We start from the raw sequence: 288,358 nt of genomic DNA, 5'->3' as shown, positions 1-288,358 counted from the left end.
AGGCAAATAAAAAAGGCAGGGGTAGCAATCTTGAACTCAGACAAAGAAAAAGTAAAAATAGATTTATTTAAAAGAGACAAGAAAGGAAACTACATTTTGCTAAAAGGTACTGTTAATTAATATCAATACTAAATAAAACAATTTGCATTTAATGCCATAGCATTAAATTCTTAAAGGAAAAATTAAATGTTACAGGAGAAAATAAACAGAAAAATTATATTGATGTGGGACTTCAACTACTGAACTGAAAATGTTATTTAAGTTGGAAAGGCTACAAGACAATTCTAAAATGGAGAGTTCTTGTTTGCAGAGGATTGTGTAATCAATGCAGCCTGTAAGGTTGAAATGCAACAGAGTATAGATTAATTCTCTGCCACTTTTGCTAATTTTGGTTTGACAATTAAAACAAAAAAAGAAAAGAGGTGTTCCACCATCCAACAGCATACTATCCATATGTGGAATCATCAGCCACAGCAAATGTAGAAATTTTGAATACTGTGAATAATTCACTTACCTTGACAGTATATATTCCAGGGATATCCACATAGATTATAAGGTTGACCCATGCATTTTCAGAATGCATTGCTCAGTGTTTGGGATGCTCCAAAAGGAATTGTGGACAAAAAGAGGCGTTAGGCTGCCTACTAAACTGAATGTCTACAGAGCCATTGTTATATATCTGGAAAATCTGGACATCATTCTAGCACCATACCAAAGAACTGAATCACTTTCTTTTGAATTGTTTTAGGAAGATTTTGATAATCAATTAAAGAGATAAGGTTATATAAGATTTATATAAGCTTATATAAGGTTTCTCAAGCTAAACTGCCAAGCATTCAGACTCTATCATAAAGAGAACAACTCTGATGGTCTTGGCTTGTTGTTCAAATGCAAAACATATCTTTCCCTAAATGCCTATTTTATGAAGAGCTTGCACAAAGCAAGTGCCCAAATAGAGGTCAGAAGAAGAGAGACAAGGACTTTCAAAGTCTCTCTGAAGAACTTTTGAATTGGTTGTGAGACATGGGAGTTACTGACACAGGACAATCTAGCATGGTGAGCCTACAACCAAGAAGGCACTGTGCTCTAGGAGCAAAGTAGAATTGCAGATCACAAGAAACATGAGATATGTTCATTTAAAGACATCTCCACTCCAATTGTTCGAATGGACTACTTGTACCTGACCTGTGGTAGAGCTTTCTGAGTTCATATTGCAGTTATAGACAGACCCACTGTACCTTAACACCAACAGAGTGATATTATTTTAGTCCTCTTCCAGCATGAAAGATAGCAGCAACAATTATATTTTTAAGAAGGTATTTAAGAAGGTGGCATTGAAAGGACAAGTCTCACAGAAATACCAAAGTCCCCTAGAGAGGCTTAAATTTAAAGAACATACGTGAACATTAGTTAACGATCTTGGGTTATTAGAAAACTTCCTTCATTGGAGTCCTTATGAAGTTCCCTTTGGATATAGCTTTTTGGTGGGCTTGGGTGTTGCTTCACTTTTAGAATCTTGAAATTCTTTTTTCTATAGTAGATCTAAGTCATCCTGAGGAAGGTCAGCCATTAATGCTTCAAGAATGGATAAAGGCATTATTATTGACTCCTCAGTCACTAGAGGGACCTTGATGGCTCTGATAGACCTCTTGTATTCCCAAGGTTATGCCAGAGGATGGAGGAAAAAGAGCTCTTTCTGGTTCCCTGCTAGAAAATACAATGTCAAACTGACTTGCTATATTATACTTGGACTCAGAGATGTGTCTATTTTTTGTAACCTATTATGAGACATTTTCAAGGTTGTGTCATTTTTTTGTATCATCATGTACTTTCATACAATGATTAAAACACTTCACAAATGCCAACCTGTTTAAGAACTAGTTAAAACCTAATTTACTTAGACACAGAGACGTGTCTGTTGCTTGTACAAGCAACAGACACGTCTCTGAGTCTAAGTATAAAATAGCGAGTCAGTTTGCAATTGCATATTATAGCAGGGAAGCAGAAAGAATGAGGAGAAAAGAATAGCTAACAATGAAAGGTAACATCAGGTCCTGTTTTAATCTCCTCAGCTAAATAAAATGGACATAAGGATTGAGATAATTAACTGGATAATACCCTACTCCCTCTGTACTTCTAATGTACTGTTCTCCTGTCCTTATGACCTTTCTAGTACTTAAAGTCAGCACCATTTAAAAACTTGACTTATATTCATTTTTATTTGTTTTAAGGAATGAAACTTGAAATTAGTTCAATATATGCTGCTCTGTGTAATGAGATACTTTGTCCTATAATCTTCCTCTTTTTTCAAGAAACAATCCAGTTCCATTCAACAAACATGTATTTTGTGATGGAGAGGCATGAAGCCTGTCCCTTTGCTCCTTTAAGAGTAGGAAGAATTTGATCTGACTAGGTTTTGAGAATAACTAGCTTATTGATGGTGCCTTACCACAGTTTTGGAAAAGGTAGAGATGCCTGAACAGAATGATGATTAATTTCCTGCTCAGAGGGCAGGGTTAGACAAATTGGAGAAGGAAGTTGGGCCTCTGAACAATGTGGGGTAGGGGGAAGAAGGGAAGGATACACAGATACAAAGGAGAAGAAAGTGGAATGGACACCTGACCCCTTTCCACCATAAAAGAAGTGACAGAAGTATAAGTGACATTGAAAATTCAACCCAAGGTCTGGCATCATGGGAATTGCCCTGCCATGGTTGCCTAATCCACAGTGCAATTTTACTAAAGCTAAGATTCCACTTAAAAAGAAAGCTCTGACTTATAAGAAGGTAAGGGGAATCTTTTTCCTGCTCTAACAGAATCATGAATATTAGTCTGTGGTAATAAAAAATAATAGTTAATAATATATGTAAAAATATGTGTAGGTATTTGTATATGTATATAAACATATAGAACTTCAAATAATATCCTATTTGATCTTCATGATATCTTGGGAAAATAGGTACAATTATTATTCTCATTTTACAGATAAAGAAAGAGAAAACAGGATCACAGAGAAGGAAATTTGTCTAAGATCACAAAGCTATTTGAGTGGGAGTTGAACTCAGGTCTGTCTGCTTCCAGTTCTACAGTTATTTACTGTGCAGCTCTAAGTACAACCTTAGAATTAGGAAGAGAAACTGGAGCTCTTCCCTTCCAACATTGTTGTTAATCACTTTTCGGTCATGCCCAACTCTTTGTGACCTCATTTTTGGGGCTCCCTGGGCAAAGATACAGAAGTGATTTACCATTTCTTCTTCAGCTGGTTTTAGAGGGAAGGAAACTGAGGCAAACAAGGTTAAGTGACTCACCTAGGTTCTTATAGCTAGAAAGTGTGTGAGACCAGATTTGAACTCAGGAAGATGACCTTCAAGATTACATTCCATATACTCTGTATATATATTGAATGTACACAGCCATTTGTTTTCATGTTGTCTCCCTCATTAGAATGTGAGCATCTTGAGGACTGGGTTCATGTTTTTGCCTTTGTTTATATCCTAAGTACTTTGCACAGTATTTTAAACATAATGAAGGCTTAATAATGCTTACTGATTGAATAAATTCAAGTTCTAAGTTCAAATGGCTATCTCCAGTGATAGTAGATTACCCTTTTTAAGACCTTAAGGGGCAGATCAAAGATGAAAGAAATCTCAGAATAATGAGCTCTCCATGCCAGTGAAATAATAAGGATGGGGAGGAAGGAGGGGAAAGAAAAAAAAGAAAAGAAGAGAAATAGCTACCTCCGGTGGAATTTCCATTTCTAGTCAATCCTACACAAAGCTAAAGGAGGAAATATGAAAGTAGTAGAGGAAACTCACAACTTTCCCCTTTCAGGGGTATGTACCATAACACCCTTCTCTGCACATAGTAGAAAAGATAAGGTTCCTTGATTCAGGGAGACCATCTATGTTTACAGTGACAATTATAAGATTTTTTTCAATCTTTTCTGTCAGCATAATGCCTTTCATAGCCATTCTAGAAGGTTCCATATCTAAAGCTGTTCTCTATACTATGCCAATAATGAACATTTTCAACCTTGTAACAAAAATCATAGAATCTCAAAATTGATAGTGACCTAAAAGGTCATCTAGTCTAACTTCTACCCAAAGTGTGAATCTCTTCTATGTGGTTTTTTCCAAAAAATAAAAATTCTGAAAAGGAATGAACTTTTTTTCTTCTTTCTTGACAGATTTGCAGAAGACAGTATGCCCTTATAAGGAGAAAAAAATATGATAGAGCCAAGTTCTATCCCTGGCTTTGACCCTGGACTTATAGTATTATGTTGGATGTCACATTACCAACCAAGGTTTCTATTTTATTTAATGGGGTTATAGGAATACAAAGCCTAATATCCTGAGTACAATAAGAATCAAAGCAGAAAATAGATGCAAAGTATTTTGAAAAAAAAGTGACATCAAAAGAATTATTGTATATATATATATATACACATATTTTTGTGTGTGTATATAAGTATATACATAACTAAAATTGTATATTCTCTACTATTATCATTATATAATAGTGGCAGGGTATTTCATGCACTTTAATGATCTCATTTTTTTCCCTCTTTCAATTCTATACAGCACAAGTCACCCATGAAACCTAAGATAATACAGAAACAGAGAAATAGTATCATCAAAAGGTATGATTGTTTTTCTTTTTTTTTAAATTAACCTATTTCTCATTGAATTTCATATGTTTCATGCAAAGGCTTGCTGAATATGCATTGATCTATCTAGTATCCACAAGTATACTATTAGAAATGCATTACTTATCTTTATTTTTGAAATGTTGAAATAATTCAGTGTTGATCCTTTCCATGATAGGTTTGCTGCCTTTAAACTGGAATCATAGAGCTGAAGCTCCCACCAGTTTCTTACAAGTTGTGCTGATTGACATCCCTGATACCTAAACACAAACCAAAGGCTTCCTTCAAGAATCTTGCATATCACCATTAATGAAATAAGCCTATAACATCAGAACTCTCTTCTGGTGGAAGAGAAGCAGCCAAATAGCAAAGCAATGGTTATTCATGAATCCTTCAGAGCCAGCCAGGGGAAATAACAGTGACTCCATCTCTTGCTTGTTTCTGCCTTCCCTCTTGAAGGTGCTATTCCTACAGATGGAAAGAGAATTCCAAGCTGCAGAAATGTCTAATTTAAAAAAAAAAATTTAAGTCCCTTTAAAAGTAAAGGGTCACATATGGATTATAGGATTTCTCATGTAAACACTCCAGATTGGCCTTGGGGAATCAAAAGGATTTAAAATCATTATGTATAGTTGACCAAGTCTTTGTCCAATGGTCAAGTTAAGAGAGAATAAAATGGATGCCCATTGAAAAAAAAATTCAATTTAAATGTATCTAGACTTTAGCTCACAATCTGAGTTATTGTTCTGGAGCTGTCTATATGACATTAATATATATATATATATATATACATATATATATATATGTATGTATATATATACACAACTTAGTCTGGTTAACCCTTAGGAGGCACTATACTGGTCCAAACGTTGCTTTTGAAAGTGATTGTTCCATTTATTTTTTAAGTGGAATTCTAACATTTCTTCATTGTCTCCGGCATAGGACAACCATTTCCACTGGCTAGTATTTTGTTCTGTTATGACATGTGACTAATAATTCAACTACTTTTACCTCTCCCTCCTTTATGAATGATATTTAGAGATTTAGAATTGTCTTTGGTTACACCTATCCAAACAGTTATCTTCTTGGGTGTGGATTAAATGTAGATCTGAATGTTGGGGGAAATTTACATAAGTGCTGTTTGTGAAAGCAGAAGGCTCTGCCTTATATCATCAGCAGAACATTTAAATCTTAATGACTGGCATTGTTGTCTAAAAGACAGTGTTTTTCCTGCTGAGAAACTGCATTAGATTCAAGAAACAGAGCTCATTTCCATTCACTCAGCAGTCTCTCTAGAAATGACATGCAGTGCTTGAAACTGTTTATTTCCAAATTCAGGCCTCCCCCGCATCAGTCATCAGCTTCAATTACCAGTTTTCCGGAGCCAAGCCATCAGGCAGTCTGACACCAGGGTCCAACCTAATTCCCACCTTCTCCAAAGTCAAGAGCATAATGTGCAGATGAAAAGGTGGAAAATAGCCTGGACTTCATTAGCATGCAGAGCCTGGTTGTTCATTTGCTTGCCGCGAATGAAAGTTCTGACACTCAGTGCTTTCTGCAAAATGAGAAAAGTCCTCTTCAGAGTATATGATGTCCTTACTGGCAAGGAAAGGTCATCAAAAAGGCAGACACTGACCTTGCTCCCTGTTCTTCATGACTAGTTTATTGATTCCAGGAACACCTCATTACATGCTGGATCAACATATTATTGCCATGTGCAGTGACTGAATTGTTTACAAGTGTCTTTATCACCCGCAAAAGCCTTCCAGATGATGCACGACTACACTCATTTGGATGTGACCTGCCAATTATATGTTATCCGATATGTTGCTGTATGTCTTGATCCCTGACCAGGTCTGCTGCCCTGCATCAGCACAGTCCCATTTACTACTTCTTTCTAACCGCTCTTTGGGAAAGTATCCATTAGCCTGTCACTGTGTAAATTTGGTTTTTTGTGGGGTTTTTTTTTTTTTGGTTTGGTTTCCTTCTTTTTTTATTTTTTTTACCTTCACTACAGGAAATCTGAGTGTTATAGCTTTATCGTTTGCTATGCATTAGGTTCATAATCAGTTGGGTGAAAAGAAATTCTCTTTCTCTTTTTTTATGGCACCGCTGGATAACCCACACAATTTGCAATCAGTATGCATGGCGAGAGAGTAATGTGGCTTGTTACAAAGCTTTCTTTGCCTACATATAGGCCCAACGAGAGACCTGTCATATTTTATTTGGGCACAACCACTGCAAGCCACTGCACAGCTACCATTTTAATCTTTCATTACAGACACTTCTATGGCTCAATAAAAGAAAGAGTGGAATAGCAACTCGATTAAAAAGTCAGTAAAGAGAGACTGGACCTCAAAAGAAAAGGGGTTATCAACACAGACGTCATCACACTGGCAACCTGGACACACTCTCTCTCTCTATAGTAGCTTCCACAGCTTAATTTGCATTTCCCTTCTCTGGTATTATTGGACTGAATAACAATAGTGACAAGTCAACAAATTGTATCTATTGCCTAGAATATTGTTTAGGGAAACTGTAATCTGCTGATTGGACTATTTGTGTCATTTTGGTGGCAACTCCATTTACATTTTTTCTTACCATTCCCCAAAAAGTCTTTTGGAAGAGGAAGTTAATCATATTAAATTTGATTAATATAAAGGAAAAATAATATAAAAACAAAAGGTTTTTTTAATCTGTCCTTTTTACTTTCAATAAGAGAGGGAATTGAAATTATAGCAAATACAAGCCCTTAGAAATCTGATTTCTGCAAATGCATTCTTGCAACAGTTATTATGTATTACTGAATTTGTTAGGTTTCCTCCTTTGCATTTGATCCATTGATTCCTGGTGTATTCCTTTCACTTTCCAAATGGAGTCTATGCTGCTGTTAATGTCATTTCTTTGTTTTCCTTCACTTTCAATTGGTTCTGTCTTTCTAAAATTTGAATAACAGAAGAGGGTCCAAGTAAAGAAAGAGTCATCATTTGAACACTTTTAAAATACAAGCAAAGTTTCTCTGTTAAAGAGTCAGTAAGATCTTTGCCTGACAATGTGTTAAAGAATAATGTGAATTCAGCAATTATAGCAAAACAAAAAGAGATATTGCATAGAATGACTTGGACATTAGAAAATATGTTGGAAGGAGGGGCTTGGAGGAAAAAGGAAGTGACTGAAAGAAGGAATGATAATGTAGAATGTTAGAAAAGAAAGGATCTGCTACATGATCTAGCTCAACACCCTTAATTTATAGTTGAGGAAAACAGGCTCAGAGAAAGTAAAAAGATTTGTCTGAGACTATCTAAAAAGTTAGTAGCAGTGCCAAGATTTTGAATCCTAGCCATTGTTCACTCCTATAGTCATTCTTATTTTAGGGTTTGAATATGATTATAGCTTTTGAATTGAAACAAACCTTAAACATCATTTAATCCAACCTCTTCATTTCAAAGAAATGCTGAGGCCGTTCAAGTTGAAAAGATTTATCATGAGTATAAATATGATAAATGGGCAGATCTAGGATTTGAATCTTGGTCCTCTGATTCTAACATGTCAGTATTTCATTACATGATAAGCCAGAGGTAGGTCTACAGGAAAACTTTTGTATTTGGTATACTAAGTATGATTAAAATAAGTGCCTTACTTCATTGTTTTTCAAAATTGGATATCATTTTAAATGAAAGTATTTATCATTCTCTGCCTTTAACAAAGTTTTAAGGTTTGTGATGAGCTTGGGAGTAGGATTTCCTCAATTTTTGAAAAGTTACACAGAAATACCTAGGCCTAATATTGATGCCCTGTTAGTGAAGGTGTGAAGTGGTCCAGTTGTTCTGGAAAACAGCTTATGTCCCCAAAGTTGCTAAATTATGACTTGGCAATACCAGACTAGGCCAATTTGCAGTAGAGATAAAAAAAAAGTAAAAGTTCCTACATATACAAAGATATTTATAGTAGTTCTTTTTTTTTGGTGGCAAAGAAACTAAGGGGTACCCATCAATTAGGACATGAAATGAAATACTATTATTCCATTAAGAAATTATGCAAGTTCATGAACTAATGCAGGATAAAGTAAGTAGTCAGGAATACAATATACTCAGTGACTATTACAGTATAAATGAAAATAACAACCACACAACAAAAATATCAAAAGTGTATGTTACCAAACTATAAGGAACTAGCACAGATTAAAAGGAAAGGAGAGGTTCCTTTAGGAGATAGTAAATCTGTATCAATTACAAATTGCACATGTTATTGGACTTTTTCTTTTTTTTAATGAAGGTTATAGGTTTAAGTGACTTGCCCAAGGTCACACAGCTAGGCAATTATTAAATGTCTGAGGGCTGATTTGAACTCAGGTCCTCCTGACTTCAAGGCCAGTGCTCTATCCACTGTGCCACCTAATTTCTCCCTATTGAACTTTTTCAATATTATGATTGGTTAGGCTAGCTCCTCTCCCCTTTTTTTTTCTTAATCTTAAAAATATATTTATATGGAGATGACTCTCTAGAATGAGAGTAAGGGGAGAAATACTTGGGGAAACTATGATGATTTTTTTAATCAAGAAAAACATATTTAAAAGAATATTATTAAAGGAAGAATTCAGAGAAATCTGAAAAGATTTAGTTGGACTGATGCCAAGTGAAATGAGCAGAATCAAGAGCACAATTTATACCACAACAATTATGTTGTTTAAAACAAAGAACAGTTTTAAGAGAATTAAGAACTCTGATCAATGAAATGATCAAGTATGATTCCAGAGGATCAATGATGAAGCATACCTTCAGAGGTGACAGACTAACAAGTAGAATGATTCATATATTTTTAGATGTAGCCAATGTGATAATAAGTTTCTTTTGATTATGCAAACAAAACAAGGGTTTTGTTTCTCTTTCCTCAACTTAATGGGGGAAAAGGTTTGATATAAAGATGAAGGACAAAAAAACAAATACTTGATCATTGAAAATATTTTTTAATTTACTTTTTCAAAAGAAATACATAGGTCCAGGGAAATGACTCAGTACTTTCAATTCAACAAGCATTTATTATATATCTACTATGTGCAAAGCACTGTGTTAAGTGCTTGAAAAAGAAAGACAAAATAAAAGAAATCGTTACTTTCCTCAAGAAGCTTACATTCTATTGAAGAGTTGGTAGTGAAAGGGTGGTAGAAAATACATCATACACAGTTAAGTATATGCAAAGTAATGGGGAAGGTAAGGAAGAAGAAAGGAAATTAAACAAAGTATCAGAAAATACCTTTGTGTAGTAAATAGCACACAAATCAAGTTATTCTATATCCAGACAAGATCATGCAAAAGAATTGAACATGGATCTATCTTTTTTGGGGGGGTTGAGTAGTCTATAAAATTATCCATGATTCTGGATCACCTTTTTCTATTATAAATGAACATCAGTGTTGTTTTCAATGCTGATCTCATTTTTTGAACTATGAAACTCCCAAATTTGGAAGATATCATCAACCAAAGGACTACCAATAATACTGGATAATCCTTCAAATAATAATTAGAAGTAGAAGATAATCCTTCAAATAATAGCAATTATCCATAATAATCCTTCAAAAGCAGTATATGTAAGCATTTTCTGAGGGCCAATGAAACATTTTTAAAAATCAGTTTGTGCAAAAATTGTTCTAAATCACTAATGTTAAGAGAAAGGCACAACTCTGGGGCTTTATTTCACACCCAGTAAATTATTAGAGATGGCAAAAGGTAAAAATTGTTAATACTGGCACAATAAATATACAGTTGTAGGAGCTTTGAATTGGACTATAAAGCAGTTTAGAATTATGATTTGAAAACAAAAGTTCCTCAAATATTCGTATATTTTGACTTCAAAAATCTACTTCTCGGTATATATATATATCCTTAAGGAAGTCAAAGACAAAAAGAAAGGTCACTTATTCACCAATATATTCATAATATGACTTTTTAAAGATGATAGCAAAAAAAGTACAAACAGGGAAGGTGCTCATTGAGAAATGACTAAACAAACTGCTACATATTAATATAATGGAATATTATTGTGCTGAAAACATAAAGAATATGAAAAATTCCAAGAAGCAAAAAAAGACATGAACCATTGCAGAATTAGGAAACAAATACACCCAATGTAAATAAAACGAAAAAGAGGGGAAGTTTTTTAAAATGTACCTCCCAGGGTAACTAGGTGGCAGAGTGGATAGAGCACCAGACTTGGAGTCAGGAGGACTTGAGTCCTTAACCCCACCCCACCCCCATTGCTTTTCCCAAAGCCAAAAAACCCCAAAAATCACACCTCTTTCCTTCTTGGGTAGAAATATGGATGTGTAATTAAATACAGATCCAACTGATGGGTTATTTGGTTTTGTTGAGCTTTTTTTCTCTTTCTTTTTTATTCTTTGCTAAATGATAACTTTCTAGGGAGAAGAAATAAATAAATAAAGGTAATCTAGAAATAAAGATAATGTAAAAATAAAAGATTTAAATAAAAATAATATTTTAAATAAAATCAATAGGTGCATACAGCTATGGGTAATAATTTCTTAATGTGAAAATTGTTTCTGCTCTGTCAAAGTTTTGCTTTCAAAAGTTTTGCTTCTGCTATACTAAAGATATTTTTAGAAAAATATTATCATTGATTGATTATTCTTCCTGATTTTTCTTCAAAAGAGGAATAAAAACAAAATAGATATACACAATCAGAAAGTAAGGTGATGTAATGAAGTAATCAAATGATTACTAATAAGATTTATGACTAGCATTTTAAAGTGTAGCTAGGGGGATGCTGTGGATAGGGTTTGAGCCTGGAGCCAGGGAACCTCATCTTCCTGAGTTCAAATCTGGTCTCAGACACTTACTAATTATGTGATTCTGGGCAAGTAACTTAACCCTGTTTGCTTCAATTTCTTTTTCTATAAAATGAGCTGGAGAAGAAAATGACAAACCACTCCAATATCTTTGCCAAGAAAATCTCAAATAGAATCACTAATGAACACAACTAAAATGACTGCAATCCCCTGGCAAGTTCTTAAATCTTTGAGGTAGATAAAAGAATTAAAAGGACTAAGTTCTTGAAAATTGTATTAGTACATACTTGAGTCAATCTATCTCTGTCTCAGATCCCCCCAAATTACTGTGCATAAGAAATAAATAATAACTAGCATATAAAGGTATAAATTTATATATATATATATGCACATATATATTATATATGTTGCTTTAAGTTTTACAAAGCACTTGCCATTATCTCATTTTAACCATATGACAATAATATGGGGAAAGTGCCATTAAATTATTTCCATTACCTGTGAGAAATTGCATACAGTCACACATCTAGTAAGTATCTGAGAACAGATTTGAACTTGTCTTTCTGACTTTAAATTTGCCACTTTTTCTTTTGTGCCATCTAACTGCCTATGAAGACTATCAATTAAATACAGAGAAGAATGGGAAGATATATATTAATTGATTCAGAGAGAAGTAAGCAAAAACCAAGAAAAAAAATATATATATATAAAACTATAACAACTTAAAAAAGGAAAGAATATCAACAAAAATTGTAATTTAATACTTTGAAATTATAATTTTCAAACCTGTTGTCAAAGAAGAAATATATCTGTTATTTGAAGAGGTGGGAGACTGTGAGTATGGAACACTGGACATAAAGGCAAACTTTTTTTGATGTATTGGTTAATTTTACTGAACTGTTTCTCTCCTTTTTTATTCTTTGTCATAGGAGATGGTTTCTGGGAGGGAGGGGGTGGAGGGAGACATTAGGCAGTATAGGTGATATAAAAGAAAAAAGTCAATAAAAATTAATTTAAAAATTAAAAAATAAAACAAAAATAAAACAAAACATTAGGTCCCTCCTATTTCAAAACCTATCTCATGGATTTATCAATACTGGCCATATCATTAGCACAGGAGTGATATAATATTTGGGGATTTAAAGTTGGAAATAATCTTAGTGGTATGCTGATAATGTTTCACATTTCTTGGGGGAGGGAGAAATGCACACAATATATATTAAAGTTTCATTTGCATTATTAACATTTTCCATCATTTTCTGAATTATAAACAATCAACAAAACAATAAATCAAGCCTCAATTTGAAGCCTTTGCTACTTTCTGAGGTGTAAAACTGGAAATGTGATAGTAAGTTCTGGTAAATTGATTCTGACTGACTTCAGCAAAATACCGATCTTAGCATTCATCTACAGATTTGTAAACTATGTCCTGGAGAAGTAAAATAATTTGCTTAGTCACACACATATAGTATGAATGCAATAAATATTTATCATGTTCATTATAACACCACTAGGTGGCTTGAAAGGTTGTACTTTGTAAAACTTTTTTACAATTATTGTCTCGTTTAATTCTCTTTCATAGCCCTTTGAAGTAGACAATAAAAATATTGCTGCACAAGTTAACAGATAAAGAAGTTGATGCTCAGAGAGGTGAACTTAATTTGCTTTAAGTGCTATAGTTATTAAGTTGGGAGTTTGGGTGGGTCGGAGTGGAGAGTATAGAAGGAAGCAAGGTCTTTGATTTCAAAGTGCAGTACTCTTCCTACAATTAACACTGCCTACCAGGTAAATAGAATAAATGATCCTTGTCTTCAAAGAATAATAGAAGGTCACCATAAATTGTCAGTTTACTGATAACTGTTAATTACTACCTATGTGTGATCTTGGGCAATTATAAGCTTTCTAACTTGGTTTCCTCTTTTGTTAAATAAGGAGGCTAAATTAGATAACCCTTAAGATTCCTTTCAAATATATAATCTTATTCTGCTGAGTGGTATAGATGATAAGAAATACCACAGGAGTTCCAAGAAGGCACATGGCTCAAGTTCTTTGCACAAAATAGGCATTTAATAGTTGCCTGATGAATGAAGAATGAATGAATGAATGAAGTCACAGGTATTTGTGAGCTGGAGGTTGATATCAATGGAGGCTCTGGGTATCATTGGCAACTTCTCACTCCTTCTCAACCCACATATCTGATCAGTTGCCAAATCTTGTTATTTCTACTGTAATAAAATCTCATCTATGTCCCGTTCTCTCCACTCACAAAGGAGCCCCCCATCACCACCTCTACCTAAACTATTACAGTAAACCTTCTAATCAGACTCCCTACCTCAAGTCTACCATTACTATACTCCATACACCTACCTGGGTGATTTTCCAAATGTGCAGGTCAAATCATGTCACTCCCCTACTAAATAAACTCCAGTAGCTTCCTATCAGCTTCTAGAATCAGATATAAACTCCTCAATTTCACATCTTTAGTCCCTCACTTCCTGCCATCACACACACTACAGTATGAACAAATTGACTTTCTTGCTGTTCCTACTACACAGAACTCCATTTCCAATCTCTGTCCCCCATTCCACAATGGGGAACTTTTTCACCTTTTAGAAAGAATCAACAATTCTAAAAATGTGATAATTCAGACTCTAGAGAATGCCTGATAAAACGGTACTTTCTTTCCATCATAGGGGTGAAGGACTCAAGGACAAAATGAGACATACATTTTTTGGCTATGAAAAATATGTGGTTGTATTTTATTTGACTATATTTAGTAGCTATGTGATTTTAAAAATAATTATTGATAAAAATGGGAAGTGAATGATGTATTAAAAGGTAGCTAGGAGGAAGAATAAGACCTGAGGATGAAGTTATTACCTGAATAAAGATGCCAGAAAAGTCATGTATATGATATACTTAGAAACATGGTCTGGCTAGAGCAGAGATATGGAAAGTAAGGTTGGAAAGGATTGAGAAGGTTATATAGGGTTTAGAATGCTGGGTTTAGGAGCTTGGACTTTATGCTATGCAATATGAAGATTGAAGTTAGTTTTTTTTAATTTAGGATGCATCCTGAAAGCACTCTTTTTAAAGATTAATTTGGAAGGAGAAAGAGATGAGAGATAGCTAATTATAACCATATATGAAGTTCTATACTTCTCCATTTGAAATGATGAAATCAAATTTAACCAGTCACTCAATATAGTTTATTACGTTATAAGCACTGGAGTTTACCATTATTGATGTATTGATGGAGTCTACCCATTCCATCAATCAAAGGTGTGAACAAGGCCAAGAGTCTCTATCAATCAAATAAAGGCATAAAATAAGTGCTAACAGCCTAGTTGATCAAGTTGGGAGGGAATATAGAGTGCTCTGTACTATTGGATAAAATGCGATGGTGCTACACAGGAAGTATATTAACACTGCTTAAAGCTGGTTTACAATCAAGCATTCCAGGGGTGGAGTGCAGTAGCTTCAGTCAAGCCCCTTAGAAGGAATAACTTTTTGGTTGCTTGTGTTTTTGTTTTGTTTTTTGATTGTTTGCTTATTTTTATGTGGGGGGACGGATGGGAAGGGAATTAGGAAAAGGGAAGGGAAAGAAAAAGCGTATCTCTTCTTCCCATCCAGTTTTACCTACTGACTCCAGGAAGGTTTGAATACTTAGGACTTTTCTTTTGTTGTGATAAGAGGGTCCCAGATGCTGACAGTAACATCTATATAAGGAGTTGAAAGACACATTGAAAGCAAACTAAATTCCTTAAGGAAAGATAGTTTCAGAATTCCTTTTTTTTTTTTTAATTTGGAAATCATTTAGAAACTATTGTGGTTAGGGCCGAACACAACAATGCTGGAAGAATTTTGGGCATTAAATATTCTTAATATTCTAAAAGAAAAGGCAGCTAAGTGACACAGTAGAGAGATCATTGACCCTGGAATCAGGAGGAACTGAATTCAAATCTAACCTTAGATATTCAATACCTACAAGGTGTGATCTTGGACAAATCACTTAACCCCACTGTCTTGCAAATTAAAAAAACAACAGACAACAAATATTTTTAAAAGGCTAAAATCAGATTGCAAAAAAGCAAGTATGACAATACTGGAAGAATATTGATATTAAAACAATAGGTCATTGATGATAACTTATAACATTTGAAAATATATTAAAACACCTCCCCCATTTCTTTTTGCTTACAACAATCCTGTAAAATAGGGATTGCTAGTCTTGGTTTCCCCCATTTTAGAGATTAAAAAGCTGAGCTCCCATAATATAAAAACAAGCTGTAAGATTGTTTTAGACTGGACAGTGATACAACTCTGTTACTAGTTGGCTATGTGAACTAAACCAGTATAACAACCTCTCTGTGTATCTGTTTCCTAATCTAAAAATTGGAACTGATACAGAGTCTGGTACATAATAAGAACCTAAGAAATGTTTATAGATTGATAAATATTTGTCCTAGAATGTCACAGCAGCAGAGGACTGTTGTGTATAGAAAATGATAACAGATATAAAAAAAAGTTTTCTGAAAGCTATAATGAATGGTGGAAGTACATAAACAATCTCCTTTTCTCTTTCTCTGGTTCAAAAATCTTTTCCAGACTTGCCTTTCAGACAAAATGACTTTTCTTAACTTTTTTGTGTGTTTTTTGCAAGGCAATAGGGTTAAAGTGATGTGGCAAAAGTCACATAGGTAACTATTAAGTATCTGAGGATCCTCTTGCCTCCAGGACTAGTGCTCTAACTGCTGTACCACCTAGTTGCCCCACAATGATTTTTCTAAAGGTTTTCTAAAGATTAAGGGTGGTAGTCAATTTTTTAAAATTATTTTTTGAGACCAAATTTTAAACTAAGAATATTTTTTGTCTTGGAAAGATCCTTTCATTCCTAGAATGGCTAGTGGCAGGTTCTCAGTAGTCCCTCCCCCCACTCCCAAAGAAGTGTTTTTTCTCCTTATTTAGGAGATTGTAATCCAAAGGAGTAGAATCTGAGGAGAGTAATAGGGGAAGGAGGAGAAAACAATAGTTCTAACTGGAAAAGACAAGGGACTAAGCATTTATATAGATTCAACCATGAATCTAGCACAAATGGATGGGTTTTTTTTTTTAACAAATATAACTTCATTTGATCCTCATAGCAGTGAAGTGGATGCTGTTATTATCCCCATTTTTACCATTTGAAGAAAATAAGGCAAACAATTTAAATGACTTGCCCAGGTAACATAGTTCATGTCTGAGATCAGATCCAAACTTCCTGATTCCAGGCCCAGCACTATCCACTATCCACTATCGCTCTCTAGTTGAAGATTAAGTAACTACTGTTAATAGACTATTTTGAAATGTTAACGCCAAAATGTATATTTCAAAGTATTCTGACATTTTTTTCATTCAATATTCCTAAATATGTTCCTTTAAAAACATCCTGGGGGAGAGATGTTTCTAAGGGCATGGGGAGGAGAAATGATGCTAGTATGGACAATTCTATGCTAGAAATTGTTGAGTGTAAGATATATGTTAATTTAAATAAGACTATTTCTGTCATACTTGTAGGGCACAACATTTATATTTTTTCTTCAATACAACTACAGCTATTGGTACTATTATAATTTTATCAATACAGATATCATCTTTATAGAATAATTCAAGTTTGCAAACTTCATAACAACCCTGTGAGACAGGCACAATAGGTATTCTTATTTCAAAATCAGTCTGGATATAAGCATAAGAGGAGGGTTAAAATCATATCATCCCATTTAACCCCATACATATATCTAATGAAAACACAATTGTTCAGACTATGAAAAAGAATACAAGGAATCTGTTCATATTGGCTAAGGGACTTGGTCATGTTCTCTGGGGCTTACATAAAACCATCTATATAGTTTGAATCAGAGATTAAAGTGCCTGGAATTGGAGAAGAGAACATATTCCAGCTAAACTGCTGAGAAGGGATCAATCTTAGGGAGAAGAACAGAGCTCTGTGTCAGGGTCAGATATTAACCTCAGTTACCTCCACCCTTGGTTGATGAGTGCTGAAGGATCTACAGAACTCTCAACATCCTATCTTTCCATCAGCACCCTAGCAAGTAACTGCAGAACAGCTGGAGGCAGTTTCTACATCAGAAATTAAGAACACTCTACAGATGATGAGAGAAGGCAGATTCCAGCTTCCACAAGAAACCCAGAAGAAAAACTATACTATACTAAAGGTGAGACATCTTACAGACTCAAGCAAAGGAACTTGTAGCAATTGAAAGTTTTCTAACACTTGGTCACATATATTCTTGAAGCTGGAACCCACTTTCCCCCATGGACTTGAGGGAGATTGAATTACAGACTTTTGGAGAAATATTTTTAATAACTGCTCTTTATTACCCTAGTAAATAATTCTTTCTAAACACTGAGTCTGGATGACTGATATCAACTAATAAGCATAGAGGGAAGCACACTGGTGGATGCTTGTGAAATATTTAACATTAGAAACTATATTCCCCTTGTCTTCAAGTATAACTAACTCTAAAGTACTGAGAGCATTATAATTATGTTTTGGGACCTGACTCATCATTACAAATGTGTGTTGGGATAATCACTCCAGAATTTATATCCACCTCACAAGCACAAGAAAAACTCAGGAAATGAGAGTGAGGAAAACATTCTGATAAAAGATGAAAGACCAGGGGAATGGATTAGTCAAAATTAGTCAAAATGGCCTCTTTAGATTCAGAGGCGGTGATGTAATTAGGGTGATCTGCCTACTCTAGCTTAGTGGGAAAGGTAGTATAGATCACAGATGGCCAATGAGATTGCTGTAATATTTTGGCTATAATGGACTGTTATAATAAGTATATTGATCAGTGATCAATTATTTTGGTGCTTTATAGACAAAACTTCAATTTCTCTGATTCTTCTCTTTTATAATAATAATAATAATTATAATAATGTTTTGTCCTTCATTCTTGAAGAAGACCACTACATCAGGGAGGTGATGCCATGACAAGCACATGAATTGGATTTGAGTGAGGGAGTGCTGTGCTAAGTCACCAGCCTCACTTTCTCCTCCAAGGTCATCTGGGTCCAGTGCCCAGATACGAGTCGGAATGACTAGAGATGACCCTGGATGTGAGGCAATCAGGGTTAAGTGACTTGCCCAAAGTCACACAGCTAGTAAGTATAGGAGATTGGATTTAAACTCCTGACTCTAAAGCCAGTACTCTATCCACTGTGCCATCTAGCTGCCCTTCTCTTTTAAGGTAAATGAGAAGAGAAAGAAAAGACCTTCCAGAAGTAAATACAAGCCATGAGACTAAGACAAGTCCTTCTTAAACCTCTTAAACCTCAGTTTTCTCATATATAAAATGGAGATAATAATGCTAGCATACCAAATTTATAAGGTTGTGACAAAGTGTGCCTGTGAATTACCAGATTTCCTCATGTATAAGACACACTCTTTTTCAAAAACTTTGGTGTCTAAAAACTGGGAGCATTTTATACAGTAATTGTATATATTTTTACTTGCATCTTCCTCTTTTTCCCGGTGCTTCTTGTCTTTATGCTCATTGTTTTTCATTTGTTACCAGTATATTAGGTTATGCTTTGCCACATTCTGCTCAGAAATGGTTCAGAAAAGATTTTCATACAGTACTGAATTGAATCAAAGCAATCCAGTTTGCAAAAGTAAATGGAAATTGTGCTGCTGAGCATAAGTTTAGTTCTCCCCCAACTGAGAAAATAATCTGACACTGTCTATGGGAAGAAGAAGCCCTACTAAATGGCAGAAGACCAGAGTCAGCAAAATGGCCTGAGTTAAAGAGAGAATTGAAGAAATGGATTAAAGAGCAATGGGTCATTGGAATGCCTGTGTCCACAAAGACAAATCAGCATGAGCCAAGAAGAATTGCTGATGAAAAAGAAGTGATTTCAAAGGAGGACACAATTGGTGCTTCAGATTCTTGAAACAGAATGGACTAAGCATGTGTTCATGCACCAGACTTGCCCAGGGAGTGCTTGTAGTCAACCACAGATCACTGCATAGGCAGGATAGTAGTCAGAACCTCTCCAAAGACAGTGCTTCATCATCAAATGCAGATAAGGATGAGCTAATGGATGGGAGTTTTGACAGTGATGAGGAGTTATGTGAATTTTATGATGAATAAAACTTTAGTTCGATAACTTTATGTAATACATTTTTTCCCAAATTTTGGGCCTCAAAATTAAGGTGCATCTTATACATGGGGAAATACAGCATAAAATAAATGAGAATTATCATCATTAATGGTCTATCTTTAATGTCTATATTCTTTTAATGTCATAAAGCTATAAGATATAGAATAGCACTGGATAATAATTTTGAGGTAATAGAAATTAAAATCACTAGAAAGGCAAGACAAAGATATAAAGAGAGCATGATAAGAGTATAACACATTATCAGAAATACCATGAAGGAAAAGCAATGTAAAGAATATCAATAAAGAAATGTTCGAATAAAACAAAAGATGGGTTAATCATGTGACAAGAATGAATAGATAACCAATAGATGATCCGTAACCTGTTGTAACCTTAAAATATAAAGAGAAACTCAACATTGTGATTATATTAGATGATAAATTTTGGGGAGGACTTAGATAAAAAATTGGATAGGATGGTCAAGTATATATAATATATATATATAATATATATAATATATATATACATATATATATATGTCAGTTAAATGTTAAAGTGCTTAGAATGCTGGATTTGAAGTTAGGAAGATGTGAATTCAAAACCTGGTTCAGACATTTATTAGTTATATGACCCTGAGCAAATCATTCAGGTTCCTCATCTATAACATAGGGATAATAATATAGTGGCAGCTAGGTGGCACAGTGAATAGAGTGCCTGGTCTGGAGTGAGAAAGATTCATCTTTCTGAATTCCAATCTGGCCTCAGATTCTTACTAGTTGTTTGGCCCTGGACAAGTCACTTAACCCTATATGCCTCAGTTCTTCATCTGTAAAATGAGCTAAAGACAGAAATGGCAAATCACTCCTGTAACCCTGCCAATAAAACCCCAAGTAGGGTCACAACAAGTCCACAATAAATGACTGAATGACAAATGACTGAACAACAAATGACTGAACAGCAGCAAATATTAAAGCATCTTCCGCATAGAGTTGTGAAGATCAAATGAGATAACATGCATAGCTCTTTTCAAACCTTAAAGTACTATATAAATGTTGCTGCTGATGATGATGATGATAATGATGGAAATATTTACACTGATGAGACTGCAGATCCATTTGAACATATAAGTATCATCATCAATTATGATTATTATTTGTGCTAGTAGTGCCAAGGGGAAGTGATACTGGAATCATTAATGAAAGTCAGAGAAATGCTACTTTTTTTTTATAAAGATTACTAATTAGCTACAGGCACTGTGCTAGGATTACAAATATAAAAGTGAGAAGGAAGAGTCAAGAATGATGTTAAGATTGTGAACCTGAGGAGAAAAATAGGTGACACCTTTTGAATACATCTAAACAAAGAGAAGTTACAAAGACAGTGGGGGAAAGAGAATAAGTTTTAATTAAATGTATTGCTTTAGATATGCAGTTAGACATTTCATCAGTTAGTTGGAACTTAGGAGAGATAAAACCTGAATATCTCTGCTTCTGAACTCCTATGTAGGACTATGTAGTAACATCTTCACTCAACCATTTTCCATTTTTTTCTGCCATGGCAGCAGCACCATTCTTCTTTTCTATCTTCAGCTCTGAGAAATGTTTCCAAATCAAGTCTACTATTTATGTCTCTGGAAAGGCTATGTCAATTGACTGTCCTATTATTCTATTCACCATCTCTAGGCTGTTGAGGATCAAATGAGATAATATTTGTAAAATTTTAGCAGAGTGCCTAGGACACAGCAGATGCTACATAAATATTATTCCCTTTCTCTTCCTCCTTTTCATCTTTATGTCTTTCCAGACCTTTTCCTATCTCTGTTCCCTATACAAGTTGTTTCTCCCATTAGAGTATAAGTTCTAGAAGGACTCTGAAAGTCTAACTTTTCTATTTGTAACTCTAGTGTTTCTCATAGAGCTTGGAAAAGTAAGTACTTAATAATTACTTTTCAGATATGTAAAATAGACTAAAAAGGATTAGATAGATAGATAGATAGATAGATAGATAGATAGATAGATAGATAAATAGGTAGGAGAACCAGTAGAGAGTAGCAACATGAGAACCCAGGGAAGAAAGAAGAAACACAAAATGTAAGTAGATAACAGTGTCAAAAAAAAGTTTGAAAAATGAGAAAGGTCATTGGATTTAGCAATAAATAAATCATTTGAGAATTTGGAAAAAATAGTTTTAGTCATATGATTGGGAGGGAAACAAGAATGCCATGATATAAGAAAATATAGGCCTTGAGTGTAGACAGCTTGTTCTAGGAATTCGGTGCTGAAAGGGAAGAGATATAGGAAAGTAAAGTGAGAGTTTTTAAAGGGTAATTGGTAAAACACTAAGGATAATTGCACACATATCAAAAAAGATCAGAAAGACAGGTGGCAGCAGAACAATAATAGCAGTCATGAAAACTCACGGAGGAGAGACTATTTAGAAAAAGAGAATGGTCAACAATGTCAAATTCTGCAGAAAGGTTAAGAATCTTCTAAAGGACCAGATTTGTCTCTGTTGCTTCAGAACTCTTTTGGATCAGTAGGCACCCTCCCCACCCCACCCCTTTTTTAACAGTGCCAAATTAATTGAAATGATAAAATGTTAACTTAACTTAGTTCACAAATTTTTTTTTAAATTATAACATGAGGGTAGAGTATTTTAGTATCAATATTTATTGAGTAATCAATCTAATCAATGTTTATTACATATTCTATTTCTAGAATATGAATATTGACCAAATTCTAACTGAAAATAGGTTAAAAAAGAAGGAAGCTAATGTAAGTGGACAGCGTGCTAGAATTTGTTTAATAATTCAGAGTAATCTTATTAGTTATCAAAGAATAGTTCCCCCCATTGAGTTTGGACTTTTTAAAAATCACTCCTGTTCTCAGTTCATACCTCAAATGTCCTCAAATAGTAGGAACTTGTGCTTTTCATTTATTCATTCATTCAAGACAGAGTATACAACTTCCCTAATATTTTTGAAGTAATTAATGGTTTGAGGAAGCATATGAAATAATAAGAATGGGAGAGTAGTTGCCAATAAGTGGAAAATTCAACATATATTTAAATGCATGGGCTATTAATCTACAAAGTATGTTAGGAGGTTTACATGAATGAGTGACTGGTATTTCTGACATGAAACTGTCACAAATGGTTAATGCCCATATTTTCCTACTCTCTCATGTGATACTGTAATTTTCAATCTTGCTTGGCACACTTACACACACACACACATACACACAAACTGTTGGGCTAAGTCTCACTTAAGCAGCTACTATTCTGTAGAACTCTGTTAAAAACGTGTGTCTAATCACAGAGAAGCCAAACATTTGTCAGGATAAGACTTCCCAACTCATCAACTTTAATGGCAACCAGACGGCATTTCTGGAGAGTACTCATTAGTTTAAAAAAAATTGAAATCTCCCTTTTCCATGGCTTTTACTTACCTAGTCAAAAACAGTCATATGCCCCTATCTTCATTTCAATGGTGAGTTTCCCCCCCCCCATATTCTGCCCTGAAAGATAGTCATACAAATATAAAATAAAGATAAATATAAAGCATAAACCAACTGTAGGCAAAGGGGGATAGATAGCATACATTAAAATGAATAACATCAGACCTGCAGTTGTTTGAAATTAGAAACATTACCAAAAGATTCAAAACCTTTTCATTTAAAGGAGAAAGTGAAAAAATCTTCACATCATTCAATTGACTAAAGGTGTCTGAATCAAAGTCTGAATTTAATAAAAGGATGCAGAGAAAGAATTCACAGCATAAATAATAGCAACTATTTATATGCCTACAGGACCTTGCAAGGCCTAGTAGTGTCTCTGTCTATGTGGGAAGACCTAATGAAATTCAAGAAGGAAAAAAAAAATGTTAAAAATAGAAGTGAATGTGCCTGGTAGGAAGACTATTGTTGTGCTCTTGTGACACAATGACTTATTTTCTGGAAACGTAATTTTTCACTGAGTCCAGGAGAGCATTGTATTCATTGTAAAGTTGGATGCTTAGACCTGTTGTCTGAAGGGTTTGCCAGTATTTAAAAGGCTGCTACCATGCTCTCATTAAAGTGCAAGAACAAAGCTATAATATTACTGCTTCAAGATTACTCAGAACTTGGGTGTAGCTTTTCAATGGCCTCAAGTACTTAGTAGTATAAGAAGCAGAAAATGGAATACTAAGTGATTTAGACATAGGAATCAAATGTATGTGTATGTAGATAGATAAATATATATTACAACTGAGCCCTCCTCTGATACTGAAAATCATTTCCTCCCCACAGAACAATTTCAATGTAAGTGAAGGTTTGCTATAAACAGATCTGCAATTTGCATGTTATAAGACATAGATCAGGCTTCCAGTTCTAATTCAATATCAAATAGTTTCTTACTGAACTACATCCAAGAAGGAGGACTTCGCTGCATAAGGAAAGAGAGTAGAATCTCACCAAATATTGACTTGATTCAGAAAGAACTGCAGCAGTAGGCAAGATAAGCTTTAGTAGCTTTTCTTTTAAACAAGAAGGGAGAAAAAGAGGCCGATTTATTGGGGGAGGAGGGGAACAGTTAAACAGTAAAGATATAAACAAAAAAGCACAAGGAAGGTTTGGTTCTGATTGAAAATTCCAAAAAATTCTCATGCTTTAATATAGGAAAGTCAATCCCTTTGATCGATGTAGATTCCTGGTGAAAAACTGTCCCAGGATTCTCTCATCCTCTAGAAGAGTAAAATGTATATGAAGATGAATGAACTGAAGTTATAGGGAAGTTGGAAGAACGAGATAAAGGGGAACAATCGGGGAAAACATCTTATATGTGACTTAATCCTTTTAGAACAATATACCTTTCTATTTGCTGGTTACTCAACTAAAATCCATCCACAGTTACCTTCTACTCTTCCCTCCCCAAAAAGGATGAGGATCCAAGAATTCCAGTAAGGACTAGATCTGTCTCCACTACCCACACCTAGGTTCAGTGACAAATTATTTAATTTAAAATGAAAGTATTTGGGGTTCTTTAACAGAATACTAGTATTCTCCACAATTATCTAAGTCTAAGTTGGGGGGTGGAGGGCGAAATCATCTGAAATTGAAACCTTCTTTTTAAAAAATGCTACCGTAACGGCTTAATTTACACACTGTTATTAGTGAGTTCTAGCAAAAACTTACTAATTATGTTTACAAGTTAAGAATTTAAAGTGTCTGTGTGGGCAACTAAGTTACTGTATGAACTCTGTCAGCCTCGTTGTCCATAGGGGACCTTGCCAAAACGTTTTCAAAACTGAATAGTCATTGGGTTGGCAGATAATTCAGAAACTATTTGTATGAGCTGTTTATCAAATTATTAACTGCACAGATGTTGTTTGGCTGAAGAGCAGCTGAACCTTCTCTCTGCCAGCCGCGGAGACAAAGGTCTACGGGAATAATTGGAGATGTGCATGGAATATTAAATTAATTTACTGCTCTTAATTCTTATGCAAATCCTGACCTCTGATAGAGCCTATCAATTACCCGACACACAGTGAAAAGGAAGGAGACAGTTTCTTTCTAAGAACTCGGAAAAGGAAATATTTGCAATAAGCAGTAGGTAGGAGCACCGAATAACTGGAATTATTTAATTGAATCTCGAAGTTGCAATGCGGTCCTTCGGGAATAAAGACGCCGGGCGGCGGGGAGATTGCAGTGACGGGATCAGGGAGGGGGATGGAGCCCAGAGTATCCAGGAGTTTACCGAAATAGCTGCACATCTGCGACTGTGGGTGAATGGGGGGAGAGAACGGATCAAAGCAGCAAATAAAACGGTGACTTTCAGGCAAAGGAAATAATGACAAATGCAGTCTATGTAATTACCCAGAGCCATCATTTAGCGTGAGAAAGGTAGAATTGCTATAAAGCTCTGTTTTGACCCAAAGGATGTGACAAGTGAGGATTCTGTGTTCTGGTCCATTTTATTATGAAGTTCCTACCCTGGGATTGGCACTGGCTAATCGCAGTCCGAGATCCGTAGTCGGCTGGCCAAGGGTGTCTAGTGTGCGATGCGGGATTGCGTAAAGGGGGGTTGGAAACCACTGGCATCTTAGTTTTAAAGCTCGGCTGGCCTTTAATTGAAGCACTAAAACGCTCCACTGAAATGCCGCCTGCCTTTGGGTTACGGTCAAAAGTCTTAAATCATGTATTACAATCCAAAAACTACTTGGGAGGCGTGGAAGCGTTAAATCACGTATTCCTAGCCAAAACTAGTTGGGAGGAGTGAAGAAGACGCAGCAGGGAGCCATTCAGTCCGGGGCTTAAACCCTCTCCGGGGCTGCTCTCGGACTGAGCTTCCCGAGCAATCCCGCGTGGTCCGAAAACCCGCGCGATGGCCGTGATGGCTTGAGATACTCTGCAGCCTCGTGGCACGAGCTGCTTCTTCCGGGCTGGGGGCTTCCCTCCGGGCCCTTTGGGGGACTGGGTCTAAACGCTAAGCTGTCTACCTACGATTTAGTGAATGTTTAAAGACTCCTTTCTCTCTCCTTTCATCATATTTCAAATGAGGATAAATAAATAGGATGCATAATGCGATGGGTCTATCCCCGACCTTTGCAAGACCTCAGCAGCGAAATGAGGTTTCCAGCTCCTTTCGTCACCTCCAATATGCACTGCCTTTCAGCTCTGCGCTGCCCAAACAAAGGCTATACAACAATATCAATTAATCATGCAGCGGGCAAACAAGGAGATTTATTCCACTACAAATAGCCTCACAGAGAGATGTTGAATGGGTGTGATTAGCATGTGAAAAGAGGAGCACAACTCCACAGTTCAACAGCTAAAGAGCAATTTGATGGGGCTGGGATGGGGAAATTACTTGATTAGCGTCTGTTGGAAGAGATCACGATTACTGCGCCTCGGCTGTGAATCCTGCCTCAGAAACAAAACACGCTGCTTCTAAAAATATAATTTACATATAGATAGAGAGAGAGAGAGAGAAAGAGATGAGATATGGATACAGATTAGATTAGATATAGATATAGATGTATATGTATACATATACATATACATGTACATATACACATACACATGCATATACACATGCACATACATATACATATGCATATGCATGCATGTGCACATGTACATAAACACATACATATACACATAGCACATGTGTGTGCATGTACACACATACACATGCATGTACATGTATGCACACATGTGCATGTGCACAAACATATACATAAAAATTGTTTAGTAAGGAAGTTGGGGATGGAATGTGGGGAAGTATTGAAGATATTTGGCTAGGGTATACAAGTGGAGGTACAACTCACATCTTCAGTGTCACAAGGTCATTGATATCTCCTGGTGGTGTCACTGTCTTTTATTGGATGTGCTCCCTCCTAGACTGATTGCTGGTGGATGCTGCCACTGGTCTTTTGATTGCTGATCCATATTCTACTGAACGTATGGTAACTATGAAGAAGTGCTCCATTGTTCTCTTCACTGAGTTTTTTTCCTACTCTCAATTTCTGAGGTATATATCTTTGGAGCATCTTTTGACCTTTTTTTGCTCCCATCTGTCAGTGTAGGGGCTATAAGCTCTCTTCATAAAGGCTGGATGACAGTTCTTTAATTGCAGTCAAGGATAAGTGTCAAATCAAATAGAGTATCCTTAGTCTGAGGTTTAGTCTAATTGTCGAACTTCTTCTTCCTATTAGGAGGAGCATTAAATTGCTATAAAATCTTCCTTTATAAAGAAGTGTCCCCTTTGTCTGAAAGCACCAAAGAGCATGATGAACTGTATACTCTGAGCACTCTACATTTATTTAAGATCAGTCTGATTGTGTTTTATCTCATATGCTTCAATAAATCTCACCGGAGTATGCAAAAAAATATGTTTTGTTTTCACCTTTTAGTGACATGATTAACATTTACCAAAAAAAAAATTCATTTGAATAGCATTAACTACTAAATGTCGGGAAAAGGAAGAGAGCCTGTTCAACTCTCCAAATCCTAATTTTAGCCTTACTAACCTAGAATACATGGTCACCTCAATACTGAACTCCGGGTCCAGTGGAAACAGAGTTAAATTACTCGTGAGAAAACCTGAGTTCTCATCCCAGTTTGGTTGCTAAATAACTATGTGACCCTAAGCAACATTCAAGACCTTAGTTACTTCACCTCTGAAAATGAGAAGGTTGCATTAGATCCTGAAAGTTCCTTTATTCCATTCTAAAATTCCATGATTCTTTGAGACAGGAACTTCTGATCAACCAATCATTCAACAAATGTTTATTAGATTCCAACTATATGCTAAACAATGTTAGATTTGGGGGGCAACAAGCAAAAGATGAAATAGTTCCTGCCTTTTAGGAATTTACATTCTATCAAGGAAGATATGTGGCACACATGTGTCCACACATAAATAATCTATGTGTTTTGTATGTATGTGTTCTATACGTGTATATGCATATATATCTAGATATACCTATCTATATCTATATACATATCAGACAAGTGTATACATATATATATATATATATATATATATATATGTGCATATATGTATATAAAACACTCCCCTAAGAGTACACTGCTGTATTTGCACTCACATTCACAAATTGAATCACTATAGCAGCACTGATTATTCTCAGGTTCTAGAGGCATTTTCTGAGCCCTGACTAATGTGCTTCCAATTAACAATAAGCTAGCAAATTGCATTCATTTTTAGCAAAGGCATTTGCTAAGATAGTATAACAGAACAGTTAGTACAAATCATCCCTTTGCTCTTTCCTCCCAAAGTCAAGGACACCCTTTCTATGAGGAAAAGTGAACTTGAACTTGGAATACTAAAGCAAAGATGTAAGGAGCACTAGTGTCACAGGGGAATTCAGAATTTCTTGCACTGAAAGTTCTTTCTCTCCCACCCCCACCCCCATAAAGTCTTTATATAGCTTCCCTTGTATATAGTTCTCTAATGAATGACATTCATTTAGGTTCCCAGGATTTGTTCCTTTCTTGAATCTACAGCTACTACAACTTTCTTCTTTAAGGAGTTATACTCCCTGAAGCTGCTTCCTTTCTCAGATAACTGTCTTTCTACCATTGATTCTGTCCTTAGTATATCTCTCTGCTTCCAGTCTTTTCCCCCTACCATCAGCCATAATCACTATCAATTAGACAGCATTAACTGTCATTCGCTCATTAATTGTCAACAAATTAGAATTTATTTCCACGTGTAAGGAACACCCATATATAAGTGTTGCATGATCTACATAGACATATTTAAGACCCTGTTTTGTTGAGTCTTCTTTTCTCCTATCCAGGCATGGATAAAGGTAGCTAACTGGTGCAATGGATAGGATGGGATAATGGACTCGGAATCAACAAAACCTAAGTTCAGATTCATTCTCAGACACTAGGCAAGCTGCAATCTCTGACTCAGAAAAATAATGATAATAATACCTTCTTCCCAGGGTTGTGTGAGAGTTAAAAATTAGATAATAAAGTACTTTACAAATCTTAAAGTGTTAAATGAATTTTTCAACAATGAATTGTTAATAAGTGTGTATTGGACATAGTCCCAACAAGAATTCCTGAAAGACCTCAAAATGAATTTTAAAATCAAATAAAAAAGATGAGAAAAAATTGGGAAAAGAAATGAAAATGATGCAAAAAAACTATGAAAAAAATCACCAACTTGGTAAAAGAGGCAAAAAAAGCTGAAGAAAATAACACCTTAAAAAACAAACTTGACCAAATGGGAAAAGAGGTTAAAAACCCCAGTGAAGAAAATAATTCCTTTAAAATTGGAATTTGGCAAGTGGAAGCTAATTATTTCATGAGACATCAAGAAAAAATGAAAACAAAGTCAAAAGAAAGAAAAAATAGAAGAAAATGAGAAATTTCTCATTGGGAAAACAACTGACCTATAAAATAGATTAAATATGAATAATTTAAGAATCATTGGACTGCTTGAAAACCATAATTTCCTAGAACCAGAAGGTAAAATAGAAATTGAAAGAATTCACTGATCACCTCCTGAAGGAAATTCCCAAATGAAAACTCTCAGGAATAGTATAGCCAAATTCAGAGTTCCCAGGTCAAAGAGGAAAATATTGTAAGCAGCCAAAAAAAAAACCCCATTCAAATATTGGGGAACCACAATTAAGATTACACAAGATTTTGCAGTATCCCCATTAAAGGAGCAGAGGGTTTGAAAAATAATATTCCAGAAGACTAAGGAGCTAGTACTTCAACCAGGGACAACCTATTCAGCAAAACTGAATATAATCTTTCAGGGGAAAATGGATATCTAATGAAACAGAGAATTTTTAAGCATTCTTTTTTGTTTGTTTGGCTTACAAGGCAATGGGATTAAGTGACATACTCAAGGTCACATAACAAAGTAATTATTAAGTGTCTGAGGTCAAATTTGAACTCAGGTCCTCCTGACTCCAAGGCCAGTGTTCCACCCACTGTGCCATCTAGCTGCCCACATTTTTAAGTATTCTTGATGAAAAGACCAGAGCTCTGTAGAAAATTTGACATTCATACATAAGACTTAAGAAAATCATAAAAAAGGTAAACATGAAAGGGTTATCATAAAGAGAATCAATAAAGTTAAACTGTTTATATTCCTATATGGGAAGATACTTGTAACTCCTATGAATTTTATCATTATTAGGACAGTTATGAAGAGTATACACAGACAAAAGGGCATGTGTGAGTTGACTATGACTGATCTCAATTAAAAAATTAGGGTAAGAAAGAGATGAATTGGAAGAATAGGGAAAGGAGAGGCAGAATAGTGAAAATTATATCACATAAAAGAAGTGTACAAGAAAAAACTTTTACAGTAGAGAGGGAATGGAGAGGGGCAATGCTTGAATCTTTCTCTCATCAGACTCCTCTAAAAGGGAAAAACATACACAAATAATTGGGTATCAAAATTTATCTTATCCAACAGGGAAATGGGAAGAGAAGAGATTATAAAAAGGGGGAGATTTACAAAAGGGAGAATGAATTGAGAGAGAGAGTGGTCAGAAGCAAAATAGATTTTTGATGAAGGACAGGGCAAAATTAAAGAGAAAAAAACTGATAAAAATGGAAAAAATAGATGGAGGGAAATATACAGTTTGTGATCATAACTGTGAATGAGAATGGGATGAACTCACACATAAATTGGAAATTCATAGCAGAATGATCAGATACCAGAATATAATAATATATTGTTTACAAGAAACATATTTAAAACAGAAATACACAGACTTAAAATAAAGGATTAGAGCAGAATCTATTATGCTTGAGCTGAGGCAAATAAAAAAGGCAGGGGTAGCAATCTTGAACTCAGACAAAGAAAAAGTAAAAATAGATTTATTTAAAAGAGACAAGAAAGGAAACTACATTTTGCTAAAAGGTACTGTTAATTAATATCAATACTAAATAAAACAATTTGCATTTAATGCCATAGCATTAAATTCTTAAAGGAAAAATTAAATGTTACAGGAGAAAATAAACAGAAAAATTATATTGATGTGGGACTTCAACTACTGAACTGAAAATGTTATTTAAGTTGGAAAGGCTACAAGACAATTCTAAAATGGAGAGTTCTTGTTTGCAGAGGATTGTGTAATCAATGCAGCCTGTAAGGTTGAAATGCAACAGAGTATAGATTAATTCTCTGCCACTTTTGCTAATTTTGGTTTGACAATTAAAACAAAAAAAGAAAAGAGGTGTTTCACCATCCAACAGCATACTATCCATATGTGGAATCATCAGCCACAGCAAATGTAGAAATTTTGAATACTGTGAATAATTCACTTACCTTGACAGTATATATTCCAGGGATATCCACATAGATTATAAGGTTGACCCATGCATTTTCAGAATGCATTGCTCAGTGTTTGGGATGCTCCAAAAGGAATTGTGGACAAAAAGGGGTGTTAGGCTGCCTACTAAACTGAATGTCTACAGAGCCATTGTTATATATCTGGAAAATCTGGACATCATTCTAGCACCATACCAAAGAACTGAATCACTTTCTTTTGAATTGTTTTAGGAAGATTTTGATAATCAATTAAAGAGATAAGGTTATATAAGATTTATATAAGCTTATATAAGGTTTCTCAAGCTAAACTGCCAAGCATTCAGACTCTATCATAAAGAGAACAACTCTGATGGTCTTGGCTTGTTGTTCAAATGCAAAACATATCTTTCCCTAAATGCCTATTTTATGAAGAGCTTGCACAAAGCAAGTGCCCAAATAGAGGTCAGAAGAAGAGAGACAAGGACTTTCAAAGTCTCTCTGAAGAACTTTTGAATTGGTTGTGAGACATGGGAGTTACTGACACAGGACAATCTAGCATGGTGAGCCTACAACCAAGAAGGCACTGTGCTCTAGGAGCAAAGTAGAATTGCAGATCACAAGAAACATGAGATATGTTCATTTAAAGACATCTCCACTCCAATTGTTCGAATGGACTACTTGTACCTGACCTGTGGTAGAGCTTTCTGAGTTCATATTGCAGTTATAGACAGACCCACTGTACCTTAACACCAACAGAGTGATATTATTTTAGTCCTCTTCCAGCATGAAAGATAGCAGCAACAATTATATTTTTAAGAAGGTATTTAAGAAGGTGGCATTGAAAGGACAAGTCTCACAGAAATACCAAAGTCCCCTAGAGAGGCTTAAATTTAAAGAACATACGTGAACATTAGTTAACGATCTTGGGTTATTAGAAAACTTCCTTCATTGGAGTCCTTATGAAGTTCCCTTTGGATATAGCTTTTTGGTGGGCTTGGGTGTTGCTTCACTTTTAGAATCTTGAAATTCTTTTTTCTATAGTAGATCTAAGTCATCCTGAGGAAGGTCAGCCATTAATGCTTCAAGAATGGATAAAGGCATTATTATTGACTCCTCAGTCACTAGAGGGACCTTGATGGCTCTGATAGACCTCTTGTATTCCCAAGGTTATGCCAGAGGATGGAGGAAAAAGAGCTCTTTCTGGTTCCCTGCTAGAAAATACAATGTCAAACTGACTTGCTATATTATACTTGGACTCAGAGATGTGTCTATTTTTTGTAACCTATTATGAGACATTTTCAAGGTTGTGTCATTTTTTTGTATCATCATGTACTTTCATACAATGATTAAAACACTTCACAAATGCCAACCTGTTTAAGAACTAGTTAAAACCTAATTTACTTAGACACAGAGACGTGTCTGTTGCTTGTACAAGCAACAGACACGTCTCTGAGTCTAAGTATAAAATAGCGAGTCAGTTTGCAATTGCATATTATAGCAGGGAAGCAGAAAGAATGAGGAGAAAAGAATAGCTAACAATGAAAGGTAACATCAGGTCCTGTTTTAATCTCCTCAGCTAAATAAAATGGACATAAGGATTGAGATAATTAACTGGATAATACCCTACTCCCTCTGTACTTCTAATGTACTGTTCTCCTGTCCTTATGACCTTTCTAGTACTTAAAGTCAGCACCATTTAAAAACTTGACTTATATTCATTTTTATTTGTTTTAAGGAATGAAACTTGAAATTAGTTCAATATATGCTGCTCTGTGTAATGAGATACTTTGTCCTATAATCTTCCTCTTTTTTCAAGAAACAATCCAGTTCCATTCAACAAACATGTATTTTGTGATGGAGAGGCATGAAGCCTGTCCCTTTGCTCCTTTAAGAGTAGGAAGAATTTGATCTGACTAGGTTTTGAGAATAACTAGCTTATTGATGGTGCCTTACCACAGTTTTGGAAAAGGTAGAGATGCCTGAACAGAATGATGATTAATTTCCTGCTCAGAGGGCAGGGTTAGACAAATTGGAGAAGGAAGTTGGGCCTCTGAACAATGTGGGGTAGGGGGAAGAAGGGAAGGATACACAGATACAAAGGAGAAGAAAGTGGAATGGACACCTGACCCCTTTCCACCATAAAAGAAGTGACAGAAGTATAAGTGACATTGAAAATTCAACCCAAGGTCTGGCATCATGGGAATTGCCCTGCCATGGTTGCCTAATCCACAGTGCAATTTTACTAAAGCTAAGATTCCACTTAAAAAGAAAGCTCTGACTTATAAGAAGGTAAGGGGAATCTTTTTCCTGCTCTAACAGAATCATGAATATTAGTCTGTGGTAATAAAAAATAATAGTTAATAATATATGTAAAAATATGTGTAGGTATTTGTATATGTATATAAACATATAGAACTTCAAATAATATCCTATTTGATCTTCATGATATCTTGGGAAAATAGGTACAATTATTATTCTCATTTTACAGATAAAGAAAGAGAAAACAGGATCACAGAGAAGGAAATTTGTCTAAGATCACAAAGCTATTTGAGTGGGAGTTGAACTCAGGTCTGTCTGCTTCCAGTTCTACAGTTATTTACTGTGCAGCTCTAAGTACAACCTTAGAATTAGGAAGAGAAACTGGAGCTCTTCCCTTCCAACATTGTTGTTAATCACTTTTCGGTCATGCCCAACTCTTTGTGACCTCATTTTTGGGGCTCCCTGGGCAAAGATACAGAAGTGATTTACCATTTCTTCTTCAGCTGGTTTTAGAGGGAAGGAAACTGAGGCAAACAAGGTTAAGTGACTCACCTAGGTTCTTATAGCTAGAAAGTGTGTAAGACCAGATTTGAACTCAGGAAGATGACCTTCAAGATTACATTCCATATACTCTGTATATATATTGAATGTACACAGCCATTTGTTTTCATGTTGTCTCCCTCATTAGAATGTGAGCATCTTGAGGACTGGGTTCATGTTTTTGCCTTTGTTTATATCCTAAGTACTTTGCACAGTATTTTAAACATAATGAAGGCTTAATAATGCTTACTGATTGAATAAATTCAAGTTCTAAGTTCAAATGGCTATCTCCAGTGATAGTAGATTACCCTTTTTAAGACCTTAAGGGGCAGATCAAAGATGAAAGAAATCTCAGAATAATGAGCTCTCCATGCCAGTGAAATAATAAGGATGGGGAGGAAGGAGGGGAAAGAAAAAAAAGAAAAGAAGAGAAATAGCTACCTCCGGTGGAATTTCCATTTCTAGTCAATCCTACACAAAGCTAAAGGAGGAAATATGAAAGTAGTAGAGGAAACTCACAACTTTCCCCTTTCAGGGGTATGTACCATAACACCCTTCTCTGCACATAGTAGAAAAGATAAGGTTCCTTGATTCAGGGAGACCATCTATGTTTACAGTGACAATTATAAGATTTTTTTTCAATCTTTTCTGTCAGCATAATGCCTTTCATAGCCATTCTAGAAGGTTCCATATCTAAAGCTGTTCTCTATACTATGCCAATAATGAACATTTTCAACCTTGTAACAAAAATCATAGAATCTCAAAATTGATAGTGACCTAAAAGGTCATCTAGTCTAACTTCTACCCAAAGTGTGAATCTCTTCTATGTGGTTTTTTCCAAAAAATAAAAATTCTGAAAAGGAATGAACTTTTTTTCTTCTTTCTTGACAGATTTGCAGAAGACAGTATGCCCTTATAAGGAGAAAAAAATATGACAGAGCCAAGTTCTATCCCTGGCTTTGACCCTGGACTTATAGTATTATGTTGGATATCACATTACCAACCAAGGTTTCTATTTTATTTAATGGGGTTATAGGAATACAAAGCCTAATATCCTGAGTACAATAAGAATCAAAGCAGAAAATAGATGCAAAGTATTTTGAAAAAAAAGTGACATCAAAAGAATTATTGTATATACATATATACACATATTTTTGTGTGTGTATATAAGTATATACATAACTAAAATTGTATATTCTCTACTATTATCATTATATAATAGTGGCAGGGTATTTCATGCACTTTAATGATCTCATTTTTTTCCCTCTTTCAATTCTATACAGCACAAGTCACCCATGAAACCTAAGATAATACAGAAACAGAGAAATAGTATCATCAAAAGGTATGATTGTTTTTCTTTTTTTTTAAATTAACCTATTTCTCATTGAATTTCATATGTTTCATGCAAAGGCTTGCTGAATATGCATTGATCTATCTAGTATCCACAAGTATACTATTAGAAATGCATTACTTATCTTTATTTTTGAAATGTTGAAATAATTCAGTGTTGATCCTTTCCATGATAGGTTTGCTGCCTTTAAACTGGAATCATAGTGCTGAAGCTCCCACCAGTTTCTTACAAGTTGTGCTGATTGACATCCCTGATACCTAAACACAAACCAAAGGCTTCCTTCAAGAATCTTGCATGTCACCATTAATGAAATAAGCCTATAACATCAGAACTCTCTTCTGGTGGAAGAGAAGCAGCCAAATAGCAAAGCAATGGTTATTCATGAATCCTTCAGAGCCAGCCAGGGGAAATAACAGTGACTCCATCTCTTGCTTGTTTCTGCCTTCCCTCTTGAAGGTGCTATTCCTACAGATGGAAAGAGAATTCCAAGCTGCAGAAATGTCTTATTTAAAAAAAAAAAATTTAAGTCCCTTTAAAAAGTAAAGGGTCACATATGGATTATAGGATTTCTCATGTAAACACTCCAGATTGGCCTTGGGGAATCAAAAGGATTTAAAATCATTATGTATAGTTGACCAAGTCTTTGTCCAATGGTCAAAGTTAAGAGAGAATAAAATGGATGCCCATTGAAAAAAAAATTCAATTTAAATGTATCTAGACTTTAGCTCACAATCTGAGTTATTGTTCTGGAGCTGTCTATATGACATTAATATATATATATATACATATATATATATATATATGTATATATATATATATATATATACACAACTTAGTCTGGTTAACCCTTAGGAGGCACTATACTGGTCCAAACGTTGCTTTTGAAAGTGATTGTTCCATTTATTTTTTAAGTGGAATTCTCACATTTCTTCATTGTCTCCGGCATAGGACAACCATTTCCACTGGCTAGTATTTTGTTCTGTTATGACATGTGACTAATAATTCAACTACTTTTACCTCTCCCTCCTTTATGAATGATATTTAGAGATTTAGAATTGTCTTTGGTTACACCTATCCAAACAGTTATCTTCTTGGGTGTGGATTAAATGTAGATCTGAATGTTGGGGGAAATTTACATAAGTGCTGTTTGTGAAAGCAGAAGGCTCTGCCTTATATCATCAGCAGAACATTTAAATCTTAATGACTGGCATTGTTGTCTAAAAGACAGTGTTTTTCCTGCTGAGAAACTGCATTAGATTCAAGAAACAGAGCTCATTTCCATTCACTCAGCAGTCTCTCTAGAAATGACATGCAGTGCTTGAAACTGTTTATTTCCAAATTCAGGCCTCCCCCGCATCAGTCATCAGCTTCAATTACCAGTTTTCCGGAGCCAAGCCATCAGGCAGTCTGACACCAGGGTCCAACCTAATTCCCACCTTCTCCAAAGTCAAGAGCATAATGTGCAGATGAAAAGGTGGAAAATAGCCTGGACTTCATTAGCATGCAGAGCCTGGTTGTTCATTTGCTTGCCGCGAATGAAAGTTCTGACACTCAGTGCTTTCTGCAAAATGAGAAAAGTCCTCTTCAGAGTATATGATGTCCTTACTGGCAAGGAAAGGTCATCAAAAAGGCAGACACTGACCTTGCTCCCTGTTCTTCATGACTAGTTTATTGATTCCAGGAACACCTCATTACATGCTGGATCAACATATTATTGCCATGTGCAGTGACTGAATTGTTTACAAGTGTCTTTATCACCCGCAAAAGCCTTCCAGATGATGCACGACTACACTCATTTGGATGTGACCTGCCAATTATATGTTATCCGATATGTTGCTGTATGTCTTGATCCCTGACCAGGTCTGCTGCCCTGCATCAGCACAGTCCCATTTACTACTTCTTTCTAACCGCTCTTTGGGAAAGTATCCATTAGCCTGTCACTGTGTAAATTTGGTTTTTTGTGGGTTTTTTTTTTTTTGGTTTGGTTTCCTTCTTTTTTTATTTTTTTTACCTTCACTACAGGAAATCTGAGTGTTATAGCTTTATCGTTTGCTATGCATTAGGTTCATAATCAGTTGGGTGAAAAGAAATTCTCTTTCTCTTTTTTTATGGCACCGCTGGATAACCCACACAATTTGCAATCAGTATGCATGGCGAGAGAGTAATGTGGCTTGTTACAAAGCTTTCTTTGCCTACATATAGGCCCAATGAGAGACCTGTCATATTTTATTTGGGCACAACCACTGCAAGCCACTGCACAGCTACCATTTTAATCTTTCATTACAGACACTTCTATGGCTCAATAAAAGAAAGAGTGGAATAGCAACTCGATTAAAAAGTCAGTAAAGAGAGACTGGACCTCAAAAGAAAAGGGGTTATCAACACAGACGTCATCACACTGGCAACCTGGACACACTCTCTCTCTCTATAGTAGCTTCCACAGCTTAATTTGCATTTCCCTTCTCTGGTATTATTGGACTGAATAACAATAGTGACAAGTCAACAAATTGTATCTATTGCCTAGAATATTGTTTAGGGAAACTGTAATCTGCTGATTGGACTATTTGTGTCATTTTGGTGGCAACTCCATTTACATTTTTTCTTACCATTCCCCAAAAAGTCTTTTGGAAGAGGAAGTTAATCATATTAAATTTGATTAATATAAAGGAAAAATAATATAAAAACAAAAGGTTTTTTTAATCTGTCCTTTTTACTTTCAATAAGAGAGGGAATTGAAATTATAGCAAATACAAGCCCTTAGAAATCTGATTTCTGCAAATGCATTCTTGCAACAGTTATTATGTATTACTGAATTTGTTAGGTTTCCTCCTTTGCATTTGATCCATTGATTCCTGGTGTATTCCTTTCACTTTCCAAATGGAGTCTATGCTGCTGTTAATGTCATTTCTTTGTTTTCCTTCACTTTCAATTGGTTCTGTCTTTCTAAAATTTGAATAACAGAAGAGGGTCCAAGTAAAGAAAGAGTCATCATTTGAACACTTTTAAAATACAAGCAAAGTTTCTCTGTTAAAGAGTCAGTAAGATCTTTGCCTGACAATGTGTTAAAGAATAATGTGAATTCAGCAATTATAGCAAAACAAAAAGAGATATTGCATAGAATGACTTGGACATTAGAAAATATGTTGGAAGGAGGGGCTTGGAGGAAAAAGGAAGTGACTGAAAGAAGGAATGATAATGTAGAATGTTAGAAAAGAAAGGATCTGCTACATGATCTAGCTCAACACCCTTAATTTATAGTTGAGGAAACAGGCTCAGAGAAAGTAAAAAGATTTGTCTGAGACTATCTAAAAAGTTAGTAGCAGTGCCAAGATTTTGAATCCTAGCCATTGTTCACTCCTATAGTCATTCTTATTTAGGGTTTGAATATGATTATAGCTTTTGAATTGAAACAAACCTTAAACATCATTTAATCCAACCTCTTCATTTCAAAGAAATGCTGAGGCCGTTCAAGTTGAAAAGATTTATCATGAGTATAAGTATGATAAATGGGCAGATCTAGGATTTGAATCTTGGTCCTCTGATTCTAACATGTCAGTATTTCATTACATGATAAGCCAGAGGTAGGTCTACAGGAAAACTTTTGTATTTGGTATACTAAGTATGATTAAAATAAGTGCCTTACTTCATTGTTTTTCAAAATTGGATATCATTTTAAATGAAAGTATTTATCATTCTCTGCCTTTAACAAAGTTTTAAGGTTTGTGATGAGCTTGGGAGTAGGATTTCCTCAATTTTTGAAAAGTTACACAGAAATACCTAGGCCTAATATTGATGCCCTGTTAGTGAAGGTGTGAAGTGGTCCAGTTGTTCTGGAAAATAGCTTATGTCCCCAAAGTTGCTAAATTATGACTTGGCAATACCAGACTAGGCCAATTTGCAGTAGAGATCAAAAAAAAGTAAAAGTTCCTACATATACAAAGATATTTATAGTAGTTCTTTTTTTTTGGTGGCAAAGAAACTAAGGGGTACCCATCAATTAGGACATGAAATGAAATACTATTATTCCATTAAGAAATTATGCAAGTTCATGAACTAATGCAGGATAAAGTAAGTAGTCAGGAATACAATATACTCAGTGACTATTACAGTATAAATGAAAATAACAACCACACAACAAAAATATCAAAAGTGTATGTTACCAAACTATAAGGAACTAGCACAGATTAAAAGGAAAGGAGAGGTTCCTTTAGGAGATAGTAAATCTGTATCAATTACAAATTGCACATGTTATTGGACTTTTTCTTTTTTTTAATGAAGGTTATAGGTTTAAGTGACTTGCCCAAGGTCACACAGCTAGGCAATTATTAAATGTCTGAGGGCTGATTTGAACTCAGGTCCTCCTGACTTCAAGGCCAGTGCTCTATCCACTGTGCCACCTGATTTCTCCCTATTGAACTTTTTCAATATTATGATTGGTTAGGCTAGCTCCTCTCCCCTTTTTTTTTCTTAATCTTAAAAATATATTTATATGGAGATGACTCTCTAGAATGAGAGTAAGGGGAGAAATACTTGGGGAAACTATGATGATTTTTTTAATCAAGAAAAACATATTTAAAAGAATATTATTAAAGGAAGAATTCAGAGAAATCTGAAAAGATTTAGTTGGACTGATGCCAAGTGAAATGAGCAGAATCAAGAGCACAATTTATACCACAACAATTATGTTGTTTAAAACAAAGAACAGTTTTAAGAGAATTAAGAACTCTGATCAATGAAATGATCAAGTATGATTCCAGAGGATCAATGATGAAGCATACCTTCAGAGGTGACAGACTAACAAGTAGAATGATTCATATATTTTTAGATGTAGCCAATGTGATAATAAGTTTCTTTTGATTATGCAAACAAAACAAGGGTTTTGTTTCTCTTTCCTCAACTTAATGGGGGAAAAGGTTTGATATAAAGATGAGGGACAAAAAAACAAATACTTGATCATTGAAAATATTTTTTAATTTACTTTTTCAAAAGAAATACATAGGTCCAGGGAAATGACTCAGTACTTTCAATTCAACAAGCATTTATTATATATCTACTATGTGCAAAGCACTGTGTTAAGTGCTTGAAAAAGAAAGACAAAATAAAAGTAATCGTTACTTTCCTCAAGAAGCTTACATTCTATTGAAGAGTTGGTAGTGAAAGGGTGGTAGAAAATACATCATACACAGTTAAGTATATGCAAAGTAATGGGGAAGGTAAGGAAGAAGAAAGGAAATTAAACAAAGTATCAGAAAATACCTTTGTGTAGTAAATAGCACACAAATCAAGTTATTCTATATCCAGACAAGATCATGCAAAAGAATTGAACATGGATCTATCTTTTTTGGGGGGGTTGAGTAGTCTATAAAATTATCCATGATTCTGGATCACCTTTTTCTATTATAAATGAACATCAGTGTTGTTTTCAATGCTGATCTCATTTTTTGAACTATGAAACTCCCAAATTTGGAAGATATCATCAACCAAAGGACTACCAATAATACTGGATAATCCTTCAAATAATAATTAGAAGTAGAAGATAATCCTTCAAATAATAGCAATTATCCATAATAATCCTTCAAAAGCAGTATATGTAAGCATTTTCTGAGGGCCAATGAAACATTTTTAAAAATCAGTTTGTGCAAAAATTGTTCTAAATCACTAATGTTAAGAGAAAGGCACAACTCTGGGGCTTTATTTCACACCCAGTAAATTATTAGAGATGGCAAAAGGTGAAAATTGTTAATACTGGCACAATAAATATACAGTTGTAGGAGCTTTGAATTGGACTATAAAGCAGTTTAGAATTATGATTTGAAAACAAAAGTTCCTCAAATATTCGTATATTTTGACTTCAAAAATCTACTTCTCGGTATATATATATATCTCCTTAAGGAAGTCAAAGACAAAAAGAAAGGTCACTTATTCACCAATATATTCATAATATGACTTTTTAAAGATGATAGCAAAAAAAGTACAAACAGGGAAGGTGCTCATTGAGAAATGACTAAACAAACTGCTACATATTAATATAATGGAATATTATTGTGCTGAAAACATAAAGAATATGAAAAATTCCAAGAAGCAAAAAAAGACATGAACCATTGCAGAATTAGGAAACAAATACACCCAATGTAAATAAAACGAAAAAGAGGGGAAGTTTTTTAAAATGTACCTCCCAGGGTAACTAGGTGGCAGAGTGGATAGAGCACCAGACTTGGAGTCAGGAGGACTTGAGTCCTTAACCCCACCCCACCCCCATTGCTTTTCCCAAAGCCAAAAAACCCCAAAAATCACACCTCTTTCCTTCTTGGGTAGAAATATGGATGTGTAATTAAATACAGATCCAACTGATGGGTTATTTGGTTTTGTTGAGCTTTTTTTTCTCTTTCTTTTTTATTCTTTGCTAAATGATAACTTTCTAGGGAGAAGAAATAAATAAATAAAGGTAATCTAGAAATAAAGATAATGTAAAAATAAAAGATTTAAATAAAAATAATATTTTAAATAAAATCAATAGGTGCATACAGCTATGGGTAATAATTTCTTAATGTGAAAATTGTTTCTGCTCTGTCAAAGTTTTGCTTTCAAAAGTTTTGCTTCTGCTATACTAAAGATATTTTTAGAAAAATATTATCATTGATTGATTATTCTTCCTGATTTTTCTTCAAAAGAGGAATAAAAACAAAATAGATATACACAATCAGAAAGTAAGGGTGATGTAATGAAGTAATCAAATGATTACTAATAAGATTTATGACTAGCATTTTAAAGTGTAGCTAGGGGGATGCTGTGGATAGGGTTTGAGCCTGGAGCCAGGGAACCTCATCTTCCTGAGTTCAAATCTGGTCTCAGACACTTACTAATTATGTGATTCTGGGCAAGTAACTTAACCCTGTTTGCTTCAATTTCTTTTTCTATAAAATGAGCTGGAGAAGAAAATGACAAACCACTCCAATATCTTTGCCAAGAAAATCTCAAATAGAATCACTAATGAACACAACTAAAATGACTGCAATCCCCTGGCAAGTTCTTAAATCTTTGAGGTAGATAAAAGAATTAAAAGGACTAAGTTCTTGAAAATTGTATTAGTACATACTTGAGTCAATCTATCTCTGTCTCAGATCCCCCCAAATTACTGTGCATAAGAAATAAATAATAACTAGCATATAAAGGTATAAATTTATATATATATATATGCACATATATATTATATATGTTGCTTTAAGTTTTACAAAGCACTTGCCATTATCTCATTTTAACCATATGACAATAATATGGGGAAAGTGCCATTAAATTATTTCCATTACCTGTGAGAAATTGCATACAGTCACACATCTAGTAAGTATCTGAGAACAGATTTGAACTTGTCTTTCTGACTTTAAATTTGCCACTTTTTCTTTTGTGCCATCTAACTGCCTATGAAGACTATCAATTAAATACAGAGAAGAATGGGAAGATATATATTAATTGATTCAGAGAGAAGTAAGCAAAAACCAAGAAAAAATATATATATATATATATAAAACTATAACAACTTAAAAAAGGAAAGAATATCAACAAAAATTGTAATTTAATACTTTGAAATTATAATTTTCAAACCTGTTGTCAAAGAAGAAATATATCTGTTATTTGAAGAGGTGGGAGACTGTGAGTATGGAACACTGGACATAAAGGCAAACTTTTTTTGATGTATTGGTTAATTTTACTGAACTGTTTCTCTCCTTTTTTATTCTTTGTCATAGGAGATGGTTTCTGGGAGGGAGGGGGTGGAGGGAGACATTAGGCAGTATAGGTGATATAAAAGAAAAAAAGTCAATAAAAATTAATTTAAAAATTAAAAAATAAAACAAAAATAAAACAAAACATTAGGTCCCTCCTATTTCAAAACCTATCTCATGGATTTATCAATACTGGCCATATCATTAGCACAGGAGTGATATAATATTTGGGGATTTAAAGTTGGAAATAATCTTAGTGGTATGCTGATAATGTTTCACATTTCTTGGGGGAGGGAGAAATGCACACAAATATATATTAAAGTTTCATTTGCATTATTAACATTTTCCATCATTTTCTGAATTATAAACAATCAACAAAACAATAAATCAAGCCTCAATTTGAAGCCTTTGCTACTTTCTGAGGTGTAAAACTGGAAATGTGATAGTAAGTTCTGGTAAATTGATTCTGACTGACTTCAGCAAAATACCGATCTTAGCATTCATCTACAGATTTGTAAACTATGTCCTGAAGAAGTAAAATAATTTGCTTAGTCACACACATATAGTATGAATGCAATAAATATTTATCATGTTCATTATAACACCACTAGGTGGCTTGAAAGGTTGTACTTTGTAAAACTTTTTTACAATTATTGTCTCGTTTAATTCTCTTTCATAGCCCTTTGAAGTAGACAATAAAAATATTGCTGCACAAGTTAACAGATAAAGAAGTTGATGCTCAGAGAGGTGAACTTAATTTGCTTTAAGTGCTATAGTTATTAAGTTGGGAGTTTGGGTGGGTCGGAGTGGAGAGTATAGAAGGAAGCAAGGTCTTTGATTTCAAAGTGCAGTACTCTTCCTACAATTAACACTGCCTACCAGGTAAATAGAATAAATGATCCTTGTCTTCAAAGAATAATAGAAGGTCACCATAAATTGTCAGTTTACTGATAACTGTTAATTACTACCTATGTGTGATCTTGGGCAATTATAAGCTTTCTAACTTGGTTTCCTCTTTTGTTAAATAAGGAGGCTAAATTAGATAACCCTTAAGATTCCTTTCAAATATATAATCTTATTCTGCCGAGTGGTATAGCTGATAAGAAATACCACAGGAGTTCCAAGAAGGCACATGGCTCAAGTTCTTTGCACAAAATAGGCATTTAATAGTTGCCTGATGAATGAAGAATGAATGAATGAATGAAGTCACAGGTATTTGTGAGCTGGAGGTTGATATCAATGGAGGCTCTGGGTATCATTGGCAACTTCTCACTCCTTCTCAACCCACATATCTGATCAGTTGCCAAATCTTGTTATTTCTACTGTAATAAAATCTCATCTATGTCCCGTTCTCTCCACTCACAAAGGAGCCCCCCATCACCACCTCTACCTAAACTATTACAGTAAACCTTCTAATCAGACTCCCTACCTCAAGTCTACCATTACTATACTCCATACACCTACCTGGGTGATTTTCCAAATGTGCAGGTCAAATCATGTCACTCCCCTACTAAATAAACTCCAGTAGCTTCCTATCAGCTTCTAGAATCAGATATAAACTCCTCAATTTCACATCTTTAGTCCCTCACTTCCTGCCATCACACACACTACAGTATGAACAAATTGACTTTCTTGCTGTTCCTACTACACAGAACTCCATTTCCAATCTCTGTCCCCCATTCCACAATGGGGAACTTTTTCACCTTTTAGAAAGAATCAACAATTCTAAAAATGTGATAATTCAGACTCTAGAGAATGCCTGATAAAACGGTACTTTCTTTCCATCATAGGGGTGAAGGACTCAAGGACAAAATGAGACATACATTTTTTGGCTATGAAAAATATGTGGTTGTATTTTATTTGACTATATTTAGTAGCTATGTGATTTTAAAAATAATTATTGATAAAAATGGGAAGTGAATGATGTATTAAAAGGTAGCTAGGAGGAAGAATAAGACCTGAGGATGAAGTTATTACCTGAATAAAGATGCCAGAAAAGTCATGTATATGATATACTTAGAAACATGGTCTGGCTAGAGCAGAGATATGGAAAGTAAGGTTGGAAAGGATTGAGAAGGTTATATAGGGTTTAGAATGCTGGGTTTAGGAGCTTGGACTTTATGCTATGCAATATGAAGATTGAAGTTAGTTTTTTTTAATTTAGGATGCATCCTGAAAGCACTCTTTTTAAAGATTAATTTGGAAGGAGAAAGAGATGAGAGATAGCTAATTATAACCATATATGAAGTTCTATACTTCTCCATTTGAAATGATGAAATCAAATTTAACCAGTCACTCAATATAGTTTATTACGTTATAAGCACTGGAGTTTACCATTATTGATGTATTGATGGAGTCTACCCATTCCATCAATCAAAGGTGTGAACAAGGCCAAGAGTCTCTATCAATCAAATAAAGGCATAAAATAAGTGCTAACAGCCTAGTTGATCAAGTTGGGAGGGAATATAGAGTGCTCTGTACTATTGGATAAAATGCGATGGTGCTACACAGGAAGTATATTAACACTGCTTAAAGCTGGTTTACAATCAAGCATTCCAGGGGTGGAGTGCAGTAGCTTCAGTCAAGCCCCTTAGAAGGAATAACTTTTTGGTTGCTTGTGTTTTTGTTTTGTTTTTTGATTGTTTGCTTATTTTTATGTGGGGGGACGGATGGGAAGGGAATTAGGAAAAGGGAAGGGAAAGAAAAAGCGTATCTCTTCTTCCCATCCAGTTTTACCTACTGACTCCAGGAAGGTTTGAATACTTAGGACTTTTCTTTTGTTGTGATAAGAGGGTCCCAGATGCTGACAGTAACATCTATATAAGGAGTTGAAAGACACATTGAAAGCAAACTAAATTCCTTAAGGAAAGATAGTTTCAGAATTCCTTTTTTTTTTTAATTTGGAAATCATTTAGAAACTATTGTGGTTAGGGCCCGAACACAACAATGCTGGAAGAATTTTGGGCATTAAATATTCTTAATATTCTAAAAGAAAAGGCAGCTAAGTGACACAGTAGAGAGATCATTGACCCTGGAATCAGGAGGAACTGAATTCAAATCTAACCTTAGATATTCAATACCTACAAGGTGTGATCTTGGACAAATCACTTAACCCCACTGTCTTGCAAATTAAAAAAACAACAGACAACAAATATTTTTAAAAGGCTAAAATCAGATTGCAAAAAAGCAAGTATGACAATACTGGAAGAATATTGATATTAAAACAATAGGTCATTGATGATAACTTATAACATTTGAAAATATATTAAAACACCTCCCCCATTTCTTTTTGCTTACAACAATCCTGTAAAATAGGGATTGCTAGTCTTGGTTTCCCCCATTTTAGAGATTAAAAAGCTGAGCTCCCATAATATAAAAACAAGCTGTAAGATTGTTTTAGACTGGACAGTGATACAACTCTGTTACTAGTTGGCTATGTGAACTAAACCAGTATAACAACCTCTCTGTGTATCTGTTTCCTAATCTAAAAATTGGAACTGATACAGAGTCTGGTACATAATAAGAACCTAAGAAATGTTTATAGATTGATAAATATTTGTCCTAGAATGTCACAGCAGCAGAGGACTGTTGTGTATAGAAAATGATAACAGATATAAAAAAAAGTTTTCTGAAAGCTATAATGAATGGTGGAAGTACATAAACAATCTCCTTTTCTCTTTCTCTGGTTCAAAAATCTTTTCCAGACTTGCCTTTCAGACAAAATGACTTTTCTTAACTTTTTTGTGTGTTTTTTGCAAGGCAATAGGGTTAAAGTGATGTGGCAAAAGTCACATAGGTAACTATTAAGTATCTGAGGATCCTCTTGCCTCCAGGACTAGTGCTCTAACTGCTGTACCACCTAGTTGCCCCACAATGATTTTTCTAAAGGTTTTCTAAAGATTAAGGGTGGTAGTCAATTTTTTAAAATTATTTTTTGAGACCAAATTTTAAACTAAGAATATTTTTTGTCTTGGAAAGATCCTTTCATTCCTAGAATGGCTAGTGGCAGGTTCTCAGTAGTCCCTCCCCCCACTCCCAAAGAAGTGTTTTTTCTCCTTATTTAGGAGATTGTAATCCAAAGGAGTAGAATCTGAGGAGAGTAATAGGGGAAGGAGGAGAAAACAATAGTTCTAACTGGAAAAGACAAGGGACTAAGCATTTATATAGATTCAACCATGAATCTAGCACAAATGGATGGGTTTTTTTTTTTTAACAAATATAACTTCATTTGATCCTCATAGCAGTGAAGTGGATGCTGTTATTATCCCCATTTTTACCATTTGAAGAAAATAAGGCAAACAATTTAAATGACTTGCCCAGGTAACATAGTTCATGTCTGAGATCAGATCCAAACTTCCTGATTCCAGGCCCAGCACTATCCACTATCCACTATCTCTCTCTAGTTGAAGATTAAGTAACTACTGTTAATAGACTATTTTGAAATGTTAACGCCAAAATGTATATTTCAAAGTATTCTGACATTTTTTTCATTCAATATTCCTAAATATGTTCCCTTTAAAAACATCCTGGGGGAGAGATGTTTCTAAGGGCATGGGGAGGAGAAATGATGCTAGTATGGGACAATTCTATGCTAGAAATTGTTGAGTGTAAGATATATGTTAATTTAAATAAGACTATTTCTGTCATACTTGTAGGGCACAACATTTATATTTTTTCTTCAATACAACTGCAGCTATTGGTACTATTATAATTTTATCAATACAGATATCATCTTTATAGAATAATTCAAGTTTGCAAACTTCATAACAACCCTGTGAGACAGGCACAATAGGTATTCTTATTTCAAAATCAGTCTGGATATAAGCATAAGAGGAGGGTTAAAATCATATCATCCCATTTAACCCCCATACATATATCTAATGAAAACACAATTGTTCAGACTATGAAAAAGAATACAAGGAATCTGTTCATATTGGCTAAGGGACTTGGGTCATGTTCTCTGGGGCTTACATAAAACCATCTATATAGTTTGAATCAGAGATTAAAGTGCCTGGAATTGGAGAAGAGAACATATTCCAGCTAAACTGCTGAGAAGGGATCAATCTTAGGGAGAAGAACAGAGCTCTGTGTCAGGGTCAGATATTAACCTCAGTTACCTCCACCCTTGGTTGATGAGTGCTGAAGGATCTACAGAACTCTCAACATCCTATCTTTCCATCAGCACCCTAGCAAGTAACTGCAGAACAGCTGGAGGCAGTTTCTACATCAGAAATTAAGAACACTCTACAGATGATGAGAGAAGGCAGATTCCAGCTTCCACAAGAAACCCAGAAGAAAAACTATACTATACTAAAGGTGAGACATCTTACAGACTCAAGCAAAGGAACTTGTAGCAATTGAAAGTTTTCTAACACTTGGTCACATATATTCTTGAAGCTGGAACCCACTTTCCCCCATGGACTTGAGGGAGATTGAATTACAGACTTTTGGAGAAATATTTTTAATAACTGCTCTTTATTACCCTAGTAAATAATTCTTTCTAAACACTGAGTCTGGATGACTGATATCAACTAATAAGCATAGAGGGAAGCACACTGGTGGATGCTTGTGAAATATTTAACATTAGAAACTATATTCCCCCTTGTCTTCAAGTATAACTAACTCTAAAGTACTGAGAGCATTATAATTATGTTTTGGGACCTGACTCATCATTACAAATGTGTGTTGGGATAATCACTCCAGAATTTATATCCACCTCACAAGCACAAGAAAAACTCAGGAAATGAGAGTGAGGGAAAACATTCTGATAAAAGATGAAAGACCAGGGGAATGGATTAGTCAAAATTAGTCAAAATGGCCTCTTTAGATTCAGAGGCGGTGATGTAATTAGGGTGATCTGCCTACTCTAGCTTAGTGGGAAAGGTAGTATAGATCACAGATGGCCAATGAGATTGCTGTAATATTTTGGCTATAATGGACTGTTATAATAAGTATATTGATCAGTGATCAATTATTTTGGTGCTTTATAGACAAAACTTCAATTTCTCTGATTCTTCTCTTTTATAATAATAATAATAATTATAATAATGTTTTGTCCTTCATTCTTGAAGAAGACCACTACATCAGGGAGGTGATGCCATGACAAGCACATGAATTGGATTTGAGTGAGGGAGTGCTGTGCTAAGTCACCAGCCTCACTTTCTCCTCCAAGGTCATCTGGGTCCAGTGCCCAGATACGAGTCGGAATGACTAGAGATGACCCTGGATGTGAGGCAATCAGGGTTAAGTGACTTGCCCAAAGTCACACAGCTAGTAAGTATAGGAGATTGGATTTAAACTCCTGACTCTAAAGCCAGTACTCTATCCACTGTGCCATCTAGCTGCCCTTCTCTTTTAAGGTAAATGAGAAGAGAAAGAAAAGACCTTCCAGAAGTAAATACAAGCCATGAGACTAAGACAAGTCCTTCTTAAACCTCTTAAACCTCAGTTTTCTCATATATAAAATGGAGATAATAATGCTAGCATACCAAATTTATAAGGTTGTGACAAAGTGTGCCTGTGAATTACCAGATTTCCTCATGTACAAGACACACTCTTTTTCAAAAACTTTGGTGTCTAAAAACTGGGAGCATTTTATACAGTAATTGTATATATTTTTACTTGCATCTTCCTCTTTTTCCCGGTGCTTCTTGTCTTTATGCTCATTGTTTTTCATTTGTTACCAGTATATTAGGTTATGCTTTGCCACATTCTGCTCAGAAATGGTTCAGAAAAGATTTTCATACAGTACTGAATTGAATCAAAGCAATCCAGTTTGCAAAAGTAAATGGAAATTGTGCTGCTGAGCATAAGTTTAGTTCTCCCCCAACTGAGAAAATAATCTGACACTGTCTATGGGAAGAAGAAGCCCTACTAAATGGCAGAAGACCAGAGTCAGCAAAATGGCCTGAGTTAAAGAGAGAATTGAAGAAATGGATTAAAGAGCAATGGGTCATTGGAATGCCTGTGTCCACAAAGACGAATCAGCATGAGCCAAGAAGAATTGCTGATGAAAAAGAAGTGATTTCAAAGGAGGACACAATTGGTGCTTCAGATTCTTGAAACAGAATGGACTAAGCATGTGTTCATGCACCAGACTTGCCCAGGGAGTGCTTGTAGTCAACCACAGATCACTGCATAGGCAGGATAGTAGTCAGAACCTCTCCAAAGACAGTGCTTCATCATCAAATGCAGATAAGGATGAGCTAATGGATGGGAGTTTTGACAGTGATGAGGAGTTATGTGAATTTTATGATGAATAAAACTTTAGTTCGATAACTTTATGTAATACATTTTTTCCCAAATTTTGGGCCTCAAAATTAAGGTGCATCTTATACATGGGGAAATACAGCATAAAATAAATGAGAATTATCATCATTAATGGTCTATCTTTAATGTCTATATTCTTTTAATGTCATAAAGCTATAAGATATAGAATAGCACTGGATAATAATTTTGAGGTAATAGAAATTAAAATCACTAGAAAGGCAAGACAAAGATATAAAGAGAGCATGATAAGAGTATAACACATTATCAGAAATACCATGAAGGAAAAGCAATGTAAAGAATATCAATAAAGAAATGTTCGAATAAAACAAAAGATGGGTTAATCATGTGACAAGAATGAATAGATAACCAATAGATGATCCGTAACCTGTTGTAACCTTAAAATATAAAGAGAAACTCAACATTGTGATTATATTAGATGATAAATTTTGGGGAGGACTTAGATAAAAAAATTGGATAGGATGGTCAAGTATATATAATATATATATAATATATATAATATATATATAATATATATATACATATATATATATATATATGTCAGTTAAATGTTAAAGTGCTTAGAATGCTGGATTTGAAGTTAGGAAGATGTGAATTCAAAACCTGGTTCAGACATTTATTAGTTATATGACCCTGAGCAAATCATTCAGGTTCCTCATCTATAACATAGGGATAATAATATAGTGGCAGCTAGGTGGCACAGTGAATAGAGTGCCTGGTCTGGAGTGAGAAAGATTCATCTTTCTGAATTCCAATCTGGCCTCAGATTCTTACTAGTTGTTTGGCCCTGGACAAGTCACTTAACCCTATATGCCTCAGTTCTTCATCTGTAAAATGAGCTAAAGACAGAAATGGCAAATCACTCCTGTAACCCTGCCAATAAAACCCCAAGTAGGGTCACAACAAGTCCACAATAAATGACTGAATGACAAATGACTGAACAACAAATGACTGAACAGCAGCAAATATTAAAGCATCTTCCGCATAGAGTTGTGAAGATCAAATGAGATAACATGCATAGCTCTTTTCAAACCTTAAAGTACTATATAAATGTTGCTGCTGCTGCTGCTGATGATAATGATGGAAATATTTACACTGATGAGACTGCAGATCCATTTGAACATATAAGTATCATCATCAATTATGATTATTATTTGTGCTAGTAGTGCCAAGGGGAAGTGATACTGGAATCATTAATGAAAGTCAGAGAAATGCTACTTTTTTTTTTATAAAGATTACTAATTAGCTACAGGCACTGTGCTAGGATTACAAATATAAAAGTGAGAAGGAAGAGTCAAGAATGATGTTAAGATTGTGAACCTGAGGAGAAAAATAGGTGACACCTTTTGAATACATCTAAACAAAGAGAAGTTACAAAGACAGTGGGGGAAAGAGAATAAGTTTTAATTAAATGTATTGCTTTAGATATGCAGTTAGACATTTCATCAGTTAGTTGGAACTTAGGAGAGATAAAACCTGAATATCTCTGCTTCTGAACTCCTATGTAGGACTATGTAGTAACATCTTCACTCAACCATTTTCCATTTTTTTCTGCCATGGCAGCAGCACCATTCTTCTTTTCTATCTTCAGCTCTGAGAAATGTTTCCAAATCAAGTCTACTATTTATGTCTCTGGAAAGGCTATGTCAATTGACTGTCCTATTATTCTATTCACCATCTCTAGGCTGTTGAGGATCAAATGAGATAATATTTGTAAAATTTTAGCAGAGTGCCTAGGACACAGCAGATGCTACATAAATATTATTCCCTTTCTCTTCCTCCTTTTCATCTTTATGTCTTTCCAGACCTTTTCCTATCTCTGTTCCCTATACAAGTTGTTTCTCCCATTAGAGTATAAGTTCTAGAAGGACTCTGAAAGTCTAACTTTTCTATTTGTAACTCTAGTGTTTCTCATAGAGCTTGGAAAAGTAAGTACTTAATAATTACTTTTCAGATATGTAAAATAGACTAAAAAGGATTAGATAGATAGATAGATAGATAGATAGATAGATAGATAGATAGATAAATAGGTAGGAGAACCAGTAGAGAGTAGCAACATGAGAACCCAGGGAAGAAAGAAGAAACACAAAATGTAAGTAGATAACAGTGTCAAAAAAAAGTTTGAAAAATGAGAAAGGTCATTGGATTTAGCAATAAATAAATCATTTGAGAATTTGGAAAAAATAGTTTTAGTCATATGATTGGGAGGGAAACAAGAATGCCATGATATAAGAAAATATAGGCCTTGAGTGTAGACAGCTTGTTCTAGGAATTCGGTGCTGAAAGGGAAGAGATATAGGAAAGTAAAGTGAGAGTTTTTAAAGGGTAATTGGTAAAACACTAAGGATAATTGCACACATATCAAAAAAGATCAGAAAGACAGGTGGCAGCAGAACAATAATAGCAGTCATGAAAACTCACGGAGGAGAGACTATTTAGAAAAAGAGAATGGTCAACAATGTCAAATTCTGCAGAAAGGTTAAGAATCTTCTAAAGGACCAGATTTGTCTCTGTTGCTTCAGAACTCTTTTGGATCAGTAGGCACCCTCCCCACCCCACCCCTTTTTTAACAGTGCCAAATTAATTGAAATGATAAAATGTTAACTTAACTTAGTTCACAAATTTTTTTTAAATTATAACATGAGGGTAGAGTATTTTAGTATCAATATTTATTGAGTAATCAATCTAATCAATGTTTATTACATATTCTATTTCTAGAATATGAATATTGACCAAATTCTAACTGAAAATAGGTTAAAAAAGAAGGAAGCTAATGTAAGTGGACAGCGTGCTAGAATTTGTTTAATAATTCAGAGTAATCTTATTAGTTATCAAAGAATAGTTCCCCCCATTGAGTTTGGACTTTTTAAAAATCACTCCTGTTCTCAGTTCATACCTCAAATGTCCTCAAATAGTAGGAACTTGTGCTTTTCATTTATTCATTCATTCAAGACAGAGTATACAACTTCCCTAATATTTTTGAAGTAATTAATGGTTTGAGGAAGCATATGAAATAATAAGAATGGGAGAGTAGTTGCCAATAAGTGGAAAATTCAACATATATTTAAATGCATGGGCTATTAATCTACAAAGTATGTTAGGAGGTTTACATGAATGAGTGACTGGTATTTCTGACATGAAACTGTCACAAATGGTTAATGCCCATATTTTCCTACTCTCTCATGTGATACTGTAATTTTCAATCTTGCTTGGCACACTTACACACACACACATACACACAAACTGTTGGGCTAAGTCTCACTTAAGCAGCTACTATTCTGTAGAACTCTGTTAAAAACGTGTGTCTAATCACAGAGAAGCCAAACATTTGTCAGGATAAGACTTCCCAACTCATCAACTTTAATGGCAACCAGACGGCATTTCTGGAGAGTACTCATTAGTTTAAAAAAAATTGAAATCTCCCTTTTCCATGGCTTTTACTTACCTAGTCAAAAACAGTCATATGCCCCTATCTTCATTTCAATGGTGAGTTCCCCCCCCCCATATTCTGCCCTGAAAGATAGTCATACAAATATAAAATAAAGATAAATATAAAGCATAAACCAACTGTAGGCAAAGGGGGATAGATAGCATACATTAAAATGAATAACATCAGACCTGCAGTTGTTTGAAATTAGAAACATTACCAAAAGATTCAAAACCTTTTCATTTAAAGGAGAAAGTGAAAAAATCTTCACATCATTCAATTGACTAAAGGTGTCTGAATCAAAGTCTGAATTTAATAAAAGGATGCAGAGAAAGAATTCACAGCATAAATAATAGCAACTATTTATATGCCTACAGGACCTTGCAAGGCCTAGTAGTGTCTCTGTCTATGTGGGAAGACCTAATGAAATTCAAGAAGGAAAAAAAAAATGTTAAAAATAGAAGTGAATGTGCCTGGTAGGAAGACTATTGTTGTGCTCTTGTGACACAATGACTTATTTTCTGGAAACGTAATTTTTCACTGAGTCCAGGAGAGCATTGTATTCATTGTAAAGTTGGATGCTTAGACCTGTTGTCTGAAGGGTTTGCCAGTATTTAAAAGGCTGCTACCATGCTCTCATTAAAGTGCAAGAACAAAGCTATAATATTACTGCTTCAAGATTACTCAGAACTTGGGTGTAGCTTTTCAATGGCCTCAAGTACTTAGTAGTATAAGAAGCAGAAAATGGAATACTAAGTGATTTAGACATAGGAATCAAATGTATGTGTATGTAGATAGATAAATATATATTACAACTGAGCCCTCCTCTGATACTGAAAATCATTTCCTCCCCACAGAACAATTTCAATGTAAGTGAAGGTTTGCTATAAACAGATCTGCAATTTGCATGTTATAAGACATAGATCAGGCTTCCAGTTCTAATTCAATATCAAATAGTTTCTTACTGAACTACATCCAAGAAGGAGGACTTCACTGCATAAGGAAAGAGAGTAGAATCTCACCAAATATTGACTTGATTCAGAAAGAACTGCAGCAGTAGGCAAGATAAGCTTTAGTAGCTTTTCTTTTAAACAAGAAGGGAGAAAAAGAGGCCGATTTATTGGGGGAGGAGGGGAACAGTTAAACAGTAAAGATATAAACAAAAAAGCACAAGGAAGGTTTGGTTCTGATTGAAAATTCCAAAAAATTCTCATGCTTTAATATAGGAAAGTCAATCCCTTTGATCGATGTAGATTCCTGGTGAAAAACTGTCCCAGGATTCTCTCATCCTCTAGAAGAGTAAAATGTATATGAAGATGAATGAACTGAAGTTATAGGGAAGTTGGAAGAACGAGATAAAGGGGAACAATCGGGGAAAACATCTTATATGTGACTTAATCCTTTTAGAACAATATACCTTTCTATTTGCTGGTTACTCAATTAAAATCCATCCGCAGTTACCTTCTACTCTTCCCTCCCCAAAAAGGATGAGGATCCAAGAATTCCAGTAAGGACTAGATCTGTCTCCACTACCCACACCTAGGTTCAGTGACAAATTATTTAATTTAAAATGAAAGTATTTGGGGTTCTTTAACAGAATACTAGTATTCTCCACAATTATCTAAGTCTAAGTTGGGGGGTGGAGGGCGAAATCATCTGAAATTGAAACCTTCTTTTTAAAAAATGCTACCGTAACGGCTTAATTTACACACTGTTATTAGTGAGTTCTAGCAAAAACTTACTAATTATGTTTACAAGTTAAGAATTTAAAGTGTCTGTGTGGGCAACTAAGTTACTGTATGAACTCTGCCAGCCTCGTTGTCCATAGGGGACCTTGCCAAAACGTTTTCAAAACTGAATAGTCATTGGGTTGGCAGATAATTCAGAAACTATTTGTATGAGCTGTTTATCAAATTATTAACTGCACAGATGTTGTTTGGCTGAAGAGCAGCTGAACCTTCTCTCTGCCAGCCGCGGAGACAAAGGTCTACGGGAATAATTGGAGATGTGCATGGAATATTAAATTAATTTACTGCTCTTAATTCTTATGCAAATCCTGACCTCTGATAGAGCCTATCAATTACCCGACACACAGTGAAAAGGAAGGAGACAGTTTCTTTCTAAGAACTCGGAAAAGGAAATATTTGCAATAAGCAGTAGGTAGGAGCACCGAATAACTGGAATTATTTAATTGAATCTCGAAGTTGCAATGCGGTCCTTCGGGAATAAAGACGCCGGGCGGCGGGGAGATTGCAGTGACGGGATCAGGGAGGGGGATGGAGCCCAGAGTATCCAGGAGTTTACCGAAATAGCTGCACATCTGCGACTGTGGGTGAATGGGGGGGGAGAGAACGGATCAAAGCAGCAAATAAAACGGTGACTTTCAGGCAAAGGAAATAATGACAAATGCAGTCTATGTAATTATCCAGAGCCATCATTTAGCGTGAGAAAGGTAGAATTGCTATAAAGCTCTGTTTTGACCCAAAGGATGTGACAAGTGAGGATTCTGTGTTCTGGTCCATTTTATTATGAAGTTCCTACCCTGGGATTGGCACTGGCTAATCGCAGTCCGAGATCCGTAGTCGGCTGGCCAAGGGTGTCTAGTGTGCGATGCGGGATTGCGTAAAGGGGGGTTGGAAACCACTGGCATCTTAGTTTTAAAGCTCGGCTGGCCTTTAATTGAAGCACTAAAACGCTCCACTGAAATGCCGCCTGCCTTTGGGTTACGGTCAAAAGTCTTAAATCATGTATTACAATCCAAAAACTACTTGGGAGGCGTGGAAGCGTTAAATCACGTATTCCTAGCCAAAACTAGTTGGGAGGAGTGAAGAAGACGCAGCAGGGAGCCATTCAGTCCGGGGCTTAAACCCTCTCCGGGGCTGCTCTCGGACTGAGCTTCCCGAGCAATCCCGCGTGGTCCGAAAACCCGCGCGATGGCCGTGATGGCTTGAGATACTCTGCAGCCTCGTGGCACGAGCTGCTTCTTCCGGGCTGGGGGCTTCCCTCCGGGCCCTTTGGGGGACTGGGTCTAAACGCTAAGCTGTCTACCTACGATTTAGTGAATGTTTAAAGACTCCTTTCTCTCTCCTTTCATCATATTTCAAATGAGGATAAATAAATAGGATGCATAATGCGATGGGTCTATCCCCGACCTTTGCAAGACCTCAGCAGCGAAATGAGGTTTCCAGCTCCTTTCGTCACCTCCAATATGCACTGCCTTTCAGCTCTGCGCTGCCCAAACAAAGGCTATACAACAATATCAATTAATCATGCAGCGGGCAAACAAGGAGATTTATTCCACTACAAATAGCCTCACAGAGAGATGTTGAATGGGTGTGATTAGCATGTGAAAAGAGGAGCACAACTCCACAGTTCAACAGCTAAAGAGCAATTTGATGGGGCTGGGATGGGGAAATTACTTGATTAGCGTCTGTTGGAAGAGATCACGATTACTGCGCCTCGGCTGTGAATCCTGCCTCAGAAACAAAACACGCTGCTGCTGCAGGAACTCCGGGAGCGAGCGGAATTGAGCAAAAAGGAGGGGGAAGGGACCAGGAGGGAAAGGAGGAAGTCGAAGAGAAGGAAGAAGGAAGTAAAAAGGAAGGAACGAGAGGAGAAAGAAGAAGAAGAAGAAAGATGAGGAAGGGGGTTTGGGCAAGTCATTTTAACTTCTCTGGACTTCTCACTTGAAAAAAAAAATAGAGGTTGGGTTAGATTACCTCTGGGTGTCCTTTCCATTCTTAAATGTAAATGAAAAGAAAGGCTAGATCATGAAGCCAGGATGAAGAATGACTATGTATTAAGGGGCGGGGGGAGAAGCAAAGAGGGATCAAATCAACCACAACAAAAACTGCAAAATCTAGGCTACAAGGGAGAGTGAATAACATTTACACTAACTGAATTTCCTGCCCTGAGTCTTCAGAAATGTACAATCGAGATTGCTGAAGAAGCCAAGGGAGGAACGGGAGAATCCCGAATCTTGTTTTAAAACAGAAAGAGAAAGTGAAGGAAAGAGGCCCCTTTGGAAATGAAGAGATCCAGGAACTATAGATGCAGAGTTCAAAGAACTGACCTGGAAATCCAGTCTCTGATCCTTTTCTCTCCCTTTCTCATTTTCTCCCTGAGACTGACTCAGTTTCCTAATCTGTAAATTAGGAGATTGAAGTAGATAATCTCTAAGATTTTATGTAACTCTAAAATCCTTTCTGGGAGCTATTTGGCCTCTTAATGATTTGAAAACCTTGCTACCCTTTCATCTTAAACTCCCATTCTTTTAAGAAAACTTTAATTCTAGTGTTATATGATATCTATCTATCTATTTATGTATGGTTTGCATGAGCCTGTGAGCCTACTTAGATGATCCTTGTCCCAGATCCTCTTGTACAATGCAGAAATTGCCAATGATACATTTCCAGAGCCCTAGAAATCATGACAAAATGTTCTCACAAACAAGAAAAATAAAATATCTTCACACTTGTTCATTTTTTTCTAGGAAAAAATTCTTTTGCCCCCAAAACTAGTGGGGAGGGTAAAGAAGAGAAGATTCGGTATAGCATCAAATTCTCTCATCTCCTCGGCTTAAGAAATGAAATAGCTAGCTGCAGTCATTTTGTCTATCCAGGCAAAGGGCCTTTGTAGGAAAAGCTGTTCTGAGTGTTTAGGAACTCATTACCAGGGCAAATACCCTCTCAAAGCCACCTATGCATAGATTCCCTCTCAAATCTCCCTGCCATTCTTAACCTGGACAGGGGAACACCTCATGCAACCAGTTTTTATTAGTTTCATTCAACAGGACTTTGGTTTCTGGGTTGAGGGGGGCATGAAAGTTCCCCATTTAGAATTCCTATTGACAAGAGCAGTTAGAAAACCACTTGCAGTGAGAAGATTTAGGTTTGAGTCTTGTTATCAGTGATTTTGTGCAGACTATTTAATCTTGTAGAATCTCAGTTGTTTATTGATGGCTTGACTTGCCTTGTAATTTTGTGCTGAAGATCAAGTGAACTGATGAGCTTATGTTAACTAGAAAGTTAAATACAAATGAAAAGATATCCTTGGGAAACAAATTTGAATAATAGATACAAAGCCAATGGACTTGGAATCTTGAAAACAGGGTCAAAAAATGCCTTAGACTTAGTTGTCTCACTTTGTCACTTAAACTTTTTCAACCTCAGTTTCTTCATCTATAAAATTGAGATGATAATAGAAACTACTTTACAATGTTACTGTGAAGATCAAATGTGATGATATATGTAAAATGCTTTGTAAACTTTAAAGTTTTTTTACACGGCCCAGAGTCAGTTCTAAGAAATCCTTGGGAATAGGGTTATTCTTTAGTTCCCCAAACTGTATGTAATGTGATGTGATATACTCTGACTCCCACAGTTTCTTTCAAGAATAAGAATTACTGGTGAAGCCAAGATAGTACAAGAGGCAGTAGTAAGGGCATGATTATAGCCTCGGGCAAGGGAAGCTTGTTTTAAGCCTGGTAGATCCTTGCCCTCCTCCCCTGGATTGTAGAGCTCATAGGTTTCTGAGGAGATTCACTAGAGTTCTTGCCAAGATGATCTGCTTTCTCCCTATGCTTTTGTTTACTTAGGAAAAGTAAACCTCAGTAGGTTGATTCTCATCCAAAGGAAGAGTACCCTGGCCTGAATCCAAGGGTTGGGAAGTCCTGGATGAAGAGTGAGAGTCTGGAGTTAAACATAATTTTGGCAACAGATTTTCTTTTAGGGCAGCCCATGCTTCTCCAACGAATCCTATTTTTATTTGTTTGAAAGGGGGTTTAAATTGATTAAATATATGTATAAAAGTGCTATCTCTTTTCAAATGTTTGCCAACTCAAAACTGAAGGGAGAGAGGAGGGCAGAAAAATCCCTTCTTTTGTAGACCTAAATATTTCCACCTATGAATAGGCCTCCACAGAATCACTCAGCCATCATTTCTGATTCCTCATTCCACTGATCCCTCTATCACCCTTTCCCTCATTTAATAATGCCCAAAGGAACATTAGACTGAATTTTGATTAACCCAAGACCTTCCATATTAGAATATCTAGAAAATCATCCTCCCCATTTCCTTTGTTCTTGTACAAGTGAAGATATTTTTCCCCCAAATTGCCCAGATTAGTGCCCTTGGGGATGCTGTTCCCTCAAAAGAAACCACTCTTTCCTCACCCCACCCCTAAACGTGCCCCACGTAGTATACTTTCCATGCCTCACTTTGGAAGGACAGGTAGGCTTTAGGAGCTGTATATGGAAACATTTCTTTTTTTTTAAGTCTAATTAGCAATCCCTAGAAAGACATTAATATAAATATACAAAAGTCTTTGATGACCAGATTAGCAGAGGCATTCATAGTCTTAAAGGAGCACTACACCTTGGTACAAATGAACCAGGAAGGCAAGGGGTAAAATCTTGCTTTAAAAAAGGAGGAAAATCGAGAGCATCGAGCTTTGCAGTTCAAGTACCAATTAACAAATTCAGCTCATTGCTGAGCACTGCTTATCAGTTTCTAAAATGCCATTGACTGGAGATTGTGGCGGAAACTTGGTCTCTTCTCTCTTCCACCCTTTCTCTCCGTCTCTGTCTCTCTCGCCTTCATTTGGGCTCTGCACTTGGCCTAGAAGGAGCTATCAGGAGAGAAAGGCTAGTTCTCTTCTTCCACTTCTTTCCTTCCCCTTTCTTCCCGGACCACGAATCTCGGGAATCTGTCCAGCGGGGCCAGAAAACTCAGCTCAAGGATGAACGAAAGTGACAGAACTGTGCTTCAGCGAGGGGAAGAGCAAACAGCCAGGGATAGGGAGGCAGGGAGTAGGAGGGTCGTCCGAAAGGAGTCCTGGTGCACCGTTTAGAAGAAATCTGTCTGCCTGCCTGGAATCCGTGCGTCACTCCGATTCCAAGACCTGAAAATAAGTGACGAAACCCAGGGGGACCCAGGCCCCGAGTCTCTAATAAACAAAAACAAAAACAAACCCTGTGGATCCATATAGACGCCTCCGCGGAAGCGCAATCTACCGAAGAAAATCAGTTCTTTCCCCACCTATCAATTTTTCTCCACTCTAAACGCAAATGTTATTTTTTAAGTAGGGAGCTATGGCCTGCGGCTCTTTCTTCTTGTGGATGCCGAGACTGTAAATTTTAGTTCAAAAGCAGAGTGTTTAAACCACCTCAAACTTAGGAGGAGGAGGTGCTGAAGAAGGGATGAGGGGGTGGTGATGGAGAGAGAGGAGGTTGCCTTTGATAATTTCTTTGCTAGAGGCCTATAACAGTGGGCCAGATTTTTTCCTTCCAATAGAGAACGCATAGAGTTGCTTTTTGTCCTTTTTTTTTACAAAGTTATACCCGACTCACATAATATTTCTCTGAAAAGCAAAAGAGGAGCGCTGCAATTTATTCCAATGGGTGGTTTTTAAGAAGCTGGCAATTTGAAACGGCTGGGTGTTATTTAGTGCAATATGAAATCAAATGATCCTATTTCTCAAATAACAGTGTCTGTGAGTAGAAGTGAATACTCTGAAAGGGTAATTGTCTCCTGATGATATTTCCATTATACCCAATCTTGGCCTAAATGGTATTCAGCGGCTAGACTGAAAGCGAAGGGTGAAATCAATACATACACACACTAAAAGGGGGGGGGGGAGGGAGAGAAAAAGAAAGAGAAGGAAAAAAAACTTGCATCTTAGCAAGTGAAAAGGACTTTACATTCCATGCAGCTGCCTTAAAATTGTCATCTTACAGGTTTCTAAAATTATCAAACTACCGGAATCACTTTTCTGTCCAAGAAAGAATAAAACTCTTATTTTATTGCAACTTTAGGCAGGCTTTCTAAATTAGAAGTTGCCATGATTCTCAAAGTAAATCTAACATCTTTTTTCTTTTTTGTCCTTTTAGGCACCAGTATGACTATAATTGGATCGGCACAACCTAAAGCTTAGCATCCGTAGTTTAATATTGAGGAAATGAGACTCTTTGCTTTGTAACAGCGTATTTCAGTTTATGACTTTCCCAGCCCAATTTCCTGAAGACGACATTCGTTTCCGTGGCCGTGAGACCTATGTCCCAGTGCTATTGCGCATTATTTATACAACATGTTGTACCTTTTTATTGATCACAGTTTATCCTGTACTTTGAAGCAGTCTTCCCTTGACCAAATCACTCTCCTCGGTGGAGAACAGGTGCCGGGAAGTGTCTGTCGCGTCTTGTGTTTGAATAAAGAGCACACATTTAGTGGACATAATGGCAAGCGTGGGGAGAGATTATGGGTCCATACAATAGGGAAAGATTCAACGATCTGCTAACATATCAGCTCTGTGAGCTGTGAGCCAGTATAAATACAGTTTCATCTCATTTTTTTTCCTGTTATATTTTTCTTGTTTTTTAGAAGAAAACCGAAGTTAATCCTTATTAGCAAATTCATTTTTAACGCTTCCTAGAGGACACAGTATTTCTTATAAATTTTTGAAGAAAGTCCGTGGACATTTACAAACTATACATGGGTTACTCAGAGCAAAGAAATGAGGAGCTGTCCATTTTTTCAGCAACACACGTGTTCAGCAACAGAGAGAGAGAGAGAGAGAGAGAGAGAGAGAGAGAGAGAGAGAGAAAGGGAGAGGGAGAGGGAGAGGGAGAGGGAGAGGGAGAGGGAGAGGGAGAGGGAGAGGGAGAGGGAGAGGGAGAGGGAGAGAGAGAGGAGGGAGAGAGAATATCTCTTTTTTAATCAGCATCAACCTTGCAACTGTATACCACTCAATAAAACAGAAGTATCTCTGCCCGGTCATTACAGGTGTTTTTTTTCCCAGTTAGTAATTGGTAGAGAGATACATTTTATAATTTAGTTAATTCCATATTTTCTACAGTCATTTTAGTCACTTAGGAGCCCTCTGCCTATCGATCTTTCGCCTTATTTGATGCTATATTATTTCTTTATGTACCTTAGGGGTATTTTGCTGCCTAATTCAGAAAAAAGCTATGCATCTGTGTACATTTCCTCACTGCCATCTTTGTTTACCAGTCCATTATGCTGCTCATAAAATGATTTATATTTTTCTCCTCTGACATTATTTTCCAATCTCTGGAAACTTTTCATAAAGGAAATATTAATTCCCTCAAATCCAACGATTCCGCTCCATGTACGTGTTTAACCAAAGGGGAAACAAAAACATCTTCAACACGCCCCCCCACCCCGTTTTTTCCATCACAGGTGAAACCTCTCAACCTCGGGGATGTCTCTGTGCAATTTTAAGCATTGGAGTGACTATTAGGAGGGTTTTCTACAGGTGCAAATGACTGCAGTGGGTCATCTCTTAAATGTAAGTAGAGTGCCGGAGAGTTGCTCTTGAACTGACCGTCCCGAAAAATCAACCAATGAAGAATTTCCCATCTGGCCATTTGGGGCATCATTAAAGACAACGCCTTCTGTGAACTTAGTTTGTCTTTTATTGTTAATCCTTCTCTCCTCATTTGAAAAGCTGCAGAGATTAAGTTTAATGGAGATATTATTGCCACACACCTGCCCCTTTCTGGAACTCCCCCCCCCCCCCCGTAGATGTTAATTTTTTAAATGTAGTCATTAAAATAGGAGAATGAACCTTCCTCAGTCTCCCTTTATTATGTGTCATCTCACTACGTCCCTCCTCCGGTTTCTCTATTGAACTGATGAAATGACCAGAAGAAAAGCCAGGGAGCCCAACCAGAGAAGCAGCCGCTACGCGGACAGATGTAGTGCTCTTAAAATAAGGATAAGGAGGGACCTATCTAGATCTGCGCCTAACTGAATAAATCACCGTGGGGCAAACAGAAGGATTGGGACTGTGGGGCGGTTGGAGAGCTGGGAGTGAATTTACTAAGAGAAGAGGGGGTTCTCAAGCCTTCTCAAGACCGGGTTCTCAGAGAAAGAGGTGGGCATACGCCGGAGCTTTTTACTCAACCCCTTTACTAGGAAAAAAAAATAAAAAGTAAAGCAAAATCGTGAATTCACTAATCGTGAATTTTTTAAAAGCATCATTATAACATAAAGGTTTGGAATGTTAATGTTTTAATCATATTCTTTTAACTCCACCTTTCCCCTCTTTTTCCTCAACCAAAGACTGAAAACCTTAAGTATCAAAGCTTCGTAAAAACCTAAGGGATGGGCTTTGTTACTGCGAACTGACTAATTTCCCTAAAGAGGTTCAAAGGTAATGGTTAGAGGTCTTCGGTTTTCACAGCAACCTCTCTCTGTACAACTCACTCCCCAAAACCATAGCAAAGATTTCTGACGCGGGAACTGCAAATACTGCTAGTGCGAGGACGCAGGGGTAGGGACCTGAGACAGACAAAAAAAGAGGTGCCTACTTTGTAGGGAGAACAACCACGAGCCAACTCCAAAGTCGTTTCCCGTCCTAAATGCTCTGTTCCAACCTGATGCATCTTTGAGAGAATCCTTCTGAGTCAAAGGAGAAAGGCAACGCAATTATATCGGGGAATTCTTAAACTCTAAGTTCCCTCGAGGTACTAGAGGTATAATTGCATCAGATCCCGGTTTTTTGCTCGTTTTGATTTAAAACTACTTAACGATTTGCTTGTTTCCAAGGATTAGGATGACTGGATCCTAACCTAGATGGGTAGCTTTATCGCTAGCACTGAAAGCTGTTTCCTTCAGCAGAGAAGAGCTTTACCTGTTGTAGCATTTGAAGAACAAGGGAGTAGCCCAGTAAAGGCCCAATTCATTTGAGAACTCCCTACACCCTAGCCACATGCTCCTGTGAGTCTCATCCCGCTTCCCCTGAAGAAGATCCCCTTTCTTCAGGCTTCCCTTTGGAATTGGGTTAAATTTGATCAGGAGTTCCAATCTGTAGCTAGGTTGTTCTCTTTAGGGTTGTATTTTCCTTCTTCACCTATTTCCACCCTCCCTCGAGCCAACTCTCCCCTTTCCCCTCCCAAGTCCCCACAGTAATCACACACCTTTTCTTTCTCTTTCCTTCATTTCCCGCCGGACCACTCATTCTCCGAGCCCCCACCCCCGCCCCGCCCTCCACGCTTCTCCGAAGTGACCTTCAGGAAACTACGAACCTTCTCGCCAGCATCACGCCTGGGGACACCAACCCCGTGGAAGCATTGTCCCGAGCCTGCCGCTTTCCTGGCTTCCCTTGGCGCTGAGTAGCTCTCCAGCAGTGTCCGCAGCTTGGAAGAAATTCTTACCACCCCCACCCCCATCTCACACACTTCTAATTGAATCACACGCGATATTAAAATATCAAACATTTAATTAATCATTGCACGATTTATTGGAAATATACAAACTGTCAAGTCCCTGGATCCAAGGACACCCCCATTCCCAGCCTATGGAATTGTTATGGATCCCCAGGGGTGTACATTATCAACCCCCAAAGATACACCCACCCTCCCTACGATTTAAATGCCCTCTTTCTTCTTATCACTCTAAAATGTTTAGGAAGACTTTTTCTGATTGGGCTCTTAATTTTGGTCGAGGGTCTGTCAAATGCATGACTGTCCTCTGTTTAGTATCGAATTTATATCTAGATTATTAAGAAATTCAGTCAGAATACCAATCAAAGGATTTTAATTTGCAATTTTTCGGCAGAGTGAATTCGACCTGAATTTTTGTTCGTCTTCATTACACACAGTTTATGTTGTTATGTTATGTGTTTGAAATACAGATTGACTAAAATAATTGAAGCTGTTTCAAAGGATTACTTTAGAATATAAAAAGGCATTTTTATATACTAAATACTGAATAGGAGGAAAAATAAATTCTGAAATCCTTAATTTGCATTTTTTCATTCTCTAAAAAAAATGGCATAGTTTCAGTTTGCAATTCCAAAGTCATCCATAGGATGATATCACTAGTATTACCTTCTGATTTTTCTAACAAGTTACTTTTAGGTAGATTTTTAAAAAGCTAACAAACCAATTGAGGAAGCAACTTTCATATATTGTTAGGGGTCATATAATAGAAGGAAAAAATGCTCCTATTGAAATATCTTATTGGCTTAGAAAATGATAATTAATAAACAACATTCTATATCTAATAGAACAATAAAATAACAAAATAAAGGAGGATCCTTCCTATACTTCCCTGAGAGGAAACTGTCTGCACATACAATGTGGTTTTGGGACTAATTCAATTGAATTCAATCAAACAGCTATTTTAAAAGCAACCAATTTGCAATCAGCTGTTTAACTAAATTAAATTAGTTGTTACCAAAATAACCGACTTTAATATACTCTTTTTCAAACTGTATGAATGTGTAGGCCCAACTTGAATCTGAAAATAGTACAATATAGATTTATAAAAATTGGTTTACTAAGCCAATTCTTCTAACAGGTTAACTGTGAAAGAAAAGTTTCCTAACATTTCCAAATGAACTAAAGTTATTCTCTCTATCTCTCTTTCAAAAGCTTACTTAAAAGGAAATCTAGAAATATCTCACCCATGACTACATAACTATAAATGCATTCAAATATACAAATATGTTTCAAATATATAAATATTTAACATTTCTGACCAAAAGTTAATGAATTATAAAATTCTCAAAAAAGTTATATCAATGATAAATATTATAGTAAATGATCACTTTTTATGGTGAATATTTTTCTTGTTCCAACCTGTTTATTGTTTGTTTTCCATAATACTTTCAATCCAGTATTGAAAGAAGCAAGCTTAAAATCAGTAGTCATATAAATGCTACTACCATAGCAAAAGATAGTAAATAATGAGAATGGATTTTATTGCAACCTCCTTATCACCAGAAAGAAAAGAAGGGGGGGGGGAGAAAGAGAGAGAGAGACAGACAGACAGACAGACAGACAGACAAACACAGAGACAGACACAGACATAGAGACAGAGAGACAGACAGAGAGACAGAGACAGACAGACAGACAGAGACAGAGACACAGAGAGAGACAAAGACAGAGACAGAGACAGACAGACAGACAGACAAACAGACAGACAGAGAGACAGAGAGACAGAGATTGGGGGGGAGAGAGAGAGAGAGACAGAGAGAGACAGAGAGACAGAGAGACAGACAGAGACAGAGACAGACAGAGACAGACAGACAAACAGACAGACAGAGAGACAGAGAGACAGAGATGGGGAGAGAGAGAGAGACAGAGACAGAGATCCTTGCTATTTTATCATAATAAATCATGTATAATAATTTGCAATAATAGTGATATTTTACCATTAGCCTGTATTATGTATATCTTTGGCCAACCAGCTTCCATTAACTTCAAGTTGAACTAATATAAAGTGGAGCCCTGAATATGGTCTATTAAAATGAACTTGTTTGGATAATTAGAGGAAAATCTAGGTTTTAAGAAGATCAATTTGATTTGCCCAAAGATGAAATTTAAAATCAAAATCTAAAACAATTATGTATTTGTTGGGAGAAGCCATTAAAGCTTGAAACTTGCATTCTTTTCATTCATAATGCAATACTTATAAAAAAATTATCTCATTTGATATTCAGAAGACTCCTTTGAGGCAACTAGTTAAGATAGTATATATTAATTTACAAATGAGGCAATTATGACAGATAAGTTATGTGACTTACCCATGTTCACATAGCCAAGACAAATATTCAGGTCTTTGCTTTGCCTACCCACAGATTTAAGATGTGCCCTCAAAAAAGTTAGAAGTTGTTTTGGGATTGTTTTGTTGTTGTTGAGTAATATAATAAAATTTGAGTACTTGGATAGTCTAGTCAAATAGTCTAGTCAATTTTAACTAAAACTGGTCAGGAAGTTTCATCAGAGCACTCTAAAAATTTTTTTTTGTTTTTTTAGATTTTTTAAGGAAATGGGCTTAAGTGGCTTGCCCAAGGCCACATGGCTAGATAATTATTAAGTGTCTGAAATCGGATTTGAACCCAGGTACTTTTGACTCCAAGGCCGGTGCTCTATCCATTTCTCCACCTAGCTGCCCTGCACCCTAAAAATCTTGAAGATACTTTTTTGCTTTGCTACCTAGGGGTACTGTTTTTTATCATGTCCCACTGTTTATGATAAGTATTTCAAATCACCAATAATAATAGAATTGCAAATTAAAACAACCCTGAAATTTCACTCTACACCCATCAAACTGGCAAATATAGCAAAAATGGTAATAATTCAAATCAAATAAAAATAATGTGAATATATTACTGGTGGATTCATTCAACCATTCTAGAAAACCTTTTGGAAATATGTCAAGAAAATGACTAAACAGTCTATATTCTTTGAATAAATCTGACTTACTGGAAATCAGTTAATGACTTACTGTAAAAATTGAAGTACATGAATATAATGGAACATTATTGTATTTGTTAATAATGAATTTGAAGGATAAAAGGAAGCATTAGAAGACTTATATGAATTGATACAAAGTGAAGAACCAAAAATATTGAATACACTACTACAAAATGTAAATGAAGTGAACAATAGTAAAATTGAAACTGAATTATAATTATAATGATCAAGTTTGGTTGTTAATAAGAAATATGAGATTAGGAAACATAAGAATGAACCTAACCTCCTACTTTAAGAGGTAGAATATTATAGATAGGAATATAAAGGGATTGAACATTTATTAAGTGCCTACTATGTGTCATCTTTAATGACTCAAAATCCTCTTCTATGTAACAACTCTCTTGATCAATCCAGATAGAAATAACATCTCCCTTCTCTCAAGTCTTAAACTCTCTCTCTCTCCTCTCTCTCTCTCTCTCTCTCTCTATATATATATATATATATATATGTAAAAATATATGCATACATGGTTATTTTTTAGTTATTTGTGTACATGACATGATTTACAGGAGGGCAATAATGTGTATGTGTACACATACATACACATAGATATATATGTGTATATGTGTGTTCATATGTGTAGGTACACATAAATATATGTGAATATATACATCCATGCATACATATACATAATACACATACATATATATCTTTACATATCTATCTATAAGAGTCAGTGTGGCAAAAGTAGATAGAGAGTTGGTCTTGGAACCAGGAAGACCTAGATTCAAATCTTACTCTTGATTCTACTGAGCATATTATATATATACTAGACAAGTCACTTAATCTCTTGGTGCACCAGAGAAACTTTCTAAAACTATAAATTGTTGAGAAGGTTTCATATGAACTGATAGAAAAAATATCTCCCCACACAAGGAGGAAATCAAACTATAAACATGTATTAAGTACCTGATTTGTATCAGAGTTATTTCAGCAAAGTTTTGAAGGAAACCTAGGATTCTAAGAGTTATCTCTTAGCTGAGCTAGATTTGCATTTCACACATTTGAAATGCATTTAGTCAGGGCAAAGGCAGGAAGACAGGATTGAGGGTAAGAAACAGTAAGAAGACTAGTCTGGTTGAACTAGGGAGTGTGGGAGGGAGAGTAATATATAATAAATGAAAAGGTCAATTTTAGCTAGTTTGTGAGGGATTTTAGAAATTACACAGTTACTAAGCATACCCAAGAGTATGTTGAAATTGTTTCATACCAGTTGATTATTGAATTTTCAATATGAGCAGTCATACTTTAAATATTAGCACCTGCTACAAATCAGGGCTTAAAATATTTTTGTTGATTGCCTACAATTAAGAAACTGATGGAGAAAATGTTGATAATGTAGCTTATATTTAAAAAATATGTCATTCTTACTTTTTTGAGAAGCTAGTTGATAAATAATTACTAATTTATATGCTCTAAAAAGATTAAAGACAGGAGAAAAGGACTCATCTGTACAAAAGCATTGTTAGAAGTCCTTTTTTGTTGTATGAAAGAACTGGAAATAAGTGGGCATCCATCTGTTCTAGATAGGCCTAGAATGTTTTAGTTCTTATTAGATTATATTAGTTCAAGTTTGATGATGGAATAAAAGAAAACAATTGTTAATTGTTGTATGGTTAACAAAAGGAGGTTTACTTTACCCTAATACAAGAAAGATACAGTGGTACTTTGCTCCTCTGGATGGTCTGCTGGCCCCCCACCTCATCTCCTTATGAAAATGACCCTGGTTAGCAAGGCTGGAAAGGTTGACTCTTGTAATCTTCCTTAATCCACCAAATCAGAGGGACTTTGATTGTATGTTGATGGTATTATTTATACCCTTAAGTGATCAAAAAGCTACTTCAAGAGGAGTCAAATCCCCAACATAGCTCTGTGTTGCCATCTAGAGAATACTAATCCTTGTAGTGGGGAAATGAGGAACTCTGGTCCTATCAGGCTCTCAATTGGGGAATAGATGAAAAATTATAGTATAATCTAATGGCATAATATTTTACCATAAGAAATTATAAAAGGTAATGATGGCATCAGAGAAATCTGGGAAGACTTGTATGAACTGTTGCAGAGTCAATTGAGCAGAACCAGTAGAACAACTGATGCAATGATTACAATAATATAAAGCAAAACAACTTTGAACTCTGAACATCTGAAAACCAAATCATAATTTTGGTAGATTGATAATGAAACATATTTTCCATATTGGCATATTGGCAGAAAGGTGATGGACTAAAGATACAGAATAATATATACATTTTCAGATATGACTAATGAGTATGTTTGTATAATGAGTATGAGTATTTTGTTTGATTGATTATACCTATTTGTTAGAAGGGAGGGTTCATCTTGGAGTGGGGTGGGCAAGATATAGGAATGGCTTATGTTGCCTCTTTAAATTGCATTTTAATCCTGACAGTTTCTTTTTCTTTCCAACTCTTCTCCTCTCTCACCTTTCCTATCCCAAAGCCTTTTTAACCAATATAATTACATATGTCCCTCAACTCAGGCCAAAGCAGTAGGATTTGACAAATGTAGTAGCTAGCTATTGTATAGACTAAAGCTAACCAGGAATGTGATGGTGAATGTTTAGAAAGCAACCCTCCATCAAAAAATTGTCAATCTACATTATCAACTGGTATGTGACAGCTTCAACAGCTCTGAAGTTAGCTAAACCTTACAGAAATTGAATTGCAGATCTTCGCTAATTAAACCAATTTTGTGATTAACAGAGTTAAAAAGTCACAGACATATTTTAACAAAAATATCTTTTGGGTCACATCAATCTAAGCAATATGGCAACTCTAAAAATGTGAATTGAAATACAACGGAATCATATATTCATGAAATCTCAGCATCAGAAGAGACCTTAGGTGTCATCTATTCCAACACATAACTGAGCAGGAGTCTCCTATTTAATATCCTCAACAACTGGCCATCAAGCCTTTGCCTAAAGACTTCTAGTGACAAAGAACTTGATTTTTTTAGAGATGGTGCATTCCAGTCATTTAGCAGCATTTAAAATGCTCTTGTCCCTTAGAACAGTGCCTTAACATATAATAGGTGCTTACTAAATTTTTATGGATTAATGGCTCAAAACATAAAATTGAATCCATTATAACAGATGAATTCATTGACTCAACAAATATTGATTTGAGTTTATTAAAGATATTGGGGGGATGAGAGCAGGAATAAATGGAGGGGGCATTTGTAGTGGGAGATATGAACAGCTGTGTCCCTTGAAATGAGAACTGCCCTCTTGGTAAAAGATTGTACCCAGTGGATGATTTTAAGTGAAAGTTTTAACTCCAGCATTTAATAGTAATAAATAGGGGCAGCTAAGTGGCAAAGTGGATAGAGCACCAGCCCTGGAGTCAGGAGGACCTAAGTTCAAATGTGACCTCAGACACTTAATAATTACCTAGCAACATGATCTTGGGCAAGCCATTTAACCCCATTGCCTTGCAAAAGTTAAAAATAAAATAATAATGAATAGACCAGAGGGAGGTAAGGATGAGGGAAAGGAGTTGTCTCAAGGTGAGTCAATACTTTGATTCCCAAAAAATGTTCTACATGAAGCTAGTCCTACACACATAATTCTGTCTGGAATTTCTTTCTGTCACATCTGATAGTTAACAGAAAGGATAAGGTAGTATACCTGAATTAAGAAATATCTGAGTTCAAATCTTGTCTCAGGCTTACTAGTTCTGTAACCCTGAACAAATCACTCAGTCTCAGTTTCTTCTCCTGTAAAATGAAGATAATAATGCCCTGGAGGATTGTAGTGGAACTTAAGTGAGAAACATAAAGCACTTTGGAAACCTTAAGTACTTAAGGTTTCCAAAGTGCTTTATAACATTTTGCATTGGAAAATCATGATCCATGGTCTTGGAGGCTGTGGTGCTGGGGGGAATCTAGAAAGAATGAAAACCATGGCATGAGCTAGATCAAAGTGCTGTAACAGAGTAGACAAGATACACACTGAGTAGCCAACATAATATTGGGACAGAATCTATAGGCATGCAAACAGTTTGTATTATGACAGCCTATGTTTTCTGAAGTTTCTTTAGATGAAATTGAAGAGTAAATCTGCTTTTCCTTGGTGCCCAAAAAGAGAGTACATAACATGTCATCATTACAATTTGTCTAAAAGGAGATTGTCTGCTGTAAGTGATAAGTATATAGAACTCATAATCCTAACTAGGTTCTCAAATGCATACTACTGCAAGGAGATTCAACTGAGAGAGTGTAGTTAGCTCAATATAAATTCATTTCTACCACTGGAAAAAAACAGTTGCAAAGGGAATCTTCTTCTGATTTTAGATAAGTAGTGTCATCTTTCTTGATAACATTTGGCAGAGGATGTAGATAACAATTTCCCAAGTCCCTTTCTTATCTTCAATTGATAATATCATTGAGCTTGCATTCCCTTAAAACCTCCAGATCTTTTTCAAATACTTATATCATTATAGCTCTCATTTTAACTGTTATGAAGTTCCTGATTTTAGAATTTTATAAATATTCATATTGAATTTCCTCTGATTTGATTTCCTTTCATTTTAGTTTTGGACCCTGATGATTCTGCCTTTCAAAATGTTTTCACTTTTCATCAGTTTTGTGTCAATTTTATATTTGATGATCATGTCATCTATGTCTTTAAACCATTGATAAAGAATGTTAAATAAAACTGAGTCAAATATAGGACCCTTAGGGAAAGTATAGCAGATACTCTCTTCTGTCTTGGCATTGATCTCCTAATGACTACTTTTTTACACTCCCAAATCACAAAATGAGTAATACAGTTCATCCCACATCTTTCTACATTTAGTAGAAATACGTGATGAAAGATTTCATCATATACTTCACTAAGAACTAGGTGTGTTAAATAATAAAGCATTTTTCTCATCTCTAGTTTAGATCAACTGTCAAAAAAGGAAAGAAACCAATCTGGCATATGTGCTTGAGAAAATCATATTAAATCATGATCACTGTTTCCATTTCTAGATGTTTAGAAATCTACTTAATGACAAATTTTAGTTTTTTCCCCCCACTTATCACTTACAGCAGACAATCTCCTTTTGAAATCAAGTTCACTAACCTATAATTTATAGAATCTACTTTCTTTCTTCATTTGAAAGCTGGTGCAAGAATTGCTTGCTTTTCCTTGATCTTTCTTCTTTTTAGGTTTTTGTAAGGCAAAGGGGGTTAAGTGGCTTGCCCAAGGCCACACAGCTAGATAATTATTAAGTGTCTGAGACTGGATTTGAACCCAGGTACTCCTGACTCCAGGGCCCATACTTTATCCATTACGACACCTAGCCGCCCCCTCCTTGATCTTTCAAAGAAATTATATTTACATGTTGTTTACCCTGAACAGAATTACAGAGAGTGGATGCAACTGAAACCAATGAACAACAAAATAGTTACTACAGGATATATTCATATGACTGAAATAGTATTATATAAAATAGATATGACATTCATCTGGACCTAGTGACTCAAACTCAAGGGCAGCAATATCTACTATCACTTTTCATTTATTTCATGTTTTAATTCCTCATTAGTAATTAATTTCCTCTTCTTTCTAGTCTACTATGTGCCAGTGGAATCAATGGCAAAATAAGGATTAAGTAGTTTTACTATATTTTTAGCATCTGTTATAATTATCTTATCCAGCCAAGCAGAAGGCCCCTCTCTTCTTTGATCTTCAGTTTCGTCTTAATACAATTTTAAAAGCCCTTCCCCTTAGCATAAATTGTCAAAGACCACTCATTCTAAAAATTGACTCTTCTGACAGTATTATTAAAGAATTGTTACACTTTCAAAATTCATGCTCCATCACCTGCTCTTGCTTCTAAACCTTTCATACATGTTTTTTTTAAGTAAAAGCAAAAATTTCCCTCTGATCTATATTAGTACCTTTAGATGGCTCCCTTTTTTATCCTCATGGGAATAATTTGTATTTATAATTTCACAATTAATGATGCCCCCCAATTCCTTGTCTACTTTTTTCTTATGTCCAGATGATAAATAGTATATGTCTATGTGGGAAGGCTTTCTCTGACATGTAGCCTGGGCATGTCATCCTGTAGCTCAAAGTGAGAGAATTTACATTTCTAGAATCTTCTTCCCTGACCCTTCTTGAAAAGAGACTTTATTTCCTGTCAAGAGGGAAAGTAGAAAATTGAGACTATTCTGCTCTCCTTAGAGGAGGTGATGGGGTAGAATCATAACTGTTTGTTCCCTTAAATATTGTTAGTCTAAGGGATGTGATTTTCAGGATCAAGCTAACTTCTGATCACTGTTTCATTAATGAGGGAAGCAGGACCCCACACTTTATAATGAAGCTTTGACTCTCTTCCACCAAATACCAGTTTCATGATGAATACACCTAGCAATTAGCAAAAAAGCCTATTTATCCAAGTTAGATGGCAAAAGATAAAAGTCAGAGAAAGTATACACAGGAAGACATATTCCAGTCAAAGAATGTTTCCTATTGGGAGTAAAGTAACTCAACTCAACTAAGAGGATCTGAGAAGAAGCTGACTGAGAGGAGCCAGCAGTCTTCATCATGTATCTATCTCTACCCGTTAGATTAGAGACTGTTGGTTGAGTTGAGAGAATACTGTTTGTTATATATTCTCATAAACATACTTTCTGTGACTTTTTTAATGCTTCCAAAATTAACTATAAACTCATTAATTTGTCATTTAGTGCTTTTTATAAGGGGCTTCAACCTAAATTTCTAATCATTTATATATTTTATTTATATATTTCCTTCTCCCTATGTCTAGGTATCAGCCTTAATGGAAGTAAAGCTGTGATGAGGGGAAAAGGTAAAATAAAAATGTTATACAAACAAGTCCAATTTGGTTGGAATGTAGAGTTTATAAAAGAAGAATCTTATTTGATAAGGTTGGAAAATAGAATGGTATAGGAAATTGAATGTCAGGATAAAGAATTATTTCCTTAACATAGTAAGGACTATTCCTGATATATAGCATGAGGGAGTCATTGTGTGGTTCAAAGTAGGAGAGGGGCAGAATAAACATTTCTAGTCTTTGCACATAAATTCCAACTCTTCTCCAAGGCAGACTATGTTCTAGGCCAAGAAAAAAAAACTGGGGATAAAAGTCTAGCCACTCTGCTCTCTTCAGAATACATAGAATATAAGGGTAGAATTATCTCTGCTCCCATAGATATTATTAGCCTAAGAGATGTGATTTTGCAGGTTCAAACCAATTTCTGATCTGTTTATTAATGGGGGGAAGTAGAACCCTAAACTTTATGTTCAAGGCGTTACACAAATACACATAGCAAATAAGAAAGAAGCCCATTTAGCCAAATTAAAAAAAAAAAACAGAAATCAGAGGAAGTATATTTAGGGGAATCTGTCTATCTATCTATCTATCTATCTATCTATCTATCTATCTATCTATCTAGATATATATAGATATATAGATATAAATATATATCAGACAATATAGAGTGAAGGATCTCTCCTATTGGGACTGAGGTATTAGTTTAATCAAGAGAGAGTTCTAGATTTCATCTAAGGAGAGGATCTTCAGAGTCTCTAGTGTAATAGGCTGGGGATAGGGACTCGATGAAGGCAGCTGGTTCCTCTCATGTCATTTTCCCAGAGTCTTATTTTCCCTTCAGCTATTTGAAGTGGGATTAGCATTGTCCATCTTCTCTCTTGAAACTGGAAACCAAATGTGCCTGAAGCAATGTCAGAATGCAAAGAAACTCAAGAGCTTGAAGAAGAGACTTGAAGCAGTTCAAAGAGATGCTCTCTTCTCTCCCACTCTCACCACTTCCTCCCAGCTCCTTACACAGGCATGGAATGTTGTTGACCTCCACCAAGAAGGGAAAAATCTCATAGCAATGGCAAACCAATGAGGGTTTTGGTGTAGAAAATAATTTATTCAGAGTGGGGAATTAGATATCTTGGAAGTATTCTTTGAAGAGGGGATAAATTAGGGAAAGGAAAATCAGTTTAGTTATTACAATAGTTTAGACAAGAATCATTGGAGATTTAAACTACAGTGATGGGAATCTTCCTAAAATTACTTTGTCAGGTATACATATACTAGAAAATTTCATTAACATATCACTATTCTTCCTTATTAAGGATATACATCTACAAACCATAAAAGTCCATCTTCAGTTAAAAAGGCAGCTGGATGGCCTCATAATATAGCACTCAGTCTGGTTTGCCATTTCCTTCTCCAGTTCATTTTATGGATGAAGAAACAGGCAAACAGGGTTAAGTGACTTGGCCAGAGTCACACAGTAAGTGACTGGGACTGGATTTGAATTTAGATCTTTCTGACTCTAGACCCAGCACTCTGTCTGCAACACCTAGCTTTAGGAGTCAGGAAGATCTGAGTTCAAAAATGATTTTAAGTGCTTACTATTTGATCCAATATAAGTCACTCAGTTTCTGTTTGCCTCAATTTCTTCAGTTGTAGCATAGTGTCTTCTTTGTAGGGTTGTTATGAGATATGAGATCATATTTGTATAGGAGATAATATTTGTAAAAGTACATTGAACATAGTAGGTGTTTCATAAATACTTATTTTTTTCCTTCAAATCTTTACAAGGATTAATGAGTATTCTTTTCTTCCTTTAGGACAATAGCTCCAGAGTCACCATTTCAATTACACAAAGGGAATTTTCTTTTTTAACTCTGATTAAATAGTTCATCTTGTGCTGCTTGGGATCTAGTCTCAAAGCATAATGGCATACACAAATACATATGTAAATATGTATTACACACATAATATAAAGAGAAGCACAATCAGATTACCCTTGAACTAGAATCATAGAAATGTAGAATTTGAAGGAACCTCAAAAGTCTTTTGTTGAGGGTTCCCTTAACCTGTCTATTGAGTTGTAAAAATAGACCTAGCACTTCCCTTTGTTTCAAACCCTTGTAGTTAGGAGCACTTGTTGAACCCAATAAGAAGTGCATCAAAGTGGCAAATAATTATGAAATCAACCAAAAATGATTTTTTAAGAGAGTCTAGTAATTTTGAGATACATTAGTGAGGTGACTATCCTAGTGACTGACATTCATGCTCCTGATATTTCAATGCTTGTAGGAGCTTTCCACGATTAGTAAAACCATATTATCTCACCACGCTAAAGGCTCCATTAATCAACAGACAATGGTTCAGCTTTGCTTTGAGTCCAAGGATTTGGATCTTCAAGCCTTTTACCTTCTTTAAGTGCTTCTCTCTGTCAACAAAGGGTCTGATCCCAGAGCCCTTATGTGTGCATAATTCCAATTGACTTCAATGAGAATTGTAAGCACATAAGAGCTCTAAGATAGAACTTGGCAAAATAAATGAATCTCTCCAACATATTTTTTTATTGTTGCTGTCATTAAATTTTAACTGTAAAAGAAAATCCTAGCTTTGGGAAAATCATGTATTATTGACTAAAATAATGAGGTAAAATGATGAATATCCATGAAATAAAGAATGCTATTTCTTTTGATAGGCTGGGTTTGGAAAATATTCTAATTGTTGTAAATTAAATTAGGTAAGTCCCACAAAATGTTAGTGGGCAAACTGAATGAAACAACCTCATGTTTCCTAACCCTTTACTGTTTGTTTCCTCTCTTCCTTTGTTCTTTTTTATCTGCTCTTCTTCCCATGGCTCTTCCTTCTTCTCTCTGCTCTTCTGTCTCTAAAATTATTCAGCATTTTGGCAGGACTATTGAGTTTGTTTTCCTTGTCTCCTCAGGCTCTGGGTGACCAGTAATCTTTCTTCTTCTATATGTACTGTACATCCATATACAATATTTTTTTGGAAGGTCAGGTTTTGATGAAAATCTAATCTATGTTATTTTCTTTCTTTCTTTCTTTCTTTCTTTCTTTCTTTCTTTCTTTCTTTCTTTCTTTCTTTCTTTCTTTCTTCTTTCTTGTTTTTGCAATGTAATGGTGACTTTCCCAAGGTCACACAGCTAGGTAATTATTTGAACTCAGGTCCTACTGACTCCAGGGCTGGTGCTCTATCCACTGTGCCACCTAGCTTCCCCCTTATGTGTGTTATATTTCTTGATTCCAATGGGTAAAAATACATGGAAAGTATTTTCAATCTTGCATTAATCTTTCATGAAGCTAATTAATTAATTTCTGCAGGTATTGTAATGATAAGGTTGAAAAATCATACTGAGTTTTGAAGTAAAAACCAGGATCCAAGATCTCTTTTTATAGGCTATATTGCTGGATAAAATTAGCGTACAAATTCTTATACATAAGTATAGAAAATCAGTTCTCTGAGTACAAAGCAGAGGGAGAAAAAGACATGTAATTTCTCTTTAAAAGATTTGGGGATTTTAGTAGACACGAGTTCAATAAGAGTCAACATTGTGATACTGACATCCCAAAAGCTAAGGGGCAACCTTCAAGTAGAGTGTTCAGAATTAGGGAGTTTAAAGTTCTGCTATACTCTAACTTGGTCCTCATCTGGAGTTCAGTTTAAAGCACAACAGATTGAAATAAATGGAAAAATCTGTGAAATATGTAGTGGAGGACAACCAAGAGGGTTCTCAAAAATCATGCTATATGAAAATTGGTTGAAGGAACTTGGGCTCTTTGACTTAGAGCAAAGAGCAATATGATATGGTGGGAGCATAACAATTTAGAACCAGAGGACCTGGATCCAATTTCTGACTCTTCTACTTACTGCTTTCTAGCCTTGGAAAATGATGATTGATAAGATTTTCTCTAGTTATTTTATGTGATAAGTAATTGAAAGACTATCATGAGGAAGAGGGTTTAAATTTCTAACTAACCCCATGGATCAGAACTAGGAGAGATATGTGCTAGGTGTAACAAAGAAATTTAAATTTTTAAGAAAAAGTATTTTTTATCAATTAAAGCTGTTCTCAGGTGGATTTCAGAAAAACCTGTACTTACATAAAATGACACAAAATGTAAATGAGCAGAACCAGGAGAACATTAAGCACAGTAATAGCAACATTATGTAATGATCAACTATAACTTAGCTCTTTGCAGAAATACAATGATACAAGACAATTTCAAAGAACTCATGATGTAAAATGCTACCACATCCAGAGAAAGAACTGAATGCAGTTCAAAGCACACTATTATCATTTTATTTTTTCAAATTTTTCCCCCATTTTGGTCTACCCAGCTTGACCAATATGGAAATTTGTTTTACATGGTTGTACAAATACAACCTATATCAAATTGTTTATCGTTTTAGGGAAGTGAGAGAAGAGGGAGAAAAAAAATGGAACTCAAAAATTTTTTTAAATGAATGTTAAAAATTATCTTTACATGTAATTGGAAAAAATAAAATACTATTTTAAAAGGGGGGGGGGAATGAGAGCTAGCTCAGGGTGGAATGTCCTACATCAACAGTAGTATGTTTTCACTCATTTGATGTTTTCAAGCAGAGTTTTGTTGTAAAGGAGAGATTTGTTTGTTTGGGAACAATTGGACTAGATAACCCCTGTGGTTCCTTCTAATTCTGACATGTTATTGTAATACCCTCTGCAGGACCACTTCACCTAATTCTCACCTATATTAGTAGTCCCCTGTATTAGGGGTTCTAACATGAATTCAAGAAACATTTATTAAATACCTAATCTGTAACAGACACTTAATAAATGTTAAGTAGTGGGAATTGAGAGGTAAAAAAATCCTGTTCTCAAGAAACTTCCTAAGAGTATATATATATATATACATATATATATATATGTATATACATATATATACACATATATGTATGTATGTATGTATACTTTGAGTTGCGATAATCAACAGAAGAAGGCACTAAGATTATTATAGGCAGGGAAGGACTGTTTTGCAGAAAGTAGGACTTTAGTTGAGATTTGAACCCAGTATAGGAAAACTTTTTGACATTGTTCTCAGGCCTGCTTAGCTAAGAAAACATATTTATTGTTTAGAAGTTGTTTGAAACAAATTATAGTGTGTCTAATTGTGGCTGATCAGACCAATAAAGCTTGGAATGCTCTACCACAGACTGGGCACAAGTAGTCCATGTGAAAACCTGGAGTCAGTACTCTAAGCTTATGGATGTCATGTTTCCTTTGATCTGCTTCAATTCTGCCTTCCTAATAGAGCACCTCCCCCTCACTGATGTTGGGCGATCCTGTGCCACTGTCTCCCATGTTGTACAATCAATTCTAAAATTCTTAGGAGAGACCTTCAGGGTGTTTCAGTATTTCTTAGTGAGTCTTGCCCTGTGTGAGTTCTCCATAAAATAGTTTCTTTGGCAAGTTTATGGCTCATAATAACATGTCCAGCCCATTGTAGTTGCACTCTGTAGTTATGTTGGAATACTAGGTAGTTTAGCTCGAGAAAGGACCTCCTGTCAGGTGATCTTCAGAAGATAGATTAATTTAATGTTTAACTTAAGATCTAAGTTATGGTGATCACAAATCCAGTCAGGTTCAAAGGTTGATGCAAGGAATTTAAGTAGTTTTTTCCCATTAAACATCTCAAGCATCCCACAAGTTTTATCTGGAAACTGCCTCTGGGTTGGCCAATCAGCTACTGTTTTCCTTGTTTCTTTTTTTAATCCTATAGGATCTATAACTTACAGAGAGAGTGGGGCACCTGTTTTTTTCAGCTGGATGACTTAATAAGCTTTTTTTCCCTAAATTATTCCAGTTTAGGAATATTTCTAAGTTCAAAAATTGGTGCTGAAAGTGGGATCTTTGAGACTGATCCTTAAGATTCAATCTAGACAAGATCACTCTGCACAGTGAGTACTCCTGTGCTTCAGGCAGAACATAGTCAAAGTCAATCTGGTCCTAGACTAGGTCTCAGGAGTCCTGTCTCCAGATATTCAGAAAGCTAGGGGACTGTGTACCATCTTGACCGGGGGAATGACAGGTAGGATTAGAACCAGTTTAACCACTTTTAGGGGGTGAGGGAAGCTGTAAAGATCTTCCCTCTGTTAATTTGATCAATCCTCCAGCAGATCTTTATTCTCTCTCTCTCTCTCTCTCTCTCTCCTTTTCTTTCTCTTCCTGTACTTCTCTTACCCTCTTATGACTTAGAAAATAAACAGTATATACTTGGTCTGTGATATACTGATATATACTGATAGCAGAAAATTCAAGGACTTTTAATTGAATGTGACCTACCAGGAGGGAATCCTTTATCTCTTTGGTTGATTGAGTGAATGAAGAACTGGTTGCCTAACATTAGTCCTACACTCATTTACTTAGAACAACCTCAGATAAATGAGGGTAGCTCTTTGGTATACTAGTCAAAATAAAGTTGTGCAGGGTTGAACCTATTTGGGGCTTAATGCTCTTATCCCAACAGTAGGAAACCCTTTTTTCTCCTTCTTTATTCTTCCTACAAACTTCTTAATAAAGTCTTTATTTTATATCTTATCTAATGTTGTTTATAGATTCTGCTACTTTGGAAGATTCCTAAGGGAAAAATGTAGCTAGCCAGAAAGACTACTATTAAAAAAAACTGCAGTCACAAAGTTTAGAATGGTACAAAAAATTAATGAAGTTTTATATTTGAAACTTCTTATAATACTTATAATACTTACATATATAATACTTATTATATATATATACTTATAATCTAATACTAAATTATACTAAAAATACTAAATTATAATCTAATACTAAACTCTCAGCCCCATAAGCATGGACTTTACTCACACCTCAGCTTTGCAGTGAAAGATAAGGTTTTAGGAGGAAAGGAAAATAATAAAAAAATCTGTAAGATACTTTCTGTCATTTCAACCCTGACCAGTTTGGGATTACAGAGATAAAGTTGGACAAGCAAAGAAAGGAAAACTTTTACCTGTATTGTATAAATTTATGGCATTATAAACTAATTAGAGACTAAATTTGCTATTGAAGATTAGTATTTTTGCTGCAAATTTGCAAATTATGATTTAAATATTTTTGTAAATTCTGAAATATTTTAAGAAGAATGAGAATATGAGACTGCCACCATAAATCTTTGGAATTGAGCCAAGTGAAAGCAGTAGTCTCTATAATTTGAGATATTTAAGCTATTATTCATTGGAAAATTTGATATTTGAAAGAGAACATTTGTTATTGTTAATTCATAGTTGATTTGACTTTGTCTTAAAACTAAATTATAATGTAGTTTCATAGAAAGTGAGGTAATTATGATGTTTGACCCTCTATAGGTAGATAAGACCATAATGGAAAATACACTTGATGTTTAGTATAAAGATGATATGTTCAGAAATTTTTTGAATAAGAATTAAAAATATAATTACTCTATACTGACTTTTGAATACAATTATAGAACACCAAATTGATAGATGGATGAAGTGACTTTCTTTGTAAAAGATTTTGGGCATATATTCAATTGAATTGCTATTTGGTTGGGAAAAGTTTTGTGATGTGTTTTAAAAATCTATAATATTATTTAGGCTATTATTAGGTTTTTAATTTTTCTTATATTATGATTTTTGGAAATACATACTTATATAATTTATAATAATGTGTATGTAATGTATAATAATGTTAATTTGAAAATTGCTATCCAGAGGACTGATACAATTGTATAAACTGAAAACAAATTCATTTTGATATTGTTAAAACCTATTAAGTATTAAAGGATACATTTTGCTTAAAAATGAATGAACGGATCTATGAAGATAATGATTACAATGATGATGTAATAACTCAGAGTTTGGTTAAGTACTAGAGACTATAAATACCTGAAAAGTTTTTTGGAGACTTGCTAGATTTTCAGTCTTCTAGATCTTTAGCCTGAGTAATATCATAAATCTTATTAATTCTATGAGAGAAGTTGCTGAAAAGATGTTGTGAAGTTCTAATAATTTGAAATATTTTAATGAGAAACCAGGATCTTTCATAGTTTAAGTAAAGGGGCTTGCTTACAAGTTTATTTTATAGAGAGCAGTTTATATCATAAATTGATTATTGCTTATGAAAATTATGAAATATACTTAGAAGAATATGTATTTAAGTTTCATTTTTGAGTCAACTTAGTATTGTTAGATTTCAGTTTTAAACATTTTATTTTGGCTTTAAGAGTTAATATACAGGGCAGCTAGGTGGCACAGTGGATAAAGCACCAGCCCTGGAGTCAGGAGTACCTGGGTTCAAATCCGGTCTCAGACACTTAATAATTACCTAGCTGTGTGGCCTTGGGCAAGCCACTTAACCCCATTGCCTTGCAAAAAAAAAAAAGTTAATATACAGGACCAGCTAGGTGACGCAATGAACAGTGCATCAGCCCTAGAGTCAGGAGGATCTGACTTCAAATATGACTTCAGACACTTAATAATTACCTCTGTGACCTTGGGCAAGTCACTTAACCCCATTGCCTTGCAAAAAAAAAAACCCTAAAAAAAGTTAATATAAAGTACCTTCAGATATGGATATATAGCAGTGTCAAGATTTATAGTAGTGTTTTCTGAGTTTTGATTAAAATATGATGTATGTAAGTATCATAGAATGGGATTATTTTCTTAATTTATAATGATTGATACCTGCTCCAGCATGTATTTAAACAAGAAAGGATGTGCAGGATAAAGATTATATGTGTTTATTGTCAGTTCTCATTGCAACAACATGGGAAAACAATAAGTCACGCCTAAGCTTTGGTTAATGATTTTAATTAAAATCTCTTGGGTCTTTAATTTGACATTGTTCTGAGTTTTGATTTTAGGTATGATTGACAGAATTGTCATTATACAATAATTCACCATGTATAGGGAAAGCAACGTGCTTCTCAAAAAGGATGCTGACTGAGAGCCACTGCAGGTGGATGTCTGTGCCTGGGAAGATTAAGAGAATGAACTTGCATAGTAGATGGAGAAACTCTTGACTCAGTTTCCTTATTGTTCAATTTCCCTGTCAATAGGAAATTTTCTCATTTGGTTAATTCTAAAACTGGCTGTGATGCCCTGTGAATATTGTGGAGCTTTGCTACATAATTTAGTGTTCTAAAATAAAGTCTAATTATGACTCTTACTAGGAATCAACAGTTTTACTGTTTACATCAAATCAATCTGTGCCCTTGAAGGGACAGTCTTTTTTTTTTTAGTTTTTGCAAGGCAATGGGGTTAAGTGGCTTGCCCAAGGCCACATAGCTAGGTAATTATTGTGTGCCTGAGGCCAGATTTGAACTCGTACTCCTGACTCCAAGGTCAGTGCTCTATCTACTGCACCACCTAGCCACCCCGACAGTCTTGATATTATTATAACCATTTTCCTTTTTTCTTTTCATAGCAAATTTCTATAACCAAGGCAAGTGAACTATAAGCATCTTTTTCTAACTGGACCATTTGAGGATATATTATCCTCAAAGGAAAGATAGGAAAATTAGATAAAAATGTGATGTGATAAAGATGTAAAAGTTTTAAATTTTAATGAAGTAATAAACTTCTTAGATATTTATAAAGCCTGTGATGCTTTCACAAATTCTAAGTTATTACATAATCATCATCATTTACCAATTCATTATTTTAATCAAAATACATCCAATTTAAAAAACTATAATAATAATAATAACAGTTTTATATTATATCCATATATAAACATTTGACTTCCAAATGTTTCCCTTAAAAACAATGCCAAAAGGACCTGTATAAATTTAGCTCTGTGAGATTTGAACTGAACTAGCTTTTGGAAAATCAAATTTAAGAGTAACACTATTCAATAACTGCCTTGGCAATAAGGCCATTCCAGAATTTCCTAGGGAAAATATTTCTAAGTATCAGATGACTATATAAAAGAGTTAGGGTCCATAATGGAATTAAAGGTGGTTTAATTTTAATTTGACTTTGTTTACCTATTTAACTAAGTTTGTCTCCTTAGGAAATATATGAGATTATGAATGTTTAATGACATTGAAAGAAACATGAGATATGCATTTATTTTTTTTTAAACTTTTTGTGTTGGGGCAGCTAGGTGGCACAGGGGATAGAGCATGGGCCCTGGAGTCAGGAGTACCTGAGTTCAAATCTGACCTCAGACACTTAATAATTACCTAGCTGTGTGGCCTTGGGTAAGCTACTTCACCCCATTTGCCTTTCAAAAACTAAAAAAAAAAAAAAAAAAACTTTTTGTGATACTTGTGGTTATACTTTTTTTTTCAGTGTCTGGAAAATATCTTTGTATGATGGAATGCACTTATTTCTCAGTGTAATTCTAACTCCTCTAACTTGTGGTCCCTGATGCTTACCCATTTTTATCCCTCTGACTATGAATTGTCATTAATCTGGTCCTTAAAGGAATTCTATTAAACTCTTGGAAAAAATGAGCAGAGAAGGAGATGCCTCCACTGATTCAGGTTATTTAAAATTTTAACCAACCTTATCAGCTTTAATAATATAGCAATGTTGTATTTAAAGCCCCAAAGTAGGGAAATTGTGGGAAAACTTTAAGATAGTTTTTGAACTTGACACCCAGGAAGTGTGATTGCTAGTTTGTTTGGTCATGTATTAGCAATTCCCTTCTTTACCCAAATGAAGAGATGTAAAACTCATTAAGAGATCACAAGATATGGGTTACTGTATACTCATTTAAAATATTATCTTGCCCTTATACTACATTAAATTAGGTGATATTGTGGAAGGACTCCATTATACTTAAGAGTTAGGCATTATAAAGCAAAAATTCGTAACTGAATGATTTAATGTTTATTTTCTTTACCAGTTTTTAAGAGTCTCTAATCAGATGATTTTCTTTATTATACTCTACTGATTTTTAAAGTACACTTTTATAGATCTTTAACACTAGCATCTTCTTTAGTAAGGTTTTTACTCCTAAAACAGTATTACTTATATCGAAAGATACAAAACTGAATGCTTTTCTTTTTTATATGATTTTTTTAATGTCATAATCAGTGCTAAGGCTTCTTGATATCAATTATGCTTTTTGAAATCAATATTGAACCTTCTGAAATTAATATATCAATTGTTCATGGGAAATCGACTGAGAGAAAAATCAGTGTGCTTGAGATAACTGGCAACTCTAAATTTCACTATGTAGTAACCACCATTAAATATACATTTCAATTATTGAAAATGCAAAAAACATATCTTATCAGTAAATAAAATCTGACTTTTTACAAAGTGAACAAATTAAATAATTTAAAAGAAACCCTAATGAACTGTTCTTTACAGACTCCAAGAAATTAGGATTTTAAAAAAACTCTCTTGAATTATGTTAAAATTTATTAACATTTAGTGGCAGCTAGGTGGTGCAGTGGATAGAGCACCAGCCTTGGAGTCAGGAGTACCTGAGTTCAAATCCAGCCTTAAACACTTATTAATTACCTAGCTGTGTGGCCTTGGGCAAGCCACTTTACCCCATTGCTTTGCAAAAACTAAAAAAAAATTATTAAAATTTAAATGTTAAATTTAGTTTTAAAATTTTGATTTTTCCTGACATTTATCAGGCTTTCAAATGGGAAAATGATACAATTGTTTGGTTTCTAGACAACATGATATGGAGGAAAAGGTTCTTTCTTCTGAATCCAGGGAGCAGAACTTACTAGCTGAGAGGGCAGGTAGGTGATGATTATTATCTCCATTTTGCATATGGGAAAACTGATGCAGACTATCGTTAACTTATACAAGAATAATGGACACCTAAACCTGAGTCTTATTCTTTCACCATTTATATTCACACACAGAAATTTGTTGGGAAATCAACTGAGAGAAAAATCAGTGTGCTTGAGATAACTGACAACTCTAAATTTCAGATTTTGTTATTATTGATCCATTTAGGAACATCTACAGGAACAAATTTGCTTCTCTGTAGACTGCTTCCCTACTGTCGCCACTTTCTAGCAAATCGAATATTATTCTCTTTTACTTTCAAACTTAACACCTTTAAATGGGTGCTGTGAAAGTGTTAATTAACACTCTTAGCTAAAGTTCATTTTAGACCAGAAAGTGTCAAAGTTCTTTAGGACAATGTAGCCAAGTGAGAAGTCGTATTGTCTAATCATCATATCAAAGAGTGCTCAGTAAAGCAGTTACAAAGCCTTTCTTTCCCCTCTAACTAGAGGAGAAAGCAGTAACATGTACTTCTAAGAGGCTTCACCTCTCTCAAACTCTAGGTGGTGGTGAAGGGCAATAACTGATATTCAAGTTGTTACCCACTGAATTGGAGTCTTTAGTCAGTCAGTATGTCAACAAGCATAATAAAGCTTCTAAGAGTTAGACCCTGTGCTTAGGACTGAGGATACAATGACAGACAAAAAATAGTCCCTGCTCCCAAGAAGTTCTCAGTCCAGTGCAGGAGAAGGCATAGAAACAGCTGTGTACAAACAAGATCTATATAGGATAAATTAGTTATGCTCTCATAGCTGAAGCTTTCAGTCAGCTGACTGGTCCAGAGATCCTTCACACAGCTGCTATAGCACTTGCCTTTTACGCTCTACTGTTTCTTCATTCTGCTACTCTATTCTAACCAGGTTTCTTCATCCCTTCTTCATTCTTCATTCACTCATCTATGGCTTAAGTCAAAGCTTCCACATACTCAGTAACTTATCTTTTTAAAATTTAATTTAACTTTCCCCAATGAACAAAAATATATTTTTCCCTTCCATGTCCTCTTCCATTTAAAATAAAAGGAAAATAAAGAACTCATAACAAATATGCCTTGTCAAGCAAAACAAATTCCCACATATCCAATAAATGCACACAGACAGCCCAGGTTATAACCCAGGTCTTCTCACTGGAAGTAGCAGTGGAATTTGGCAGCTCCCTGAGTGTCTGAGCAGCCTTTTAAGGATTCACCATCTGGTGTGAGGAAGGAGTTAGAAAAGGTGCTCTAAAAATTGTCTGCTTACTCAAGACTCTGGCTGATTACTGATTCAAGTTAAGATCTCTCCCTGTAGTCAAAACACAAACCTCTGCAAAGATGATTCCAATCTCTATTGGTATAGGGACTGTATGTACATTCGTAGACAATATGAAAATTCAATAGACCTAAAAGAAGAACAACTTTTGTTGAGAGAGAACTCATAGAGTTGTCACAGCCAAATAGCAAGCCTGAGTGAAAGAAGTCTGGCAAATGAAGTCAGCTTACTAAAGTTGGATCTGGATACACATTTTTTCCAGCAATGGTAACACTGATGGGAGCACAATGAAGATGGGTGTAGGTTTTTCCTGAACAAATCTAATCTGGTCAACAAGCTTGTGTAATTATCAAAAGGAGTGAATGACAGGCCCAAGATAATGTGATTGCCACTTGTAAGAAAATGCCATGCCACCATAATCCCACCATAAGATGGGAGCCTATTTTTCCCCACTAAGATGAACCCTAAAAATTTTATGACAATATGGAGACCTTATCATCAATGTGCCAAAAAAGCTTTAATTCTGGCCTTAATGCTAGAGTTGGTTCAGACTACCAGACATGACAGGGAGTTTGTGGGAGGAATGAAGTTGGAAATAGCAACAGCAATGGTTACTTACTACTGTGAATCTCATAACCTTCTCATCACCAAAATTGTCTTCAGTTTACCATAATAAAAATTTATGGTTGTACTCTTAGAGCAACTATTGGCATTTAATAGGCTATATAATTGTAAGAAGAGACAGGTGTGAGTGTGGTTACAGAGTACTAGACTGATCAGACTTATCCTCTCCAAACTAATTTATTTATATTCATCAGAAGTGGTGATCCCAAGGCAAAATGACTACCTGAAGAATTAATATAAAAAAAAAATTAGAATGCCTCTCTCAGTGGAAACAGTTTGTTACTAATTTGGAGGGAAAGTTGAGCCAAGACACAGTTGGCAACAGGGGAGCAGAAAAGGATTAGGCAGCTTTTGGAGATTTTGAGTCCAGCACTGAATTTGTTCATTTGGGACAGGACACTCTCAAACATCAAGACTGGTTTGGGGGCAGCTAGGTGGTACAGTGAATAGAGCACTAGCCCTGGAGTCAGGAGGACCTGAGTTCAAATGTGACCTTAGATACTTAATAATTACCTGGCTGTGTGCCCTTGAGTAAGTCGTTCAACCCTATTGCCTTGCAAATGCCAAAGACTGGTTTGGCAAAAAATAATGGGAAAATTCAGAAGCTACTAAATGAAAAGCAAGTACTCCATAGGATTTATCAGCAGCACTGTTCATCCATTTCTAAGAAGGCAGCATTTAATTCCATCAAAAGTAAAGTACAGGGGGCAGCTAAGTGGCACAGTGGCTACAACACAGGCCCTGGAGTCAGAAGGACTTAGGTTCAAATCCAACCTCAGACAATTAAAAATTGCCTAGCTTGGGCTTGTCACTCTTAAACCCATAGCCTTAAATAAATAATTTTTTTTAAAAAAGTAAAGTACAAGCACAGCTTAGAGAGATGTAGGATTCTTGGTTCAGTAAGAAGGCAGAGAAATCCAGTTTTATACCAATGGTAACAATCCAAAACACTTTTATTATGCCCTGAAGGCTATTTATGGGTCAAAGTCTTATGGTGCATTTCAGTTACTCAGTGCTGATGGAATTAGTGATAAGGATAAAACCCCAAAGAGATGAACTGAACACTTTCTTTTTTTTTACTCTTTTATTTAATATTTATGTATTCTCATTTTGTACAAATAATGCTTTTTTATGCATTAATAAAATATTCTTGTTTAAGAGTAAACAAAATACCCCCCCAAATATAGACTCACTTGAGCAATAAAGTAAAGGGGAGAGAAAAAATTAAAATTAAAAAAATAATAGTAATAATTGTAGGTACGACCAGGTGGTGCAGTGGACAGAGCACCAGCCCTGGAGCCAGGAGTACCCAAGCCCACATCTAGCCCCATACACCCAACAATCACCCAGCTGTGTGATATGCAAGCCACCCCAACCCCACTGCCCTGCAAAATCCAAAAAAAAGAAAGACCCAAAATAAAATAAAATAGTAATAATAGTAGGGGAGGTTGGGTGGCAGACAGAGCACTGGCCCTTGAACCAGGAGCACCCGGGTCTGAATCCAGCCTCAGACACCCAATGATCACCCTCATATGCAGCCCCAGGCAGGCCACCCAGCCCCATTTGCCCTGCATCCCCCCAAAAATAATATTGATAAAAAATGTGCTTCAGTCTGTGTTCCAATACCACCAACTCTGTTGCGGGTGGATTACATTCTTTATAAGTCCATCACAAATGTTACTTCCATATTTTTCCACCATTGACATTGCTAATCGCAACTCCCTCCTTTCATATTTCTCTACTACCATGTACTATATATTCTTTCTCCTTTCACTCTGACTCTGCTGTAGGGTAGCTGAGTGGTGCAGCAGACAGATCCCTGGCCCTGGGGCCAAGAGGCCCCAAGCCCCCATACCACCCCTTAGGCCCAGCATCCACCTGACCTTATGATCCCAGACAGGCCATCCAATCCCAGCCCCTTGCAAGAAGTAAAAAGAAAATGTGTTATATCTGACCACTCTCCCCCCATGGTCCATCCTCTCCTCCATCACTCACATCCCCCCCTTCCCTCTGTCCCCCTCCCTCTCCTTCTTACTCCAGATGTCTATACCCCATTGAGTATATATGCTGTTTCCTCTCCTAGCCACCTCTGATGAGAGTGAAGATTCCCTCATTCCCCCTTGCCTTCCCCCCTTCCATATCATTGCAATAGCTCATTGTAATAAAGAAAAATCTTATTATATGAAATATCTTGGCCTATTCCCCCTCTCCTTTTTCTTTCTCCCATTCCATTTCCATTTTTTCTATTGACTCCATTTTTACACCATATTTTATCTTCAAATTGAGCTTTCTCCTGTGCTTCATCTATAAAAGCTCCTTCTACCTTCTCTATTAACTGAGAAGGTTTATATGAGTATTAGCAGTGTCATTTTTCTATACAAGAATACATGCAGTTCATCATCATTAAGTCCCTCATATTTTCCCCTTCTCCTCCAATCTCTATGCTTCACCTGAGTCCTGTATTTGAAGATCAAACCTTCTGTTCAGCTCTGGCCATTCCAACAGGACCTTTGAAATTCCCCTGGTTCATTGAAAGTCCATCTTTTTCACCCTAGAAGAGGACATTCAGTTTTGCTGGTAGTTGATTCTCTGTTGCATTCTAAGTTCTTTTGCCTTTCAGTATATTATATTCCAAGTCCTATGAGCTTTTAATGTAGTTGCTGCTAAGTCCTGTGAGATCCTGATTGCAGTTCCAAATTATCTGAATTGTGTTCTTCTGGCTGCTTGTAATATTTTCTCTTTGACTTGGGAGTTCTGGAACTTGGCTATAATATTCCTGTGGGTTGTTTTTTTTTTTTGGATCTCTTTCTCAGGAAGATCAGTGGATTCTCTCCATTTCTATTTTTCCCTCTACCTCTAGGATATCATGGCAATTTTCCTGTAGTAATTCTTTGAAAATGATGTCAAGGCTCTTTTCCTGATCATGACTTTCATGTATTCCAATAATTTTTAAATTATCTTTCCTAAATCTGTTTTCCATATCAGTTGTTTTTTCAATGAGATGTTTCACATTTTCTTCTAATTTTTCATTCTTTTGGTTTTGAAGTATTGATTCCTGATTTCTGTTAAATTCATCAATCTCCCTGAGTTCTGTTCTTTGTCTGAAGGATTTGTTTTCCTCAGAGAGCTTTCTTATCTCTTTTTCCATCTGGCCAATTCTGCTTTTTAAAGCATTCTTCTTCTTGATAACTTTTTGAACTGTTTTATCCATTTGACCTAAGCTGGTTTTTAGCATGCTATTTTCTTCAGCATTTTTTTTTGGATTTCCTTGGCAAAGCTGCTGACTTCATTTTCATGTTTTTCCTGCATCTCTCTCATTTCTTTTCCCAGTTTTTCTTCTAACTCCCTCATTTGATTTTCAAAGTTGTTTTTGAGCTCTGTCATAGCCTGAGCCCAATTTCTGTTTTTCTTGGAGTATTTAGATGCAGGAGCTTGTGCTTCCTCATCTTCAGACTGAGTGTTTTGATCCTTCTTGGGCTCACAGGCAAAATATTTCTCAATGGTGTTCCTTTTTTTTCTCTGCTTACTCATTTTCCCAGCCTGGGCCTGGTTTGGGGGTGCTTCCTGAGCTTTTGGAACACTCCCACAAGGATCTTAGTGTGTGAGGCTCTGTCCTTCCTCCTGGTCTGTGAATGACCATAAGTGCCCCACCTCTGCCACAGGGCTGAGGTGGGGGGGCCCTGCTGTTCTATGGGGGGGTGCCTAGCCTGTGACCAGGATCTGAATGTGGTCAGAACCCCAGTGTCCTGTTCCAGGGACAGAGGACAGTGCTCAGGAGTCTCTCTCTCTGCTCCCTACCTAGGCTCAGCACTCATGCTCCTGCTTACCAGCTTCTGCTTCCTGTTCCTGGATCTGGGCTGCCATGGGATCAGTTGCTCACTGTGTGCCCTGAGGGCTGGGCTTCACATGCTTCGCTCTGGCAGAGGTTCCCCCCCACCCTTCCCTCAAGTTGTGCCAGTGCTCCCTGGGGCATAGGTCAGGAAACTCCCCTGTGAGCTGTGACTCCCAGAACCCTGGGGCTGCCTCCAGGAGGCTGAAGTTCTTTCGCTCTGGCGGGCCACCTCTCTGGCAGGCTGCCCCTCCAACCCTGGGGAGCAGAGCCTTTCTGCTCTTTTCCAGGTTTCCTTAAGTAGGAGAACTGCTTCACTGGGTCCCTCTATGGGTTCTGTCTCTCAAAAATTTAGTTAGAGTCCTTAGTTTAGAAGTTTTATGAGAGAGCACCTAAGAGATGATCCTCTCTTGTCGCCATCTTGGCTCTGCCCCCTGAACTGAACACTTTTATAAAGTTCTCAATAGACTGTCATCAATCATTGCTGAAGCCATTGACTATTTAACCTTAGGTTGAATTCAATCCTTCCCTAGCTAAAATTCCAACTGAAGAAGAGGTTTTGAATGCAATTAGGCTCCTTTCTTGAGGCAAAGTAGCTGGTGTTGATTCTATTTTAGTTGAGACTTATATGGTGGGTGGTGGGTCCATTATTCATAGAAAAGCTGACTTTCCAAGTTATATGGCAAGGGGGTTATCCCCCAGGAGTTCAAGGATTCCTTCATTGTTCATAAAAGAAATATATTGATCTGGGATAATCACAACCATTACTATCAAGATTCTTGCTAGAGTCCTCCTTAATAGGCTGATCCTTCACTTTTAAAGATGGTCATCTACCTAAGCCAGTATGACTGAAGAAAGAGCCAAAGAACAATTTATATGGTGTTTGCTGTCCAACAACTCCAGAAGAAATACCAGGAGCAAAAAAGAGGTCAGTCCACAATATTTGTAGATTCTTAAGGCCATTGATACTGTCAGTCTCCAGAATTTATGGAAAATTATGTCAAAATGTGCTTGCTTTAAGAAGGTCAACAATATTGTACATCAATATCATGACAGCATACTTTCTCAGTTTCTGGATAGTAGTCATTACTCTTGTGCTTCCCTAGTTATCAGTGGAGTGAAATAAGTCTGTGTTCTTGCTCCTCTGTTTTTTAGCATGATGTTTTCAGTCATGTTGTCAAATGCTTTCAATGATGGCCAACTTGGCATCAAGTCAACCATGTCACTGATGGTAAATTCTCTAACTCAAAAAAGCTACAACCAAGACCAAAGTGGAGGGAGTGTTGATCATGATCTTCTGTTCACAGAAGATTGTGCATTTAATGCAGCCTCTTAAGCTGAGATGCACAGAGTATAGATCAAATCTTTGCTGCTTGTTCTAATTTTGGCAAAACAATTAACATACTTCATTCTAGTCAGAAGCTAGGTGGCTCAGCAGACAAAGTCCTGCTCCTGAAGTCAGGAAGATGAGTTCAAATCTTGCCTCAGAAACTTACTATTGGTGTTAGCCCTTGGTATATCACCTAGCCTCTGTTTCAGTTTCCTCATTTGTCTAATGAAGATAATAATAACACCTTCCTCCCAGGGTTATTGTGATGGTCAGATGAGATATTTAGAACAAAATAAGTGCTGTATAACAGTCTATATCATCATCATCATCATCATCATCATCATCATCATCATCATTATTATTATTATCGAATGGTAGTATGCTTCATCATTAGTCCTTTGAAATCACAATTCATTGCTTTGATCAGAGTTCCTAAGTCTTTCAAATTTGTCTTTTGTCATTGTTATTGTTGAATTGTTTTCCTGATTCTGTTCACTTCATTGTACATCAATTCATGCAAGTCTTCCTACATCTCTGAAACACTATACCTTTAATAATTTACTATGTATGGCACAATGGAATTCCTATAAGTCACAAACCAGAGTTGGTTTATCTCTTCTACTGGTTGATGCATACTCACTTAGTTTCTAGTTCTCTGTTACTACAAATTTCCCTGGGTCAAAGGGTATGTACAATTTAGTAACTTTGGGAGAATAATTACAAATTGTTTTGTTCTGCCCCTCTCATTACTCCAGTGGGGAATCAGAAAATTTTCTTCCCATGTAAAATTCTTGACTTTGGGGAGAAAGACTGCTGTTTTTGCTGTTAATCTTGAATGTAATTTGGTCTCTGAGGAAAAAAGATCATCATCAAGAAACATAATTCATTAACTAGATAATTAAGACTTATGAAAACACATTAAATATTGAAATCATGTGTCGTTCAGATGGTGAGAAGGATAATGCCATTTTGTATCTTCCTGGGAGCCTCAGTACCATATGTTAAACTGGTTACCAGGCAAGAATTTCTTTCTTAAAGATTAACTGCCATCAAAATTTCACAAATGGTCAAATGGAAATTTAGAAATAGTTTAAGTCAGCACATTTAAGAAGGTCTTTAAAAATATTTATTTTTTTAAGAAATGACCACAGTACATTTAAACCTATGTTCTTGACTTTCTACTCTGACAGGCCTATAAAGTGCTGTTCATTTGTATTCATTATTAGTTTGCACCTTAGAATAGATCTACTTTGTGATAATAGGGTATCAATTCCTTACTATTGATTTACTGAAACAAATTGATTAGTTTCCATCAGAAGGTCAGTTCTGATTTTGCATAGATAAACAAATTAGTGATTTGAAAAGCATCAATAAGGAAATAAATTATATTCTGCCTGTAGAGTGCTTGTAACTCTTTTAACTTGGGAAATAACATTCTATATAGAATAAATTATTTGTGAGTATGGCATTGTTAATTCAGAACTTCTGCCCAGGACAAATATCCCTTTTCACATAATTCTCTTAACGTATTGCTTTGGATATGATCTAACTTCCAACATAATGATTTCTTTGACTCTTATTTCTGTGATCATGAAATACTGAACACTATATTTCATGATGAGATTTTCCTTCATATATAGAGAATAGAGAATTCAATAATAAAATTTTCCATTCTATGAACATGGAAAGAGACACATTTTCTTCTGTGATAAATGAAATAGTTATATATTTAAATAAATATTTAAATAGATTATTATATGATTTAAGATATTTCTCACATTTAAAATTAACATTATATTTTAAATAAGTTTTTCTTCTAACACACTAACTCAACTTTAAGGTCAACTAGGTGGTGAAATGGATAGAGCACTGGCCTTGGACTCAGGAGAATGGGAACTCTAATTCAACCTCAGACACTTGACACTTACTTAATGACCTTGGGCAAGTCACTTAATCCTGATTACCTCACATCCAGGGCCATTTCCAGTTATCCTGATTCATATCTGGTCACTGGATTCAGCTGACTCCAAAGCAAAAGGTGAGACTGTGACTTAGCATAACACCTCCTCACTCAAATCCAGTTTGTTTACTTGTTACCTCCCTGTTGTCATGATCTTTAAGAATGAAGTACAAATGTAGATGAAAATAAAGAAATAAAAATAATAATAAAAAAGAATGAATTCAGCAACTCTGCTTTTAAAAAAGGCATGTTTTAATTTTTCATATGCAGACTTGGAGAATTTTTCTTGCCTCCTTTTAAAATTATTGATTTCTTCTGAATCCCAAAAGAGGATTTACAGAAAGCAATTCTTGACAATCCTAACAAAAACAACAGGTTTCCTTTCCCTTATCCTCAGTGAGCTCTTCTTATTTGCAATTGTGCGAAAGTTACACTATAAAAGGAATGCTGCTCATTCATCATAACATCATCTTTAAAATTCTCTTTTCTTTTCTTTGCAATTCATTCTTTTGGAAGGGAGAGATGGGAACAATTGTGATTGACCATCTTCCATTTCATCTAGAATGGTAGAAATATAGCCCTGTCTAATGCTACACAGAAATTGTAGCACCATGAGAACAGCTTTTGAGCCTGAAGCAAAGGTGACATCTCAAAAGATGCAGAGTGACAGTCAAATGCTGTCACAATACCATTGTCACAATACCATTGACCTGATGATGTAGGGAAGCTAATTTCCCTTTTAGTCATCTCTCCATTTCCCTTTATCATCTCTCCAACTTTTCCTTTTACTTACATTCATAAATGTGGAGCAAATGCTAATCTTTTACAAGAACCCAGTCTATGCAGAAGCAGGACAGCTAGAAGACAGGTGTTAGTGAATAACATCTTAATGTTTGGTCTAGTTTTCATTTTATCATATGTGCAATAAATTATAGGATCTCAACTTACTAATATGATTCTATGGATATAGTGCACAGTGAACTGAAAAGTTGAAGACCATTATAAGGTAGATGCTCTAAATCAGTTACAGTTAGTAGATTTAATATTTTAATAATTTTATTAAATTTTAGACACAAATTTTCACTTGGTTCTACAGGATAGTCTTACAGTCAGGGAATAGTCTAGGTATTTGTTCTCTGGTGGTCAATAGAAATGTCTCAACTTTTTAGAAAAGGACCAGATCAAGTGTGTACCGGAGAAGGTAGCTTTCAAACTTGAGCTGGTGGCACAAGAAGAGCCCACTTGATGGTGAATGATTAATCAATGAAGCTCTTTCGTGTCCCTAGCATATATAACCTAAACAAAAATAGTAAAAACAAGTTAGGATCATGGTAAACATGTAGTAAACTTGTAATAAAACACTTGTATAATTGGGAACCCAGCTAGTCCCCAATAAAGAGGGCAGCATTTCCTGGAAACTTGACTAGTTCTGTAAAGCACACACTCTTTCTTCAATTATCTAGAAAAGAAACATCCCTCTCGAAACTTGGCCAGTTTCAAGATGGATCTTCTGAGTCCAGAGTCACAAAAATATTTAGCATCATGACTTCTTTGTTCAGAATCCTATAATTACACAAGCCTTGCTTGGACCCTGTTGGAATCTTACCCTTGGAGAGGATGCTCTGCCTGGGACCCTTCTGATCGGACTTGAAAGGTTGACTGTTGAAATTCAGGGTTCTCCAAATAAGATTTTGCTTTCACTGAGTTGGAGTTTTCCCCATCACCTTGTTTGATTGTCTGGTAAAACTTTCCATTTCTTTTGATTATCTTTGCTAATGTTTCCTATCTCTTAATTGTAATTGTTATTCTTACAATCCTTTCAGGAATCATTAGTTATTGATGTTGCAAGCTTTCTTTGATTTTACTTTTGTTATAATAATAATGAATACTTTGTGTTTTTCCCCCTCTTGCAGTGGCAATCTGAACTAAAATCATAAGTCAGCATGATATCTTTCTTTGGGTATAAAGAAGGACTACACTCAAGCCATACAAATGAAGTACCCCATATGGGGAGCAGTGTCACACATGTCTTCAGATTTATTAGAATATTTTATACATAAAATAAAAACTATCCATGTATGCAGCCAGAAGTAAGGCAGATTTATGGCATCAAGCTCCCACATCTGACAATCCAATCACTAGAGACTCTCTTTTCTACATTTCAACCTTTCCCCACTTCAACCATGAAATTAGTTTCAAGATCATTCTGATTTGATCCTGGGGACACCAAGTGTTCAGGACCAGGTCTGACTGATGGCTTAAATTCCAACTTGGAACAAAATGAGTCATTTGTGAACCAACTATCATTTTTATAAAAAAGATGGGGAGAAAGGGAATAAGAATTTATTAAGAACCTTCTAAGAGTGAGCCTATAGGTGGCGTAGTGGATAGAGCACCAGTCCTGGAGTCAATCTTTTATCATTGCCAATTTGATGATTATGGGAAGAAATCTTAGAGTTGTTTTAATTTTTATTTATTTTATCATTTCAGATTTGAAGTGGGTTTTTTGGGGTTTTTTGTTTTTGTTTTGTTTTGTTTTGTTTTTGTTTTGTTTTTTTGGGGGGTTTTTTGGCAAGGCAAATGGGGTTAAGTGGCTTGCCCAAGGCCACACAGCTAGGTAATAATTAAGTGTCTGAGACTGGATTTGAACTCAGGTACTCCTGATTCCAGGGCCAGTGCTCTATCCACTGTGCCACCAAGTCACCCCTGAAGTGATTTCAATATGGTTATTGATCATCAGAAGTTCTTCTTATGAAAATTGTTCATACCTTTTGGTTATCCATTGGGGAATGCCTCTTGGTCTTATCTCTCATAAACTTCTTGAATATGAGAGTTTTATCAGAAATATTTGATGACAAAAATATTCCTAATTGAGTTTCTCTTCTTAGTCTAACTATATTTATTTTGTTCATACAAAAAGTTTTTTAATTTTAAATAAGTGAAATGCTTATATTTTATGACCCCTTCTATCAGTTGCTTGATTAAGAATTTTTCCCCTAACTAGGGAGCTATTATTTTCCTTCATTTTTATGATTTTTTTAATATTTAGTTCATATTCATTTGGAGTGTATTATTATATATATTATAAACCTATATATCTAAACCTAATATAAAATAGGATCTCTCACAGAATAATATTTACTTTAAGAGATATAATAACAAGTATGCAAAGTTATTCCTTCAACACATGGGAGACCTTAGTCTTCCTCTCTCCTGAAGTATAAGTCTCTGAGGGAGAGAAAGGGCTTAGCTTGATTCCCAGTCAGAACAGTCAAAGTTTCAAGTCCAACTCCCTTACTCCCGGGGTTGTGTGTGTGTGTGTGTGGGGGGGGTGTTCAAATCCTAGGCACCCTGGCTAGGATTTCTATCCTAGGCTGTCTTGCTGCACCAGTTTGCCTGCAATCCTGACTCCAAAGTTACAATGGCTCAAACTCCAGACACTTGGGGATCATCTCCAGGATCTAATATGGAGAACAAACAACACTGGATGGAAACAAGTAATAGTCAAAGGTAAATGATGGGGATGGGAGTGGGAAGTATTTCCCTTTCCCTCTCATGGTTCAATTCATGGCATGGTTCAAAAGCTTCTGCAAAGAGCATAGCTGAAAAGCTGGTAGAAAAGAACACATCTGAAAAAAGGAGTGAATGTTTTGGTTTCGCCAGTTTTAAAGGAACAGGCGACTAAAGAAGTCTACTCCCACCCTTGTGGGCTCCATGTTAGGTAAACAAGACATGCACAAAAGACCCTTCATGGGAGTCTCCGTTTTAAAATAGGTATGCCCAGACAAGCCCAGGTTAAACTAATTTTTGACAATCTAATTTCCTAACATTTCTGAGACAACTGACATTCCTAGTAAGATTCTTGGTCCCAAGTAAATTAGGGCCAGCAAGCTAGCTGGCTAGCCAGAATTAAGTACTTGCATGGGTCAGACATTGTACTAAGCATCAGGAATATAAGCAATAAGCAAGACAGTTCCTGACCATTAGCATCTTACATTCTAACAGGAGAAGATAATATGTAAAAGGAAACTAGGAATAGGGAAGGAGGTAGGGATGGTATAGAATAGAGCTGGCTGGAAAGTGGCTTGGAGGATTAGTTCTAGGTAAGATAAACCACAGTTCATCTATTAGAACCAGGGGGACTCTGCGGCAGAGTCTAATGTAGTGGTGGTGGTGATGGAGAGATGGGGGCGGGTCAGTCCCAGTACAGGCAAATGCTGAGGAAATGAGTGGAAGTGAGTTTATAGATCTTTCTGAAATTCCACAAAAGTCAGTGGAAAGAGGTGAAAATTTAAACATTTAAATCTTTTAGAAAAAATAGAAAAACACATTATGTGGTTTAAGTTGCCTATGAACCAGGGAAGTGGTAATCTTGTACTGTTTACCAATAATGTGATGCTACATTTTTTTAGTTGATTATGAAACCATCAGGGTAAGTATGAAGAGTCTTTATAAGATGTATTTCTTTATTTTTCATTATGTTAACTTGATATAATTATTTTGGGATGCAAGAACGGTTGGGAGAAAAAAGGAGGAAGGGAGAGGAAAAAATTCCAATGTAATGTGAAAAATCAGTCAACAGGTATTTATTATATGTCTACTGTTGACTAGAAGGCAGGATCAGGATCATGAACTCTAATTTTTCTACTTAAGAAAGAGGCTCCCCATGGTCTTTTCCCCTTGTTTATTAAAAATTTGTATTTGTATTCCCAGCATATATATCTGGCAGGTAGGTGCTTAATAAATATTAACTATATAAATATTGATTACTACATGCCAGACAATGAGGATAAAAAAAAAGGTAAAAATGAAACAGTGCCTGCCCTCAAAGAACTCACATTTTATCAGGAGAAATAATATGCACACACATAAGGAAATACAAAACATATACTAAATAAATGAAAACAAATATAATAATGGAGAAAAAAATTCTCCACTGGGTTAATTGTTTGGAAACCCAGAAGACTGTGTTCCTATTTCTGCCTTTTAGCAGTCTTGAGAGGTTGAGCACATGCTTTTACTTTTTTTGTGCCTATTTCCCTATCTGTAAAATGAGGAAAATAATAACTGCTTTATTTACCTCATGGAACTCTTTATAAAGATAAAATAGTCTATGTAAAAGTTATTTTTAAAAAGTCTTATTTAAATGCAAGATATTTTTACCTGTGTTCATTTTATTTAAAGAAATCCTATGTGTTTATCAGTTCATACCTTGTTAAATGTCTATCAATTGCATATAACCTAAAAAATTAATCTTGTTTTTTTGAAAAAAATTATTCTAAAAAAATTATTTCTGATTTCATAAGCATATAGTTATATGGCTAAGGGGATACTAGAATTTCCATTTACTTTTCAATTTTTTAAAAGACCTGAGAAAAGTGCTGTTCTGTGTTAATTCCACCAACATAATAGAGATTTTTCAGCTGAACATCAATCATTGAAAGGATAGAGTTGCACAGAAGCTATTTCTATGATATTGAAAGCAGGAAAGCTATCTTGAATCATTTCATGCAAATTTATACAGTGTCTCCCATCTTAGAATCTCAAAGAACTTTATAAGCAAAGTGACACTAGACATATTTTATAGAGAAAATCAAAATATTTAACAGTTAAATGATTTACAAAGTCTGGGGCCAGCTTGTGACTAGAGGACATTTGTAAGCATCCTCTAGCTATGTCTATATAAACCAAAACAAAGAAGATTGATGTAATTACTGTAGTAGTTCAAACAAAAACCCTACTTTTACCTAAATTATCCAAGTTATTGTACTATATATTTCTGTCCAGAAAACTGAGCCTTTATACCAGTTAGTGAGGATAGGATCTTCTAGCTATTTAGAGACTTTTTTTCCACAGCCCCATCAGGAAACTTTATTAAAGTAACTGTGGATTAAAATTAATAGTCTCAATTCTTTTGATATCTTTTTATTTCCAAAGATATTTACCTCTCTCTCTCTCTCCCTTTCTCCATTAGGTTTTCTGCTGATAATAAACAAGAGAAGGGGAGAAAAAAGCAATACTATAAAATAAAACAACCCACTAACTGTGTTTGATCATATATAAAATGTTCCACAATCAATGCTCCCTACATCTATAAAAAAGGTGAAGACCTCTTCTTTGAGCTCAAGCTTGGTCATTATCTTTTTATTTCAAGTTTTATTTCCTTGTTTTTGTTGTTATTGTTCTCTCCATTAGTGTATATATTATTTTCTTGGTTCTGTTGACTTAAATTTACTTCAGTTCCTATGTCTTCCTATGCTTCTCTGTATCCTTCCATTCCTCATTTTTTTTGACTACATTATTACCTCATTATACTCAATATGACAATTCTTTCCATCTTTCCTCAAATCATGGGCATCTCCTTTGTTTCAAATTCTTTGCTATACCAAGTAATGTTTTAAATATTTTTGTTTTATATGGGAATTTTCTATCTTTTACCTCCTTGGTGTATATTCCTCTTACAATGGGATCTCTGAATTAAAGGGTAGGCCAATTTAAATAACTTTCTTAATTCTTTTCTAATGATTGAACCAATGTATTTTCAGCTCCACCAAGTGTATTCATTTGAGTGTATTTCTACAGCTCTCTAACATTTGTTAACCCCATCTTTTCTCACCTATGCTGATTTCCTGGGTGTGTGGTGAAACTTAAGAATTGTTTTGATCTGCATTTCTCTTATTATTAGTGATTCAAAACGATCTTTCATTTAGTTCTTATATTTTGCAATTCTTTTGAGAATTTTTTTATCTTCTGATGACTTATTGATTGGGGAATAGCTCTTGATCTTTTTGTTAGTTACCTATATAATATCTTAGATATAAAAAATTTGAGACTGAGGTTCCCCCCCCCCTCAATTGACAACTTCTTTTCCTATCCTACTGGCATTGATTTTGTTCCTGAAAAAGCTTTTCAATTCCATTTAATCAAAATAACCTTTTTTAAAAATTCTTTGTGATAACTAATATCCATCCCTCGTTTGATTAAGTACTTTCGTAGCCATAGTTATGAAAGATACATAGTTATGAAGGATACATGATCCAGTTCTCTGAAAATTTTTTTGGCAAAATAGAGTACTGAACCTGGACGTCTTTCTGAATTCAAAATCTGGCCTCCAGACACTTACTAGTTGTGTGACTCTGGGCAAGTTACTTAATCTTGTTTGCCTAAATTTCCCCAACTGTAACAATAATAATAATAATAATAATATTTGCCCTTCATTTTCAAAGAAGACCATGATATCAGGGAGACAATGCCATAAGAAGCATGTGAATTGGATTTGAGAGGGGGCACTGTGCTAAGTCCCCCACCCCGTTTTTTCCTCCTGTCATGTGGGCCCAGTAGCTAGATATGAATCAGGTCCTGAATGTCAGGCAGTCAGGATTGAGTGACTTGCCTAAGGTCACACATCTAGTAAGAGTCAAATGTATGAGGCTGGATTCGAACTGCCTCCTGGCTCCAAGGCTAGTGCTCTATCCACCGCACTACCGAGCTGCTCTCCTCAACTGTAAAATGAGCTGGAGAAAGAAATGGCAAACCACTCCAGTATCTTTGCGGAGAAAACATGGGGTCACGAAGGGTCAGACACAACTGATCAACTACAAAAATCTATGGAGGAGAGGCTCAGCAAATAAAACGACATAGAACATCAGATGTGAGTCTGAACTGCAACACTAGCCCTTGAAATTTCTTCAGCCTTGTTTTTCAGCTGTGAAATGGGTGTAAGGGTACCAAACTACCTCCTCGATCTTCTAAAGCCTTATCTGCCCCATGTCTCTGAAATGCAAAGTTAAGTCGGATGTGGACTGGGAAACTCGGACTATTTAGAGGCCAGCGGTGGATTGACATAGCAGTTGACTTTTTTGTTCAAGGAAGCTCTAGAAGATCTTTTACAGCTAGATTGTCATCTATGTCTAATTTGACTAAGATTTAAGGGCCTATTAGATGCAAAGAAATATAAATCCAAAGAACAAATCTCTTCCCTTAAGGGCTTACAATCTACTGGTGGAAGTATTTCCCCCCGTAAATGCAATACTCTGAATTAGCAGGGTAATTGCTACCCTATGGATATGCCTTAAAACGAATTTCTGTCCTAAGACTCTGATAAAAAAAAAAACCAACATTTTTTTGAGTATGGTGTTCTAGACGCTATAAAAATCTATAAACTTTATAAATTATGAAAAGACACTGGACTATGATTCTGGACACCAGAATAGTATATGCAATGAAATGAGGAAAACTTAGATGGAAAGGGGTGATGCAGTTTAATTTTTTTTCTGAAAAAAAGTACAATTAGCAAGATCTGACGAATAAGTTTTGAACTTGCCCTAGAACCAGCAGCCACCAGCGTGGCTCAGAGGTGAAGTTCCTAGTCTAAGGGATGGACACAAGCCACTAGGTACGGGATAAACTGGAAACAATGAGCGGAGGGAAGGCGCTAGAATAAAGGGGGCCTGGAAAGGCCTCCGGGAGGGCGGGCCGGGCCGGGCAGAACCAGGCCCCCCGCGCCAGGGTCGCATGGGTGGTCTCGGTGAGCGGGAGGCCGAGCAGCCGCTCACCCCAGCCCCCGCGCCCGCTCCGCTTCCCGCGGAGGGGGCCGGGCCGGGCCGGGGGCGGCGCCAAGGCCGCGGCGCACTCTAGGCCCGGCCCCGCCCCCGGCCCCCTCCCGGCCGCAGGGCGGGGCTGGCTGCGCCGCGGAGCACGCCGGGGCGCGGGCCCAGGCTTCGCCGGAGCACGCCGAGGCTCGCGGCGGGGTGGGGGCGCGCGCCATGGCGCAGGATTTCGCCCGCGGCCTCTTACCAGGCCCCGACTACTACGAGAAGCTGGGCCGCCTCCAGGGCGCGCTGAGGGACAGGTACGGGGGAGGGGAGGAGGTTTGGGAGGGGTGGGGGCTGCGGCCGCGGCCGGAGGCGGGGCCGGGGGCTCCGGGCCCTCGGGCCCGCCCCCTGCCCGGGTGGGGGAGGGGCCTGGCGTGGCGCGTCGGTGCTCCGGCGTCCCTGGCCGAGCCCGCGGGGGCGCTCCAGTGCGAGCCCGAGGGCCGCCCCGCCGTGGCCCCTTCCCCTTCTCCAGCACTTTCCCTCCAACTTTCCATTTCCCCCTTCCCTTCCTCCTCCCTCTCCCCTTCCTCACCCCATTTCTTTTCTCCTTCCCTTTCTCTTCTTTTCCTCTTAACCAGTTTTCCTTGTTTATCTTCCCTTTCCGCTTCCTTTTCTGTCCTCCTCCTGCCCTCCTTCCTTCCCTTTTCCTCTCCTTCACTTCTTTCCCTTTTCCAGTTTCCCCTCTTTCCCATCTCCTCTTGCGTCCTTTCCTCTCTCCTCTCCCCCTTTCCCTCCATCTCCTTCCCTTTCCCCACCTCCTCCCCCTTGGCCGATGAGTCTTTAACTCACCTCTCTTCGGGGTCAGTGACCAGATCCCTCTCTTAATTCTGGGGGAAAGTAACTGTTCCTCAAAATTCTGGGGGAAAGTAACTATCCCTCAAGATAGAGGTTCTTAACCCGGGGTCCATGGACAGATTTCAAGGAGGGAGAGAACTTGGAATAATTTGTCATTATTTTCACTAACTTTTGGTTTCCTTTGTAATCCTATGTATTTTATTTCATACATTTAAAAGCATTTTTTTTTTCTGAGAACGGGGATCCTATATACTTCATCAGACAGGCCGGTCCTTGAGGGAAAAAAAGTTAAGAATTTAAGATCCAAGAAGTTTCTGCTGTCCTGGGAGATTTTGCTATCTTGTGTCAACTTCAGTTACACAGGAGACAGATTTTTCTGTTTTACTTTCTTTAAAATCTCCATTTTCAAAATATCTATTTGGGTTGGGATTAGAATGATGTCTTTAGTATGTGTGTGTTTGGATGTGCATGTCACTGGGGGGAGTGGATAAAAAGAGAAGAGGTGGAGGTCCAGTGAAAGGTCACATAATTGAGAAAAACTAAAGTTTTTCAAGAATGCTTTTTATCAAGTTGGAAGAAGCTAGGAACCCTTTGGAAATATCTTGTTTTAATAGGATGAAATTTGTTAGTTTTTTTCATAAAGTACCACACATCTTGAAACTATAAAGAGCCCTACACCAGAAGTCTAGAAGACTGAATTTTTACTCTTATTAGCTCTATTATCTTAGTTAAATCATTTGTTTAAATGATGACATTCAATTAGTTAATTCTAGGCCCTTAGCAACTTTAAAATTCTGTTTCATTAAGTCTTTGATCTGTTGCTGATTACCACAGGTCCTCAGACAAGTCAGTATTTTTTTTTTGTGCCAGTGATGTCCAGTGATTATATATATCAGATAATAAAAAGGGCGTGAAAGCAGTAATCTTATTTTGTATTTAATTTGCTGTATGTGATAATCCTGACTTTTAATTAATAGTTCAATCTGAAAAAATTAAATTCAGATCAACAATGATATTAACTAGGCATTAGAAGTACAGAGACAAAAACAAAATACTCCCTTGCCCTCAAGGAATCTATATTCTATTGGGTGATATAACAGTAACAGCATTTAAGCCTGACAAAATGCTTCATAAGCACTCAAAACCTTACAAAATGCAGATGAGAAAACTGAGACTCTGGAATTAAGTGGTATAAATAGTGGTGGAGGTGGTATTCTTTTGACTCCAATTCTTATGTTTTTCATAAGTACCACCCTGTTTCTCAGGTGACATCTTTTGGGAAATCCTCAAGGAGGGTATAGCATCCGAGTTGAATCTTTAAGAAAGAAATGGATATACTAAGAAGTGGAAATGATGTGTATTCTGAAATGGAGTGAATAGTTTGTGCAAATATGTGGGATGGCATGGTTGCATATCCAGCAATTTGGAGAAAATGTGTAGTTAAAACATAAAGCACATGCAAAGCATAATAGAAATACTTAAGTAGTTTTACTACTAACAAATTATATAACACAATTCATTGAAAATATACATTATCTGTTTTCTACTGCCCTTATTCAAATGTCTTACTATTCCAAGAAATAACAAACATCTCACGAATTTCAAAGTCTTAACTATAGAATTCAGGGACAAATAGAATATAATTTAACAAAGATGAACACTTTAAAAAACATTTTTTTACAAGAGAAAGTTATTTGACTAGTGGAGACTGGCCAGGTATTTATATAAACATTAGCTCTAGAGGTTATAGACTATGAAATAGCAGTACAATGTATTTTTTTGGAAAGAGAATAGAGCATGTTATCAAAAGTTATAATTTGTTGCACTCTTGTTCTGTCCACTAGTGTGATATAGTGGAAAGATCATTGGACTTGAAGTCAGAAAATATGAATTTGACTTTGATTCTACCTCTTATAAGCTCTGTGATCTGGTAAAAAGTATCAGTTGCCTCGTGTAAAATGGGGACAGTAATTATATACTCACCCCATAGGAGAGTTGTGAGGATAACAATAATGATGATGAAGATGATGATAATAGCTGATATTTATATAGTATTTTAATATTTGCTAAGCACTTTACAAGTTACTCATTTTATTCTCACAAAATAGGGTTAAGTGCTGATTTTTTCTTCATTTTCCTGAAGCAGATGGAGTCCAGTGACTCACCCAGGGTGACACAGTTAGTAAATGTCTGAGGCTAGATTTGAATTAAGGCTTTCCTGACTCTAGATCCAGTGCTGTATTCACTTCACTATCTAGCTGTCTTTATCTTATCTTATCTTATATTTTTTTTTTTGGCTTTTGCAAGGCAAATGGGGTTAAGTGACTTGCCCAAGGCCACACAGCTAGGTAATTATTAAGTGTCTGAGACTGGATTTGAACCCAGGTACTCCTGACTCCAAGGTCAGTGCTTTATCCACTAGGCCACCTAGCTGCCCCATCTTATCTTATCTTAAAAGATTTGATCCTGCATAAAATTTGCTATTTATATGAAATGATCTGCATGCATGAGATGATCATTGAAACCCTGGGAGCTGAAGAGATCACCAAATTAAATAGTATGGTGAGAGAAGATGGCTCAGGACAGAACCTTTAGTAACCCCTTTGTCCAGCAAAGAACAAAGAGAAGGAATGGTTAAGTCAGGTATAAGGAAAACAAGGAGAGAGCAGAATTGTGAAAACCTAGAAAGAAAACAGTATCAAGAAAAAGGATGATCAGTGTCAAAGACTGCACAGAGGTCAGGAAGGATGAAGATTGAGAAGAGACCAATAGATCTGACAAGAGATCATTGGGAAAATGGCAGAACAGCAGGAAGAGCAGGGAGTGTACAAAGACTACAGAAGTACTGAGAATGCTCCCTGCTCTTCCTCCCCCTCCAAAAAACCCCCCAAAACAAAACAAAACAGCCCTCCTTCAAAAAGATCTAGGAAACACTAGAGAATCTTGATGAGGAAATTCAAGAAAAAGTCAACAGTGAGTCATTTTTCCAGCTCTTGATGATACAGAAGATACAGAGAAGTCTGGACACTTGGGGAAAGGGTTTGGTCAGGGCTCATCTGTAAGGAGCATTCCAACATAATAGAGCACACCAGGGCAAGAAGAGGCCCCAAACCCATAGTATGATACTAAAATAAGAATAGAAGCCACCTGGAAGCTCTATCTCCCACTAACCAGTTCTTAGTATCAGATTGAAGGTAAATTGAGGAGTGCCTGCTATGTCAGGACTAGATACTAATACAGTGTCCTTACCCAGATACAACTGCCTTTCCTGCACACAGCCTGTTAGCTCCAGCATTCCTGATGCACCTTCCTGGGGGCATAAAAGATTCCCATCTCATGTACTTGCTGCTGCTCAGACTTGGTGGATGCTCAAGACCATTTGAGTCACTGTTTTTTTTTTTTTAGCTTTTGCAAGGCAATGGGGTTAAGTGGCTTGCCCAAGGCCACATGGCTAGGTAACTATTAAGTGTCTGAGGTTGGATTTGAACTCAGGTACTCCTGGCTCCAAAGCCAGTGCTCTATCCACTACGCCACCTAGCCGCCCCGAGTCACTATTTTTGTTAGAAAATTCTGATAACTGACTGACCAGAGAAGTTTGCAGATAATGAGGGGGACTGAGTCCAGAGAATCTAAATTCCACTGTAACCTTGTTGAATATACTTGATATATTAGGGCAAAATACACATCCTTCTTTGTTAAATTTTCTGTAAGTTGTGAGCTCCTCCTTTTATCCCAACCTTGAATCAAGAAGATGCCAATTTTAAACCTGTGCCTACAACATTTGGCAAAGTCTTGACAGATTGGAAAGAGAAATGGAGAGATATTCTTGTGACTTGTGTTGTGGTTAAATTGAGGTGAGAGCCCTGCCATTATGGAGGAGGATGGTATGAACAGTTGGAGGGTCACTGCTTGGCCAAAGCTCTTCTGATCTTATGTGCCAGAAGACTCCCAAATAAAAAGATGGACTAGGGCTAGAGTAGGCTGGAAGAAAATGCCAAGGCCATTATTCCTTGGTTGTAGTTGACAGTACTATATGAGTTAGACCTCCAGCTTAGGCTGACTGAAAGTAAACTGCATAGGCATATTCAGCAGCTAGAGACAGAACTTTGTGCTTTCAGGAATGTGCTTTGTGCTGAGGGATGGCTAATGAGACCTGCTGGTCAGGTGAGTGAAGAGATCTCTCCTGGTGGTGGTGAAGAGTGAGGATTCCAAGCCTGGTACTCACCTTCTGGTCTCTGACACCAAGGTTCAGTTAGGAGTCATGAGACTGGAGGGGAACAAACTTGGGGGCAAGACCAAGGAACGATCACAGGTGGATAGAAGACCCAGGCTCATCCTAATACTGCTCCAAGGAGCAGTACAATGACTTTTCCCTGAAGGCACAAGCTTTGGCTAGACCCTACACTACAGGTGGTTATTTGTTGTCGAGTCTTCAGGTTCAGTCATGTCCAATTCTTTGTGACCCCTTGAACCCTTCTGTCCACTATCTCTTGAAGTTTGTCCAAGTTCATATTCATTGTTTCCACTACACCATCCATCTCATTTTCTGTTGGTCCTTTTGTTCCAGTCTTTCCCAATTGCAGGGTCTTTTCCAATGAGTACAAAGTATTTAAGCTCAGCTTCTGTTTTTGACCTTTTAGTGAACAGCCTGACTTAATTGAAGTATTGTCTAATCTGATCTCCTTGCTGGCCAAGGAACTTTTAAAGTCTTCTCCAGCATCACAATTCAAAAGTGTCAATTCTGTGATACTGAGCTTTTCTTAATATTTCAACTCATAGTCATACGTTGCTAATGGAAAAAGCCATAGTGTTGAGTATATGGACCTTTGTTGGCAAAGTTATGTCTCTGCTTTTTAGTATGTCCAGATTTGCCATAGCTTTCTTTCCAAGGAAAGGGGTTAAATCAATTCAATCAGAAACCTGAGGAGTCTCTGGAACAATGACTCCAAATAGTGTAGTCTGATGGAGCCAATTCTGAAAAGCTCTCCACTTGAGCCTTTTGTGGCCTGGTGCAAACTCTCTTGGGACCTCTCTTAAGCAGAGCCAACAAAATTTGTTAGAGCCTCCAGAAGAAATATGTTCTTTGTCTCCTTTAAGTGACTGAAATGGGAAATTATTCAAACTTGACTTTGTAAAGATGAATTCCACTTGCCCTCAGATGAGCATTTATAAGAGGGGTGGAGGGGAGGGTGAAAGTTCCTAAAGAAATTAGTTTGATAGATTGGATTTACTCACTACCTCCTCCTCCACTAAGGCCTGCTACACCATCTGGGTGAAGCTCAACCTGAATGATTTCATATTTTAGCTAGGGAGTATCTCCTATCACACATCATGTGGGCTGATCAATTGATAAAATTTGAGCAGGATGCTAAGACAGTTATGGCTTGAGTAAATAATTCTGTCAGTACAAACGAGTGGGGAAGGAATAACAGAACCTGCTTTCCCTGGGAGGGAACCATTGGCCAGTGATAAGAAAATCAGTCCATGAGTTTGTTGGGAAAAACTGTAACTGAGTAACTAAGTTATCAAGGGCACTACGGGCCCTTCTGCTGTGACTCAAACCTGAGATGTCTTCCAAAGTCCTTGACCCATTTGGATCATTCAGGGAAGGCTATAGAGGGCATCTATGGAGGGAAGGGGTTGTATCAGTTCAGTATTTGTACATATTCTTTTAGCAATATGTAGGGTCAAAAGGAAATCCTTAGAGTTACCTGAAACATTCCATACAATTAATACCAACGTCCATTAGGACCTATCATAGATTAATGTGAAATGGTGAGGATAAGCAGGAACAGCTCCAGTCACATCCACCATTTAAATAACTAAACACCTTCCTGTCATGAGTAATAGAGAAAAAAGTAGAAAAGGGGGAAAATTTTTTTTTACAAAAAGCAATTTTGGCTCCCTGGGTAGATGGGAATGAAAGATAGTTCCTCTTTAGTGATGGAAATGAAGAAAGGTAGAACACTTCAATATACCAAATTCCTTTACAGCAACTTGTAAGGAAGACATTTGGTTCCATTGGACCATAGGGAGCTGAAAAAAATACTAATTCCTATGTCTCTTGCTGATCTTGATCTTATCAATGTTGTAGCCCAGTCAGCCCAGGACAAGAGTAAATGGTGTAAGATTATTAACTTTGTTAGTGTTTTTTTATTTCTTTCTGTAACTGAGACTAGTTAGATCCAAGTGGGCCAGAGAATACTGAGTTGAGTAGTCATATAGGTTGAACCTTGGTATCAGATTAGATCCTGGGATAGGTTTTGTACAAGCAACTAATGACCTCTTAGCTACCCTGATTTGGGATAAAGAATTGTTGATTATTCCCCAAGTGTCTCTGCAGAAGCCCTGTTGTTCCTTGGAGCTGGTCCTTGATTATCATCAACACATCACTTAAGGAGAAGAAATGTTTGACTGAACTGGAGGTATTATCCTTGCTCTGTATGTGATGTTCTTGATGTTGCTGTGATTCCTTATTATCACTTTGCATTAGGAGACCCACTGAATTTCAAAGCTGTGACATCACCTATCACATGGAACCAACTGAAATAATTTGAGATGTCTTTTTGAAGAAGAAAGGAAATGCTTAGGATTTCTAGGCTTTAGAGTTCTCTAATTTTTTTCTTTGTTGTTCTTTTTAAATCTGTGGACATTGTGGATCTGGCCAGGGAGTGCATTGTAAGGAGCACTTCAGCTGTGTACTAGATCAAGAAGTCCCAGATTCATACCGGTATACCACAACAGGAACAGGTGCCAACTGGCAGCTTTGTCTTCCACTACCTAGTTCCAGTTATGCTTGTAGGGTAGATTGAAGAGAATACCCACCTTTAGGTATGAGGTTCCAGGGTAATGAGTAGTTGCAGGCCCTAGGCAATATGTTGAATAAGGAGAAAGTTCCTAAGCAAGCAGCAGCTGTGTGACTCAAATCCCAGGAGTAAAGTGGGGCTTCATTTTCAGCTTTTAGAAGACCTTCAGATGACTAACCATCAGATCTTCCCAGCTGGCATCATCCACTATCAAGTGAGTCCAGTAGCCATCTTTTGTTGCTCAGACTCCCTTAGTGATCTCAGTCCCCATGGTTTCAGTTATCATTTCTTTTCAAATGACTCCTTTGCTTTGCAGTACTTATTCATAGATGTTTGAACTAGTTTACTAGATCTGAAAGTCATATTTCCTTCTGTTATTATGTTTCCTGTTGATTTATTTGCTTTCTGACCCTGATCATAGAATCATCTCAGCATCTTCCCATGCTGGACAATTCAGTTTACCAGTCAGGTCTCTGTCTAAGTGAATATTGGGTGGTCAAAATGGACCGCAGCCTGGTCTTCCCTCAGGTTTAGTGAAGTACTGCAGGCCTTCCTATACTCTCCCCACCCCCACCACAAGGTGTCATGTAGTTGTTTGGCTCAGACTTGTGTAGTTAAGAGCTTTGTAGTTCTGTTCCTGTAGGTTTGCTGCAGTCTCTCTAGGCTTCTCCTGAAGACTTGACTGTGCCAGTTGTTAGAGCTCAAGCATACTTCTGCATCCTGGATCCAGGTGCTAGAAGGGTGTGGGGCACCTATCAATTCTTTGTGTTTGCTAGGGCAGCCTTGCAGCTCTGTGCTGGGTGAGCTCAGGGGAAGCGAGCTTCAGCTCCTGTTGTTTTTTTTTTTTTAACTCTCTTTTAATTTTGGGTGCCCTAGATCATGGAGACACCTGAAGTTGCTTTGCTTTGGCTCCTAATTTTTGTTTTGGAGATGTGTAAGAGGTTATTTTGATCAGGAAAAAAACATCTAGTTCTCTGTCTTTTAGTTCATACTAGTATAAAATTACACTGTGATAAAAAAAATACATGGTATCTGGGAGTAGAGAAATAAGAACCCTGCTATATTCTGCCCTGGTCAGACCATATTTGGAGAATATTATCACACATTGCCACATTAGAGTTGATACTGATAAACTGCTGAGTGTTCAGATGATGGTCACTAGGTGAAGATTCCCAAATTCATGCCATATAGTTTAAGAAATAGGGAGTATTGGGGCAGTTTAGGTGGTGCAGTGGATAGAGCACTGGACCTGGAGTCAGGATGACCTGAGTTCAAATGCAGCTTCAGACACTTAATAATTACCTAGCTGTGTGACCTTTGGAAAATCACTTAACCCCATTGCCTTGCAAAAAGCAAACAAAAGAAATACTGAGTGTTTAGAGGGAAGCACAATATCTGTGTGTAAGTGTTTGAAAGATTTTCATATGCAAGAGAGATTAACACCACAGGAAGAACTAAGAGCAACAGGTAGAAACTGCAAGGACAAAGACATAAGGGAAAACTTGGTATATTAATATAATAAAGAACTATTTAAATATGAAAAGAGAATCTGATAGCAACTTGTTCGCTTAATTTGAGGTTTTCAAGTAAAGACTGTATAATCACTTGTTTGGTATGGTTCAATATGACTTGGATTAGGTGTTCACTGAGGTACTTCTGTGATGAACTGCTGCCTCTTTTTTGGGGTGGGGTATGAGTTGGTGTTCTATTTCATTAAAGAATCTTAAGATTTTGACTATACACTTCTCTAATGAAGCCATAAGTTTTATTAATAGCATATAAGTCATCAGTGGAATTTTCTCATGTTAAAAAGATACCAGAAGCACTTCACTCTCACCCTTGAGTCTCAATTTTGTTTAAGCATCTGAGAACTAAGGCCAGTTCTAGCAGAGAATCAGTACTGCTCAAAACTGTAGGTTAATTCTAAGTAGTCAAAGGTAACTGAGACAGATTTTATATTTAGGATGTTAAAGTGATCTAGAACATTTTGCATATGTGCTAATTGTGATATGACCCCCACCACATATGTAACTCTACTAGTAGTATGTAGACTAAATAAAGAAAAATAAAAGGGTTGAGACTACTTTGGTTTTAGGAGCTGTATCCATCAATTCATTTGTTATTCTATTTCTGTCTGTGTTGCCCCCCTACCCCTCCTTTACCCACCCTTTTCCATTTGGGAAAAGGGGGATGATCTAGTTAGCCTATATTTTTTTAAATTTAATTTATATATTTATTTTGAATTTTACAATTTTTCCCCTAACCTAATCTCACTTCCCTCCCCCCATTCCCCACAGAATGCAGTCTGTTAGTCTTTACATTGTTTCCATGGTATATATTGATTTAAGTTGAATGTGATGAGAGAGCAATCATATTCTTAAGGGGGGGGAAATAAAGTATAAGAGATAGCAAAATTACATAATAAGATAACTTTTTTTTTAAATTAAAGGCAATAGTCTTTGGTCTGTTCAAACTCTACAATTCTTTCTCTAGATACAGATGGTATTCTCCATTGTAGATAGCCCAAAATTGTGCCTGATTGTTGTACTGATAGAATAAACAAGTCCATCAAGGATGATTATCACGCCCATGTTGCTGTTATGGTATATGATGTTCTTCTGGTTCTGCACATCTTGCTCAGCATCAGTTCATGCCAATCCTTCCAGGCTTCCCTGAATTCGCATCCCTCCTGGTTTACAACAGCATTCCATAATGTACATAAATCACACTTTTCTAGTTAGCCTATATTGATTGGGTTTTTGTGGTCCTAGATCAGAGTGAAACTATTGGAACAGGACAAATTTGTCTTGTTCTTGTAGGGTCCAGTCTGAATGTTCTTTTGATGGGGGTAGAGAAAGTTTGAGGAGTTCTGGTGCTGGTCCAGTAGTAGAGGAAAACAGGTAAGGCAGCCATTCTTGGCATTCATTCCTATATTAAGTAGTCCTTTTAGTCAATGTTTTCCTTATACTCCAACATCTTACTAAATATCAATCCCATTTTCTCTTGTTCTATCTTCAGTAGAGTTTAAGATCAGCTAGACACTTAAAGGATTCTTTTTTTATTTATACTGGCTATAATAGGACTTAGCACACAGTAGATGAATAATAAATGCAAGTTTGTTGAATCGAACATTTGAAGTAATACTAGACATACTAGATGAAGCACCAGATTTGGAATTAAGAAGATTTGGGTTTGAATTCCAACTCAGACACATAATAGCTATGTGACTTAGGCAGGTCTCAGTTTTCTCTTCGGAGATTTTTTAGGCATAATAATTACATCTATCTTGGAATGTTGTTGTGAGGATCAAATGTGATATTGTAATGCATATTGCAAACTTTAAAATGCTGAATAATTGTTATATCTTATTCGTATTTGGATTGGGCATGTGATTTCACTGGTATAAGGAATTCCTGGTGAGAAAATATCAGTACAGATTGGCACCCGCTCTGAAATTTTTACTCTATAGATGTCAGACACTGAGCTCACAACCCTGCTAAGAGCAGTGAATTAAATTAAAATAGAATTAAGAAATATTTAACAAATTAAAAATTCAGCACAGCACAAATAATGTTAATATATGGTTTTCTAAGACAATATGAATCCTTATTTATTCTTTTGTATTGACTTGACTGTTGGCCCCAATTTCTATTTGAGTTTGTTGGTACTGAACTTGAACAAGGAGTGTTCATCTGGAGAATGGAAATTATTTATTAAAAATCTTGATAATAATATTTAAGTACAGCTTATTATTCTGATCCCATGTATTTTGTGCCTTTAAAAACATTTTTTTAGGCTTTGCCAGATAATCAAAATGGTCCATGACATAAAAAAGTTTCAGAACTCTTGGATTCAAAAATTACCTGGAGCCCTGAGAGATTAAGTGGCATGCCCAGGATTCTGTCAGTTCTTTTCCAGAAAAAGCCAATTCTTGCTGACTCTGGGGTCAAATCCATCGTGCTATCTATTATTGTTATTTTTAAAGGTCATTATTTTTAGCCTTTTATCCAAATGAATAGCTTTATGACTACATAAACTTTTTGTATTATAAATGAAAGGTTAATAATTTTTGTGTTTTTTTTCTGTACCATTCCCAATTCTCAGTCACAGTTCAGTAGAATACTGAAAGTGAACAGAAGGGACTTAATAGTAATCAAAGTAATAGATGGATTAATTAATATATTTGACTTATTTCATAGCATCTTATTTAACCATCAGCATAGAAAGAATATATTTCCATAGAAACTTCTAGGTCCCTTTGAAGTTTACTTATAGTTTTGGTGAGTGATCCTGAATTATTCACTCATTATTAATACCAAAGTGTTAAATTTCTAGATACAATAGTAAGGGGAAAAATAAAACATGAAAATAGATTGAAATTCCTATTGGTTCTGGTCATAATGTCCACAGGTTTAGGAATATGCCAAAATCAATCTTGGAAATTAAATTAAAATTCTGTTATGAATAGTAGTAATCAAAGGCACAAAGACTAGGAAAACTACTTTGTAAAAAATTTAAAGGAAAAAAACCTGAGGATTCAAGACAGAGCTCTAGTAGTTAGAAGATAATAGGCACAAACAGTGAATGGGATGATAATGAAGGGTCTTCAAGTCAGGTATTAAATTAATAGTTTTGAAAGAAAAACCTGGGATTATATTGGATTGCAAAAAACCAAGATTGAAGAAAATGTCATTGAATGTGTTGATCCAGTCAGTCATAAAGGGGAAAAAAAAAAACCAGAGCCAAAAGAAAGAATAAAAATAAAGGAAATCAGGCAGTGTATCTAATGAAAGTATTAAAACTCTAAAATATTTAATAATTGTTATGGCCCTATTTTATATCTTTCTTATTTATTATAAACCTGAACTTCTCTTTCCAGTGAGACCATCATTACTAGCCAATAAAATTATCTAGTTTTAAAGAATTTCTTAGAAATACTTCTATTGATATTTTTGTTTTTAATTTCTTCCATTCCCAAAACTAAAATCTGAAATCCCCAAACTGAAAAATCTGACATTATATGTGGTATTTCCCACCTCTGTACTATTATTGACTTTAGTTCCTTGAATAATCTGTCTTTACCAGAATTCCGGGTATAAAATAAAATCACTGAGATTTAAAAAAATTTTTTCTCATAAGGAACTTCTTAAATGCAACCTTTGGGAGTATAGTTTATAGTTCCTTGAGATACTTCACTCATTAATGAAACCTTTAATATCAATCAGGCTATTCACATTTAAATTGTTTTCTATGACTCACTTCCTTGATTCCCCCCCCCCACCCCAGTTTTGTATTTCTTTGGACTTGTTTATGTTTGTTACTGGGATATAGCAAAAAATAGTGAGATAATGGCATGGTGAAAAAAATATAAGCCAAATTTTGTTTTTTTAGGTTTTTTGCAAGGCAAATGGGGTTAAGTGGCTTGCCCAAGGCCACACAGCTAGGTAATTATTAAGTGTCTGAGATCTGATTTGAACCCAGGTACTCCTGACTCCAAGGCCGGTGCTTTATTCACTGCGCCCCCCTAGCTGCCCCAAATATAAGTCAAATTTGAGGAGATTCAAATATTGATAGAAAAACTAGTTTGAATTCTACACAGTGGAGCTAAGCTCTTCTGAAATCAAATCTGTCTTAAACCCAGAGTTAAGTTTTTCTTTATATCCACACTGTAATCTTATCCATAATGTCAAAAGGCAAGTTAGATCAGTTTGTGCAGAAAATGTTATCCTGGTTCTTACATTTAAGTATCTCTTGTTTCCCTTTTGTTTCTTTTCCAGAGATTCCTGGATGAACCCTTTCTTTCTGTTTTGTTTCTATATTTGCTTTGAGAATTCTTACTTTTTTGTCAAGCACTTTTATCATTGTCCATTTTCATTATCTGATTTCCCTATTGATCTCAGAGTGTATCTGTTGCTTAGGAGGCAGTAAAAAACTGGATTTGGAAGCAGAAGACATGATAAAAAAAGATGAAGTTCTAACATTGTCTGCTAAGCTGTGTGATTCTAAATAAGTTACTTAACCTTTCTGAGCCTTAGTTTTCCCATCAACAAGACTGGAATAATAATAATACAATACCTTCCATGCAAATTTGCTAAGAGAAAAGCACATTGTAAAATTTTGAAGTGTTATGCAAACTGTTGCAGAGGCATGTTTTATAGCTTAAACCCTTTTTACAAATCTTGGATATTAATTTTCTTACAAATTTACTGATAAAGCATTTTCTTTTATTATCACAGTGAAAAGAAGAGATTAGATCTGGAAAGAAAACTTTATGAGTATTCCCAATCAGATTTATATAGGTAAGTAATGACAGTGACAGTTGTTTTTAATATAAATGACACCCCTTATTACATATATAATATATATTATATAAGCTATTATGTAACTTAAAATATTACATAGCTTCAAATATCATTATACAAGATGTATTTACATGGTACCTTTGCTATTCCTTTTTTCCTACCATAAAGATTTCAAAATATATCATGTGTAAGTGGATTTACATAGAATTAGAATAAAATGAAAATTTTATTCTTTTCATTATAGCTTTGCTGTGTTTCTACTTTTATTTCTCATACACAGTCAGAGAAAGGCATATTTACTCCTTTTTTGGGGGGCCAGAGTTTAAATGAAATAGTCTGTATGTTGTTAATGCAGACTTTTCTTAACTGATCTTCAACCAAGTTGCTGCACCAAGATCACCTGGCAGCTGTTTGTTCATTGATTGCATGCACAGTTTTTAGTAAATAAGTTAGTGGAACACATTCATAGTATTAGAATTTATGCATTTGGAGATCTATTTTGAGAATGTTTGACTTTTAAGAACAAAAACATTTTTTTAAGACATCATTAAAATGAATTCTTTTGTCGAAATCATAAGTGAATAAGAAAGAATCTTATCCAGTAAAGATCAGTTGTGCTGTTTTTATTATTAAGTACATCCATATCTTAATTTTCAAAATTATTCATTCATTTTAAATCTAGAGTTGTGCTTCAATGAAAGAATATTGAATAGGAACTCAACCTTTCTAACCTTGGTCAGTGGTCTGTCAGCAAGCATGTGTGAAGTACTTATTATGTGCCAGCACTGGGCTAAACTCTGGGAATACAAATGGAAAGACAGGCCCTGCCTTCAAGGAGCCTACACAATAATAGGGAAGACAGAAAAGAGAAGAGAAAGAAAACAGAACTGAAAAGAAGGGGTGAGGTGGGGAGAGAAGATACCTAGCTGGGGCAAGATGGGAGAGATCAGAGGAGGGCAGTCTGGTAGAAAATGAAGAGAAGAGGAGCCTCCACCACTTCTTTGGGCACCAGGGGCCTCTCCTGTAAAATGAAGAGAGAGCTGTGTAACTGATCTTTGAGGTTCCTTCTGCCTTAAATCTTTGGCTTGTTTGGCATTCTACTAGCAATAATGCAAAAGAGAGGGACAGCACAGCCCACTGGACCATAGTAAAAAGAACAGAGCCATAACTAGTCATGAAATGATATGGGAACTGCTATTATTCTAACTTTCAGTTTCTGGAAAAGATAGGTTAATGGCAGAGAGGTGCAGCATAGTAAGTATAAAATGTTTTTTGTCCTTACATCTTTAATATTCATACATTCATAGAACAGTGAAATTAGTATTAGAATAGTCTGTGACCCACAGCTGACATAGGTTATTTGATTGTCTCTAAACATTATTTTTATTATTATTATAATATTATTACATGTTATAATATATATTATAGTATTTATGTTATAATGAATTATCTGGTGATTTATAATATATAATATATAATTATGCAATATATGTATATATATATGTATTATATGTATATATACATATATATGTGTATGTATGTGTGTGTGTGTGTGTGTGTGTGTGTGTGTGTGTGTGTATATATATATATATATATATATATATATATATATATATATAATTTTTGTTTGTTGTCCTTCATTCTCGAAAAAGACCATGACATCAGGGAGGTGATGCCATAATAAGCACATGAATTGGATTTGAATGAGGGGGTGCTATGCTAAGTCACCAGTCTCACTTTCTTCTCCAGAACCATCTGTGTCCAGTGGCCAGATATGAATCAAGATGACTGGAGATGACTCTGAATGTGAGACAATCAGGGTCAAGTGACTTGCCCAAGGTCATGCAGCTAGTAAGAGTCAAATGTCTGAGGTTAGATTTGCACTCCTGACTCCTACGTCCAATATTCTACTCACTGTGCCACCTAACTGCCCCTTATTTTATATTATGTCATAATGTAAATTTGCAGTTATATATTATATTATAAATCACTAGAGAATTCAGGGAGAGATTTATTAAAATAAGACTTAATGGATTCTGAATAATCTGATTAATTTTCATATTTGACAGTCAGATTTGGATATTATTGTTAGAGAAAATATCCTTAGAATTTGGATGGAGGCTTGTTTTCTGGAGGGTGGATACTTTTAGCAGAATATGGAAAAATAAATATTTACTCTCTAAGAGTGGCTCTGTGCCAAGCTATAAAAACACAAGAACTTGAAGAAATCCTAGAGACATTTAAAAATGACTCAAATTGTTATGACCTCAAGTTCTTGCTTTGAAATTATATTTTTTCCCCTATATTTTGAGGTCTATTTTTTTCTTGATATATAGACTTAAATAACTTAATCTGCTTATGATGGAAACACTAAATTCCTAGCAGAAATGGGACAAGACATTTTACTATAAACTTTGGAAATTTCATTCCTTTTTGGGTGAAAATTTCATCTGGTAACTAATTGATATTCTCTTACAATTCCCACAACAGGTATTCCAAACTTTCTCTTGTTAATAAGTTCCTTACACTACTCCTTTCCTCAGCTCTCAGCAGACAATCTTTTCTCATACCTGACTTAGAAACCAGAGACCATTCATTGCTATTAGCAGCCTTATCATATGACAGGCTATTGTAAAACGTCAGCTCAACTATAAATAGGACTTCTAGTCTACATCTCAAAACCCTTTGACAACCTTCCTGATATTTTTCCTCATTCAGTTTAGTCTCTAATAGGATAGAGGTCTTTTTCCTCAGTAAGACTAACATTTGTGTATATATATTTGCCCTTGATCTCATCCTTTCCTATTTACTTGACTAGATTGCCCCATAATCACCCACACTCATTCTCCTTTTCTTAAAAAAATGGCTTCTTCCGTTCTATCTATCTACACTCATGCCCAACTCTTGCCCAGCCTTTAAAAAAATCTTCTACTATCCCCTCAACATGTCCTTTTTCTTTTCTTTTTTTTTCATGAAAACCATCTCTTAACTTTATTACTGAATATCTAGACTTTTATAACAAAACTTATCTCAGGCATGACATTTCAGACAGAACCCAGCTGCATAGCTTCCCTCCTTAAATTTATGATATTTAAACTTTGAAATCTGTGGACTTCCTTATCAGAGAATTTCCCATACACTTCTAGCTGTGCAGATGTTTAGGTCAGGGTATTGGTAAGCCAACCAATTTGTTTAATGAGCAAGGATACATGCTTGTCCCTGGTTACTTTAGTTCCAGGCACATTCTTTTCCTCATTCCTACAGAAGCTGGCCTTCAACAATTCTCCCTTCTCAGACTTATGCTGAAGCTTTAAGAGGTGTTTTGGGTACTCAAATTTGTCCCAGAGGATGGGGATAAACCACAATACCAATAATGATACAAAAATACTAGGAAGCATACTCACTAATAGGTTCATAAAATTAAAAGCATCAAACCTATTAACATAATTAAACACATTATCAATATCTGAGTCCATTTCCATTTTAGGTGCCAATGTAATATCATTTAACAGTTTTATGCAATTGATTCATATCCATAGTTACAACATGTCCTTTTTTATAGTCACGTTCCTAGAAAACTTCTACTCTCAATTTCTCCACTCCCTCTCCTTTTGGTCACTTCTCTCTTCTAGCTTTTTTTTTTTTTTAGGTTTCTGCAAGGCAAACGGGGTTAAGTGGCTTGCCCAAGGCCACACAGCTAGGTAATTATTAAGTGTCTGAGACTGGATTTGAACCCAGGTACTCCTGACTTCAGGGCCGGTGCTTTATCCACCATGCCACCTAGCTGCCCCTTCTCTTCTCTTCTAGCTTCTTAATCATTCTCCAAAGATATCAATCATTTAATTGATGAATCTGATTCCATTTTCTCAGTTTTTAATTGTTCTTGAAGTTTATTGAACATATGATACTTTCTCAGTTTAAATTAATTTTTTAAACTTGTAACCAAAGTACCAAAAAAGAACATATCAATCATTATATGTTAATAGAACACAAAAAAGACAATTGTATATCTGAAACCATGAATCCCCATTTAATGTTACTTTAAAAAATATATATATATATATATATATATAAAATGAATCACTTATATTACTTTAAAATTTTTCCTTTTGTCTGTGCTTTGTTTTTGAATTTGCTTCTGTTCTTTTCTGTGGTTAAGAAAATATATCATTGGCTCTTTTCTTTTTGCCCTAATTTTGCTAGCCTCCTTTCCCCCTCACCCCCCCCCCATTAAAAACAACAATACTATATTTAACTGGTCTGCAGGCCAGTAAAACTCCAAAATCTTGTTTAAAACAACCGCTTATTTATCCATTTCCCTTTTTTTATACTTAAAAAGTTAATTTTTTTGTATCCAAATACAAGATTTTGCATTTGACTCTATTGAATCTCATCTTATGAGAGTCAGTTTGATGCTCTAGCCTGTCAAGATCCTTTTTTTTAAGGTTTTTTTGCAAGACAGTGGGGTTAAGTGGCTTGGCCAAGGCCACACAGCTAGGTAATTATTAAGTGTCTGAGACTGGATTTGAACTCAGGTACTCCTGACTCCAGGGCCAGTGCTCTATCCACTGTGCCGCCTAGCCGCCCCTGAATGTTTTACAAAGTAAGAATTCTGGACTTTGAGTTTGAAGAGATTCATGTAGATATGAAGTGGGGTCAAAAATACAGACAAAAACTATGTAACAGGTTGTTAGGGAGAGAAAGACAGACAGAGAGAGAGAGAGAGAGAGAGAGAGAGAGAGAGAACAATTATACATAAAGTACTTTGCATTTTATCTTAGACATTTATAAATACCAGCTATTATCATTATTGCTATTCTGTGATACCAAAAACTATAGGACATTTATTGAAAGTTAGTTTATAATTTAAAGCAATTATTTATTTGTTTTTAAGTGCAATCTTTTCAGGGTGGCTAGGCGGCGCAGTGAATAGAGCACTGGCCCTGGAGTCAAGAGGACCTGATTCAAATCCAGTCTCAGACACTTAATAATTACCTAGCTGTGTGGCCTTGGGCAAACCACTTAACCCCATTTGCCTTGCAAAAACCTAAAAGAGAATGCAATCTTTTCTTAAAATAATTAAAAATTAGATTTTTTTTTTTTAATGCTTTCTAAGTTGTGGTTTGCTATTTGGACCTATTTCCAATTGAACTGATAATTTCAGAATAGCTTGCCATGTAGTAAAACTGCTAACTTGTCATTTATTTTAACATCTCTATCTAGACAGTAATTAAAAATCACCTATGATTAGGTAGTAAATCTAACTAATGGCATTGAATAATATAATATAGTTTTGTGTAAGCTTCTTTGGAGAACTTTGATCCTATCTAGCTGGTGTAATACTTCAGAACTGCTATTTTAATTTTCTTTCTGTGGTGATATAATTTTCAACTTTCCAAATTTTAATATTAAGGGAAGAATAATCCAAGTAGCATGCTTTTTAAATATTGTATTAAAGTAATTCTATGCATATGTGAAATTATTTTTCTCATATGTTGCTCAGAATCTAATTATTTTTAAAATCTTCATTTGTTTTCTAGAAATAAACTGAAATATATAAAGCTAAAGAAATATCTGAAAGAAATATGTGAATCAGAAAGCAAAGCTCATCTTCGAAACCAAGAATATTTAAAACAATGTCATCAAATTCAAGTCCATACTGGAAATTTCACTAGAAATACCGAGAGACTTCAGAATATGAAGGTAAAATGTTATTATATAGCCTTTACTTATCCATTTTCAAAATAGGAAGTAATAGGAAATGATTCTGAATCAACCAATTATTCAGAATTTATTAAGGACCCAATATGTGATATAGTAGCTGGAGAACTAGACTTGAAATTAGGAAGAAATACCTGGATTCAAGTTTTACCTCTTGATACATCATAGCTGTATAACCCTAGTCAAGCCATTTATTCTCTAAATAATTCTTTAAGACTACTAAATTGGGGGCGGCTAGGTGGCATAGTGGATAAAGCACTGGCCTTGGAGTCAGGAGTACCTGGGTTCAAATCTGGCCTCAGACACTTAAAAATTACCTAGCTGTGTGGCCTTGGGCAAGCCATTTAACTCCATTTGCCTTGCAAAAACCTAAAAAAATAAATAAAAAAATAAAAAAGATTACTAAATTATAGAGAAGTTGCCCATCTGTATCTTCAGAGACTTTCATTACCATTTTATACTACTGAACCACATCCCTACTCCCCTCTGCCATCCTAGCTGCTGAGGATATTGAGACAAAGTGAAATGATTTTGCTTTCAAGGAGTTAACCTTCTGTCAGAGAAAATAGGATGTAAGCATGTAAGTAAATATGAAGTATTTAGTCTGAAATAAATAACTCAGTAAAACACAGTGACTAATGCAACTCACATTTTATTGAATAAACTTAGAAAATTGCCATTTGATTTACTAGAATTTATTTAAGAAGACTACTTTTATTACTTCTTTGTGGAATATGATTAGTAACACTATATAAAAATTTAAATATTTAAAAATTTACTTTTTTAACTGTTAAATCTAGTGATCTCAGTCCTAATCTTCCATATTTATTTTTGTTTTGTTAATCACCACTTTCCTGAATACTTTTTAATTTCAGTTTTTGAGATAACTTTCCTCTACTGTTTCTCTCACAACATGACTGATCACTTTTCACTAAGTTTTTTTTTACTGGATCACATACATTTCCACAATTATCAAATTGATCCTCTTATTTTTTCTTTTTAAATAGTATTTTATTTTTTCCAATTACATGTAAAGAAAATTTTTAACATTTTTTAAAAAATAAAATTTTGAACTCCAATTTTTTTCCTCCCTCCCCTTCTTCTTCCCTAAGATGGTAAGGAATTTGTTAACAGGTTTTTCATGTTTAGTCATGAAAAACATATTTCCATAATAGTCATATTACTAATGACTAATTAGTAACTAGTCCTGAAACTGAACAAAAGGAAAAAAAAACTATGACAAAATAAAATGAAAATAGTGTACTTGATCTGCATTGAGAGTCCTTCAGTTCTTTCTCTGGAAGTGGATAGCATTTTCCATCATGAATCTTTTGGAACTGTCTTGGATCATTGTAATGCTAAGAAGAGCTAAGTCATTTATGGTTGATAGTCCTTAGAGTATTGCTGTTACTGTGTAGAGTGTTCTTTTGGTTCTACTCATTTCACTTTAAGACTTTCCAGGTTTTTCTGAAATCTGACTGCTCATTAGTTCTTATAGCATAATATCATACACTTTTTTTATCCATTTCCACAATTCATGGACAACTCCTCAATTTCCAATTCTTTGCCACTACAGTTTATAGCCACAGCTATGAATATTTTTATACATGTGGGTTCTTTTTGCTTTTTTTTTAATGATTTCTTTGGGATATAGACCTAAAAGTGGTATTGTTAGATCAGATTGATTGGCCTTTGACCATAGTTCAAAATTGCTCTCCAGAATGGTTGAATTATTTCAAAACTCTGCCAACATTGCATTAGTGTCCCAGTTTTCTTACATCCTCTCCAGCATTTATCATTTTATGTGATAGGTGTGAGGTTGTTCCTCAAGGTTGTTTTAATTTTCATTTCTCTAATCTGTCATGATTTAGAACACTTTTATATGACTAAATAGTTTTGATTTCTTCATCTGAAAACTACCTATTCATATATTTTGATCACTTTTCAATTAGGGAATGACTTATATTCTTATAAATTTGACTTAATTCTCTATCAAATTGATATTCTTTTAAAAAAAAAGTATTTATTTAAGGCAGTGACTTGCCCAAGGTGACACAGCTAGGTAATTATTAAGTGTCTGAGGCCAAATATGAATTAAGGTCCTCTTGACTCAAGGGCCAGTGATCTATCCGCTATGCCACTTAACTGCCCCAAATTGATATTCTTGATGTTCAGATGTGACCATTTACTCCCGTGCTCATGAAGCTTCAGTGGTGTCTGATTGCTTTGAGAATAAGATACATACTCTTTTGGCAAGAACAAACCCCAAAACTTGAAAAATTTTTATAAAGAATTTTATAATTCATGTAGCAGAGGAGAGCCAGAAAAAATTGACTGCATCTTCCACTTTGTTAGCCTTATATAGAAGGGCATAAGCACACTAGCTGTGGGTAGGCAATTTCCTGCAAAGAACAATTCCCACATAAGATTGTTTGAGATGTATATTGGCAGGTAATTATAAATATTTAATGTCATTTGGGGAACCCAAAACTCAGAACTCTGGGAGGACTGAAGCCATGGGTGTCTCTAAGGTCAGTCTGACCTCAGCTGTAAACCAGCAGTTTTTGAATGAAGAATCAAATATATGTGTATGTGGTTTTACCCCTCCCTCAACTTCTCTCTCTCTCTCTCTCTCTCTCTCTCTCTCTCTTTCTCTTTCTCTCTCTCTCTTAAGTGGTATTCTTCTCTAGTGTGGGATAGGAAGGGAGAGAGAGAGTTTAGAACTGAAAATGTAGCAAAAAAATAAATTAAGTTAAAAAATAGGAATCCATAATTCACCTGAAAATTCAGAGATAAGTTTTCTATACACATAAAACTAGGTTGAAACAACATAAAATATGTAATTAATAATGAAGTATTTTACCCAGACTTCCCCTGTTTTAGACTTTTAAAAGCTCACTATTCTCATAGCGAGTTGGATTAAGATTTCAAAGGAAGTTCATTAAAATAATCCACATCATATGGGGCGGGTAGGTGGCGCAGTGGATACAGCACCGGCCCTGGAGTCAGGAGTACCTGAGTTCAAATCCGGTCTCAAACACTTAATAATTACCTAGCTGTGTGGCCTTGGGCAAGCCACTTAACCCCATTTGCCTTGCAAAAAAAAATCCACATCAATGCTGTCCTCCTCCTTACTTTTTATTTTATCAAGGGACCAGACTGGTAACAAATATCCTAATGTCTATTCATTAGAACTAGTTTATAAGGCAAAAATCAGCTCAAACCTTATGAAACTAACCCCATTAACAACAGAATTATAAGAACTTCAAATTAGGAACCAATGAATATAATTATAAAATACTTTTTATAAAAATAAATTCAGACTTAAATAATTGGATAAATATTAATTGTTCATGGGTGGTCAGAGCCAATATTATAAAAATGACAATTCTACCTAATCCACTTATTCAATGCCATTCCAATTAAATTGCCAAAAAATTATTTTATTGAGCTAGAAAAAAATAACAATTCATTTAGAAGAAGAAAAAGTCAAGAATATTAAAGGAATAATAAAAAAATATAGTGAAAGGAGGTTTAAAAGTAACAGATCATAAGATTACAAGATAGTAATTAACAAAACTTTCCGGCTAAGAAATAAAATATCAATCATTGGAACAAAGGAAACATAAAATATATGGTGGTAATTAATTATAGTAACCTTGTGTTTGACAAATGTAAAGGTTTAAGCTTTTGGGATAAGAATTCACTATTTGGTAAAAATTGTTGGGAAAACTGGAAAGCAGACTGGCAGAAATTAGGTATAGACCCCAGTAACATTATTTACCAAAATAAGGTCAAAATCGATACCTGACTTAGCTATAAAGGGAGATATCATATAAATTAGAAGAACCTGGAACATATTATCTATCAGACTTATGAAAAGGAGGGTTTATGAATAAATAAGGGAGAGAGAGTATTGTGAGTTGTAAAAGGAATAATTTTGATTACAATAAATTAAAAAGGTACAAATGAAATGAATATAGCCAAGATTATAAGAAAAGCAGAAAATTGGGGGAAAGATTTTATAGACAGTTTCTAGGAGGCCTCATCTCAAATATATAGAGAATTTTCTCAGATTTATAACAATGTGAGTCATTCCCCAATTGATAAATAGTCAAAGGTTATGAACCAGCAGTTTTTGAATGAAGAACTCAAAGATATGTATATGTGGTTTTACCTCTCTCTCTCTCAACAAAATATAAATTAAATTTAAAAAACTAGGAATCCATAATTAACCTAAATATTCAGAGAATTTCAGTTTTCATACCACTTGATCCATCTTTATCAGAATACTGTACCTGATATGGATAATGCCATCTACAGGCTGAAGGAGGAATCTTAAAAAACATTCATGAGGGCCTGACATAAAATGAACTTTTCTGAGTCTCTAAATATTATCAGGCAGAGACATCAAAACAAGAAAAAAAATCTTATTTAAAAATTTCTTTACAAATATTAAGTCTATTTTATATGCAATAACCTTAATTCAGTTTTGAGAACTTATTACTTAAACATACTCAAAGCCTGTGTATTCCATTAGAAACACTTAGAAGCCAACATGCATATACATATATACACACACATATAAATAGAGATGTTACATGCATACATGTATATTGTAGTTCTTAGACACAAGTCTAATCTTGTTACTTTCTCAATGTGAAGTTTACTACTCCATTAAAATTTATAACATATCTTTATCCTATCATCCTGTCCCCCCTTTGATAAAATGTATATATTCACAGACACACACACACACACACACACACACACACACACACACACACACACACACACAACCTCAAAATGATATCATATAGTCCCAGGAGTTTTTTCCCTCAAATGACAAGCTCTATTGTTTATATTCCCAGTCTACATTCAACAACTATTTACTGAGCCTTTACCACATGCAAGGCACTATGGCAGCTATATTGGAATATACAGAACTATCTCTGACCCCTGGCCTCAGAGGAATTTATAAAGTTCCACAGGAACTTAAAGTCTTTGAAAGTAGAATTTCTATGGAGTGTATATGTTGTCAGTAACAATAAATTGCTAATAAATGCACCTGCAAAAAATGAAATCAATGTGATTCTGCTTCATGACTAAATTTTAGTAGTTTTTTGAACCTCCCTAAGTGAACTGTTATGATCAGTTAATTTGGAAAGTATGATAAAAAATAATATGATCAGTTAACCAAAGATTAACATGTTTAGTGATTATCAAAATTTATAAATGTTGAAACATATCAAAAGATACAGTGAACAATATGGCAATTATTGAGAGTTGATTATGAAGTATGAAGTGAAGGAAGCAAAAATTGAATGAATTCTGTGATCTTAGGGATGTTAGAAGCGATCTAATCCAGTTTGCTCATCCTATAAATGAGGAAGCTGAGAAGTAATGTGACTTGCCTAGAATTAGATCTCTAGTTAGTTATCAGAAGTAAGATTTGAATTCAAGTCTTCCTGACTCTTAAGTTTGATTGTCCACTACAGGGGTAGACATACTTATAGAAAAGAGGTAGATAATATGAAGAAAACTACTTAGGACAGAGTAACTAAATAGTAAGGGAAAAATTTAATAACTAAGCATTCATTAAGAACTAATACTTCGTATGCAAAATGCACTGTACTAAATACTGAGGGTACAATTGCAATGAATGAAATGATAACACTAGCAAGCTAATGCTAATGATTCTGCTAAAAACAAAATCTCTTGTTAGCCTTTAGAAAAAACATTGCCTGAAAGAAAGCTATTTTAAATGCACTAGCTAAGGAACAAAAGAATTGCTGGATATTTAAGTTTATGTATGTCATTTATGTTGCGCTATATCAATCTATTTTTCAGGATTGATCTTTGAATACAAAAGCAAAGTCCTCCCATATTGAGACAATATATTTTAAGCATAATAACTAGTCTAGTGTGCAAGCTCAGAAGTTAACATAAAGATTAGCTTTAATGTTACAACTTGTTGGGTCAGTTTAATACCATGAATTTTGCTAAAGTTATATTTTGCAAAATGAAATCTGAGAGATGATGAAGGTGTTTGGAATCAAAAGATATTGTATAGACAGAAGTAATTTGGGACCAAAGTAGTGAGAGCTAATACTAAAAATATGGCCTGAAGGAGCTATTTTGGAAGGAAAAAGGAGGTAGAGTAGGTTGCTTCTGTCAGGAAAGAGTAGAATAGATTATTAAGATACTATGAACATAAAATTAAAAGATGTGATACTTGAATAGAGAAGAAATTAAGAAAACTTGAGATGGTCTTTGAAATTTAGGCAAATAAAAATATGGTCCCTAAAATTTCATCCAGTGCTAAAAACTTGATTAGAGAAGGTTTTGGAAGGATTACTATCAAGTCTTTGGTGTAGATTCTATTCTTTATAATACATGAACATGTTAGTTAATTTGTAAAATAACCTAACTAGCTAAAAGGGGGACTTACATTAAATGGTTATCTAAATTTATAGGTATAAATCCAAATATGCAATCCATTGAATAATAATATGGTTAATATTCTGTATTACGGAGAATTGGTTCTGAAATATAAATTTTAACAACCTAATACTGCACTAAGACTTGGAATAATATCTACACCCTCTTTTACTCTCTCTCTTTTTCTCCTCTCTTTCTTTCTTTTCTCCCTCTTCTTCTTCCTCCTCCTCTTCCTCCTCCTCCTCCTCCTCCTTCTTCTTCTCTCTCTCTCTCTCTCTCTCTCTCTCTCTCTCTCTCTCTCTCTCTCTTTGTATGAACCTATAATATTACTGGTGTGAGAAACTCAGTGATAAAACCCGTTCTAACAATACAGATCTGCAACATAACCATCATTGTACAGTTGCACAGGGCCCTGAGAAGTTAAGTAACTTGCCTAAGTTCACATAGCCAATATGTATCAGAAAAGGATTTTTATCCTTTATACTCTGCTACCTCTATTGTGTATGCAAATTACAAGGCTAGGAAACAATATTTTTAGAGGAGCTCTATTCCTCAGGATGAAAAAAAATCATATTTTATATCAATTATTCTAATTTCAAAATGTACAATTTCTATTTGCAGTGTTAATTTAAAAGAAAGTACCTACCAGTCAGTAAATCTTTCAAATATATTGATATCAATCCTGGTCGAACTCCTACATGTTCTTTTCTAGTCTTTTTTTTCAAATCCTTATAATGCTTTTAATTGACATTTAGTAGGATAGAATGAATTGAATAAAGCACTTGAGAATAGGCACCATCTTTGGCAATTACTACTCAGAAATGAATGAACAGAGAGTGGTAAAAACACTGGCACAATCCAGTATATATGTAAAAAACTAATTGTAACTAAGTTTACAGGTCATAGGCTAGATAAAATTTACTATATGGAAATAATTTCTGTTTTGAACAATTAACTTTTTATTATTTGTTTGTTAGTATTTTTCTTTTAAAAATACTTTCCCTTTAAGTCTATATAGAACGTCAGTTTTTAGCGTTAAGGTCAAGAAGATTAAGTAAAATTTTTGAAAAAATGGTTTTTATATTTAAAGAGGTAGATTCTTTACTTGGTTGCCCTTTTCTTATTTTCTTCATCTTGGCTTCATAAAAAAATATTTGAAATTGTTTTAGAACACTAAAAATGGTGTCTATTTTAGACTATTAATCTCTTTTATATTTATAGAATTCTATATATTTTTAAAAAGTATCAGCAAAATGGGCCAGCAGATGAAATTTAGAGTTTTAAAACATTTTAAGAAGCTAAATCTTTTAGACATTGTTACCTATTTTATATTTGAAAATAAGGTGCAGATTTTTGCCTTCTATTAGATTAAGATCTGAGGTGTAAGCTTTATTATTTGTCAGTCAGATATATTTTGAGTTGTAATGCAACATGGCTAATATGTTGAATCATGTTTTAAGGTTTTAATTAATGACATACTAAAGCAATTTCCTTCCCCCCCCACTTTTAAGCCAGTCTAATTACAACACTTCATATAGAAAGGTAATATTGATGAAGATCTCTTTCTGTACTTATTTACAATATTAGCAAATTTATATTTCATGCTTCTGGTTAATTGTAAAATAATGTAATAAATGTTAAGTTTGTGGTTAAATTAATTACTCCATAGCTGTGTCTATATAATTTCAAACATTTGATATAGTATTATAGAATATGAGAGGACTGAGTTTTTCATTTTACACAAAGCCAAACTTAATGAAAAGATACCCATGAATTTTTTTAATATGATCTACAAAAAAATTTATTAATTAGCTGCTTCATATTATATCAAGGCTTTACTAGCTTTGATAAATAATAATAAAAAACTCAGTAAACTTTTTGGGGGAATGTGGAAATACATGTAGAATTTTATAAAATGGGTCCTTCATCTGTAAAATGAGGAGATTGTAACAAATGAGCCCATGAATTTTTGGACATCCTCATGTGTTAGTTTGATATCATTAATTTCCTGAGATAAGAATTTCTTTGTGACAAGAATCTGCTCTCATTTTCTATTTTATTACTTATTATACACTATAACTAATTGGTGAAATACTTATTTCTTGTCAAACATGATTTTTAGTATTGTTTTTATTTTTATTTAGATGGAATATGAGGCTCAAATCAAGAGGATGCACCTATCGACAAAAAATAGCCTAGGAATGAAAAACATACTCCGAGACAATAATGAAAAGGTACTTAATTAAAATAAATTTTATCCTAAATATTTCTAAAGTGGTTAATTTCATTAAAATGAAGATTTTATTGAAAATAGTTTTGTTACAAAATACATTTTGATTAAATCTTAAATGAAATAATTTTAATGACTGAGTTACTGCTTTCTTAATAGATTTACTAAAAGACACAATTCTGTTAAAATAAAGAATAAAAATCAAAGAAAGGAAAGCTGAATGTATTTGAGTCTATCTTTTGATTTTCCTAGAAAACTGCTTTTATGAAATCTGAAATGTGTTCTAAATGAAAAATAAACAAAATGTGCTGTTTTGATTCTTGATTTGTATTTATAATTTTGAACATTTTGACCTTTTTCACAGAAGAAGTGAAAAAAATGATTGCATATCTAAGCAACAGACAAAAAGATTGACAAGGAATACTTAAATATATTCTGCTATATATCTGCCGTAATGCAGGCTTCTAATCCTTCTTCCTATCTCCATATAAATGATACAGTTCAAGACCATAGATGTTTTCTTCACTAAAAGCAGTAAAGCTCTTTTAGATGAAATGTCTAAAAACATCTTGTAATAACTTGGAGCATGCTGGCAAGAGTAGTCACTTGTGACTATGTGTGAAACCCCCTCAGCTAGTCGATATTGTAATAAGCAAAAATGGTAGCATCACTCCATTATTCAGAAAAGCCAACAGCATGCTTGTCCCTTAGGCTACAGCATTCATTAAGAAAAGCTTACTGGGCTGAAAGCTGGAAACAGATGATAACGGGATATGATTTTCATATTTAATGCATTCCTTGGAAGAGTATGTGTGCTGCAGATTGATAGAAGAATCAACTGCTACTTTACTAAAAGACTTTCTAGTTTGCCCTATAGCTACCGATGGAATCATTCAGCCAAGAAATTAACTTTTTCTCCTTTTACCTGCTTTATATATCTGCTAAGCAGGCTGCCTGGCTGCCAGTAAATGTTATTATGCAGTTAACTGTTTGGTATTTAAGACTCTTATCAGAAAAGAAACAGAGGCCACACTATTTTGTTTTTATAGTAGCGGGAAGGTTTCAGTTTTTCTTTCTTCAGTGCATTAGCAGGCATTAATCTCAGTTTATAGGAAGTTTTTTTTTCTTCTCACATAGATTAAAAAGTTAAAAACATTGAATTTAGAGCATTCTTTAAACTATAAGATACAAAGCAATGAACTCTAGCAACCTTGACCTATTTAAGAAGGCAGATGATTCATATTCCATTAGATGTACACAAAAATAGGATATGTAGTGTTAGACTCCTGAACCATTGAGCAGGTTTTCCTGTTTGGCATCTGACCATGAAATAATTGACATGTTTTAAATCTAAATCATTTTATTTCTTCTCAACTATTCCTGATACACACATTCTTAGTCCTGTGGTGTCAATGACACTTAAAATGTGGGGTGGTTTTTATATTTGCAATCTTGAATTTTTACCCTACACAAAATATGTTTTTGTATTTTTCACCTTTTTATATATCTCCAGTACTTAGTATAGTAATCTCCAGTACTGGCATAGAGTAATTAATGAATGCTTATCATTTGATGGAATTCTTACATATATAACCTCTAATTTTTGCCAAAACTGGAAGCAAGTTATTATAGATTTATTTGCTTTGGAATACCACATAGGCATTAACATTAATATATAGCAGAATTTAAAATTTTATTATTGTTAGAATAGGATGGTTTCTATTTATATTTAAAAGCATCTTCTCCAGAATTTTCTGAGTAATTTTAAATCTTAGAATCCTAAGTCAAAATAAAAACTGAGCCATTGTTTAACATCTTAAGAAATTCATATTTTAACTTTTCAACTTTTTTTCCAGTTTTTAAATAAAATATATTTAATTGAAGTAACACATCATCTTTAGGAATGAAGACTAGATCTTTGATTCTGAGGGTCATAAAGCAAATATGTGTTAAAGTTAGGACTTGAATCCAGGTCTTCTTGGTTGTAAGGTTGGTTCTCTATCCACTAAATGCCAGATGGCCTTTACATAGGCTTTATTCTTTCTTTCTTTTTTTTTAAAAGGTTTTTGCAAGGTTAAGTAGCTTTCCCAAGGCCACACAGCTAGGCAATTATTAAGTGTCTGAGGTCAGATTTGAACTCAGCCACTCTTGATTCCAGGGCTGGTGTACTATCCACTGTGCCAGGAGGGGAGTGAGCAAGAGGCCTCTGCTTTGGGGGCCACTCTGCTCACGTCCATCTAGCCACCCCTGTTATTTCTTATAGCACAAATTATGACATATTGTTTAAGTTTTGGACAAGATTGGTAGCCATATTAATTGCTCATGGTCTTATCTACAAATGACTATCTTCAAGGCATAGTATAAAACCTCACTAGTTCAACTTAATTTTAACAGGGAAAATATGTTTCTATAATAAATGCGTATGGTTCTATAATTCTGTGAGGAATATGACAATAAATATGATACAACCCTTGTCCTGAAGAGGCTTATCCACAACTAGATGAAGTTAGGTGTAGACATAGTTACAATCCAAAGCAGTGTGTAAGTAATTTTATGAGTGATATGAAGAGCTTTAAAAGTTTCTAGAATAGTGAAGGTTATTAGGAAAGCTTTAAAGAAGATTGTATTTGAAATAAACAGTACAGGATGAAGGACTAGGATGTTCTTGGTTGGGGGGAGATGAGTGGCTCAGTTGGTCTGGTGTGGGAAATTGGAAGTGAACTTATTAGTTTGCACCTTTCATAATGTATTTCTCATACTCTGCCTTGCATTATTATTGGTGAATCTGTTGAAGATGTTAGATTAGATTATAGTCTTGAGTACAGGGATTTAATCTTATCTATCTTTAGAGAGATAACCAGGAGAACTTGGACATTAAAGGATGAGAATATTCAGACTTTAATTATTGCATTAAGATTTGGGGATGCTTATTGCCATTTAGCAACAAATGCTTTTCCTAAATTGCCTTTTTTAGTAAATTCACAGCCATACCAGAAAATGAAAGACAATCTAGACACAAAACTTAATTTATCTGAAAGCAGATTTATTAGAATGAAATTTTGGATGTAGTCAAGTGGTTCTTAACATCATTTGGTCGGGAACACAATTGCCGAATTGCTCCAGAGTGTTCTCAATTTGGGATGTTTCTCTAGGCCTACAAGAAGCTGTAGCTTTGGACCTACAGTCTAAATATGAACTAGGACTCCGATCTCAAATTTAATAAAAGTCAGGATCTTGATCTTTCTTTATAGAAAGGAATCTTCCTCCCTTGAGTTATGAGATTTTTGTTAGATTTTCCTGTCTTCTGAGATCTATATCATGTGGGGCTCCTAAAGTCACAGACCAAATATAGCAGTTTTGGGGCCAAGAGTTTGTTAAGAGACATTACTATTTACCCAGGCCCAATGTAGTAGGAGGGAATTTTTAGATGGGCACTTTTTAGATGACTTTTTAAATTTTTGCAAGGCAGTAGGGTTGAATGACTTGCCTATAGTCACACAGCTAAGCAAGTATTTATATGTATGAGGCCAAATTTGAACTCAGGTTCTTCTGCCTCTAGGACCAGTGCTCTATCTATTGCATCACCTAGTTGCCCCTGTTCTTTATTCTCAAAGAAGACCATTACATCAGAGAGATGATACTATGACAGGCACATGAATTGGATTTCAGTGAGGAGGTGCTGTGCTAAACCTCATTTTCCTCTTCGGAGCCATCTGGGTCCAGTGGCCAGATATGGATCAGGATGACTGAAGATGGCCCTGAATGTCAGGCAGTCAGGGTTAAGTGACCTGCCCAAGGTCACACTAGTAAGTGTTTGAATCTGTATTTGAACTCAGGTCCTCCTGCTTTCAGGGCCAGTACTCTGCTACTGTACCATTATTATTTTTTTTTTGTCAAACAGTAGAAATGAGGAGAAACTGTATCATTCTTAGGAATTCATTGTTAGTGATGAACAAGTAGTCTCTCAGGCATTTTTTAAACCAAAAAAATAATGTTAAAGAAATACTTTTATATAGGTGTATGGAAAAGCATACACATATGTACATATATACATCTTTATATATAGAGATTCCTTTTTCTAATTCAAGTTTCTTTTTAAAAAATATGCAAATAATAAAGCATGCATTTGTACAGCATATACAAGAAATAAATTGGCATAGTACTAAGGGAATCTTATTTACTTTTAGTACAAAAACAGAATCCTAAGCAATGGCAGTAATCAGTTTGTTTACTTTATATTTAGTACTTATAGTCAAAGGACAATATGATGTTTGCAAATCACTTTGTAGTTTTGAAATCATGTAAAATATTTCCATATTAGCCATATTGTAAAAGAACACACAAAGTAAAACAATAAAAGCAAAGTATTAGAAAGTATGCTTCAGTCTGCATTTAGTTCATCAATTCTCTCTCAGGATGTGGATAGTGTTTTTTCATCATGAGTCCTTTGGAATTATTGTAGATCATTGTATTACTCAGAATAGCTAAGTCTTTCAAAGTTGAACATCCTTGCAATGTTGCTGTTACTATATACAATAGTATTCTGGTTCTGCCCATTTCACTTTGAATAGTTCCAAATTGCTCCCTAGAATAGTTGAACCAGTTATGGAAGTTGTGCCTTAGTGTCCCAAATTTTCCCTCCAGCATTTGCCATTTTCCTTTTGTGCCATGTTCACCACTTTGATGATTCTAAGTTTGTACCTCAGATTATTTTAATTTGCATTCCTCTGATCAGTTATAATTCAGAGCATTTTTTCATGTAACTATTGATAAACTTTGTTTTCTTCTGAAAATTGTTTATTTTATATACTTTGACCATTTATCTTATTTTTTCAATTTGACTCAGTTCCCTATATATTTGAGAAATGAAACCTTTATCAGAGAACCTTGTTTTGCCTCTAAATTCTTGATATCATTTTAATTTTGGCTCCATTAGTTTTGTTTGTACAAAAGCTTTTTAATTTTATGTAATCCAAATTATCTTTTAAATTTTCTGTAATCCTTTCTTTTTATTGATCAGAAACTCTTCCTTTATTCATAGATGTGACAAGTATATTTTTTCCTGGTACCATAATTTATTTATGATATAACCCTTTATTTTTAAATTATTTATCCATTTTGATCTTATCTTAGTATATAATTGGATATATAGGTCTATCCTAATTTCTGCCAAGTTACTTTCTGGTATTTCCCACAATTTTTATTGTGTTGAATTTTTACCCTAACTCTTTGATCTTTGGGTTTATTTTGCATTGGATTACTATGATTATTTATTACTACTTATTATAAATCTATTCTACTGATCCACCACTCTGTTTCTTAGCCAGTATCAGATTGGTGTTTTTTTTTTATTATCCTTTGTAATATAGTTTGAAATCTGGAACTATGAGTCTGTCTTCCTTAACATTTTTAGTTTCATAGATTTCCTGGATATTTTTTCTTTCAGATAAATTTTGTTACTATTTTTTAACTTTGTAAAATAATTCTTCATTAGTTTAATTTTTTACATTGAATAAATAAATTAGCCTAGGTAAGATCATTTTTATTATATTAACTCTGTTTACACACCAGCAATTAATATTACTCCAGTTATTTAAATCTGTCTTTGTTTGTATGAAAACTGTTTTTAATTGTATATTATCCCTGGGTTTGTCTTGGCAGGTAGACTCTCAACTATTTTAAATTGTAGGGGTTTTTTTTAGGTTTTTTGTTTTTTTTTTTGCAAGGCAAATGGGGTTAAGTGGCTTGCCGAAGGTCACACAGCTAGGTGATTATTAAGTGTCTGAGACCTGATTTGAACCCGGGTACTCCTGACTCCAGGGCCAGTGCTTTATCCACTGCACCACCTAGCCGCCCCTGTAGTTATTTTTAATAGAATTTCTCTACCTCTTGCTGCTAGGTTTTGTTGGTAACATATAGAAAAGCTGATGATTTATGTGACTTTAATTTATATCCTGCAACTTTGCCGAAGGTTTTCATTTTTTAAACCAGTTTTTTTTAGTTGATTCTCTAGGGTTTAAGTATACCTTGAGATACTTTTATCTATTTATTTGTTTGTTTGTTTATTTATTTACATGCCAATACCATATTGGTAATTTTGTTTTCTCATTGCTTATTTTTTCTTGTCTGCTACAGGTAGTTTTTCTGGAACAATATTAAACAATAGCAGTGATAATGGACATCTTTGCTTCACTCCTGATGTTATTGGGAAGGCTTCAAGATTATCGTCATTATGGATAATGCTTGTTCTTTTTTAGGTGGATATTAGTTATCATTTTAAGAAAGGCTCCATTGATTGTTATGCTTCCTAGTATTTTTAATAGGAATGGATGTTATATTTTGTCAATGGCTTTTTCCGAAGGTTTTCATTTTTTAAACCATTTTTTTTAGTTGATTCTCTAGGGTTTAAGTATACCATGAGATACTTCTATTCATTCATTCATTCATTCATTCATTCATTTATTTATTTGCCAATACCATATTGGTAATTTTGTTTCCTCATTGCTTATTTTTTCTTGTCTGCTACAGGTAGTTTTTCTGGAACAATATTAAACAATAGCAGTGATAATGGACATCTTTGCTTCACACCTGAGCTTATTGGGAAGGCTTCAAGATTATCGCCATTATGGATAATGCCTGTTCTTTTTTAGGTGGATATTAGTTATCATTTTAACAATCATTGATTGTTATGCTTTCTAGTATTTTTAATAGGAATGGGTGTTGTATTTTGTCAAGAGCTTTTTCTTGCATCTTGGGACACAAATAAATGCATTGAAGTCCTTCTCCAGGACTCCCAGTCTGTTTGGGTAGACAACCTGCAGGCAACTTTGTAGAAACCCGATATAGACAGGGGTGAATTGGAGATAGATATCTGGAGGTCACAGGACTTTGGAAAGGCTTCCTGTAGAAGGGAGAGTTTTAGATGGGACTTGAGGGAATCTTGGAGGTAAAGAAAATGAAGGAGAGCATTCCAGGTATAGGAGTCAGTGAGTGACAAAAGGTCTGGAGGCAGGAGATGGAATATCTTGTTTACAACAATCCAGTCTGTGCCAGATTGTTACCAATGTCAGAGGAAGGAAGGGAACATATTTAAAACCTGTTTTGAAGATAAATAGTAACTGAATATTAGAAGGTGTGAAAGAGTGAGAAATTGATGATGATGCTTAGATTGTGAGTCCAGTTGACTGGAGGGATAGTTGTATTTCCAACAGTAATAGGGAAATTAGGAAGAAGGGAGACTTTGAGGAAGGTGGGGGAGAAGAGAATGTTTAATTTTGGACATGTATTTAGATATCTATGGAATATCCAGTTTGAGATGTATGATAAATTGCTAGAGATATAAGTCTGAAGATTAGGAGAGAAATTAGGTCTGGATAAGTAGATTTGAGAACCATTAATATAGAGATGATAATTGAATACATGGGAGTTGATGACATTATCAAGTGAAATTGTGTGAAGGAAGTAGAGAAGAGAGTTCAGGACAAAACTTTGGGGACCCACCTGGTTAGCAGTATGACAGAATGAAGATCAGCAAAGGACACTAAAGAGTGGTTAGAAGGTAGAAGAAGAACCAAAATATAGACAGTTGTCACAAAAACCTAGAGAGAAGATTATATAGAGAGGAAAAGAGAATGATTGACAATATCAGAGACTGCAAAGAGATCAAGAAGGATGAGAAATGAGAAAAATCCATTCGATATGTCAACTAAAAGATCTTTGGGAACTTTGGGGAGAGAAGTTACAGTTTAATGATAAGGTTGGAAGACAGACTATCTTCCAGAAGTAAGTGAGAGGAAAGGAAGTGGAGACACTTGTTTTAGATGGTTTTATCACAAAGTTAGGAGAGAAATAGTGGGGATGGATGGATCAAGTAAGAGTAGTTGGAGGAAGGAAACATGGGAATGTTTGTAATCAGTGGAGAAGTAGATAGGGAGAGATGGAAGATAACAGAAAGTAAGGATGGTAGAAGAATAAGAAAAAGACAGGTATCTTTGTGTATGCAGAAGGGTTTGCCTTGTAGGGGAAAGGACCACTTTTTCATTTGAGATAAGGCTAAAGGAAGAGATCATCGCAGAAGGTGATCTTTCAGTTGTGAAATGAGGAGCAGGAGAAAAGAGAACTCTTGGTGGAAAGCTTCAATTTTTTCCAGGGAAATATGAGTCAGGGTTCTCAGGTAGGGGAAGCGAGAACTATGGAAGGTTTTAGGAAGGGATGAAAAGATTTAGGAGAACTCTGTGTTGAGTGAGATAGTGAATCAATAAAAAAGATAGTCTTCTGCACTAAGGGCCCAGTTGAGATTATATACCATTAATTCAAGTGGACCTGGTTGGCATATTTTTTATTTTTCTCCAGCTTCAGTTCTGTAGCACATAAGTAGGATTGAAAGCAGTGGATAGTGGGAGTAATCTATGTCTGAAACTTGGTAGGATAAGGTTGGCAGTAGATTAAAGGGACTGACTAGTGACTCAAGAGAAGGGGACAGTGTAGAATTTAACTGGTTCACTAAGGGGTCAAAATAGAGAAGGGAGGAAAAAGTGTAATTAGTGTAGGATAGTGGCTGGGAAAGAATTGAGGGGTGGATGGATAGGAGGACAAAGAAGTTTTGGTGTTATAATGGAGAGAAAAAAGAAATAGGAATGACAGTGGTCAAATAAGTGAATTTCAGAGTTCATTTACATAGAGGAGGTGTGGAGAAGTACATTTGTGGATGATGGCAAGATCAAGAGTATAAGTGAGGTAGGGTAGAAGAGTTAGTCACAGAAGAACAAGTAAGTTGCAATCTAGAAAGTTGGAGTGTTTGAGGGAGTTACAGTATTTATGGTGAAGTTCCCTAGGATGAGGGCAGCAGTTGAGGAGGAAAGACAGTGAAATCATTGCGAAAAGAAGAGGAGGGCTCTGTAGATTTTTAGATAAAGATTGAATACTAAACACAAATGGCAGCTTTGAATATATGAGAAAAGATGTGGAGGTAGAAACAAAAATAAGATTTGGCAACAAATTGTGTATGCAGCAAAGTTTGGGAGAGGAGAGGGTTTTAGGGGAAAGATTGTGAGGTTTTTTGTGGGGGGAGGGTGTTGAGTTTGAGATACCTGTGGGTTATCTCCTTCAAGATTATTAAAAACAAAAAGGACAATTGCTGATGTGGGACTGGAACTCAGGATAGGGACTAAGTTTGGTTATAAGATCTGGAGATAGGGTGGCTAGGTGGTGCAGTGGATAGAGCACCAGCCCTGGAGTCAGGAGTACCTGAGTTCAAATCTGGTCTCAGATACTTAATAATTACCTAGCTGTGTGGCCTTGGGCAAGCCACTTAACCCCATTGCCTTTCAAAAACCTAAAAACAAAAATCTGGAGATAATTTCCATAGAGATGATAAGAAAGGAGGAGAACTAGAAGAAAGCAGTGTTTAAAAAAAGCCAAAAAAAAAAAAAAACAGAGAGAAACCAGGAGGAAAAGTGAACAATAGTGTCAAATAATGTAGAGAGGTCAGTAAAGCTTTGGATTGAGAAAAAGACATTGGATTTGACAATGAAAAGATTGGTAAATTTGGGGAGAGAAGTTTCATTTGAATGATGAGATGAGATGCCAGATAGCTTAGGATTTTAAAGAAAGGGAGAGGAGTAGAAATAAATACATATAGTATTCTCAGAGAATTTGAAGGGAGAAAGGTTGAAAGGAGTGGTTGGCAAGATAAGATCCAAATGGATACAGGATTTAGACATAAAAAAAAACAATGCTATAAGCAAACTAGAAGATCAAGGACTAGTTTACCTGACAGATCTAGGGAAAGCGAAGCATTATGGCTAAGAAAGAGATGGAGAACATCACTTAAAACAAACTAGATGATTTCGATTACATTAAATTAAAAAGCTTTTGCACAGACAAAACCACTGTAACCAAGATCAAAAGAAATCCAATAAACTGGGAAACAATCTTTACGACTAATGTTTCTGACAAAGGACTCATTTCTAAAATATACAGAGAACTGAGTCAAATTAAAAAAAGCCATTCCCCCAAATGGTCAAAGGATATGCAAAGGTAATTTACAGATGAGGAGATCAAAGCAATCCATAGTCATATAAAAAATTGCTCTAAATCATTACTTATTAGAGAAGTGCAAATTAAAGTTTCTCTGAGGTACCATGTCACACCTCTCAGCCTGTCCAATATGACCAGAAAGGATAATGATCATTGTTGGAAGGGTTGTGGGAAATCTGGGACACTAATACATTGTTGGTAGAGCTGTGAACTCATCCAACCTTTCTGGAGAGAAATTTGGAACTGTGCCCAAAGGGAAACAAAAATGTGCACACCCTTTGATCCAGCAATACCACTACTGGGTCTATATCCTGAAGAGATGATGAAAAAGGATAAAAACATCACTTGTTCAAAAATATTGATAGCAGCCCTATTTGTGGTGGCAAAGAATTGGAAATCAAGTAAATGTCCTTCAATTGGGAAATGGCTTAGCAAACTGGTATATGTAATGGAACACTATTGTTCTATTAGAAACCAGGAGGGATGAGAATTCAGGAAAGCCTGGAGGGATTTGCATGAACTGATGCTGAGTGAGAGGAGCAGAACCAGAAAAATACTATACACCCTAACAACATGAGGGCAATGATCAACCTTGATGGACTTGCTTATTGCATCAGTGCAACAATCAGGGACAATTTGGGGCTGTCTGCAATGGAGAATACCATCTGTGTCCAGAGAAAGAACTGTGGAGTTTGAACAAAGACCAAGGGCTATTACCTTTAATTTAGAAAAAAAAAAAACTGATATCTAGTTGTCTGATCTTGCTATCTCTTATACTTTATTTTTCTTCCTTAAGGATATGATTTCTCTCTCATCCCATTCAATTTGGATAAATGTATATCATGGAAACAATGTAAAGAATGACTGCCTTCTCTGGGGGGGAGGGGAAGTAAGATCAGGGGAAGAGTTGTAAAACTCAAAATAAATAAAATCTTTAAAAAAAAAGAAAGGATAGGTTGGATCAGAAGAAGACTTTTTTAGACATGGGAGAGATTTGGTTTGTTTATAGGCATCAGGACTGGAGCAGTAGATAGGGAGAAATTAAAAGATTTAAGGAGTGAAGATAATAGTAGGGGCACAATGTTAGAGATGACAGTGAACGCCTTTGGGAGCTTTTGTGTAGCTAACTCCTAAATCAGTATGTCTAGTTATTACTTCTTTCCAAAGGCCTGCCTATTAAATACCTGGATGTTTAGCAGAGCACCTCAACTCATCATGTCTAAAATTGCACAACATTTTTTTTTACCTCAAGTCTTCCCCTTTTCTAAAATCTTTGGTTTCTTTTTGTGGTATCATCACTGTTCCAGACATTTAACCTTGAACTCTAAGTGTTATTAAGTTTATTTCAACAGACATTTATTGATAATTTTCTATATGCATTATGGTTAAGAGCTGGGGATACAACTGCAAAAATAAAGCCATCCTTATCCTTAAAATGTACTTATGAAATGAACATAAATTTATATAATTCAAAATAATGATATAAGATGATGAATTGAAATATTCAATGTGTTCTGTGAGTAATTGAATGGGGGGAAAAATCAGAAAAGACTGCTTTGGCCCAAGGTGATTGAGCTAACTTGAAGGGACAGAGGAATTCTGAAAGGCAGTGATAAAGAAGTATACAAATGAATGCAGTCAGAAGATGACATCTTGGATTTGGGGAGCAGATAGAAGTTCAATTTGGCCAGAACATAAAATGTTTTATAAGAAATAATGTGAAAGGCAGATTGGAGCAAAGTTTTGGAGGATGTTAAATTTCAGATTTCATCCTGTAGGTAGCAGAGAACCATTGAAATGTTTGAGCAAGGAAGTAATGTGGAAAGAAGGTAGATTATTTCGGCAGGTCTAAAGTTATTTTTTGACTTTCCTTCTCAACTCCGACATATAATCAGTTGCTAAATCCTATTGACTTTGCTTCCTTGAATTTATTTTCTCCTTTCTACTCCCACTGAAGTCATCCTAGTTCAGACATTTAATACCTCTTGCCTAGAAGATTGTAATAATCTCTTCTAAGCCATCTTCCTGCCTTAAATCTCTTACAATTCGAATTTTCCCTTCACACCATTACCAGAGCTGTATCTTAGACAAGGCAATTTAGAAAACTAAGTTAATTCCATGGCCAAAGTGGCAAGCAGATATGGGTCCTTACTGGGGAAAGGTGGAAGCAGGAGAAAAAAAGATGGCCAACCCTTCCAGTTTCTCAAATGATATTTATATATCTCTAACTAGACCTTCCAAAAATGAGAAGATTGGAACCAGCCATTTTTTTCCCCTTGGCCCAAAGCTCCAACTCTGTAGGTGCCTTCCATAAAAGCTGAAAGTGGAAGGAAGATGAGAAAAGGGCAACCCAGGGCTGGTCCCAAATCTATAAACCTCTTTTAAGGAGTTGAACATGGACCTGGGACAGAGGTGATGATGGCAACATGAGTATCCCTAGATTGTGTTACCTGTTAGCTTTGGTGCATCCAGACTGACCCGAGTTTGCTAGAGCCTCCCTAAGAAAGGTCAGTAGGAGGTCAGCACGAAAAGATCTTTGTTGCAGAGTTAGGCACCTGGGTGGGGTATACAAACAACATAGGCTGATGGCCAAAAGCTCCCTGATACTTTCTGGGAGGAATGGAAGAAAAAAAATGTATATGGAGCTGGTCCACAGACACAGCATGTTATGTGTTTCTTGTGTCATTTAGCCCATGGTGCCTTCCCTCCAGTCAAACATTCATTACATTCCTATTGTGCGCAGCTGGTGCTCAGTTCTGGGAATACAAAGGCAAATGGGAACCAGTCCTTTACCTCTACATTTTATCAGGGGATATCTTAGGGATCCATATAAATCTAAACAGAGCAAATAAATGGTAATTTTGAGAAGGAGGCCCTACAATCAGAGGAAAGGTCTTGTGTGGAACATGGCCCTTGAGCTCAGCTTTAAATGAAACTAGATTCTAAGGTGAGAGTGAGGAAGTAGTATATTCCAGATATGAGTGACATCTTTAATGGTATGGAGATGGGAGATAGTCTTAGGTGAGGTGGCCAGTATGGTCAGGTCATAGTAAGCAAAGGGGAGTAGCATGTAATAAATCTGAAAAAGTAGGGACTAGCTAAATTGTGGAAGGCTTTAAATGTCAAAAGACATTGATCCTAGAGTACATAGATTGCCTTTGGAACTTAGAGAACAAGGCAGTGACCTTTGTTTTAGGAATATCAGTTTGACAGCTGTGGGTAAGTTGGGTTGGAGAGGGTACAGATTTGAGACAAGCCTTTATGATGGTTCATTCAGGTAGGAGCTAAAGAGATCCTGAATTAAGGGTAAGTGAAGAAAAAGGGGACAGATAAGAGTGATGACCTTGAAGTAGAATTAAAAAGACTTAGAAACTTTGGATGTAGGTAGTGGGGGAAAAATGAAGTTTTGTGGATGACTCTTTAGATTGTAAATTTGGGTGACTGAAGGGATACTAGTGACCTTGATAAGAAATAGAAAAGTTGGAATAAGGTATCTTTATTGAGATGGAGGAGCAGGAAGGGTGAAAAGAGTGAGTTCTGGACTGACTCTTGGAGTGACGTGTTAAATTTAAGATAGGACATTCAATTTGAAGTGTCTGGCAAATGATGAATTTAGGAGAGAGACAAAAACTGGATATATGTCTTAGAGTCATCAGTATAGATGAAAATGATTTAAACCCATGGGAGCTATTAAGGTCATTGATATAGAGTGTTAATTGGGAACAGGGAACTAGACAGAACTTTGGGGTACAACCACATCTAGAAAACTAACAAAGCTGATTTAAAAAAAGATAATCAGAAAGATTGGGGAGATCCAAAAAAGAAGTGGCATAAAAATTCCAGAGAGGAAAGAACATCTTAGTCACTTTATTTGCATAATTCCAAATCATTTTACAAAATGTTTATCATTTCACAGTTGCACCAACAATCTCAAGTTTAGATAAGAATATATCATGTGTGAAAGGGAAATTAGTACTGATTATTTTTTATTTATTTTTAGTTTGAAGATAGGATCAAAATCCCTTCTTTAGGGAAAGCTAGCCCTAACAGCCCAGCCATATTAACATAGTTAGTCTCTTAAATTTTTCCAAGTCTAAGTCACCTATGAATTTAGTGAATGGAGAGATTGATAAGAGATAGGCCATTTAGCAGATAATTTAGACTAAGACATACCTTTGTAGAAATAAAGTAATCATAGGATTATAAGGCTTTTTAACTAAATTCTCCTCTCTGGCAGTTGGAAAAAGGGGGTTTATCAAAAGTTAAGTTCCTCTTTCCAGTCTTGGTGGATAAGCCCCCCCCCCCCCCCCACACACACACACCTTTTCCCCCCCCTTTAGCCTAGAGGTTAAGTTGAGTAATGGAATGTTCTAAGGTTAGCAGGTTGAAGATGGGAAGTGACTGCTAAATCCAAACAAATTCTTCTTTCCCAGCGAGTTTTCTGGTTACAAAGGCATCACTTGTGAAGTGCAAGGCCTTCTTTGATGGTTAGATGTTACTGTTGAATTAAGAAAGCCAGAGAGAAACATATTAGGTCAGATGTCATGTCTCATCCAATTGAATTATCTTCAAAACATATTTCAGTAATTTTTTTTTTTTATTCCTCTCTTCTGTATAAAAACCAGCTCTGTAAGTCACTCCTTGTCTCTGACAGCTGAGGGGTTGAATTACCTGACTGGATATACAAATGCTAGCTTTGTAAATTAAATCATAAATGCTTAGTCTTCAGTTTTTTTTATTTCAGATAATTAATGCTAATGGTACCCATACCTGAGTTATGATGAGAGGTTTATGATCTGCTTTTCTTCTGATTTTTTATATTATATTTAATTTTAAGGTAATGTATTCATTTAAAAGGTAGCATGTGATGTGGTAGAAGGTGTTAAAATAAATTCTCCCACATTTCTTTCCTATTTTCCCAGCAGTTTTTTCAAATTAGAAGTAATTGATATTTTTCACTTTCCCAAATACTGCGTCATTGAATTTTAGTGTTTGATTCTCTTTTACCAATCTGATCCATTGAGATATTTTTTTTAACCAATATCATATGGTTTTGATAATTGCTGCTTTATAATATAGTCTTAAGTCTAGAAATGGTATTTTCCCTTCATCTTTAGATCTTTTTCATTAATTCCATTAGTGCTCAAGATTTTTTGTTTTTCCAAATGAATTTTATTCCTACTTTATCAAATTCTATAAAGTATCTTCTTGGTAATTTTATTGGTGTCACATTAAAAGTGCAAAATAATTTTGGTAGTATTTGGTAGATTTCTATTATTTTGCCTTGGCCTCACCATAAAAGCTATTTATTCCTCTAGCTATTTTTTCCTTATCAAGTATTTATTTATTTATTTAATGAGCATTTTCTTGTTACTTTGAATTCCAAATTCTCTCCCTCTCTCTCTCTAGCCTCTAACCCTACCCACTGAAAAGACAAGCAGTATGATACCCATTATACATTTGAAGCCATGCAAAATGTTTCCATATTAGCCATGATAGGAAAAAGGAAGCAAAAATAAAATGAAAAAAAGTTTCCATTTCCACTTAAGAGTTCATCAGTGTATATATTTGAAAAATGATGCCTTTTTTTTGGAAATTTGCTATAAAATATTTTTGTCAGTTTTCTGCTTTCTAATTTTAACTGTGTTGGTTTCATTTGTGGGGAAAAAGTTTAATTTTATGTAATCAAAATTATTCCTATTTATATAAAGCTTTTTTTCTTACCCATAGATCTTAGAGGCAAATTTTTCCATATTTCCCTAATTTGCTTATGACATCACCCCCCCCATTTTTGCCCTTATTTTATCTTGATATTTGGTACCTAGTTTTTATCACAGCATTTCCATTTTCTCAGTGGTTTTTGTCAAATTTTAAGTTCTTACCCCCATGTCTTAGATCTTTGGATTTATTAAACACTAGATCACTACAGTTATTTAGTACAATATGTTGTATACTTAATCTTTTCCACATCAACTCAGTACCAGATTGTTTTGATGATTACTGTCCTATAATATAGTTTAAAATCTTTTATTGCTAGATTATCTTCCTTCACTTTTTTTTTTATCAATTCCCTTCATATTCTTTAACCTATTGTTTTTATATAAATTTCATTATTTTTTTCCTAGCTCTATAATTTTTTGGTAGTTTGATTGGCATGGCACTGAATAAGTAAATTAATTGAGGTAGAATTGTCATTTTTTTATATTGGCTTGGCTTATTTATAAGCAATTAGTACTTCTCTAGTTATTTAGATTTGTGTGAAGAGTGTTTTATTATTGCCTTCATAGAGTTCTTAGGTGTGTTTTAGCAGTATTTTATACTTGTTTTCAGTTATTTTAAATGGAATGTCTCTTTTTCTTTGTTCCTGCTGGGGTTTATTATTAATATATAGAAACACCTATAATTTATCTGAATTTATTTCATATCCTGCAATAAAGTTTTTTTTGGTTGTTTTTTTTAATTTTTTTTTTTTTGCAAGGCAGTGGGGTTAAGTGGCTTGCCCAAGGCCACACAGCTAGGTAATTATTAAGTGTCTGAGACCGGATTTGAACCCAGGTACTCCTGACTCCAGGGCCGGTGCTTTATCCACTGTGCCACCTAGCCTCCCACAATAAAGTTTTTTTTAAGACTATTTTAACTAGTTCTCTAAGTATAGCAAAAGATCATCTGCAAAGAATAATAGTTTTGTTTACTCATTGCCTATTTGTATTTCTTCAATTTCTTTTTCTTGTCTTATTGCTGTAGCTAGTATCTCTAGAACAATATTGGTTCATGATGGTGTTGGTAGACATCCTTGCTTTACTCCTGAGTTATTAGGAAGTCTTTTGATTTATCTCCATTTTAGATAATACTTGCTCTTCTTTGGAAATACTATTTATCATTTTTATCAAAAACTCCATTTAATTTAATATTCATTAGGGAATTTGCTTTAAAATTTTATTTTCTTCCAATTTTCCTCTGCCTTGTTTAGTTATTAAAAACATATTTGTGTCACAGAATAAATTTGGTGAGATTCTTTATCTGTTTTTTCCAAATAGTTCTTTAATTCTTTGATAGATTTCTCTTGTAAATCCATTTAGTCCTGGATTTTTATTTTCAGGAATTCTTTTATGACTTGTTCAATTTCTTTTTTTTTTGAGAGATTGTAATTTAAGTATTCTATTTCCCCTTCTGTTAATCTGTACAATTTATATTTTTGTAAATATCTATTTCACTTAGATAATATGTTTTACTGACAAATAATTGGGCAACATAGCCTTCAATAATTGCTTTAATTTCTTTTGCAATATTGGTACACTCTCTCTTTTCATTTTTGTTGCTTGAAATTTTTTTTAGATTAAATTAACCATTGGTTTATTTATTTTAATGTTGTTTTTGTTATATCATAAAACCAGCTCTGAATTTTATTTATTAGCTCAGTGTTGTTGTTTTATAATGTTCAATTTTATTATTCTTTCCTTTGACTTTTCAGGATTTATATTTTAGTATATAATTGAAGATTTTAAATTTATTTTTTTAATAAGCTTCATGCTCAATTCATTGATCTGCTCTTTCTTTTATTGCTGTGCTTTTGATGTATAAAATTTCCCCTAAGAAATACTTTGGTTACATCCTACAATTTGGTAGTTGTTTCACTGTCATTATCTTTCTTAAAATTGATTATTTCTGGGGCGGCTAGGTGGCACAGTGGATAGAGCACCGGCCCTGGAGTCAGGAGTACCTGAGTTCAAATCTGGCCTCAGACACTTAATAATTACCTAGCTGTGTGGCCTTGGGCAAGCCACTTAACCCCATTTGCCTTGCAAAAACCTAAAAATAAAAAAGATTATTTCTATGATTTTTTTTCTTTGACTCACTTATTTTCAGAATGGTTATTTAGATTCCAAATAATTTTTAATCTATACTTTTAAGGAACTTTATTTTTTTCTTTTCTTTTTTAGTTTTTGCAAGGCAATGGAGTTAAATGGTTTGTCCAGGGCCATACAACTAGGTAATTATTAAGTGTCAGAGGTCGAATTTGAACCCAGGTCCTCCTAACTTCAAGGCCAGTGCTCTATCCACTGTCTATCTAGCTCCCCCTTCAAATGTGTTTCTTGTAAACAGCACATTGTTAGATTTTAACTTCTAGTCCATTTTGCTGTCATTTTCTGTTTTATGGGTTAATTCATCTCATATACATTTCTGATATTTTTGTATTTCCCTCTATCCTATTTTCTTCTGTTTATCTTTCACTCCCTCTCTTTTTTTTAACCCTTCCCTCCTCAAAAATCTATTTGACTCTGTAAACTCCCTCCTTCAATCTGTTCTCCCACTTTAATCATTCTCCTCCTCCTTCTCTTAGCCCCTTCTTTTCTTACTTCCTTAAAGGTAAGATGAATTTCAACCAGTTTAGATGAGAAGGTTCAAATTTTTTCCCCTGCACTGATTCCCTATTAAAAAGTCTTCCTTGTGTACTTCTTTTATGTGAATTTCTTATGATTTCTCTTTCATTTCTCTCTCTTTTTTAATGTTTCTCTTGGGATTTTTATTTGAAAATCAGATTTTTCTATTCATCTCAAATCTTTTCATTAAGAATGGCTGAGAGGCAGCTAAGTGGTGCAGTGGATAGATTACTGGCCCTGGAGTCAGGAGTACCTGAGTTCAAATCTAGCCTCAGACACTTAATATTTACCTAGCTGTGTGGCCTTGGGCAACCCACTTAACCCCATTTGCCTTGCAAAAACCTAAAAAAAAATTTAAAAAAAAGAAAGAATGGATGAAAGCCCTCTATTTCATTAGGTGTCTATTTTTTTCCCTGATAGATTTATAGTGAAGATTTACAGGTTATTCTTAGTTGTAACTCTTGTTTTGCCTTCCAGAATATCATATTCCAAGCCTTCTGCTCCTTTTGTTGCTGCTGGTCTTGTTTGAGCTTGACTTTGACTCTGTGGAATTTGAATAATTTTCTGGCTGTTTTCAGGATTTTCTCTGCATTCAGACTCCATAGTTGTGTTGTTGGGTTTTTTTTATTATAAACATGTTAAGAAGAGGCAGAAAACCAGAGAAAGACCATTAGAATAAGTATTGCACTAATTAAAGCTTTGTAGGCCTTCCTCCACCATTATCATTTTCTTTTTTGACACAGTTAGATAGCACAGTGGTAGAGTGTTGGCCCTGAAGTCAAGAGGACCTTAGTTCTAATCCAACCTCAGATTTACTAGCTGTGTGACCTTGGACAAGTCACTTAACCTGATTGCCTCACATCCAGGGCCATCTCCAGTTGTCCTGATTCATATCTAGCTACTGAACCCAGATGACTCTGGAGGAGAAAAGTGGTAGGTGACTTAGTACAGTATCCCCTCACTCAAATCCAGTTCATGTCCTTGTCATGGCATCACTTCCCTGGTGTCTTGGTCTTCTTTGGAAATGAAGGACAAGCATCATCACTATCTTTCTTTGGTTTGTGTAGTTCCTTTAATTATAATGATACCATAAGCATTTACTTATCAGTTACTATATGCTAAGAATTATGCTAAGCACTGGGGTTACAAATAAGAAAAATAAAGTCCCTACTCTTAAGAAGTTTACAATCTAAAGGAGTGGGGGGGGGGGGGATATACAAAAGAAAGCTGAAAAGAGGAGGGGAAGTGCCAGAGAGTTATCTGGTGAGGGAGCATAATGAAAAGGTAGTGGAGCTGAAACCAAGCAGAGCAGCAGAAGAAATAGGAGATTTTTTTGCTTGACCCTCTAGCCTTCCAGTCATAGAAGCAGAAGTCAACAAAGGTATGGATGAGGTAGTGAAACTGAAACAACCTACATAATGATGTTTCCTGGTGATGAGTTTATTCTTAGTGGGGCATGATGAGGATAATGATAATGGAATTGAAACCAAGTAGAGGAACTGGTAGCAAATTACCCCGTTTTTCTCTGAAAGTTGGGCTTGTGTTTTTAGTATCATATTACTCAGATAATATTTGATTATGAATTGTAAGAATATTTCGGCTTCTAAAAATTAAAAGTTAAACACTCATAGGAAAATGGAATAGGCTATGGGGGTCTTGAGGGCTGCATCATATTACAGACAACTTAATCGGAAGTAGTATAAGTTATTTCAACCAAATAAATGTCTAATTTAAAGAAGACAATGGGTTGGTAATATGGCGAGAATGAGGAATAACTGATGGACTTACAGCATGCTTCATTGTTATACTTTTGGTATTTAGAGACCATAAGCAAAGCCTTAAGTAGATTGGGTGGACTCTCTGTGAGGAAATTATGGACATGAGGTTCACAAAATGGTCAGATATGAATGAACTGTAATTTCCCTTGTTGGAGGGAATACTCACATCAGGGCTATTTTAGAACCACTTGAATATTAGAAATTTCTCAAGGTTTTTATTAAGATGAAAAGTAATGTATAGAAAGCTCTATATAAATGTCACTGGTGTTAATATAAAATTAAAGATTTTTTAGAGCAGAAATTCTTAACCTGGGAGCTCTAAATTTGTATTTAAAATATTTTTATACCATATTCCCATGTAATTGGTTTACTTGTAATCCTATATATTATATGCTTTTAAAAATCATAGGCTTCACTAAAGGAATCTGTGACATAAAAGTTAAGAACTTTTCTGTCATCATCTTATTTTTAAACATCCATTTAAAAATACTAAAATGTTTTTGAAAGAAAGATTTATAAAGTATTATTAGAACTTTTGATGTAGAATATTTATTTGTGGTTTTTAGCTTTTGAAAGTGAAATTGAACAAAAGAAATTTAGATTCCTAGGGAAACCAAAAATTTGACCTTCCCTCTGGTCTGGAGTATGAATCCAAGCTCTACATGACAGATTATGACTAAGAATGATTATCCTAAGCAATTTCATAGCAAGTGGAATATGCCTGCTACCTTGCAATGGAAAGAGCTAGGGAGAACCAAAGCATATGGGAGCTTAGGAGGTATTTCCTATCACATGGCTGTCTAATCGCTAATATGATCAAAATCACACTAAAATCTTCATTTTCATTCATAGCCTGATGCTAAGTAAAGAAAGTCATGTAAATCCTGCTGCATCATCAATAAATGCAAAAAGCTGTTACAATACTGCCATAAGAAACCAGTAATTTATGTAAAGTGAATTGGTTTGATTTTCATTATAAGTGGAAAAGCATATGTATCCTTTAATCAACAGATATAATGAGAGTAAATTAGATTTGGAGCCAAAAGATCTGGTTCTAGGTTCCAGGTTTCCTTTTTAATACTATTTTTACCTTGCACAAATTGTTTGATCTCTTTTGGTCTCATCTTTCTAATCTATAAAGTGAACAGGCGTTAGGTAGGAGGAGGAAGATTGATTGAGTGACTCTCTATATCCTCTTCCAGATTCAAGTCTTATTAATTCTATGAAAAGTTTGAGAATCAAATTTTACCTTGATCTGCTCAATATTGAATGAACACTGAGACTTTTGTTCCTCCTCTCAGTCTGTCCCAGTTCTCTTCAGTACTATGTCATTTGGAACCATTTTGTATGAAAAGTTTATATTTAACAAACTGACTAGCATAATTTGAAGCAATCATGTTAAGATCCCTCAATAATGACAAGATGAGGTCTTCACTAATTAGTAGAATGAATTTTCCTATATTTTTGTAACAAATTTTGTGAGTATTTTTTGTTTACTTTGTATTTTTATAATTATTTTTAAAATTTTTTGATTCATGTTATAAAATTGTTTGTTTTAGTTTTAACTATGAGGATGAATTTTAGAAAGAAATATCCTGGCATGAAGAGAGTTCTAATCTTGGGATTATTGCTGATTCACATATATAACTTTTGTTTTCAATTCCTCCATCTATAAAATAAGAATAGCTATACCTTTCCCTTCTAATTTCAATGTTAAAGCAAATAAGTATGAAAGTTCTTTATTATTTTGAAATAAGGGTTCTTCATAAACCATAGACATGGTTGCTATTTCCAGGTCTATTTCTGTCTCACTATATGACCCTGATCAAGTAATTCAATTTTTTTATAGGGAAAAAATATTTCATTAGAATTATTTCCGAAATAGTTGACATATAAATTATTGTTAAGTGTTCAGGCAAAAGGTATAAGTGTTTGCAATTTAAAGAGGAGTCATAATTGTTATAAACCAAACAGGTTCTCCAAAAATACTTATTAAATTTTATGATTCAAGACATTTTGAAGGTCTTAGTGTAGTCTCAAGCATTACTAATAACTATAATATAAATAGTTATTATAACAATAACTATTATTGTTATCATTATTGCTATAATAGCTATTATTTAAACTGTTAAAGTTTAAAATGCCATTAAGACTTTGCAGACACTCAATTTTACATATACTGTAATTACAAAACACCATTTTGGGTCACTATTCTGCTTTTGAAAATGTAGATTTCATGGTTTTTAACCAATACTTTTATTTTATGCAACTGACTTCTTTAGAGTTGAATTTTATAGAATATTTTCATTTTCCTGTATGGGTTTTTTAAATGGAAGTAGCATTTTTTAATGTGACATTTACTAATTTAAATATTCCTATAGTATATTTTGATATTGCTTTTGGAAAAAAAAACACAGTCACTTTATACAAGATGTGTTTAAATTTAAACTTCTTTTAGGAGCTGCAAGTTGTGAAGCCAGCAAGAATTAACACAGGGACAGCCATGTCAAGAGGATTGTATCATCCAGCAACAATCTTTATGGACCGCCAAATGTCAGCCATCTCGAGCACTGGAGATTTCAGTACACAGTGGAAATCTTCCCAGCCCACAAAGAGCTTTTCAATTTCTGACCCACATTCATGCCAACAGACAGCAGAGAGAAGTAATGTGACAGACAGCTGTGGAGTACAAATGAATAGTGATACACAGTGCTTAAATAAGTCTGACAAAATAGATGGAAAGACATCTCTCCAGATTGGTGAGAAAATGCCAGTCACATCCATGCCATTGTCTGAGGTTGAACAAACTCATTGCTTAGAGATAGTAAGCAACTCAAATAATGGCAAGAGTCATTTACCCGAAAGCAAAAAGTCTGTGAAACTCAATTCTCTATTACAGGAAAGATTAAGTCCAGAGAACAGAACCACTGATTTATGGGGTGACAGTTTTTACAGATCAGAGGGATCAAAAGAAGGAAAAGTGACACAGGAACATATTGAAAGAAAGGAGGAAAAAGTTAATCAGCCTGTCCCATTGTTACCTGTCCCTGAATATTGTGCTTCTGAAAATTCATATACAGGAGAAAACCACTGTGCTTTGGAAACTCTCTCAGGTTAGAAGTGTGTGTGTGTGTGTGGGGGGGGGTATTCTTTTTTGCACTGGCCTGGTTTTAATGAGAAGCAGAATAACCTTTATCTTTGTTTATCTGTCATTAAGAAGAGAGGGAAGGGGGTGTCTAGGTGGCACAGTGGATAGAGCACCGGCCCTGGAGTCAGGAGCACCTGAGTTCAAATCCAGTCTCAGACACTCAGCTGTGTGGCCTTGGGCAAGCCACTTAACCCCATTGCCTTGGAAAATCCTAAGAGAGAGAGAGAGAGAGAGAGAGAGAGAGAGAGAGAGAGAGAGAGAGAGAGAGAGAGAGGCAAGAAGTAGACAATTTGATGTAATTTATATAGTGCCGGTCTTGGACTCAGATCTGAGTTTAGATCTACCACCAAAAATTAGCTGTGTGACTTTGTGAAAGTCACTTCATTTCTCTTACCTTCAAGTTTCCCTGTTTTGAAAGGTGCCCACAGGTCTTCAGATGAGTTGTTGTGAGAATCAAAGATCATGTTTGTAAAACACTTTGCTAACCTACATATACAATTCATCTATTATTAATATGCCATTTGTATTCTTTTGATTTTTTAGTGTGCATATTTAAATGAAAATATTCATTGTACCATTTTAAAGTTGCCTCATTTTACCTTATAAAAATATATATTTATATATATATATATATATATATATAAACATGTATATGCAGAAATGAAATTTAAAATACTGGGAAAAATTATTTTTTACCTATAATTAACTCTCTACAGATTATCTTAACTCCCTTGAAGTTGGTGAAATATAACCTCCTCATTCATTGACTCTTATAGATCATCATCAGGACCTGAAAAATCAGAAGCCCACCAAACACATGCAGGAGCATGAAGGGGAAAGTTTAAGCAGTAGCAGCGACCTGACTGTTTCTGTGAGTGAAGATGATCCAATTATCACTACTTCAGGACTACACCCAAATCTGGGGAACAGGGTTGATGAAGTAGATGGAATAGAGGCCTTAAAGCTAATCTGTACTGAACAAGAGAAAGATACCGTATCTGCTGAAGAAAATAATTGTATTTTGCAAACTATAAGCTCTCATGTCTCGGAAAAGGAATCCTCAGCTAATTCACCAACAAGAGAGTAAGCTATTCAATTTTTTTCCTGTTCTGTTTTTAATTGTAGACCATTTTTTGGAGACCATCCCACTGGTAATGTATTATTGAACACACAGTCATGAATATGTAAGTTCCTTGGTTCTCATAAGTAGTCTTTTCTCTAAAGGCTAATTTCCTTTGTTATGAAATAGCTTTAAGAAATAAGAATATTGTGGAATCATAGTGGTTGATAGTTGATAGCATTTATGTCTTAATAATACCTAGTTAATTCACAAGTCTTTCTTTTCCCCTTACTTAGAAGATAAGGATCTATTTTGCAATTATGATGAAGTAGATCAGACTTTTTCCAGATTACTTTATTTTCTGAGAACTTTGTGAATAACCAAAAACCTTGTGCACAACAAATTTACATATTAGTATATTCTTTTATTAGGGCTTTTTTCCATAGCTGCCATGTCACTGTATTTGTTCATAGACTTACCAGAAATCTTTGTCCATGCAAATTGTCCATTTTAGAGTGTGAATTCCAAAAGATAGATAAATAATTCATGTTTTATAGTAACTAGCATGTACCCTTGAACTCTTAAGTTCAAATTGATGAGACTATACTTGAAATATTTTTAAATTTTTTTGAAATATTTTTACAGTGATTTATTTTGAGTTAGAATTAATAGATAAGAGTCAACATTTTAAGTTTAATAGAATGTTTACTCAGAAAACTGAATAAATTCCAAAATATAATCATAGGACTTTGCCAAGCTAAAAGGAAGAATAGCTTAGAAATTAATGATTGATAGATTGATGTTTGTCTTTCATCCTTAAAGAAGACTTATGACATTAGGAAGGTGATGCCAGGACATGCATATGAATTGGATTTGAGTGAGGGGATGCTGTGCTAAATCACCAGCCTCACTTTTTCTCCGCAGCCATCTGGTTTCAGTGGCCAGATGTGAATCAGGACGATTGGAGGTGGCCCTTGTTGTGAGGCAATCAGGGTTAAGTGACTTGCTCAAGGTCACACAGCTAGTAAGAGTCAGGAGTCTGAGGCCAGATTTGAATTCAGGTCCTCCTGACTCCAGGACTGGTGCTCTATCCACTAGACTTTCTAGCTGCCCAGATATCTAGTTCTCATTTCTTGTGTTACTGATAAAGAAACAAAGCCACAGAAAGATGAAGTGGTCAGAATAACTAATTAATGACAGAGTTCAGATTAGGATCAAGGCTTCCTGATTCATATGAATTCCTTTTACATATTATTATTTTGTCTTTCCCTAAGAACTAGCATTAAAAATAAATTCACTTAATGTTTTTGATTGGCTTATATCTTAGAATATTTATCAACATTATTCAAATCATACTGATACTCAGTATACTCCAATTTATTGGATTAATATTGGTTCAGACCTAGAGGAGGAAGTGAGTAAAGACTCTTTACCATATAGCTTTTATATAAAGAGAAACTAGTCAGACAAGAGTAGAAGCTTAATAACTGCCTCTGCCTCTGTCTTCCATGGGTAGATCTATCCAGTAGCAGGCAAAATTGTGAAGTTTAGTAACTGGAGAGAACAGAAATGCCCCATCATTGGAGGTCTTCAGGTAGAGTCTGTTTTGCCTGGAATTCCTGTTTAAAAATCCACCATTCATTCTGTTCTTCCTGTTAATGTTATCACCATATTTTTGGTCACCTCTGCTCCAGTCATGTTTTACTTCTGCCTCTAGTCAGTTCTCCATGTTCATTTGGTTGCCATGTCCTATCTCGCCTTCCAGTTTTTGCATCAACAGTACTACTGTTCTAGTTCAGGCCCTCATTATATCTCACCTAGGCCATTGTAAAACCATCAAATTACCCTGTCTACAAGCTCCCCCCCACCATTATTTTTCTTTTTTTTCTTTTTTTGTTTTTTTTTAGGTTTTAGCAAGGCAATGGGGTTAAGTGGTTTGCCCAAGGCCACACAGCTAGTTAATTATTAAATGTCTGAAGTCGAATTTGAACTCAGGTACTCCTGACTCCAGGGCCAGTGCTCTATCCAGTGCACCACCTAGCTACCCCCCATTATTTTTCTAATGTACAGTTCTGAAACATATCACTTATCTTCTCAAAAAACTTAATTAGCTTCTCACTTTTTATAGAACAAAATTCAAGACTCTTGAGATTGCCATTGAAGGCATTTAATAGTTTGATACTGATCTAAATTTCCTATAAAATAGCCTATAATACAACTAAACCAGACTACTCATTGTTTTTTAACTACAGCTGGCACTTTCTGATGTCATCATCTCTACTTCTGTTATGTCTGAAATATATTTCCATAGAGCTTATTTTTCTTTGTGTCAAGGACTTTTCTTTTGATGTGAGCTTTTTGGTCTAATCCCGGTTTCTGCTGTTCAGTTTTCTGATGTTTTTGTAACATAGTAATAAAGTTCTCATCCCAGTAACTACAATCTTGGGTTTATTGAACATTGGGCTACTATGTTCATTTTTTATTATATATTGTCAATGTATATTATATATTGACAATATATAATTGACAATATATATTGTCAATGTAATCTATTACACTGCTAGACTTCTGTTTTTAACTGTTTTTATGATTACTACTTTATAAACCCAGATGAATTTTTATTATTTTATTTTAGTTCTTTAAAACAATTCTTTGATAATTTCTTTGATAAATCACCAAATAATTAAATTAATCAAAATAGGATTATCATCTTTATTAAATTAGTTCAACATATCTGTAAGGAATTAATATTTCTTTAATTATTTAGATCTGTCTTTATTTCCAGAGTGTTTAATTGTTGTATTTGTATAACTCCTATGTTTATCTTAATGGGTAGGCTCCCACATATTTCTATATTCTTTATTTTTTTGTTGTTTTTTTTGTATTTTTTTTTACAAGGCAATGGAGTTAAGTGGCTTGCCCAAGGCCACACAGCTAGGTAATTATTAAGTGTCTGAGGCTGGATTTGAATTCAGGTACTCCTGACTCCAGGGCTGGTGCTCTATCCACTGTACTATCTAGCCACCCCTATATTCTTTTGTTTTTAAAAATAAAATTTCTCTGTTTATTGCTGAATTCTGTTGATAATCCACATAAATGTTGGTGATTTAATGTGAAATTTTTTTGTAATTTTATATTGAGGTCTTTTTTTTTAATGCCATCAGTATTCCCAAGTATTTCTCCTCCCCACAAAGCCTTCCCATATAATATTAATAGTTTTTATTTTAAAAAAGTTTTTTTTAAAAGAAGAAAAAAGCAATACAATTGGTTAATGTGTTGAAAAATCCAAAAGCATTTGCAACATGCAACATTTGTGGACCTTCCACCTTTATGAAGGGGTAGGTTAGGAGTATACTCTTGTCTCTTCCATGCTTGTCCTTTTTAATTTTGCAACATTTTACCTTTTATTTGTGTTTAATATGTATAGGTTATTCTTTCTATTCACATTGGTTATAGTCATTGTGTATATTTTTACCAAGTCCACTCTCTTCATTTTGCATCAGTTCAAATAGATCTTTTCATGTTTCTCTGAATTCATCACATTCAACATTTCTTTCATAATTCATCACATAACATTTCTGTCTGTTACATTCATATGCCACAATTTGTTTAAGCCATTGTCCAGTTAATGACATCTACTTCCTTTCCATTCTTTGCTCACAAAAAGTTCTACTATAAATATTTTTGTGTATATAGGAATTTTCTTTTTGCCAAATATATAAAGACCCAGATAGTAAATGTTTCAAGATTTGTGGACCAAGTGGCAATTTTGAGGATATTGTTTTGTTACTTATAACAAGAGAGAAAATTAATTTCTACAGATTTTTTTAATTGACTAAATTCAAAATATAATTATAGTAACTATAATCTTTTGTTATGCAGCTCTAACAAGAATGGAATTATTTCCGGGGTTATAACCACATAAATAGGGTTCAAAATTAATGTTCCCCTTCATCAATATCAATTTCAAACATTCATCAATTATTGCTAATTTGTAATGGGATTTGATATATTTCATGTTTGAAAATGTTTTTCACATAGATATTGCCTAACTGATCATTTCATTTTAATTGAGCATATTCATCACTTGAAAGATACTTCTAAAATGTTATTCACATTCTTCTCTTGATATTTGCTTTTTAGTTTACATTATATTGTAATTAATCACTTCCAGTTGAAGGTTAGGTGCTATCTGCTCAGTTAAATGAATTTTGAAATATGGAAATTTCCTTTATATTTGCATTGAGACCTATTGAAGATGTTGGAACTGTAGTTTGAGCTCAGAAAGCATACCTGCTACAGATTTGTAAAGGAGTGGATATGTTGCTTCTTATTTTAACTTTTGACAGCATGCGAAGAACCAAAAGCAGCTTGACATTATTTGTGATTCAGACAGTTGCCATCAATTTGCTTTTTTATTGCGTGTTTCACATATAATTTTTATTTTTGCCTTTTTTTCAGTTGAATTCATTAGAAAACATAAAGTGTGTGACAAAAGTTAATTTCCAAAGTCATTCAGTATTCGATCAGTATAGTTGAAGGCAATTCTTCTCATTCAGAAAAAAAACAATTTCAGCCTGAGCTCAAAAAATTATTTTTCCCCTTTTCTTATTTTGATGTGATGGATATGAGTTGGCAATAAAAGTAATGAAATGTTGTTTTTAGTGATATCATTTGAAATACTTTTAGTTATAATTGTCGTCACCATTTATAGTGTGCCACACAGGAGTGCGAAACTATGAAAACATACTGCTTCGACCACTCAACTTTGATGTTGCAGAGTGGAAGGAACTCTAGAGAACAGTAAAATGGTTGTGTTCCAATAAAACTTTATTCATGAACACTGAAATCTAAGCTTCACATAATTTTTACATGTCACGAAATATTTTTTCTTTTGATTTTTTCTAACATTTAAAATTTTAAAACCATTCTTAACTTGCAAGTCAAACAAATTAGTAGCAGACTGAATTTATCTCACAATCCAGAGTTTGCCAGCTTATGACAAATAATACTTTTTCTTAGTTTTGATAGTTATATCTTACTATGATAAGGAATGACCCATTTCTACATTTTCAACAGGAGTATTGTTTCTTATAAAAAGCTTTTTCAACATTGATATGATTATACAATTTTTGTTTTATTGTTAATATATTTAATTATTTTTTATTTTTATTGAACATGCATTCCTGGTGTAAATCCAATCTAGTCATAATATCTCATCTTTGTGAAATCTTATATTAATCTCTGCTCTGATATTTAAAAATTTTGTTTTGATATTTCTTAGACTTTCTTTTGTTTTTGACTTTCCCAAGTTTGGGTATCAAAACCATATCTGACATCTTAGTAGAAATTTATTAAGAGCCTTTCTTTTCCTATTTTTGCAAATAGTTTTTGCAGTATGAGATTTAATTGTTCTTGGAATGTTTGATATTTTTTATTTATGACTACTATCTTTTGAGAGTACATTTATGGTTATTCAGTTTATCTTTCTGAGATAATTATTTAATTTCTCTACTTCTTTTTTAAAATTTTATTTATTTAAGCAGTGAGGTTAAGTGAGTTACTCAAGGTCACAAGGCTAGGCAATTATTAAGTGTCTCAGGCCAAATTTGAACTCAGGTCCTCCTGACTCTAGTGCCAGTGCTCTATCCACTGCACTGCCTAGTTGTCCCTATTTTCTTGTTGTTAATTTGAATACTTTATAATTTGTAAGTATTTATTCATTTTTTAATTGTTGGTTTTATTGCTATATAGTGGCAGCTAGCTAGCATAGTGGATAGAATATTGGTCCTAGAGTCAGGAAAACTCAAATTGAATTCCAGTTTGACCTCAGACATTTACTAATAACTGTTTGGTCTTGAAGAAGTCATTTAACTCTGTTTGCTTTAATTTTCTCATCTGTAAAATGAGCTGTAGAAGAAAATGACAAGCTACTTTACTATCTTTGAAAAGAAAACCACACATGGGATCACAAAGAGTTGAACATAACTGAAAAATGACTAATGGTTGGACAAAGTAGTTCCTAATAATATCTTTTATTTTTTCATTTTTTATGAATTTCTTTTTGTTGTTTTTGGTATAGATAATTTATTTTTCATTTAAAAAAAATCAAATTAGCTAATTGTTTAATTAATTGCTTTTTAAGCCCAAAGTTTTATTAGCTCAATGTTTTGTTTTGACTTGCTTTCAATTTTGTTAATCTCTTTCATTTTCTGTATTTCTGTTTTAGTGTTTAATTGGATTTTTCAGGATTTTTTTGCTATTATTTTAGTTCTAATTCCATGGACTTAGACTTCTTTTGTTTGCGAAAGTGTTTAGAGTTATAAATTTCCCCAATGACCATTTTGCTTGCATTCCACAAATTTTGATATGTTGTCTTATTGTTGTCATTCTCTTTAATGATATTGTCTAACATTTTTATGACCATCCATTCTTTAGGATTAAGTTAAATTTTTTATCTTTTCTTCAAATAGCCCTTTATTGAACTTAACTTTGCATTGTGGTCAGTAAAGAATGTGTTTAATGTTATTGCTTTAAAGCATTTGGTTGTGATATATATATATATACAGTATTTGTAAAGTTGCTATCCAGTGTTGAGGAATATATATTCTTACCTGATAATCACCATAACTCTGTCATATGGAATTCTTTTTTTTTTTAGAAAAATTTTATTTATTTTGAGTTTTACAATTCCCCCCCCCCCCCATTCTTGCTTCCCTCCTCCCACTCCCACAGAAGGCATTCTGTTAGTCTTCACATTGTTTCCATATCATATGGAATTCTTAAAATCTCTTCAGATTCTTAGCTTCTTTTTTAGTTTATGGTTAGATTTATCTAGGCCTGAAAGAGTACATTGAGATCTACTCTTTGTAAATCATTTAGCTTTTTTTTTCTTTAAACATTTAGATGCTGAACTCTATGGTCTGTGTCTGAAAAATAATGAAATAAATTTCATTGTCTATGACAGTGTCTCAAACTTTTTAGTCTTAGATCCCTCTTCATTGTTATTCAGTCATTCTTGAGTAGTGACTGACTCATCAAGATTCCACTTTTTTGGTAAAGATACTGGAGTAGTTTGTCATTTCCGTTTTTTTTAGCTGATTTTAGAGACCAGGAAACTAAGGCAAACAGATTAAATTACTTACCCAGGTGTACACATCTAAGTGTCTGACCAGACTTGAACTTAGGAAGATTAGTCTTCCTGACTCTGTGTCTGATACTGTACTACCTAGCTGTCCCTACATTCTTTTTTACATTCTTAAAAATAATGAAGATTCCAAAGAGTTTTCATTTATTTGGGTTATATCTACCACTATTTAACATATTAGAAATAAAAACTGATAACTTTAAAAATACTTATTAATTCCTTAAAATAACAGTAAACCTATTATATGTTCATATAAATAACGTTTCTATTTTTAAAAAACTTTTCCAGAACTATAACAAAAACAGTGAGAATGGCATTATTTTACATTTTTCTTATTCTCTTCAGTGTCTGGTATAATAGAAGAAGACAGTTGAATTCTTATCTCTGCTTCTGCATTTAATCTGTTGTGACATGATATTTTGGTTGAAAAATGTGAAGAAAAACTGGCCTTATAAAGCTCTATTGATATATATAGATAGAAAATGTTTGTTAGAAAAATGGGAGTGCTATTTTAATAGTTTTTCACATAATTTTGTTTATTTTTCTTAGACTCTACAGCCCAATTTGACAGATGGTAGTTTCTTAAAGATTAATTGCAATGTGGAGCCTTAAATCTCATCAGTGAACTTTCTGTACTTTGTTATCAAAATTTACTGTCATATCAATTCACTGAGTTATACAGAGCTTTTAAATGTTGACATACTTCTTTATACAACATCATAAAAGTCTTTTTATAAGATCTAAAAAACTTATACCTAATCTCATCAGAAAAGTCTTTAAAGTATTGGGAAGCTGTCCATTTCAGAGTGGAAAATCCAAAATTTCATTTTTTTCCTTTTTTTTTATTCTCATTTCATACAAATGTGTTTTTTTACATTAATAAAATATACTTGTTTACAAGTAAACAAAATACCCCTCCCCCCATGAATATAGATAGACTTGCTTGGGTGAAAATGTAAAGAGGAGAGAAAAAAAATTAAAATTAAAAAAAATAATAGTAATAATTGTAGGTATGGCTAGGTGGCGCAATGGATGAAGCACCAGCCCTGGAGCCACGAGCACCTGAATCCATATCCAGCCTCATAAACCCAATAATCACCCAGCCATGTGACATGCAAGCCACCCGATCCCCACTGCCCTGCAAAAACCAAAAAGAAGAAAGAAAAAAAGACCCAAAATAAAATAAAATAGTAATAATAGTAGGGGTGGCTGGGTGGCAGACAGAGCATTGGCCCTTGAGCCAGGAGCACCTGGGTCCGAATCCAGCCTCAGACACCCAAAGATCATTCTGCTATGTGGCTCCAGGCAGGCCACCCAGCCCCACTTGCCCTGCACCCTCCCCCAAATAATAATAACAAAAAATGTGCTTCAGCCTTTGTTCCAACACCATCAACTCTGTCATGAGTGGATCACATTCTTTATGATAAGTCCATCACAAAAGTTACTTCCATATTTTTCCAACGTTGCCATTGCTGATCGCAACTTCCTCATTTCTTATTTCTCCACTACCGTGTACTATATTTTCTCTCTCCTTTCACTCTGACTCTGCTGTAGTGTCACTGAGTGGCGCAGCAGACAGATCCCTGGTCCTGGGGCCAAGAAGCCCTGAGCCCCCATACCACCCCTTAAGCCCAGAATCCACCTGGCCCTATGGTCCTGGGCAGGCCATCCAATCCCAGCCCCTTGCAAGAAATAAAAAAAATGTGTTATATCTGAACACTGTCCCACCATGGTCCATCCTCTCCTCCTTTATTCACATCCCCACCCCTTCCCCCTGCTCCCCCCTCCTTCTTACTCCAGATGTCTATACCCCATTGAGTATATTTGCTGTTTCCTCTCCTAGCCATCTCTGATGAGAGGAAAGGTTCCCTCATTCCCTCTTGCCTCCCCCCTTCCATATCATTGCAATAGCTCATTGTAATAAAAAAAATCTTATTATGTGAAATATCTTGGACTATTCCCCCTCTCCTTTTTCTTTCTCCCCTTCCATTTCCCTTTTTTTCTATTGACTCCATTTTTACACCATATTTTATCTTCAAATTCAGCTTTCTCCTGTGCTTCAACTATAAAAGCTCCCTCTACCTGCTCTATTAACTAAGATGGTTCATATAAGTATTATCAGTATCATTTTTCTATACATGCAGTTTATCCTCATTAAGTCCCTCATATTTCCCCCCTCTCCTCCAATCTCCATGCTTCACCTGAGTCCTGTATCTGAAGATCAAACCTTCTGTTCAGCTCTGGCCATTCCAAAAGGAACCTTTGAAATTCCCCTGGTTCATTGAAAGTCCATCTTTTTCCCTGGAAGAGGACATTCAGCCTTGCTGGGTAGTTCATTCTTGGCTGCATTCTAAGCTCTTTTGCCTTCCGGTATATTGTATTCCAAGCCCTACAAGCTTCCAATGTAGATGCTGCTAAGTCCTGAGTGATCCTGACTGCAGCTCCACAATATTTGAACTGTGTCCTTCTGGCTGCTTGTAATATTTTCTCTTTGACTTGGGAGTTCTGGAACTTGGCTATAATATTCCTAGGGGTTGGTTTTTTGGAATCTCTTTCTCGGGGGAATCGGTATTCTCTCCATTTCTATCTTGCCCTCTGCTTCTAGAATATCAGGGCAATTTTCCTGTAGTAATTCTTTGAAAATGATGTCAAAGCTCTTTTCCTGATCATGACTTTCAGGTATTCCAATAATTTTCAAATTATCTTTCCTAAGTCTGTTTTCTATATCAGTTGTTTTTTCAATGAGATATTTCACATTTTCTTCTAATTTTTCATTTTTTTGGTTTTGAAGTATTGATTCCTGATTTCTGGTAAATTCATCAATCTCCCTGAATTCTGTTCTTTGTCTGAAGGATTTATTCTCCTCAGAGAGTTTTCTTATCTCTTTTTCCATCTGGCCAATTTTGCTTTTTAAAGCATTCTTCTCCTCAATAACTTTTTTAACTGTTTTATCCATTTGACTGTTTTTTAGCATGCTATTTTCTTCAGCATTTTTTGGATTTCCTTGACTAAGCTGCTGACTTCATTTTCATGTTTTTCCTGCATCTCTCTCCTTTCTTTTCCCAGTTTTTCTTCCAACTCCCTCATTTGATTTTCAAAGTCTTTTTTGAGCTCTATCATAGCCTGAGCCCAATTTCTGTTTTTCTTGGAGTCTTTAGATGTAGGAGCTTGTGCTTCCTCATCTTCAGACTGAGTATTTTGATCATTCTTGGGCTCATTTGCAAAATATTTCTCAATAGTCTTCCTCTTATTTCTTTGCTTGTTCATTTTCCCAGCCTAAGCCTGTTTTTTGGGGGTGCTTCCTGAGCTTTTGGGACACTCCCACAAGGGTCTCAGTGTGTGAGGCTCTGTCCTCCCTCCTGGTCTGTGAATGACCATAAGTGCCCTCCTCTGCCATGGGGCCGAGGTGGGGGGGCCTGTTGTTCTATTGGGGGGCCTAGACTGGGATCAGGATCTGAATGTGGTCAGAGCCCCAGAGTCCTGTTCCAGGGGCCTTCTGACAGAGCTCTGCAGTCTCTCTTCACTCCCCTCCCTCAGCTCAATGGGCTCATGCCCTGGGGGCTCCTGCTTACCTGCTCTCCCTGATTCTGTTTCCTGGATTTTGCCTGAGCAAAGACCAAGCTGCTGGCTGTGTGCTCTGAGGGCTGGGCTCCATGTGCTCGCTCTGGCAGAGGTCCCCCACTGTTCCCCCACTTTGTGCCGGTGCTCCCCGGGATGCAGCTCAGGAGACTCTCCCGCTGCTGTGAGCCGCAGCTCCCAGCGCCCTGGGGCTGCTGAACTTCTTTGGCTCTGGTGGGCCACCCCTCTGGAGGGCCGCCCCTCCAACCCCGGGGGAGCAGAGCCTTTCTGCTCTTTTCCAAGTTACCTTGAGTAGGAGAACTGCCCCACTGGGTCCCTTTGTGGGTTCTGTCTCTCGAAAGTTTAGTTAGAGTCCTTAGTTTATGAGTTTTTATCAGAGAGCTCCTAAGACTCGATCCCTTCATGTCGCCATCTTCTCTCTGCCCCGCCATTCCATTTTTTACTTGAAACTCAGATTTTATCATTGGTAACAAAAGTAAACTATTTTCCTGGAAGTGACTTTTTTTCCATTTTTGAAAAAATATCTAAATATGTAAGACTGAATAACCAAATTTGTTAGTTCTTTCAAGTAAAAATAGTGTTTTTTTCATGAAAAAGTAACTAGTTCACAATTCAAAGAGTTGCACAAGTGCTTAAGACTATTGTCTTAAGACTATATTTCAGTATGCAACAAAAATGTTTTATTTATATTTCTCATTTCATCTAATAGAATGTTAAAAATATGTTATTCAAAGCTTTCGATTAAATAACATTATTAATTCTTACTAAGGATATTCTTAAGTGAAACTAGCACTTGATGGTAAAGAATTCACATGCTTCTTAGGACAGATTGGTGATACTGCCTCAGTTTACATGAAGTACATTTGTTCAAGGTTAACCTATAAGATTTGAAAAAGTTTTAAAGCAGTTTGAATATTTTTACACCATTTGTATTTGTTGCCACAAATTCACATTGCAGATCATTGATTTGTTGATACTGATACTGGACAAATCTTAATAAAATATCAAGTCTAAACCAAATATGTAGATTTGTCCATTGATAAGGCAAAAGTACAATTCTATGGAGGAAATATTAACTCAGTCTTCATCTTTATAGCTAAATCTTTAATTCACAGATCATAAAACCTTTGAAAAATTCTACTAAATACTCATGAGAGAATGAATTAAAAAGGTAGTAATCTGTATCATTGTGAAAATAGTTTTTACCTTGTAGATCCCCATTAAAGGGTCTTGGAGGGGGCGGCTAGGTGGCGCAGTGGATAAAGCACCGGCCCTGGAGTCAGGAGTACCTGGGTTCAAATCCGGTCTCAGACACTTAATAATGACCTAGCTGTGTGGCCTTGGGCAAGCCACTTAACCCCATTTGCCTTGTAAAAAACCTAAAAATAAAATAAAATAAAGGGTCTTGGAGACTTGCAGGAGTCCCTGGACCACACTGGTCTATGTTAACTTTCAGAAAATGAAACTTCTCCCCTTAGCACTTTGTGATCATCTGTTTTTGCTATTGGCTTGACTGAAATCATGATTTCTAACCCTGCTTTTCTGAATTCAGACATAATAGTTTTTGTTATAGCCCCTGATTTTAATTCTGTTAGCCTCAGTGTTTCATGTTTATTTCTTATGAACATATTTTTGGATTCTGCTTTCTAATCCATTCTGCTGTCTTTTTCTGTTTTTGGGATAAATTCATGGTTATGAGAGTTAATTATGTGTTTTCCTTCATATTATTCTCCTTGCATTTTTTTCTCTTTGCTTTCCTCTATTCCTTTATCATAGGTCTCAACTTTTCTTCCCTTTTATACTGCTTCCTTCATTTCTCCCTCTAAGCTTAGGGTTTCTTTTGTTCATGACTAATTCCTCCTTGAATTTTCCTTCTTATATTCCCTCTGTTATTCTCACATCTTTTTTTCTTCATATTCTCTCTTATTTTCTTAAGTTGAATATATTTCTATTACAGATTTTGTGTATATGTTTTTTATATTTCTTTTACTAGTCCTGATGAAAGTGAGGTTCAAATGACACCTTCCCCCCCCCACCTTTTCTTTATTTCCATATACTTCTATTTATATTGGATGACCCAATTGTATGATTCACTGTAGTTTCTCCTAGATTTCCTGATTACTACTCAGTGTGTAAAGTTGGACTTTACTGTTTCTTCCTACTCCATCATCTTGGCAGGTCTCTAGATGTTTAGTAACTTTTTTTGTTGATTAATTTGTTGAACAGTTGATAAGATATAATATCTTCCCAAAAGTTATTTTCAAGTTGAGAAAATGAAGACAAATGAGCACATGAAAATAAAGGCACAAAAGCTGGAAGGCCTTTCAGAGAACAGCAAGTAGACTAATTTTGCTAGAGTATAAGGTTCATATAGAGGAGTTAAGCAAGGAAACACAATTGAGGTTAGTTTTTTTTTTCTGGTTATTCAGGCATGTATTAACCCCTTACTGTTTGCCTTGTAATGTGCTAAGTGCTGAGGATACAAATGAAGAGTAAAACTTGATCCTTGTCTTCAAAGAATTCACATTCTGATGAGAAGACCACTAAGTAACTAAATTACCTATAAGATAAATGCAGTGTAACTGGAATGTAATTTCTAAGGAAAAGTGCTAGCAGTGAAAGGTAGTAGGAGCAGGAATTGAAAAGACTTCCTGAAGGATGTGGAATTTGAACTGAATCATGTAGTAATCTAGGAGGTAGAAGTAAATAGGAAATAAAGGGCTCAGGATGTGAATGACTTTAAATACCAAACAGAATAGTTTATATTTGATCCAAGAATTAACAGGGAGGCACTGGAGTTTATTGAATGAGGGTAGTAGGGTCAGACTTGCACTTTATGAAGATTGCTTTAGTAATTTGTGTATTTTAGCAGTTAAATGGAGTCGGGAGAGATAAGGCAGAGAGAACAACCAGAAAGTTATTGGAATAGTCCAGGTATGAAATGATGAGGTCCTACTCCAGAGTGGTGATTGTGAGAAAAGTGGACATACATAAGAGATGTAAAAGTGAATCAACAAAACTTGGTAATAGATTTTAGATATATTGTTGTTTGCCCTTCATTTTGGACAAGAATCAATGGCAATCATACAGTGATATCCTAATTTGTGTGAGAATTGGATTTAAGTAAGACAGAGTTGCACTGAGTTGTATTGATATGTGGATAGATAGGTAGATTGAGCATGAAAAGTTGGGGATAATACTGAGGTTATGAGCCTAGGTGCCTGGGAGGATGGTGGTACCCTCAACAGTAATAGGGAAATTGGGAAGAAGAAAGTTTAGGAGAAAAGGTAATGAGTTCTTTTTTGGAAATGTTTAGTTATAATGTCTATGGGCCATCTAAATTTGAGATTTCTAATAGGCAATATAAGACTGGAAATCAGGAGAGAGGTTGGGTCTGGATAAATAGACCTGAAAATCATCTGCATAAGGATGATATTTGAATACAAAAAAGTTGATGAGATCACCACACCAAGCAAGTTGGTAAAGAAGAAGAGAACAGGGCCAAGGACAGATCCTTAAGGGGGATACCCACATTAATAGGTCTAACATGAAGGAATATCCAGGAAAAGGTATTAGTCAGGTAAATAGGAAAACCAGCAGTATAATACCATGAAAACCTCAAGCCTAGAGAGTATCTAAGAGGTTCATGAACAGTATCAAAAGTTAAAAATTAGGTCAACAAGAATGAGGATTGAGAAAAAGGCCATTAGATTTAGCAGTCATTGTACTGCTGCTTGAAGGCCCAGGTGAGATTATGTAATATAAATTTGTTCTTGACCTATTTTACCAAACAAGAAGTTAATAGCATTTTTCATGCTTTTGAGAAGTCAGTATTAGTGTTATTAAAGAGATTTTTTTAAGGAAAGATTTATCTGACAATGGTTGACTTCATCAGAACCATTTCCTAGAAACAGAATACAAAAAATTGTAGATTCAAGGTATTTTCCATGTAAAGGCCACATCCTTAAAGACCTATGGACCATACTGGCCTAATCCATTCTAAGACAAATTTTCCATCCTTTTTTTTTTAAGATGGAATAATATGTACTTTTTCTGTGCCTTTTGCATCTGTCCTAACCCCCCCCCCTTACCCACCATATTGCTACTATCTTTGCTCTCTCATTCATACCTGGCTTCACCTTATTTAATTTTCTAAAACATAGGAATATGGTTTGGAAAATGTGCAAACTTTCATTTATCAACAAAGTGCTAAATAATTCTTTTAAAAATTTTTTCTATTAAAGATATTATTTGAGTTTTGCAATTTTCCCCTCAATCTTACTTCCCTCCCCCCACCCACCCATGGAAAGCAATCTGTCAGTCTTTACTTTGTTTCCATGTTGTACATTGATCCAAATTGAGTGTGATGAGAGAGAAATCATATCCTTAAGGAAGAGATAAAAAGGTCTAAGAGGTAAGATCAGACAATAAGATTTTTTTTTCTAAATTAAAGGGAATAGTCCTTGAACTTTGTTCAAACTCCATGGCTCTTTATCTGGATACAGATGTCACTCTCCTTTGCAGACAGCCCAAAATTGTTCCCAATTGTTGCACTGATGGAATGAGCAAGTCCTTCAAGGTTGAACATCACCCCCATGTTGCTGTTAGGGTATACAGTGTTTTTCTGGTTCTGCTCATCTCTCTCAGCATCAGTTCATGCAAATCCCTCCAGGCTTCCCTGATATCCCACCCCTCCTGGTTTCTAATAGAACAATAGTGTTCCATGACATACATATACCACAGTTTGCTAAGCCATTCCCCAATTGAAGGGACATTTACTTGATTTCCAGTTCTTTGCCACCACAAACAGGGCTGCTATAAATATTTTTTAACGCTTTTTCATCATCTCTTCAGGGTATAGACCTAGTAGTGGTATTGCTGGGTCAAAGGGTATGCTCATTTTTTTTTTGCCTTTGTGCATAGTTCCAAATTTCTCTTCAGAAAGGTTGGATGAGTTCACAGCTCTACCAACATAATAGTGTCCCAGATTTCCCACAACCCTTCCAATAATGATCATTTTCCTTTCTGGTTATATTGGCCAGTCTGAGAGGTGTGAGGTGGTACCTCAGAGAAGCTTTAATTTGCATTTCTCTAATAATGATTTAGAGCAATTTTTCATGTGGCTATGAATTGCTTTGATCTCCTCATCTGTAAATTGCCTTTGCATATCCTTTGACCATTTGTCAATTGAGGAATGGCTTTTTGTTTTAAAAATATGATTCAGTTCTCTGTATATTTTAGAAATGAGTCCTTTGCCAGAATCATTACTTGCAAAGATTGTTTCCCAGTTTACTACATTTCTTTTGATCTTGGTTATACATTGGTTTTATCTGTGCAAAAGCTTTTTAATTTAATGTAATTGAAATCATCTAGTTGGTTTTTGGTGATGTTCTCCAACTCTTCCTTAGTCATAAGCTGCTCCCCTTTCCATAGATCTGACAGGTAAACTAGTCCTTGATCTTCTAATTTGCTTATAGTATTGTTTTAAATAATTCTTGATGTAAAAATATCAACCTCTAGTCCTTGTTCTATTTTTTAATAAGCTTTCATTATTTTTTTGTTTCAGTTTTTTCCATTTTGAAATTATTTTCATTTGTAGCATTTTGAATTTTCATTGTTCTCCCAATGTTCTCTTACCACTGCCTTGTGGTCAAAGAAACAATTTCATTCTAAATAAAATACCTTTATAGAAAATTCCTTTCTTTAATCCTAATTTATCACAATATTTTAACTAATGTTGAATAAGCTAGCTATCTTTGCTCATGAAGTCAAAGTTGACTCTTTAATAAAAATACTAAGCAGTAGTAATTCGACCTTTTGTTCTATCCCTATTGATTTTAGTGCTTTCCAGCTGCTAGTAAGCTGATGAAGTGCTATGTGTTCTTCAAGCTTGAATAAATTATTTGTAAAGTTTCTTTGTTCTCAGTACCCCTGCAGTTTGACTGAAAGCAGAATGTAAATGTTGTCTTTTAAACTAAGTTAAATGGAAGCCTTAGTTTCTCAAGGTCATAAAAATATAATCGTTATAGATTGACTCTTGCAGAATTGGCAATGATTTTAATGTAGTCCTATTTTTAAGTTAAATGCATGAATGAAGCTCTTGCAGCTCAAATTCATTGTTGCAAATTATGTGTTTTAGTAAAAAGGTTAGGAATATGTTTTCTATTTTTATGATTTAAAGTTCAAAATATAGTTTAAAAAGTTACAGATTTTTAAACAGATCATTTGCGTCACTTTTTGTGAATATTCCTTCTTAAAATTTAGCTAGTTAGAAATATTCTATTGTTCGTTTTCTACAGAATTTTTAGTCAATTCTTGAATAAATGCATAAATGAGAAAGCATTTATTAAGCACTTACTGTCTTCAAAGCAGTCAGGTAGGTGGTGCAATGAATAGAATGCTAGCTGAAAGTCAGTATTTAGGGGGCTCTGAAAAGGCTTCCTGTGAAAGACTGGATATTAACTGGGGCTTTAAAGGAAGTCAGGGAATCTGGGAAATGGGGATGAGGAGGAGAATATTCCAGAGAAAATGCCAGAGTTAGGAGTGGGAGAGATTTGTAAACCAGGGTCACTATATTGAAGAGTATACAGATAAGTACTAGAAGCCTGGAAAGGTGTGGAAGGGCCAGGTTTTAAAAAGTTTTGAACACCAAATAAAGAATTTTATGTTTGATCCTGGGGGTGATAAAGAACCATTTAAGTTTTTGAATGGGAAGATGACATGGCAGCAGATGATGGGAGTAATCTAAGTTTGGATTTGGAAAGGACATGGTCTTCTATTAGATAAAAGAGTAAGGGACTTGAGTGAAGAAGACAGTATGGAATTGAATTGGTTCACCAGGGAGTCAAGATGAGGAAGGGAAAAGAGGATAGCCAGTGCAAGTGTTATTACCTTGGGAAATAAGAGCGAAGAGTTAGAGAATTAAAGGTCCCAGTGGGGTCGAAGAGCAGGGTTTGGAGTTGGGAGGCAGTGGAAGAGCTAAGATGACAACAGTGTGTGATAAGATGAGAGATTTCCAGAGTTCATGAACATGGATGTGGAACAATTGTAGGGGATGGAAAAGTCAAGGGGTTGACAATCTGTGTATACCTGAGGTGGGTTGGATGAGTGGGTCATGGGAAATGAATAAGTTGAAGAAGTGAGAAGTTAGGTTATTTGATGAAGATCCCTAGATTGAGGGCAGAAGTTGGAAGAGGAAAAAAGCACCAAACTCATTGAAGAAGGAAGAAAAGTATCCTTGGATCTGGAGACCCAGAATCTTGTTTGAGTGTTAGGGGTGGATTCATTGAAACTCAAAGGAGGAGTTTCTGGGTGATAGTGGTAGAAGGGGAGCCTGAAAATGGTATTTGGGAGCAAGGACATATTGAATTTCCTCACCATGACCATTGAATTTGGGTGAATAAGTGACAGTGCAACCTGTCTTGGGGGAGGTAGCTGGAGGTGGCACATGGAAAGGATGCTGGCCTGAAGGCAGAAAGATTTGAGTTCAAATCTGCTTTCAGATACTTATTAAATTTGTGAACTTGGCCAGATAACCTCTCTTTCTCCTTTTCCTCAACTGTAATGTGGTGATACTAACAATACCTGCCTCTCAGGGTTCTTGGGAGGGCAAATGAGATATATAATGTATGCAAAACACTTTATGAATATCTAAATAATGCATAAGTAAATGTTAGATATTATTAGTAGTAACTATCAAGTTTATTTTTCTCTGAGAAATGAAGAGAAGCTCCTAACACCATCCCTTTTCATTTAGTGAGTATTGGCAGCCTGTAATGGGGACTGTTTATAGGCTTGTCAACCACCAAATTCCTCAAGCCAGTCCTGTTCTCCTGGTGTCTGACAATGTCAAATATTGCTGTGTTTCCCTTGAAAATTTAACATATGCTCTAGCAGCCCTGAGTTCATTGAGGGATGCTGCAGGGCCTGGCTGGGGAGTTGTGGGCATTATAGACCCAGGACATAGACCAGGGACTATAATCTTAATTCTTTTTCTGCATCTGGAGATGATCACAAAACAGTCCATGTATTTGCTGTTTGACTATTATATTATAGGTATTTTTTCCTTGATAGTATGTCAGTTACATGTCAGAACAATTATGAGATTTTGAGTTCCAAATTTTTCTCCGTCTCTCCTCTCTTCTGAAAATAGTAGGCAATTTGGATATAGGTTTTACATGTGCTATACTATAAAATATGTTTTTGTATTAGTCACAGTTGTAAAAGAAGAAACAGATCAAAATGGGGAAAAAGCCACAAAAAAGATTAAAGAAAGTGAAAAAAAATATGCTTCAATCTGCATTCAGAGTTCATTAGTTCTTTACCTGGATGTGGATAGCATTTCCACTTATGAGCCCTTTGTACTTGTTTTGACTCAGAAGATCTATGTCATTCGTGTTTGATCATCACACAATGTTGCTGATACTGAGTACAGCATTTTCCTGATTCTGATCTTTTCAGTTTGCATCACTTCATACAAATCTTTCCAGGTTTCCCCTGAAATCTGTTCATCATTTCTTATTGCACAATAGTATTCCGTTATTTCTGTTCAGATACTATAGTTTGTTCAGTCATTCCTCAATTGATGGGCATACCCTCAATTTCCAGTATTCTGCCACTATAAAAATGGCTGCTGTTAAAATATTTTTCTGATATAAGTAGATCCTTTCCCCTTTATTATGATCCCTTTGGAATACAGACTAGTAGTGGTATTGCTCAATCAAAGAGTATGTACAGTTTGATTGAGCTTTGGATATAGTTCTAAATTGCTCTCCAGAATAGTTGGATCAGTTCACAACTTTACCAACAGTGCATTTATGTCCCAGTTTTCCCACATCTTCTCCAACATTGATCATTTTCCTTTTTTGTCACAATAATCAAACAGGTGTGAGGTGATATCTCAGAGTTATTTTAATTTGTATTTCTCTGTTCAAAAGTGATTTGGAGCACTTCTTTATAGGCCTCTAACTTTCATTTATCTGAAAATTGCCTGTTCATATCCTTTGATCATTTATCAATTAGAGAATGATTTATATTAATGAATATATAAATTTGACTCAGTTTTCTATATATTTGAGTAATGAGGGCTTTATCAGAGACAGTTTCCTTCTAATTTTGGTTGCATTGGTTTTGTTTGTACAAAAGTTTTTTTTACTTAAAACCTCTAACTGCTTGACCCCTTCCTTACTTCTAGGCTTCTCTTTATTCTGCTCTATATATTTTCTGATTCAGCTATGGTGCTTTGCTTGTAATTAACTCACATACCACATTCTTTCTCCTGATTCTGTGCCTTTGCATTAACTTAACAAATATTCTTGGAATACTTGGGACTCATTATCTTTGGCTCTCCTTGAAGATTCAGTTTCAGTTCTTCCTTCTGCAGGAGGTCTTTTCCCATCTCAATCTCACTGCTCTTCCTCTGAAATTACTTTCCCTTTAGTGCTCTATATATCTTATATGAACCTAATTATTTACATGTATCTCCCATTAGGTACAGAGACTCATTTTTAGAGTATGTATTCCCAGCTCTTAGCACAGTACATCATATTTCTTGACTTCTTTACTTGACTAAAAATTGAGTATGTCTCCCAAAGGGAGTTATTCCAAAATTTCTCCATCTTTGTCTCCTTCCTATTAGAAAAGAAAATGAAGTGAATTGGAACTAGTATTTAAACCAAATATAGAAGATGCATTATTTTCTTTTACAATGTTACATAGAACTCCTTTATAATTCTGGCAGTGGGAGACAAGGACATGGTATCAGTCTTTTATTATATGAATGTAGTTATGTTTAAGCTATATAATTTGACCTCAGCCATGTAATATGTCTTATAATTAAATTTTACCATTTTCAATATTTAACAATGTGAGCCTTTTTAAAAAATCAAGCAAACTGAAGTAAAATAATTATGCAGCCTGACTATTTAATTTGAGTTAAAGTTTTGGCTTTCTTAAAATTTTTAAAAATATAATTCTGCAGTTATCTGGTTGGGAAGGGAACAGATTCTTAATGAGATATAAAGGTCATACAGTTTTAAATTTAGACCTTGAAAGAGGCACTAGAAGACATTTAGTGAAATCTTATTTTACAGATGAGGAAACTAAGGTCCAATAAAATGAAATTACTTTCTTAAAGTCACAGAGGTGGCCTTAGTGGCCCCTAAACTTTAAATCCTTTTTTTTTCACTGTACCAACATATATATCATCTGGAATAGCAATGCATGTGTAATTAAGTAAAATAATGATAGCCCACTTTATATATTTTTTCCATTTGGGATATATATAAACATTTAATACTATCCAGATGATATTTTAACCATGAGAGAACCAGTGTTATAAGTCTGCATTCAGAGTCTGCAGGTGTGATAACAGTCTGCATTCTCTCTGAGACTTTACCTACAAAGTACCTCTTGGCCCAGTTTTTTGGATAAAACTCAACTATGCTTCACTTTACTCCCTGGCATTTTTTTTTAGGGTTTTGCAAGGCAAATGGGGTTAAGTGGTTTGCCCAAGGCCACACAGCTAGGTAATTATTAGGTGTCTGAGGCCGCATTTGAACTCAGGTACCCCTGGCCACTCCTACTCCCTGGCATTTTTAACAACCATGCCATCAGGACTAGAAACCATAACCTGAAGGTTTGCACCCTTTTCTTCTATCCTGATGATAACTCTACACCTGGCTGACTATTTCTGGCAGACCCCAACCATCTCATTCATTTCTCACTTCTTGTTCTTGACCTGTCTACAACCAGCAACACTATACACTCCCTCTGGATCTAAAAACTACAATCAGAGCAACCCTGCGCTTCTTCTGGGAAGAGCTGTGTTGCTCTACTTTTCCCCTTAGCTCCACTCACCACATCCTTGTTTCTTTTTATTAGATTGTAAGCTCTTTGAAGGCAAAGTCTGATTTGCTTCTGTATATGCATCCTAGTAAAAACTTCACACATAATTAATTTTTGATAAGTCCTTTTTCCTTTGCTATGGTTACAATCCTTTGGATTAATACTTCAATTGCCTCAATAATGAAAGTCAATCAACACATATTAATCAAGCTTACTCTGTGCATGTATGAAGCTAAACCCTGGGGTATAAAGAACAGCAGCTGTCCCTGCTCTCAAAAATTACACATTCTAATGGGAGAAGAAAACATGTAAATAATCAGGTATATACAAGACATATATCAAGTAGATGAAAGGTGGTCCAGAAGGAGGGAGGAGAGCAAGGGCATGCACTTGCAGAAGGAGGGATTGGAGGTAAATCTTGAAGGAAGCCAGGGAAGTATGGAGGTAAGGATCAGGGATAGAACATTCCGGACTAGATAGTAGCCAGTGCAAAGGCAGAATTGAGAGGTGGTATATTGTGAAATTAAGGAACTGCAAGGAAGTCACTGTTCCTGAGTTCTAGAGTATATGGAGAAGAGTAAAGTGCACACTTAGAAAGAAAGGAAGGGATCAGGTTGTAAAAGGCTTTAAATTACCATTTGAGGAATGATACCATCAAATTTGTTCTTTAGGAAAATCACTTAGAGGCTGAGTATGTGATAGATGGGAATAGGGAGGGATGAGTCAGAGAGACCAATTAGAAGGCTATTACAAAAATCCAAGCAAGAGCTGATGAGGATCTGAAATGGGATGTTAGTTCTGCAGATACATGGGAGGTATGAAGGTAGAAATGATAAGATATAATGACAGACTGGATATATCATTAAGTGCAAACAAGGAATTGAAAATGACATTGGTTATGGTCCTGGGTAACTAGAAAAATGTTGATATCCTTAACAGTATTTGCATATTTGGTAAAAGGATTTTGAGGAAAAAGATTGAGTTCTGTTTTGGATACATTGAATTTGGGATACCTGTGAAAACAACCAATTCAAGTTATCTGAAAGGCAGTTGATAAGATGGGATTAGAGCTCTGGAGGGTTATCAAGGATGGATATATAGATTTGGAAATCATCTGAATTGAAATGATAATTGAAACTTTCAGAGCTGGTGAGATCAATTAAGATAGTATGGGGAGAGGAGAAGAGAACATAGGATGAAAGCTTTGTTAAACAATAAGTGACCTATTTGCCTTTTGTGAAACTTTAATATGTGTTTTGGGGGGCATTACATACTATCTTAAGAGAATAAGTGAACTCATAAAACATAATAATTTTCAAATGATTTCTTAATTATATGACTAGTCACATGTAATAGCTCTTTAGATATAATTAAATTCCATTATGTAAAATATGTATTGGAAGACTTTTTACAATGACCATTCTTTTATCTACTGTTGTAGCAAATAACGGACATTTAATAGCTCATTTTGAGCTGTCAGTTGAGCTGTTACTAACTTTATTAATCTTAGGAACTTAAAAAAAAAGCAACTGATTTTTCATCCAATAGACCATAACATCCCTGAAGGAGCTTTCATGGACTTATTTGTTGGTAAGCACTTAGGGACTCTAAAAGCTCAAGATCACTTGGTTGCTGTATGCATATACTTTGTTCATGTGGGTTCATGTGGAAAAATCCTTATAAACTATTTCTTGACAGAACTCCTTCATATAGAAACTAGATTAAAGTTCATTTCTATACCATTACATACTTGTGTTTCCCAAAGCATAAATTGGAAAGAAAGAATATTCTTTTAATTAGTGAGAGAATTTGTGGGGAGAAAATCAAAATGCAATATAATTTTTTGCCTAGTTTAAATGCTTTGTTTTTGTGACTTAAATAAGTTGATGATATTCTTCATTTTTTTTGTAAAAAATATATTTATAGAGTTGGGTGCCAAGTTAGGTGCCAATTGTTGAAGTAAGGTGTAATCAGTGAAGAATTTATTACATATTCACTGTCATGGGAGTATTTTCTTTCTTTGTTATTAATCTTTATTATTTGGGTGTTCTGGGCTATTTCTCCTGATTCAAAGTTAATTTGGCTAGCTGAAACCTGGCCCATTGTGTGTTAAAAATATACTTAAGGCTTTAAACATTCCTCAAATAAGAAATGAAAAGGGAGTTAGGTCTTCCTAAAGTAATTTGACTTTAGTTGTGGAAGAATCCCAACTAGTTCCAATCCTGTAGTTCTTTGTGACATGTAAATCTCCCCTTTCAGTTAGTCCATTGTGAACTCTGAACCTTAAAAATCTAAATTTATATAGAATTAAGTCAATTTTCTTAGAGAATTATGAGATTATGATTGTTTGTCTTTTTTCATTTTTATGGCCTAATAGGATGTATGAAATTTTTTGTAGTTTAGTCATTTATTTCAGTCATGTCCAACTTTTTGTGGCCCCATTTGGGGTTTTCTTTGCAAAGAGACTGAAGAGGTTTACCATTTCCTTACCCAACTCATTTTATAGGTGAGGAAACTGAGGCAGACATGGTTAAGTGACTTGTCTAGGGTCACCTTGATAGTAAATGTCTGGATCAGAGTTGTACTCAGGTCTTCTTGACTCCAGCCTAGGCATTCTTTTCACTTTGTCACCTAAAGATTATTGTGTATCAAAAAATGTTTTATCTCTTTAATATAATTTTAAATTATAAAAATTTTAGTAATGTTTTAGAGTTATTTTTCTGGTTCTGAACCTCTGCTTAGCCATAATAAAACTTAAGTTTTAACCACTGGAATTTCTGTGTTGTGATAGTGTTATTTGGCAGTAGTTAACTGTCACATCAACTCAGTGGAAATATGTTTCCCCTAATACCTACATGAGATGCTATGGTGGGCAATGTGAAAATAAAAACAAAAAAAAAGTTCCTCCCCTTAAGGAGTTGACATTCTCTTGGGGGAGGGCATGGTCATGTATAAATAAATGCAATATTTTTATAAAATTAATACAAGGCAAATTCAGGAAAAGGGGAGGCTTCAAAGCCTCCTCTATGTGAAAAGAAAGGCCTTAGGTATAAAAAAGGTAGCATTTGAGTTGAATTTTAAAGGAAAGGAGAATCCAAGAGATAGAAACAAGGATGAAATTAAGACCCAGTTTTAAAACTGTGAATAAGGGAAATGGAGTGTGGGTTCTATTTGTGGAAGGACCCAAGCCTTATATGTTTCCTTCTCTCCTTCCTCTGTTCTTGATTCTTGATACTCTTTCATTACCAACCCTAGGAACTTTTTTACATTGTAGATGACTTTCTTAAGCCCTTTCCTCTGACTGATATCCTATCTGATTGCAGACTCCGAGGTTGAGATACAACAAAGTATGGATCAGTTCACTGATAATCTAAGCTGCTAATGTTGTTCTAACAATTAACACCCAGAAATCAGAGGTGCTTCACCAGCCAGTACACCATCCATACATGAAACCATCTGTTACCACAGATGGAGAAACTTTGAATGTTGTAGATGACTTTAACCATATACTTTCTGAGAATGACCACTCAGGTGATGAAGCTGACACACACATTGTCAGAACTAGCTCAATGTTTGGGAGGCTCCAAAAGAAAGTTTGAGAGAGAAATATTACACTGATTCCCAAACTAAAGGTCTGCAGAGCTGGTGTGCTGACTTCATTACTGCATGTCTGTGAAATCTAGACAGTATATCAGCACCATGTCAGGAAACTGAAATACTTACATTTGAACTGTTAAAACAAGCAAGATTCAGATCATCTGGCAGGAGAAGATACTAGACACTGCTGAGGTCCTTTCTCTAACTGAATTTCTGAGCATTCAAACTTTCCTGCAGAGAACACAACCCTAATAGGTTGACCACATTGTATTTTTGCCTAAACAACTATTTTACAGAGAACTCACATAAGGCAAACATTCAAATGGAGGTCAGAAGAAACAATAGAGACCTTGAAGTCTCTCTGAAGAACTTTGGAATTGATTTTAAGACATGGGAGATGCTGGCATCACACTGCCCTACTTGGAATGTCTATATCAAAGAAGGTGCTGAAGTCTTGTAGTAGCTCAAAAGAAATATCAGAAGTACAAACTTAGAGACACCTGCATTTCAAATGTTCATATGGACTACTGGGGATGACCTTGGCATCCTCAATGCCTGACCAATCTCTGAGCATTCCATAGTGCTTCAGCTGCCATCATGGACAAATTGTTCTCATTTGCCTTTTCTTTACCAATTTTTTTTGGGGGGGGGGCGGTTCAGTTTTCACATGCTTGAGGGAAGCATCTCCCTAACTCACTAAAGGGTTTGAGGCCTTTCCATTACCCTAAACCTGTTTTAACCCATCTGTAGGCTACTTTTTTTTTCTTTTACAGGACAGGAAATGATTCTTGCTGAGTTGTATAAACCATTCTGATGAGTTTAACTAGAGATTTCCTGCCCAACCAAGATCATGTAATGTGATAGGAATTTCTCTTTCCCCCCTCCAATCAAGGCTAACAAATTACAGCTGAAAGATTAAAACAATTCCATTGAGAGTAGCTAGGTAGTGAAGTGGAGATTGAACATGGCTCTGGAGTCAGGAGGATCTGAGTTCAAAACCTCAGACACTTAATACTTGGACAAGTTACTTAACCCCATTGCCTTGCAAAAACATACCCCGCCCCCCCCCCAATCACCTGACATCCTGTCTTTATTACTCAGCCTTGGAAATAAGGAAAGTGGTAAACAGCTTCTCCTGTTAAGTCCCTTATTGCTGCCCACCCAAATGTATAAAATACTGTATATGTGTGTATTTCTCCTTTTGTTCTGGGGAGGTGCTAGCCACCTGGCAATTGTCCATCCACTGATGCTAATTAAATTTTTAATCTTGTCTTGTCTCTTGATTTATTGAGCTCCAGTCAAATGGACCTGGGTGAGGAATTTCTCTCCTGGAGGATTCTAGGACTCCTAAATTAAAGATCATAAAATGAGTGAAGGTGAATAATGTATAAAGTAAGAAAGATTGATTGAACCCAGCTTGTGAAGGACTTTAAAAATGTCAAAGGAGTATGTATTTGGTCCTAGAGGTAGGGAGCTATTAGAGTTTGAATGGGGAATTGATATGGACATACCTATGATTTAGGAAAACCATTAGCAGTTGTGTATAGAACAGCATAGAGAGTTGAGAGATTGGGAAGCCATTTAGGAGGCTGTTGCAATAGTATAGATAAAAGGTGAATAGAATCTGAACTAGGGTTAGAGTGTGTAAGCAGAGAGAATAGTAGAAATAGAGATGCTGAGGAGGTAGAAATGCCAGGGCATAACAACCAATTTTTGATATGTAGAGTGAGGATGAGTTAGGAATCAACCATAATTCTGAGGTGAAGGGAAGCGACTAGAATGATGATTGTCCTTTTGACAGAAATAGAGAAGTTTGGAAGAGGGATGGTTTTCAGATTACGTTTTAGATGTGTTGTGTTTAAGATATCCTCAGGACGTGCAATAGGCAATTGGTAATGCAGGATTAAAGCTCAGGAGAGAGACATGAGCTGGATATATAGAACTGTGAGTCATCTGCATAGAAATATAGCATAAGAACAAGTTTATCTTGACATTGATGGGACTTTAGTGATTATGACAAAGATAGTTTAATGGAATTCAGTTTAAAGCTTATGTGTTATATATCTTTCTCTGCTTTCATAATAATTGTTATTTATTCAGACCATTGCTTAAATATATGTCTTGACTGAAAATTTCAGAGGCATAAATACTCATAATGAAAGATATCAGGAAACTGTGGTTGTAAAAGAATTAAGGTTGTTCTATTCAGACTAGTATGATTATAACTAGGTTGAGTCCAGATGAACTTCGCATCCAACAGCCCTGCCTATTTTTTATGTTCAACTTGTTTTTACATGGGTCTAATTCCATAGTTTTTCTGGACTCGAACAACTGTATAACTAGTTCTAAGTTACAGGGATCCAACAAATACTTTACTAGGAGAAAGTGTATGCATTTGTCTAATCTTTTATAGACAATTAACCAAGAGGAAAGGAGACAGTTATCTCTGTCCAATTATATCCTTCATCCTCTATTGTAATGACATATTTAAAAATATTACTTATGAATAATCTTGACTTGTTCTGATCCTGAATCAGACATTTTAGAAACTAAAAATTTACATGCCAGAGACTGGAGAATAGAATGATACCATTAACTTATTACTGATTGAAGGAAACTATTTAAAAATAAACAAACAAAAAACCCAGCCTTTTATCTTCATTTTGGATATAAATTAGTGATGAAAAATTGTACTAAGACTACCTCCTCTTTAGAGGACACTAAGGCAGTTTTCAGTACTGACTTGGGGGAACTAATAACCCTTGATGGATTTAGGTTGTCCCTAATTGAAAGGTTCTCTAGCCTATTAAAGCATTCTCCCTAACTCAACTAGTTACAATTTAAAGAAGTTTGTTGGTATTGGTTTGTTTTTTTCTGTTGTTTTATTTTGTATTAAAAGTGTCCTGAGAATTAAAGTGATGATGAGACTGAGAGGCTGAAAAAGGAGAGTAGGGGAGGCAGAGGTTTGGCTTCTGCTGCTTCAGCTGCATTGAAGAGGACTTAGCACACAGATGGATTGTGCTCTACAAAATGTAACACATAATTCAAGCTGTCAGCTTACTCAGGCTGTTTCCAGGAAGCAACCTGTGTAAAGAGAAGGAGCCGTTGTTTGCTGACCCCTGATCCATAGCCTGCTGCAGATTGTCATACATTCTGTTTTTCTTTATGTTGGTGTCCCTTCCTTCCCCTTCTTTTTAGTATTGTATGCCCTTCAAGTGGCACCCTGGAAAGACCACCCACAGATAGTAACTCAATAGAAAATGAGGTCTCCACTAAAATACAGGTTTTGTAAAGACATTTTGGTAAAAAAGAAAAGTACTGTTTAACTATGTGTTTGTCCTTTCTACAGTTGTTTTGTGTTGCCCTCACAATCCATAAATTTATACTTCATTGTTATCACACATAAAACTGTTGAAGCCATCAGTTTACAGTCCTTGAAATAAAACAAGTTTAATTTAATATGTAACTAATTCTTCATATAGCTTCCAAATAACTTTGTTGGATTTATGGTGGGGAAATTTGAAATCAGAAAAAAGCAAGCGCAAAACCTAAAAAAGGCTTAATAAATTGTTTTAATGCTAGATTTTGGAGGTGGTGGCATGGCATTGATCTTTAGTGAATTCTTCTATTTAACTGCTGAACAAAGCAGGCAGTCTGGAATCCAATTCTGAATAGACATTTACACCTCTGTAAAAGGATTAACTGAATTCAATTGTTAAACTGTTTAAATCTTAATTTGCATCATTATAGAATTGTAGCCTCCACCAAATCGCAGTTGTTTCTCCATATCACTTGTTACCTTTAGGTGGTCACCAGAGGTTTTCTCTTATTGATGGAGATTCATAAAGGTGCTACATTGCTTAGAGTTGCCCAATCAGGTAATTAAGTTGAATTGATATCCCAGAATAGTATTTTAATCATTCATATTAGATTGTTATATTCATATTTTGAAAGAGGAATTTTTGTGTTTTGGCTTATCTTTTGTAAATAGGAATTTTCTGTTGGCATCATTTATACTTTAAAGAAATTTAGGACCTTTTGAAGTTATTAATTTATTAATTATCCTTATAAACAAGTTTACTTGAAGATTAAATGCAATAATATATTTATAATGTTTTTAATATAACATAATGTGGGTTATATTAATGTTTAACTATAAGGACCATTTATATTTAAAAACCATCCTTTGCAAATACCTTTATATGAAAAGAAATCATTTTAGCTCAAAAATATCCTCATTTATAATGACTCTTATAACATATATATATATATTTATATATATATATATAAATATATATATATATATATATATTATATACAGTCATTCAGGTGGAAAAATATAATCTTATCTGGTTTTTTTTAGTTTTATTGTCTTACTGTTCCAGCTACTCACCAGTGAAGTGGTAAAGTTCAGAACCTTGAACCAGAAAGGTTCTAGATTAGGGATCAGAACTATAGACTTCTCTAAGAGATATGTTGCTTTGGACAAATTATTTATCATTTTAGACCTATATTTTCTCCACTCTGAGAAGTTGGACTAGATTATAGTATAGTAAAATACATGGGGGGGGGGGGCCAAGTTCATCCCCTCCCCCTTTAAATAATTTTATTTGATTTAAAAGTGTAAAAATCTTAGCTGTAGGACCTATAAAAACTGACTGCAAGATTTATCCCTAGGGTACAGGTAGCCCACCCCCTATTGGTTGAAACTCCTTTCTTCTAATTCTGAGTGCCAGCAGAGGATCTGATGATTTGATTTTCTGTAGTGGATTTGATGAGTTTGATCTGGGCTAAAACTAAAAGTTACAAGAATTCTAGATCCTTTAATTGTCTAATCTATATAGATTAGAGAGGGTAGGGTTGGGACAAATGACAAATAAATGACAGGAACACACCAGTGATACTGATAGATGACCTGAATAATGTGAAAAGCCTCCTTAATTTTAGATCAGGACTTTCTTAGCTAGTCATTTTTTTTTTACTATTTTTTTGAAACATTTTGAAGTTGACATCTAAACAGATAAATGCAGTAACAAGATTCCAAGAAAATGAAGGAAAAGATGAACCAATGTTGACAATGGGATTTTGGGGTCACCAATTAAAAATAGAAATCGAAGGTTACTGAAAGATGAAGGAATTTGCTCCCTGGATTTTTTTTAAAACTGCTCAAATTATTACGAAGTATACAGGTTAAAATTCCTACAGAGAGAGAGAGAGAGAGAGAGAGACAGAGACAGAGACAGAGACATGAGCGCAAGAGAGAAACAAGAGCCTAGAGAGAGTGAGCAGGCCCCTGTCTCATAGCATAGGGGCCCATGGTGAACCACCAGGGCCTGGCATGAGAGCACCTTGCCTAGGAAGGAAAGAGAGTTGCAGACATCCTGCAAGATAAAATATAGGGTCAAGAAGAAGGAAGAAAGGTCAGTGCTTCCTCTTAAATAAACTTCTGTAGTAGGTTGGACCAAGGGTGGTGCTCAGGGAGTAGTCTAGCACCTTGCTCTAATGGGCAAGCTACATATTGGTCCTTCTTGTCTCAAGGGGAGTGACATCTAAGTTCAACATGTCATTTCATGCTAGTGTCAACAGGCAAGGTCAAGTAACTGGGAACCAGAAACTGGGTGATGGAGGAATTGGGAGACAGGATACAATCAACAGGGGTCAATTTACGTCTCAGGAGCAAACAGCCCTCCACATTTAACAAAATTTAACAGCTTTAAAGCTACATTCATAATTCTCTGCTTCACTAGGAATCTAACCCTTTCCTTTATACTTGTAGAATGTAAGACCTAGAAAGGGTTAACTACAATATATTTTTAACATTGAAGTGATTGGTTTGGGGGGGGATGAAGTAAGGAAGTACAATATAATTATAAAAGTAGCACCCACATCCATTACCTTTTTGGACACTGCCTTCCTTATGCCAAGTGCCGTAATCATAATAGCTGACATTTATGTAGTGCTTTTAAGATTTTCAAAGCACTTAAGGCCTATTTCAGGCTTAATTTATTCTCTCAAACTCTCAGAATACCTGGAAACATGATTAAGAAATCATCTAATATTCTAGTAGATTGATCAGTCAGTCAACAAGTATTAATTATCTACTGGGCTCAGGTACTATGCTAAACTCTGGGCATATATAAAGGAAAAAAATTCCTCACAATCAAGGATATTATTTTCTGTTAAAGGAGACAACATTCATACCTGTAAGTATATACAAAAATACATTCCAAATTGAATGAAGGAAAGGGAGTAAAATGTTAGAAGAATAGGAGGGTAGGAAGAGGTCATGTTGTTAAGATCTTAAAATGCCAAACAAAGGACAATATTTTTGATTTTGAAGGCATTAGGGAGTCTCTGTAGTTTACTGAGGGAGGGCAGAAATGATGCCAGTAGAGTTGTGCTTTCAGAAACACACAAGCTGCATTTCCCCTGGAACATCCCTCTTCCGGACCAGCTCCCTCCTGGCAGTGGTGAGTTCCTCCTGGGTCCAGAGGGCCACAGGCTAGTCAGCCTTCATTGTGCTCCTCCTGCTTTTGACTTGTACCTCTGCTACCTCGATTCATCTGCCCTCCATATCTGGGGCTTCTTTTCCCCAGAGCATGCTATTGCTTTACTGTCCCCATCCTCCACTGGTGAGGCCAGGCTCAGGCCAACTATCACTGTCTCCTTTGTCTCTGCCTCTGACTCATGGACTTGGATGACATCGACACGTGGGTGCCTTGATTCCACAACCCTTGCTTTTCAGCTCCCTTTGTGTGTTGTCTTCTCCATTAGAATAGACGTTCCATGAGGTTGGGCACTATCTTTATTTTGGTTGTCTTTGTATCCCCAACTCAGGATGGGCTTCATGTCAAATTCCCATTTGTGCTTTCTCCTGACTCAGTACTAAGACCTCCACAAAGCACCACCCTGTGGCTTTGGATACAAAGGGGAGATTTATATTTGTTACAAGCAAACAAGATACATTTTTTTTGACATTGTGTATCCAAGAATTATCTGCATAGAGATATAGTTGAACTCATAGGAGCTGATGAATTCACCAAGTGAGACAATATGAGGGAAAAGAGAAAAGGGCCCAGGTTAAAACCTGGGTTTGGACAGTCAGGTAGAAAGAGAAACAGGAGAGAAACAGAAAAGGAGTCTAGTAGTTTCAGATGTTTCAGAGATCAGGATTGAGAAAAATCCATTAAATTTGTCATGTAACCTTTGGTAACTTTGGAAAGAATAGTTTCAGTTGAGTGATGACATTTGAAGCCCAGATACAAAGGATTGAGAGGAGAGTGTGAAGAGAAATGGCAAAAGTGGTTTTCCTTACTTGAGTTACCAAGAGCAGCTGGGGTCTCATGATCAGGACTTGCTACCTCCTTAGTACTGCCTTTCTCTCCTTTCTAAATGGGAAATTCATTGTGCTCTATACTCATGGGGCATCCCCCAGGGGTGGCAGGTTTGCAACTCAGCTCAATTAAAAATAATTTATTTCTCAACTCATGACTTTTTTATTTATTTCAGTATTTGATAAAGTATATGCCCTGAAAACTTAATCAGTTCATTAGAGATTGTTCAAGCTGATCTAGAACATTCTTGTCACTCTGTTCTTTTGTGGATAACCTCTTTTGCTCTTTATACCATGAATTCCAATGGCAGGGGCAAGGACATGGTCAGACCTATGATTTAGGCATATACATTCGATAGCTGTATGAAGAATGGATTGGAGAGGACTAGAAAGAGGCAGATAAATTTAAGAGCTACTGCAGCAATCCAGATGAGATGATAAGGACTTGAGCTAGATTAGTGATGATGGAGAGAAAGGGAAGAATATGAAGTATGTTGTGAATGCAGAGTCAGTAAGACTTGGCGACTTATTTGATATTGTAGTAAAGGGAAGAGTCAGGGATAATTGACATTTATAACCTGGATGATTGAGATGATCATTATAAAGGAAATCAGAGGAGTCTGGGCAACAGGCATATGAGAAAGATGATGAGTTCTCTTTGGGTCATGTAGAATTTGAGATGCCTATATCTAGGTGAGAATATCTTTCAGGTGTTTGGTAATTTGAAACTGGTAGTCTGTTAATTGAAGAGATAGAAAAATAATATGTATTATATTTTAGGGGAGGAGATATATAATATATATTATGTCCTCTAGTACATATAATATACATCATAATTATATAATTATATTTGGGAAGGAGATTTTATGTATAGACATATTAAAACTCCCTTCCCTAATAATAAATATCATATGTATATGTAATACAAATATTCTACATGTATAACAATATATTATGTATTTATTATATATAATATTTATTTAATGTATATGTAAAGGTATATATATTCATGTAGCAATATAATCATTGATTAAAAAATCATTTGAGGAAAAGTTATACAGAAAAATAGTTGATTTGAAAAGGAAACTAAAAATAAAGTTTTCAGGATAGATATTCTAAGAAGTGCTCTTGTTATTGGTGCCCAAACCTTCCTTTTTCATACGCTTTTCCCTTTCTCTACAATCTCCCTTCTAATCCATCTTCCCTTAAGTAATCATGCTTAGGAACTTCATACCGCATTTTTGTTCTATGAAAATGATCTGATGAACATAATTCAAAATGAAATATAAATAAACAACAAAGTTTGATATGTTTTATTTCATCAGTATTGATATTTTATCAGATGTCAAAAGAATAAAACTCAAATTGTAGACTTTGTTTTTCCTTTTCAAAAACAGAAAGGAAATTTGAAAGTAAGGTTAAAATAAGTAAGGACAAGAGGATGTCCTTCTCCTTGGCCCTTAGTTTCCCCAACTAGAAGAACTTGACTAGAAGGCTTCTGAGTTTCATTCCAGCTCTAGATCTTTAAAATGGTGATTTTGTTCCTAAAGGGTGCACTTCTTTTTTATGAGGTTTTTAAAAAAAACCTATCTTATTGATTTGCATCTATTTAAAAATGATTGGTGGCTCCAAATTATGGTATATCTTTTTTTTTTTTTAGGTTTTTGCAAGGCAAATGGGGTTAAGTGGCTTGCCCAAGGCCACAACAGCTAGGTAATTATTAAGTGTCTGTGTCTGAGACTGGATTTGAACCCAGGTACTCCTGACTCCATGGCCAGTGCTTTATCCACTGTGCCACCTAGCCACCCCCCAAATTATGGTATATCTAAGACTATTTTATATAAACTAAAACAGCTACCCATTTTAGTATTAATTATTCAGTGTAAAATTACTTACATAGATATTTTATGAGTAGAAAATACCCCTGCATAGTAATAGGGTATAGGTCAAATTTATTATTTAAGATGTGGGTGAGGACATAGGTTATATATAAAAGCTATCCATCACCAAGTCTATAACCTTATAATCAGATTTTAGTGCTTTTGTAACTCTGACATTTCAGAGCTCCTTATTTCATTCTTAAGTGTTTGTTGTGTTGAACTAATTGGGTTCAGAGAGAGACATCCTAGAAAATTAGATCCACAATAAGGAAAAGAGAAAATATATAATAAGAATTGTATTGGTCTAAGTCTAGGGAAATTTTGTCTTTTATAAAGGTACTGTATTAAAAGTTGAAATTAAACCTAAATATAAAAATTTTTTCTGACTGCTTTTAAAAATAGCTTGCTAATTTTGATTTGGATACTTATAAAAGATTTTTAGTTCTAGTTCAAAATATAATGGTACTCTAAAATGCCCATTATCTGGCATTTTCAATCCTGACTCCACTAATAAGAGTGTCATTTATAACTTTTGTGATAGGAATATCTCCATTTTGTACACTATGCTGTAATCAATTTCTTTTACAAAGGAATGTAATATTCTAATAAATAGCTTCAATTTACTCTCAGTCTAAACCAACTGTTACTGTAGTGGCAGAAGATCCTTTTATTGCAGTACCTTTCCTCATCCCTTCTTGACTAAGGGATTAACTTCATCCAGCCCTTCTTGATTTAAGGATTAACTTCAAGATAGCCTTATATGATTTGAGTAGTTCTAGTCCATGGTACCTTATTGATTGCTTTCTTGTCTGTTGTGCTCTGAGAGATGATCCTCCTCTATAAATTCTCTTCTCTCAAATCTTTCCTTAAAATGATAAACTACCTTTCTATTATTTGTGAAATTGTCATTTTTTGGTACAGTTTTAGGAAAAAACAGAAAAAAACTGTTCTTATGGGTATTATTTTTAAGATATATTTTTGATCCAAATAAAATTTTTGTTTTTCTGAAAAGCTGACACCATACTCAAGCATATTCTTGTTTAAATATCTTTTCTTCTTTTCAGATTTTTATCAAAAAAGTTTTATCAAAACAGTTATGTTCAATGAATATCTCAGAACATCTTGAGCAGAGGTGTCAAACTTGCCCTGGGCTCCATGCGTCCCCAAAACTCCTAAATATGTCTTGAGTCAGATTAAAATGCAATTGAGAAATGTTTTACAAATAAATAAAAATAGGGAACAATACATATAATGTTAACTTATGGGGATTTTTGTTGTTTTGTTTTTAGGTTTTTTGCAAGGCAAATGGGGTTAAGTGGCTTGCCCAAGGCCACACAGCTAGGTAATTATTAAGTGTCTGAGACTGGATTTGAACCCAGGTACTCCTGACTCCAGGGCCAGTGCTTTATCCACTGTGCCACCTAGCTACCCCTAACTTACGTTTTTTTTAAAGTGAATTGTGCAGGCTTCAGAGATCAATTTTTGAACTCCTTTGTGATCAAAAATTAGAAAATTTAAGTACACACTGAATTAAGAAATGAGTTGTGTTCCCATAGTTCCTTTGTAAGTCATTTGGGATTCAAAACTTATTTTTTTTTAAGAATATAGAAATTATTGAAGGATATAAGATTTTGTAGGTTTGGAAACTTCCTGATCTGACATTTTCATTCACTAACACTATTCTCCTAATTCCTAAATTTAATAATTCCTTGAGAATTACCTTAGACACTGAAAAGATAAGTGAATTGCCCAGGGTCACACAAGTTTGTCTCTGTCAGAGTCAGGATTTTTCTCCCTGGCTAGAAATCAACAATGGAGTCTATTCCATTCTTCCCACTCTAGGCAAATTATAGAGAAACTGAGGTTGCCGTTTTAATTTGCCTGAAACAAAGTATTTTATCATATTTGTATTAAAGAAAGAAAATCTCAAAATCAGGAAATACCTAGTTATTTTTTAACTGAACAACAATGGAACTTTGGAGTTGAGTTGATAGAGTATCTAGAAGGAGATCCTCCTCCCTATTTTCCTTTCCTTTTTCTTAAGCACTCAGTAGATTCAATACTAGTGTGCTAGTAAAAATTTAACATCCAACTCCTCCCCCCCCCAAAAAAAAGTACATATAGCACATTTTTAAGTTTAATCTTCACTGTGAACATTTTCTTATTTTGTCTAAACAGTCAAGTAAACAATAAATCAAGTCCTGTTTATCACACTTGTCAATTTCACAATGTAAATGTTCAATTTGAAAAATTAACAATTAATTTGGTCAAGCTGACTCAGAGCATACAGTCAAGTATGAGAGAAGATATTGATTTTTTTACTGGGAAGTAATTCTCAGTGTTGTTAACAATGCAAACATCATTATTTTTCCCCATATATATACATTTTATATATATATATATATATATATAAAAATGTATATATATCCTCGGTCTCTTAGCACTTTAAGCTCTTTCATAAGAATTTACTCTGTTTTAGCCTAAATTGAAATTTAAATAAATGTTTATGAATTTGTTTAAAATTCAAATGAATTTTGAATGTGAAATGAAATTTCATTAAATGAAAATTGAAAGTTGTATTTAAATTTTCCCTGAGTACAGAAGTTGTTCAATAATATACTTAACTTTGGTTATATAAAATTAAATACTATTACTTTAAATTTTTTATTATCTTTCTACAGGAATTATTTGACATTCAAAGGATTCTCCTGTCTGTTACAATTCATAGAAAGCAAGTTAGCCCAAGAAAGCCTACAGTCTGTGGAACTCTATCAAAAAACAATCATAGATCAAGAAAGACTTAACTTGCTAATAAGGTTTGTGCCATTTAATTTTTAGTAGAAATAGATAGAAATAAGGTTACCTGTGATTTCATTGATATATTGAGCTTTCATGAGGAAGCACTCTCAACCAGGAATGAGTTGTATCTTTTCTATAACCTATAGTCTTAGAACTTTGCCTAGAAAGTCACATTGCCAACATATATTCGAGGCAAATCTTGAACTCGGGTCTTTCTTATTCTGAGCTAGTAGCACATTAAAGAGAAGGGGTTGGATTTAAGAGAGAATGTAGCAATGTAAACAGCAGAACCTCAAAAAGGATTATGTATGGGAGCAAGGAAGAGAGAACAACTCCAAAGTTGTGAACCACCTTGGTTCACTAGAATGATAACTATGACCTTAGCAGAAATAGGGAAGTTTGGAGCAAAATAAAATGTAGAGAGGAAAGTAATGAGTCCCATTTTTGAATATATTGAGTTTGAGAGATTGATATGTTTGAGAGATTGAAGAAAGAAAGGAGGAGATGGAATTAAGGGCACAAATAGATGGGTTAAAATTGACAAGAAGGCCCATTTCTTTGTTATAGACTAGGACAAAAGACGACAGTGGTATATAATGTAGAATATGGAAAAAAGTGAGGAACTTGTGATGAATAATACCTCTTTTCTCATTAAAGTGGGAGAGAAGTTTCTTTTCTGGGGTTGTGGCAGAGCATGATGGGGAGGTGTAGGGAGCTTAAGGAACAACCTCCTGAGAGACAGAGCAATGTAATTTAGTATCAAAAAAAAAAGTAGCACCAGAGTAAAAAAAAAAAAAAAGTAGCACTTTTAGTAGCACCAGAGAACCTAGGTTCAAATCTTGCTATTTGTGACCTTTGGAAATATACTTAAGCTCCATAGATCTGAATTTTCCCACCTATTAATGAGGAGGTTGGATTAGTTGATATAACAAATAGATCAATGTGTATGTGTACACACACACACACACACACACACACACACACCAACACACCTCCAAAACCCAAATCTCTCATTTATTTTTGATGGCACCAATATCCTCTCAGTCATTTATACTTTAAACTTTGGAATCATCTTTGGCTCTCCCTTCTTTCTCATCCACCTCATCTAATTAGTTATCAAGCCCTGTTAATTTTGCCTTGCTACTATATCTTATGTATGTCCCCTTACTTCTTGTCACACTGTCAGAATCTTATCTTACCAGGACTATTTTAATGATAATGTCATCTTTCTGCCTCTTATTTGTCTCTTTTTCCAACTATCATTCATAAAGGAATAAAATAATCTTTCTTGTCACTTTCCTCAAAAAAACTTCCATGGTTCTCCTTTGCCTCTGTGAACAAATGCTAGTTGAGATTTATGACCTTTCACAATAACTCCACCTTCCCTTTCTAGCCCTGCTTCACATTCCATCACATTCTACATTCTATCCACCCTATACTATTAAATGTTTTCCCAAACTTGTTCTGTTTTTTCCCTTCTCTGTACATTTGTATAATCAATCTGTAATGACTGGAATTCCTCCTCAACTCTTGCTTATTGGAATTCTAGCTCTGATAATGTCTCTTTCAGGACATCCCCCCCCCCCCCATTACTTCAGGTGAAGGACATCTCTCCTATTATATTTATCTAGACCTCTCCTTTATTCCTATCAGCTTCTGTTCATGTTATAGCTTATTTGTGTTCATGTTGTGACTTTCCTCATGGAATAATCTCTGGATTTGGCATCCAAATGAATCTGTACATGTCCCAGCTCTGCTGTTTACTGCCTAAGAGAATTTGGACTCCAGGTTTCCTTTTATGTGAAATGTGGAAGTTGGACTTGATATTCATTGCAAAATTTTTAGAGATCTACTCCAAATCCTGTGATCCTTAAGAGCAAGAATTATTTTTCATTTTTATATCCCCAGCAGCTAGTAAAATGCATTATATATAGTAGACACTTAAGAAAATGATTGAAATGGTTAAATTGATATGGGCAAATAGTATTATTTTCCTAGATTGAAATCTAGTGCAATGTAAAAGAATTGTTACAAATCTTTAGTACAAAGTTAATCATCACTTACATAAGAGATTTCTAGATCATTCTCTGACAGTTTAGACATTAGCAAGAACCACTTGTAGTCATGTATAAATATATCTAAATTATATTATTTTATTTTACTTTTTAGGGTTTTTTTTTTTGCAAGGCAGTGGAGTTAAGTGGTTTGCCCAAGGCCACAGAGCTAGGTAATTATTAAGTGTCTGAGGCCAGATTTGAATTCAGGTACTCCTGACTCCAGGGCTGGTGCTCTATCCACTGTGCCACCTAGCTGCCCCTAAATTATATTATTTTATAATCTAGACTTGAATCCTGTCCAGTCATTGAAAAAGTATTTATTATATGTAGTGTTGTAATCAAATAGCTGTTCAGTTGACCTAAGATGCCACCTTTGACATGCTGGCTATATTACCAGGGGCAAGTGGCCTCAGTCCTCGGTCAACTTTCTAGAGCTATAAATTGCAGAGAGAATTTTTAAATTCCTTGTATGGAAATAATACTTAGAGCTAGAAGAGACTTTAAGATGAATACCTAGTTCTAGTTCAGTCTCCTCATTTTTCATAAAAGTAGCAGGTGGAATCAGCAAGATTCAAATCCAAGTCTTCCTTACATTCAACTCATTTCTAACTGTACTGCACTGCTACTTTTATCTATATAAACTGAAACTTTCATGAAATTCATTATCATATATACACAGAGTGGGATTGCCCAGCTTAAGAATTGTGCATATTTTTAGGCAACAAGGAGTTAAAATGGGTTTCATTACCATGTTTTTAAAAGCAAGTTTTCCAACACTGCTCTGTTTTACGTCTTTGTCAAGAGACATTGTAGTTGCTGCATTTTTATGTCTAGATTATATTACAGATATATTTCAATAAACCATGAAGAACTACCATAGATTCTATAAGCTATTGGTCTGTGCTTAAATAAACATTTCATGCAGCACCTGTTTTATTTTATAGCCTTTGTAATCAAACTGACATTTTGAAAGAAGAAGACCTTGAAGCATGTGGAGCAGTTGTCCTTCACCAGCTTCAGAGATTGTTAAAGCACACATCTGCTAAATGCCTCTTACCTGAGGAAGCTCTTATTGACAGAGGTAGTGGTGTGGATGAAAAGCCAGTCAGGTATTATAGTAATGAAATTAATGCTATTGTGTGGTTACCATTCTTATTCCATTTGTCAAGATGCCATACAGAGTGATTCAGAATGAAAAGTGTTGCATAAGATTAATCCATATCCTAAGCAATTGCACCATATTATAAGTGATCTAAACCAAGAGTTTAGATTTTTATTTACTATGTTGTATGTATTTTTCATATTGATTACATTCCCTATTTGATTTTTCATTTTCCCATAGTTTTGTTTGATGTATATAGACTCATAATAACATGTTTAATGTATATTTCCCAATTTGGGCTATATTAAAAATGATTTCTTTTTTGAGGCATAAGTGAATATATCTACTTATGTTGATATAATCTGCTTATGTTGTTATAAACTGCTACATGGATATTAGCTATTATTAGTATTATTAGTATTTTAAAAATTTGAATTTATGCATAGTTATACATTCTCGCTATTCCTGGACAGGGCACTTCAAATGCTCTGAAATACAATCAATTGAAAATACCAGGGTCCTAGGATTTCCTTAATCTTTAACATTTCTGGACCCTACATTGTTCTATAAGTTTCCAGACTTATTTGTGGAATACATGCCTAAATAATTTACTTCTGTAAAATAAGACGCTTTCTCTAGGGCCTTGAGAACATACATGGGATTGGACCAGGACTGAAGCACATCTTTTAGCATCCTGGGTTTATTCTCCCCAGAAACTTCTGTGTATTGTTGCCATATGAGCTGCCATAATTATATACTGAAATAAATATTGAAAACCACATTTGAAAACTAAAAATTGTACTGGCTCTAATTTTGTTCAAGGATGGAATTAGGCTTTTTAAATTAAGTTTTTATCTGTGTCTTTTATTTTTTGCAGTCAGAGTCCCCCAAAATTGGTATTTTTCACCCCTTATTCATGAGAGCCATCTCATAACAAATGATATTTTTTAAGTTAAAAAAGGGGGAAAAAATCAACAAAACTGATCAGAACATTGGAAAAAAGTCTGAACATATTTGTAATGTTGAGGATTTGTGAATACACTTCTGCAAAGAGATGGAGTAGGAATATTTTTTCACATTTTTTTCTTTCTAAGCCATGCCAGGTCTTTATAATTTTAAAGCACTAATTTTTTATTTTTGTGTGTGTCTGGTTGTTCTTTCTATTTAAGTTGCATGCTGTGTATTACTGTTTTATTGACCCTGCTTATTTATTTCATCCTGAATCAGTTCATACAAACTTTTCCATACTTATCACATTCAATCTTTTTTTTTATCATAAGGATAAGCCATTGCCCATTTGATAAACTGCCATTTCATTTACAATTTTTTACTATCACAAAAAGTGCTGCTATAAATATTTTGGTATACTGTATATGGAAACATTTTTTTCTTATGAGTGCCCTCCTTAGGGGTGTATAAGCCAGAAGCAGCTTGATGGTGCAATGAATAAAGCTCTGACTTAGGAGTCAGGAGGGTGGACCTAGCTATGTGGCCTTGGGTAAGTCACTTAACCCTGATTGTCTGGCATCCAGAGCCATCTCCAGTCATCCTGATTCATATTTGACCATTGGATCCAGATGGCTCTGGAGGAGAAAGTGAAACAGGTGATTTAGCACAGCAACCCCTCACTCAAATCAAATTCATGGGCTTGTCATGGCATCATTTCCCTCATATTGTAATCCTCTTCAGGAATGAAGGACTATTATTATTATTATTATTATTATTATTATTACTATTATTATTATTATTATTAATCTAGCAATGAAATTTCTTGGTCAAAGTGTATGGACCTTTTTCATCACTTTATTTGCTAAACTTATAATTTTATAATTTATAAATTTTACATATTGTGTTTGTCTATTATAATATATTGCATATTGATATTATATAATATATATCCAATAAATATATCTAAGTGTATTATTTTATAATTTGATAAAATAAATGGAAAGGCATCCTAACAAAACAAGTAAAGTATCACAGTATAATTAGAAAAACTTTCACTTTAAAGTTATGTGAACTTCACTCTTCTTGACCTCTGGTTCCTTATGAAGAAGTTGTACTAGATGACTTTTAAAAGTTCCTCCATGATTCTAAAGTCACATTCCTTATTGGCCCAGCAAACTGGATTACAAAGTAGATGAGCAGCTATCCACAAAACTTATTTAAATAACCTATAAATGAAAAAGTAATTTTTAAAAAAACTTAATTTTCACTGGGTTCTTTCACCTTTAGTAGCCCTGCCTCCAGGTCATTAGCAACTGATAATACTATTTTATTTAAGTGGAATTTAGTGTATAGCAGATCTGTCTTTGATCTTCTCCAGGGAAATTTAATTAAGATGCTTCTAAAAGGATATCAGAGATATTAGATATTAGAATGTAAGTTCCTTTAAGGGAACAGACTTATTATTTTTTTACTATCTTTGTAGTTCTAGTATTGATTATTGATCTCACAGCATGAACTTAAAATTAGATGATGGCCCAAGAATATACTTTTATTGTAGGCTAAATCTTGATTAATAGTACACAAAAGGTAGGAAATGCTGGAAATATAGTAAATTTCCTTCTTCATCAGGAGTAAAAGCTTCTAAAATGAAGATATCAGAGTCAGTGACATAAAATGGTTTTCCTTTCACTTTTTTTTAATCAGGTAAGATAAAAATGACAGTCTTAAAATACATCATGTTTTACAAGTTGATGGAAAGATCCTGGCAAGGGAAATCTCTCTTTTCCATGTATGTGTTTTGTGAGATAATTATGAGTTGCAAGCCTAACCAATCCGCTTGCTATTTTCTCCAAGCTGTTTTATAAAGTTGATATACTATTAGTCATAAACTATAGTTTTGGTATGACATAAAAAGCACATATTCATTTATAATTCTGTGTGCAAACAGATTTGTTACATAATCTGATTCATTACATTATTCTCTGCCAAATTGAGATTGTGGGTGCTAGAATATGATATATGTATGTCTAATGGACTTAAACTTGTTATAGTTTCATAACATTTATAATAGAGCATCTGACTGTTGATCTACAGTTCTGCATCTAGCTCAACCTTTCATAAGAAATGATCTTTTTTTTATTACTAGCAAAGATGTGTAAATTAAATCTCTAGCTTTCAGTAGCTGTCTCTCCCAAAACAATTTTATAAAGCCTGTTAGAAATACTGGGGGTGGTTGTTAATACTATTATATTATTCACTTACAATTAATTATTACAAGCTAATACATTTTGGCCACTTGTTAAATAGCTACTTAGCGATATGTCATTTAATCTGCTCTAGTATTTAAACAATTGAACTTTAATTGGGTTTTAGTCTATCCTCTCAAGGAAAATTTATGAAAAAGTTTTCCTTCTGTTTCTCTTCCATGGGTTCCTAGGGTTACTATTTTCCCAGAACTATTTTTACCACAATTTCCTATTGTCTCTGTACTGGTACCCCTATCCCAGTTGAGTTTTTTCTTTTCTGTATTCTGCTAGTTTTTTTGTGTGTCACTTTCCTAGCCCAGTGGATTAATTAACCAATCTAATAGCTTCATCTTGAGACACTAATTTGGATAACTAGGTGGCACAGTGAGTAGAGTGCTGCACCTAGAGTCCAAAAAGGTCTTCTTCATGAATTCGAATCAGCCTCAATCACTCCCTATCTGTATGACTCTGGTTAAGTCACTTAATCCTCTTTGCCTCAGTTTCCTCATCTGTAAAATGAGTTGGAGGAGGAAATGACAAACTACTTCAATATCTGCCAAGAAAATCCTCAAACAACTTAAAAAAAAACAATGAGACATACATTTGGAAGCAGTGCCCAATCTGACCTATACATGATTGAGTGGGCATTGCAAACTTCATAGAAGGAGAAGGCTGTGATGAGGGAGATATTTGAAACAGGTAGATCTTAGTGTGTCCATCAAATTAAATGAAGTAGATTATTGCCTAGACCATCTTTATGGAGGGCTGACACTTTTTGACTCTGTTACCAACTCCTTAGAAGTTTTGTCAGTCAGTCATCAAACATTTATTAAGTGCCTTCTATATTCTAAGCACAAGAGAGATAAAGAAGAATAAAAGCATGGTCTCTCCCCTCAGGGGCTGACACTATGTTGGGGGAGACAACATGCCAATACTACATTCACAATTTAATCTCATCAGTGAAGAAAAACTCTGGGGTGGGAAAGGAAGAGACCAGAGAGGCTTCCTGAGGAAGATGGTATTGGAACTATGTCTTGAAGGAAGCCAGATAGACCAAGAGGTAGAGGTGACGAACGATCAGTAAATAAACATTCATTACTTGCATAGCATGAACCCATTTCTGTATTAAGATCTGGGCTTTGCCCTCATATTCTAATGGCGGGAACAACATGCAAACAAACAACTGGAAGTAGAGCATTCCAGAAACAGAAGAAAGCCTTCGCCAAGACAGCACTGAGAAATAGTGTCCTAGGTGAGGACCAAGAGTTAGGCAGTATAACTTGGACCCCAGCCTGAGTGGAGAAGAGAAATGTGTGAGAAGACTGGAAAGGCAGAAAGGAGACAGCTTGTGAAGGCCCTTGAATGTCAGGGGAACAGCTCTTTATAAAATGGGCTACTTCTTTCTCAACTACTTCTGAAGCATGTTTGTCAGGGTTCATAAATTATTTCTTTAAAAATTTTTTTAAAATAACAGAACAAAACAATCATACTTTAACATAGTACAATAAAAATGATTGAGCATGACACTGCAAATCTATTATGTACAACTTGCTATTCTTTCAAATATACATAATACATAATAATATATGTGTATGTATGTATGTATGTGCATGTATGTTTGTAAATTATTCTGTAATCTGTTTTTTTCTGTATGTCTTTCTTCAAATGCCCTTAACTATAGTTAATTTGAGTATTTATAATAGACAAAATAGCTTATATACTCAAAGTGTACAATTGCTGTTACTGTATACAACGTTCTCCTATTATGCTCATAAGGTATTTTAATAACTCCTTGGGCATAATTCTAGATTGCTCTCCAGAATGGTGGGATCATTTTACAGTTCCTTAAACAATCAGTTAGTATTCCAGTTTTTCCACATCTCCTCCAACATTTGTTCATATTTGTCATCCCTTTCTATCATATTAGTCAATCTGGTAGGATTAAAATGATATCTCAAGATAGTTTTAATCTACATTTCTTATATCAATAATGATTTAGAGCATTTTTATATGACGATGAATTGTTTTTATTTCTTCATTGGAAAACTCTCTGTTTATATCCTTTGACCTTTTATCAATTGGAGAATGACTCATATTCTTATAGTTTTGACAAAGTTCTAATTAGTATTTGTGAATTTTCCTTCATTTTACTTTTATTCATTATTTTCCTTCTTAATCTTTCTTTTTACTCCATCCCTGTTACCTCATCTTTTCCCCTTACCCTCTCATTACTTATTCTATTTAACCCTCTAAAATTACTTCCTTTTTTCTCTATCACCCCAATTTTAGTCTGTATACTCTTTTAAAAGTCCTTCCCTCCACCTCTATCCACTAGTTTTTTCTGAATTTCTCTAGAAGTTCAGAAGACTTCTTTTTCAGATGTACACTTTGTTTCCTTTTCAACTCAGATGAGAATATGGTTCCAACATTACCAGCCCTCTACCCCTACCTGGTTCCTCCTTTCATGCCCTGTTTTTATGAGGTAACTAATTTTTACCTTTTTCTCCCCAGTTTTGTTTTTTAGAATCACCCCATCATACACAACTCGGCCCCAATCTTTCTTTCAAACTTACCTTAGTAATAACAGTTATAAGAATATGGACAACATTTTCCTATACCATAAGTAAACATTTTAACCTTTATCTGTGCTTTATAATTAGTCTTCAGTGATTTCCTTATATTTCTTCTGGATCTTTTATATTGAATTTTCTATTGAGTTCTGATTTTTTGTTATAAGTAACTGAAAGTCTTTCAGTTTATCAAATGTCTGTTTTTTCATTCAGAAATATGTTCAGCTTTATTGGATTCTTAGACATAATGTCAGCTTTTGTTGTTGTTGTTGTTGTTCTTCAAAATATAAAGACCTATGGTCTTTTATGTAGAAGCTGCTAGATCTTGTGAAATCTTAATTATTTTTCCCACCATATTTAATGTTTCTCTTATTGCTTGCAATATTTTCTCTTTAATTTGGAATTTTGAAACTTGGCTATGATGTCCTGTAAGTTTTCTTCCTAGGATCTCTTTTAGGTGGTGATTGGTAGATTCTATTTCTACTTTACCTTCTTGTTTTAGAACCTCAGGGCAGTTTTCCTCAATATTTTCTTGTAATATTGTATGCAGCTGCTTTTCTTTTTACCATAACTTTCAGGTAGTCTAACAGTTTTATTATCTCTCCTCAATCTGTTCTCCAGATCAATTGTTTTTCTAATGAGATGTTTCAGATTCTCTTCTATCTTTTCTAGTTCTAATACATCATGGTGTCTTCCAGTGTCATTTGATTCCACTTGCCCAATTCTAGTTTTCCTTAAGATTTTGTTTTTTGGGGTGGCTAGGTGGTGTAGTGGATAAAGCACTGGCCTTGGAGTCAGGAGTACCTGGGTTCAAATCCGGTCTCAGGCGCTTAATAATTACCTAGCTGTGTGGCCTTGGGCAAGCCACTTAACCCCATTTGCCTTGCAAAAACTTAAAAAAAAAGATTTTGTTTTTCTTTTTTAATTGATTATCTTTCTTTTCATAACTTGCTAGGATTGCTTTTATTTTTATTCCTAGTTTTTCCTCATTTTCCCTTATTTAATTTTTGAATTCCTTTTTTAAGTTCTTCCAAGATTTTCTTTTGAACTTGTGACACTTGAGCATATTTTAGGATAGGAGTAGCTTTTTTTAATATCACTTTCTTCTTCTAAATATGAATCCAGACCTTCTTTTACTCCCAGTGGTCAGGTTCTTTTTCCTTTACTTACTGATTTTTAATTTTAATTTGTCTTATTTTATTTATTTATTTTTTTTGCAAGACTTGCCCAAGGCCTGTAGCTAGGTAATTATTAAGCGTCTGAGACCGGATTTGAACCCAGGTACTCCTGACTCCAGGGCCGGTGCTTTATCCACTGCGCCACCTAGCTGCCCCGTCTTATTTTATTTTTAACAACTTAATAATATTATGATTATCAAATTTTAATCCTGAGTTGTGGGTACTGTTGCCCTGGGCTTCAGGTTTTTCTTACTGTCATTTTCTGATCTGAAAATGTTCTTGCTCCGGAGCTTTCATCAGTAATGCTCTTCCTCTTCTTAGCTCCAACCACAGGGAAGTGGGGAGGATCACCATCTGGTCAGAACTCCCAGGCCTGACTTCTGGAAGGAACAGGGTGGGGGTCCCCCAATCTTCCCTCACTCTGCCTCTGCTATTCCATAGATAAAAGTTTGTGAGGTGACAGTTCCTGAGGTCAAATTTCTTGAGGCCTAGTTGACTTCCCTCAGGGTCCACTGTTGGTTGATTGAGTGACCTTGGCCTGGAGATATTTACACTTCACTTAGACCAAACCTCAGCCCCTGGAGTCTTCTCTGAGATCCTAGAAGGACAGCTGCTTTACTCCTTTCTTTTTGCTTCTCTATGTTCATTTCCTGGTGATTTTCTGTTTGTTTGTGGAGATGGTGGAGGGGTTGGGGTGGGGAAAGAACATTAAAATTAAATGACTTCTTCAGGATCTTATTAAGTATAAGAAGTGGGATTTGAACAAGATGTTCCCAACCCCAGGATCACTGCTCTTATTCAATCTGCCATACTGCCTTTTAAAATAAAGTGGAATTATTATTTTCTTTTTTAAATATTATTTTTATTATGAACTAAATCACCAGCAAACACAAACATTATGGCATGCAAGAATAATGAAAAAGTACTTTGTATATAAAATATGAACTTCTGTGATACAGTTCAAGAAAACAAAAATTTTTTAAATCAAATTTAATCTTAGTAGTAGCCAAATTACCCTGCTTGATGACTCTCCTGAATTTATTTTTCTTCTATGTATTTTTAATATTGTATTAATTTTTTGCATCACTTCTATTAATTCATTTGAACTCAATCCCTTTCCCCCAAAATCCCCTCCTTTTATTTTCTTCCATCAAGTGTTAATTGTTCAAAGATTTTTAAATAAAAACTATAATATTAGGTAATATATTATTACTTGAATTTTTAGTTATATGTGATTCATTAAAACAAGATGGGTATTGCCTTGGGGATATAATAAGCATTTTGCTCATTAACTTATTGTACTTAATTTAAAAATGTAGAAAACATATGGCTTGATAAAAACTAAATGAATATAATCATAATTAGCAATTTCCCCTGAAATAAAAAGCTCAAGGAGATTTTCTATTATTTTATTTTATTTTTTGCAGGTGCAACTAATTGACCCTGTGACTACTTTTAAGCACAATTATTCAATTGTGTTCTCAAGCCCTTGTTGAAAAATGTACCAGCTTTATCTTTCTTGGATTGTGAACATGTATACTGACTTTTATTTTTTCTGTTTTCTTATAAAATTCTGACTATTGGAAATTTCATTTTCATTTAAAACTTTGGGCAGACTATCAGGCTATTACCACTAAATTGAAAGTAGGAAAAATCTGGTAGAAATTACATGACTATTTGGTAAAGAACTCCTTTATGTAGGATTAATTATAGACCATTAAAAGCATGTTTTTCTTCCTTCTGTTACATGTCAATTTTAAGCTGTATATGAATATATGTTTTTCTGTATAAGTATATATTGTATTATATGCACATATATGTACACACATATATGCACACATATATACATATATAAACTTGATTATAGCTTTCACTTCTCTATGACATTCATTTTTATTATATAATTTAAAGTACTAAATGATTGTACATGTATAAACACATATCAGAATACATATTGTCTTGGAGAAGTAGAAAAATGTGGGATTCAAAATCTTACAAAAAAGATGAATGTTGAAAACTATCTTTGCATATAATTAGAAAAAACAGGGGCAGCTAGGTGGCGCAGTAGATAGAGCACCAGCCCTGGAGTTAGGAGTACCTAAGTTTAAGAAGTCTGGCCTCAGACACTTAATAATTGTTAGGAGTACCTAAGTTCAAGTCCGGCCTCAGACACTTAATAATTGTCTAGCTGTATGGCCTTGGACAAGCCACTTAACCCCATTGCCTTGCAAAAAACTAAAAAAAAAAAATAGAGTAAATATATATGTGTGTATGTATGTACATATATATATATATATATATATATGTTGCTAAGAAGGAGCTGAACTAAATTGTTTGAGGGAATTCATTATTCTTATAAAACCCATCTGTCACCACTCAAAAAACATCAACAAAAATTCAGAATGTAAGAATATAAAGAGTATGAAATAAAACCTTTTTTAGTTGCTGAGTCAAAAACTGAAGAAAGTGAAATGCAGGTAGTTGAAGCTCAGGAAATGATTTTCACATCTTCTCTGAGCTCATTCTTGCCCTTTTATAGTTCAAACAACTTGATTTGTAAAGCAACAGGAAAACTTATTGAAAGTGAGAGGAGAGTTGGATCTGAATTGAGGCAAGAAGGGCAACATGTGTCCTGCAAGCTGTAACCGTCTTTCCAAGGGCACCCACTACAGCTCCAAGGTTATGGGTTTGAGAAAGAAGGAAGATGAATTTTATCAAAATACTACCTGGACAGATAACCACTAGAGGTGTCTGGAAGACCTAAGGACCAAACTCTGTTTAAGGAGAAAGGTTGGGAGTTTGTACAGAAGAAGGAACGGTAATGCTGAGGGATAAGAGTAGGTATGGTGAAGATAAGATGCTACCCATTTTTCCATCCTTCCATTGCTTGATCACATACTCTTAGGGATTAGTCCTTGGAGGACTAGGAAAGAATATGTCTCTCAGGTGACCTTAATACCCACTTTGGAGATCATTGTTCCAAAGGGAAAGTACTTACAGTTTTAAAATGCTATATGCAAGCCAATTCAAAGGACCAGAACTATGAACGCTTTTCCAGAATGTTTTTTGACATATTTTAAATAAAAATGAAATTGAAAAAAAAGTCTGCTCAAGCACATTGAGAATACTAGAGTCAGAATAAGTAATGACCAATATATACAACGAAAGATGGTATCTAAATAGGAAGTTAAATCATTATCCTGTGCTGTTTCTGTTATTTTTGATCTTTGTTGTGATTTTTAGCTTTTCTGATATAGTGTTACTAATTCTAGTTAATATTTTTCTATTTAGAATCTTAAAATAAATATAAGTTCTTATTGAAAGAAATTTGGTAAGCAAATAAACTACTCTCTTTCAGATTATATGGTTATGGAAAGACTAATATCCAGAGCAGCATATTCTACTTGCAAGTCATCATCTAGTAAGGCACATATCTTCGTGTAAACCCAAGGTTAATATTGTAATATGATTATTACTATTTTAGAATCTTGCATTTAGTTATGGGACCCTTGAAAACATTTCAGGTTTTATTCTATAATTGATCAATAATCAATGTGAAAAATTGATAATTTTTTTCTCTATTTCTATTTTACAGCTCTGAAGAACTAGCTAACTCTGGCCCTTTAAGAGAGCGGCTATCAAAGCATGTTTCTGCCTTAAAAAAACATAATATCTCTCTCAAAGAAGAAGTAACCAAGATGTTTGAAGACTTGATAGCAGAAAACAGTAACCAAAGTTCCATGGTTAGTAATTTTTGAAATTGTTTTATGCTATGCTTTTATTAATTTGGGGGGGAAGGTAAGTATCTAATATCCTTAAGAACTACAGTGTAAAGTAGAACAATCAGAAATTTGTTACAAATTTGCAACTTTTTAGATTACAGGAGTCTCTGTATTATATTTTATATCATAGGAGTCCAACTCTTGACATTATCAACATAGGTCTTTGTGACAGAACAGATAGATAATCTGCTACAGTCACCTTTTGTGCAGGGAATTGACAGTAGGTATTTCCTTGTGAAACTTGGGGTGGTACAGAGCATGATTTGGAAATGGTTCTTCTCAGTTGAGTGTAGAAGTTCCTTTATGCTCTATAGCTATTGTCTATTAACTTAAAGAATATAATAGAACTCATGATAACTACCAAAGATATTAAAAATTTATAAGACCCAAGTTTGGGATTTTTCTTTTAGCATTGATCTAAAATTAGAGGCAGCTAGGTGCTTCAATAGATAGAGTGCAGGGTCTAGTGTTCAAATCCAGCTCAGACACAATAACTGTGTGACCTTGGGAAAGTCATTTAACCTCTGTTTGCTTTAATCCACTGGAGAAGGAAATGGCAAACCATTCCAGTATCATTGACAAGATCTATATGGCCAATGGGGGTCACAAAAATATTGGACATTGTTGAACACAAAATGGAAAGTCTATCCATGGAAGTAGACCACATTTTTAGACTGTGGGCTCCTATTAACAGCTATTTTGACTTCAGGCTTTGAACGATTTCACGATTAATTTATTTTGAAATTTCCAAGATAATTTTTTGAACTAATTTTTGTACATTATTTTATCATATCCAGAAACAGTTATCAGCATTAACAAATAAACCAGAAATTAAACAAGAAGATGAGTATTGTTTTCTTCAGTCTTATTATTTTATGAGATTATTCACATTTTCAACAAAGTAGCCATTGGTCAGATTATTCCTCTTTTGGAATTAGCTTTCAGAAACTATAGTTCATTTTTAACTATTCACATTGAGGACTTTATTTCTTTCTTTGTTTTAATTTATTTTTCATTTTATTTATTCATTCATTTTTATTCTCTTTATTTCCTCAGCTACATGCAAAGGTAGTTTTCAACAATCAATTTTTGCAGGTTTCAAGTTTCCCTCCTTCCCTTCTCCTTCCTCCCCTCACCCCAACAGAAAGCAATGTACATTTATAACTATTCTAAACATAGATCCATATTAATCATATTGTGAAAGAAGAATCATATCAAAATGGAAAATAAAATCATTACAGAGAAAAAATGCATAAAACACAAGACAACTTTTTTAAAATTGAAAATAGTAAACTTTTGTCTGCATTTAAATTCCATAGTTCCTTCTCTGAAAATGGATGGTATTTTCCATCACAAATCTTTAAGAATTGTCTTTGATTATGGTACTGTTTAAATAAACAAGTCCATCACAGTTGATCATCACCCTCATTGAGGACTTTGTATTGAGAGTAGATGTGATTGTTGGAAAAATCCAAAATCATCTGGAACCAAGTCTGATAAACAATATTGGTTAATGCCATTTATGTTGAAAATATGATGTGCCTATATAGTAGTACCTAAAACAGATTACTTCACCTAGATCATAAACTGTTTTTTTTCTTTAAATACAGTTCTAAGAAAAGAGATCTACAGATGTTTTGAATGATAATTGTATAATTAGAATAGCAGTTTTCTAAAGTGGCTACTGTGAAGGATGCCAACACTCAGATAACTGTGAATTCCAGTGTTTTTACTTTAAAAAATTACAGTATCATACTTTGTTCTCCACTAAAGCCCTCTTCATGGTGTGGAGATAACAGTACTTTCTCTGAAGTATATACTACTTGAATTATTACCAGGAATCAAGCAACAGACTACATTTGAGTGAGTTTGGAAAGGTTCATCACCAGAGGATTGACCATCAGATGATGATTTTTTCTGGCTCTAGCCTCATCAAACCTCCTGAGTCTTCCATACCACATAGATCATTTCATGAACCTTAAAGTACTGAAGGAAGTAGCATTATGATGAAGTTATAGCAAATGCTTGTATTTTGTTGTACATCAGAAATAAATGTATTAGGAGGAGAAAAATCAGATAGAACTCCTTTCTAGCCAGTTACATCTCTAAAAGGGTTGCCTTGCCTTGCTATGACTACCCGTATAGCCATTCAACCATGTTTCGCTCATCCTCTCTAGTCACCTGCAGTTCCATTAGGATTGCCTTACCTCACCCAAGCTTAAATCCCTTTAGACAATGATAACCTCCCTGAACTCCTTCCTACCCTACTCTTCCTATCTTGGTGATTCTGAATCACTAAGTTGCCATTCTTCACACCCATTTCTCCATCCCCTGTTCCATCTTCCATTCAATTGGTAAGGAAGTTAACTAGATGAATGGTCCATAGAGCTCACCATAAACAGATACAGTAAGCCTAACAGCCCATAATGCTGAACCCCAGACCACAATCCTCGAAATATTTTGTACTATCTAATAAGCAAAGTTTCTTCTGAAATTTATTGGAGTTGACTTCTTACCCCATTAACAGATCTTCAATACTATTTTCTGTGATACATTCCTATGGACATTGATAACTTACCTAAATCTCAGTGATTTGATATTCGTGTTCATGACCTTGGAAATTGCTTTATCTTGTCATGATCATTCTTCCTCTTCTTCTGGAATTTCCAACTCCAAGCCCTCTTCTTCATCCTCAATGTGACTACTATTATATCCACCTCTGCATTATATTCCAGTTATCACCCCTGCACAGGCAATCTCGACCCAGTGACCAGTTCAAATGTCTCTTCTTTTTCTATTAAAAGGTCTTCTCCCTTTCAACACCTCAGACTTGGATTATTTCCACTCACTCCAGTCTTGTGCTGTTGAATGAAGCTGGAGAAAGTCATTAAACCATGATGACTAAGTCCACTATAAGTTATGTCTCACTAATCCATTTACTATCCCACTTACCACAGTGACTTTTCTAAACCTTTTAATTCTTCCTCAAATCTCCCATCACTCCCCCTCCCCCAAGCCTTTCATCTTAAACCCTTGCCTCATATTTCATTGAAAAAAACTGAAGCTATAACTCTTTTACTAATCTCTTCACTATCAATTGGCTACTTTTCTACTACCTACAAACATGCCCATCTCCCTCCTTCAGTCTTCCTATACTGCCCCCTGTCCCCTCTACTGCATCCTCTATAAACCAGTGACACTGGCCCCTTTATTATTTCTAGCACCCAATGCTCCATCTCCAGATTCCATGTATTTTTACTCTAGCCCTCCATTCTTAAAACTCTCTTTCTCTTCATCTCTACTGCATGCTTTCCCTGGCTTCTGAAATTATCCTCAATATAGCCTAAAAATACTTTGTTTTACATAATTATTTTCATAGTCTCCCCTATTAAACATTGAGTTCCTTGATAACAAGACCTATATCCCTTCTTGAAATCATCTTGAAATCTTCCTCACCCCTATCTTGTGAAATCCCTAGTCCTTTTAAGTTAGATCAAATGCTACCTACTAAATGAGGTCTTTCCTGATTCTCTCAGTTCTTGTTGCTTCACCACATCTATTCCCTGTCTAGTAATTACCTTGTATTAAATATATTGTCGTTCATTTATCTCTGAACATTGTTTCCTTCTATTACAGAATATGCATCTTGATAATTCATGGCACATAATAGTTGCTTAATGCATACTTATTGGATTGAAGATAGTCTGCTAAATAATATGTTAAATTTTAATCCTGGCAATTTATACATAATTAAATGAAATTTTTGTTGATGTTTGTTTCCTTTTATTTAAAAAGAATATTTTTGAAATATCAGGTTTCAATTTACAGCTATTTGGGAAAATGATAACTGTTTCCTGAAAAAATATTTTTGGGTTCTTTTTAGTATTTCCAGTCATGTGTTTTCTTTTATACCCTTTTTGATACATATAATATTAATAGTCAGTAGAGAAACAAGGAAAAATTAATCAGAATCTCTTTGAGGTTTAATGTAGCCTCTTATTCTTTGTAGATTAATAGCTTGTCATAAGTGATCATTTTATCTTTTCCTTAAAATATTGTAATACCTGCTAAATCAAATTTTTAAGTTCAGTTGTATATTTTGAATTTTTGTTTATTACATATAAAGTAGCTCAATACATAAAAGGATGTCATTTCTGAATGATAGCAGCATGCCTGTTTTTCTTCCTTTAAGCTTTTCCATTTGCTTTAAACTGTGGTAGGAAAAAAGGTAATTATGTTTATCCAGGATATATTTCTTTATTTCCTATAAATTATTGGCTTATAGCATGACTCATGTGAATAAATATATTACTTAATATCATGATATTTCCAAGTAGTCTAGTGTATTAGATGGAGAAGTTAATCACTTTTTAAAATTCTATAAACCAAGTTGTAGGCTCCATGCTACTGTAAATTAGAAAAAATAAATTTAAAGTTTCTATAAATTAAAAAGGTTTTATTTAAGATGATTGCTTTATTTACAGTCCTTAATATCCAGAAGACAAGACAGTAGTTTGATTTTTTACTTGCAATTATTTTGGGAGTTCTTAATAACAATTTTTAAAAAAAATTATCAATAATCAATCAGTCATTAAATACTTACTAAACATGTGTTATGTTTCAGGCCCTACATTAAGTACTGGAAATAAAAAGAAAAACAGTTAAAAGACAATCCCTGCTCTCAAGGAAATCACAGTTAATAGGTCTCTAACACAATATGAAAATGTCTTTATACAAACAAGATCTATATAGGATATATTGGAGATAATCAACAGAGGGCAATAGCTTAGATTTATTTATTTATTTTTTTAGGTTTTTGCAAGGCAAATGGAGTTAAGTGGCTTGCCCAGGGCCACACAGCTAGGTAATTATTAAGTGTTTGAGACCTGATTTGAACCCAGGTACTCCTGAATCCAGGGCTGGTGCTTTATCCACTGCGCCACCTAGCTGCCCCTAGCATAGATTTTTTTGCTCTAATTTAACAAAGAGAATAATTCAATACCTGTTAACAACTACCAGTAAGTACCTTGATTTTCAGAATTTTCTGAAATTTGACCGTAATAATAAATCAGAGAATTTCTCTTGCAAGCAAAACAAACTCTAATTTAATTTTTTTTATACTTCATTTGAACATTTACTTTATTTATTTATTTTGCAGCTTTATTGCCATATTAACATTCATAGCATCTAATGGCTACCCAGATATGGGGGTTCTAAAGGAACTCTTGATAGCATTTTATAAAGTGAGTGAAAACAAAGGTTTATCCATTATATTGAGTTTCACTTGATAGTAATATTTGCTTATTCATTGAGATTTTGTTTTAGTTTATCCCTAAAATTAAATTTCTTTAATGTGGAATACCTTATTTCCAAGGCAGTATCAGAGGCATTGGACTGTGCTAAAAAGTACATAAAACAAGATATCATTCCTTCTCAGGACTTCCTCACCACCACATGGTTTCTTTTGGTGGTGGTGGGGGGGTTGCAAGGCAAATGGGGTTAAGTGGCTTGTCCAATGCCACACAGCTGGGTAATTAGTAAGTGTCTGAGGTCAGATTTGAACTCAGGTACCCCTGACTCCAGGGTTGGAGCACTCTCCACTGGGTCACCTAACCACCCCCACCACATACTTTTAAATATTAAGGACATTAAACACATGATTGAAACTATTTGGTTCAGTACATTGAAAAAAATTTCATCTGTTTTCATATATTCCTAATAATCTTATGAATTAAAAAGTAATCTTTCAAATACTTTCGAATTAATATATATTTTCTTTGATGTGAAATTTCCTTAGAGCATCTCAGAAATGTTTTCTATAAAGAATATATCGGCCACATTTTCCTTGATAGGACTGCATATTTATTATTTTTTACTTACCAGGAAAATATCATAGGAATGAAAAAAAATGTATATTTGAAAAAAGTGAAAAGCAATAAAATAGGGGTAGCTAAAATTGCAGGAAATGATGGGATGGTTTAGGATTATATCAACAGATGCCAAGAGAGAAGGCAAAACTACTTTACTCTTATTTTGCTTCTCATTTTTCTGTTATGGAGAATGATCTTTGAAAAGGAAAATACGGAACAAGAATGGCTAGTAGAAAGGTGATTCCCCAGCACAAGAAGGGAAAATAGTAAGAGAGCATTTAGCAATCCTTGATAAGTTAAAGTCACAATTTATAACAAAAACTAATGTGATTATTGAACCAAAAAAGTGTATTCAATCAAAGGAATAGACTGGACAAAGGGGAATCAAAAATAATACAACTCACTAATCCAGTGCTTTATAAACTGGAAATCATAAACTACTTCAGAAAGAACTCTCCTTTTCATAAAAATTGCTGGGAAAACTGGAAAGCAGTCTAGAAGGAATTATGATTAAGCTAACATCTTAAACCACATTTCACAACATAAATTCAAAATGTATATGATCTAATTATTAAAGATGAGAAGAGCAGATCAGAATCATGACTGATGAGCAAAATCTTTTTTTTTTTTTTTTTTTTTTAGGTTTTTGCAAGGCAATGGGGTTAAGTGGCTTGCCCAAGGCCACACAGCTAGGTAATTATTAAGTGTCTGAGACCGGATTTGAACCCAGGTACTCCTGACTCCAAGGCCGGTGCTTTATCCCCTACGCCACCTAGCCACCCCATGGTGAGCATAATCTTAACCAAACAAAGGATAGAAGCAATTACAAAAGTTAAATGACTGCTTTCATGAAACTAAAAAGCTTCTGCATAAACAAAATTAATGCACTTTAGATAAGGGAAATGGCCAAAAGAGGGAAAAAAATATTTGTCAGATTTCTTTGATATCCAAGATTTATAAACAACTTATACAGATCTTTAGAAAACCAAAAGCTTTCCCCCCAATAAATAGATGTTCAAAGAATATGAAAAACAAATCCTAAATGAATTGAAAGCTGTTAACCATTAGAAAAATTATGCCAATGGGGTGGCTATGTGGCCTAGCGGATAAAGCACCGGCCTTGGAGTCAGGAGTACCTGGGTTCAAATCCGGTCTCAGACACTTAATAATGACCTAGCTGTGTGGCCTTGGGCAAGCCACTTAACCCCATTTGCCTTGAAAAACCTAAAAAATAATTATGCCAGATGACTCAAAATCATAGAAATAAAATTCAGAACAAACCTGATGTTTCACTTCACTTTCTATAGATTGGCAAAGATAACAAATGATAAATAATCAATATTGGAGGAGTTCAAAGGAAGTAGGCATGCTAGAACATTGTTGATGGAATTGTGAATCAATAACCATTTTGGAAATCAAGGAGGTTTTTTTATAAGAATGATATTCCCTTATCACCAAAATATTTAATGCAGCATTTTATGTGATGGTTAGGAAAACAAAATAGATGTACCTCTATTGGGGATTGACTAAATAAATTGTGATGCATACACATAAAAGGATATTACTGTAAGAAATCATGAACCCAGAGAAACATAGGAAAACAGATGGACTTATGTAAGTAAATAGAATAAAAACAGCAATATACAAAATGACCAATTGAAATAAAATATCAAAGTTGAATATGGAAAACTAGGCAAAGAAAAATCAGCTCTAATGCTATAAATAGACATTTCTCCCATTCCAATTTTTTTGCTGAGATAGGAGATCCATGGTGGTAGAGTATTTCATATTTTTCAGAGTTGTCCAGGGTATTGGTCAGTTTTGATGATTTTTCCCCCCTCTTTTTCTTTAAGAATTAATATTATATAATATGGCTTTTAGAGGAGAGAGAGAGGATTACTAGGAGAAGTTCTGGTGATATAACAAATAAAGTATCAAAATTCACCTCATAAATTTAACAAGTAGGTAACTTAATGGTTTTCTCATTTTCTTACCTAGGGATGGGAAATACCTAATAGAATTACATATTATTCTTTTTCTGAAGAAATTCTAAACCCGACTGAAATAAAAAAATAAGAATTTTATCTAGAAAAGAAGCAAAAAAACTCAGTACTATCACCAACAAAACAGTTTTCACCATAGCCTTTGTGAAACTGGGAAATAACAATGCAGAACTACTAGAAATCCAGAAGTTTCTCCCAGTCTTTGAAAAACAATTGATTAAAATTAAGTTGAAACTCTTTGAAAACAAAACTGAAAGTTATCAAGTTGAAGAACCATCTTTCTTCTCCCAAAAATACTAGAGATATAAAATACAGAAAATTCTGGGCATGAGATTTTAGAAGTACATATATTTTGAGAAAAAATAGAAATATTAAAATTATAATTTTAGTCAATGCTAAGAAATAAGAAACTTAGGGAAATTGCCTGTTGTGCTTCCAGATTAAATATTATAGGTAGAATCATACATTTAAAGTTGGTTAAAGAAGACTTTTAGTTTGAAATATTGTGAAGAAATCACAGAATTTGAAGCCATATGGCTCATGTTCAAATCCTGATTGATATTTTTTCTACATTTTGTGATTTTGAGCAAGTTACTTAGCTATGTTGAACTTGTTTCCTTATCTGTAATATAAAGGAATTAGACAATATTGATTTCTCAGGTCTCTCCTACCTCTTAATCTATGATCTAGTGATTCTGTAAACTCTCTAAAAAAGTTACAATATGCTATAGGGTTTTAGTCACTTATTTTTGTTCATTATAAGAAAATACTATGAATCCTACCTGACCACGTTAGCATGCTATAAGAACTTCTGAATGAATACATGAAAACAAATAGGTGCTATAATATATTTGCAAAAATAAAAGAGTAGAGATTTTAATTATTCATTCTCCACAAATCCTGTATCACTAGATAGTATCATGAATTTTCCAATAAAATAATATGCTCTCAACCCTTTTTGTAATTATAATTGTTATATTTCTCATTCTATTCTTGTCATTCCACTGCTTCATTGCTGGCCACTACTCCCTCCTTGCAATAGCATATTATTATATAGATTCTACCTGCCTTAAATTTTTCCTCAGTCCAGTTCATACTCCACTCATCTGCCAAAATGATCTTATTGAAAGGCAAATTCAACTCTCTCTCTTTCTCTCTCTCTCTCTCTCTCTCTCTCTCTCTCTCTCTCTCTCTCTCTCTCTCTCTCACACACACACACACACACACACTCTCCTGCCACCTCTTACTCCTGGATTACTACCATCATCCATTGCCTTCACTTCAATTCAGGTGAAAAAATAATAAAACCATAATAACTGGCTTAACTATAAATTCCTGTTACATATTCTCAAATGGGCCCTCAGTGCTTCAGGACAATCCTTTTACATCTCCCTAAGTGACTTATTATTTCCCTCAGTATAGTGACATTTAACCTTTTCATGCCTCCTCATATCTTTTATAACTCCTCTATACCCCGTCTCTCATCTGAAGACCTTACCTCATATTTCAATGAAAAAAAATAAGGTGAGGCCATTTCCTAAAACTTTCTCTTATCTCCTCTTGATCTTACATCTCTCAGGTATGTATGTCACTATCTCTGTGGCACCTGTCTCACAGGACAAGGCAGCCCTTTTCTTTGCCAAGGAAAAACTCTTTATGTGTATGAGTGATCCCAATCCAGTCATTCTTTTCTTGCAGAGAGCCCCTCTGTGATCCCTACTCTCACTTATTTTCAATCTCCCTATTAGCTGTTTCATTTCTGACCTATAATGATCATGTTTCCCCCATTTCATTCATTTCCATATTAGCTATTGGCCCATATCACTCCTCACTTTTGTAACTAAACTCCTTGAGGAAGATTGTCTAAAATAGTCTTGTTACTGTCTTTCCTCTAGTTTTTTTTTTTTATGATACTACTGTATCCTGTTTATTCTCCTTTTCTGTGTCTTTTGTTGCATCTTGAGAACAGTAATGATGTGTGTTCTCCATGACTCAGTCCTCAGCCCTTTTTTCCCCCTCTCTTTATTATGTCACTTAATGATCTCATCAACTACCACGAATTTAATTACCGTCTTTGTGCTGATGGTTCTCATATCTACTTATGCAGCCCTTCTCTCTCTCTTCTGACCTCCAGTCTCATATCTCCAACTGCTAGAGAGGTCTGGAGAGACTAGTGGCAAGTAAAGAAGCCAGAGAAATGCCAAAGTACTGAAGCCAGGTGAGAAACAGGGACTCCTTATATATATATTAATTGAACATAGTTGTTTGGATGTCATCTTCCTCATTGGACTATGAGTTTCTTGAGAGCAGAGACTATCTTTTGCCTTTATATCACAGCACTTAGCACATAGTTGACCCCTAATATTATATATTTATTGATTGACATGTCTACTTCAGCTTTAGAATGCTAGGATTCTGTGAAATATCAAACTCATTTCATACATGCACTTATCCTAAACTTGATCATGTATTTAATGACTTCATCAGTGTCTTTGATGATACTAGAGAGCTCATACTTAACACATATGCTATTGGCATTAAGGACAGTATCTTGAAAAACTGAAAGAGTAGTCACTGTTAACAGAACGGTCTATCATCTTACCAAACCCTGTATTGCTTTCTAGCAAAACTAATCTCTTGTCTTCTCTAATAGAGTGGTCCCATTTCTGTTAGCAGTCTTTCTAATAACTTTAGGCCACAGCTACTTAGGTAAGGATTTATTGTTTGGCAATAAGAAAATAGTCTTTGTTAGGTTTATACTAATTCACACCATATACCAAGATAATTTTCAAATGTATACATGGCTTAGACATACAAGGTTACAGGGGAAACCAAAGAGCAAGGAAAAAAATTACCTTTCAATACACAGCTAGGATAAGAACTCACAATCAAACATGGAATAAAGAGCATCAGGAATAAAAATGAAAATTTTTGATAGAAATAAAAAGTTTTTAACAAGCACACCTCTATATAAAAACATTCATTAGCTTTCATTGCTGATCAAGGCCCTCTCCACAGTTTTTCTACAAATTTATTTTCTTTGTTTATCTCCCATTCTCTTATATTCTAATCCTCAGCCAAATTGGACTTGTCATTTTTCCCCTTTCTTTATTCATGTGGGAAAAGGTCTAAATTTGGGTTCAGATGATTTAGGCTTTGAATACTAGTTCTGCTCTTTATTATGAATATGACCTTGGATAAGTAAAATTTTCTTTCTGCCTTAGTTTCCTCATTTGTATAGTGGGGTAGTTGGACTAGATAAACTCTCAAATCCTTAGAGTCAAAACTAAGAGGTAATTTTATGGCAATAATCTTTTGGCAATAGGATAAAGCTAATCTGTCTCACAATGGTCTAATCATCAGTCTGGAAATATTTGGCAACAAGCTTTTAAAAGTAAAACAAAACTAGCCTGTCACTTGATTGTCTATGTTAATTAGCTCTGCAACCATACTTCCCCCAGAACCCAAAGACTTTGGTTTCCTGGAAGCTGCCCAGGGGATAATGAAAATAACCCCAGCTGTCTTGCTAGTCAACATTGTTTATGGTTGGAACTATGATGGTCTCTGCTTCTTTTCGAACCTCCAACTTTCATTCTTGATTAATGAAACATTCTTGGCAAGTGCTTTTGCTCTATTCCAGCTTGCCCCAGTCCAAGAATTTCACTGGTAGTGAAACAATAGGAATGCTCCTGGTCATCCTTCTTAATCATGGCCCCATTTCTAAAAGCCAACAAAATAGATATAGGGTCCTATTTCATTATTCCTGGCTGGGATATTCAGGTGACTCAGGTCTGCTTTGAACTCTCTGATTTTCAAAGTAAAGGCAGTAAATTTATCACCCAAAAATACCATGCTGATACTCTCCCTGCTGTTAGAATAATTCTGTGGTGGCACCTTGATGATATGGGAAAGATCTACATCTAAAAGGTCAATTCCCACTGTGACCAGACCAACAGCAGATGTCAATACATTGGATTAAGGTGGTTCTGGAAGTGCCAGTGAGGTGTCTTTGCACAACACTTCCTCATTTTAGTGAACATAATGTGCACATCATGTAATCATTCACTTAATGTCATGGTCTTCTCTTCTTAGGTTATGAAGAACAATAACAAAAACAACTAGGGGGAATGGGGGGAAATTGCAGACAGGTAGATTTAAATTCAATATAAGGAAAAACTTCCCAGTTCAATCTCCCTCACTCTTAGAGCACTTCTGATGAAAAATGAGTGACTCCTTTTTGGGGATATCATTGAGGTGATTTCTCTTCAGGTAAGAGTTTTAATGAATGGCCCTTGAGGTGTCGCTCCTTTTTTATAATGGATTTCTTTAATCTAGAAATTTGGTTTAATACACAATTTGTTTTAAAAAGCATACAGAATATAAATCATATATTTTTCAGCAAAAAATAACATTTCCTAAACAGTTTCATGTCAGCTGAAAAAAAATTTATTTTTTTTTTAAATCTCAAAGTGGGGTTTCTTAGTTGTTAGAACTAAAAAGCATTAACTGAGAAGTTAGACCATCTAGAACAAACCTTTGCCTGTGGTTGTATCCACAAGACAATTAAAAGTAAAAGTATTTAACTACAGCAATGCCTTTGAAATACATGAAAAAGCTACTAGTGATTTTCTTAACTTAACCAGAACTAGGATTTACTACTCAAGGCAATGTCTGAGATCATTTACCTCATGATGAGAGCTTTACCTTAATTAAACTTCTTTAAGAAATATTGATAATGTTATTGTGTTTTTATTTAATCCAGTACCTGTGTTTCAGAGTCAGCAACTCTATAAAACAGGTCAAGTTGGAACTTTTTTTTTTTTTTTTAGGTTTGTGCAAGGCAAACAGGATTAAGTAGCTTGCCCAAGGCCACACAGCTAGGTAATCATTAAGTGTCTGAGACCGGATTTGAACCCAGGTACTCCTGACTCCAGGCCCGGTGCTTTATCCACTGCACCACCTAGCTGCCCCAAGTTGGAACATTTGTAGGCCTGTTGATCCATCCCTTTCTTCTAAGGAGTCTTTGCCATATTATAGGGAAAAACTCTAAATAAACTGGGTAATCTTCAGGTTTACATCCCACTTCTGCTACTTAATAACCTTAGTAGCTGCCATTTATACAGATTTGCTGTATGCTAGGCACTATGCTAAGCACTTTACAATTGTTGCCCCATTTGATCCACACAACCACCCTGGAGGTATTATCCCCATGTTATAGATGTGAAGCCTGAGATAGCCAAAGGGGCCACTCTTCCATACCTAATACCTGTGTGAATTTTGATATTGGAGTAGAAGATTTGGTGGATCCCTTCCAGCTCAACTTTTCTACTTTTAAAACTTAATTTCCTTTTTTTGTTCTTTTGTTCTTTTTTTTAAAGTTTTTTTTCAAGGCAATGGGGTTAAGTGACTTGGCCAAGGTCATAGCTAGGTAATTATTAAGTGTCTGAGGTCAGATTTGAACTCGGGTCCTCCTGACTCCAGGGCTGGTGCTCTGTTCATTGTACCACCTAACTGACCCCCTTAATTCCATTTTTAAAACTTCTTTCCTCTTATTTAGGGCCCCTCCCTTAGCCACCTCTTTCATTTATTCCCCCAATTGAAAGCAATTCCTTTCTAGCTGTTGATGTGAGAATAATTTCACAAGAACTTAAAAATTACATAAAGACTTCTGAGACACCTCATATCTACAATATAAAAACAAAGTAATTTCAAGAGGGGAGAACTAACACAGAAGGTCTCAGGGGTGGCTTCTCTAGGAGGTGGTACTTGTGCTAAGTTTAAAGGGAGAAAATTGTTTCAGGAAGCAGAAATGAAGAGGAGAGTTGCCTCGGCTTAGAGGAGAACTGTGTAAAGGAAGAGAGGGGAATAGTGAGAAGACCCATTTGACAAGAACTAGAGAACACATAGTACCTATTTCACAGGTTTGTTATATCAGTGATGAACATATATAACAAAGAATCCCTATATAAATGCCAGTCAGATTGAATGAAATTGAAGAGAATGGTCAGTTGTTTGTATTAAATGGTATCCTACTGACTCAAAAATCCTTAGGAATAAAACTTTTATGAACCAAATAATTTAATTTTGCTGTGAAGACTTGGCCAACCAAGCATCACCATTGGCTATATGATTTTAAAGATTAGTTTTCCATGTGTAAAATGGGCTTTGATCAAACTTGTTTCCCACTTCACTAGAGCTATAGAGATTACATATACAATTAGATTTTGAACTCTTTGAAAGAAAGGTAGTTTTTAAGTATTCTCAAATTGCCTAAGTTTAGGGGAAAGTATATAAATGTTTATACCTTATGTAGAGGTAATATTAGTGTTTGCTTAGTTTGCTTAGTGTATCCCCTCCTCAGAGAAGCCTTTCTGCAAGCTGAGAGTCACTTCTGTAAAATTCTGGGGTTAGTTGGGTAGTTTTTGAAGGATAGAGTAGAAAAATCTGATCATCTTTCTTCCAGGTGCCTTTCTCAGTCCAAATCAATAGTGACTTGAATGCTTTTAGGCAAGAATGTATTTTCTTTTTATCACCTTGATCTCAAGAAAGTAAAAAATGTTTAACAGAAGAGTAATTTACCCAATGTGGTATGAATTCTCTTTCCCCATACATATATTCATATACCTAAATATTTTGGGGTTGATAGGGTAACATATTCACATGTAAGTAAGAATAAACCATTCCAGATTAAGAAATATTAAGTACATTGATAGTGTGCTTTCTAACCTTAAATGGCATATACTATGTGATTTGGAGAATATATTCCCTAAAAGAAAAAAAAGATTTTAATCATTAATGAAAATTTCAGAATTGAAAATATGAATATGAAATAATATGAATATATTCATATATGAATAGGAAATATTCATAATATAATATGAAATAATAAAATTTAACTAAATTTGGAGATAATTTTTGTTAAATGTCATTCCCCAAATTACTTTTTAAACTGATACATAACAGACTAAGGGAAATGTAACAGCAGTTTATTTTGATTTCTTGGTATACATGTGTGTGTTTTAATACTGTAGGCTATGGCATTATTGAAAAAAACCCTTACAGAAGAGTGTGAAGATAGGTCGTCTATTCACAGTAATGAATCATCTTGCAGCTTGCCATCTATTCTGAATGACAATAGTGGAATAAAGCAAGAAAAATATGCTCAGCAGCTTGACAGCGTTGGTACAAGGGAACAAGGTAACCATTGTTAAAGGATCTGTCCATAGCACATATGATACCTAATTCTCAAGATATAGTTATAAAATACAACATTGAAGATGAGAGAGTAATAACATTCTCATTTTGTTGACTACATCTTTCGATTTTGTAGTTCCTTTCTGATAAATATGTACCTTCTCATTCTAATAAGCACTATTAGAGCTTAGTATCCACCTAACTCAGGGTTACATCTTTTTTCTCTCTAAAATATTAATATTGGATCCTAATTTCGCTAAATTTGAATATCTGGGGAAAATATTTTTCACAATTTATAACATCTTAGCAAGACTTATCTTTTGTGGTTAGAGTTATTACACAAAAGTATTTTAAGGATCAATTAATTGAATTTGCTTTGTTTTACAACCCTAAAATTGTTTATTTCAACTTACTGTGGGCATTATTTTATTGGTTCAGAGCATTTCTCTTCAAAGAATAATGAGTCAGATAGTTTAGGTGTGGTACATTTTATGCACGTAAATGATCAATTTTTCATCTCAGCAATTTGTGGTATTCTATTGCTAACATCAATAGTACTTTTAATCTAATCCAGTCATCCTATTTCCAAGATTTTTGGTAGATGCACACTTTTGCTTTTGAAAGATAGAGAGGATATAGGTTGTTTTGTATTTTTAAATTCTGTCAGAATTTATATTTCCACAGACAGAAAATATAACTATAAAATTCACTGTAGGTTTCCTGTCTAAGAACAGTAATGGATAGTTTAGATCAATAAAGAAGAGATAATCAAAGTGAGAAATTAAAGGGAATAGGTCTTAAAAGAAAACAAAACCAGTCTGATCAGTGTGACTTTGAAACATGTTGTCTGTTCCATTTTCAGAAGTTACTAGTGCATGTGAAGATGAGAGCAAAGAAGAAAGCTTGGTAGAAAAGATTCCTATTACAGGTAAAAGTAATGGTTGCCTAATAATCTCAAAAACAGTATCCAACCTTATTATATAATCAGAATATTCTCTTTCAATGGCTTGTGGATCCTGCTAATAGTAAATTGAACTACTACATACTGAGCAAAGAGATTAAACATAAGATCATAAAGTAAAAGCTTATGTTAACATAAACTAAGGTTGAAAATGACAGTGTATATTTAATTCCTTGTAATCATGTTACACATTTAAACCATGTGAATATCCTCTGTCATTTAGCCTTTCAGGGACTAGAATCAGTGTTAAAAGGTCAGTCTCCATGGGGAAGATCCAGTAATTATAAGGCAAACTACAGATGTTTTTGATTTGATCCTTTTCTTTTCTGTAGTAATTGAATGTGTATCATTAGAATAAGAGTAGAAAAAGATGTGCTAGACAAGAAGCTATGCTTGTGCCTCAGTTACAAAACCATCTGATAATTTAAAAATTTTAGCAATAAGGTTTCATCAAGCCCTATTAAGATCTCCCTGGAGTAGATGTATTAACTTTATTTAGATGGAGTCTGAATGATATCATTACTTTTTTGGTTTTAGGATATCAACAGCATATATTAATGTCTAACAGAGTTCTGCCATACATCTAAGTTTACTCTTACCTTATTTTGTAAATTATCATTTCACTACTCAATTCATTATATATATATAATTAATTATATATAATATATAAATTCATTATATGTATAATTCATTGTAAATTCGAAGGTCTGACTTTAAATATTTATGCAAGCATAGATACTGTTGTGCATACTGAGACATACATCTGCATCTGTAGTATTTGTTTTTTAATAAGGAGAAAAAAATAATAGATTTGTGGCAGCACAATTCATGACTTTGTGAGTAATACTTTAAGAAATGTTAGTGATTAATTCTGATTTTCAAAAAACAAAAAAGAGAAGCTATTTTATCTTAATTACATTTACTAATATTATTTTTAGAATAGTATGGTTCTTTTTCCTTTTAAGCCTTAATATTGGAACTATTTTCTATTTCTTTTGAATCTTGATTTGTAGAAAATGCTGAGGAGGTTAGGTTCAACTCATTCTCATTAATGGGAGCAAAAGTATGAATAGAACAAAATAACAAGTAATCTATGAGTCATTTTTAATTGACTTTGCAATATGAGTGGAATTTCTATTTAAATCTGAATGTATATAATGTTCTACTTTAACTGGTTTTAGGAAGAGATAGAAAATTATCTTATTTCCCCATTCTGGTCCTCCATGCCTGAGCTATAAAGTCATAGATTATTAAATCTAGACCAGAATTTAGAAGTCAATTAGTTCTCCCTGCTGAAATATCCAATGCTAAGAGTAAACCATTATTCCTTAAATTGAATCAAAGTATACCTTCTATAATATGTTCCCTTGAGTAGAAGAAGACAGGTAAATGTTTAGGTTTCAAAGTAAATGGAGAAAGGTCAATTACTCAATAAAAGCAACTAAGTACTTAATAAGACAGTTGTCAATAAACTTAAAAACAAGATAAGAATAAATCACAATTCATTTAGCCTGTCACCAGATAAAGAACTGACCTTTTTTTTTAAAGTGTAGTTTTTTAAGTATAAATTCTATGTGTGTTAGAATTCTTTAACTTTTAAACTTCCTTTTGGAAAAAATTTCGAGTTTGATATCTTCTTTTAAAAACAAGTTTTTATTGAAATTTTGTTTCTTACATCATCTTAATTTTCCCATGTATCTCTCATCCCTCCCCAAGAGCCATTTCAATATGACAAATAGCATTTTTTTGAGAAGAAAAATCATAGATATATAGGGAAAAAAAGTACAAAAATATATGCAATTTGTTATGCTTATGGACCTCTGACCTCCACCAAGGAGTAAGTTGGAGATATCTCCTTATAGCTCTGATTAATCTTCATAATTTTTTTACCTACTTTTGATTTTTTTAAATGTATAACTTCTTTTCATCTACATTGTTGTTACTGTATATATCATTCTCTTTTCTTTTTTTTTTAAGAAAAGGCATATATTTTAATCCACAATTTGTTTCAGAATTTCACAAGTTACTACAAAAAGCTCACTGGTTAGATTCTTTAGCAAGGTAAAAAAGTTCTTAAGACAATAAATTTAAACAACAAAGAACTTTGATCTGAGGAGAACAGCCCAATTAAGAAAGGGAGTAAAAGGAAAAGGGATCAGCCATGAGACAGTGATTGGGTTTAGATTAACGTGGATCCAACTGCATGATGAAGGTGGGAATGATACTCCCTAAAAGCAGGTTGACCTCTAAACGAGAGGGGCAAGTTGGGATACATAGTAAGGAAGTGCAAAGGGGAATGAGAGGTTATTTGGGGAATTACACTCCCTCAGAGATCTTCCAAAGGAAGTCAAGAAACTCAACTGAGTGAGCAAATTTTTAAGGAGAACTTGGGGGTTAGATAGCTTGGAGAGCAGAGATGAGGTAATTAGGTTATTTGTGCAGAGACTTAATACTTTCAGGCTAAGGCAGGATCCATTGTTTAGTTGATAGAGGCTTGTTTTGTGCCTGGGAACTGGGATTTACAGGAGTCCTTCCTTGCCAGTTTGGGGCAAGGTATTTCACTAAAAGTTCACTGACTTCATTTTATAACCTGGACATTTGAGATGGTAGTGAGATCACTGTTAATGGAAGGTATGTGGTCAATTGGTCAATGCAGAGGGAACAGATTAATTAAAGAACAAATTTTTCTTAACATTTCCCCCACTTCAATTTCTTTCTAATTTATATTCCTTGTGACCAGTATATACTTTACTCTGAAGCTCTACTTAGATTTCTTGTAGCATTCTTTTTCTTCTGGGGTTACCATTTCATTTTCTCTTCAGCCATAGTAGTTCTTTATTATGTTCCAGCATTTTCATCTATTTGCTAATATCCTCAGCTTTGATTTCTCTATTGGAGCTTTGTGCTTTCGTTTTTTGCTATTCATCTCATTCTCTTGTTTTGATAGGTTGACAGGTCATACTTGGTCCTGGATATCATGCCTAACATCAGGTTCAGGCTTCTGGGAATTTGTGTTTTAGTTCTGCTTCCTGGTGACTCAACACAAGTTTTGTCTTTGGTTCTTCCTTTGTCCCCTATATTCTAGAGTTAACTCCTTATTGGGAATCTGATAAACTCTAATGACATACTGTTGATTGTATTGATAAGGAGGTCTCTTTTAAGATGCCAGCTACTTCTCTTTCCAGGTAACACCTGGACCCTTTTCTTCTCAACTTCTGCTCTGGGTTGTCAGGTCTGTCCTATCTCTACTGAGTATAACTAGTGATAGCCTCTGTGAATTTGGCCTGCCACATCCATGGTTATTCTAGGTTCAGCCATAGTGATGGAAAGGGTGGGAACCAGACTAAACCTAAGTTCCATAAATCCTGAGAACACTAGAAGAGAAGAGTTCTGTCAACTTTCCTATGCTGCAGATGGAAAATAGTAGCATACATTAAAGTCCCATTAACAGGTCATTTTTCCTGATACTCTAGATTACGGTGAGACCAAACAGTGTTACAAAGTTTTATAAAACTTCTTGTTGAGGTCTTGGGGAGAGGGAGAGGGAGAGGGAGAGGGAGGGAGGGAGGGAGAGAGAGAGAGAGAGAGAGAGAGAGAGAGAGAGAGAGAGAGAGCGAACTTTAATCAACATAGATCCAGAAACTTAGAGGAAAGAGAGGACAAGGCAGTGGCAGGGAGAACAGGAGAGGAAAAGAGATGAAAAACTTTGAGATCTTCCAGTGCAGAGCCAAGATGGTGCTGTGAAGCTAACCTACTCCCAGAGCCTTTTCCTACCAAAGATAAATGATGCCTCTACTCTGACATTCACACTTCAGATCCTACCAAGAAAAAAGGAGAAGATTCAAAGAAGTTTTCAACTGTAGACATCATGTAGGATCTTCAGTGAAGGTCTGTTTCTTTGGGGGAAAAGGGGGAAGTAAAGTGCAGGATGGGGGGGAGCAAGGACAGCCAGCAGTAGGCTTTTAGCCACAGTACAATCCAAGTCCTGACAGCTTAATAATAACAGAGGTCCCAGCAGCTAGATAGCAAGTCAGCAAGGAGTATTCCTATCCCAAGCAAAGTCTGAACCCTGAGAGGATGAAGAATAATGGATAAAAGAAATGAAAGTCATGCAGGAAAACTGTGACAAGTTGACCAAAGAAATCAACTCCATTAAAAGTAAAAATAACCAACTGGAAATGAAACAAAGAAAATAATGGAAGAAAATAAAATCCTAAAAATTAGAATTGAGCAGTTAGAAACTAATGAATCTACAAGACTACAAAATTCTATTGAACAAAATAAAAATGCTGAAAAAATTGAAGAAAATGTAAAGTATCTTCTAGGGAAAAGAAATGACCTGGAAAACAGATCCAGGAGAGACAATCTATGAATCATTGGATTACCAGAAAGCCTGGATCAACAAAAGAACCTGGAAAACATCATGCAGGAAATTATAAGGGGAAACTTCCCCAATCTACTAGAACAAGACAACGATATACCAGTTGAAAGAATCCACTGAACCCCTATAAAAAGAGACCCCAGGATAAAAACTCCAAGGGCTGTAATAGCCAAATTCTAGAACCTTCAAGTAAAAGAGAGAATATTGCAAGCAGCAAAATGTAAACAATTCAAATACAAAGGGAACACAATCAAACTTACACAGGACCTATCAACCTCAACACTGAAGGATCAGCAGAACAGAAATAACATATTTTAGAGAACTAAGGACCTGGGATTACAACCCAGAATGTACTATCCTGCCAAATTGAGCATGTACTGTCAGGGAAAAAGATGGATGTTCAGTGAAATACAGGACTTCCAGAATTTCCTAACACAAAGACAAGAATTGAACAGAGAATACATGACTAAAGAGTTACATAAAAAAGGTAAATGAAAAAGGAGATTGAAAAAACAAAATTGTTTTAAACAAATTTTGGTCCCTAAAAGGGGAGTTGTAACAATTCTATTTCTTTAGAACTTTATTTCTCTAAGGAAAATTTGTGGGTAGGATATAATTGAAGAGCATGAACTAAAGGATATGGGTGTAATTGGGTCTTGTCTCTCAAACTGAAGAGGTCTAAGATCACATCACTATGTTTGAGACAAAAAGCCCTGAAAGGAAAAAAAAAAGCAGGAGTCTTAACTTTAACTTAAGTGTCTCATTATACTTTGACCCACTTTAATTACAAGATGCTAAGCACCTCATCAAATGAGGGCATTATAAACTGCAAGGACCTGAGATCGTCTCTCTGTAAATTGCAATCATTTGTAAAGTTCTCAGTGAGACCTCTAGGGCCTCCCAGTACTCAGAGATCTTCAAGATTCTTACAGTTACTTAGATCAGCATCCAGTGCTTCACTTAACAAGGTGTTAGATGGGGGGGGGGGGGGGGGTAAAGTGTGAAAGAAAAATAGACCTTGGGGGAGAGGCATAAATAGTTCAAAAAATGATATGGCTTTGGATGATACTTTGGCTAGTAAGGAGAATTTTTTGTTATTTGAAAGGTACTTGAAAAGGGGGGTAAGGTAAAAAAATGATTATAATAATAATTTGATGCAATTTAAGTCAGTGCTGCTTATCAAGCAATCAAATAAACAATCTGGGATGATATCTTGATAACAATAGGAGCTTATCAAGCAATCATAATTGAACTGTGATTGATGATACTTGATTAATAATATTAGAGCATCAAGGGAAGAGGCACAACTATTTATAATTTTAGAGGGAAATAAGGGAGAATGTGAATGCTGAGTAAATTCTATTCAATAGATTTAGCTCAGTGAGGGAATAAGATTCCCACTTGGGTATAAAACTCTAACTTAATCTACAGGGAAGCAGGGGACTGGGAAGGGGAAAGATACGAGAAGAAGGGACTGATAAAAGGGAAGGGAAGGTATAAGTGAAAAATAAACTGAAAGTTAAATTTCTAAAAGAAAAATTAAAGGGGAACAATAGTAAAAGATAGTAAAATTTTGGTAAGGAGGAATAAGAAAAAAGAAAAAAGATAAATATAAATAGAGAAAGGTAACAGGAAGGGAAATACAGAATTAGTAATCTTAACTGTAAATGTGAATAGGATGAACTGTCCCATAAAATGGAAACAGCAGAATGGATTAAAAAACAGAATCCTACAATATATTGTTTACAAGAAACACATTTGAAGCAGAGAGATAAATATAGGGTAAAGTAAAAAGTTGGAGCAAAATATATTATGCCTCAGTGGAATTAAAAAAATCTGGGGTAATGATCCTAATCTCAGACAAAGTAAAAGCAAAAATCAATCTCATTAAAAGGGGTAAGGAAGGAAACTACATCTTCTTAAAAGGCCTCATTGGAAATGGAGCTATAACATTACTAAACATGTATGCATCTAGCGGTATAGTATCAAGATTCCTAGAGGAAAAGCTGAATGAATTACAAGGAGAAATAGACAACAAAACTTTAATAATGGGAGACCTCAATCTCCCTCTCTCAGAATTAGATAAATGTAACAACAAAATAAACAAGAAGGAAGTTAAGAAGCTGAATTAAATCTTAGAAAACTTAGATATGATAGACCTCTGGAGAAAACTTAATGGGGATAGAAAAGAATATACCTTTTTCTCAGCAATGCATACATAACACCTTCACAAAAATTGACCATGTACTAGGGCACAAGAACCTTAAAATCAAATGCAGAAAGGCAGAAATAATAAATATATACTTCTCAGACCATGATGCAATAAAAATTACAGGTAATAAGGGCCAGAGAAAGATAAACCAAGAACTGATTGGAAATTAAATAACTTTATCTTAAATAATAGGTGGCTCAAACAGCAAATAATAGAAATAATCAATAATTATATCCAAGAAAATGATAATAATGAAACATCTAATTTATGAGATGCAGCAAAGGCAGTTTTGAGGGGAAACTTTATATCTCTAATTGCCTATATGAATATAATAGAGAAAGAGGAGATCAGTGAATTGGGTATGCGATTAAAAAAGAACAAATTAAACACCCCCAATTAAATACCAAATTAGAAATTCTGAAAATCAAGGGAGAGATTAATAGAAAGCAAAAAAAAACCCCTACATTGATCTCATAAATAAATCTAAGAGTTGGTTTTATGAAAAAGCCAATAAAATAGATAAACTTATGGTTAATCTGATTTAAAAAAAAAAGAAAGAAGATAACCAAATTACCAGTATCAAAAATGAAAAGGGTGAACCACCCGTCAATGAGGAATTTGAGATAATTTGAAGCTACTGTGCCGAACTATATGCCAATAAATTGGACAACTTGAGTGAAATGGATAAATATTTACAAAAATACAAACTTCCAGTTCCGGGCTGCACCCCCCCGGGCCAATGGGAAGGAGGGTACTTTGGTTGAAACCATGACCAGGTGGGCACGAACCAACACAACACATAATAAGAAAGCTTTGAGAGCAACATCATGGGAAGACTTGAAGAAGGGCTCTATGGAGAGAGGAACCCAAAATCTACAAAAGGATAAGCACTTTCATTCCAGTGGGCTCTCCCTTAAGAATGATCCACCCCAATCAAAAAACAAGAAAAAAAAATCCTATACCAATCAAGATGTAAATGGATTCATGGAATATCTAAGACAGAATGGGAACGTGATGGGAGATAGCCTGGAAATAAGAGAAGAAATAACAACAGCTCTCAAAAAAGATAGTCACCGAGAAGGAAGGAGGTTGAAAAGACAAAAAATAAAGAAAAATGCACAGGTCTTTTATCATTGCAGAAAACCAGGCCATGGAGTTGCAGATTGCCCTGCTGTCCTTGAGAGTCAAGATATGGGCACTGGAATCTGTTACCGCTGTGGTTCCACTGAACATGAAATAACCAAATGCAAAGCCAAAGTAGACCCAGCTATGGGAGAATTTCCTTTTGTAAAATGTTTCATTTGTGGAGAGATGGGACATCTATATCTAGATCCTGTCCTGATAATCCTAAAGGACTTTATGCTGAAGGTGGTGGTTGTAGACTTTGTGGTTCTGTGGAACATTTTAAGAAAGATTGTCCTGAAAATCAGAATTCAGATAACAAGGTCACAGTTGGTCGTTGGATTGAGGGGATGAGTGCAGATTATGAAGAAATTTTGGAGGCTTCCAAACCACAAAGACCCAAAAAAATTAGTAGCCAAGGTTGTTAACTTTTAATGGTAGAAAGATAACACCTTAGATGTTATAGTTTAAACACAGTCTAGGGGTGTCTAGGTGGCGCAGTGGATAGAGTACCAGCCTTAATCCAGCCTCAGACATTTAATAATTACTTAGCTGTGTGGCCTTGGGCAGGTCACTTAACCCCATTGCCTTGCAAAAAATAACAAGTCATGTTGTATATTGTAAAATTGTCAAATTCTTTTCTGATGTTTTGTGCACTGAAGAGGAATACCACCAGCATAAAACACTCAAAAACAACCATTTGAAGCTTAAATTGGGAGTCCTGGGGGAAACCTAATTCTTAACAAAGTAGTATCTGCAAAACTTAAATAATATCAAATGATAAATGTTTTCTTAAAAATAAAATTATTTAAACAGTCCAGAAACAAGACCTGTATATGGAGGTGAGCTTTATATATTTTTATAAAAGTTACATTTATCTAAGTAATTTATTTGAATACAGTGTTATTTTAAGAGCTCGAATTTTCTAGCCTTAAAATTTGTTTTGCTTTTGTATATTTAATAAAAATGACTTTACCTGTAAAAAAAAATGCAAACTGCCCAGATTAACAGAAGAGGAAATAAATTATTTAAATAACCCTATTTCAGAAAAAAAAAATTGAAGAAACCATCAATAAACTACTTAAGTTAAAGCCTGAGAAACAGTCTCCAGGTCCAGATGGATTTACAAGTGAATTCTACTGAACATAAACTATTTTTAAAAAATAGGAGAGGAAGGAGTTCTGCCAAAACTCCCCTTATGATACCAACATGGTGCTGATACCTAAATCAGGAAGGACCAAAACAGACAAAAGAAAGTTATAAACCAATCTCCCTAATGAATATTGATGCAAAAATCTTAAATAAAATTTTAGCAATAAGACTACAGCAAGTTATTACCAGGATAATATACTATGATCAGGTTGGATTTATACCAGGCAGGCAGGGATGGTTCAACATTAGGAAAACACTCAACATAATTAAACATATCAATAGTAAAACCAACAGAAATCATATGATTATCTCAATAGATGCAGAAAAAAATCTCTTAATAAAGTACATCATCCATTCCTATTAAAAAACACTAGAAAGTTTAGGAATAAATGAAGTTTTCCTTAAAATAATAAATAGTATGTAAAAATATCAATAAATTATATTTAATAAGAATAAACTCAGAGCATTTCTAATAAATTCCAAGGGTGAAACAGGGATGCCCATTATCACCGTTACTATTTAATATAGTATTGGAAATGCTAGCAGTAGCAATAAGAGAAGAAAAAGAAATGGAAGGAATCAGAATTGGAATGAGGAAGCATAAACTTTTACTCTTTGCAGATGATATGGTGGTATACCTAGAGAACTCAAGAAAATCATCTAAAAACCTCCTTGAAACAATTAACAAATTCAGCAAAGTAGCAGAATATAAGATAAACCCACATAAATTATTAGCATTTCTATATATGAACAGCAAAGCCCCAAAACAAGAGATAGAAAGAGAAATTCCATTTAAAATAAGTGTAGACAACATTAAATACCTGGGAATCTACCTCCAAAGACAAACCCAGAAACTGTATGAACACAATTATAAAGCTCTCCTCACCCAAATAAAGTCAGATCTAAATAATCAGAAAAATATCAAATGCTCATGATTAGATCAAGCTAATATAGTAAAAATGACAATTCTATCCAAATTAAATAGCTTATTCCGTGACATACCAATCAAACTACAAAATTACTTTCCCAAGCTAGAAAATATAGTAACAAAATCCATCTGGAGCAACAAAAGGGCAAGAAGAGCAAGGGAACTGATGAAAAAAAATTGAAAGGAAGGTGGCCTAATCTCAAAGTATACTATAAAGCAATGGCCACCAAAACTGCCTGGTACTGGTCAAGAAATAAGAGTAATGAATCAGTGAATTCGAATGGGTTCAAAAGAAACTGCAGTAAATGACTACAGCAATCTACTATTTGACAAACCCAAAGACACAAGCCTCTGGGATAAGAACTCATTGTTTGACAAAAATTGTTGGAAAAACTGGAAAATAGGGGGCGGCTAGGTGGCACAGTGGATAAAGCACCGGCCCTGGAGTCAGGAGTACCTGGGTCCAAATCCGGTCTCAGACACTTAATAATTACCTAGCTGTGTGGACCTTGGGCAAGCCACTTAACCCCATTGCCTAGCAAACACCTAAAAATAAACAAACAAACAAACAAATAAATAAATAACTGGGAAATAGTATGGCAAAACCTAGGCACAGATCCACATCTCACACCCTATGCCAAAATAAGGTCAAAAATGGGTACAAGATTTAGACATAAAGAGCGATACCCTAGATAAATTAATAGACAAAAAAATTCTCTCTCTCTCTCTCTCTCTCTCTCTCTCTCTGATCTATGGAAAAGGGATACATTTATGACCAAACAAGAATTAGAGCATATAATAAACTGCAAAATGAATGATTTTGACTGTTATATTAAAAAGTTTTTGCACTAATAAAATCAATACTACCAAAATTAGAAGAAAATCAGAAAACTAGGAAACAACCTTCACAACCAGGAGTTCTGATAAAGGTCTCATTTCTAAAATATATAGAGAATTGCATCAAATTTATATGATCACAAGTTGTTCCCCAATTGATAAATGGTCAAAGGATATGAACAGACAGTTTTCAAATGAAGAAATTAAAGCTGTATATAACCATGTGAAAAAATGCTCCAAATCACTATTGATTAGAGAAATGCACATTAAAACAACAGTGAGGTATCATATCATACTATTAGATTAGCCATGATGAGAAAAAGGGAAAACGATCAATATTGGAGAGGTTGTGGAAGGATTGGGACATTGATGCATTGTTGATGGAGTTGTGAACAGATCCATTCTTTCTAGAGAGTAATATGGAACTATACCCAAAGAGCAATAAAACTGTTCATACCCTCAGACCCAGCAATTCCAATTCTAGGTCTATATCCAGAAGAAATTGTAAAAAATGGGAAAAGTCCTACATGTTCCAAAATATTCATAGCAGTTCTTTTTGTAGTAGCAAAGTACTGGGAATTGAAGGAATTCCCATCAATTGGGGAACAGCTAAACAAGTTAGGGTACTTGAATACTATGGAATATTAGTGTTCTATAAGAAACCATAAATGGTTGGACTCTAGAGAAGCAGGGAATGACTTACGGATCTGATGCTGAGTGAAGGGAGTAGAGTCAAGAGAACAATGCACACAACAGCATTATGAGATGAACAATCTTGATGGAAGCAACTCCTCCCAACAGTTGTCCAGAGAGCTAGGACAACTGTATTAGACTGGCTATGGGACTTGACTGTGGACTATATTATCCCCAACCAGAAGGGGGAAAAAAAACACAAAAAACACGCAGGAAAAAAAAAAACAATCCTTCTAAATCTAATGAACACTTTATAAAAATTATCTCTTATGTATCTTTTTCTCTTAATCCTAATTCCTCATGCCAAAAATTACTAATTTGTAAATATGTTTAACAAAATAGGTATGTAAAATGCTAACCTAACTGTTCCCTACTGAGGGGGAAGAGGGTGGGAAGGAAGGGTGAAGGGAAATTTTGTAACTTGGAATTATGCATGTACAAATGAATAAAGATAAAAAAATAAAGAAAAATAGAAAAAAAAAAAAGCTTTGAGATTCAGCCACATGGTGCTGAGGCCAATATTGTTCCAGAGGAAAAGCCAGAGCTTCTAACTTAGAGGGAGAAAAGGTTTCAGCCCTATGAGAATCTAGAAAAGAAAAAGTATCATTTTCTTGACTTTTTTTTTGAACTGTGCATCAGTTCATATAGATCTTTCCTTGCCCCCTCATAGTCATTTCAGTTTTTACAGTGTAGTAATATTCTAATTTTTAATAGGATGGGTTTAACAATTTATTTAACCACTCCCCAATTCATGGGCATTGATTTTATTTCTAGTTCTTTGCTATCACAAAAAAAAATGCTACTATAAATATTTTAGTATATGTGGGAACTTTATTTTTATCCATGGTTTCTGGAGCATAAACCTAGTAGAGGAATCTCTGGTTGGAGGGTATGGATATTTTTATTACTTTATTTGCATAATTCCATATTGCTTTCCAGGATGCTTGTTCCATTTCACAGCTCCACCAACAATATAATCTTGTGCTCATAATTCTACAACCCTCCAATCAAATCTATACCTGAACTATAGTTCCTTTTACATTATCTCGAATAGATAATATTTATTTGAAGACCTCTAGTAATTGGAAAATCACTACTTCCTGAGACAGTTCATTGTACTTGAATAACTTGAATTATTAGGTTGTTTTTTCTTATATTCAGCTCACACCTACCTCTGAAATTTCCTCCCACTGCTCCCTGTTCTGCTTTCTGGGTCAAAGTCAATTAAGACTAAACCTTACATGTGACAATTCTTCAGATACTTGGAGATCCCTATTATGTGTCTTCTAAGCCAAAATGATATGAGAGAACTTGATAAGGAATATGTATTATTTTAGCTAAACTTTCAAGAATATTTGGGATTTCAGTTTCCTTCTATCGCCTCTCAGCACCAATTTTAGAATTCCTATCCATTCTTTAAATCCCAACTCAAATACCATCTTCTATAGAAAAGTGGAGACAGTTAAGTAATGGAATCAAGAACTGAAGTATGGAGGTTAAGCCTCATGTGGAAAAGGGATTCCTCTTTACAAACAGACAGAAAAAGGAGAAATTGGCAATGATACAGAAAAGTTGTGGAGATTGACAGAAGGGAGCTGAGGGAGTTTGCTTTGACCTTAGCCGCCTTCTAAGGGAAGAAAAGGGCTAAGTTATCTTCTTTGTGTTGAGGGTAGGGATGTGGTTGAAGATTTGATGAGAAAAGATTTTGGAGCACTTTGTATACAAAAGTAAAATTGCTTTTGACTAGGGACTAATAAGACAAGACTTTCTTTAAGTAACATGGTTTTAAATCGGGTTTTAAAGGGAATTGTAGGAATTTCTCAGGGGAAATGGGAAAATAGATGAACCACCAATTGAAATCCTGCCCATTTCCTTCAAGATTCAACTGAAATGGCATCTCTTTCTTATGTCTTTTCCCTGATTTCTTCTAGATGGAAGCTTTTTCCTTCCTATCAGGGTCATGTAATTATGTACCTTCCTTTTATGAGCAACCAATTCTCATCTCCTAACAATATATTTGTGTGTGTATGTATGTGTGTGTGTGTGTGTGTGTGTGTGTGTGTGTGTGTGTGTGTGTCCAATTTCCCCTCTTCTGGATTATAAGCTCCTGAAAGCAAGTATTAACTCATTTTTTTGTCATTCATAGCACCTTGGAAAGTAATGTGTGTAGAGCCAGTACTCCATCAGTGTTGCATCAAATTTAATTGGAAGAAAAATTAATACAAAGGAAGACAACCAAGATGGAAAAGAATCTAGAAACTAATATCGATATCAAGTATTAAAGGAACTGAAATTGTTTATCTTCAAAAAAATCTAAGTAGAATATATAATAACTGCAGATACTGGAAGGGTTATCATGTGGAAGGATTAGATACATTCTATATTATTCTACCGGCAAGACTCAAAATTAGTTGATAATTTTGTAGGAAAGTGCATTTTCATTCATTAAAGATAATATGTATAAATTAGAAAGATTACTAATATTTAGAATTTGTCTCATTGTGAAAGAGGATAATGAAGTGATGAATTTCATGTGAAGTATACATACTAAGACTCTTGACCACTTCTTAAGGATATTAGAAGTTGAACTAGATAGCTTCTAGGGTCTCTACTCAAATATCTTCACCTTTGTACAGGCTGCCGCCACCCCCCCCCCTCCCATGCCATGAGAACGAGAATATGAATGTTTTCCTTCCCTCTGATTGCTGGATTCCCTGTCTTCATAGCTGCTTAACAGACCCATAAGTTTTCAGAAGTTTATCCTTTGGAAACACATAGCTGTCCATAGTATTACTTTAATGTTCTTTTTGTTTTGTTTTGTTTTGTTTGAAAGGCATTGCCCAAGGTCACACAGCTAGGTAATTATTAAGTGACTGGGTTCAAATTTGAACTCAGCTCCTCCTGACTCCAGGGCCAGTACTCTATGCACTGCAGCACCTAGCTGCCCACACTTTAATGTTCTTAATGTTACGGATATTCTTGTTTAACTTGGAGACTTTTGGGAGGCCAGATTGGGTTGAGGGGGCAGGGTTGACTGCAAGTTAAGTATTTGAAATTCTCTTTTAGAAAATGATTGTATTTATGTTTTATACAAACATATATGTGAGAGAGGGAGGTGGGGAGAGGGAGAGACATCTCTCTCTCTGAAGCTGTTAAAGCAAATGGATATTCTTGTTCAGTGTGGGTTAGACTAAATGGTCTCCAAAGTCCTTTCAGCTCTGAAATTCTGTTATTCTGGGATTCTTATTTCCTGTACATGAAAAATTTGAGATATTCAGATGTAATTATTCTCTTCTGTCAAACCTATCATTATTATAATTATAATTGCTCTTTATTTAGTCTAATTTTACAGGGAGGCTACATTTCACTTATAGTTCCCTATATAAAGTTTGGGGACTAGTCAAAAAATTGCTAAATTCATCAAAATTTATTAAATAAAAAGCATTATACTCAGTGCTAAGGCCTGAAAGGTGGAAAAATAACACAGCTCTTCCTTCTAGGAGACTGCAGGGTACAAATTAGAGCTCAACATGCATAAAAAGAAATGCCATTGATAGGCTTCATAAGGAATGTCTCATTTAAGGCTTAATATATTTCATGGAGAAGATAAAACTTAAAGGAAAGAAAGTATGTCATTCTGCTTGGAGCCATTGCCTTTCTTTTTTACCTTAGTCCTAGAACGATGAGTGATGGGTAGACTGCCAAGTGAAAATTACAGAAGAGAGGTGTAATTGGTTGGACACCTGCAGAAGTGTTTGGACTTTGATCTTCATCTCTTCACATCAACTCCCTCAAAATAGCACAATAAATAAATGAATGAATGAAAAAATGAATAAATAAATAAGCAATCCTATGCATATTTAATACTTTGAAACCATGTCCCAAGAGGTAGAATAATCAGGATATAATGTTTTGCTGAGATAATTTCAAAAGGATTAAGGTAATACTTATCAAGCTGATACAGCCTCCTTTTGAACAATTTAGTACTCAAAACCTAAAATTTCTTACATTAAAATTTTTATTTATGTTCACACAATTTAATTTTGAGCAAGTAAACTTGAATAACTGATCCTTGCAATTGATTCAACCTCTACTACATTACGGATTTCCTTATAATCTTTTTAAAGTTAAGGTCAGAGATCTACCTAAATCACTCATTCATCCTGCCAACATTTTTCCCACTCCACGTGCCCATCCTGGCAAAGCCCTTCTCAGTAAGCTTGATGTGAAAGGGCCCTCAGCTTTTATCTTGAGAGGATTAATCCTCTGAGAATATCCATTCAGTCTCTTTTTCTTTTGACACTGGTTCACTTGGTCAAGCTGTGTTGAAAGTGGTTCCCTGGCTATGCCATTTCTTCTTGTTATTCCTTGGTGAGTCTACATGTTCAAAGTCATATTAGAGTATGTTAGTTCAGAAGCTTGTCTGTGCATCAGTTCAGATTTGAAGGGCACTACTTGGAGTTTTCTGTAATGCTTTGCAAAACATTTCTGCTTGAGTTTGTCATCATTTATAAGAAAAACTTTAAAATGCAATATTGAAATAGAGCAAATCATGGAAAAGAAAATTTTTGCAATTTTTAATAAACAAAACTCTACTGTGATAACATTTGATCATCAGAGTACACCATATAGAGAACTTCCTTGCTTCTATAGGAAAAAATGTTTTACTTTTTCCTTTATATTTAGGGGACCTTCTCATTATTTCAAAGCTCTATATGTTGTCTATAATCAAATTTGTTGGTGTTGCTGCAGCTCTACCTTCTGTAAACCCTCAGGCTAGGGTGGACCAGTAGAGGCAAAAATATGAATTACTAAACAAATGTCTGATTATCTTTGATTAGGTTCCCTTTTGTTAGACTCCCTAAAGTTTAGATGCAACTGACTTTTTAGGCCTCCATAGGCTTAGTGATCTAGTTACATTCTTGCAATGTTTTAATTATTGATCTTTATGAAATGTGTAGAACAATAGGTGGAACACTAGGTCTGGAATCAGGAAGACTTTAATTCAAATCCATCCTTACTATATGACCTGGGCTTAACCTATGTTTGCCTCAATTTCTTCATCTGTAAATGGGCATAATAATTGTGGTAATAATAGCTCCTACCTCCCAGCGATGATGTGAGGATCAAATGAGATAATATTGTTAAAGGATATAGCACAAAATCTAGCTTTATAGTAAGTACTATTATATTCACACATTATTATAACTGCCATAATGATTATTTAATATGTTTTTATGATTCTTGTCATAGTATTAAATAGCATTGGCAAATAAACCATTTTCTTTTTGTTAATTTATAGTTTTTAAAAGAATTTAAACAGGTGTACATTTCAATATAAAAGGGAATAACAAATGAGAAATTGTGTTTTTTCCTGACTCCTTGATATTCTTTCTCAGCTCTCTGTCAGACACATGGTCTGAATTTCTATCCCTGACCTTTTCTATATTACATTGATAAAAATACATAAACAAAAGTATTTTCAGTAATCCATCATGATGTAAAAGAAAAATTAGATATTGTATATTCCTCATTTTGTATTTAGAATAAAATTTTTTCCTTATAGTTTGACATGTATTGTTTGAGTTAGAGCTGTTTTGCTGTATTTTTATTGTAACATTTTCCTCTACTAAGTTTTGGGGAGTTTTTGCTTGTTGTCTTGATTTAAGATTATGAAGGCCCATAATCCTAGAAGAGTTGTTAACTTGGCAGTTTCTGATTGATAATAGTTGATAATGTATGATCTTCTTCCTTATTTCTATTTATGTGTTATTTCCTATTTTAGCACAATTTAGAATCAAACTTTTCCACTCCATTCCAGTCTTCTCTCTTCTGACCATATAGAGTTTAGTTTTCATTTGTAGCACAGTCTTTTTCAGGCTTGGCATGCTAGAGAACTTCTCTTGACCTTTGAGAGGAAATCTTATTATGAGGCTAAAACTTGAACACAATTTCTAATAAATTTAAATAATGCTTAAAGATTCAAGAAATGCTAAAGACAGAATTATTTTGCAATTTTTACTCTTTATATATCCCTATTCTAAAACTATGGAATTATTTTAGCTAAATGTAGTTTGAAGTCCTCTGTGACTTCATATTACCATATCTAAAATGAAGCCTGTTCTTTCTTTTAAATTTTTTAATATATTTTATTGACATTTTTTGTTTCTTCCATCACCATAATTTCCCATGTATGCCACCCTGAAAACTATCCCATTTGACAACTAGCCTTTTTTAGAAAGTGAAAAAGAGTACAGTGTATAGAGTGCTGGACCTGGAATCAGGGGGTCCTGAGTTCAAATATGACCTCAGACACTTACTAATTACCTAGCTATGTGACCTTGAGCAAGTCACTTAACCCCATTGCCTTGCAAAAAAGAACTTTAAAGAAAAGCGAAAAAACCTTTTTTTCAAAGTTAATTTATGATAATAATTTGTGGTATATGAGAACTAACTGTTCTTTATAGGTTTGATAGACTTCTCCTTTGAATCCATCAGGTCCAGGGTTTTGTTTTGTTTTGTTTTGGGTTTTTTCCTATGATAGTTCCTTTACAGCTATATCTGTTTCATTTTCTGAGATTGGAGAAAGATTTCTTTCTGGTCTTTTGATAGTTTGAATATTTTTTTAATGTAGTCCTCTCTTTTGTTTTCTCAGTTTTGATAACATATAACTGCACAATTAAATTGATTGAACTGAAAAAGTATAAAAACATTTGCAATGCATAACACCTTGAACCTCCTACCATGAAAAAAGTATATTTTAGAGATGTCTAATCATATCCCTTCATTTGAGTCCCAATTGATCAATTTTGTTACTTTTGATTTTTTGATATCTTTGTTCTTAACATTTATATTGCTATAGTTAGGTATATTTTTCTTAATTATTTAGTTCACTCTGCATCTGTTCATGTAGATTTTTCCATACTTATCTTTATTTATGATACATTTAACTTCTCACAGTGCAGTAATAGTCTATTACATTCACATCCCAGTTTGTTTAGATTTTCAAATTTAGTTAATCAAAGTTAAATCCTCAAATGATGGTTTATTTTAATTAGTCTTTTCTAATTTCCTGTGAAAATTTACAAGTAGGAGACGGATAGGTGGCGCAGTGGATAGAGCACTGGCCCTGGAGTCAGGAGGACCTGAGGTCAAATTTGCTTTCAGACACTTAATAATTACCTAGCTATGTGGCCTTGGGCAAGCCACTTACCCCCATTGCCTTGCAAAAAAAAAAAAAAACAACTTAAAAAAAAAGAAAGAAAATTTACAAGTAAACCATCATGTCATCAGTAAATAAGGGATTTTTTTTTTCTCCTCTCTGCCCATCTTCATTTCTTAATTCTTTCCTCTGGTCTTATTACTATTGCTAACATATTAAATATGCAGAAAATTCCAGAACCACATCAAATAACAATGGGGAAAGTGAGCATCCTTACTCCTCTCCCTATTTACTGGCAAAGGTTATTCTCATTCCATATGATACTTATTTTTGGTTTTAGATAGTTTTTTCTGATGTATTTTTTTAGGTTTTTTGCAAGGCAAATGGGGTTAACGGCTTACCCAAGGCCACACAGCTAGGTAATTATTAAGTGTCTGAGGCTGGATTTGAACTCAGGTACTCCTGACTCCAGGGCCAGTGCTCTATCCACTACACCACCTAGCCACCCCCTGATGTATTTTTAAAAGCATCCCTGTATGCCTGTACTTTTGTACTTTGTAAAAGTTTTTTCTGTATATAGTAAGATAATAACTTGGTTTTGGCTATTTTAGTTTTTATTTTGATTATTTTTCTTATGTTGAACTATCCTTGCATTCCTAATACAAATCCCACTTGATCATGATGAATGTTTTCCTTGGATATATAGCTATAATTTGATAGGATTGAGTCATTTATTAATTGTATTGTGTTTTATCTTTCCCCAGTTAAAATATTAGTAATTTATTTGTCTCATAAAAGGATTCTAGTATGGTTTATTCTCAACTTTTGGAGAATAATTTGTGAGGTATGGGGTACTAACTAACTAATTCTTTGTATTCATTAGGTCCAAGTTTGTCAGGTTTTTTTCCTTTGAAAATTCCTTTACAGCACAATCTGTTTCTTTTTTTCTGAGATTGGGTTACTTAAGATCTCTACCTGGTCTTCTGATTGTTTTGGTATTTTACATTTTTGAGGGTATTCCTCTATTTTTTTTTGTGTGCTCTCAGCTTTGGTATCATGTAATTATGTATAATAGGTTCTGATCATTCTGCTTGCTTCTGGCTTTGCTGTGATCTCACCTTGTTCATTTGATTTTCTCTTCTCTTTTTAAATCAGATAAACTTAGGTTTGCCCATTTTATTAGTCTTTTCAAAGAATTAGCTTTTAGTATTATCATTTCTTTAGGATTTTTTTCCATTTCATTTCCCTTTTAATTTTTAAAATCTCCTCTTAATGTGCTTATTTTAGGTTTGTTTCTTTGTTGGACTTCTAATTTTTTAAATATATATTCAGTTCATTAATCTTTTCTCACTCTATTTTGTTAATGTGTGATTATAAAGATATTTTTGTTTTGCTTTTCCCCTGAGGACTGCTTTGGTTATCTCAGAAGTTTTGGTATATTGTTTTTGTAATTATCATTTTCTTTTACATTGTTTCTATGACTGACTCATTGATACAAATAAGATTTCATTATTGCCTCTATTTTTTTTTTTTGTTTGTGGCCCTTGAACCAATTTCTGTTCCTTCTGCATTATGATCTACAAAAGATATATTTGACTATTTCTGTCTTTTTACTTATTTTTTTACAGTATCTCTGTGTTCTAGTATATGGTCAATTTTTGTAAAAGTTTCACATGGTGCAGAGAAACATAGATATATATATATACTTTTGCTTTTCCCTTTTAGAAGATACTATAAGTCTTTTAACAAGTATCTCCAGAAATTTGTTCAGTTCCATGTTTTTCCTTTTGTTTAAATTTTTGTAAACTTTTTCCAAAACTGATAGAGAAATATTGTAATCCCCTGGCAGTATTGTGTTATTGTCTATCTGTTGAAGCTTAAATACTGTTTTCTTTATGAATTTGGATGCTAAGGTGGTTATTTGGAGCATATTATTTGGAGTTTATTATTGATATTGGTTTGTTGTCTAGAGTTCCTTTCAGCATGACATAGTTTCCTTTTTTATCCATTCAGTGTTTTTGCTTTTGGATTCACGTGATGCATAGCAAGTTTTTTTTTCATCCCCTCATTCTTATTTTATGTCTATCTTTGGGTTTTTTATTTTTTTTAATAAGAAACAGATTATAAGAAGTGGCATGCCTTTTGTTTTTTTGTATAATATCTTGACCTGCTGACCCCTAATGAAGAAGGAAATGGTGGAGATGGTGGGAGGTAGGGAAGGAGAAATGTGGAGAAATATGTAGGAAGTTTTTTTAGTTCATGGATATGGAAGAAAGAGATCAAGAGTGTGGTTAGAGGGTATAAAGGAAAGGGATGGAAAAAGTGATGAGATGATTAAAGGGAGAGGGAGGAAGTCAAAAGGATAAGAAACTAGGGATAGTATATTTCATTGGAAAGAATGGTAAATTTTTAGTCAGAGAATTAGGGTTTGAATTCAAATCTCTAGTCTTCACTTACCCTCTATCATGTCCCTTCTCTAGGCCTCAGTTTTTTTTTGTATGTATAAAACTTATATTTACGTGAGTTATTTGTAAATAACATTTTAAAGAATGAGATCCAATTTCTTATTTTAATTATACTGTTTTTTATTTTAATGAAACTCAGTGTTTTGATATTAGGGTCTGTTAGTATAAAAGAAAAGAAAGTATATTCTTACATTCTGTCTGTAAATATATAAATTTCTCATCCTACACTTTATATTTGGTGTCTTCAGTTTTATACTTATGTCTTTGCAATAAATGTTTATTTAAGGGCAGAATATTTCTTACTTAAGCCCTCTGAATAAATTTTCTCAATTGTTTTTGCCAGAAACCTGGTGAGGCAACTTAACTTTTGTCTCCATTTTGCAAACAAAAAAGACAGATTCCAAAGAGATAAAAAGGAAGGGGGAACAGAACAAGCAATATACAGTACTTCTCATGTGCCAGGCACAGTTTTGGGGTTTTTTTACAAATATTTCATTTGTGAGTCTACCTGCTGTTATTGTCCTCATTTTACAGATGAGGAAACTTGAGACAGAGAGGTTAAGTGACTTGCCCAGAATCACACAGCTAGTAAGTGTCTGAGGTCTTATTTGAACTCAGGTCTCCCTGACTCTAAGCCTGGCATTCTTTCTGCTGTGGCATCTTTCCCCAAGCCCTGCTGCCTCCAAAATAGTTAAGTGTGGCAAACAAAGAGAGACCAATCCTGTTATCTTGTTCCCCTAATATAGACACTTGGACTTTTCACTTTCCCATTAAAACAAGCCAACAAACAAACTAACTGTATTTTGGATTTACTTGGTGCTCCTTTATCCTCTGGTCCCGCACTGCTGCTGTACCAGGATGGAGCTCTCTCTGGACATGACATCTCCTTGTTCCATGCCAGATTATTGTCAGCTAGGTGGTGGAGGGGAGAGGCACTTCACAGTGTCACACAGCAAGCATCAAACTAAAGCACTTTGCAAGTCTTAAAATGATATATGACCAGAGATGGCTATGTATTAGAGGAAGGGAAAGGTATAAATGTTTATACATTCTTACCATGTGCCAAACACTGCTGATCACCAAACAAATATGATTTCCTTTGATGCTCACAACAACTTATGAGGTCGGTGCTGTTATACCCATTTTAGAGTTGAGGACACCAATACAAACAGGTTAAATCTCTTGGCAAGGGTTACACAGCTAATAAATGTCTGTGACCTGATTTTAATTCTGGTCTGCTTGACTTGAATCCTGGGCTCTATCCATTTAGCCATCTAGTTGCCTTAACTGATATTATCTTATTAGCTATTATTATCATTGCTATCACCCAGACCCCAGGGCAACCAGATTATACACTTGATAGTGCCAGACCTAGAATCAGCAATATCCAAATTCAAATTTGCCTCAGACATTTATGAGCTGTATGATCCTGGGCAAATCACTGGACCCATTTGCCTCAGTTTCCTCATTTGTAAAATGATCTGGAGAAGGACATGGTGATACACTTCAGTATCTTTGCCAAGAAACTCCTGAATGGAGTCACAAAGATGGACAACTGAAACAAGTGAACAACAGAAACCACCAGACCTCACTTAAATCATATGTTAGCAATAATATGTGGCTTGACTCATAGATCTCCAGTCAGTCAAGAAACATTTATTTGGTGCTTACCATATACCAGGCACTGTGCCAAGCATATAGATTACAAAGAAAAGCAAAAATGTGGTTCCTGCCCCAAATTCAAATATAAAGAAACTAAAAAAATTTGATAAAGAAGTCACTTTGAAACTTGTAAGACTATCACTCTCTATTCTGACTTTCTTGCTCTTGTTGAAAGGACTAGAGAGAAATTAGTCATTGATCCTCTTAACTCTGCCCACACAGCTCAGGTTCAAGGTTTATGGTATTCAAGTCCACTGGGTTTAATCAGATTTTTTTACCCCCAGTATTTCAAAATTGATACATTAAGAAATGTATATTTACACGAATCATTCAAAGGTTTAACCTTTTGTTCCTATCTAGCGTTAAAGGCTAGAAGATTCCATTCTTAAATTCATACAGGTTAAAAAAAAGAAAGGAATTAAAAGTTCTTTTAAACTGTATTTTTATTCTGTATAAAGGAAATTCCTTAGCAGAATTAAAAGAATACATCTTTTTGGATAAGAGAGATTTCAATGATTTTCATGTTTTATATTTGCAGAAACAAAGGCATATCAATTATTGAAGCAGTCCACATTACTGGATAATAAAAACCAAACTGAAGAAAGATACCAGAAGGAAAGAATGGGAGCTGGGTCTGATTTGCAATTAGCAGGTAAGTTATAGGGAAGCAAATTAATTCTTTCATCCCTTGCATACTACAGTTGTAATTTGTTTGTTAGCAATTAATTATTTGTTAACCAATCAATAAGCATTTCATTACTACATAATATGTTTTGAGCACTGAGTCAGATTTCAGAGACAAAAATAAACCAGTTTTTGCCCTCAAGAAATTTACAGTCTAACAGAAGAGGTAACATATACATATATAAAGCTATAGAAAATAAACTCAAAATGAATACAAGGGAGTTTTGTAAGGAAACAGCAGCAGCTTTGTGGCTCAGGAAACTCTTCCTGTAGAAGGTGACACTTGACCTGCTTCTTGAAGAAAACTTGAGAGAAATTAGAAGAAATAAATTCCAGATACTGAAAGCCTCAAGTCCCAAGGCACAAATGCAATAGAGAAAGGATTATACAGTCATAGAAATGGAATTAGAGAAGATTTTTAGAGATAGAAATGACCTTAGAAATCATCTAATCTAAGGGTTCTTTTTTCTGTAGACTCTAAAAAGACCCACAGAAATATTTTAGGGAAATCCAAAAACTTTTTTTGGGGGAAAAATACACCCTTGTTTTCACTAACCTCTAACCAAAATTTAGCATTCCCTTCCATTGTGAATGTTGGCAACAAACCAAAGTGCTATTAGTAATACCATTCCAGTGACTTTTTTTCACCAATAAAAATCACAGAAATTTTACTATCATTTTATAGTTGTTGCCTTCCCTCTGAAATTACCTCCTTTTTACCTCTTTACTTATATTTTTTAATGTATATGTTTATTTGCTTATTGTTTCCCCATTAAATAAAATGTGAACTCTTTAAGGGCATGGACCATGTCTGTTGGGTACTATGTACCTAGTACAGCCCCTTGCACATAATATGTACTTAAAATATGATTGTTGACTATCATTTACATTTATCATTCATTCAGAATTACTGTATATAGATATATCACTAGATATAATTACAGTCTTCCTGTCTACAGATGCTTGTGTGGCATAGCTGGCCAACTGTTGTCCAGAGTACCAGCATGCCATGGGGGTCCATAACACAAAAAAGTTAAGCCCCTGATCTGGTAACCCCATTTTATAGGTGATCACACAGCTGTTAAGTAATAGGACCAGCTCTCTTATTGGGAAAACTTCCATGAATTGATGTAGAATGAAGTAAGCAGAACAAGAGAACAATTTATACTATAGCATTAAAACTGTAAAAAGAAATAATTTTGAAATAATAAATAATCAATGCAGTGATCAAATATGATACCAGAGGACTGATGATAATGCATGCCATCCACCTCCTTTTTAGATTTTGCAAGGCAATGGGGTTAAGTGGCTTGCCCAAGGCCACACGGCTAGGTAATTATTAAGTGTCTGAGGTCAGATTTGAACCCAGGTACTCCTGACTCCAAGGCCGGTGATCTATCTACTGCGCCACCTAGCCACCCCACTGAACCACCTAGCCGCCCCCATCCACCTCCTTTTTAAGAAATAATTGACATATATACAAAATGAGACATTTTTTGTCATAGGCAATATAAGAATTTGTCTTGCTTAACTATACTTATTTTTTATCAAGATTTTGTTTGTTTGTTTCCCCCAGTGGGAAGAAGGGGGGAAAATAAGTTATTGATAATTGGAAAAAATAAAATTTAATTTAAAAAAGCACTCATTTTCTGTATAAAATTGGCCAGGTTCAAGATATAAATAAATTATTATCTATAATTTTTGTACCACCTGAGACATTCCTTAAATATTTTTATACTATTAAATATTTAGCAGAGTAGTGGTAGTTGATTAGCCTAAAATAAAGTTCCTTGTCCACAGTCACAAACTGAGTTGAATTCAGGGGATATGTAAAACAAAACTTAGTGTCCATACTGGCTAAGTTACTTTTTCCATTTGACCACTCTGCATTATTTACAATATTTTCTTACATTAAGATTCTAAAAGTGCTTCATATTTAGTGTGTGTTAATGGAGTTGTAATCTAACTATCTTCTTATTCATCTCTTTCAACCATTATCACATTTAAGCTTTTTTTTTTGGTAAACTACTAAATCTAGTATTAGTAAACTAATGATCTAAAGAAAGAGAAAGAATAGATATTTGTTGAGGAAGGAAAAATATATGGTACAGATTACTATATTTGATATCAAGAAGTCTTTCTAGTAGGGTTTTCAGCAAGATGTCTGACTTTTTTTTTTTCTTTGCTCTTGAACTAGTTATGAGACTAATGCCTTATGCCTCAGGGTCCATCTCAGTAACCTCTGACTCATTAAACTCATTGATATTAGCAATGTTCTTGACAGAGGTAAATTTTCATTAGAATTGTTTTACTATTGGGGTTAAAAATGGACTAAGCTTGTAGATTCTGCAGATTAGAAATTTATCAGATTCTTTTCTCAAAGAGGCCTCTCTCTGGTCTGTATTTCTCAGGAATTAGCTGTTGAGGAAAAAACTTGTAGCAAAAATATACAGGAAAGAAGATCATAAAGATTCAGGAGTCAAGGATTCCGTCTACAGGCTAGGAGCACCATGGTGACAGTTCACCAGACTCCTGGGAAAAGACTGACTTTTATATTGCCCAGCAGTGACCTTTCAAACTGGTTAAGGAGTGTCCTTGGTGGGTTTCAGTGGGAAATGCATTTTGTTATTTTCAACTAGAAAGATAGGGCATTTAGCATTGAGGTTTGAGGGTGAGTGACATAGATAGTTCAGTCCAAACAAAGTCTGTCATTTTTCAAGTCTGGTAAATGATCACTGACCATGTATTATAAAACTTATTTAATATGCATTGATATAAAACATTCATAAGGCTTCTCTAGTCATTTATCGACATTCAGACTAGAGCATTTATGGTTATTTTATTCTCTCCTTATTGTTGCTTTGTCTAAGTATCAGAGTCTACAGATAATTCCACCATGGGCTTTCTACAATGTATGAAGGTTCCTTATTTTTGTTCCTTAGTAATCTCTTCTCTTGACAGGGTTCTCAAAGTTATTGTGTCTTTTTTTATTCATCTGATTTTATTGTTGAGGATCAACTAAACATTTATATTTAGCATTTTTGTTTATCACAGGCTTGAATATTGGCAGCAGCACTTTCAAGACAAAGACAAGTAACGAAATTGGTTCAGAAGCTAGTTTTTCATCTAGTGAAGGAAGTCCTTTGTCAAGGTAAAGTCATTTGAAAAGCATTACATTTTTAAAGGCTTTAACAAGATGAGAAATGTCACTAGAAAATGAATAAAACTGACTATATATTATTTTGTTTAGAAACTTGATGGAGGGTTAAGTCTTGTGTTTTTGTTTATGTAAAAATAGCAACTTAAACTTTAGTAATACCTTTGAAAATATTTGCACCAAAGCCAGGTATTGTTTTGCAGCTGTTGTTTTCTCATTTTAAGACTCAATTGACATCTCAGTGAACCACAAATTAGCGTGTACAGCTGCTCGCAGTAGGGCTACTTAGAGACCAGACAATAGAAGTTGTCAGGAAAAGGGCAGATATAGAACATAAAGTCTTCAAAAAATAAAGAGGTACATTTCTCTTTTTCTAGAGGCTTCTGAGATATAAACTAGTCATAGTTGGATATTCATTTTTGTTTTCCTTTTTAAAAAAAATTCTTTAGTGCTAGACTATACTTTTATCTGCCTTTTACTTTCAAATTGAATACATTTAATTAATTACTTAGTTTTCCTAAAGGATACTGTTTATCTCTTTTTTATATGTGTTAATCTAAACACTTCCAATTCTTACTTTGTTGTTCCCCTAGTTTTTCATCAGTGTGAAATTCTAATCAAGCAGTAATAATCAGGTTACTGTTGGGGAATCCCTAGATAAAACTGTAGAAAGCCAAAATATTCCTTTGCTTTAGCTTAAATGTTTAAAGAGAAATTAGAGTAAAGTCTGTGGTGTACTATAGCCTTGTGGGACTAAATATTCTTTATAATATTTCTATTTCAAATAACTTGTAATGTTATTTTTAAACTTATCTGTTCAATTCAAATAATCTACATTTTATAAAATCATATTCTGAAATGTTTTTTCAAATTAAAAGTTTTATTTTAATTTCTATGAAAATATTCAAGTTTTTTTCTAAATAAAGATAAGGAAAATAGATTGATTTTAATTAAATTCTATTCTTTGTAGAAACTTGATAAATTACAATATTCAGATTAATACTCTGAATTAAAATTTTTTTTATTTATATTAATAGTAAATGTATTTTTCTATATAAGTAATGCTTAATATTTTATTATGGGTAATTTTTAAAAAGAGCTTTTTAAATAATGATTCAATAAATTAAAAAGCATGAACCTTTCAGAGAGGAAGGGGAGACAGTAAATTCTCCCAATACTTTGTTTTTACCATGGGAATAATCCTACAAATTCTTAATTTGTAAAGGTTATTTTGTTTTTTATTGAATCTATAAATTGGGCAAATTAATTCATAAACTTGGTCATTATACATGGATTTCAGCAAATTTTCAATTATGTTTCTAAATTTTGGAAACCAGGTTTTATGCAATTTTAGTTTTATGTTCTATGGTGCTCATACCTGTATCATGCACACTAAAATCATGTTTTGTTGTTTTTTCTTTAAGAAGAATACACTTTATTATTATTGCCTAATAGTTTTTTTCTAAACAAATGACATATAATACTTAAATAAAAGCATGATTTGTTAGGAATAGTTGATTCTGAGTACTTGACATTTATTCTATACTGAGGAAATCTATAAATTTAGTGTTTGGAATCTTGTTTTTGTTTTTAAAGAAAAGAAACATGCATATTATACCAGGGAGTTCAGGTTGTTGCTTATTTGTGATTGGGACACACTGATATTTCTTCAAGGCTTACATTTAAGGATTCCACTTATTGCAGTCACTTCTTGTGCTTTATTGCTTTTACAAGTGGTCTCGAAATCCAGTACTTGAGAATAAACATAACAGTGCAAGACTGCTGTAGTACTTTTAAAAATTCTTCTTTGCTCTATTTTGTCAGTGAGCTGATGAGTGACCTTAAAAAAGACCCTGTTGGACCTAAATAAAAAATGGCTTCCTCTGATGTCCTAGAGACAATAATTATGATGTGCCAGTTAAGCCCAAACTACAGCTGAGGGATTTTACTTTAAAGCAGAGGCTTGGGCGCAAAAATGCATTTATAGCTCTTTGTCTGGCACCTCATTATGTGTGGGCCTGATTCATTAAGTAATTGGTTTGCAGTTGTTTACATGAGTATTAAGGCTTTCTATTCAGCAGCCTTTGAGAGATACATTGTGCAAATGTTGCATGTTATGAATGCAGAATGAGGGGCAGAGGACGAGTCCTATTGGCTAAACACTGCACTCTGTTGAAAACCAAGAGAAAGAGATTGGGTGCTGCTTTGCATAGCAATGACTTTCTTAATAAGCTTTACAGATTAATACACACAAGCTATAAAAGATGCAAAGAGATACTCTTAGCACATTTATACATGCTCATTTCATTATTATGGAAGTGGAGATGGGAAGAATTGAGTTCTTTCATAGTCAGTTTTTCAGTGCAATGTCTTCAGTGCATGAGACTTAATAGAATCCGATGTTTATTGTATTATAAATCATGGGGAAGTAGGCAGATCTGCAACAGTTTATTATTAAAGATTCTTTCAATGTAAATCTTTTTCTACTATTGTATTTCCTACAGCAAAATCATTTTGTGGTTGAGTGGGGATGAAAGGCATAATGTACGAAGGAGTGAGTCTTAATAGGAAACTGCTCTCTGAGTAAAGACCACTTGTTCCCTTTTGTTCAGAGGTGCATGCCAGAGCTTCCTCTTCTCTAACAAACATTGTCTTGTTTTACCTTCACCAGAAAACTATTTTTACTCTCCTGGATTCATTTACTCAACTGAGAATATATTTTAGCAGTCTGACATGTAACTTAAGTTTAATGGTTGGATAGAGATAACATTTTTCCAAAAGAAAAGAATGTGCTCATGTAACATAATTGCCTGGGGAAAAGGTATCATAAGTCACGCCTGCATCTCCCTGGAAGAGCAAGCGGCATGCTATGTGTGTGGCATTTTATAGCCTTGTAGCAACAGAAACAGCCAGTGGAGGTCACTAGCATTCTAGCTAATGTTGCACTGTAGTTCAGTGATTTATTTCTTCTTGCTTGATTGACTTTGTCATTTTTCTGGATTACATAAACATGGCAGAGGATCAGTAAATAAGCATATCTGATTTTAAAGGCTATTTTATGGCTATAAAAATGTATGTGTATAAATATATGCAGTTTTTTATTTGTCTTAACAAATAAGTATTATCTATAAATTCTATCATAGCAACTGCTTTCTATGGGAAGTCATAAATTTTGTTTTTTGCAACATAAATAATGCACAAAATCACACTTATCTTATTAATGAAGTAAGGTCATTAAGAAAGTTGATAACAGGATACCTTTAAAAGGGGACAATGTATCTTAGTGTAAAGAACCTGGTTAGCCATCAGGGGGCACTCAGACTTTATAAAATTAAAACTTCATGCATTCGGTTACTCAAAACTAGAAAATACATTGGGATTTTCTTTTTCTGTTTTTCTTCTTTCTATAATTCTTACCATCAATGCTCTTTATTACTTTTAAATATTTCTAGGCAATCACCAGAGAGTCAGAAAACAGACAAAATGAATAAAATAATTAACAAGTATTTATTGTCCTTTCTTTTCCCCAAACTTGTTGCACTTATTTTAAGCTCCATAAAAGTATTTGGGATCTTGCTTTTTCTCATAGCAAGGCATATTATCTAATCTTTATAAACATTCTATAAAATCCTGTGCAGTATAAACCTTAGACTGATAAATGATGACACAGCCACAAGAATTTACCTCCTTTTCCCTCTGTATCCCATGGACAGGCTTGCAGGTATCAGGGCACCTGTTTTCACCCACTTTTTTTCCCAACTCTCTGTCCCCCATCTAAATTCCTGTACATGCCTCTTTTTGGATTTTAGTTTGGGGTTATGTTGGGTGAATTGAGGGAAGTCGCATTTGACAAGTAAAAGGAGATGGAAGAAATTTAGTGGAGTAAGTGATTAAGGAATCACTTATGTACTATTCTAGGTGTGGAAGAAGTCAGGGCCAATAAACACCTCTATGTTTTAGGCTTTGTATTAAGTACTAGAGATACAAAGAAGAACATAAGACAATTCCTGCTCTTAAGGAACTCACAGTCTCATGGAATTTACAATTTCTAATAAAAAGAAACTAAAAAACCAGAAAGGTGGGGGCGGGTAGAGCTCACCTTTCTTACAGCAGCTGGGATGGGAGATGTTCCAAAGAGGGCTGATTCTCTGAATTGGTTTCATCTTACAAAACAAATTTCAGGATTTGATGTAGTGCAGGAAAGCAACTGGGTGAGAAATGATGAGGACAATTCCCTGGGTGCCATCCTTAAGTAGAGGAAGATGAAGAAGGAGCTCCCAGATGTCCACCTACTATTCTTCAGCTAGAGGCAAGGGTTGCGGAAGAGGCTGAGTTTTCCTGGTGATTTCATCTTGTTGAATGAGTTTCTGAAGTCCAGGAAAGTAGCTGGGTGGGAAATAATACTATTAGAAGAAATGCTAGAATCTTCAGCAGCCAACTGATATAGCCAGCTATATCTAGCTCTAGATATAGAACTAGAAAAGGCCTTAGAGGTATCTTGGCCAAGCCCTTAATTTTGTAGATGAGGAAATTAAACTACAGAGAGCTTCAGCTACTTGCCCAAAGTCACACAGGGTTTAAATGGCAGAGCCTGGATTTAAACTCTAGACATGTGACTCCAATATACCGTGGTGCACATTTTCAATTTCATTTTCTCTTATCAAGCATCAATTTGCCAACTTCAAGAAGAAAATTAAAACTGCCAACTATTACACTACTACAACACACTTTATTCCTCACCAAAGATGTCCATCCTCACGGAAGTTGCCAACCCATGAAAAGGATTTTTTCTTGGCAAGAATTCTATTCCCTTGACACTCTGGTCAGTAATTCATTTATTTGGTGATCATTCTAATGAAATGAAGGGTACAGGTTCAATTCTGAAATGAACAGTAATAAAAAAAAATCCTTCCATTCAGCATTTAGCAGATATTTATTGAATACTTAAAGTATTGTGTAGAAGTGTGCTGGGATTGGGGGCAAGGTTTATTGATCAGGACATCCCAAATCCCTAAGTCCCTTGAGTTACCCCAATCCACTTGATGAAATTAGAAAAATGCTGAGCAGGTGGAAACAGTGAGATTGTTAAAGTTTTTTTCCTATTCAGATTTAGGTAGTTACATTTACATCTTATAAAAGGTGAGCTCCTTACCGATTTTGAAGCCTTTTTAAAAAAATCTTATAAAGGGTGAGTAGCTCACCTCCTAGGTGGACTTTCTACAGATTGCAAAGTCAGGTAAAGAAACATTTCCATTTCACTGTTCCTTGTGGAAATACAAAAAAAGTTACTGAATCATTTTGAAGAAATGAAATGACTGAGGAATCACATATATTCATGATGAAAGGCAAGCTAGTCAGTCCTACAGAATCCTAAAAGATAATCGTCCATAACAGTCATGAAGAAAGCCTTCTGTGAAGGAATAACCTAACTCTTGAGAGGGAATTATACTTCAGCTTTTCCCTTGTGCATCATCCAAAGTATAGTGTGGAGAAGGAGATTTCTCACTTTCCACTTAAATGGAGCTGAAGAAAACAGGCCCGAAGATTCTAGGTTTGGAGTAGATTTGAGCTGAGAGGAGGAGCAGATCCAGGACAATGTCCGCCACTACTAATCCTTTGATATCAAAGAGGACCGTATTAACCAACTAAATAATTGGAGGCATGACTTGCACAATTATGTTTATTATAGTGAGGGATATGCTGTGCAAGATATCTTTCTTATTTGCCTATCCCAGGACCTGATTTAAAGGAAACAGTTCTATTGGAGATGGTTTGGCTGCTGCAGGAGTTTCTTGGTCTTAAATTGGTTTTGCTTCTTTTCATATCATCGAGGAACCATGGTGCATCATCAACTTCAGGCAAGCATCAACATGTACTATCTAGTGACAAAATGTGACTTCCATGTATATACCAACCTGTCTCTCAATGGACATTTTGACCTTCCCTCACAGACCTTCCTTGGTTTCTCTTCCTCCCATATCAGTGAGAAACCACAGTGCACCCCCCAATGCCAGGCAGTACTTATCTGGCAGCAGGATGAGACATTCTTATGCATCCTAACCTGTCACTCAATGGACCAATCTTCAGTATGGTCTTTCCCCTCAAACCTTCCATCTTTGACTTGTGAGCTACTCATCAGTATGATGCAATTAGCAATAGCTTTAACACTAGGACAATGTCAGCTTGTTTTTCATAGACTTATACTGCTCCATTGTCAGTATATTCCCTAGAGCTCAATCTCAAAGGACAGCACCAGAACCATATTTGTAAGAAAGTACACTGCAGGTTTGTAAGCAAGAGATTTGTTACTATTCTTACTAGGCCATTTCAGTTAATGCCTTTGCTTCAAAGCCAAGTTTTAGGAGTGCAGCCCCAAAGAGAGCCTTGAACTTTAGATATTTGCCATTTTGTGGATGTAGGTTGGAAGGCTATCCCCAGAACGGGTGCTCATTATGCAAAGCACTATGCTAACCTATGTGAGATACACAAAGACATACATGGTCTTGACCTTGTGAAATTTGTAATCGCTATTTGCCATAACTTCCTATTTACCAAACACATGCATATGTATATGAAAAATTCAAGAGGTAAGTAAAGAAATTGGAAGAAAGATGTACTTCTAACACCTCAGAATATTTCCATTCCCTGGCTTATTCATTATAGACATAATAGATGTAAATCCATTTTCCATCCTACAGCATTGTGTGCCTTCTTTTTTTTTTAATTTAAGGCATTGGGGTTAGGTGACTTGCTCAAAGTCACACAGCTGGGTGATTATTAAGTGTCTGAGGTCAGATTTGAACTCATGTCCTCCTGATTCCAGGGCTGGTGCCCTATCCACTGTGCCACCTAGCTGCCCTTATAAGTGTGCCTTCTTATAATGTATAGAGCTAGAAAAGATCTCAGGAAATCAAAAGGTCTGTTCTTTCTTCCCTGCTCCCCTTCTCTGTCTTTAGCGGGCCGTTATAGTATAATCATCCTGATTTCAAGGTGAGATACCTTTCTAAATACCTCCATTCGTAGATTTCTACTCAACATTTGTCTATATTATCATGACTTTTGAAGAAGGAAATCTAAGTAATTTTCAACCCCTCACTGATATTCTCTTTAAATGTCTTCTCTACTACAAATTTACCTCTTTTTTCCTTCATGATAGCCTATGTTTTCTCTTTCCTTTCTAACTTCTATAGCCTTAGTTCCATTCACATCTCACAGCACCTGAAACAGTGTTTAAACAATTCTTGAAAAGTTCCAGGTTTGTCCCACCTTCCTCCAGTCCTTAATGTCACAACTAAGGTGTCTTCTCATTTTGACAGTGTACTTTTTATCTTCTCCAATATCCCAACTCCCTGCTTCATAACCCTTCACCAGACTAGCAGAAGTAACATAGATCTCTTGTTTTTACCTCTATGAGGGTTTACTCATTCTCCTATTTGTAGATTTTTGGGATGGAGAAGTAAGTTTTGTCCCCTTCTTCTGAGAATTTAGCTATAATTATTCTTATTTGTTCAGAATATCTTTCTTTTGGGATTGAGATGATTTTGAATGGTATGGCCAGAGCCTGCCCTAGAAAATTTTGTTAAATTAACAAAATATGGGGGTTTTGTCCTACTTTTTTCTCACAACCCATCTTCTCAGTTGAGGGAAAAAGACATTTAGCTGCCTAGGCTGTTTTCTTGCTGTCACCTGCAAGTCAACTAAGGTATTAATTGAAAAATAAGATGTTAACTGACAATGGCTTATGATGTATTCCCTTCTCAGGCATTTCATTTTTTAAAGGAGATTCTTTAGGACCTCTTATTCCTAAGGCCCTTAGCATCAAAGATTTATAGTGCAAAGTATAGCGATCTTCCCATGGGATGTCCCCTACCAGACTTCTGCTAGTTAAATCTACTAATTTTATTGTCCTAAAGCAGTTTTTTAAAGGAATGTGGGGGAGAAAGTAAGAAAGGCAGATGACCATTTCTTCTTTTTGTGAAAGAGAACAGTCTCATCTATACATGCCCAAGTCAGTATATACACGTTTATAAATGAAGACTTCACTTTCTATCAACAGTCAGCAACAATCACTTCTGACCTGAACTTTACCCTCTTTACTCAAAGGCACATTTATGTGGTACTTTCTTTTTTTTAATGTAGTACTTTCTTTATCTAGTCCTGCCATTCCCACTCTTCATCCTTTTAACTTACCCTACCAAGAACAGACTAAACCAAGTATTTTTGTTCCTTTTCAAGCAACTTCTTGATTAAATAGACACCACAAATTTCCCACAGATGAAACTTCAACTACTGTTACTTCACTCTTAGATCTTTTCGTTCAGTCATTGTTATTTTCTTCTGGTGATAAGTTTTGTTTTTGTTTTTGTTTTTTAGGTTTTTGCAAGGCAAATGGGGTTAAGTGGTTTGACCAAGGCCACACAGCTATGTAATTATTAAGTGTTTGAGACCGGATTTGACCCCAGGTACTCCTGACTCCAGGGCCGGTGCTTTATCCACTGCGCCACCTAGCTGCCCCGTGATAAGTTTTTAGAAAGGCAAATACAATTTCTGATTTCAACTACAGTAGCAAGAAAAGTACTTAAATTATCTTTTTGTTGATCAAAGATGCTCAGAGTTGGAGCTTCTTTGAGACTAGAATTGAATTCAGTCCAATTCCTACTTGAAAAAGAATTTCTGTCACATCATGCCCAACAAGTTCAGGGCTTGCTTGATGGCCTCTGATGTAACCTCCTGAGTCAGCCCATTCCACTTTTGGACTGCTCTATTGTTGGAAAGACCTACATCAAACTCAGTTTTACCTCTTTGCTACTTCTGCTAGCTGTTTTCAGTTTTGCCATCTGGACCTACACTTAATAAATCTAATCTCTATTCCACATGTTAACCCTTTAAATACTTCAGGATAGCTCTCATTCCCCCCCTGGAGTCTTCTCCACAATAACATCCCCCATTCCTTCAATATAATCTCATGATCAAGGTCCTTCGCTTTTTACGTCTCTGGGTGGTCTTTAGCTTATCAAGTGTCTTTAAAATATCCTGCAAGGAGATGAGCATGTGGTCCAATCAAATAATAGTTCTGCATCTTTAGCTGATGGATAGTTTGCCTTTCTTTTATATTCCTAGTACTTAGAATACTGACTAATATATCATAATCACTTATTCTTATTGACTCACTGACTGATAATTTGGCCCCATTTTTGTTTCTATTTACTGGCTACTCCTAAAGAATGAAAGCATTTTCCCCATGAATCTTTTCTACTGGAAAGATTATATTGCTTTAAAAAAATTACAAAGTAATATTCATGAATGTTTCATGGCTTCTCAATTAATGAATTTAAATGTTTTAATTACTAGTAGTTTTCCATGTCAGTATAGTTCACAGGAGATACCTCTAGCTACAAAAGTTAGGGAAAATAATTGGTTTTATCCAACTACTCAATACAAAGAGATCCTTTGTTATGCATTAATTATGCCATATTTATAAAATGATGCATAAAATGTTTAGTCTTTATGGTGAAAAGAACCTCATTTCCATTGTTTTATTTAGTCCTGACTCAGTGAATTTAGTATAAATATTCTTATCAAGATAAAAAGGGGGAGAACCCATTTATGCAAAAATATTCATAGTAGCCCTTTTCATAATGGCAAAGAATTGGAAATTGAGGGGATGCCCATCATTTGGGGAGTGCCTGAACAAGTTGTGGTATATGGTTCTAATGTAATATTATTGTGCCTTAAGAAATAATGAGCAGACAGAAAAACCTGGAAAGATTTATATGAACTACGACAAAGTGAAATAAACAGAACCAGGAGAACATTGTATACAATAACAGCATTATTGTACAGTGACTTAGCTGTTCTCAGCAGTTGAATGATCTAAGTCAATTCCCAAGGATTAATGATTTTAAAAATGCTATCTGCCTTTCAGAGAAAAAAAAGCTTTCCAAAAAAAATGGAATCCAAATGTAGATTGAAACAAACTAATTTTCACTTTCTGTGATTTTTCTTAATGTTTTTCCACCTTTGGATCTATGTCTTTCTTATACAACATGACTAATTGGTAATATGTTTGTATGATTGAAAATACATATTTCAAATTGCTTATTGTCTCAGGGAAGGGGAAAGCAAGGGAGGGAAATAAAAAATTTGGAGTTCAAAAAGAATTTTTTTAAGTAAATGTAAAAATTGGAGAAAATGTAAACACTGAGTGAAAAATAAAATATCTAAAAATATTCCTATCTCTATTTTGTAGTTACTTGTCCAAGTTTACTTAGCTAAATTAGTGGCAGAGCTAATACCCCAAATTTTCTCGTTTCAAGTCCCTGCTGCCCCTCCAATACACTTACCCTGATATAGTATCATATCAACATGGACTATTCATGTTTGAATAGAATAATAACAGACTTTGCATTTATCAAGTCTTTAATCAGACAGAGAAAAATGTCTTTTGTTCAGCTACCAAAAAAGCAGAACCTTTAGATTTAGGTTTTGATGTTGTATTGTATTTTGTTTTTGCCCAAAATGGATAATTTTGAAGAGATTTGTATTTTCATTCTAGATATGTATATAATCTTGAACCTGTTATCTCAGTGTCAAATAGTTACCTGTAAAACTTGCTCAAGGAAGAAACATGATTGCTATAGTGTAATTATGTTGCAGTAATGCTTTCCAAGATATATGCATTGCTTTCAAACTTCATAAAAGATTAGCCAATATGACTCTAGGGATTTTATAGTACTGTCACCACATTCCTTGACCTAAAACCTTTTCTCTTTCACTGTGCATGCTTTCACAAGTTTTTTTCTTTTTTTCAAAAAATTTGCTACAGTAGTTAAATAAATTTTTGATTTCCATCACTCAAAGAAAAGCTTTCTAGATCTGTATTGCCTCCCCATTCTCTCAATTAAGCAATCCACAAACTTTCTTCAGTGAGTGAACCCCTTCACTCAAAGTAAAACTTAAGTTGATTGCTGAAGTAAAATCTTGTTAAATGATTTTTTTATACACTTTCTACCAGTATTAACCAAATAGCATTAGGGGAATGAGGAAGGAAGGAAGCCAGGCAGGTAGACCTGTGGAACAACAGAACTCCTTTGGTTGACTTGCCACAACCCCAAAAGCACTCTGAGGGCAAGGCAAAAGAAGGTGGACTTATAGGAGAGAAGGATGAGCATACAGAACTAAACGTGGCAGGTCACCTCAGTGTGTGTAGAACTGAAGTGGGTTGAGAACACTCCTATTTCCTTTAGGGTCCACTACAGGTAAGAGACTTACAGGGCTAAAATTACAGATAAGAATATCCAAGAGGAATCCTTGCTCCAGATTTCCTCTCTAGTTCACTCAAGGGACTCAGTTTTACTATTTATACATTCTCTCTCTCTCTCTCTCTCTCTCTCTCTCTCTCTCTCTCTCTCTCTCTCCATATATATATATATATATATATATATATATATATATATGTGTGTGTGTGTATATATATATACATATAGATATCTTCATATGTATGCACATGCATGTAAGTACATGTGTATTTTGGTTCATATATACATGTGTGTATATATATACATATATATTTCTGATTGGTAAATGGGAAAAATATTTTAAATTAAGATTTTTCTTTGAAAACTCTACTGGCATTGTCACATCACACATGGGGTGACCCCTGGTATAGGGAGTAAATAAAGAGAAAGGAATACAGAACAAGTACATAAATAGAAAAAGTGGTGGAGGATGGGGATTAAGGGATATCATATTGAGTGGAAAGGTTGGATTTTTGGCAGGAAATGGACTTGGGGAAAAGACACAGGCACATGCTGGGCTAGCATAGGGAAAAACAGGAGTTGTTGCAAAGGTTCCTGTCAGCATGTTCACTTTTTTTTCCCAATTTTTGTCCCTGAGGTTGCACGGTTACCAACAGCTCCAGAAAGAGGAGATTGCCCTTCCTCTAGCTCCTCCTTCTTATCTTTAAACCCCTGGGATTGCATGAGCAAAATTTCAAACTGTGGGAGACTTAGAAAGAGGAAACACTTCAGGCCTGCTGCCCTTGTTGATGTGTACCAAACAGGAAGCTGTGACCATTTGCCTCTCCTGGTCCTAGTGCTTAAAACTAACTTTGATGACCATCATAACCGAACCAAGGAGCAGACAGAGCAGCCCCTTCTGGAGCTGCATCCACATTCAGGGGCCAGGAGGCCTGCAGGATGGGCAGCTTGTCCACTGTCACAAGTTTTCTTTGTTGAAAAAGCTTTGAACTGCTTCAGAGAACTCTTAAGATCTGTGGGATACAGATTGAAGAATGACATGTCATGTGCATTAGTTGTATGCTTGGTGGGGGAAAGCGATGTGAAAAATACAAGTTCCTTTATGGAATATCATCCTATTAATTTCAGGTTAATTTCAGAAATGTTTTCCTAAAAATTAATGTTGAATCTAGCATGAATTTTAAATCCTCCTTATATGCCTGACTTAGGTAGAAAGAGTTGGACCCGGCACTGGAAGGTCAAGTTTCAGTCTACCATGTGTAGCTTTGTTACCAGGGGCAAAACCCCACCTTTGCAAGCATACTCTTCATCTTCGTCCCTGTAAAGAAGCATAGTTCTTACATTGCCTACTGACAGTGAAATGTGAAGATACTTTGTAAAGTGCAAGATGCTGTGGGAATGCAAATTGGTCTTAGAATGTTTGCACAATTGCATGGAATGCCTACTACCTCTAGGGCCTGATTGTGTAATGTGGGATATCAAGGATGGATAATATTAGTATTTTAATATTTGCATTGGTTCTGGCTCAGCACTTGAGTTTTTCCAATCAGTTATGTGACTTATTTGACATTTTAGGACATTTTTTTAAATTTTGCTGACTAGGAAAGCTGTAAAGTAGAAACTGTAGTATGCTGTCACTGCATTTATTTATTAAATGTGCTAAAAACAGAATCATGAAAAACAAAATATCCATTTATTCTATATTTACTGAGACCTGACTATAGATAAGGCACTGATGAATTTCATTTTTTCTGATTGGTAAATGGAAAAAAAATACATTTTGGATCATAACTAGGCACCTACCTCCACCCCCTGCCTACTGAAAAGTTCAGTTCTTATGAAAATGAGGTTAGCTTTACTAATGTTCTTTTTTATGATTTATTGAAAGATCTTTAGAAAGAAACCATCTTCCTCACAGTACCTTGTATCAAATGAGTCATGGGTCATAGATTATCCTAAAGACTGACCTAAGGCCTCAGAGGTAGGAACCACCAGAAGTGGGATTTGATCTCAGGTCCTCTGAGTCAGAGTCAGAGTTTTTGCTATTGCACCACACAGTGCTACAGAGTCCTATAGCCTCGTGGTTATTTTTGTTTTTCTTTTTAGCCTCATGGTTTTTTATAGCATTAGTTCATGCACTCCCCCACCTAGAATTACTCCATTTTTACCCTTGGAAATTTTAGCTGTCTTTCAAAGGGCCAGATGTTGTCCTCTTCAAGTGTAGAAATCTTCTTTCCCACTTCTGAACTTCTCTAGCACTTGCTATTTGTACCACTTACATGGCATTTATCACATTTTGCTTCACATAATATACAACTTTTTCTATAACTAACTAGATAGGATGCCTCTGAAGGGCAAGTAGTTAACTCTTCAGTCCCCCAAAATCTAGAGCAGGTCTTTTTTTTACAGAATGAGCACACAGTAAATGTTTGTTTAATGAATTATTGAATAATATAAAGTCTTTACCATAATCTATCCTTGTTGTTATAATGAGTTGGCATACTGTCATTTTTAAAAGTTATTTTTGTCCTGCCACTTGTGGTACCCATTGTATGAGCAGCAGCAATCTGTCAGCACCACCCCAAATGTTCACTATGAATCATGTTTCTCCTGACTGGAAATGGTAGCCATAGGTCAAAAGTCTTCAAGTGAGACCCATTAGGGTTTAATTAAAAGACTCATTACCTGATCATGGAAAATGAAAATGTAAACAGTGACCTAAAGTGAGCTCTTGAGCAATGTTTATTTATCAGTGAGCCTCATGAGTCTTCTCCTATAATATTTAATATTGACACTTATGTAGTCCAAGTCAAAAAGTTAGTTAATAGCTAATTCTTTGTCAAAGAAATTTAAATTCTAAATGTTTAACTTTAGCTGCATTGCAGAAAATATTCAAGATTTAATGAAGGGAGTACCCTCTTTTATGGGTTTTAGTTGGATTGCAAATCAATATATTCCATTTTAAGGAAATAGTTCAAAAGCCTCACAATAGGTTATTTGGCAAAAATCTAAATAGACAAGTCAAAAGGTCAAATAATATACACATACTGTAACTTTTCATTTTGAGACTTTCCCAGGTTTTGTAGTCAATCTCACAGAATTAAACAGTGCTTTATAAAGTAGAGGAGACTTTTACTTATTAAAAGTAGAAAACCTACTAAGAGTGATAATAAACAAGCGCTAATTTTCTTTGTAAATACTCTGTACCTTAGTATAAATTCACTTATACAAGTAAATTTATAAAGTATTTTCTCTAAAAGATTCCATATTGAACTACAGATATAAAATATTTTGATAAATAGAAACTTCTAAGATTTCTGTAATGTAATTTTTCTCCATTAGTTTTAAATCAATCTTTTTTTAATTAAACTAAATTTATGGATTTATCTTGTAAAATCTTTTGTGAGACTCAGACCTATTTTGAATGCAGTATTTCCAACTTGTATTTTCTATTCTATTTTTATTCTAATATCTTAAATAGTCATATCATATATTTCATACTCTATCTTTACAAACAAATTGAGATGAAGCTTTGTTTTTTTCTACTTATCACAAGATTGTTAAGGTGGCAATTAATTCCCCTACATCACTGCCCTCGCATGCTTATTTCATACCAACCTCACAATACACATGCAGCACACAAAGGATCAAAATGATTGAAGCTTATTTGAAAGATTCAAAAGCATCCGTGATACTCTAGATTCCAAAGGATCTGTGATACTCTAGACATGAGAGCAGTCATTTAAGCAAGAATAGAACAACTGCTCATGCATCATAGTAGATAAAAGACTCTAGAAGCAGATTTACTTAGAGGCATGGGAAATAATTTGGGAACCTGTCAACCAAAGATATAAGACCTATCAGATGACTTTTTACTAAAGAGGAAATGTGGTAGTTTTCTTTTTTTTGTAATCTTTTGATTATTTTCTTATTGGGAAAAATCTTTTATATTGCCCTAACTTCTCTTTCATGAACATTAATTAATCTCTACATTTTTGGTTGCTATTGTTTCAGTACTTACACCAATACTTTGTTTTATAGGGATGAAAACAAAAGGAAAGTAACAACCAATTTAAAATCAAAAGGTAAGCAAAAAATATATTTAAAGAACATGTTTTCATTTTGTCTTTTTATCCAATAACCAAAACTATTTTCTAAAACTATTGCATCTGATGTAATATACATATATAATTAACCTATTTGTAAATTAAACAAATATAAATCAGAATTTTAGTTAAAGATGACGTGTTTATGACTTTGTTTAAGACAAATGAATCTTTTGTGTTATAAGCATCCTAAATTCTATAGGATTCAGAATTCTGGGAGGCAAAGATTTACATGGTTTAAATACTTCCATCTTCTTGTTTAAACTACACTGTAGACTATTAAAATTAGGTAAATTTTAAACTAAGGATTTCAGATACAGCCTCAGGATGGTAGATCTCAATGCTCAGAGATTGAAACTCAAAGAGACAGGAAAAGAAAGAAGCCAAATATAGTGAAAAGGAGGTTTGTTTTTTTTTCCTTTTAATTTCTGAGTTTTGAGATAAGTAACAAGATTTTCAGACTAGTAAAAATTTATCAAAGACAACCAAGCAGGAATCTACCTTAGATGACATATAAACAAGCAAATATGACCTGGAGTGAATTTAGTAAAGTTTTAGGAAGTAGTTTAGAATGAGCATGATACTAAACAAAACTTAGAATAACCTTTCCCCTGAAAGAACCTACCTGCCTCCTATTCCCTTTACATGATTAGTACTAGGGGTGGCTAGGTGGCTTAGTGGATAAAGCACTGGCCTTTGAGTCAGGAGTACCTGGGTTCAAATCCAGTCTCAGACACTTAATAATTACCTAGCTGTGTGGCCTTGGGCAAGCCACTTAACCCCATTTGCCTTGCAAAAAACCTAAAAAACAAACAAACAAAAAAACATGATTAGTACTAAATTCATCAAAAAGCAGAGAAAAATGGAAGAAAGGAGCAGTATGGAGTGAATATTATTCCCTAAAGGAGATTCTGTTTTTTAGATTTTAGAGTTACTCCTTGATTGCTTTCATTTTCACACAGTTCAAAAGGATGTGTGACCCTTACTCTTACCAAAGAGAGTCAAAAAACCATGTTATTTTAAATTCAATTCAGCAAACATTGGGCCAGGCACTGTGCAAGATGTTACTGGTGCAATAGCAAGGTGAAAAACAACCCTGCCTTCAAGTGGCTTACATTCTAATGGAGAAAAATAATAAAACTATTATAAGTATATCAATAATATACAGATAAGTTTATAAAATATAAAGGACCATCCTTCTCTACTACTGTAAAACAAACAAACCAAAAAAGTATCAAATGGTTTGCCCTACTGATAGAATTTAGTGAGATTTTTGGGAATATATGTTTAAGTCTATCACTGCAGCCTGAATTACTATCGTTTGTGTCTGCTATGCTATATTTGATAATATCTATTCCCTTGACTAAGATGAAATATTGTTAAATAGCTGTTTGTTTTTCTGTCTTAGCTTTTTGGGGAGAATCTGATGATAGCAATTCTGAAATTGAAGCTGCTTTACGTCCTAGAAACCACAACACCTCTATTGATGATTTTGATGACTTCTATGACTAACAAATATCACCAGCTTGGAACTGAAAAGATTTTAAATAAAAATATCAAGTGTCAAACTGTATTATGCTTTGTTTGTGGTTAAAACTCTTATATAGGTTTGATGTTCAAAATTAGCATATCCTTTTAAGTTATCTCTTCAAATATGAAATTACATGGCTTTTTTTTAAATAATTAGCATCTTGGGATCCATGGAATAAAATATAGGTTCATTTCTTAAGTTCTCCAAACTAAATGGAATCTTTGTTTGGAAAACATGCTTCCACTGAGAAGGAAGGAAATGGGAGGGAGAATGGAGAAACGTTTTTGAAAGGTCAGAATATCCTACTCTCCATTTCTCCAAACTAGCTCTATCATAACTTTTGAGATGGTTCAAGTATAGCCTTGTAAAGAATCTGATGGATTGACTGTTACTTTTCCAGGTTTTTTCCTAGCTCTATGCTTTTTAAAAATTTCATTAAATCAATACTTCATCAAAAATTTTATCCAACTCCTACTTTGTGCCAGCATTGTACTAAGCACTGGGAATATAAAAAGAGGCAAGAAGATAGTCCCTGTTCTCAAGGAGCTTATAGTCTAACAGGAGAAACGTGTGTGTGTGTGTGTGTGTATCTATCTATATATATAAAGCAAGCTATTTACATGATAAATAGGAAATAATGTAGGGAAGACATTAAAATTAAGAGTGCTTGGAAAAGTCTTCCTGTAAAAGATGAGATTTTAGTTGGCAATTAAAGGAAGCTGGTGAGATCAATGGGCAGAATGGAGGAGGGAAAGCATCTGAGACACAGAGGACAGCCAGAGAAAATGCCTGGTGCCAAGAGATAAAGTGTCTTGTTTATTTGTAGGGGGGTGAGGGGAGAGAATCAAATTCAGATAGTAATAAGTGGTTACAAATGAAGACTTTTTAAATACCACTTGTCATTGTGATAATCCAATGATCGAGAACACTGAAGACTGTAATTTCCTTACTGTTTTGGATTATTTATTCAAAATAGGTAAAGTAACAACTCTTCAGTGTTTAGGAACCAATCTCAAAATAGAAATAGATTTTTTAGCAGTAGGATTGGGAGTGAGGAAGGGACAATTTTAGCCATCAGTGCTGTTCTTAGATACTCCAGCTTTCTCTCATAAACATGGTTATGTGGTTGGGTGCAGAGAGGAAATGGTTAGAAATTGAGTTCTGCTTTTTTAGCCTACTTTGCCATAGGCAAACAAAGACACAGATACCATTATCTTTTTTTAGGTTTTGTTTTGTTTTGTTTTGTTTCCGAAAGGAAATGGGGTTAAGTGACTTGCCCAAGGCCATATAGCTAAGTAATTATTAAGTGTCTGAGGCCTTATTTGAACTCGGGTACTCCTGACTCCAAGGTCAGTGCTCTATCCACTGCACCATCTAGCTGCCCCCCACCATTATCTTTTGAGTTGGAATTCATAGAACAAAAAATCTTCAATATGGTTTTATGAAGACTTCAAATTTGAATAAATAAAGCATTTTCACTCATGAAGAGAAACCAACAATAATACTATATAAGACATACTGAAAAATGTAGATACATTGTAATTATGATTCCATACATTGATTTGGCACCTTCTTGTTTTAAAAACACTTTTACATGCAGTGTCTCATTTAATCTTCACAACAAACTCTCAAGCAAGGGAACAGATTTTCTGTTACTATTTCTGTTGTATAAATATGGGAACTTAATTGCGTTCATCAAGTTTTAAGTGACATGTCCAGTGTCACAAAGATAATCTTCAAATTTGAGTGTTGAAAATTCACAATTAAGGATTAGACAAATGCTAAAGGGAACTGTTCCAGTCCTAGTTTTGTATTAACATTAATGTTGGGAAAAAACCAGAGACCAGAACCAACAGAGGCTTTATAGACTTCTAAGGATAACTATTTGTTAGTGGCATGATTCATTTTAAAAACCTTAGTGAAGAATCAAGAAAACTAATCAAGACAGTAGTTTCAATAAAGTAGCAACATACCAATTAACCTACAGAAATAATCAGCATTTCTATATAAATAATGACAAAATTAAGGAAGAAAAAATAAATTCCAGTAAAAAAATTACAAACACACACACACACACACACACATACACACATACACACACACACACACACACACACACACACACACACACACACATATATATATATATATATAGGAAAGAGATTATGATAGCCACAATTCCCACATCTCCCTTCTATTCCACAGCCACCAATTCAAAGGAATTTAACTTCTTTATTTTTATTTAAGGCAATGTGGTTAAGTGACGTGCCCAAGGTCACACAGCTAGGCAATTAAGTGTCTGTGGTCAGATTTGAACTCAGGTCTTCCTGACTCCAGGGCCGGTGCTCTATCCATTGTGCCACCTAGCTGCCGGGAATTTAGCTTCTTAACCTGAAAGTGAAAGCATAATTTCATGTTGACCCTCATAATCCCTGTGGGTAGAGTCTTACATGTTCTCTAGTTTTGGGGAGATCAAGTTTCCTCTATAAAGAAGATAATTCTACTTTCTTTTCTTTTTTCTTTATTGTCTTTCATTTGGGCAAATGTGTAAAACACTTTTTAAATTGTGGAACTATTAATTTGGAAATGAATGTGAACTGCAGGCCTATCAGCTGTGGTAGCCCCAGATCCTCGAACAATCTCAATTTTCAGATTGTTTGTAGACTGTGCCATAAGGAGGTGGTGTGGTTCAATAGAAAGAACAATAACTCTGAGCCAAGGATTTGGGTTCAAATTCTGCCTCTGAAGTCCATTATTTGTATGACCTTGGTTCAACTTCCCTAAGCCTCAATTTCCTCATCTATCAAATGAGGGATTGGATTAGAGGACATCTAAGGTCTCTTCCAGCTCCAAAGCTATGATTCTATGACTTTGCCAAAAAGTCATACAGGTTGATTTTCTTAAAACAACAAATATTGGACTTGGGAGAGTCTAAAGGGGAGGTGCTTTCCCACCTCCTAATTCGCTTGATATATGGTCACTGATGATGAAGAACTGTCACAAGGTGTCAACACATGTCTTTGAAAAAACCCTTGAAAGTATTTCTGCCTATTTTTGTACTCACCTCCATCAGGAAGTCTTCTAACAGCAAACTAGTCACACACAATGAGATTTCCCTTCAGCAATTGGAAAGTCAGTTCAAGATAGTTCAAGGCAAGTTTGAAGGATCAGCTACAAATTCCAGACAGAAAAGGGTACAGGTTACCAATCACTGGAAGCTGTATCCAGGGCCAAGCCTATAGAATCAATGAAGAGATCCAAAATGGTCCTTAATAGTGTGGCTGCAGAGAGACCTGCACAATGAAAGAAATTATTTCAAGGTCAAACAATGTCAGTTGTTTGTTAGTTGCCTTGGCCACAAGTCCTGTACTTAAATGCCTCATTACATTTATATTTAGCACCTACTACCCATATACACTGTATTAGAGGAAGAAGGTTTATGGGGATGGTAGAAGAGGGAAAGGAAAGAAGTAATATTTTGTAGTTACTGTTATTACTTTGCCCTCTTGATAAATGTTCATCCTAAGAGCTAATGAGATCTACTGGCTGACTATTAATGGAAAACATGTAGTGAGTGATCACAGGTTATACTAAGTTAACTACTCTCTGAGGACTCTTATCAGTGTATATGAGGAAAGAAAGTGCAGTCATAAAATATTAAGGAGTCAATCTACCAAAGCACAGTAAAAACATAAAGATCAAAAGAATATGACTTAATAAAAAGGATATTCATTGTTCATGGCTGAGCCATGCCAATATAATAAAAATATTACTCAAATTTGCCTATGTAAAATCGAAATAAAGAAATAGCATCTAAATATCATGTGTATTTATGTGTCTATGTGTAGAGATAGACAGATTGAATTATTAAAATACCAAGGAAATTCTTTCTTGTTCTATCTGTCCAACTCTTCATGATCCTTCATGAAAGTATTGCCTTTCACAGGGTTTTCTTGGCAAAGATTTTTGAAGTAGTTTTCCATTTTCTAAGACAAACAGAAATTAAGTGACTTGCCAAGGGATCATTCAGTTAGTAACTGAATGACTGAGGCTGAATTTGAGCTCAATTTTCCTATGTTACTTTATTTTATATATTATAAAAAATTCTGATAATGGATCCATTTTTGTCACTAGATTGTGAATGCTTACTTGATACAAAAAGGGTTCAGAATCCCTATGCTAGTCTCCAAAGGAGATGTTATTCTACTCTTCACCAAGGCTAAACCTTCTACTTTATTCTTTTTTTTAAATAAAATTATTTTTCCAACTACATGCAAAGATAAATTTCAACATTCATTTTTTGTAAGATTTTGAGTTCCACATTGTTCTCTCTCCAATATCCCCTTGACCATGAGTATTCTAATGTAGGTTATACATGTATAAGTATGTTAAACATTTCCATATCAATCATGTTGTGAAAGAAGAATCAAAACAAAAGGGGAAAACTATGACAGGAAAAAACCATAAAACAAAACATTTTAAAAATTGAAAATAGTATGTATGCTTTGGTATTTAGAAGTGGTTTTTCCTCCTTTTTCTTATGATCTCTTTAGAATACAGTCCTAGTATCAAAGGATATGCAAAGTTTTATTTTCCTTCATGCATAGGTCCAAATTGTTCTCCAGAAATGATGGACCAGTTCACAACTCCACCAACAATGCATTAGTATCTCAATTTTCCCACATCCCCTCCAACATTGGTCATTTTCCTTTTTTGTCATATTGGCCAATCTAATACATGTGAGATGGTACCTCAAAATTGTTTTAATTTGGACTTTTTTTCAATCAATAATAATAGAGCATTTTTTCATATTACTATAGCTAGCTTTAATTTCTTCATCTGAAAATTGCCTGTTTGTTCATTTTCATCATATATCAATTAGAGAATGACTTGTATTCTTATAGATTTGACTCATGAATTGGGTATTCCTGTCTCCAGACCCAATTCTCTATCCACTGAGTCATATAGTTGCCTCCAGAAACTTTTTAGAACTGGAAAAAAATACATTTGGAGGAACAAAAAGTCTAGAATATCAAGGGAAACAGCAAAAACAAAGTAGAGATGAAAAAACCATAGCACTTTCAGGCCTTAAATTATTTTTCAAATAGCAATAATTATGTAAACTTTTTGGTCCTCATTAGAAATGGAAAAGTTAGATCAGTGGAACAGAACACATGAGGAAAAATCAGAATTAGGACACCTAGATGGTGCAGTGGGTAGAGCACTGGTCCTGATGTTAAGAGAACCTGAGTTCAGCACTTACTAACTGTGTGACCTTGGACAAGTCACTTAACTTCACACTCAGTACTGGACATACCTAGTCCTCCCAATTCATATCTGACCATTTGACTCAGATGGCTCAAGAAGAGAAAGTGAGGCTGGTGACTTAGTGCAGTACCCCATCACTCACATCCAATTCACATGCATGTCATGGGCATCACCTCCGTGAATTCATGGCTTTGAGAACAAAAGACAAGCAAAACATCAGTAAGGTCTCAACCAAGTCTTGTTATTTGGCTTATTTGACAAAAGAACTGCTGGGAAATTTTCAAGTCATTTGATGGAAAGTTGGCTTAAATTCAAATCCTAATCATATATTGTCACAATAAGCTCAGAACCTATACAAGTACTGAATATAATCGCTCACACCATAAAACAAAATTAGAAAGCAACTAAATCATATGCCTTTAATAACCACAGCTAGGTAAAGACTAGAGAAAAGAATAAAGAAATAACAAAAGATAAAATAGATCATGATCCATGTGAAACTGAAAGACTTTTACACAAAATCAATGAATCTTTGGATAAGAAGGGAAAACATTTTTGAATCAAGGAACTGATAAGGATAAGAGTCTGATATTTAAGATTTATAGGAAACTCACTTAAGATAAGCAGTCAGTGGACAAGAGAGATTTGAAAATAAGTGAGTGTGGGGATGATTGAGAGGGCAATCTGTTGGAGAAGATGGAATTGAATGTTTGTGTCCCTTTATCATATCATTGGAAAATAGTTCTTGGTTATATATCTTTGTCAGTTTCCTGTAAGTCTTAGACTGTTACCTTTAATTTTTTTTAAAAAATTCTGCTGTATCCTTAAGGATATGATTTCTCTCTCATCACATTCAACTTAGATCAATGCATATCATGGGAATGATGTAAAGACTAAAAAACTGCCTTCTGTCGTGTGGGGGGAGAGAAACAAGATGGGGGGGGGGAACTGTAAAACTCAAATAAAACCTTTCCAAAATTAAACAAAGAAATTTTTTGTACCAAAGAAACAATATGGAGTGATTAACCTTGATTGACTTGCTCCCTCCATCAGTACAATAATCAGGGATCTATGATGGAGAATACCATGTAACCAGAGAAGTAACTGAAGTTTAAATGGAGACCAAAGATTATTACCTTCAATTTTTAAAAAGGTTGTCTTATGTACTACATAATTTTGCTATCTCTAATATTTTATTTATTCCTCAAGGATATGTTTTTTTCTCTCAACACATTCAATTTTGATCAATTCATATCATGGAAATAATGTAAAGATTATCAGATTACTTTCTGTTGGGGAAAGGGGAAGTAGTAGAAAAATTGTAAAATTCAAAACCTAAGAAAGAAATTATTGGTAGAAACTACTATTGTATGTAATTGGAAAACAGATAAAGTATATAATTTTAAAAAAATCTTCATAGATTCATCCAGCCCTGCTAATACACCATATCTATTCTACCTTTTGTGAGTAAACTCCTTGAGATGGCCATCTGCAATTCCTATCTCACTCTCTTTTTAATTCTCTATAATCTGGCTTCCATATATCATTCAATGGACACTAATCTCCAAAGTTATTAATAATCTATTAATTGCTAAATCTAATGGCCTTTTCTCTATCCTCATCCTTCTTGACCTCTCTGCAACATTGTTGATCAATCAATCAATCAATAAAAATACATAAAGTTCCTGCTTTGTGCCAGACACTATGCTAACCCCTGGGGATACAAATAGCAGAGCAAGAAAAAAATAGTATAAAATTTCCTCCAATAAACATCAAACAGACTTGTACACACACTAAAGTCTGTGTGACTTCCCTACACCATCAGTAAGAAAATTTGATAACATGTAGAAAGGTTATCACTGGTGAAGGAACACAAATGTAGGAATCACATGTAGCCAGAACACACATGGAGAAGTCATTCATATTGCTGTTGATACCTTTCTATTGCCTCCCCTAGACATACTCTCTACTGATCCCATATGTGATTTAGTCTTTGGTAAGTCACACTGTCTTTTTCCAATTTCTGGGAGGCAGTGAAGGTGGGGATGAGAGATGCAGTCAGCAAAATGTTCTCAAGCTAAGTCTTTTATTTTAGCTTATATCTGTGTTTGAAACTGAATCAGTCCTTTAACTCAGACAACTATCTTACTTAGAAGTAGAAATTACTAATTTCCTCTCCAGCTTGGAAGGAAAATGAATTTAAGCTAGAACTAAAGATTAAGGAAGCAAAAAAGGACATCGTCCTCTATCTGGGCTACATTCCTGCCTTTATACAACACCTGACCATGCGCCTCATAGACTTTGAACTGTTCTACCTTTAGGACTTGGAAAGATCTTTAAGGAAGCAGTGACTTGTCCAAGAGGGAACAATTTTTTGAGTAGAAATCCCAAACTACATTCTCCAATGCTAAAGTTCCTTAGATTGTACAATACAACTTTTCGAAAGAACATTCAAGATTTGCCGTGAATACAGCCTACTGTTATTACAACTAATAATAATAACTGGAACTTAAAATGTTCCAGAAACTCTGATAAGTGCTTTAAAAATATCTGATTTGCTCCTCTGATGAATAATGGTTAATATTAATAGAATAACTTAACTTTCATTATGATTAATTTTGACTTCTGTACTTCAGTAAAGTTATTAATCTCATGAAGAAATGAAATTTTGATAATAGCGATAATAATATTTATAAAACATTTTGAAGTTTACAAAACACTTACAAATATTACCTCATTTGATGTTTACATCAAACCTTGAAGATAGGAGCTATTATTATCTCTGTTTTTTAGGTGAGGATAAACTCTTTTGACTTTCAAAACTTCCATGTTCTATTGATACATATTATTGTAACAGTGTTGATTTATGCAATTTTTAGCTTTATAAAGCTCTTTCCTCATAACAGCCTATGATGTTGATAGTATTAAATGCAGTTATCCTTTTTACAGAAGAATAAAACAAGTCTCAGAGAAATTAAGAGACTTGATCAATCTTATATAAAAGAAAGTAGCATACTTGAGGATCAGTCCATCTTTGAACTCCAAGTCTAGTGTACTTTCCTTTTCATCACACAATACAGTCTCTGTGAGTTCTGGATTTTTTCTCCATGAAAATGAAGCAAGTGTCTCTAAAAATCCTAACCAGTTTTATATTGTTCTCAAGCCTTTGTCCACTTTTAATATTCTTGCAGCTAGTATTTGTGTCAGCAGCAGAGTGCTTTTGTGGAAATCAGATTTTGACGTATCAAACTGTGCAAAAACACATTAAAGAGGCGACCAATAATTCCAGCCAAAAACCACAACAGATAAGGATTATATTGCTCAAGAATTTCCAATGAATGGCAGAGACTAAACTCATCTGGGGGAATTCTCATTAGCATTCAGGAATCAAGATTTGGTGGAGTTTTATATAAATAGATATAGATATAAATATATGTGTATATATATTTCAAAATCATCTTGAAATCTCTGGCTCCTCAAGGTAAGCTCCCTTTCAAATCTCTTTAACTGATGCAGTGCCATTGTCTCCATACCAGGTGTTTTCCATTTCCTCCATCCAGTACAACCATTGACACAAAGACTAATATTTGATGACAGATGGCTCTGTGAGCTTCTGCTATGGCAATATCTCACTTTGGGAATGCAAGTGATAACCGAGTTCCTCTAGAGCATTATTTATTATACTATTATTGTGCACAAACTCATTAGATATAAAACATTCTGCCAGTCAACTTTATCCTTCTTTTTCCCAACTGTCAACCTGGCAGCTCAAAGATGGTGACAGATGATGCTGATGGACAGTAGGATTGCCATCTCCCCAGCCTTAACAGATTAAGATTTGGATGCTATTCAACCAAGGAAAAGTGCTATAGAAAAGAGGATACTGATATAACTGAACCATAATAGTTCAATCACCATGATGGTTAACTAAATTGTTTTTGTAGTGCTGACTGCAATTAGGTACATAGGATTCCTATGCTCAAATATAATAGACCATAATTTCAATTGGTTTGCCTGCATAGGTTTCATTGAAGGATTCTCAAAGACAAAGAAGTTGGCAATTTCTAGATAATCCTGATAAGTCAGAGCTGCTCTATGTGGCTTTCCCCGGCCTCAGGATCCTACCCACTGTTAGGGAGGTGAAAATCTAGGTTGTAAACTCATTTCATATAAGACTAGATTAATTTTGAGCTGAAGGACTCACTCCTCTAGGAGCCCTTGAGGGACTCAGGACCAAGGACCACATGACAACAAGGATTTGACTTAAATTCAACCTGGTCCAGGTAGTGTCCTGGCCTACACAACCTGGCCTAGGTAGTATCCTGGCATGCTTTTTTTCGCCCTGGGTCAAGTCCTGTATGTGTTCCCAACCTTTGGCAATACATAGACCTGGGAAACTAGAGCTATCTAACTATAACTATAATAACTCACAAATTGAATCTTGCACCACAGTAATTTCAATAGCTACTGAGTTATGAAATGAGATATTCTGCATTACTTTGTGTTGATGACCATGATCATAGGGTTGCTAGGAGTTATTTAACCATTAAATGTTTTATATCTGGAAACTGAGGCTCAAGATAGGTCATACATTTGTAAATGACAGAGCTGGGATTGAACTCCAAACTTTAATGGTACTTACCATATAATGTTCTTTCCAAAACCGCTATAATACATTCCTACAGTAAGTCAGAAGGCAACCTCTTTCACACTTGTTTTGTTCTGCAACTGAGGAAGACTCACAGAGCTCATTAGGCCTGCCCTTTCATTTTATGTACAGAAAACTTAGGCCTAGTCAAATTAAGGGAATTGTCCAGGGCACACAGATAATGTCAAGGACAGCTGAAATTCCAATCCAATTTCTTCAGCTCCAAATTCAGGGACCTTTCCCCATTTTTTTGTACTTTAAAAGCACCTTTTATATCACTGATATAGGAAATCCCTCCAAAGATTCAGATTCCAAACTATTTATGTCTTCTCAATCTTTGTGACTTGTCCATATCCTCCAATAAATCCTTTTAAATAATCCACTCAATGTACTGGTGTGAGTGTGAAGGAGGGGAGGAGAGAGAGGAAGATGAAGGATCTTATACTACTTCTATTAAAATTGTGCAGCCTGCAGTGGGGAGCCACATGAGGTACTACTGGTTATCCCTGGATCTTGCTCTATAACAGACCCATCTTTTCCTGGTCAAACATGTTTCTGATGGCTCTCAGAAGTGAGTTAGGTAGCTCAGTGAATAGAACATGAGCCTGGAGTCATGAGACTCCAACCTCAGATATATTATTAGTTTAAGTCACACTAATGTGTCGCACTCTGATGAAGACTCATTTCTGTCTGCCTCTGTTTCCTCAATTATAAAATGGAAATTATAAAAGGATTATTAAGAGGATCAAATAAGACTATCTTTGTAAAGCATTTAGCATGATGCCTGACTCATAGTAGTAATAAGGTAGCATATTTAATAAGTACTTATTCCTTTCCTTTCCCTCTACTGATGACCTTTATACCACTTCTCTTTTTCAGTTCTAGCTTGGTAATGTGCTTCAGTCTATATATATCCAGAATGTCCATTGCCTTGTGGGAATGTCTATCAATTTTAATTCTTAGTATAGCAGTATAAGGTAAAATATGGATAACAGGAAAGTGCCCAGGTCTTTTGTCTACCAGGGCTGTATTTAGGGTGGCTTTCATTTGCAAGCTTTCTGCTTCTAGTATGAACCTTCTGTTAAACAGTAAGCTTTGGATATTGACTGAAGACTTTTTTCCCATATTCATTACATTCATAAGGTTTCTCTCCAGTAGCAACCTATTGATGTTCTATTAATCAACTGCTGATAGCTTCTGTGCATTGATAGGGCTCTCATGAATGTCATAAATATTTTAAAAAATAAAATCAACTTTCTAAATGTTATACATTCAGGCTACCACATCCCCCCGTCAGAGTTTCATTATCTATCACAGGATCTATTTCACTAACCTCCTAACCTTCTGGCCATTTTACTTGAATTTTCCTCTCATTTGCAATCCATCCTACCCAAGACTTCCTAAAACACAGCTGTGATCAATGCTTGTTGACTGAATTATTTCTCATTGTTCACCAAATTAAACATTGTCTGATGTATAAGACCCTTCACAATCTTGTTTCAAATTAACTTTCCACTTGGAAATAGGTATTGTATAGTCTTACCTACATATGTATGAATATACATATATATGTGTGTACATATATGTGTATATATATTTATAGATATCTATGTATATGCTATTTATCCATGTTTAATTGTGGCCTTCTTTAGGGAAGACTAGGAAAAAATAAAGTAATAAGTGCACAGCAGAGAACAAAAGAAAACATACAAGGTAGCACAGAAAAGTCAAAAAGCTTTGAAAACAACTAGTAATATTTATTATATAGATTTTCTTGAAATGGAAATATATTATTTTTGGTTGAATTCTCTCTTATGTCCTGCTGTATACATGACTATTATATGTTTAAAATAAATAAAAATAATAACAAAAACAGTTTAACTTGCTACAAATTGAGAACAGAGGGATTCTAGACTTGAAATTTCACCACTGTGGGTCAGTGCTGTCAAACTCAAATAGAAATGGGGTCTACTAATCTGTATATAAGAATACCTGTGGACTGCATGCTAACATTTTGAAAATATAATATTACCTATATTTTGTTGTATTTTTATTTGTTTTGTTCAATATTTTCCAATTATATTTGAATCTGGTTAAGGATCATATGTGGCCTGCAGGTAAAGTGTCAAAACACCTTTGTATAGAACGTTTAGAGTGTGGAAATTTCCCTGATTGATGTAGATGAACAACTTCTGCAACTTATAGATCACCAAGAGGTTAAGTGACTTACAACTAGTATCTGTCCATGGCAGGCCAGGTTCAAGACTGGTCCTCTATCCTCTAATCCAGACTTCTACCCTTTTCTCACAGAACCTTGCCTAAACTCCAGTCAAATTAGACTTTATGTCATTCCTTTAATATGTCCTATATTTTTCTAAAGTCTGTACCATTATTCATGGCATATTGTCCACTAGAAATATTCTTCTTCGAATACTTGACTATCAAAATCTTGTGCATTTTTCAAAGCCCAACTCAAATGACATGTCTTTCATAAAGCTTTCGCTGGTCCCCATTATTCTCCTCCAAAAGTGACTCCCAAGGGGCAGTTAGGTGGTGCAGTGGATAAAGCACCAGCCCTGGAGTCAGGAGTACCTGGGTTCAAATCCGGTCTCAGACACTTAATAATTACCTAGCTGTGTGGCCTTGGGTAAGCCACTTAACCCCATTTGCCTTGTAAAAAACAAACAAACCCAAAAGTGACTCCCTACCTCACTATTCAGCTGAGAGTGTTCTATCCAAAGTTACCAATGATCTCTTAATTGCCAAATATGATGGATCTTTTGTCATTCCTCAAGTCTCCTTGAGGCAGCCTAAGCACCATCTTCTGAATGAAGCTTTTCCCACTCTTCCCAACTGTTAGGGACTACCTTCCAAAATTAGGTCAGTATATGTGTAGCATATAGGCTCTGGATTCACTTTTCCAACACATTCCGACCATCAGTTCAAGGGGATTACTTCTTGCCTCAGAACTCTAAGGTAACCTTAAGAAGTTGTGTAGTTGCTCTAAATCACTAATTATTAGAAAAATGCAAATTAAAGAATCTCTGAAGTACCATCTCATTCTTCTCAGACTAGCCAATATGATCAGAAAGGACAATGATCAATATTGGAAGGGATGTGGGAAATCTGGGACACTAATACACTGTTGGTGGAACTATGAACTGATCCAACCTTTCTGGAGAGCAATTTGGAATTACACTCAAAGGGCAATAAAAATGTGCATGCCCTTTGATCCAGCTATACCACTACAGGGTCTATACCCTGAAGAGATTATGAAAAAGGGTAAAAACACCACTTGTACAAAAATGTTCATAGCAGTTCTGTTTATGGTGGCAAAGAATTGGAAATTGATTCCCCATCAATTGGGGAATGGCTTAGCAAACTGTGGTGTGTAAATATATATATATATATATATATATATACATACATATATATATATATGTGTGTGTGATAGAACACTATTGTTCTATTAGAAACCAGGAGGGATGGGAATTCAGGGAAGCCTGGAGGGATTTGCATGAACTGATGCTGAGTGAGATGAGCAGAACCAAAAGAACATTATACACCCTAATAGCAACATGGGGGTGAAGATCAACTTGTTCATTGTGGACTTGTTCATTCCATCAGTGCAATAATAAGGCAAAATTTTGGGGTATCTGCGATGGAGACTACCACCTGTATCCAGAGAAAGAATTGTGGAATTTGAACAAAAACCAAAGACTATTATCTTTAATTTTTTAAAAAACCATTATCTTATTATATAAATTTGATATCTCTTATACTTTATTTTTCTTCCTTAAGGATATGATTCCTCTCTCAGCACATTCAACTGAGATCAATATATATCATGGAAACAATGTAAAGACTAACAGACTACCTTCTGTGGGGGCGCGGGAGAAGGGAAGCGAGATCGAGATTAGGGGGAAAATCGTAAAATTCAAAATGAATAACTTTAATAAAAAAAGAATTTGTGTAGGTCTTGTAGTACTATTTATTCATGATCCTCCCCATTTTTTGTATTCATTTTAATATCATTTGACCAGTTGAAGCATCCCCCAAATCAATTAACTTATTAACATCACTTAGCTCTGGCAAAAGGATATTTAGTGAGAAAGTGTAGCAAAGTGCAGCTTTTTCTCAAATGGGGAGCACCCTCTCATCCCTATACACCTTAGTCTCTGAGAACAATAGGTTCAGGTTTGAAGTTGCTACAAAACATTCATTCCATCAAATTCACTTCTGGATATGGCATATTCAATGGATAAGTTGCTCTCTTGCTCATTAACACAGTGTCCTGAACACTAGGTCAATTTGCTTGCTGATCTGGGTCAAACATGTCACTTCTCAAGGCTAGTTCTTCATCAGACTCTGCTACTGCAAGGCATAAGCTAGTCTGTTCCAAATCTGATGTTTATTTAGCTATCTTAGAAAAGAATAAATATAAACAAAAGAAATGGCAATACCATGCACTCATGGTATCTAACAGTCAGCAGATATAGTGTGGACCTTGGCTATTGCCATTACCACTCCTTTTTTGTTAAAGAGCCACAGCATTTCTCTTTCTTTAGTGAAAGCTGCCTAGAGAATTTCTTTTGAAGCCTTTTTCATGCACCCTCAGATCCAGCTTAAGTCCATTAAAACATTCCATCATTATTCAGTAAACCAACAGGAGATAATTAGAGACATACCCAAGCTCTAAAATGAGAAAAGAAAAAGTCTTTCCATCACTAGAAGGAGACTCAACAAGGCTCCATATTGATATTGTATATGTTTTGAAGACTAGATGATCTTTGGCAAAGTTTTCTTTACTACATTTATTTTTACCCATCTCATATTTATACAATATACTTATATGCACTTGTCTCCCCATTAGAATATAAGCTCCAATACATAGTGTTGTTGTTTTTGTGATTAGTAAATCTTTGCTTTCCTGTGGATGAAGCTGTTTCTATGCTAGGCTTAGCTTGTTGCCCTTTCTCAGTTCTACTCTTTGGGCTAGGTACTAAAGAATCCCTTGATTTTTTTTTATTTAAGGCAATGGGGTTAAGTGACTCGCCCAAAGTCACAGCACTCCTGACTCCAGAGCCGATGCTCTATCCACTGTGCCACCTAGCTGCCCCTTCTTTTCATTAAAAAGTAAAAAAAGTTCCTTTAAGCCTTGGAACCAATAAAACTATTTAAGTCAACTCCCTAGCCTTTCAGGTGGTTTCCCTCCCAGATACTACCCTACAGAGGACAGTATAGGTCAACATAGGGCAGACATGTAAGGGGATTCTCCTTTTTGAAGTCATATATGTCACTAGAGAGTAAGATAACCTTTCTCATAGTTTTTCAAATAGTGGAGGATTCCACTTTCATCATGAATATCAGAGTTTTCCTCTTCAAACCATTGCCCACCATGACCTGCAGAGCCTCTTTCTATTCAGTAAATTTGAGCTTTGCTTTGCCGCTGTTCTCTGAATTCTGTTATCTCAAGTTCTATAAGCAGTTTCTCTCATTGGTTTCTCCCTCTGTCTTTCCTGCCTCAAATCAAAACCTCCTCTTGTGCAATAACCTATCTCTAACTTAGGTTAAGAGACCTCAACTCTACCTTTCTGCCAGATGACACAGTCAATATGCAATTGTTTCCAGAGTCTGCCAACTATTTTTGAATTCAGTTTCCCCAGCAATAAGCTTCCAAGTTCTAAAAATAGGCACATGTTAATTAGCTTTGGGGAAACAATGCATTAGAGCCATCTTTACCAGCAGTCAGTACTTTTGTTTCTGAAGAGCTGCTTTCACTCAAGTCTCTCAGAACTGTATATGTCTCTCCCTAAATAATTTTATCTGAAAGGCTGCTTTTCTCTCAGGTCCTCTTATTACTGTCCATATTTCTCCTCAAGCTGGTGTTCCCTTTGTTTCTCGTACAAATGTTCCTTTTTCTGCCCCTTTTAGTAAATAACATTTCCTTTATGTTATCATTGGCTAATATCTCAGCATGCTGTCTATATTTAGGCTGTTTTATTATTAATAATGATAATGGATATAAATCCATATTTCAAATAACCCTCATAATTATTTCAATTTTTTTGTTCAACTTCTTTGGTCAATTTATTGACCAACCTCTGACTACACCATCATCATTTTTACTTCATAATGGGGTTCATGAAGAGCTCATACAGGAGCAGGAGAGGGTCAACTGTCATTTTCTTTTTTAATTGGTCTCTGTCATATCTTATAGAAAAAAAATTGAAGCCATTGGCTCTGACCTCCATCTTCTCTCCTCTTTCTCATCTCCTTTCATCTCTTCCTTTCCCTTCTCAAGTGGGCTCACTTCTTACCCCTGGGTAACTCCTCAACTTGTTCAAGTGATCCCATTCCACTTTATCTCCCTCCAACAGATCACTCCCTTTGTCATTCCCACTTACCATTTATTTCCAATCTCACTCTATTGCCTCATTCCTTACCTTTTTTAAATCCTCATTCTTTTCAATCTGTCTGCAGGCTTTGACACAGCTGATCACTCTTTTCCCCTTGATAGTCTCTTCTTTTTAGTTTTTTGAGACAACTCTTTCCCCTAGTTTTCTTCCTACTTATCTAATCCTTCTCGGTATCCTTTGCTGTATTCTCTACTAGAGCATACATTCTCTAACCATAGGGGTCCTTCAGAGTCCTGTCCTGGGTCTTCTCATCTCCTTCTATAATACTTCACTTAGTGATTCTCAATATTTTCCACAGACTTAATAACTATCTTGATGCTAATAATTCTCAAATCCACCTATTCTGCCCCAGATTCTCTGCTTACTTCCAATATTACACCTCCAATGACCTTTCAAACAAAACTAGATGACCAGTAGCCATTTTAATACTAAATATATCTAAAACTGAAGTCATTATCTAGAAGTCTAGAAAAGGAAACAGATCCAATTGTCTTTGAATGTAAATATAGTATTCTTTGAGCTTCTCTTCCCCTCATTAAATAAGGATTTGGGAATTAGATTAAATGTCTCTTAATAATTTAACGTTTTCTCAACAATGATGTTATTGACATTAATAGATTGATAGCTTTGAGCTTTTTACTTGAGATCATGCAAATTTTTATGAACCAGACTTGTGCCTCTCATTTACATTGCCTTACCTTTAACTCACTTTTCTTTTTTAAATTATTGATAACCTTTATTTTTACATCATTATAACTTACTAAAATGTGCTTCCCAATAGTTAAGCAACAATAAAGTCCAGTAGGGATATTACCTGAGAATCATCACAAAGACTGATGGCATCAGTGCTGACAACAAAAAAGGCCAGGTTCATTCTATAAAATTGATCTCCATCCCTGAAAAGAAGGGAAGCTGTTGTCTTCTCATATTTCTTCTTGACATCAAGCTGAATCATTATAACTCCACAACATATATAACTCTCAATTATTTTACATGGATATGTAATATGTCCCTTCCACTATTCCATCCCTGTTTGAAAAACAAAGAAAATTAACTGAATAATAAAATTGTCATCATAAGCACACAATCCTACAATAAATCCCATTTCAGCCATGCCAAACATATACATTTTAAGTTCATCCCCTTTCTGGCAGGAAGTGCATGGCATATTTTATCTTCAGGCTTTTGGACTAATGACATCATTACATTGACAAGAACCCTAAAGTTTTTCCAGGTTGTTTTTCTCTATAATGTTGATGTTATTCTATAAATGTTTCTCCATGTTCTTCTTACTCTATTTTGTATCTACCTATTTATAGAGGTTTTCTTAGTTTTTTAAGAATCTGTCTTTTTTTTTCATTCTTATGTTCCTTTATAATATTTTATTATATTCATGTAGCATTTTTGTTCAGCCATTTTTCAATTAGAAGATAACATCCCAAGTTTCCAATGAAAGACTACCTTGAAAAGAGCTGCTATAAATATTTTGTCCACATATGTTCTTTTCCTATTTTTTATTTCTTTATGGCAAAATCTAGTAATATCTCTGAGTCAAAAAGGATGTGCACAATATAGCACTTTGGAGTCGTTATTCCAAGTTACTTTCAAGACTGACTGAACCAAATTAATAATTCCACCAAAAGTGCTTTAGTTTGTTTAATTTCCTACAACCCCTCCAACATTTCTCATTTTCCTCCGCTATCTTTTTCCAATCTTATGGGTTCAAGGGAGAATTTCAAAGTTTACTTAATTGCATTTTTCTATTGATTTGTGATTTATATCATTTTTTCATATTGTTGTTGAGAACTTAAATTTCTCCACTTGAAAACTATCTGTTCATATCCTTTGACTATCTATCGAAAATGGTTCTTAGTCAAAACCATTCTTCTTTTCCATTATCACAATCATTTTCTTCATAAAAAGTGAGGGGAGACCCCAAACCAACCAAAATCCTAGGGAATTCATGATAAAATATACTACTAAGTCCTAATAGAGAATGAATTCAGGGTTCAGATTGAGATAAATTCTTTTTTAAAAAATCTGGTCTTTGGGCGGAGCCAAGACGGTGACAAGAAGGAATCTTAGGAGCTCTCTGATAAAATTCATCAGCTAAGGACTCTAACTAAACTTTCGAGAGATAGAACCCACAAAGGGACCCAGTGAGGCAGTTCTCCTACTCAAGGTAACCTGGAAAAAAGCAGAAGGGCTCTGCTCCCCGGGGTCAGAGAGGTGGCCTGCCAGAGGGGTGGCCCCGCCAGAGCCAAAGAACTTCAGCCTCCCGGAGGCAGCCCCAAGGCACTGGGGGTCTCAGCTCACAGCAGCGGGGGAGTCTCCTGAGCTGCACCCCGAGGAGCAGCGGGCACAAAGTGGGGGGAACAGTAGGGGACCTCTGCCAGAGCAAGCACATGGAGCCCAGCCCTCAGGGCACACAGCAAGTGGCATCATCTTTCCCCAGCCCTGATCCAGGAAACAGAAGCAGGCGGAGCTGGTAAGCAGGAGCCCCCAGGGCATGAGCCCATGGAGCTGAGGGAGGGGAGTGAAGAGAGACTGCCCAGCTCTGTCCTCTGCCCCTGGAACAGGACTCTGGGGCTCTGACCACATTCAGATCCTGATCGCAGTCTAGGCGCCCCCATAGAACAGCAGGGCCCCCCCCCCCACCTCAGCCCCATGGCAGAGGGGGCTGCTCGTGGTCATTCACAGACCAGGAGGGAGGACAGAGCCCCACACACTGAGACCCTTGTGGGAGTGTCCCCAAAAGCTCAAGAAACACCCCAAACCAGGCCCAGGCTGGGAAAATGAGCAAGCAGAGAAACAAAAAGAAGAGTATTGAGAAATGTTTTGCAAATGAGCCCAAGAAGGACCAAAATACTCAGTCTGAAGATGAGGAAGCACAAGCCCCTTCATCTAAAGACTCCAAGAAAAACAGAAATTGGGCTCAGGCTTTGATAGAGCTCAAAAAAGACTTTGAAAACCAAATGAGGGAATTGGAAGAAAAACTGGGAAAAGAAAGGAGAGAGATGCAGGAAAAACATGAAAATCAAGTCAGCAGCTTAGTCAAGGAAATCCAAAAAAATGCTGAAGAAAATAGCATGCTAAAAACTAGCTTAGGTCAAATAGACAGAACAGTTCAAAAAGTCATTGAGGAGAAGAATGCTTTAAAAAGCAAAATTGGCCAGATGGAAAAAGAGATAAGAAAACTCTGAGGAGAACAAATCCTTCAGACAAAGAATAGAATTCCGGGAGATTGATGAATTTAACAGAAATCAGGAATCAATACTTCAAAACCAAAAAAAATGAAAAATTAGAAGAAAATGTGAAATATCTCATTGAATAAACAACTGATATGGAAAACAGACTTAGGAAAGATAATTTAAAAATTATTGGAATACCTGAAAGTCATGATCAGGAAAAGAGCCTTGACATCATTTTCAAAGAATTACTACAGGAAATTGCCCTGATATTCTAGAAGCAGAGGGCAAAATAGAAATGGAGAGAATACACCAATCCCCCTGAGAAAGAGATCCCCAAAAACCAACCCCTAGGAATATTATAGCCAAGTTCCAGAACTCCCAAGTCAAAGAGAAAATATTACAAGCAGCCAGAAGGACACAGTTCAAATATCGTGGAGCTGCAGTCAGGATCACACAGGACTTAGCAGCAACTACATTGGAAGCTCATAGGGCTTGGAATACAATATACTGGAAGGCAAAAGAGCTTAGAATGCAGCCAAGAATGAACTACCCAGCAAGGCTGAATGTCCTCTTCCAGGGAAAAAGATGGACTTTCAATGAACCAGGGGGAATTTCAAATGTTCCTTTTGGAATGGCCAGAGCTGAGCAGATACAGGACCCAGGTGAAGCATGGAGATTGGAGGAGAGGGGGGAAATATGAGGGACTTAATGAGGATGAACTGCATGTATTCCTGCATAGAAAAATGACACTGATAATACTCATATGAACCTTCTCAGTTAATAGAGCAGGTAGAGAGAGCATTTATAGTTGAAGCACAGGAGAAAGCTGAATTCTAAGATAAAATATGGTGTAAAAATGGAGTCAGTAGAAAAAAAAAAAGGGAAATGGAATGGGAGAAAGAAAAAGGAGAGGGGGAATAGTCCAAGATATTTCACATAAGATTTTTTTTTATTACAATGAGCTATTGCAATGATATGGAAGGGGGGGCAAGGGGGAATGAGGGAAACTTTGCTCTCATCAGAGATGGCTAGGAGAGGAAACAGCAAATATACTCAATGGGGTATAGACATCTGGAGTAAGAAGGAGGGGGGAGCAGGGGGAAGGGGGTGGGGATGTGAATAAAGGAGGAGAGGATGGACCATGGGGGGAGAGTGGCCAGATATAACACATTTTCTTTCTTACTTCTTGCAAGGGGCTGGGAATGGAAGGCCTGCCCAGGACCACAGGGCCAGGTGGATTCTGG

General features: G+C 35.1%; 1 protein-coding gene and 1 pseudogene across 3 annotated transcripts; both read left to right on the top strand.

Annotated features, from left to right (window-relative positions):
- The first annotated feature begins 104,550 nt into the window (after positions 1–104,550).
- On the top strand, positions 104,551–267,625 carry LOC141504386 (centrosomal protein kizuna-like). 3 transcript variants are annotated; one of them, XM_074209339.1, is made up of 15 exons: positions 104,552–104,704; positions 118,285–118,347; positions 123,891–124,053; positions 132,657–132,746; positions 155,398–156,052; positions 156,864–157,170; positions 194,210–194,344; positions 197,329–197,493; positions 208,024–208,171; positions 223,115–223,280; positions 224,140–224,205; positions 247,391–247,504; positions 250,591–250,687; positions 265,993–266,036; positions 267,466–267,625. In XM_074209339.1, exons 1-15 carry the CDS (start codon positions 104,619–104,621, stop codon positions 267,567–267,569), a joined length of 2,403 nt encoding a protein of 800 aa, XP_074065440.1. In that variant the 5' UTR covers positions 104,552–104,618; the 3' UTR covers positions 267,570–267,625. The 3 variants fall into 3 exon arrangements, with proteins under 3 accessions (XP_074065442.1, XP_074065440.1, XP_074065441.1); XM_074209340.1 differs by lacking the exons at positions 104,552–104,704; positions 118,285–118,347 and adding an exon at positions 120,110–120,221; XM_074209341.1 differs by lacking the exons at positions 194,210–194,344; positions 197,329–197,493 and having other exon boundaries at positions 104,551–104,704.
- Positions 229,771–233,445, top strand: LOC141504387 (zinc finger CCHC domain-containing protein 9 pseudogene; annotated as a pseudogene).
- Positions 267,626–288,358: the final 20,733 nt, after the last annotated feature.

This window comes from Macrotis lagotis, chromosome 1 (genome assembly GCF_037893015.1).
Source record: "Macrotis lagotis isolate mMagLag1 chromosome 1, bilby.v1.9.chrom.fasta, whole genome shotgun sequence".
Taxonomy (NCBI): domain Eukaryota; kingdom Metazoa; phylum Chordata; class Mammalia; order Peramelemorphia; family Peramelidae; genus Macrotis; species Macrotis lagotis.
This window is presented reverse-complemented; position numbering and strand designations above follow the sequence as displayed.

Coding starts and splice junctions, on each gene's coding strand:
- LOC141504386 (XM_074209339.1), top strand. CDS start 104,619: ATGGCGCAGGATTTCGCCCGCGGCCTCTTACCAGGCCCCGACTACTAC. Junction 223,281..224,139: donor CGTTGGTACAAGGGAACAAG/GTAACCATTGTT, acceptor TTCCATTTTCAG/AAGTTACTAGTGCATGTGAA. Junction 266,037..267,465: donor AACCAATTTAAAATCAAAAG/GTAAGCAAAAAA, acceptor TTTCTGTCTTAG/CTTTTTGGGGAGAATCTGAT.